This window comes from Meles meles, chromosome 10 (genome assembly GCF_922984935.1).
Source record: "Meles meles chromosome 10, mMelMel3.1 paternal haplotype, whole genome shotgun sequence".
NCBI lineage: Eukaryota > Metazoa > Chordata > Mammalia > Carnivora > Mustelidae > Meles > Meles meles.
In genome coordinates this window covers 1,552,082-1,812,826 of record NC_060075.1, presented here as the reverse complement: position 1 = coordinate 1,812,826, position 260,745 = coordinate 1,552,082, and the positions used below count along the sequence as shown (strand labels likewise).

The 260,745-nt window shown below is 54.8% G+C and overlaps 2 protein-coding genes across 5 annotated transcripts; both read left to right on the top strand.

The window, feature by feature from the left end:
- The first annotated feature begins 41,056 nt into the window (after positions 1 to 41,056).
- UBE3C (ubiquitin protein ligase E3C) lies at positions 41,057 to 148,183 on the top strand. 2 transcript variants are annotated; one of them, XM_046021120.1, is made up of 23 exons: positions 41,057 to 41,491; positions 64,781 to 64,834; positions 67,969 to 68,043; positions 68,527 to 68,673; positions 69,180 to 69,244; positions 69,349 to 69,506; positions 73,437 to 73,590; positions 73,998 to 74,218; positions 75,025 to 75,179; positions 78,333 to 78,520; positions 83,440 to 83,526; positions 88,043 to 88,200; positions 88,356 to 88,588; positions 97,122 to 97,226; positions 99,198 to 99,285; positions 100,330 to 100,427; positions 101,419 to 101,551; positions 107,051 to 107,298; positions 127,308 to 127,520; positions 133,401 to 133,589; positions 133,687 to 133,753; positions 138,871 to 139,001; positions 146,683 to 148,183. In XM_046021120.1, exons 1-23 carry the CDS (start codon positions 41,426 to 41,428, stop codon positions 146,851 to 146,853), a joined length of 3,204 nt encoding a protein of 1,067 aa, XP_045877076.1. In that variant the 5' UTR covers positions 41,057 to 41,425; the 3' UTR covers positions 146,854 to 148,183. The 2 variants fall into 2 exon arrangements, with proteins under 2 accessions (XP_045877076.1, XP_045877075.1); XM_046021119.1 differs by having other exon boundaries at positions 41,058 to 41,491; positions 69,129 to 69,244.
- Positions 148,184 to 195,768: 47,585 nt separating this feature from the next.
- Positions 195,769 to 254,855, top strand: DNAJB6 (DnaJ heat shock protein family (Hsp40) member B6). 3 transcript variants are annotated; one of them, XR_006820591.1, is made up of 10 exons: positions 195,769 to 195,883; positions 217,964 to 218,054; positions 219,655 to 219,764; positions 222,959 to 223,015; positions 223,569 to 223,676; positions 233,010 to 233,138; positions 234,677 to 234,818; positions 235,316 to 235,386; positions 247,326 to 251,016; positions 253,543 to 254,855. XR_006820591.1 is itself a non-coding variant. In XM_046021582.1 (10 exons), exons 2-10 carry the CDS (start codon positions 217,990 to 217,992, stop codon positions 253,623 to 253,625), a joined length of 984 nt encoding a protein of 327 aa, XP_045877538.1. In that variant the 5' UTR covers positions 195,770 to 195,883; positions 217,964 to 217,989; the 3' UTR covers positions 253,626 to 254,855. The 3 variants fall into 3 exon arrangements, 1 of the variants encoding a protein (XP_045877538.1); XR_006820590.1 differs by having other exon boundaries at positions 233,007 to 233,138; XM_046021582.1 differs by having other exon boundaries at positions 195,770 to 195,883; positions 233,007 to 233,138; positions 247,326 to 247,541.
- The last annotated feature ends 5,890 nt before the right edge of the window (positions 254,856 to 260,745 follow it).

Below are 260,745 nucleotides of genomic sequence, written 5' to 3'. Positions count from 1 at the left end.
GCAGCGTCTCTGACCACGGTTAGGAGCGCAGCTGGGCGAGCCACGGAAAGCAGCAGGACTTCTGTGCCCAAGTGACAGATGGTGACACGCGAACCACCAGAAGGTCACATGGGCATCACGTCCTGTAACCAGCCCCCGGCCTTGGGGTGGGGCCCGCAGACAGCGGAAGACCAGGTGCCCGTGGGGTCGCTTCCGTGTCCACAGCGCAGGGTCCTTTAGGGGACTGGCCCGCGCGGCGAGAGCGTGACGGTGACAGAGGACATGTGACGTTGGTGTGCGGGCGGCCGAGGCTGCCGTGGGGAAGGCGTGTCAGCACTGGCAGAGAGGTGGCGGGTGAACGCCGCGGTGGCGACGGTGTCGGGGCCGCGGGGGGCTTGTCGAACTGGAAGCCGCCGCGGGAATCCCAAGGCATTAGTCCCGCACGTCGCTGGTGCCAAACGCTCGTAAGTAACGGGTCGTTTCAGTGCATATGGGACCACCGGTACTTACTGCGTCCCCGTCGGGCTTGCCTGCTGAGGAGTGAATCAATAAGGGCTTCGTTACTTCATTTCTTCTCCCCGACGGCGTGTCTGAGGCACCAGCCCGACACCGTGTTATTGATGGGACGGTCCGGGGGGAGGCCAGGGAGGAGCACGTCGGAGCTCTCCCGATTCACAAACAACAGTGCTCAGGCCGGGAGCTTCCCGCTTGTGGCTGCGGTTCTCACCACTCAGGGCCTCCAGGCCCTGCCGGGAGCTGGTGACAGGTGGCTCATTGTCATCCTCGCAGAACCCTGGGCTGGAGCACCTGCCAGCCCCTGGGAGATGGGCCGTGCGGGGACTTGGGGCGCTTTTCCAAATATCCGTGAGAGTCGAAATGGGGTTAAATGGTTGGACTGAAGGAAATGATCCAAGGGCAGGCAGGCCAGACTCCTGACCCTGCCCCTGCCCCGCCCCTGCCCTGTCCCCACACCCCCAACCTCAACCCCACCCCCTCGGGGCCTCAGGGGCCTGAGCCCCGCAGCCTCCCTTGTCGGCGGCTTCTGGAGGGGATTCAGACAAAGAGGTGCAGGCAGAAGGGGGGCGGGTCCCTCCCTTGCTCAGCGGGAGGTCTGCGGGGGCTCAGGGCTCCCCTGTCTGTGGCGTCCCGTAATCTGTCGCCTTTTTTCTGCCGCTTCCGCCCCTGGGATCTCTGTGTGGCTCTAGGGGTTGCCCGCTTGGTTCCCCGGCTCCTCCGCCTCGAGACCTCCTTGGTTTGAATCCTCTCTCGCGATGCTGTGCTGTTGGAACCCGCTCCCGACTCCCGGCCCGTCCTGGGTCGCTTTGACTCCGTGGCGCGGCCTGTGGACTGCGTCTGTCCGTGCATAATGAAAAACACGTGGGCTTAAAAAGGTTAACGATTATACGGAAACATACTTCCGAAACCTTTAAACCGTGCCCACGAGCGTAAGAGATGCACCTTTTGCTAGTGTGCCCCACGCAGGTCCCACGGAGGCTCCGCGCTCCCGGCCGGGAGGAGTGAGGCGCGTCCCGGGCTCCTGAGATGCTCCAGAAACGGGCTGCGCGTGAGATGTCTGCAGTCACGTGGTAGCGGAGGGTCTGTGCTTTGATACCCTGAAGCTAATGTAACACTGTATGTTACTTGTCCTTCCATTCTTTTTTTTTTTTAATTTTATTTATTTGACAGACAGAGATCACAAGTAGATAGAGAGGCAGGCAGAGAGAGAGAGAGGGAAGCAGGCCCCTGCTGAGCAGAGAGCCTGATGGGGGACTCGATCCCAGGACCCCGAGATCATGACCTGAGCCGAAGGCAGCGGCTTAACCCACTGAGCCACCCAGGCGCCCACTTGTCCTTCCATTCTTAAACAAGAGCATCTATGCTTTGGGGCACGGGGGGGCTCAGTCGGTCAAGCCTCTGACTCTTGATCTCAGTTCAAGTCTCAGTCTCAGGGTCTTGAGTTCAAGCCCCACACGGGGCTCCATGCCGGCCGTGGAGCCTCCTTAAATAAAGGATCCGTGCTTTGTACTGGTGAGAGTGGAAGCTAATTTAACTGCAGTTTCTCGCCACGTGCACACGCGGGGTCCTGTCTGAGGCTGGGTATTCTCAGCGGGCTCCCCTGCCTGGTGCCGTGGAACCCCGCCCCCTCCGCCACTGTCTTCAGGATCCGAAAGCCTCTCGTGAACTTGCAAAGCCCTTCAGGCACAGCCTCTTCGGGGGGTGTGGGTAAGTGCAGGTTGGACTCTCGAAGCAGAACTCCACTTTTAATATTTTAGGGAAATTATAGAATAATATATTTCCGCGCAGGAGACAGTTTCCTGGCCCCAAACAAACCATTAGTCAGTTGTGGCGCAAAGCAGACTCTTTTCCTAATGGAGTCCTGTGCGTGTGTCTTTGGCCCTGGCAGAGTTCTGAACTGGGTCAGAGACAGACTTTTTCTCAGGGTTGTTCTGGTGCTCAGGCCTTGGGGGGGGACGCGGGGCATGGAGGGCCAGGCCTTGACCCCTGAGCTTCGTGGAGAGACCACCCACGCTCTTGTGCTGGGACCGTGCGACAGAAATGCTGCTCCACAAGTAAGCTTGGGCAGACTGCTGGTGAGACCCGCCCCCAATCAGGGACACCAGTCGTTTGACGAAACCGCCTTTCCTCCCCTTTTGAATGAAATCGGTCCGGTAAAAATGGAGCGACGTGAGCTGTGTGCGCGGACTGCGTGGCGACCGTATTTTTCACGGACGCGCCGCCTAGTGTCGTCCTCACGGGCGCAGCCCCGGGAGCGCATTCCCTCCCCAGTCTGAGGGCTCCCGGTTCTGGAGGCTGCGGTCTGCGATCCAGTCCCTGTGGGGCAGGGCTGCTTCCTCCCGGGGCGGGGAGGGAGGCTGGGCTCTGGGCTTCTCTCCAGCTACCGCAGACTTGCTGCCATCACTGGGGCTCCTGGCCGTGCGAGGATGTCACCCCACCTCCGCTCCCTTCCACAGAGTTCCAGGGGCCTCTGCCCCCAGGTGCACGGCTCCGCTTCTCGTGAGAACGCAGCCCACGGGAACAGCGCCCACCGAACAAGCCCATCCCACCTGGTCACACCTGCCAAGGCCCGATTTTTTTTTTTTAATTTTATCGATTTATTTGACAGAGAGAGAGCACAAGTAAGCAGAACCTAAGGCAGAGGGAGAGAGAGAAGCAGGCTCTCCTGCTCCCAGGGAGCCCGATACGCGGCTTGATCCCAGGACCCTGGAATCATGACCTGAGCCGAAGGCAGCTGCTTAACCAACTGAACCACCCCAGTGCCCCCCAAGGCCCGATTTTTAAAGAAAGTCACATTCTAAGGCCCAGGGCTTAGGGCTCCAACGTGTGACTCTGGGGGACATAATTCAACTCATAACATGTAGTATCTTTTCATAAGTTAGAAGCTGCTCAACACAGCAAGGGGGTCTCCAGCTTTCTTTTATCTCAGATCCATGGTAGAATTCAGTAAATACCAGCGGAGCCAAACCCACACAGACCCCACGGCCTGCCTCAAAGCCGTGCCCAGGAAGACCAGCCAAGGCCCGGAACAGCAGGGGCCGGCAGAAAAGACTCACCCGAAAGAGATTCTTTCCGTCTGTGGGCTCAGATCCGGGTGTTTTTCTCCGGCTTAGAAATTCCTCCGACCATGGCGTGGGCTGTGAGCTAGAGGCCAGCGGTGGCTAACGTGAAGGCGTGCGGGGCAGGGCCATGACCCTCCATGCTTGGCCGAGTGACACCTGTCAGCTGCTGTCCGGACCGGTTGCTTTGTTCCCGGCATAGGTTCTGGTCCCACACGGAGCATGGCAACACGGGACCGGGAATGTCCTTCCCTGCAGGGCAAACCTGGGGGCAGCCCTTTGTGCGGGGCAGAGGGGAAGCTGCTCCGAGCGCGGGCTGTGCATTCGGCTCATTACCCATCACCTCAGCTCCCGCGCCAAGTCCCGTGGGGGCTGCTGGGTGATGATGAGGCAGAAGGAACTCACAGACCCTGGAGAACACAGCCTGGTGCCAATGGGCGTGTCACGGAGCCCCTGCGCCTCGTCTCCCCATCTGCTCAAGAAGAGCCTGAATCCTAGTGAATCCACTAGGCCCTTCTGGTCTTCAGGGCCCTTCCATGACCTTCCGCGTGCCCACAGCACCACAGGGACCTGACCCACGGCAGCTGCCCTCAGCGTGTCAGCCCAGCCCGGGCCTCCTGATGGGTTTGTCCTAACAAGAGGTGCTCTGGTTGCAGGCACTGGACGGCCCTCCCTCTAGCTCGGGGAGTGGGAGTTCCCAGGCCATCTCACGGGCGCCCCGGGCAGAAGCCAACAGAGCCAGGCCGCAGGTCTCCCAGAACCGGACTGTCCAAGACAAGGCTTCTCCCTGCTTCGTGGGGACACGTGGCCTGCATGTGAACACACACACACTTACACGTGTGTGGACACTCATGAACACACACACAGACACACACTCCTCTGGCTTGACCTTCCGTCTAAGAACCCGCCGTCCACGGCTGACTCCTAGTCTCTTAATTCAAATTCTCCAGGGAGAGCGGAGAAACGGATGGGCTCAGGCTGGTGTGGGTTGGTTTCCCCGGGGTGAGGTGCTCATCCTCACTCTAGTCAGGTGGAAAATTGAGCGGAAAATCACAAAAGCACGGCCAAGTCGGGGCTGGGACGAATCCTCTAGGAAGGAGCGTGGGAGGGCGCCCGAGCCAGGTACTGAGGCTCGCGTCTCGAGAAATGGCTGTTGACCAGCCCAACAAAGGAGTCCCTGGTGACGACACAGGTCCCTGCAGTCGGAGCCAGCGGCCCCGTCCTGAGCGCATCCCCCGGGGGGGGCCACAGGAAACCCAGCCCAGCTTCCTCCCAACCCCTGCGCCCAGGCTGGCCCAATAATGTCCCCACGCGTGTGAGCCTTGAGTTGGCGGACCAGTGGTGAAGGGGCCGGTCAGCATACCCAGCCGGTGCCCTGTGGGGGCCACAGGCAGACCCCGCCGGCCTGTTCCTGCCCCTGACCTCGGCTGGAACCCTGCGACCGTCCCTCGGCTTCTTACTGTTCTCTGAGCCTCTTCTCATGCCTTTGGTCCATCCCATGAACTATCGACGTATTTCCAATAAACTCCTTTTTTTTGCTCAAATCAGCCAAAACTCTTGTTTCTTGTAGCCGAGAACCCTAATTCCCATTCAGTAGGTGACCGTTGCGTATGCGGGAATTCATGGCGGCCACGGATTGCAGGACGACACTGGCCACGGTTCCAGCTCATTCCTCCCGACTATCCTGGTACCTCTCTGGGGACGCCAGCTGGGTGTCCTGGGAACCCTGAGATCCGCTTCCCATTCTATTAGAGAATGACCACGCTCCCCTCGGGCATTGTCTTCAGTGCCCCTACACTGAGCTCTTGCCCTCTCCCCACCTGCTGGCGCAGTCAATGAGGAGGCTACGTAACTTAAATCTGTACCGAGTGGGTACCTCATGCCAAGAAGAAACCAGGAGCCCTTGACCCAAGCTGCCACTGAAAACAGGGCGGGGAGGTAGATCCCCATAAGGATATCTTTGTACCTGTTCACAAGGACGTTCACAGGAATTCTTGGGCCGGAGGATATGTTCATTTCAAACAGTGAGAGGGGACACCAAACTGTCCCCCGAGGAGATCCTATCAGTTTCCCCGACAGAGCCGAGCGTGACCAGCCGTGTTTCTCGCCCCCAGACTCTGTCTTTGCCCGTCAACTAAGGGAGAAAGTTCCTTCCAGACTGGATCTGCGATGTTTTCAGTATCGGTAAGGAAGGGGGGTGAAGACACTTGTGCGTCTACAGATTCTACAACTTCTGCGCCTCCGCCAGCAAAATCAGGGGCGGTGATGAGCAGCACCTGCTGGGGGAGGGGTGAGAGTCCATCGGATGTGGGCGAGACAGGGACGCCAACACCGGACGTCTGGCGGGGACTAGGGGTGCACGAAGCAATCAGGAAAAAAGCAAGAAGTGGAGCACCTGGGTGGCTCTGTTGGTTGAGCGTCTGACTCTTGGTTTCAGCTCAGGTCATGATCTTGGGGTCGTGAGATCAAGCCCCGCGGCGGGCTCCGTGCTCAGCTGGGAGTCTGCTTGTCTCTCTCTCTCTGTGCTCCCCACCCCCCGCCAACCCTCTCCTCCAGATAAATAGATAAAACCTTAAAAAAAAAAAAAGACCTGATTTTACTCCGAAAGAAAAAAGAAAAAAAGGAAGAAAAGAAAGAAGATTTGGGTGTTGTCAAATATCCTCTGTCCCACTGTGACGAGCGAGGCCAGGAAGAGCGGGTCCAGTCGCACGGACTTCCAGGCAACTGAGAACCAGCGGACCCTTTCCAAAGAGTCCCCAGTGGTTGGAAGGAAGGCGCTTCTGCCCCACCAGGGACTGCCCCCAGAATCTGAGCCCCCTGCTTCCCTCAAGGGTTCTCACCTGGGCACAGGTGGGAAATCTCTCCCAGGCATCATCACCAGCCCTGCCTCTCGCCTGCCTTCCAGGCAGTGCCCTCAGAATGCTCCCTCCTTTGCAGAGCCCCCAAGCTCTTCCCACTTCTTTCTGGAGCCTTCTCCCTCTGTGGGAGCTCTGGCCTACCCAGCCGAAGCTTCTGTCGGGGTCCCTGGTGATTCCCCGCGAAACAAAGGATCCCGCCCTCCTCCACGGCTTCGGCTTCCCACCCTAACGTCCAGTTCACAGGCAGGTGCTTGGTTTGGGCTGGAATTATGGACAGTGTGTCAAAGCTATTCATAACGTAATTAAGTTAAATGTATTAAAAACCAAACCACAAAGGTTGCTTGTGAATGGAAGGGACATCCTTGTGCATGAACAAATCCAGATTGGTCCTCTCCAGTGGTGGTACAGGCGGGGGTCGGTTCCTGTCTCCTATCACCACGTCTCTGCAGACCTGTTGGGGAAAGCACAGGAAGGAGTCCCGACTGGTCAGGAAAGCCTGCGGAGGGCTGTCCCCTGTGCTGCCGGTCTGTCCCCGGCTCACAGAGGAGCGCTACTTCTGCCCAGGATTGAGTCATTTCCCTGTCACCAGGGGCTGCCCGGGGTTTTGGAAGGATTATCCTAGCGGTGCCCCCCCAATATAAGGCGTTTCCCATTTCCATCGATGGTGTTTGTGGGTCACCTGAAGCCTTTGATCCAAGGGTGTTTACCTGCCCGGGGACACCAATAACTCTCCTGAACAATGGCACAGCTCCAGGGACTTATCTGAGACCCAGAGCTAGTTCCAGAACAATCAACTCTAAGTTGTTTAAGAAGGCTGTGTACATTAAAACAGCCATAAATCCCGGTAATGAATCCAGCAGCATGGGGAGAAATTCACTACACATCTGATACGTGGGGCTATTACCTCAGCCCTCGGTGCACAAGCTCCTGAGGGTGGTCAGCGCGGGACGGAAATGCAGTATTAGCTCACCGCCCCGTAAACGGAAAACACCGCGCGTTTCACGGGGCGGGAGGTACGAACCCAACCACTTGCCTGACACCTAAGTGCTTTATTATTGTAAGATTCCTTGGGGCCAACAGTTCAGCAAGGAGAATTTATAAACATATCGCAACCCTTGGAAGGATTTCAGCATAATTTGCTTGGGCTCCTTCAGCGAGATGGAAAGCGTCTGTGGTCTCTGCGGAGCAGTAAAAGGAGAGACGTGGCTGTTTGTATGAGCCGATGACTTCACGGCATCTGAAATTCTTCATGCTTTCCAAACGAGCAGGGTCTGCCTTCAAGACGAGGAGCCGCGGCCGGGCCCAAGAACGTCTGGAGAGGGCACAGGGCGCTCTGAGCACGGGCGTGGGCCTGCCAGCAAGGCAAGGTCAGCTGTCTTTCCGAAACCTGTTCTTTTGGAAGGGAAAGCGCTGATGCACTGGATCCTCATTTGATGTCCATTTGCAAATGAACAGGAATGATTTCTTCCACTTACCCTTGGTGATTAACCGTTGGCAATCAACACAGCACAAACAAATGAGCCTGCCCCAGTTTTCAACCTCCTAAGTTAGACACTTGAGAAATGGCCCATCTTGGGTTTCTGGGTCAGGAATGAACCAGCACGGGTAACTGAGGAATTAACCTTGGCTTTGGAGGCTGCCCTGGCTCTTACAGGGCGTCTTTCCGAATATCGGTCCTTTTGGGGTGCTTTCAAGTGGGTGACAGCTAGGGAAAGTGACCTCCTACGGAACATGGCTGGCTGGATGGCTGGCTTGCTGATCTGGCGGCAAAGGAATGGGGGATATGACCATCTGCTTCAGGATCAGGACGCCTCTCAGAAGGGGTCCTTGCAAAGAGTCCGGTCTCTCCGGCGCTGGGGGTATTCTGCTTCCCTGACCCAGAAGCTGTCAGGACAGGTTCCCTCGGGGGTGGACCCAGGGCGGCCCCTCCTCCCGGATGCACCCTCTGAGCTGCCCTCGCTTCTGTCCGATGCAGAACTTCCTTAGGCTGCAGCAGAGAGGTCAGGGATGTGTGTCTGGGAAGGAGAAAAGGACGTCCTCCTCCAGGCCCAGATGCCCCACAGTGAAGCAGGTTTGACCTTGGGATGCCCACGGGCAATCTGCAGTCTGGGACAAGCGTCTCATCACCAGGCCATCCGGGGCACCGGAGATGCATGGGGAGGACATGTCGTCGGCGGGAGAGGCGTAGAGGGAGGGAAGTCACCTGCTGATCTTGGGTGAAGAGTCAAAGCTCTAGCTGTCCTAAAAGGACAGTTTCATCACCGACTTCCCCTCCCTGGCTTTGCTCCTTCCCCTTCGACTGCTTCTGCTCAGACTTGGTCCAAAGCTGTCCCCCAGCTCACCCTCCGTCCGTGGGTCCCGTCCGTCACCGCGGTTCCCGGAGCCTCCATTTGAGTAGCTCCTGCCTCGATTTCTCTCCAGCCATACCCTGTCATCTCCCGCGTGCCCACCCCAACTTCCGTGCTCGCTTGCTGGGTCTCCTGCATTTATCAGATGCTGCGTTTTCTCGAGGGTCCAGGCCCATGCTCCGCTCTCATTTTAACTGTCTTCCTGTACAGTTCCATGTCACGGCTCTAACTCTCCACTCAGTATCTCTACCCTCCAGCTCTATGGGCTCCAGACGGAAACATGCAGCTGTCTGTTCACGGTCTCCATTTGGGTGGCTTCCAGGCCACTGCCACCCACCGTCTCCACGACCGGACTCCTCTCCTCCTTACCCTTAAAACCATGCCCCTTCTAGTTCCCTCTCGGTCACGGCGCCAGCCCTCACTAGGGGGTAAGCCAGGCACACCGGAGCACTGCCGGGCTCCCCTACCTCACCAGGATGCCTGGAGGCTTCCCCCCAAATCACTCCTGAGTCCCCCTCTCTCCATCCCGCCGCCTCGTCCAAGCCTCCATCGATGCCCACGTGGGCTGTCACAAAATCTTGCTGCTCTCCGCACATTCACCTTGGCTTTCTCTAATCCTCTCTCCACATCGGAGCCAAAAGGACATTTGAGACATTTGAACAAAGTTCTTCAATAGCTCCCGCTGCACAGAGAGCCACATCTGAAACCCACGCCGCGGCCGGAGAGGTCGTGCGTGATGTGGCCCCTGCTACTTCTGCCTCGTGTAGCCACCTTCTTCCTCGAGTTCTTCCCGGAACCAGAGTCAAGGAGTTCCCACACCACGGAGTGCTGTTCCTTCTTGTAGATCTTCCTACAGTTCACTAGGCTGACCTGAACGCAGGGGTGGCAAGGACAGACAGCATACCCTGGGGACAAGAACGACACAGTGGGAATTCTCCGGAACTGCTAACGGCCAGGTAGCTGGAGCGCGCTGGGAAACTGACTGTCACCCAGAGCAGACCGCACCCACAGCAAGGGCCCTCGCGCTGCTTGCCCTGTGCGCCCACGAGACACAAGCAGGCATGGTCACATGGGCACAACAACCCAAACCAGGAATCTCAAACCCACCAACAGTGGGATGGACACTTAGGGGCGGAGGAGTCCTTCAGAGTGGCCCCAGCCGGCGAGGATGACCGCAGCGCTCTGCAGACCACAGCGCCCCAACGTACTTCCGTTCAACTTTCTGCCAGAACCAGGGATGCACGACGCATCCACTGAGCCCTTTCCGGTTAACCATTCCCATCCTCTAATTGTGGCAAGGCACTGGACTTTGTCCGTTGTACTTTCCTCTTTCCTGGTTTATCTCTTCCCTTTTTCTGGAACTCCTGTTTGTCTGATGTTTGATTTCTGGGTTTGATCCTCTCATTTCCCTGTTTCCTTCTCCTAATCAATCTCTTTGTCTCTCTACACACTTTTCCTGACAGATTCCTTCACCTTTCTCCTCCAAACTCTGGATTGTTTTACTGAGCATCCTGTACTTCTAGTATTGGGGACCACTTGGTTACTTGTGAGCTGCTCCTGGATTACGCTAACATTCCGGGGGAGCGCGGGCGGCTCAGTCAGTTAGGCCTCGACTCTTCATTTTGGCTCAGGTCATGGTCTCAGCATCGTGGGATCGAGCTCTGCGCCCAGCTCAGTGCTCAGCGTGGAGTCTGCTTGAGATTCTCTCTCTCTCTGCCCCTCCTGCTTGCGCGCTCCCTATTTATTTGAGAGGCAAAGTGAGAGGGAGAAAAGACTCCCCACCGCACAGGGAGCCCAATGCAGGACTCAGTCCCAGGACTCTGGGATCGTGAGCTGACCTGAAGGCAGACGCATAACCGACTGAGCTACCCAGACGCCCTGAATAAATCTTTTTTTTTTTTTTAAATAAACATTCTCTTCTATTGTTTCATGAATCCAGGATTGTCCCTTATTTCTCTGGAGATATTCATGACAGTAATTTGGTTTTCAGTGTCTTCCTGCTCCTTATTATGTGTTTACTTTTGTAACTTCTATTTTTCCTCAGTTTTACCTTTGTCTTTCTATTGGGAGCTTTCCTCAGCTGCCTTGTGATATTGGGCTACAGGTTCTCATCTGGGAAGGAGGCAGTCAGAAGCTGTTCCGAGCTCTGTGTATGTGGCAGATTGAAGATGGCCACAGATTCTCTCTTCTCCTCCCATTGAGTTATATCCTGAAACTGCCAACACCAGCTCATAAGTAGCCGTGTGGCTTCAGCCCCAGCTTCTTGAATTCTTGCGCGTGGAGGCTGGCCGCCATGCTGCGAGGAAGCCCAAGCAGCCATGTGGAGAGCCCAAGGTAGGAAGAACTGAGGCGAGCAGGCTGGACGGAGCTAACTGACAGCCGTGTGAAAGCCATTCTGGAAGTCACTCCATTGTGTGAAGGGGAGTGTCTCAGTGGAGTTCTGCCTAAATTGGAGATTTGCAAGGAAAAGCAATGATGGCTCTTTTAAGCCACTGTGTTCCAGGGTGGTGTGCCACATGGTGTACAGAACCGCTGGTGTCCCTCAGGAGGCATTCCACCTGGTGTCATTCCCTTTAGGGAGTCAGGTGGCAAACGGCCTTCGTCAGGGAGCTCCTGGATGGCAATGCACATAGAAGAGATGCTGTCCACCTCTGCCTTGCAGCTGCGTGCATTAACCACCTCTGTCCTCCGTCTCCATAGCTCTTTTCATCCAGGAAAATGGAAACTCTACTCTCCGACTTTGTTTTGTTAACCAGCTCCAGTTGGTTTCTGTTACTTGCGACCAAGAGTTCTACTAGGGCATGTGGAACAGGACAAGATGTGGGTGGGTCTTGGAGAGTTTGGCAGCGTCTATGTGAGCTGCTGTAGGTGGAAGGGCAGCTCAGACAGGGTCACTGTGGGCTCTGAGCTGGGCCGTGCTAGAACCTCACTTCTCTTACGATGGGAAGATTCTCTGTCTTCTGAGCAGCAGGCGAATAGTATAAAACTATGCGTTGAGAAGTCTGACTTGACAGAGGAGAGTAGCATGGATTGAGGAGGAATACTAAAGCAATGAGATGAGTTCATGAATCCAACAAGTGTTTGTCAGGCTCCTTGTACACCAGGCCCTGTTCATGGCCCTGGAAACGCAGCGAGGGACAGAAGAGTCAGAGTCTCTGCCAGCATGAAATGTATATTCTACTTGGGAAAGATACATACCACGAGAGTCAATGCAGCACAAGATAATTTCAGACAGCAAAAATCGTTATTAAAGGAACAGAATGAGGGGCACCTGGCTGTTTCAGTTGGTGGGCTGTGTGACTCTTGATCTTGGGGTCATGAATTCAAGCCCCATGTCGAGGGTAGAGTTTACTTAGAAAAAAAAAAAAAAAAAAAAGGAACCAAATGAGATGACAAGATAAATGGTGCCTGGGGAGGGCGGGGGTCCACTTTAGATGGGCAACCAGCCAAGATCTGCCTTAGGGTGGGGAGATGGAAGTGATCGTTAGGACAGAGTTTAACGGGAGGACTCAGATTGGCCCAGCTGCATTCCACAAACTGTCAGGGACACACACTTGTACCTCTCGTGAATACTCCAGGCGTCTGGGGCCTAACGGAGTCAGGGGACCGAATGGAGGCCAGAGGCTGGGGCCACACAGGAGGCTGGGGCATAAGAAAGTTACACCAGGGGGCGCCTGGGTGGCTCAGCGGGTTAAAGCCTCTGCCTTCGGCTCAGGTCATGATCCCAGGGTCCTGGGATCGAGCCCCACATCGGGCTCTCTGCTCAGCGGGGAGCCTGCTTCCCCCTCTCTCTCTCTCTGCCTGCCTCTCTGCCTACTTGTAATCTCTATCTGTCAAATAAATAAATCTTAAAAAAAAAAAAAAAAGAAAGAAAGTTACACCAGGGTCATTAAAGACATTGGAGTGTCCGAGGAGAGTTAGTTTTGGGGGAAAGCTGATTCTTTCCATTTGGGGTTTGGTAGGTTTGGAGGAATAAACGGGACCCCTGAGTGGAAACGTCCAATGGACCCAGAGGACAAGCCTGAACGTGTCATCTCTGGAAGCGTCCTCAGCTGCCCTCTTCCCCCGCAGGGCCTCGTCCATGTGGCCGCCCAGTGCTGACCAGCCAGCCTCCGTCCTCGTGTCCCCGTGCGGCGTGAGGCCTGCGGAGATGCGCACACACATCTGCTGACTGGGATGAGCCTGGATCTGAGGTGTGCGAACAACAGTGGAGCGTTTAAGTTGCTGAAATTAGAAGTCGGCGGGATTTTTATACGTTCTTAAACGGCAGGAAAAGGAGGCCGATGGGTGGCCAGACGCCAGCGTGGCAAGAATGTCTTGGCACGGCGGCCATGCCAGTACCTGGGGCGTCTGCTGTCCACGGAAAGGAGCTAGAGCACAGTCGAGATGAAGGGCAGCTGGGGGCCTTAGGGCACATCGGCGGGGCTTTGCGGGCCTCAGAGCAGTGCCGAGCAGGTGGCATCCATGTTGGGGGCCGTGTTCCGGCCTCCGGTTATACCCCAGCCCCCTCCCGCCCTCCCCAGGGGTTAGCAGTGACCCTTACGCGCGGTGCCAGGCAAAGTCTCTGCTGAGTGAGGCACAGGCAGGAGGGACCGGAGGTTGGTCACCGCTTGAGGGTCCACAGCGGGTTAGCGGCGGAGGCAACCGGTGGAGAGCACCCCCCCCCCACGCCGCAGCCTTTTAAAAATCGCATCTTTGTTCTTCAAAACGCGAGGCAGCCGGTTCGGAGCAGCTCTGGGGCGGCTCTGCGGCGGCTCGGGACTTGCCGCGCTAGGCTGTCCCCAGCGAACCCCCTTCGCCGCTCCTCCGGACCCCGCAGAGGAGATGTACTGGAGTCCAGTGCACCTTGGTTCAACCTCGCCCGCGGGTTCCAGGTGGTCGTTCCTTTAAGACATTTACCTAAAAGCCCTTTCCACGCAGCAGGCCCGCAGGCGCGCTGCCAGCGGCTAAGGACCCGCGACGACGTGGTCAAACGAGCCGCCCTCCGCCGCCCGCAGCCTCTCCGCGACCGCCTCCTTCGCCGCTGTCCGGGCCGCGCGGGGGCTTCGCGGGCTTCGCGGGCAGCGCCCGGGGCACCGCACATCCGTGTCCCCCACCCCGGCCCGGGGAGCGCGCGGCAGGAGCCCTCGGAGCGACGGACTTCACGGCCGGGCGTCCAGTCCCCGCGGACACGCGCCTGCCGGGGAGGGGAAGCGCCGCAGCGGCCTGGAGGGCCCCGGAGCGGAGCGCGGCGCGGGGGCTCACCGGCTGCGGCGGGCGGGGCCGGGGGTTCGCGGCGGGGCAGCAGAGCCGGGGAGACACAGGCGCCTCCGACCCGCCCGCCCGAGCCTCCGCCGCTCTGGGAAACCCGCGGAGGCGTCCACGGCCCCGGGGCTCCTCCCGCAGAGCAGACCGGTCGGGAGCACAGGAGCCGCGCGCGGCTAAACCCCCGCTCTGCGGGCCGCGGGGGGGCCACGTGACACAGTTCTGACCAATGAGGTGCGAGTAGAAGGATGCGGGCACCTGCTGGGAAAGTCTATGTGACCATGTGACAATGCTGACCAGTGAGACGCAAGGAGAAGTACGGGTGTCTGGGACAGTTCGGGTGGCCACGTGATACAGTTCTGACCAATGAGATTCCAACAGAAGCATGGCGGGGACTCCTGGGAACGTCTGTGTGACCATGTGACGGTGCTGACCAATGAGACGCAAGGAGGAGTGTGGGTGTGGCTTCTGGGAACGCGGGGCCGCGCGGCCCGCGAGGCGCCCTTCCTCCCTCGGTCCCCGGTGCTGGCCGCCGCTTGTCTTCTGCCGGCGGAAGCACGGACGTGCGCGGACAGGCGGCCCCGCAGCCCCGCGAGTCCGGCCGCCGCGTGAGGAGCGGCCGCATCCGGCAGGCGCGGGTCTCCGGCCTCGGGCCCTGCGCTCCGCGGCGCCGCCCGGCTGCACGGGGACCCTCTGCGGCCGGCGCCCCACGCCCCTCCCGAGCCCCAGCGGCCGGCCCCGGAGGCTCGGCGGAGGCCCGAGGCCCAGCAGGGCCCGTCCGCGAACCCCCGTCTCTGCCCGCGCGGCCTGCGAGCGAGCCCTGTTTGCCCGACCTGACTCGTGTCCTCGGCGGAGGGACAGCGAGCGCGAGCGGGCGGAGGGGCCGAGGGAGAAGCAGAGCCCGCGGGGCAGGGAGCCCGATGCGGGGCTGGAGCCCAGGACCCGGGTCATGACCTGAGCCGGAGGCAGGCGCCGGACCGCGGAGCCTGCCAGGCGCCCGGGAGCTCGCTTTTCGGCGCTAATCGGAGGGACGGAGACGCCTCCGGAGGCCGCAGTGCCGTGGGCAGAAGGGGCTCTGCCGGCCCCTGGCCCCCGCCTCCTTGCGGCCTCGGACGGTGCGGTCGGGCGGGAGAAGCCCGGGGTTCCCCGCGGCGCACACCTCCGTGGTCTCTTGTACTTTAACTTTGCAGCTGTTTCCATCGAGAACCTAACTGTTCCCTGCAGTCAGTTAGGGGCCCCTTTGCCTACTTCTGCTTCGATTCTCGGTCGCTAAATGTCGTTCCTGCTGTGGCTCCAGTGACACAGCGCTGGGGCGGGCCTGGCCCTTCCCACCCCTTTCCTTCTGTTCCTGGGCATGTCCCCAGACGGAAGCTGCTCTCCTCTGGGGGTCCCAGCCTCCGTCCCATCGCTTTTCCCATCAGCGTGTGGACCTCTCATCGCTCCGATAAAGAGCAGACGCGGCACAGACAGGGTCGATTGTGTCCATGAGTCACAGCCCCTGGGGGGGAGGTTTCCCAGCACACATCAAGGTCAGGAGCCCAAGAGGTCAGAGTCTTTGACAAGCTTAGGAACAGAGTGACCAGGACAGGAGGGGAGCCTGGTAGCCAAAGAAGGAAGCAAAGATCTTTTCCAAACTTGGAGTGCTTCCATCCTCCCTCCTTTCTCACACCACCTTCCTCGGACGTGCTCTGCTGCTCTGCCGAGCCTAGAGGTGTCTGTTGGCTCCTTGAGTTCATAGGGAACCTCTGGGCCCTGACCCCTTGCTGTGACTTAGCTGAGGGGCCCAGCCGGCCACAAGGCCTGTTGCACGCACCCCGCCCCTCAGAGGGACAGTATGATCTCTAACTGACCTTGGATCGGGCCCTGACTCCAGGGGACACCACGAGTTACTCAGGGAGGAGCGCTCAACGGACACTGTGAGCCCCTAAGAAAATCCCTTGTTTGTACCGGTCGTGGAGGGCTGAACGCTGTGGAGAGCTTCCCTCGGGGCTCACAGCAACGAGCTGTCCTGAATTCATGCGCACCCGTTCCGAGAATCGACTTTGTCTGAAGAGTGAAACAGGTCAGCACAAGTCACCAATAAAAAGAGGTCCTCATTTCCACCTGCTTCGGCTCAGCCGGTCCGCGGCACAGCTCTCTGGTGAGACGATGACATGTTTACTGTATTAGAGTTTCGTGAGTGGTTCATCTCATCCCTCCACCTCCGTTCCTGTTCATTTCGATGTTGCAGGAAGCGTCATAACCTTTCATTTTAGACATTTTATATTATTCACTGTGGAAATCAAAGAGTTTTGCCAGGTTGGAACTGAAACGTCAATTAATTGTCAATTCGCCACGTTGAGTAATTGATTAATTGGCACAATGTTAATCTCTAAATCAGTGGTAATAAATTACCTGGTTTTTAATCTTGACCTTCAGAGCGCTAAAACTCTTCAAATTGCCACTGTTCTGCGGGAAAATGACTGATGGAGCTACGTTCCTCCCATAATTTTTGTTGCTCCTAAAATTTCTACCTAATTGAGAGTCACAGGAGTGCCTGGAAGCCAGCTGAGGTGAGCACCGCCCTCCTCGCGCGGACGTCAAGGTGGAAGGGATGAAAAGTGGGTCAGGGCGCGGGCGTCAAGGTGGAAGGGATGAAAAGTGGGTCAGGGCGCAGGGGGCACCGAGGTCCACAGCTCGGGATGGGTTTGTTGTGGTCTGGTTTTTGTCTTTCTCTTTGTTTCCTTTTAAAACCAATCACTTGACTATCACTTAGAATTAATTTAATAGGTGACCTATTTACCCCAAAATTTATAGCTAAGCTCCTGGGGCAATGTCCTTTTCTCTTTCACAGACGAGGCCAACCCTGGAGCATATGGTAACTGTGTTCTCTGCTGCTTTCCTATCTGGCCTCCTGGTGTTTCAGTTCCACAAACCCGTTTTCTCCTTGACCGAAGGAATCAATCAATGCATTTGGCCTGACCTCAGATGGCTCGTAAAGGTTAACATTTTTGTAACATGGAAAGCTTGAATTTTCTTTCTAAGCCAGGACTCAGATTTTTGTCCAAAGCTGGACGGCCTCGGGGTGAGACCATGAGGTGGGTCGACCCACTTTGGGGCTGCTCCGCTCCGCCGTCCGCCTCCGTCCTCCCTCTCTCCATACCCTTCTCTGTTTGCTCCCGAGGCCAACAGACCCCTCAAGTGTGGACTTGCCCCCTCTCAGGGCTGCTCGAGAATCACCAAATCCTCCAGAAGGAGCCCCAGAGCGGCTCTCTGGGTGCCTGGGAGCCCCACGGGTGGGCCTGGGCCCTCTCCGTGCTCCCGACCGGCAGCCTCCCACGGTGTGCTTTGGGCATCTGTCCATGGGCTGACTTGGGACGGGGACGCGGGCTCCTCCGAGGGACCATCGGCACCGTCAGACCGAGGGGCAGTCGCATTGTTGTGTGAATCCTGCCTGGTGTCTACACAGCTGGCTCTCCCTGCCTTGGGCTGGCTGCTGTTCTCCTGTCTTTGGGAAGTCGCCTTAGCCTCCTGGTGGCTTTCCCATCAGTAAAATGAGGCTAATGTTGTTTACTTCACAGGACAGTTTGGAAAATGGGGTAGTATGTGCAGAAAGGGTTAGGAACTCTAGCTTTGTATATATGAATAAGGTGATGGTCTTATGTGTTGGGTGTTTCTGGGAGTTCTGGTGAGATTCGTGGCTTTTCTGGGAACCCCCAACCATAGGGCCCTCAGACCTGGGAGCCTCCTAATGCTGGTCTCTCAGGTCCATCAGGCCCCCTGGTGTGGACTGGACTTGGCCAGGCCCCACACGGAAGGAGATTAACCGCCAGGCTGGGCCAGCATGGCCCAAGGGCAGCCTTCCTGGACCCCGGGGAGGAGCAAAGTGCATCCATCATGAGGAGGCCGGGCAGGCGAAACAAAGGGGATGGGCCTGGGTTAAAGCCTTGGGGTGGGCGCTGTGGCCAACGGCAGCGTGTGTGCCCCGTGCCAACGCATTTTGCCAAAAAAACCTCTTTGGCATAATCATCACCCGTGTCAGGATTTCGGGAGATGCTCGCCCACGTGAAGTTAGGAGGAAGCAATGAAGACACAGAGGAGAGCGGTCACCTGGCAGAGTCGGGAGACCTGGTCTGACCTCAGCCAACAATTCAGTGTTGTGGAAAAAACCCCCAAGGTGGGGGGCGGTTTCTCACGTAAAGGAGATTAGCAGAGCAACGCTCCATGTCACGGATGGACCCTGCGTGGACGAAGACTCTAAACAAAAAATACAGTTTTAAATGACATTTAGGGGACGCCTGGGGAGACCTGAATGTGGACAGTGTACACGTCATCTAGGGAATGGTCTGCTGTCTTGGGAGTGACGCCAACATTGTGGTTCCCACGGTTCTGCGGGAGATGCTGCTGACGCGTCCCGATGTGAGAGGCGTGCTGTTTGCAGTGTACTTGCAAATGGCTCAGCGAAGAAATGTGGGGGCACCCCCACGTGAACAATACGCCCACATCTACGTGTACGCGCACACACGTGCACAGACACCCCCCCCCGCACGTGCACACCTGCACAGAAGGAGGGGAAGTCCACGTGACAGAATGTTAACATCGGGTGAACCTAGGGAGAGAGTATGTTTTGTACTGTGTGTTTAGTTTTCTATAGATCCAAACTTTTTAAAAATAAAATGGAACCTGTTTGATTGGAGAACAGAAGACAGTAGCCGCAGAGAAGGAAAGTATTCTGGATTTTCATAATTTGTATCAGAGACCTAGAGCTTAGTACAAATGTCTCTAGGGCCAAGGTTGAGAACTGTTAATGACCCTGCAACCCCATTTCCAAGTATTGTGTATTTTTTAAAAGGTTTAATTTATTTATTTGAGAGAGAGGGAGTTGCAGAAGGAGAAGCAGGCTCCCCAGCTGAGTAGGGAGCCCGATGTGGGGCTCGATGTGGGGCTCAGGACCCTGAGATCATGACCTGAGCTGGAGGCAGATGCTTAACTGACTGAGCTACCCAGGAGCCCCAAGTATTGTGTACTTTAAGTAAGAACTTAGAGAGACGACTCCCTTAATTCCAGGGCTGTCCCTCCAATCCAGGGTCGTAGGCATCCTGGAGGATGTGTTGATGGGGACATGGAGAAGAGAGGGCAGTGAGAGATCACGGGGATCCTGCTGGCCCCTTAGCTCTGTCGGTGTGGCCAGCCATGAGGATTCAGACTAAAACTTTCTCCCCTGGGCCACAGTATTTTCTGCCTAAATGATACAAATCATCCCTTTAACTCCTTTCCCTTTTTTTCTACATAGACAGTCGGAGGGAAAATCTGTTTCTTGGAAAGTATTTTCCCCTTGTTCGGGGTATGTATACATACTAATGCCAGGAAATTGTGTTGACTAAATTTGCCCTTTTAAGCAGGTGGCTCTACAGTTTCTAAGATAATGAGTATGTACAAAGCTTCGCCAAGACTTTGTCCTGACTCGGCTCCCTCCTCCACCCCAATCAACTTCTGCTGATGGTGGAGGGCGCCCAGGTCTTGAAGGGCCGCTGTCGGTGTTGGGTGACCTGTGTCACACGTCCTCCTTCCACACAACAGTGTAGAGGGTGTAGGGAGCGTGTTGTGGGGGGCGGAAATTGGCCCCATGAAAAAGGGGGCCCCACTTAGCTTGTGAAAGGCAACATCTGCCTACGACAGCCTCATCCTCCTGGGGAGCCCCCAGCCTGGAGCTCATGTCTCCCCACCAGAGCCACCGGGCTGGTTTAGGGGGAGAACTGGGAGACATCAGTACAGAGCCACGACTTGCAAGCTTGGTCTCCCAGGACGGGGCACACGGATGGGGTGATGGGCTCTTACCGTCAGGGCACCCTGACAGTATTTACACCCTCGCTTGCCAGACTCGCCCTGGGAGCGGAGGGCAGATGGCTTGCCCGACTTCGGTGGGTGGAAGTGACCCCACACATGGCTTTGTGCTTTCCCTGCCCCCTCGGCTGCTTAGCACCCAGACCCATTACCCAAGAGGGAGGGGGACACGTCAGCTGGAAAGGCTGCGTTCTTTTTTGGCACAGACAGGGCTCTAAGGTCCTGGCGCTGTGGTTGGATCATGCCCTCGGAGCCCCCTTCTGCATTGACACCATTGTCCTTGGGTTTGGTTGGGGGTTTCCATAGGGCCCGTGAAAAGGACCACAGGAGAAGACAAATCACCCGTTTGTTTGAAAGGGAAAGGGCTACAAATCAATCCCGGGTGATCCAGGGGGAGAGGGAGCAAAGGTCAGGTAGCAATGGGGGAAAGATGGGGGAGGCAGGGCACAGGACAGGACAGGAAGCGCTCCAAACTGAATCCCACTCACACCTAGAAATATAAAGCTGTCAATTTTCATTAAGGATGAAGCAAATGAAATCTAGAGGGTGCCAAATAATTAATGACTTTTAATAACCCTAATAAATTTGGATTTCATCAAAACCGTGTTGCCTACCACCGACGATGACTACAAGAACGGGGAGCTCTGAAGGGGGGCCAACACCTGCATAAAGCAGATGCCGCAGACATCTTTCCCAGGTACATCAATTATAATTAAAGAGTAATGAGAATGCCAGAATGGACTTCTTTAGCACTTTGATATAGAGGCCCTTGCATTTAAAATTAAATCCATTAATTGTAACTACTGTACTTTTGTGATCCCACAGCTAGTGCACAAACCAGCTCGCGGCCTTGGCAACCACGCGGTCTTTGTTCATTAAGGGCCTTGATTTATTTCACATCGGGAGGGTGCGAGAGGGTGCCCAAAATCGCACTGATAAAGGGTCACTAGATCATTTTGTTCCAGACAGTTTAGAAACCGATCATGAAATATGTCTCTAGAACCTGGACCAGAAACGATTGGAGGAAGACGCACGGGCGGGTGTTCCATGGCTCCCGAGCTCACGCGGGAAGAAGCATGGCTTCCTCTTGCCTGCATGGCGACAATTTATTTTAAAATAAGAGATTTTTAATGGTGCTTGGCATTTTTTTCTATCTTCCCGGTGGCAGCCATTTCGATGCGTCTGTTTTGACTCTGGCCCAGAGGAGGCTGCGGGGACGTCCAAGGAATCGGCTTCCAACTCACCGAGGTGGGTTGGTCGGGGGGTGGAGGGTGCGGGCAGGGGGACAGATGGCGCCCAGGGGGGCCGGGTCTGCACCCAGGCGTCCTTCCCCGGGACCAGGGGCAGGGCCCTCACCGGGCGGGGAGCCAGGGGTCACACCTGCGCTCGGGGACATGCGGGCATTTGCCGCAGAGGCTGCAGGCTGGGCGGCCCAGGGGCGGGGTGGGGAGGGCAGAGGGGAAGACGCGGGAAGAGCCTAGCAGAGCCCTGGGCTCCCGGCTGGGGTGCTGTGACATGCTGTCAGGAACGTTCTGGAAAAGAGAGAAGCTCGTTGGAAGCCAAAGTGCACGGAGCCGAGTTTGGACACGTGTGGGACAGCGGTGGGCAGAGGCAGCGTGTGGGGATCCCTGACCCTGCTGTGCCGGTGGGGGCTCCTACTGTAGAGACGGAGGGAGAGGAGGGACGCCTCCATCCCGCAGCGGGTGGATGACAAGACCCTGGGAGCCATGTCGCCCCTTGGGCCCCCGCTGCCCCTTCTTGGCCGCCCCCTCGTTCCCAGCGCCCCCAGGGTCGTCCTCCCAGGTCTGTCCCGTCAGGCCGGCCAGGCGCCCACCACCTGTAGCCTCAACGCGTCGTGTGTCCATGAAGGACACAGGAAGCCTCTTCAGGACGGGCGTCCCTCCGTCGAGCACACAGCAGGTGCTCAAAACATGCTCTCCTCACCGAACGCAGCCGACATCCCTCCGGTTTTGTCGGCCAGACCTTGCTGGGAGACCAGCTACCCCGGGTGGTGGAGGGAAGCATTTCCCGCCTCTTGGCCAGGTCACTAGCTTCGGCCCTGAAAATCCTGAATTCTCTCCCTGGATCCCCTCAAAAACCTTTCTCCTCCTTCAATACGGAGGTCTCCACGTATTTTAAATAAAAAATTCCCTTCTAGTGGACAGAGGAGTGCCCCCCAGAGAGGGCCACGGCTGAGTCCTGAACCTGTGAAAGCCCCACCTGACGGGGCCAAGCGGACCTGAGCGGGTGTGGTCGTGTTGAGGATGTTGACTGGGGAGACGCCCTGAATTGTCTGGGTGGCCGCCAGCATAGGGTCCTTCCAAGAGGGAAGCAGGAGGTCAGGGTCAGAGGAGGAGACGAGGACAAGCAGAAGTGGCCTGCTGGCCAGGAGGCCACAGGCGGGGGAACGTGGCAGCCTCTGGAGGCCAGGGAGGCAGGAGCGGGAAGGTTTTCCCCTAACCCTCCAGAAGGAGCCCGCCCTGCTGATGGCTTCTTTGAGCCCAGGGGGGAGCATGGGCTTCGGAACCGCAGCCAGACCTTTCTGTGTGGTTTTAAGCAGCTGGATTTCTGGTCATCTGTGACAGCTGCCCAGGGAAACTGACCCAGCACTTGCGTTTCCATCTCCTGCAACTGGAAACTCAAGTTTCCTTGCTCCGTAAGAGCAAAGCTTAACAGATTCCGGAAGCTTTGGGCAGCATCCCCGGGAAGGGTGACCTCGCTACTCAGCTGGGCCCATGCACCTGCAGACACCCCTCCTGTCTGAGGGGTGAGGACTCGGAAGGCGACCCCCCAACCTGTCGCCTCCTGCCTGGGTCTCTTCCCCTACCTGGTCACACTCCAGAGCTCCCGGAAAGCCCCTAACCTGCACTGGTGTATTCAGTTGTTACCCTAAAACTCTGAAATGACAAAAGGCCAGTCTGAGGTTGCCTAATAGGTAATAACCTGATCACTTAAAATAATTGATACATTTCGGCAACATGGATGGGACATGCTTTGCTTTTGGATTTTGACATTCTGTACTTTCAGATCATGTCACGTGCTGTTCCTGCAAGCTTTTAAATCAAAAAGAGTTAAAAATTACCTAACTATTGAGCTTTTTTTCAGCTTTTTGCTCTAAGACTCTTAATTCCTCGGGAAGGTTGGTCCTGGGATGTCACAAACTCGGGCGGAGAGCCGTGTCGGGTAGAACGGATGGATGGCTGGTGCCCAGGGCGACCGTCAGCACGCACCCGAGCGACTGGCCCAAGCCCCGGCTCGCTGCGGACAGAACAGCGCCTGTCCCGGACCGGGCTGCGCTGCGCTCCACCAAGAGAACCTGAAGAAATCTCAAATACGTGCCCCTTCATCACAGAATACTGTGCAAATTGTTGTAAGGCGGGTCTGAGCACGTCCTGGCAGTGCGCGAATAGGAGCGGAGATGAAAGTTGCTTTCGCAGTGAGAAGAAATGCCCCAGGGAGCCGGGACGTGTTGACATTCAAGGATGGCAATTTCTAGAGAAAAAACTAGGTTTTTATTTGCGAGGTTGTTATTTTGGTGTATGAATCGCTGGTCTGGAAACAGAGAATCCCGATAGGGGCCTTCTGTCCAGCCCCGAGAAAAAAACTAGTAACTGGAGATTAGGTTTGTCTCGATTTCATTTCATCTCACAGGCTGAGTATATTTTATAGGATTTTGTGAAAGGCGTGATTTATTTTTTGAAGCTCTTGGAAAAGCTCATGGCTTTTTTTTTTTTAATGATTATTTATTTATTTATTTATTTGACAGATCACAAGTAGGCAGAGAGGGGAGGAGGGAAGCAGGCTTCCGCTGAGCAGAGAGCCCGATGCGGGGCTTTATCCCAGGACCCTGAGATCATGACCTGAGCTGAAGGCAGAGGCTTAACCCACTGAGCCACCCAGGCAGCGCCCCCCGCCTTTTTTTTTTTTTTAAGATTTTTTATTTAAAGCTCATGGCTTTTAAAAATAATTTCTGAAAATGGATTTCTTTTTAGGGTCACTGACTTTACCTGCGGCTCAAGAAGACTCAGGCCTTTCCAACGACAGAGCATTAGAAGTTCTGGAACGCTCTTCCTTCAAACCTCATTTCTTTTGAAATCTCAGAAGGAGATCCTCGCCCCGTGAGGGCCCGTTCTGCTCCGCAGCGTCTCTGTGCTCCTGTCCCAGCACTTCTCCGGCGTCTCGTCCGCGTCGGCGAGCCAGCGCATTGGCTGCTTGAATCTCAGGGAGCCCACAAACGTTTCACGAGGTGGAAAGTGCCAGTCCGTGTGTCCCAGGGCTGTCGCAGGGGTTTTGATCTACGTCTCCGTTGAGGAAAAGAGCCCATCCTCAAGTCAATTACAGATTCACCAGCTCTTGTAATTACCACGTGTGTCTGGAGAGGTAGAAGCTTTAATTTTTTTTTTTTACGGTTTTATTTATTTATTTGAGAGACACAGAGAGAGAGGGAGGGAGAGGGAGAAGCAGGTTCCCCTTTGAGCAGGAAGCCCAATGTGGGGCTCGATCCCAGGACCCTGAGATCATGACCTGAGGGGAAGGCAGACACTTAACCCGCCGAGCCATCAGACGCCCTGGTGTGAGTTTTAAGTTAAGAGCCACCCGCTGTGAAGCTTTCAGGATAGTGGGCTGGAGGCATCGTGGGGCACAGCAGGCCTGGGCTTCGCGCCCACCCCGAAGAGCTGCGCACCTCCCCAGCCCCGCAGCCAGCTAACCCGCGCCGGGCTGTCCCTCCGTTAAGCTCCACCCACAAGTGAGGTCATGTGGTATCTGTCCCAAGTGGCAGGGTTTCCTCCTTGTGAAGGATGAATGACCTCCTTTTGGGAGTATCAGCCCATCCGTCCTCCCCATTCCTCCCGGAAGGACACTGGCTCGTCGCCCACCGCGGCTGCTCAGACTGATGTCGAGTGAACGTGAGGAGCAGGTCGCTCTTGGAAATTCTGATTTCAGATCCTCTGGACACGGTCTCTACCCAGACGTGGAATGACTGCAGCATGGGGCGGTTCTAGGTTTAATTCTCGAGGAAGCGGCGCTGGTCTCCACGGTTGTGCCCACTTCCACGCTCGCCACCCGCGCTCCAGGCCCCTTCCCCACCCGCTGGCCTGCATCCCCGTCTCTTGTCATTTGGGGACCGCCGTCTTACCAGGGGGAGGCAATGTCCTTCGCAGCTTCGGTTTGCTTCTCCCTGCGGACGAGTGACCCTGAGCGCCCGAGTGCCCACGCCGGCGCATCTCCTTCCATCAGCGTCCGTTCGGGTCCCAGGTCTGCTCTGTGACCGGGTCGTCGGTATCTTACTCCCGAGTGGCGTGTGCTCCGGATGTATTTGGGATACTGACCCTTATCAGATATTCGATTTGCAAATATTTTCTCGGTCCCGTAGGCGGCCCCTTCATTCCGTTGCTGATGCCGGTTGCTGTGTGAATGTCCGCCTGCTTGGCTGTTTCTCCTGCGTTTGTGGCTCGGCCCCTGCCCCGCACCAGGCACTCACTGATCAGGATTTCCAAGGACCTCTTGAAAGCGGCTGGCCTGAGGCTTCCTTGTGTCCCCCTTCTCACACAGGTGTGGCTCACTGGTGTGACTGATAGGTGTGAGCCACAGAGTGTCTAATGGGTGTGACTAACAGGTGTGAGTGACAGGGTGGCTGACAGGTGTGGCTGGTAGGTCTGATGGGCAGGTGTGACCGACAGGTATGGCTGACAGGTGTGAGTGACGGGGCGGCTGATGGGTGTGATTGTACACAAAGAGCACTGGGAACATTGGGAGACATTTTATAGGGCTACTGGAGGTGAACAACTGGAAATTTCAAAGAAAAAGAAGTACATTACAAATCAGTTATGGGGTGCCTGGGTGACTCGTTGGTTAAGCATCCGACTCCTGGTTTCGGCTCAGGTCACGATCTCAGGGTCAAGGGATCGAGCCCTGCCTGGGGCTCTGAGCTCTGGGCAGACTCTGCTTAAGATTCTCTCTCCTTCTCCCTCTGCCCCTCACCCTACTCACATACACTCTCTCTCTCTCTAATAAAATAAATAAATAAATAAAATCTTTCAAAAAATCACAGAGTTATTTTTTTTTTTAAAGATTTTATTTATTTATTTGACAGACAGAGATCACAAGCAGGCAGAGAGGCAGACAGAGAGAGAGGAGGAAGCAGGCTCCCCACCAAGCAGAGAGCCTGATGCGGGGCTCGAACCCAGGAGCCTGGGATCATGACCTGAGCTGAAGGCAGAGGCTTTAACCCACTGAGCCACCCAGGCGCCCCGAGTTATTGTTTTTTAAAGTCAGCTCTACATCCAACGTGGGGCTTGAACTCATGACTCTGAGATCAAGAGTCAAATGTTCTACCTACTAAGCCAGCCGGCTGCCCCGGAAATTAGACAGATATTAACCTCCGGGAAAAGAGCGCATGAGAAAGGAAGGGCCAACAGAGTACAGGTTTATTGCGCCGTCCAGTACGATAGCCATGAGACACATGTGACTATTTAAATTTTAATTAATTAGATCAAATACCGTTCAGTTCCGCGGCAGCACTGGCCACGAAAGCTCATAGCCACATACATCTAGTGCCTTCTGAATTAGACGGTTCAGACAAGGAACATTTCCATGATCGCAGGAAGTTCTTTCCGACAGCGCCGGCCTAGAACATGGGTCAGCAGAGGGAAGTATTTACAGTCATAGTGACGGAAGCTCTGAGTGCGTGCACTGCAAAATGAGACCTACTGGGGGCGGGGCGCCTGGGGGGCTCCGTCGGGTCAGCGTCTGCCTTCAGCTCAGGTCATGATCCCAGGGTCCTGGGATGGAGCCCCGTGTCAGCTTCCCAGCTCCGTGGGGAGTCTGTTCTTCCCTCCCCCTTAGCTCCTCCCCCCACTCATGCGCACGCCTGTGCGCTCTCTCTCTCTCTCTCTCTCAAATAAATAAATAAAATATTTTTTAAAAATTGTGATAAATCTGTCCTGGGGAGATGGGGGAGGGCAAGGGGCTACAGTGCTTGTCTCTATCACCACGTCTTCTAGAGAAACCAACTGTCGGACACTGGCAGATGGGAGGCTGGCTGTTGATGCGTATTATACAGAAGCAAGGAGGGAAATAACCAGAAGAAGCAGCTAAGAGAATTGGAAGTTGCCACCCCTGAGAACTGACAGTAGGGTAAGTAGAGACCGCATGAAAACTTTTTATGCATACACAAAGCTGTGCATGTTTAATGCATGTAACTTGATGAGTCTGGAGATACTCACACACCCATGAAACCTTGACCACAATCTATCCCATACAACTATCCGTCATGTCAGAAGCTTTCTCTCACCCCTTATAATAATTATCATCCTTTCATTTTTTTGGTGATAAGGACACTTAAAAGATCCACTCTGTTAGCGAATTTTTTTTCCCATTTTATTTATTTTTTTCAGCATAACAGTATTCATTGGTTAGCGAATTTTTGAGGGTGGAATAGAGAACGGTTCGCTGTAGGCATTGCTCTGGAAGACCTCCACGTCATGGGACTGGAGCTGTGCCTCAGTTACTCCCCAAGTCCCCGTCCTCCAGACCTTGGCAACCACCATTCCACCTCTCCTTCTATGAGATGTTTCGTCTCTTTGGTTGGTTTTGTTCGGTGTAAACAGACTTTACTGAAGTCAGAGCTTACGTAAAGGGACCGAAGACATTGTCGACAGAAGCACAAGGTGTAACATTTCACAGCTTCTCAAAGAAATGTCAACAGTGACAACAAACACGTCCGCTACAGTCGATAATCGCATTTTAGAAGCATTTTCAACCATGTTTAAAGGAACGGTTGTAACATCGTTCTGTCCTTCTGCGGGTTTGGCTAGTTTGGATTCCTCCTAGAAGGGGCATCGGGCGGTGTTCGTCCTTCTGTGCTTGCCTTATTTCTCTGAGGATCATGTCCTTCCGGTTCGTTCATGTTGTCAAAAATGGTAGGATTTCCTTCTTTTTTTTAAAGGTTAAATAGAGGGGAGCTTAGGGGGCTCAGTTGGTAAAGAGCCTGACTTCGGTTCCGCTCACAAGCTCAGGGTCCTGGAATCGAGTCCCGCTTCAGGCTCCCTGCTCGGCGGGGGGCCGCTTCTCTCTCTCATCCTCCTCCCCACTGTGCGCTCTCTCTCTGTCTCTCTCAAGTAAATAAATAACATCGTTTAAAAAAGAAGGCAAGCTAGCTAGCTGTCACAGATCGCAGGAGTCGTGCCAGAAGGGCGCGGGATCAGGCAGTCTGAGTGTCTAAAGAATAGTGATTACAATGGCTTAAGCACATCAACTCTGTTTTCACTGACACTTTGAAAACCTTTGCTGTTACCCAGGTGGTCGAACTCGAGGTGAAGGGCACCGCCCTCCACGAGACTGCTTTGGGTTCAGACACCAGTTGGAAGTTTGGGGTCCCTGGGGCTACCCTCCCTTCTGAGCAGCTACAAATTCTGGACCTCCCTCAGGTTCGGTAGTTTAGACTAAATTAGAAAGTCTAGAAAGACTCATGGAACTCCGGAAACAGCTGTACTTACGACTACACTTTTATGATTAAAGGATACAAATCAGAACCAGCTAAAGGACAAGAGACAGGGCGAGGTCGGGGCCCGTCCCAAAGGCTGTTTCCTTGTCCTTAGGGATGCGTGACCCTCCCCGCACCCAGGTGGGACCACACTCAGAGACCAGCCGTCTCTTTAATCTGCAGCTCCCCCAGCCCTGAGGAACTGGTACGTCTTCCCTGGGGCCTGCCCCTCCCCCAGACCGTGTTAGTACCAACCATCAGGTGTGGTCCACATGAACTTGCCATCGCATGGAACCTCGAGGGTTTAGAGCACTCCTCAAGGGACAGGGTCCTCAAGGGTGTCACAGGGACCAAGGCCCGCTGAGTTCTTTAGGACACAGATGGTCCTTTGGCGAATGCTCAGGAGACAATGCAGTATTGTCAAAGCCGGGGGGTAAAGGTAAAGAGCCGACCAAGCATTTATCCCTCTTCTTCCTTTTTTATTGTATCAGGTTATGAAATACCAATGGGAGGAAATTTTTCTTCTTTTTTATTTATTTTTTTTAAAGATTTTATTTTTATTTATTTGACAGAGATCACAAGCAGGCAGAGAATCAGGCAGAGAGAGAAAGGAGGAAGCAGGCTCCCTGCTGAGCAGAGAGCCTGATGGGGGGCTCGATCCCAGGACCCTGAGATCATGACCTGAGCCGAAGGCACACGCTTAACCCTCTGAGCCACCCAAGTCCCCCGGGAGGAAATTTTTCTTAATAGGAGTTTGTCATTAATGAGGAAAGAGGGAATGGATTGGGATCCGGGAGCTGGCGTCTCTCTGTCTGGTACATCTCATGGAGCCGGGGACCGGGCATGGACGGTGGGTGATGGCTAATGAGACAACAGGGCAACCAGTGCGACACGGAACCCGCCCCCAGCGCGGGACCCCCACCCCCCGGAAGCAGTCCTCCAACAATGGCACCAGAAGCTGCCTAGGCCCCCAGATCTCACTGGCTTCCTCCCCACCACAGGGGTACGTCTTGTCTAACAGGCACCAAGGACTTGGTGTCTTCGGGGATGAGTTGTTGAAAAAGAAAGAGAGGCAGAATCTAGAGAGTAAAATAAATTTTGGAGACATAGCAACGAATTGTGATCTATGAACAGCATTTGAATCCTGACTCGAAAAAAGTAAAAAATGATGAGACACTCAGGGACTCCAAGCACTACCCGACATCTCCTGCATTAAGTAATTATTTTTCATTTCTTTGGGTTTAGAAAAAGAGCAGTCCTTGTATTTCAACCATACATCCTGAAATATATATGGAAGAAACGACGCGGTTTGGGGGATTATCCTCGAAATGATCGGGGCTGGGAAGAGGACCCGTTTCCACCGAGGAAGTCCGACCAGTTATCAGCTGGAAACTGTTGAAACTGACTGATCGCTCGTGAGGGTTTAGGATCTTTGGCTCTCTACTTTTGCGTGTGTTCAGAATTTTCTCTGGTAAAAAGCTTTAAAAATTTCCATGGTGTTCCCCGGGCAGATGAAGAAATCCATTGCTACTCATTTCCAGATCAGCTGCTAAGGCCAGGGCTGCAGGGGACCCGAGCACCGGACTGGGGTCCCGCCTGAAGGGAAGGGGTCCCCGGGCCACGGCAGGAGGTCCTGTAAAGAGGACAAGGACTCCAGAGGGCGACAGGTGACGCTTGGCCTAGTTCTGGATGTGCTCCACGAAATGGTCTCCCAGTCCTGAAGCGTAAGGGAAAGTCTCTCTTTGAAACATGATTGAGATAATTTTAGGATAATAAACAAGATGTCGTGATACTAATGTAAAGAATGAGAATTGGAAATTACAGCCACTGGGGTAATTTTCTTGACTTCTCTGAGTTCAAATTTTTTAATCTGTAAAATGAGAGGGTTGGACAGGGTCCATGGCTATCAATCTTTTTGCACGTTAATATTGATCTATTTAATATCTGTGTGTCAGTCTTTGCACCTCAAAACTACATTAAATATTTTAAAGTAATCACATTTCCTCAGGAAAAATATAATCATAAAGCTCCTTACGAAATTTAATCAGGAAGGCTACAGGTGGGTCACGAAGGCTCGCTTTCCGGCGCGACGTGGCGCGCGTGGACGTACCTTCACGGCTCGGCCCTCGTTTGTTCTTATACCCTGTTTTTGTGCAGGAACGACTGTAAAACCCAGATTCCAGGATACGATCGGGCTGTTATTGGAGATTTTTAAATTTAACTTTGTATCGCACACCAATTCTATAGATTTCTCAATGACGAAGTCCTAGGGCGTTTGCTCTTAAATAGATGGTGAATCCAGGCACCATTTCCAATTTCAGGAGGGAAACGGCCAAGCTTGTGAAGCCAGTTTCTCCCTCCCCTGAGCCGGCAGTCTTGCATGGTTCTCTGAGAAGCTGTCACGGGGGCAAAGCAATGGAATCAGCCTTCGTCCTCGCGTGCTGGATTTCAGGTTCCCTCCCTGTGGCTGTGATTTTGGCATCGCAAAGAGGAGATGTCGCCTTGGAAGTTCCGTTTTATTCCGCTCCTGGGTATGCGCCCAACGGAACCGAAAGTAGAGACTCAAACACACTGGGCACCAGTGGTCATCTCCGCATTATTCACAGGGGTCAGAAGGTAGAACAGTCGCAACAGCCACAACTGGACAAGCTCCAGCGTCCGCCAGGGGAAGATGGGTACACCCCGGCGGACATGTCCGTGCACTTGGAGATGACCAGCCTTGGAAAGAAGGACGCTCTGGCAGTGCTGCGGCGTGGGTGAAGCTTGGCGGCGTGGGCAGAGTGAGGTAGAACGGTCACAAGGGACAAACGCGGCACCGTCCCACTCCCGTGAGGTCCCAAGAGCCATAAGACAGTGAGTGGGGGTGCAGCTGGGGTGGGAGTCAGGGCTTCCCAGGGATGTAGTTTCCGTTTAGGAGGGTGGGACGTTCTGGCAATGCAGAGCGGCGACGGTTGCGCAACCGTGCAGATGGACTTAATGAAGCAGAACTGTGCCTTGAAAACGGTTCAAGTCGGGGAGTCTGGCGGGCTCCATCAGAAGCACGGGCAGCTCTGGATCTCCCGGTGGTGAGTTCAAGCCCCACGTTGGGTGTACAGGTCCCTTAAACAGATAAATAATTTTTTTAAACATTCATTTCTTTATTTGTTTGACAGACAGAGAGATCACAAGCAGGCAGAGAGGCAGGCAGAGAGAGAGGAGGAAGCAGGCTCCGTGCTGAGCAGAGTGCCCGATGCGGGGCTCGATCCCAGGACCCTGGGATTATGACTCGAGCTGAAGGGCAGAGGCTTTAACCCACTGAGCCACCCAGGCGCCCCAGATAAATATTTTAAATAAAAAAATCATTCAAGCAGTAAGTTTTATGTTGTGGGTAGTTTTACCACTATTAAAAGATTCACGAGTACACAAACAGGTGTTTGTGTTTGACGGGAGGGGGTGAGGCAGAGTCCTGTAGGAGAGACTGGAAAGATTTCCGGGGCCTTTTCCAGAAAGCCACGTTTGCATCAACCTGTTTGTAAGACAGAGATACAAAGTTTCCCTCAAATTTTGCAGATGTTGTGCCGTGACATTCAATAGTCTGTTACTAAGGATTTTCTTGCTTTTGCCTTAGATTAGGGCAGCAGGGAGTACGTCGGATAGAGTCCCTCCTTTTGAAGGTGACTCTGGTCAGTCTGTTGCCCCTTTGGGGTGTGTTTGCTCCGGTGGGTAAGGTCCTGAGATTGAGAATCTTCGGGGGTGCGGCACTAAGGGGGGGGGGCTCTGGGCACCTGAAAGAGGGGACCGCTGAGGAGAGGGAGCGAGAACCCACTGTCCCGGGCTCGGTGGCGGGCAGCACCCTGTGCGGACAGGCTCAAAACCCGGCTGGAGGAGCCGATGGAGGAGGATGACAGAAGCGCGGGGCGACCTGCTGGCAGCCCCACAGGGTCCGAGGGAGCGGGTGGGAGGACACGGCAGAGGACCCACGGCGGGTCCATTTCTGGGCAAGGTCCCCAGAACCGGGAGATGCCAGGTTGGAACGCTTCCCGGACATTTTCACCCCCAAGGTTCTGTGGTTCTCCAGCTTCCGTGAGGCCAGGAGCAGAGAAGCCGGGGGAGGGCTTGTTCACACCACCCTGAGCTCCCTCCCCACGCGTGGGATGCCGAAGAGGACACAGGTTACACAGTCATTAAGGCACAGTCTTCAATTCTAGACCTAGACAGGGTTTTTGTGTGTGTGTTTTTAAGATTTTATTAATTTATTTGACACAGAGAGAGAGAGATCCAAGTAGGTAGAGAGGGGGAAGCAGGCTCCCTGCCGAGCAGAGAGCCTGACGTGCGGCTCGATGCCAGGACCTTGAGATCACGACCGGAGCTGAAGGCAGGGCCTTACCCCCCTCAGCCACCCAGGTAGCCCCAGACCTAGACAGGGTTTTAAGGGGAAAAACTGTCAAAACATGGCCATAGTTCAGTTCATGAGCAAGGAGGACACCAAGGGGATAGAATTCAGGTGACCGGCCCAAGCCCCGCGGCTGCAGGTGATTCTGGAAGGCCCTGTCCACTACGGGCTGCTCTCTGATGCCTCTTGTCAAAATAGTCCTTTCCCATTGAATCTCGTTAAAGACTCGCCACAGCTCCATGTGACACCTGCTCCTCAACGGGATCCTAAAGCAGGAAGAAAGGCCAGCTTACTCTGGAACGTTCCAGCAGGGAACTCAGGTACGTGCCCTGAGCACCAGCGTGCAAAGGCGAGCGGTCGGGGCGTCTGGGGCTTAGGGTTCTGCTGCCCAGGACGGGGACTCTCCCGATCCTTTCAGACTTTTCACATGATTTTGAAAAGTTAAAATGAATCCAACCCATTCGGACACTGTCTGTGCGGGTGCAGAGATCTCGGGGCGGCTTTATGGGTGGGACAGCCTCGCTCCTTCCTTGGCCTGCAGGGACCGGCTGGGAGGGATGGAGTGCAACAGTCATTTAGAGGCTGTTACGGAAATGACTGTCATACCCGAACAGGCATGGGTCCTTGAGCGTCCAGCCTGGCTGCGGGCCGAAGCCGGGCACAGCGCAGGCCTCCTGCTCGGCCCCTGGTGAGGAGGGTCCCGTGGGCACCACAGCCCCTTCCCAGTCCCTGGCTTGTCAAACCCAGTGGCAGACACACACAGTACTCCAGCCCACCAACACCTCCATCTGGAAACGTCTAGAACTGACTAGAACTTGGCTTTGGAATTTTCTCGGCAGAACCTGTGCATCAGGGTCTGAGTACAGAAACGGCAGTGCTGGGATCCAGCCTGACTGCTTCTCCTGGTGTCAGACCCACAGTCCTGGCCAATGAAGCCTGCACATATCCAGACCTGTATCAGAGCTGTATTGCTGCCTAACGAATTACCCCAACAGCTAATGACTTAAAACAACAAACACCTCGTGTCTCAGTTTCCGTGGGTCAGAAATTTGGGAATGGCTCTGCCCAGGGAGTTTGCTTTCGCCTCTTGGGAGCTTGCAGACAAGATGGTCCTAGGGCTACGTCCTCCTCCGAAGGCTCAGCTGGGGCGGGAGGGGCCGCTTCCGAGGCGCCAGCCTCTCCCGGGTGCTGGCTGGAGGCCTCCCTTGCCTGCATCCACCATACCTTTTCTCTTCTGTGTCCTGCTGCTTTGACATCTGGGGCCTCCCTGACCCTAGGGGCCCTGGCCACCCAGGGTTCGCCCCTCCTTAGAGAGGGTCAACACTGTCTACCTGGGAGAGCATCTTACAAACACAGAGCAGGCCCTGTGGGGTCTGTGGCCCTGTCTTCTGCTCTAGCCCTCACACTCTGGGCCACCGCCCGTGGGCCCTAACCACGACAGAAAAAGGTCTGGACAGTTGCGGGCAGCAGCTCCTCTGCCCCAGAGCCCACCTAAGTCGCTCAAACCAACCAATCCTAAGCCTACTGACCTACCTCACCCACTCCTTCTGGCAGAAACCAAAGTAAAAGCTACTGTCCATCTCACCACCACCTGCCCCACACCTCTTGACTTGCCTTAACGCTTCCCACGGAGCCTCCGTGGTGCGGCCTGCCCCTTCTCTTGGGATCTAGCACACAGCCTTTCACCGGGCAGTTTTCTCCCCGTCTGCTGGCCTCACCACGCCTGACTGAGAAAGCCTACAGGCAGACACCCAGCTTGGTTCTCCCCAGCCCTTGCAAACGCTCCCTGCGTGCTGCAGACTCTGTGGAGGTCATAACCGGAGGGTCGCCGCTGAGGTCATAACCGGAGGGTCACCGCTTAGGTCTTGTTCGAATGACAACTGACTGCTGTGTAGCGGGCCTGGAGAGCTCTAGGGCAAGGCCTGGATTTTTCTGGATTTTCCTTTAGGCCCATGGCTGCTTAGAGCTTTGGCTCTTAAATGAACACCTTGTATCAGAAGAGATTTACTACTCTGACTGTATCTGTATCTCAATTTAATGAAAATGTTAAGGATACTTTGATGGTCTTGCGCCAGTGTAATTTTAAATAAAACGTCTTCATTCTTTGGCAGCGTACGCTGCCCTGATGTTTAACTATTGGAAAGTACTTAAGTGAAGTGCTCTTTACAATATTGTCTTTACAACATCGGCTTGTTTTACAGCATTTCCCCCAGAGGAAACAAAAAATGTTTATGGAAATATTTGAGGCAAACTTCGCCTATGTCACTAGACATCAAACCCTGGCTGACTGTAGATTATAAAGCAATGTATTTTGGGGGAAAAACACGGGGCTTTGGAATGACACGGTAACTCTGGACTTGAACCCCAGCCGCAGGCAAACCAGGTCTCAGACCTGTCATTAGAGAATCCAAGCCACGGTTTCTGCATTTGTGAGACCTGGGTAATGGTATTTACCTCGTAAGACTGTGGTGAGAAGCAGATACGTAAAAGAATCCAAACGGCATATGCTGTAATTCCCGCCAGAAAACGAATGCCCGGAACATAGTAGCTTTCATTTCCCCCTCTGTGCTGATGTGCTGTAGTGATTAGTTATCTGTGGGCGACTTTGAACAGAAGCGTTTCTCGTTTGGAAGGTGACGGCTTTGGCCGGGCTAGGGAGGAAGGGCTCTGCTGGCTGCCTCAGCGGCTCCCCGCGGCCAAGGCCAAGTGGAGCCCTTGCCGTCTGGCCTCCTGCTTGTTGACACTCTAAATGTCTAACGTTTTTAGGTGATGAAAATGCACGAAAGGAGGGTCAGTGGGACGTTCACAGTGTTTTACCAATGCTGGGTCTTTTGCTTTCGTTCATCGTTAAACTCGAAGCACACTTGGCCAAGTGCCCTGGGAAAGCCGGTGTTCAGGACTGACAAGGGCCCGCAGAGAGGAAGTTTGTTCAGTCTGCCCCTGTCAGCAGGACCTCCGTCTCAGGAGCCGCCTGCACCAAGGCCTGCGCCTCAGCCCGGGCTGGGGGGCTTTTGCCCACTTGGCAGGTGAAGTTGAGGAAGTTACTGACTCATCCAAAGTCACGTAGCCAGGAGGGCGTGGCGAGGCCCCAAGTGGGAGTGGCGAGGCCCCTATGTGGGCGGGGTTTGGACCCAAGGCTTCTTCTGAACAGTGCTTTGCCTGGAGAAAACATGTTACCCTAGGACCCAGCAATCGCACTACTAGATATTTACCCCAAAGATACACATGCAGTGATATGAGGGGGCACCTGCACCCCAGTATTTATAGCATTAATGTGCACAACAGCCAAACTATGGAGAGAGCCCAGATGTCCATCAGCAGCTGAATGGATAAAGAAGATGTGGTCCATATATACCATGGAATACTATGCAGCCATCAAAAAAAGAAATCTTGCCATCTGCAGCAACAAGGTTGGAAGGAGAGGGTATTATGCTGAGTGAAATAAGTCAATCAGAGAAAGACAATTATTATATGATTTCACTCATATGTGGAACTTAAAAAACAAAACAAAGGATAAGAGGGGAAGAGAGGAAAAAATGAAACAAGGAAAAAATCAAGGAGGAATACAAACCACAAGAGACTCTTAATCATAGGAAAACAGGGCTGCTGGAGGGGAGGGGGCTGGGGATATGGGGTGAGTGGGGGATGGGCATTGAGGAGGGCATGTGACGGAGGGAGCACTGGGTGTTATGTGCAACTGATGAGTCACTAACCTCTGCCTCTGAAACTAATAATACACTATGTGTTAATTCAGTGAATTTAAATTAAAAAAATAAAAGTAAGCCCTCCATAGCAAAAAAAAAAAAAGCTAAATGATTTTCCTTTGAAAGTGGAAAGCATGCACAGATATTGCACACATCGTTTAACCTGTCAGTGATAACAGGAAGAAGGTTTTGTTGAAGAATAACACAGCCGTCTATACAAGGCGCCTTGAAAGGATAATGTCTTAGGCCATTCTGTACTGGACGCAGTTCTGTTTTTAGCAAAAATAAATAAATAATTCATAGCCTGTAATCTTAAAGAGCTTTCTGATAAAAAGAAAAAAAGGCAAATGCTGATCAGTGTGAAGCCTAGTTATGAGATCGGGAGCTTTCCTTCATGCCCCTCTGGACACAGTGATGGGACTTCTCATCCTGCATCCCGGCCTCCTGTACACTGACTTCGTGGTCCCTGCATTGAAAGTCAGAGTCACATCCAATGACCAGGACCACGAGCCAGGCTGCTGGGGGAGCAACGTGATGCCCAAAGCACGTGGCCCTGGTCCGCAGGCCTCGGAGCCCAGGGCTGACCCCAGGACCCTGCAGCACGTGGCACCCCCGAGGGCGGATGCCGCTGAAGGTGTGCGAGGGAGCAGCTCCCACAGCTCTGTGACCCCTCAGGTGAGGCAGCAGAGCTAAAGGATGTTCATCTGGGGCCACACAAAGTTTTGACCTTATTGGGTGACTGCAGCTGGTGGGGGGTCTGCCCACATGCAGGTGCCCTGTGGGCTCCAACTGTCCCGGTCGCGCAGCAGGTGAGAACGTCAGGGAAGGTGTGGACTGTGGGTCTCAGCCAAGGCGCAACCTGGAGGGCTGGGGTGGGGGGCGGGGGCCAGCTGCCAGAGCCGGGTCTCCACCCCAGCACAGGCACAGAACATGCCTGCAGGGGAGAGACTGTGCTTGCAGGCTTGCAGGGAAGGGACCTGGGGATCCCACGGCGACCCGCATGCCACCCGCAGCTCCGAATCAGCTGGTCCAATGGGGTAAGAGTGAGCTTCCCTAATCAGCGGGCCACAGGCCTACACTTCTGCTGCAAAGCACAGGGCGGGGGGCCGCTGGGGTGTGAACTCACCACGGTTCCCAAGCCGCTGTGACAGAGCTCACCCTCGGTGGGCATCGGTGCCACGGACACGGCGCGGTGGGAAGAGAGAAGGCGTTTCAGAAATGCCGGCTAGGAGAGAAAGGTGACTCAAGTCAGGCCTGCTGCCAGGGCCTGCCCCACCGAGATTTGTAATGTGTGCAAGACGCCAAGCTGTGGTGTCTCGAGGACCGGTTTCTGAAGCGGGAGAGCCTGCTTGGGTGAGACCCCAGATTCCCCTGCACGGGGCAGACACAGCGCCTGGTCAATCCCTCAGCAAGAACCAAGAACACTTGGCGTGATTTCCAGGCGCACGGCCCAGAGAAGCCCCGAGCTCGTGAACCTAGACTCTCATCTACCTGGGTCTGGAATGCCCTTGACCCCGCTGTGGTCTCGGCATGCTCCCTGGGCTTCCGTTCACCTCAACAGGCTTTCTGCTTCCACCTTCGATCTCTTCCCTGAGCCACGGGCCATTTAGAACGTGTTGTTCAAGCTCCCCCTTTGTGATCTCCCTAAATTTTCCATCAAGGACCGGCCAAAGACTTCTAGTTTCATTCCGCTGCAGGCAGAGAACATACTTGGAATGATTTCCATCGAGGACTGTTGATGGTGAGCATGAGCCCACTCTGGAGAATGTCCCACACGCTCTGCTGTTGGTGGCGGGCCCTCCCGGTCAGTTGTGGCCCTTGGACTTCCATCCTGCAAAATAATTTAATTTTGTTCTTTACGTCCCCTGGAATACAATGGAAGAGCCGTGTGTATCCCAGTTTGAGGCATCTTATTGCTGCCATTTCATTAATGTTATGGACTGTCCCCACCCCCCAAATTCATATGTTGATATCTCCGCCCCCAGTGTGACCCGGTCAAGAGGAGGGGTCTTCCAGATGTGATTACATCAGGAGAGCAGAGCCTTCATGACTAGGATTAGTGCCCTAATCCCCGGGGGTGGGGGATGGCTGAGCCTTCTGCTGTGTGAGGACAGAGACGATGCCATCGGTGAACCAGGGAGCCGTTACCACCAGACGTCACACTTGCTGGCCTTGATCTCGGACTTCCAGCCCCCAGACTCATGAGGAACCTATCTGTCACTTGTGAGTTACATAGTCTAGGGTGTTCTGTTACAGCAGCCCAAACTCAGATCAGGAAGTGTTTCTAAAAGAAATTTACCCTTAAAATTATGGTACACACAGAAAGTATGTGTAATATATCTACATTTAAAAGAATAAGCCAGGGGTTCTTGGGTGGCTCAGTTGGTGAAGTGTCTGCCTTCGGCTCAGATCGTGGTCCCAGGGTCCTGGGATCGAGCCCCACATTGGGCTCTCTGCTCAGCGGGGAGTCGGCTTTCCCTCTCCCTCTCTCATTCCCCCTGCTTGCGCTCTCTGTCAAATAAATAAAATCTTCAAAAAAAAAAAAAATTCTGTTTTGAGATATAGATCCACGGGAAGTTGTGAAAATGGTGCAGAGATGTCCTACATGCCCTTCATGTAATTCCCTTCATGTTGTATCTTACGTGATTCTGGTACAACATCCAAACCAAGATGCGGACATGACAGGGGGCGTGTTCATGGTTTTGTCTCATTTTATCACATGCAACCACCACTGACCAAGCCCCAGAACTGTTCCACCACCACAAAGGCCTCCCTCCTGTGGCTCCCATCTGGTCCCACCTGCCCTGCCTTCCCCGCCTTAGTCTCTCACAACGACTCTGTCTCTGGGCTTTTGCCATTTTGCCACAGAAATGGCATTATCCAGTCTGTATGCGACCTGTTGGGAGTGACCTTTGCAGTCGGTGGCATCCTGAGGGTACCCGGGGCACTGCCGAATCCCATCTGTGGGGAGGATACACCACAGTGGGGTTGACCACTGACCTTCACAGGACATTTTGGTTGTTTCCAGATTTAGTCGATAGAAAAAAACTGACATGAACAGTCACGTGTTAATGTTATGTGCACAAACATTTTTATTTCCCTGGGGTAATGTCCAGGAATGCAAGTTCTGGGCCATCTTGTAAGTGTTCGGTCTCATTTTTTTTTTTAGAAAAAGGAATGACCAAACTCCTTTCCAGAACGGCTGAACATCCCCCACAGGGAAGGCGGAGTCTCTCCACCTCCTGGCCAGCATTTGGAGCTGTCACTGTGTTGCATTTTAGCGGTTCTAATGGCTTTCTATGGGATCTTAACCTACCTTTTCCCACCGCCTTTTAGAAATCATCGATTTCATGTGCAAGTGTTTGCGGGCCCACTGGACACCCCAGCAGGCCCGTGGGCGAGCGGCGGTCTGGAGGAGGAGCAGGACAGGACACGGAAGGAATCACATCCCACCGGCGTTCGGCCTGGGGTCAGCAGCGCCCGGGCTGGGGAATCTTTTATCCCCGACTTATCCTTGACATCTGCTGCGGGTTTTTGTAGGGCGATAACGAAAACACTGTCTTCAAAAACAAATGTCCCCGTTCCCAAGAGGTACTGCATATTCGGGCGAGACGCTGTCCAGGGTTCGCTTCGCCGTCACGGGCGCGTGCGTAAGGGCCGGGGCAGGGATGACACGAGCGGGCGTCTCCGAAGTCGGCCGCGTACCGGAGCCGACATCTCCCTCGGAAGTTCACCGTCTCCGGAAACCCTCAGAAGCGCCGGCTTTCGTTCCCCCCGCACGGGGCAGGGCGCCGCGCCGTAGCCCCCAGCGGGCCGGAGAGCGCGGCGGCAAGGCGCGACGTGCGGAGGACAGAGCCCTCTCCGCCGCCGGGACGCGGGCCACAGCCCAGGGGCCGGGGGCGGGACCGACGCGGGCCGGAGACGAGCGCGGGAGCTCGGGCGGACTCGCTCGCGGACGCAGGGGCCGGTGCCGCCCGCACGGCCAGGCCGCGCCCGCGTGACGGCCCGAGACGCACGACGCCCGTTTCCAGACGCCGGACGCGCGGGCGGGAGACCGACGATCCGCGCGGATCATGTCCGCGGGGCGCAGTCCCGGCCCGGGGGTCTCCGGCGCACGTGCAGCGGCCGGGGGCGCAGGGCCGGGCCGGGGGCACGGCCGCGGTCAGGGCAGGGTCCGCGCGCTCGCCTGCGGGGTCTGGGCTCCGGCCGCGAGTGCGGGACACAGTCCGAGTGCGGGGGCCGCGCGCTCTGGATCCCACGACGTCCGCGCGGGTCGCGCGTTGGGGGCCCAGGCCCCGACACGGCGGCCTCTGCCTACACCGACCGCGGCCAGCCCGCGCCTGGACCTGCGCACGCGCGCATCCAGCTCCCGCGCGCAGGTGCCGACGCTCCCGCCCCGCCCCGCCCCGCCGCAGAGCCGGGTCACCGCGGGGCCTTCCCACGCTCCGGCGCGTCGGCGACGGGCGCGTGCACGCTGGAGGGCTCCAGGGAGAGCCGTGGCGTCGGCGACGGGCGCGCGCACGCTGGAGGGCTCGGGGAAAGCCGCGGCGTCGATGGCGGGTGCGCGCACGCCGGCCGGGCTCCGGAGAGCGCCGCGGCGTCGATGGCGGGCGCGCGCAGGCTGGCAGCCCGCGGGATGCAGGGCCGGGGCGTCGGCGTCGGGCGCGCGCGCGCAGGCGGGACCGCGCACGCCAGCCCCGGCCGGCGGCCATCTTTCCTCCCGGCGGCAGCTCCCGGTGCAAGTGCGGGGTCCGCGGCCCTGCCGGCGCCCTCGGCCTTGGCCGGAGCAGTGGGGAGGCGTGGGTGAGGGGGGAGGTGAGGAGGAGCCGCCCCCGCTGTGTGCTGCCTCCCCCCGCACCCACTCAGGGCGGGCTGGGGCTCGGGGTCGCCCCCCCCCCGGCGCGGCCCGTCCCGCCCGCGGAGACCCCTCCCCCGGGCCGACCCCTCCCCGCGGAGACCCCTCCCCCGGGAGCCCGGCCCGCCCGCCCCGCTGCTGTCAGGGTCGGGGGCTCCTCCCAGATGGGATAAACGGTAAAGATGTTCAGCTTCGAAGGGGATTTCAAGACGAGGCCCAAGGTGTCCCTCGGAGGCGCCAGCAGGAAGGTGAGGGCGGCCTTGCGCGGGCCTGCGGGGGGCGGCCGGGCGGGGGCTGCCCTGCGGGCGGGGCTGCGGGCGGAGGGGCCTGCGGGCGGGGCCGCTGCCCTTCCTGCGGCCGCTCCCCGGGCCGGGTCTGCGCGGCGGGCGGTGTCCGCGGCCCCGCAGCGGGGCAGGACGCGCGGGGGAACCTGGCGCCGCCAGGCCACGCTCCCGGCTCTCCGGACACCGCGGGGTCCCCGGGCTCGCCGCTCCGTCCCTCGCGCCGCCGCGTGCTCGGGGGCCCCTGTCCCTGCCGCGGCGCCCCGTGCGCTCTCCCGACGCCGGCCTGGCTCGCGGCTGCTTCTCCGTCCGCCTGGGATTCGGGGCCGAAAGTAAGACGCGCCCGGCGGGTTCGGTAACGTGCGGCGGGCCTGCTCCGCGGCGCTTCGGGTCTCTCGGGCGCGGGGCGCTCCTCTTCGCTCGCTGACCCGCGCGGCTCGGGAGCTGCACGACCCGGTGGGCGTGGAGTCCGCGGCGGATGCGGTCCCCGGAGCGGCGTCCTGTTGGCGTTGTGCTGGGGGCTGCGGTGCGCTCCTCGGCCCCGGCGGCGACCCCGGCACGGAGCGGGCAGACCCCCCGGTCGTCGTCGGGCCTTGGGGTGCGCGCGAGCGGTTGGCTGCAGGTGGGGCCGCGCGGACCCTGCAGGTGCCCTCGGCCCTCCCCGCGGGTGCAGCGGGCAGGTGAGGGGAGCACACGAGTGCTGCCCATGCGCACGGCGGGCTGCTGGCCCGTCACCACCGCGGAGTCCGTGCGGCTTCTCGCGGCTTCGCCCCGACACCCGAGCGCCCCGCATGCGCTGCTCGCGTGCTGTCGCCTCGACGGGCAACACCGCTCCGCGCCGAGCCGCTCGTACAGTGATCAGAACCGCGGGGAGGTGGCGCGTCTTGCCGTTCAGCCGTGCACAACGGTTTTTCTTTTCTTTTTTTGGTTGAAGTTTAGACTGAACAGCTGTATGTGTCTTGGGTCATGTCCCTAGAAGAGCTTGAGGAGGTGCCCTTGGTGCACATGACATTGGGGGGGGGCTGGGAAAAAGGGGTCTTGCTTGGAGTCTAGCTGCGGCCCAATCCCACCAAGAACTCGGGACCATGGCTGGCATCACAAAATCGTCCCTTCTTGAGCTAAGGAGGCTAGAATTTTGTAACCCTGACCCCCCACACCGTATCAGTTGGTCTATGGCTGCAGGCCACCCCTGGGGTGACAGTGGGACTGTGACATTGCTGGCCCTTGGCCGAGGGCAGTTATCCTGGGAAGGTAGCACTCAGGAGCCAACAGTACTTCACACACACTGGCTGGGGTGGGTGCTCTGGCCTGGAGTCCACTGCGGGCTCAGCTGGGAGGATTTCTACGACCCCCCCCCCCCCCCCCCCCCCCCCCCCGCCAATCAGGTAACCCCCCAGGCATTCCATAGGCTCCCTCCTGCTCCCTTCTGTTCAGCCTTCCTTCTCCGCGAGGGAACTGCTGTGTCATCTGTTACTGTACCTTAGTTCTGCCGGTTGAACTTCGTGTGATGGAGTCACATAAGTTTGTTGGGGGTCCGCATTCTGTCCGAGAGGTGGAGTCCATTCTCCTCGTTTTGTCGCATTGTGTGATGTTTTTATGGTGTCTTCTTGAGGGCACACACCGCGCCTGTGCTGGGTCACACACACGCGCGGCTCTAGTGTGCACCCACAGTGTCTGAGGGTATCAGTGGCCTCACTTCCTTTCAACATTTATTGTCGGTCCTTAATTCGGCAGTTCTGGTGGGGATGTAGTTTCATGGTAGTTACAGTTTTAATTCTGTTTCCTGGCAGAATTGTTGAGCATCTACAAATGCATATTTCCTTAATTCTCTTAAGCTACAATGTAATTCTTTCCCCTCATTTAAAAGGTAAAAGGTTATAATGGTTTTCTTTCATGTATTAAATTATTTGTAATATTCCCTTCTTTCTTGAGCTTGGTGGAACACGGAATAGTGCCACCTTTTGAATACATCTTTTCTTTTTCCAAATTAAATGACTGTTTTTCGTGTTTATTTGTAAAGGCTCAGTGTAGCATCTGAAACATAATAAGGAAAATTCCATGCTCTCATTATGGTCTCGTTGGAGAGTTAAGAATTCAACAGTTAGAAGTCAAATAACAGTAGAGAGTAGTTACTATGTTCTGGATTTCTGCTGGGGCTGGTCCAGGAAAGGGTAGAGTTGGTTGGGGCTTAGTCTTGAAGGATGCAGAGTTAGGGTTGGTGGGAAACAAGAAGGGCATTCTAGGTAGTGGAAGGGTGTGCATGGAGTCAAGTACATACTGGGTTCCGCTGATTCTAAGTCGCGCAGTTTCCTTCTTTTAGTATTTCTGTTACCAGGGTACATCTTGGCGGCATGGCATAGTTCCTGGACAGTATTTTTATTTCCTTTCTTGTAGTGCAGAGAAGAATATCTTAGGTGCCATTTGGTTACAAGTATAGAAATCCACTGAAAATTGCTTAGTGGGGGAAAGTGTGTGGGAAGAATTTGATGGTGTGTCAAAGAATGTGCAGACAGAAACACACCCAGATACCAAGTCATCAGCACCAAGGTGGTTACTCTTGGTTTTTCTTCTTGGGCTACACTGCCTCCATTCTTGGCTTTCTCCCTTGTCCTTACACATGACCTCGGCAGTGTATGATTTCCTAATTGAGGTGTCCAGCCGAGACTGTCGGATCGCAATTCCCTTTCTCAGGAGAGGAAATCCGATTGGTCTGAGTCAGCTTCCCACCTGATGAGCTGAGTCTGGGATGGGGGTTGGAACCTTTGGTACAAATAGAGCCGTCTTGTTGTGTCAGTGGTAGGGAGTGGATTCTCCAAGAGGGGCGAGTGGTTGTCGAATGGAATGTCTAGGTTTCTGTGGACATAGGCAGAGATGTGTAGCAGGCTGTTGATTGTACGTGTGTGAAATGAGGGACATCTGAGCTAGGTGTGCGGATGTGGTGGCTGCTGTCAGATACGTGACTCAGGATAGAAGTCGGAGGGGAAGGCCTGGAGTTTGGGATGGGGTGTGGCTTGTGGGGCTGGGGTGGGGAGGGCAGGAGACCATAGTGCCAGGTGCTGCAGGGGTGCAGTGGGGAAACACTAACAAGTATGAAGCCCGCGTGACTTTATGGGGATGATAGTCCAGGGTCATAGGACTTGTCAGTCAGATTGCAGTACATCAGGGCGTGAATGGGAAGCCAGAAAGTGGCTAGATCTTTTTTGAAAAGGACTTGAAGAAGGTTACATTCAGGGGCCAAGGAAGGTTTTGTTTTTGGGGGGAGGGATGGGAGAAAGTTGAGCAAGTTACAGACCGGGGAAGGAGCAGCTAGAGGAGGGAGGAGTTGAGGAGCTCTCAGAGTGTTGGGGGAGGCCAATGGGAAGAATTAGGTATGAGCAGGAAAGAGAAATTTTTTGAGATTTACAGGGAAGAAATGCATGTGGTTATGGAAAAGTTAGGATTTTTTAGGATTTTATTTCTTCATTTGGCAGAGAGAGAGCGAGCGAGCGTGCACGAGTGCATGGACACAAGCAGGGGAGCAGCAGTCAGAGGGAGAAGCAGACACCCTGCTGAGCAAGGAGCCTGATGGGGACCTTCATCCCAGGACCCTGGGATCATGACCTCAGCTGAAGGCAGATGCTTAGCTAACTGAGCCACCCAGGCGTCCCTGGAAAAGCTCATAGATAGGAGAAAAAAATTAAAATTTCTTTCCCAACTTTGCGTAGACAGTTGAGGAAGAGTGGCAGTAGAAATAATATTTCTTTAATTTTTGTCCATTGCTTTAAAAAAAAAATAGGACTTTATTTTTTAGAGCTTTGTAGAAGAAAGTCAGGCCGATGGTACGGAGTTCCCTTCGCACCCTCTCCTCCACCTCACATTTCCCCAGTTATGAGTGTTTTGCGTTCGTGTGGGTCATTTGTCATAATTGATAAACCAGTATTGATACGTTAATGTTCACTCTTTATGGTTGCATTTTCTGTGGGTTTTGGCAAATGTATAATGACATATTATCCACCCTCAGAGAGTCATACAGAATAGCTAATTGCCCTAAAAATCCACCCTCCTTTACTTCCTCATCCTCCCCCACACTCCCTGCATCCTGTGGTAGGAGTGTTTGGTTGTGTAAGAAGATTAGAACTAGGGCGCCTGGTGGCTTGGTTGGTTCAGTGTCCACTTCTTGGTTTCTGCTCAGGTCGAGATCTCAGGGTCCCGTGGGGGAGCCCTCGCTCACTGCGGAGTCTGCTTCTCTCCCGACCTCTCTCTGCCCCCTGCCCGTGTATGTGCCCTCTCTCTCCCAAATAAACAAATCTTTAAAAACAAAACAAAACAAAACTGCAGAACTGCCTTCCAGAGTGGCTGTCTTGTTTTCCCTGCCACCAGCAACGACTGAGAGTTCCTGTTGCTCCACATCCCCTCCAGCATTTGGTGTCGTCAGTGCTCTGGATTTTGGTCACTGGAACAGGTGTGTCGGAGTAGCTTGTTTTAATTTGCATTTCCTTGATCACACGTGACGTAGAGTGTCTTTTCATATTCTTATTTGCCATCTGTATGTATTACCTTTTGCCCATTTTTTAACTGGGTTGTTTGTTTTTTTTTTACTTTGTAATTTTTTTAAATTAATTTTTTTAAAGTGACCTCCCTGCCCAGTGTGGAGCCCAATGCAGGGCTTGAACTCACAGCCCTGAGATCAAGACCTGAGCGCAGATCGAGTTGGATACTTAACCGATTGAGCCATGAGGCACCTTTCCTTGTTTCTCTTTTTAAGTTGGCACTTGGCATATGTGTTGTCCCGCTACTCTGTGTCTGCCGCAGTGGGAAATAAAACTTGGGGCTCTGTCGTTAAGTAAAGTAAACATTTTTCTGAGATCGGATGTAGAAATGTGCATTTATTGTCAGGACTGGTATTACATCACTGTTTCATTTAGCAGTACCACTTCCGTTCTCTTGAACATAACTGTTGGTAGCCTACATATATGGGGCCAAAAAACTGTCGTTTCTCGTAGCAGTAAGGTCAGGAATTCTTGATCTGATTCTTCGGGAGATCAGGCCGAAGAGAAGGACTGAGACTTTTGTCTAGTTTGTACTTGTAATCAGGGCGTGGGGTGAGGCAAGCGAGGCAGCTAGGGCAGAGAATTTTTGGAAGGCCCTCACTCAGGTTGGACGACCGCAGGGCTCCAGGCGGCCTCACTCTCGGGGTGGCCCTGCCGCAGCACCGCCAGCAGCTCCGTACGTCTAGTCCCCCAGGTACCTAGCTTGCCTCACCAGTCTCTGCCTGGCTGGGCACACTTCAGCTGCTTTTAAAGCCTAGGGACCTCCTTGCCCAGTGAGTCTCTTAGCTAAGGGAGCACATAGGAGGTGTCACAGGAACTCGTGGGAGCCGCAGAAGAATTTCTTGCAGAAGCAAGAGGGAGTTCTCTCCGGGGACTTTCCTTTTATTCTTGTAACTTAGCGGATGCAGACAGAGTTTGGAAGTTGGACATCTTATTCTTTGGCAATGACCTTTATTTTATGCCACCGTAAGAGTAGCAGCTTCCACCGGTCCTGCTCTCCAGCCTCGGCCTCTTCACGTTTTCCTTTACTTACACTGTCAACAGGAAGGCAGGAGCGGGAACTTACTCTGTTGGCTTGTGTCCGTATAGCCCCTTGTGTTCCGTGGTCAGCAGGTTAAAGACAGAGAGGCCTTATCGGGTAGATCGGCACAATCTACTTGGCGGGGGGTGGGGAGTACGGTTTAGCTTCAGAAATCTCGACAAGGCACATCCCCTCTAATCCAGTAATTCTACTTTTAGAAATTCATCCTAAGGAACTAATTTGACAGGTGCATAGGAAAGATGTTTGGGAAAAAATGATGATTATGGTGTTATTCACCATATTAAAAACTTAAAACAACGTAAATGTCTAACAATAGGAAATTTGTTAAGCAAATGGTCACGTAACAATGTAATAGAACACTATACAACCATGAACGTGGTCGCAATGTTTGCTTATTAATATCTGTACTTTAATGTCATATTTATTAAAATGATTCATTATTTATGGAAATAGCAGATTACAAAACAGTGCTGCAGTGAGCATTTAAATGACAGTAATCTAAACAGTCGTGACATTGGGGTGTCTGGCTGGCTCATTCAGGAGAGCATGTGACTTTGTGTTTGTTTAATGATTTCTGTTCTTCTGAGAGAGCATGAGTGGGGTAAAGGCAGGCTCCCCACTGAGCAAGGAGCCCGATGTGGGGCTCGATCCCAGGACCCCAGGATCATGACCTGAGTTGAAGGCAGAAGCTTTACCGACTGAGCCCCCCAGGCGCCCAGTTATGCGACTCTGATCTCAGGGTTGTAAGTTCGAACACCACGTTGGGTGTAGAGATTACTAAAAATCTTTAAAAACAAAACAAGACAGTCATGAGAGCTACTTTACCACTTTCTGAGTCTCCGGGAAACGAAGGACATGTTCCCTATTCCAGTGTGAATTCTCTATTCCAGTGTGAGAGGTACTGCCTTCTCGTCATCTCGGCCTGGTGGGGCAGGTGTCTGAGAGCAGCCGGGCCGTGCTGGCGGCTCAGGATCTCGCAGAGGCTCAGGAACCTAAAGCTCGGACTGAGCTGTGGGACCCACAGCGGGCTCGCTTGTCTGCATACCTGGAAGTTAGTGCTGGGCGTGGGGGGGAGGTCAGCTTCCCGCCACCTGCACTCTACTGAGGGCTGCTAGTGTCCTCATGACGCGGCTTGTGAGGTGAGAGGGCGCAGAGAAAGCAGCGTGCGTGTACAAGGCAGTCCTGAAGGTCACGTACACGTTCGTCCTGTTCTCTTTGTCCATCTAGTCCACACTCAAGGTGAGAAGGGTCAAGCTGCACGTCTTAAAAGGAAGCAGCATCAAAGAATTTATGGGAATATTCTTTTTTTAAAAATGTATTTTATTTATTGTGAGAGAGAGAGTGCATGCGTGTGCACAGCAGGGGGAGGCGCAGAGGGGGAGGGAGAATCCCAGGCAGACTCCCCATTGCGTGCAGGGGCTGGCACAGGACTGGATCTCACGACCCTGTGGTCATGACCCCAGCTGAAATCAAGAGTCGGGGCCTCCACCGACTGAGCCCCCCATGTGCTCCCAATTTGTGAAAATATTCTAAAACCACCACAGTTTTAGCTAAGTTGTAAATGCTAATCCTACATGACTTATGTATGTTATTTTTCTGTCTTAACCTATTAAGATTTCAATATTACGGCTTTCCTTTTCTCCTACTACATTGAGTCAGTAGTTACTAGCTGTGTAACTATTATGGGAATAATGAAACGGTTGCAAAGCAAAAAGTGTCGACCAAATAATTCTTCAGTAGACATTTTGGTGAAACTTAGTTGACTTGGAGGCAACTTCGTAGCTCTGTGCCTTGGAAACTTACACAGACATCATTTCTTTGCAGCAATTTGAATTTACTTAGGTCATTTACCTCTTCAGTCTGGCCGACTTTGGGGAGAAGAGGGGATATATAGTACTCCCAGGGGGAGTAGATAATTTGGGGATGAGTGTCTTTGGGTTGTCGCCGTGACAGCTGTAGGGCAGGAGGCAGACGTGTGGATGTGGAGGAGAGGTCAGTGAAGTAGGACACTATCACGGTACATGTTTGGTCAGGGGAAGCATTTGGACAGTCCTCTACCGGAATGGGAGGAGGCGGCTTGTTTTCCTTTTCTCCTAGTACTGTCTGTGTCCTGTTTCCAGAACCCCAGGCAAGTGGTATAAGGTTAGTGCCATAGGCTTGTGTGTGCCGGGCTGGCTTTCTTGCTACCGTTTATACATGAGTATCGTTGCCGTCAGAGAGATGGACCCGCGTGGAGAGAGGAGTCCAGCCGCGGGGGAGTGGTAATCCCTGCACACTGGGGAGAGGCCATCGGGGGCTAGATTGTCAAGGGTTCTGGGGTCACACTCAACACATCCAGGTACCTTGGGGAGCCAGTGAAGGACTCTGCGCAGTGAAGTGAGGTTTTGGGAGACGGGAGTGTGGGGCAGCTCAGGTGGTTGGAAGCCAGGCGAGAGGCAGCTAAAGTTTTGCAGCACAGAAGTGAGGACCCAGAGCAAAGCGGTGGGCTCTGGGTGGAGGGGAGTTCAAGGCCATTGAGGAGGCAGAATTGAGCTCTGCCATCAGAGGGTCACCTTGGGTGTTTGTCTGGGATTACCAGAGTGGGTGGTGACTCCAGGAACCAAGACGATGTTCTCTTCCGGGGCCTGTGCAACCTGAGGTGTTTGGGGACGTTCAGCACGTGCTGGTCGGGACCTCTGGGTAGAGCCTGGGGTCCATCCGTTCGTGATTGAAGCCGTGAGACGCACCGGGATCCTCGGGCAGGTGTCCCTCTGAGAAGGCTTGTAGACGCGGAACAGAACTCTGAGGGATGCCGGCATTTGCACGAAGAGCAGAAAAGGGGCGTGCAGTCGGAAAGCCCGCACGGATGTCCCGGGGTGGGTGGCCACGCTCCCCGTCAGACAGCACTCATCCCCGAGGGAATGAGCAGAGGCGAGTGTGCGAGAGTTGGGCTCATGGGAGGACCCCATGCCTTTGTATGGGGCTTGATTCTGAGGCGCTTTTTTTTTTCTTTTTTGCTCTAACCATTCCTCTCTGTCTTGTATCTGATTCTGTGTTATCCCAAAGCTGAGTCAATCATTCAGTTTGTTTTCTAAAATTAAAATTTTGGGGGCGCCTGGGTGTCTCGGTGGATTAAAGCCTCTGCCTTCGGCTCAGGTCATGATCTCAGGGTCCTGGGATCCAGCCCTGCGTCAGACTCTCTGCTCTGCGGGGAGCCTGTTTCCTCTTCTCTCTGCCTGCCTCTCTGCCTGCTTGTGATCTCTGTCTGCGGAATAAATAAATTAAATCTTTTTAAAAGATTAAAATTTTGTTCAGTTTTTAAAAATTACTATACATGCTCATTGCATAAACTTTGTATGAAGTATATGTTTATGCTTTGTTTTGGGGTTTTAGGGTTTCTTTATTGTGAGTAACATCTTTAGAGCCAACAATTTATAATTATTTTTTAGGATAAATTGAAGAAGTTGAATTGCTTGTTCAAAGTTTACACTTTGTAAAGGTTTTAGATGGGCTTTGTTCTCTAGAAGAAATTGTACTGATCTCTCTTCCGGGGCGGGGCGGTAAGGCTGCCTGCACACCCTCACCTTGCTGTCAGTCCTTACCTTGCTGTCAGACCCTAAGGACGTGTTTGTCTCCGGGGAGTCCCTTTTCTCCCTCTCCTGGTCACAGTGACATCGGGCCATCCTCTGTCTTTGTCCTCCCGCGGGATGTTTGTCTTGTTGTGCCCTCTCATTTCTCCGTGGCTCCTGGAGGCATGTGCACTTCCTGCCACATCTTTCTGAGGGAGAGATCAGAGCCCAGCGAGTCCAGAACTTGAGTGAAAACTACAGGGCTCGGAGCCCTGGTCTGTCCTCTGCGTTGCTCGACAGTGTCGTGTGGCCTCCGCCTCCTGCTCTGCTCACGCCCTCCATCAGCAGCTGCAGGGGAAGTTGCGGAACGCGGCCTGCAGTCACTGAGAAGGGGGCCCTGAGAAAATCCTACTTCTTTTTGAACTAATTTTCCTCACAATGAAGCTTTAATGCTCTAATGTTTTGAAGGAACTTGAGTAAACTCTAGTGCATTGGCAAGCAGCACAATTCATCTCACATCTTTACTACAAAATGGGAAATTGTAGAAAGTGCAGTGGCAACCGGAAGAAATGTTTGTCTCCATAACCAACTGCGATGGAGTTGCTCATCTTCTCTGGGCTTCTCTGTTTCGCATCTCGTAATATGAAAGTCGTAATTCTTGATAATGAGAAAGTCAAACTGAATTATTACTCATCTTCCTTGCTTTAATAACGTTTCCATTTCCAGTCTCCAGGCTGGGGCCTTTGAAACAATATTCACTTTTTTTAATTGAAAAAAATTGTGAAAAGTGAAATCCATCTGAGGGGCTTATTATGACACCATCCTCTCACTGAGATCCGGATTTCCCCACGAGGATAGCGCTGTTCAAAACCCGTCTAAACACAAACAAACACGCCCCCCTCACTTCTGCAGTAAAAGTGAGCGACACACCGTTCTTCTCCTCGGCATTGTGTCTTAGTGATGACTCTTTTGGTCTTTGTAGTTCTGTTTCCACAGGTGCACAACATTCCCCTACGTGGTTTGTGTCGTGGAACCTCTTTCCTGTTTATGTGTGTGTCTGTCTGTGTGTCTGCATGTGTATGTGTGGGTTCTTTCCAGGGTTTTGCTATTAAAATGGTGCCGTATTTACCATCCAGCTCTTATGTAAGAAAGGAAGGTCTTTCAGAATTTATGTAATGGGATTAAGCTATTGCATTTTGCGTTGGATACTTTATTTTAAAGTGAGTTCTTTTCTAATTATAATGTTTATTGTAGAACATTTAAAATATACTGAAATGAAGAAAAACTACCTCTTTGGAACCCCACCCTCCATTTAAAAATAAAACACTGCTAATACATGGGTAAATTTTTTTCTAGTCTTTTTCTATACGTGTTTCGAATTAGGAGTCGTATTGCGCATTCGGGTTCGTGGATATGATAGTCATCGGTTACTGCGGTAACTGCACCTTTAAATACTTGTTGCATGAAGTGCTCTTATATCTTCATGGAGGTTCTTAGGAAAAACCCACATCATAGATGGTGTATTATTCACAAATAATACTTTTGGTAACAGTTAACATTTTTTTTTAAAGATTTTATTTATTTATTTGACAGAGAGAGAGATCATAAGTAGGCAGAGAGGCAGGCAGAGAGAGAGGAAGAAGCAGGCTCCCTGCGGAGCAGAGAGCCCGATGCGGGGCTCAATCCCAGGACCCTGAGATCATGACCTGAGCCGAAGGCAGCGGCTTAATCCACTGAGCCACCCAGGCGCCCAACAGTTAACATTTTAATTAACTCAAAAGAAAGTGTCTTACCTGATTATTCTTTGAATTGTGTCAAACTGCTCTTGTTTTGTCAGTGCCGGAGTGGGAAAATACTGACTCAGCACAGGTGTGAGGCTGATTATTCTGTTTACACTGTTAAGTGGAGTAAATTGCTTAAAGGGAGATAACCCAAATAGCAAAAGAAGGAAGCTTTGTTTTCAGAAGTCAAGATAGGAATAAGCATGCTAATGTTCTTTTTTTTTATAATCTTTTTTTTTTTTAAGATTTTATTCATTTATTTAACAGAGATCACAAGTAGGCAGAGAGAGAGAGAGAGGAAGGGAAGCAGGCTCCCTGCTGAGCAGAGAACCTGAGGCAGGGCTTGATCCGAGGACTCTGGGATCACGACCCTAGCCAAAGGCGGAGGCTTTAACCCACTGAGCCACCCAGGCGCCCCTAATGTTCTTTTTATAAATGGTTAGCCCATTTGAGCATTTGGAGTATGGAAGTCATATCATATAAATGCACTCTGACGTCAGTGAGCATAATTTTTTTTTATTCTGATAGTTAATGAAATCTAATTTAAACTATATATGACTTACATTTTTAAAAACTTCATTTTGTTACGACAAAATGTATCTGCATTTAGGAAGAGCATTTTTTCCCATTTAAAAATATCTTTGTTAATGGTATTTTTTAAGTTTGGCCATATTTAATTTCCAGAGAAGATAAGATAATGTGCCTCAAGCTCAAAGGCCAAATAGAGAAGCTTGGTGTCATTTGCTCCTGTTTACATATCGATGAGAAGATGCAGCTTCCCGGCTGTGGAGGTGAGATTAGCCCTGAAAGTAACGTGTACGTCTGCGGAGAACAGGCTCAGTCGTTCTAAAAGCATGTGATGAGTGTGTTCATGGAACTGGCACATAACTGCCCTCAGAATCCCTAACATATCTAGGCCTGTGGACTTTAGAACGGAAATGTTTTCAGTTGTACGTGTAATAAACTAGAACCAAAAACTTAAGAATCAAAATCCGAATGTTCTTTGGCGGGTGCTTCATTGTTTCCTCCCAGCACCTCATTTTGAGCTTATCCTTGGTCACGTTTAGCTCCTTTAAAAACCTTCTCCCATAGCTTCGTTTGCTTGTTATTCCACAAGAGCGAAGCGTTCTGTGGGCAGGGGCAATAATTGGGGCAGTCGAAAGTAACGATGCAAAATAATCGCTTCTACCCCCCTTTCACCCCAGCTCTCCCTCTCTGTCCCTGATCCAGACAGCCACACTGTGTCCCAGGTTCTTCCCTGTCCTCTTGGCTAGTCTGTGCCCGTGGAGTCCTCAGGTGCCTGCCCTTCTGTTGCACGAGCACCCAGGGGAGCCTATTAGACCGCGGCACTTACCCCAGAGAACGCATCTGGAGAAGGTTGCGTGGTTTGGTGCATGTGGAGGGACCGCATTCTTTGAAAACGCTGGTGGTCGTCGGCATGATGAACGTTTTGTAACTTAGCAATCGTGTATTTTAATGGCCATTTGCTGTCGTGTTTTGCAGTACAAATCCTTGCATATGTGCCTTTAATATGTATAGGTTAAATTTCTAGAAGTACTAGGTCAAAGGCTATGCACATTTTGAATTGTAATAGATTCTAGATTGCTAAGGCAGCTTTCTCAGCAAACGGGAGTAGCTGCTGTCCTCTGTAACCCGCAGCATGCTGAGTTTGTTTGCCAAACAGGAGTTACAAAGCCCATTTCATTGTGTTTCTATTGCATGTTTTCCCCAAATGAGTAAAAATGAAGTTCTTATGTTTAAAAGATTGTTATTTCCCTCTGCACTGGGTATAGCTTCTGCTAATTTTTCTCTTTGTAGATCTCTTTATTTTGGAGAGCTTTTACAAACAGTTGGTGTTGCAGTGTTACAAATATTCATTCCCATTTTGTCATTTTATTAGCCTGTATTATATTGTTCTGTGTAGAAAATTCTAACTTTGATGTACTCAAATTTATTTTTTTTTTAAGATTTTATTTATTTATTTGACAGAGATCACAAGTAGGCAGAGAGGCAGACAGAGAAGCGGGGGAAGCAGGCTCCCCACTGAGCAGAGAGCCTGATGTGGGGCTCGATCCCAGGACCCTGAGACCGTGACCTGAGCCAGAGGCAGAGGCTTTAACCCACTGAGCCCCAAAGGTGTCCCTCAAATTTATTTTTAAATAACTGATGGCAAATAATAACAAGACTTAATGTGTGGTATTTCTTTCTTCGGGAAAGTCGTAGTCCGCGTGGGAGTGTTTAATTCTTACTGTCCTCACATATTTTTATGGTGCTTTGTACACGCGCGCATGCACACAAATCTTATGTCAGTCGGGGATCTCTTGATGTGAAGACTAGAGCTACATTGTCGTTTATTTAGGTCACGCAGTTTTTCCTCTCATATTTATTGAAGAGTACACTTCCTGTTTACATTTGAAATGCCTCCTTTATCACACGCTGAATCTGTTTCCTAGAGACCGTCTGACATTGACTAGTCTCCTTCAGCCCGTTAGTATGGACCACTGTTTGTCCCAAATGAAGAAGCATTTTAGAAACTTTGAAGGAGCATATGAAGGAGCATTTTAGAAACTTAGCAGTGTTTGTTTCAATGTCCAATAGAAACAGATAACTGGGAAGTCAAACCTGTGATTTCTCCGAAATGTTAGCTCATGACGAGGTTGGAGTTCGGAAGCTTCGTGGTAAACCCGGCTTGCCAGTGACACATCAGCGTTCGGTGGCTGCACTTTGGGAATGCATGCGTCCGTGATAGAGGCTCTGTATGCGGTCGGTGGTGCTTGCATGCATTTGTGTATAGTGGCTCTCCTTGGGCACTGTTGTAGGTTTGTTTCTTTTTCTGGCAGCATAATGAAATTTCACTTTTGGTAGTTGATGATTACGGACGACTAGTGTGAGCTACATGTACATGTACACGTACATGTACGTGTGACCTACACGTGGGTATGGGTATAGCAAATTTGGATCATGCCTATGCCTTATTTTTCCCACCTGACTGCTGTGTCTGACGTGCATGTGTTAGGTTTTACAACAACAGAAAACGTGTCATTTTTAAAGCCTGAAGGTAAAGATTATCTTAGAAATTAAGACACTGGGCGCCTGGGTGGCTCAGTGGGTTGGGCCGCTGCCTTCGGCTCAGGTCATGATCTCAGGGTCCTGGGATCGAGTCCCGCATCCGGCTCTCTGCTCGGCAGGGAGCCTGCTTCCCTCTCTCTCTGCCTGCCTCTCTGCCTATGTGTGATCTCTCTCTCTCGCTGTCAAATAAATAAACAAAATCTTTAAAAAAAAAAAAAAAAAAAAGAAATTAAGACACTAAGGGTAGGGGCGCCTGGGTGGCTCAGTGGGTTAAGCCTCTGCCTTCAGCTCAGGTCATGATCTCAGGGTCCTGGGATCGAGCCCCGTATCGGGCTCTCTGCTTGGCGGGGAGCCTGCTTCCTCCCCTCTCTGGCTGCTGCTCTGCCTACTTGTAATCTCTCTCTCTCTCTCTCTCTCTCTCAATCTGTAAAAAAGAAAAAAAAAAAGACACTAAGGGTAATTATGATTTTCATCATGTCTTCATTAATAATAAGGGCCACATTAATAACCCACTGGAACTAGCTTTTTAGTCTTATAAATTTACAGCCTGCATAAGAAACACAAACAAATATGATAAAGATTTTTGAGGGACGCCCGGGTCACTCATTCAGTTAAGTGTCTGCCTTTGGCTCAGATGCTGGGATCGAGCCCCATGTTGGGCTCCCTGTTCAGTGGGAGCCTGCTTCCTCTCCCACTTCCCCTGCTTGTGCTCATGCAGGCTCTCTGTCAAATAAATAAATACAATCTTAAATAAAGATTTTTGAACCATGGTTTTTCAGGAACTGCCTGAGAGACACGCTATGACCCATTATGAGCCAGACCTCAGCACGGAACCGCCGTGCTCAGGCGTCATTGTGAAACCGTAAGGCACCACCCCCAACCTGTTCAACTTTCTGGAACAAACAGGAACAATTTCTAAATAGCTCAAAAGTCAGTGCAGAATGTGATGGTGAGTTAAAATGAAAAGTCGAGAACACTTCGTCTGGGAGACTGTGCTTAATTGCAAAGGCTGGAGCTGCTAATTGGCAAAATACACAAAAAGTTATAAGTCGGCGTGGTGATCAGTGACAAAGAACATGGTTGATGAGATTCCTTTGTTCAGTGAGTTAGCTGCGCGTTGGCTCGCGAGCGAGTCGGGCGGGTCGCTGGCCTGCCAGGGAGGACCCGGCGGGTGCCGCCGCCACTCACCCAGACGCGCACTGACGCTCTGAAACCAGCACAGCCTTCGCCGTTCGCCGGCCGCGAGCTGAATGAACACGTCCACGAAGACTTTCTTGTCTAACTCCCAGACGAGAGGAAACCTTTGAAATTCTGTTGATGACTTCGTGACACACTAACGCAGACTGAAGGTGTGATGTTGTGAGAAGAGCGGAGTTGGTGCGGAACGCCACGGAGGTTGAGTAGGAGGTTTGATCCGGCGTGTTCCAGCCCTGGAAACGGGACCCTTTCCTACCAGACGGCAGCCTGGTTCGGCGCCGGTGCTGAAGAGCGGACCCCTGTCGCCAGCAGAATGGCGGCCCGTCGGCCTGTGCCGCGTGACCTACTCCTCTGCTTCGGGACCATCTGAGCAGTGACTCTAAGCACCCACTTCCTCCCGAACTGAGAGCCGAAAGGTTTCACGTCACTGTTGTCACGTCAAGAGGAGTGTCAGGTCTTTGCGGAGTAAACCTTTTTTTTACTGGAAGCCATGGGAGGTACACTTTGACTGTGGCGGAAAGAATCGGGAAGAACTTGAAAGAGTCTTCTGTGGGGTGCCTGGGTGGCTCAGGCTTTGGCTCAGGTCATGATCCCGGGGTCCTGGGATCGAGTCCCGCATCGGGCTCTCTGCTCAGTGGGGAGCCTGCTTCCCCCTCTCTCTCTGCCTGCCTCTCTGCCTGCTTGTGATCTTCGTTTGTCAAATAAATAAAATCTTTAAAAAAAAAAAGAAAAAAGAAAAAGTCTTCTGAATGCAATATGTACAAAGTTCAAGAGTGATGGCCTCCAGGAGCCCGGCGAGTGGATAGATGCGAGCCAGACCCCCTTTTTAAAGAATCATCAGGAGAATAATACTAAATAAAAGCACACGCTCAGAAGATTGGGCCCTGGAGGCTTTCTCGAAACTAAAGTTTGTTGAACCAAAGTCATACTTGGTGTTCTGGTTAGGAATTCATTTCTAGAATCCAGTTCTGTCAAATAGCCTTTACCTGATGAATAATAAACATGTTAGTATTCTCTGTGTTGTCCAATGTCAAGATTAAAAAATAAAATTATAGACTTACCCTCCTCTTAAACTTTACGTAGCACCTGTCTCCTCTATTGTGATGATAAACTTTTTTTTTTTTTTTTTTGCTGTGAGCGGCTTAGCTTCCCATTGGGCTTTTCTAAAATAAAATTGTTAGGTTTTTCTTGTAATTCAGTGTTTATTTTTTAATTTAATTTAAAATGTAACAGTGCAGTTTTGTTTTCATTGTGTTTCTTTTCAGGAGTACCTTGTACTTATGAGGATAACGCTGTAGGGGTGGGTAATGTCCTTGTGCCTGATTGCCGGTCCCCTGCCTGGTGTGTGCAGGGCTCCCCACTGCAGTCACTGTCTTTCCCTGAGTAGTTGGTAGAGCTCTTGAGGTGGCACGTGGAGGTCGGGTGAGTCCTGTTTGTTTTCGAACTCTGGCCACTGGTCGTAGCGCGTGTCTGCACCGTTGACCGCTGCGAGATGTTCGGTGATTGCTCTCCTCTGTGTGCATTTACTAACTGAATTCTGGGAGAAGAGATTTTTCTCCTCTCTCGTGTATACATTTGGTCATTTATGTAAGTATGGAGACACAGCTACACATTTTACCATATCCACTAAAGTCTGCTTCTGTCGTTGTGGCATAATCTCACTCCGGTCGTAGGAGAATATCGGAAAAACCCAAATGAAGGAGCAGAGTCCAGGATATAGAGGACAAAGGCGGAGGAACTGTTACAGATTGGTGCGGATTAGGAACAAATAGTCATGAAATGCAGCGTGGGATCCTGGATGGGATCCTAGAACAGGCAGAGATCGTTAGTATAAAAGTTGGCACATTTCTAGTACAGTCTGTAGTGAGTTTGTAACGTCATGCCCTTGTTGACTTCTTGCTCTTGCTAGTTGCCTTCTGGTTGTGGAGGGCGCAGTGGGGTCAGAGAGGGGATGAGGAAGCTCACTGTATCTTCTCCAACTTTGTCTAAAATTAATTCAAAGTAAAAAGTTTTAAGACTCAGTTTAAAGAGTGACAATAAGCGAGAACAGCCCAGGTGGTATGGCTGTGGTGGACCTTGTGAAGGTGGCAGGGGCGTGGCTGGGAAGGGGAGGGAGGACTCCACGCCTGGGAGTCGCCCTTGCTTGCTCCTCCCTCTCTCCCCGCGCATGGAGATAGTGGTCCTCCCTGGTTCCCACCTTGACCTTCGGTCCTCTGTGCCCTGTTACTGCAGGATGCGTGGAGGGTGGGGTTGCTCCCCGCCTTCCCACTTCTGCCGGTCACACCCCCACTGGTGTATTCTGCTGGCTCAGGCAGGATTTTGCTAGGAGGATCTTTCTCCGACTTCCTTCCAGGGGTGGGTTTGGCGTGTCAGGAAGAGCAGCCTGGCGGCTGGGGAACTGGCTTGTCCATCTCGCGGTCATTCTTCCCGGGAGGAATTGGGAATTGGGCTCAGCGACCTGTGGAAGGGTCTCGATGGGATTTGTGCCAGTACTCGGGACATTTCTGAATTATTTGTCGACTTCCTCAGGGAGCTTCGAACATCGGCGGTACTGACGCGCTTTCGGAGTTGTGTGGCGGGTATTCTGATTCTCTGGCGCTGGCTGGTGGGAAGATGCTGCTCTTTCTGCCGCCTCAGTACCTAAGTGATTTCCCGTTCGTGTCTCCTGTCCTGACTTAAAAGTCTGACTCTTCAGATTTCCTGCCTATGCCTTTATCCTTCTAACTTCACAGTCCGGCCAGAGGCACAGTGCTGAGCGTCAGGATCAGACAGACAGACATAGGCCGCAATTCTGGAGGAATTTACCACTTACTGAAGGGGAAACCCCAGTTCCGGTTACTTGCACGCGTTCCTCGCGGCGGGTGCGCCGAGGTACCGCGTGTTTTCCTCTTCCCGCAGACGCTGGGTTGTCTGCGCGGTGGCGCCCGCGTCCAGCCTCGTCAGCACCGAAGTGCCCACCCTGCCGCGTGTTTCCTGTCGGCGCTGGCGTGGTTGGGGCTTGGCTTTGGGCAGAGCCGGGAGGGGGCGGCCGTGCGCCCCGCGGGGCTGTTGCTGCACTCGCCGGCGTGCGGGACAGAGTCGTTTCGTTGCCGCGGCCGGCGGAGCCCGTGTTCCCAGCGAGCGGGCGCGGCCGCTGTGCCCTTGCTCGCTCCGAGCGCCCCCTCGCCGCCGCCGCCGTGGGGCCGAGCACGCGTGTGGCGCGTTTTGTGTGGGCGGCGCTGCTGGGGGCCGAGCCGCGGAAGACCCGGCCCCTGGAGCGGGGCCCTGCCCGTCGGGAGCGCGTCCGGCGGCTGGTCCGGCGTCCGTCCGTCCGTCCGTCCGTCCCAAAGGCGGCCTCCGGGAGGCGGCGCGCAGGGAGGGGCGTCGCGGGAGGAGCTGAGGCTGAAGGCGCGGCTGGCACCCCCCACGACGGCGAACTCCCTGGCCCCGCGGACGCTCAGTGGCCCCGACTTGGGAGGTGATTCCCGGCTCCCTGCCGCCCCCTGCGGCCAGACACCGGCCTGGGCCCCTCCCACCTGACCCCCGCGCGTCCTCCCCCGTTGTGCTGCGCCGGACGCGTCCTTCCGAGTCGCCTTCCACACGCCTTTCTCCTGGGCCTCCTCCTGGCCGCTGACGCCGAACCGGCGCCGCCTCCGTGCGCGGCAGAGGCGCGTCTGCGTCCACGCGGGCGGCGGGGCGGCGTCTGCTGCGAGGTGTGTCCCCAGAGAAGCGGCCGCTGCTTTCCGCCGCCAGACCGCGAGCTCCGTGCGAGCAAACGCCTCACCTGCTGTCAGACCCCGAGGGCGGGCCGCTGGGGGCTCAGCCGTTAGCGCCCGCCTTGGCTGGTCGGGATCAGAGTCCGTGGAGCTCAGTGGGGAGCGGTGCCTGTGTTCGCGCTCTCGCTGCGTCTGTCGGGTGAACAAATCGCATCTCGCTAAGCAAAGTCTCTGCTGCCGCGGTTCGTGCCGTGTCGTGTGGTTCGCCTGTTGGCTCCATCCGTGCCCTCCTGGGCCTCATCTGATGTGCCCGTGCAGTGGATCGTTCCAGACGGGAACACACAGGAGGCTCCGGTTCTGCGCGGGGATTCGGCCGCATGTTTAGGGGCTGCCCACGGACCCTCCCCATCGCGTGGGGACTATGTTCTGTCACGCTTGCCCTCGCTGCTGCGCTGGCTTCACCGCAGCCTTCGTGTCCTGCCCTTTTCGATTGCTTAGTTTGCCTTTCTGGCTCTCCGCACGCCGCGCCTCAGGCTTTCTTGTCAAATGTTGCGGATCAAAATGTTTTTCTGTGCCCCCCTCTCCCCTCCTTTCCGGTAATCGTCCAAATTACTTGTGTATAATGAAGGCAAAGAATTTTTTAAATTTCTCGAAATGTGAAATAACGTTCTTCGTCAAAGTAGACGGCATACTGCTTGCTGGGCCCAGCTCGAGGCCATCTGAGTTCGGATCCTGGATCTGCCACCACGTTCAAACCTCCCTTTCCGCGTCTGCAAACGGGAAAAATAATCGTGCTTAACCTCATAGGTTCATTTCGAGGAATACGAGAATTACTCAAAGCCAAGGGCGTAGAATACTGCTTAGCGTGGGGACAGAAGCCTTCAGTCCCTGTTAGTGTTCTGCGTGTGGCACACACGGCCTCCTCTGCTGTCCTTCCTGTGCAAGGGCACAGCGGACGGGTGTCGACGGCTCAGTGTGGCCGGTACTGGTGCTGCTGCTCCCGGAGCCGCCTTTGCAGTGTGCCTGATTTCACGTGGGAGATGGCTTGGCCTCTCCCTGTAGACCTGTCTTCTGTCTGCAGAAGATTAAAGGGGCATGAGTACTCTTTGAAAGCCCTTATTACCATTTTCAAAAAATACAGTTTTATTGTTGAAATTACGTATCGGGTTTGGGTGTGCGTGTCCGTTATTTTGGATGAGCTTGCTGTACTTGATTTTTTTTTAATGAACTTGTCTTTGAAGTAGGAAGGTGAGAGCGCTTGAGCACGGGTCGGTGAAGTGACCTTCGCCTTTGTATGATGTCCTGTGTCCGGGGATTCTGACCTGCAGGTGATCAGAGGTTAATAGTCACCCCCACACCCAGCAGTGCCCCTCGCGCTGTCGTGGCTTCTCCCATACCGTGAGCTTCCACCGTAAGATAGACTTTCTGAGAAATTCCAGTGTTCGATTACAGTCCAGTTGTGCTCTTTGATAGCGAGCACCTGTTTTGATTTTTAAAATACTGCGGCGTAGGTGCTGTGCTGCAGGTGCCCAGCAGTGCTGCTCAGCTCTTAGGGTTCCTCCTCCTCCTAGACCGCCACAGACCGCAGTGTCCGACTTCAGGGAGGCGTTCGGTCGTCCCAGAAGTGTGTCGATACCTGCGCGTGCCAGATGGGGAAGCAGGTGAAAGCAGCCGTGTGGTCAGGGAGAAGTGAGGTTCTTGAGCCTTTGTGGCCTGTAGACCAGCGAGGACTAGGAGCTTATCCATGTGGGGAGGTCAGCAGAGTGGCTTTTGCCAGCATGGGCCATGTTTTTAAGGTAAAATGTTGGTTTGTTGAATTTCAGACTTTTTCCTTTAAATTCACTTAGCCAGCGTATCGAACATCATTGGTTTCAGATGTAGAGGTCAGTGTTCATCGGTTGTGTTTCACGCCAGCGCTCATCACAGCACGTGCCCTCCTTCATGCCCAGCACCCAGTTACCCCTCCCCTCACTTGAATTTCAGGCGTAACTGTGTTTTTTCATAATCGTAACAGTGCACACTATTTCAAGGAATCTTAGCCTTTTAGCTATAACCAAATAATGAACATGGGGTGCCTGGGTGGCTCAGTGGTTTAAGCCGCTGCCTTCGGCTCAGGTCATGATCTCAGGGTCCTGGGATCGAGTCCCACGTCTGGCTCTCTGCTCTGAAGGGAGCCTGCTTCCCTTCCTCTCTCTCTCTGCCTGCCTCTCTGCCTACTTGTGATCTCTCTCTGTCAAATAAATAAATAAAATCTTTTTAAAAAAAAATAATGAACATGTATTAAATCTGGACAAATGGAGAGAAAAGGGAAAAATCATAGACACAAACATACCAGTTCTGTTCATAAATAAGGATACTGGCTAGAAATTTTTATCTAGAAGCTTTTTCTAATTCTGACCATCATAAAACTTTGCACTTTTTACTTTAAATTTTCCATTTGCTCTCCTCCTTTTAATTAATTAAAATTTAAAACAAAATATTTTCCTGAATTTGGTCATGAGTAGATAAAGTCTTTTTATTTGAAATTCAAAAAGTGGAATTTTCTATGGTGGAAAATATCTGGAGGATTTCCTTTCTCTTCTCTTTTCCCTTTTTTCTTGTCTCTTTTCTTTCTTTTTTAAAGGAAGCTTTGTGCCCAACATGGGGCTCACACTCACGACCCCAAGATCAAGAGTCACATGCTGCATTGACTGGGTGTCCCGGATTTAATTTACCTCTTTGGCTTTAAATTTTGTCAGTGAGAAACTTTTCATTCTATACACTGTTGATTCACATATCAGTATATAACTTTGAATTGGCTTAATTACTTGCCTTCTGACACCATTTTGATACTGTGTTTGGCTTTTTTTTTTTTTAAGATTTTGTTTATTTATTTGGCAGGCAGAGAGAGGGAGGGGGAAGCAGGCTCCCCGCTGAGCAGGGAACCCGATGCGGGGCTCCATCCAGGACCCTGGGATCATGACCTGAGCCCAAGGCAGAGGCCTTAACCCACTGAGCCACTCAGGCACTCCTATGCTGTGTTTGTTTTTGTTACGAAATCTGTTTATCATTTTTTTAAAAAAGATTTTATTTATTTATTTGACAGATCACAAGTAGGCAGAGAGGCAGGCAGAGAGAGAGAGGAGGAAACAGGCTCCCTGTCGAGCAGAGAGCCTGATGTAGGACTCGATCCCAGGACCCTGAGATCATGACCTGAGCTGAAGGCAGAGGCTTAACCCACTGAGCCCCAGGCGCCCCATTTATTCATTTTTATAATGATTCATATATAATGTCTTGGAATTTTAATTTTATTTTGGATTACAGTTATAAAAATAAAATGCCTAGGGGAACATGGGGGGCTCAGTTGTTAAGTGTCTGCCTTCAGCTCAGGTCATGATCCCAGGGTCCTGGGGTCGAGCCCCTGCATCAAGCTCCCTGCTCAGCAAGAAGCCTGCTTCTCCCTCTCCCACTTCCCCTGCTTGTGCTCCTCTCTCACTGTGTCTCTCTGTGTCGAATAAATAAAATCTTAAAAAAAAAAAAATAAAATAAAATGCCCATCCACTATAGACTGGAACAATTCTGGGGGAAGGAGGGTTATCTTTAAGTATTTTTATTTTATTTGAAATGTTTAAGTTTCCTATTACTACTTCGGTTCCTTCTATGTACAAAGTAATTTTGTTCAAAATTTAGTTTTATGATGGAAACAATTTTTTTAATAACTAGGTTTAGCTTTTATTTTATTTTTTAAAAGATTTTATTTATTTATATGACAGAGAACACAAGCAGGCAGAGTAGTGGGCAGAGGGAGAGGGAGAAGCAGCCTCCCTGCCAAGCAAGGAGCCTGTATGCAGGACTCTGGGATCATGACCTGAGTCGAAGGCAGTCACTTAACCCACTGAGCCATCCGGGCTCCCTGAAAAGAGAATTTTTCAAAATTCAGTAACAATACTGAATTTTTTCATCAGATATTTTATTGAGATAATTGTAGGCTCATGTGCAGCTGTTAGAAATAATACAGAAAGATCCTGTGTTCACAGTGCCTGATTCCCCCACCCCGGGGGGGGGGGGGGTCCTGTTTTATAAAACTGTACTATGATAATCACAACCAGGGTATTGGCATGGATGTAATACACTGATATTATTCAGATATTCCCGGTTTTACTGGAACTCTCTTGTGTATGTAAAGAAATCAGATTTTGTTTTTAGAAGACTACTGAAATACTAACTTTAATTAGGCCTGTGATCTAGCAGGGGGAGGGCCATTTAACCTCTTGTGCCTCAGGCTTCTCATTATGTCAGAATGTTTGTATGATCTTTAGGATCCTTTTTCGGTGAAGACATTCTGTAATTTTTGTTTGAGAGTATATTAGAATTTGAAATTAAAGCCTTCTTTATCTTTTCTCTTTTTGTGTGTAGGAGGAAAAGGCTTCTCTTTTACATCGTACTCAGGAAGAAAGAAGAAAGAGAGAGGTAAAAACAGTTTTGTAATAGTCTCTTTAAATAAGCATTTTTCCATAGCATTTAAATAAGTCTGTCATAATGTGTATAGGTAGATGTATGTTGTATGTGACATAACATGCATATTTTTGTGTATATTTCGGAAGCATTTCTGGATTGTTTGAATTTATGATAAGTAATTTATTCTGGAACCGGTGTGGAAAAGACAGACTAAGTGGGCAGTTTCCAGAATAGAGGGGAAAGCAGGCTTTTATCAAGTTCTCTTCCTTGCTTATGATAATGGTTTCCAGAAGATCTAGAAAGACTTAGTATATCATGTTCATGTTTTGCCAAGTAAAAGAAGAAAACTCACTATTAAGGCAAATATCTTAATTATTTGAGTAGAAGATAAACAAATGGAGCTAGTGACATTTGTTGGTTTTTGTTTGTTTAATACATGCTTTATTTTACATTTCATCTCTGGTGACAGTGTCTTAACATTGCTTGTTTTGTTAATTAATTGGCAATTATGGTATATTTTATGGCCTACTTTTCCAGATTTCTGTTTTGTTTTCTGATCATTCATTTGTTCCTTTAGCAAATATTGAGAGCTTGATACATTCCAGGTGCTGTTCTGCTTGTTGGCTGTATGGATAGCGAATAAGATGGATAATGTTCTTGCTGGGTTCTGGAGCACGAATGCAAGTGCTGTGAGGGCAGTGGAGCAGAGTGATGGTGACTGGGAAGGGTGTTCAGGGAAGGAGACTCTGAGCTGGTTAGAGTTGAGCTGATAACTGAAGGATGAAAAAGAAGCTGGAGGAAGAGCATTCTTGGTGAAGGGAACAGCAAATACAAAGAGTTAGGTGGGTGACCAGATTATTCTTTGCTGTGGGGGCTTACCCTGTACACTGAAGGGTGTTCAGAGCTCCTGTTGTTCTCTCCAGTTGAAATAACCAAAATTACCTCCAGATGTTCCCCTGGGTGGTGTAAATGCTGTCAGTTGAAAGTGACTGCTCAACAAGAAGTGTTGGCTGATGTCTTTCATCTTTCCTGGGAAATTCTCAGCTGTCATCTCTTGAGTATTGTTTCTGTTCCATTCTTCCTCTCCTCTTCTTCTTGGACTCAAATTATGTACATATTTGACCTTTGTGTTGTGTCATATCTCTCCTATGCTCTTCTGTGTATTTATCCTTTTGATTATTTCTCCTTCAGTTTGGATATTTTCTTCTGACCTAACTTCTAATTTACAGATTATCTCTTTACCAGTGTCTAATTGTTACATATATCCTTTGATTTCTGAACTTCAGATTTTATTTCAGTTCTAGAATTGTCTTTGTTTTATTTCCAGGTTCTCTTGTCTTTTAATTCCATGAACATAATTATAGATTATTAAAGGTAATGTTTGAACTCCAGTTTTGGATCACCTCTGGGTTTGTTTCTGTTGTTTGTCCTTTTGATTTTTAGTTCTTGTCTTTTGCCTGGTTATTTTGGTTGAATACCGTGAGTTTATATGGCAAAACAAAAAGCAAAAGAGCTCTCTTTTTGGAGACTGTTACATTTTCTTTTGGCAGGCAACAGGAAGAAGGACAAATCACCTTTAATTAATACAGGGTTTAGCTGGTTTGCAGCCCTTCCTCAGTCCTTGTCGGGGTCAGTCTGTTTCCAGTACATTTACAATGGAGCCTTTAGGTCCCTGTTCCAACCAGAAGGCTGGGATGCTACCAAGACTACCTCCTCAGTGAACAACTGAATGAATAAAAATAAATGTTTTGAAAACTCATGGGCCCATATAGGTTTTTAATGAAGTGCTCTTAGAATCATTGTAATGAAAATGTTCCCAAACTAGGTTTAGGCTCAGGGGTTCCTTTGCTGTGAGCACTTGAAGCTCAGAGAGTACACTTGCATGACCCGATTGGTGTTCTGCCATCCTGGGATTGTGTGTGTGCACGTGTGCATTTCAAGCCTGGCAGGTGACGTTCCTGGAAGACAGGAAATGGTGTCGTGGGGTAGGATGAGTGCAGGCCTTCGTGTCATTTGGCTTTGAGTTCTGACTCTCGTACGTCTTCCAGCGTCACTTTATCTTTGTGGAGATTTCCGCTTCTGCGTTGTAAAACCGGGAGGAGTCGTCATCGAGGATGATTGTGCGGTGTCTCTCTTCAGGCCCGCGCACAGTAGGCTTTCAAACAGCAGGAGCTGCTTTGGTTACAACGATGTGAAGAATAAATATTTCTGCGAGGTCACTGAAAATTTTTTAAGAGAGTCTTAACCAAAACTGAAGTTTTCTGCTTTGAGATAAGAAAAGTGGCTTTTAAAATTGATGTTTGGGTTGTCTGTATTCTTTTTCTATTTCAAACTTAGCTGTCATTGTAAGGCTTAGTGTGCTGGTGGGATTGTGAAATGGTGTAGCCACTTGGAAAACAGTCTGGCTGTTCCTCCAATGTTACTCCGCTCCTGCGCATACACGCAAGAGAAATGAAAACCTGTGTCCGGACAAAACGTTTACATGAATGTCCACAACAGCATTGTTCATAATAGCCCAGAGTGGAAACAGCCCAAATGTCTGTCAGGTGGTAAATGGATAAACGAAATGCGAGCCATCCTTATGGTGAAATATTAATTGGCCGTGAAAAGTCGTGCAGTATTGATAAGTGATACAACATGTATGAACCTTGAAAATACGGTGCCAGGTGAAAAAAGTCAGACACAGAAGGCCACGTGTTATAGGATTCCATTATGTCCAGAATAGGCATTCCCATACGGACAGAAATTTGATTGGTGGTTGCCAGGGATCGGGGAGCCAGGGCAGAGGTTGAGGACTGAGTGCTAATCGGTACAGGGGTTTGGAGTGTGTGCTGAAAGTATTCTAGAATCAGATTGTGAAATTTGATTGGTGGTTGCCGGGGATCGGGGAGCCAGGGCAGAGGTTGAGGACTGAGTGCTAATCGGTACAGGGGTTTGGAGTGTGTGCTGAAAGTATTCTAGAATCAGATTGTGGTGACACTTGAATTTTGAATATTTTAAAAATCGGTGAATGGTACGCTTGAAAGAGTGAATTTTGTGGTCTGTAAATTCTATAGCTGTTTGGTTTTTTTTTTTTTTCCCAAGTCTTTGCTAGCTAAATACCGTTTCACTAAGACCCATTATTCCTTCCTCTCTCCGTTATGCAGGAAGAAAGGCGAAGACTGAAGAACGCAGTAATCATACAGTCATTTATACGAGGCTACAGAGACCGGAGGCAGCAAGTAAGTTTGCTTTTAAGCTGAGGAAGAATTAGGCACGCCAGAGCTCATTTTAGATATGGCCTTGAGCCTTGGAAGTGGACTCCACTTTGTGGGTATTTTAGTACATGTGTGTAATGAAAGTCAACGTGGATAATAGTGTTTTCCCTAGTAATTAATTTTAGTAGTTTCTGTTGACGTAAAGATTTATAGATTGAGGAGTTCTGAGGTGATTTTTGAGTAACAATATAGAAACGGGGTGCGGCTAAAGATGGAAGTGTTGAAGGGTCCTCATTCCAGTCCCAGTTTCCTGGGTTTCATGTCACCTTTTTGCAAGAACTGCACGGCAGTGCACCCAGACTGGGACCCCGCCCCGCCCCTCTCTGCCCCCCTCTCCGCCCCCCTCTCCGCCCTGCAGCCCCCGGGACACACTTGGGCCACTAACCCTAAGCCTAACTGCTGCGGCTGTGCACCTTCCCACAAGCCCGTGCTTTGCCTTGCCCCCAGCACGCCCTCCGGAGAAGCGCCTTCGATCGCTGCGCCAGCGCCTCACAGCCGGGCGGCACTTTCTCCGTCGCCAGCGGGCCCAACCTTACCCTCCTGGTGAGGCAGCTGCTGTTTTTCTACAAGCAGAGCGAAGACTCACAGCGCTTGGTGAGTGCGAGCTCCACGCCACACAGCCTCGTTCATGGGGTTCCCAGCATTTTGTTTCTGGTGGAGTCGGACGGCCTCCAGTGTGTGTTTGCCAAGCCGGATCCCTAGAGATATCCTCGTGCACCTTGTGATCAATTATTGTATTTCTCACATATTTTTACTACGAATTGCTGATTTTTGCAAATGAGCTGTTTTATTTCAGATTTAGATGAGTTTTAAGTGTGCTTTGTTTTAGTAATACATTTAGTGACTTAGCTTTATACTGATGTGCTGTGTTAACGCAGAAAATCTAGGTCATGTGGTCAACACTACAAAATAAATCCTGATCGAGAAGATTCACGTTTTATCACGTCTCGATTCAGTGTCTGCTCACCACTTACGGAAGTTTGGAGTGTTACTGTGCTGTAACGATGAGCTTCGTGCGGACCGAGGTGACTGTGTGTGTTGTGTTTCAGATATGGATGTATCAGAACTTAATCAAACACAGCTCTCTGTTTGTCCGGCAGTTGGACGGGTCCGAGAGACTCACGTGTCTGTTTCAGATAAAGAGGCTGATGAGCCTCGGCTGCAGGTAAACCTCGTCAAGGCACGCGGTGGGGGAGAGTCGCCTGTGGGGCTTTAGGACGACCTCTGCCATCCGGTGCGTGACCACCTCCGTTCCGTTCCGTTTTGCAGGTTACTGCAAAGCTGCAGCGATGACAGTTTGAACGTCGCACTTCCGATGAGGATGCTTGAGGTGTTTTCCTCTGAGAAGACGTACTTGCCTGTTTTGCAAGACGCTAGCTACGTGGCGTCCATCATTGAACAGATCTTGCACTACATGATTCAGAATGGTAGGTGGCGGCAGGGCTGGGCCAGGGCGGCGGGGTGCTCCGTAGAGCTCGCGCGCCTGCTCCAAGCACCAGGAGTGGCGGCGACAGGGCCCACTGCCGAGGGGAGCGCTGACACTCGTCCTCCGCCCTAAGCCCCTGGACGCGGTCCGCTCTCTAACACCTCCTGTGACTGAAAGTGAAGCACATGGATGCTCGCGTCCAGAAACCTGTGGGGCCTCGCTCACGTGCGCCTGCGGCAGCCGATCCCCCTGCAGCGGCGCCAGTAGCCGCGTCCCCAGCTGGCAGGGGCAGTGGTGCCACAGGACCGAGGGACAGGTCGGTGGCTTTGCTGGTCTCAGGAGGAGATCCCGGTCTTCACCTCAGTCCGGCAGAGGAGACGAAGACGCCGGGTCTGAGATCTCTTTCTGACTGGGTCATCACTCTGTGACGCGTTGACGCTCTCCCAGTCATGGCTGCGTTGTGTTAAGGCATAATAACCGAGATCCGAAATTCCTCCGAGGATGCGTTGGTGACTGAAACAGAGAGGGCTTCTGACACTTTTGTGATGAATTAAGCAGTGTGAGACAAAAACTTAAAAATCTGACTCTCAGTAGTCTCACAGCTAGGAAGACAAGCACTTTAGGGCTTGGACTTGAGAAGGACTAGCATGAAAAAATAGGTACGTTATTGATCAGAAGACGTGCTGTAGGTGGTTCTGGAAGGCAAGAGTTACTGGTAAAACCACAAATCAATGTCCTTTTGTTCCCCAGAGCTGATGGACTAATCTAGGCTAAACCTAGCTAATTCAGTCCTCAGTACTGAAACTAAAAATCAGATTCACATACATCTCAACCTTAGCTTTTGGCTTCGGTTTCAAAAAAAGATCAAGTGGTGCCTCGGTGTCTCAGTTGTTAAGCATCTGCCTTTGGCTCAGGTCATGATGCCAGGGTCCTGGGTTCAAGTCCTGCATCGGGCTCCCTCCTCAGCGGGGAGTCTGCTGCTCTGCCCTTCTGGCTGACGTGTGTGTGTGCGCGCACGCGCGCTCTCTCTCTCTCTCAAATACATAAAATCTTAAAAAGAAACCTCCTTAGTTTGTTGAAAAATTAGGGAGTCAACTGAAAGTAAGTTGAAATTTGTGAGCTTTGATCTTTAAAAAAAGTAGCGGTGACTAAACCATCCCTTGTATTGGCTGATGCCTGATTGTGTGCGTCGATTAAGGCCGAGCAATCCGTGAGAGTTTTTACTTTTCTTGTTTTCTAAAAGTTTAAAGAATATAACTAAGAAATGCATTATTTTGCAGCGTGTCTAGAAGTAGAAAGTGTGTCACAGTCTTGCGGTGAAACTGCCGCTTCTGGCACCTTCCGTGGGGACATGTGATGCCGTTGGGTGATTCCACGGCTCCGCGCAGTGTTCAGGGCCCCTCGTGGCAAGTGTGGCCACCATCTGTCGCGTGCTCTGTTACTGCTGCTGATGCTCCCTGTGCTGTGCTTTCCGTCCCCGGGACTTAGTGACGTCACTGGGAGTTTGTCCCTCTGAATTCCGCTCACCGGTTTCTCCCGGCAGTAGGAGTCTGTAACATTTGGCACTGTTTCGTAATCACAGTGTGTGTTATCGTCGCATGTGCGCGCCTTAACGAGTGCGGCTGGACTTCAGACTCTAGTATGCTGTCCAGTGATCTGTCTAGTGCATAGATTGGTGTTGACATGTTAATGGTATAATAGTTTTTTAACTTTTCTTGATGTGGCATTTTTTAAAATTCTTGATGTCCTCCCTATGCTGTCCTTTTTTTGTTTGTTTTGTTTTTTTGTTTTAATCTCCATGACTTACTTATTTTGTGGCTGGAAGTTTGTGCCTCTTGATCCCGTTCGTCTGTCTCGCCCACTTCCGTCTTCTCAGGCTCATGGCGAAAGAGCTTGCAAGCTTCCCTGCTGGGTTTCGCTGGTGATGAGAAGGCATGAGGTCGGGGTTGGAGTTACAGAGCAGGCGTGAGGACAGAGCACTGAGGAGTCAGTGTTTAGTGGTCATGACTCAAGGGGACATCGTGGTGTCTGTCTGCTCAGCTGGGGGCCCCCAGTTGTGGGGCAGCGATCAGGGGGATTGGGGTAGAAGCCGGCTTTGTGGTGGTGGAAGGGTTCACCTGAAGCAGAACAAAGGGGACGGAAATGTATTGTGTCCACTGCAGGGAGCCGAGGCTGGGCTGTCTGCCTCGAGGCCGTTCGTGGGGGCTGTGTGTGAGGAAGGTGAGGACGTCTGGGACATACGGAATTTTCACCCTTTTTGGTAACCATGCCTCGTTGTAAGCAGCCCATTGGTCGATTAGGGCCTATAGGTATTTCGAGGTCGGTCGCCTGATGGGCCCGACCTTGCTCAAGCCTGTTGCCTAAAAGTGGCCTCCGCATGAATTTGTGTAGGACTGTTTTCACAAAGTGAAGCAGGTGAATGGTGCATTTAATGTGCGCTGCCAAGTGTGTCTGGACAGTAGTGAGATATTTACAGACTACACTGAGATTCTTGCTCCTTTGTGAAAAGGGGGCGGATGTATTTAAAGGACTGTAGGATTTGGGTCAGCAGTGAGGCCGGCGTTGATGCTTACTGTACACCTTGCAAGCCCATTAGACGCTTAGTGAGGTCAGAAAGGGTGTTGCTTCAGCTTGAATTCCCTGGTGCCCATACTGTGGTCTCCAAAGCCATCAATTCCTCTAAAAGGAGCTGAAGAACTCGCCGGAGCGGGGCTGGCAAGTGGCAGGTCCTGGCTCCTGGTCCGCGGATGAGGACAGGCGCGTCTGGCGGTGCTCTCTGCGAGTGGGAGGGCTCAGGGCCGGCCAAGCCCACCCCGTTGCCCAAAGATAGGATGGCGTGAGAGTCTGTGAGGGTTACTGCTATGGCAGATGCTTCCGTGTGCCCGCGTCCAGGAGCTCAACGTGCTCGTGAAAACCACAGAGCCGGTTAAATGCTTCCACCACGATACCTGGCTCTTACTGGGATCCTGATTCAAGCAAGCCAGTTAAATGAAATTTATAGCAAGCAGGAGTTGGAGACTTAAACACTGACTAGATGCAAGGAATTATTATTAATTTATTTTAGCTGTCATAATGGCATTTTTAAGAAAAATAAAGTCCTTTGATGACACACTGAAATAATTTTATTTTAGATTTGCTTCCCAGTGAATGGAGGAGTGGGTGATGGGCAGATGGAGCTTATATACCTTTTCAGGCTGCTTATGTATTTAACTTTTTCTTTTTTTTTTTTTTTTTAAAGATTTTATTTATTTATTTGACAGAGAGAGATCACAAGTAGATAGAGAGGCAGGCAGAGAGAGAGAGAGAGAGGGAAGCAGACTCCCTGGTGAGCAGAGAGCCCGATGTGGGACTCGATCCCAGGACCCCGAGATCATGACCTGAGCCGAAGGCAGCGGCTTAACCCACTGAGCCACCCAGGTGCCCCTTAACTTTTTCTTAATAAAAATGTTGAAGGAAGGGGCACCTGGGTGGCTCAGTGCCTTAAAGCCTCTGCCTTCGGCTCAGGTCATGATCTCAGGGTCCTGGGATCGAGCCCCACATCGGGCTCTCTGCTCAGTGGGGAGCCTGCTTCCACCCTTCTCTGCCTGCCTCTCTGCCTACTTGTGATCTCTGTCAAATAAATAAAATCTTAAAAAAAAAAAAAGTTGAAGGGACTCCCGGCTGGCTCGGTGGGTAGAGTGTACAACTCGATCTCAGCGTCATGAGTGCAAGTTCCACACCGAGTGTAGAGATTACTTTAAAAAATTAATAAACTTTTAAAAAAGGGGCCATTGTCTGTTTAATTAGTAACATTTAATGAAAAAGCAAAGTTGAAGAAGAATTAAATTTGGACCCATGCAGATTTGTAAAAAGCATTTTAAAATTGACCCATTTTTTTTCTCATTATGATTAAGGTACCAAATTTTAAGTGTGTGTTTTTCCTTTCTTTTAGGGTATTATAGATCTCTCTATTTGTTAATTAACAACAAGCTTCCATCAAGTATTGAATATTCTGATTTATCTCGAGTTCCTATAGCAAACATTTTGCTAGAGAATGTTCTGAAACCATTGCACTTTACTTACAACTCCTGTCCAGAAGGTGCAAGGTAAGAATGGGCTAATTGACTGATTTTGTAAGTTCTCAGGTTCTGTATCTAACGGTAACTTTTATGTGGATGCTATTTTACATACAGACTTCAAAGCCAGATTTTTACTTTATTAGCGTGACTCAGTTTAAAGAAAAAGTTTACTGTTTCTGTTTGGCCTGTACCCTAATATAACTTTATAATTCTGATGAGCTGGTTATTTTCCCATCTTCTAGTAGCTGTTGAAAGATACGAAAACATGGCAGAGTTTTCTCAATAGGAAAGGCACAAAATCAGTTAATTTCAAGGCAATTTAGTTGATATCGAATGCTTAGCTTCCATTGATTTTGAAAAGAATATTTTTTTCATGTTAATCCGTGATTTTATAAACAGTATGTATTGATCCAAGCTTCCACTTTTCTTTTCAGGCAGCAAGTCTTCAGCGCCTTCACTGAGGAGCTTCTGGCAGCACCTTTCACTGATCAGATTTTCCATTTCGTCATTCCAGCCTTAGCGGACGCGCACACTGCTTTCCCGTACGAGCCCTTCCTGAATGCACTGTTGTTACTGGAGAGCAGGTGCTCCAAGACAAGCAGTGGGGCACCGTGGCTCTTCTTCTTTGTCTTAACAGTTGGCGAGCATTACTTGGGTATGAGATACAAGATGTGTTTTCCCTGAACACACACGTGTGGTATTAGCAGATGGAAGTCCGGAGACGGGACTCCAGGGGCCGGTGTGCCTTGTCGGGTGGCCTCTGCAGGGGGAACATATTTGCTGAAGGTCTGTGTCCTAGCCAGTGTCCCTGGGGAAAGTTTCTAGGCACGTAGTCCCAATTCAGGGGTGCCTGGCTGGCTCCTGTCAGTGGAGCATGTGATTCTTTTTTTTTTTTTTTAAAGATTTTACTTATTTATTTGACAGAGATCACAAGTCGCAGAGAGGCAGGCAGAGAGAAAGGAGACAGTAGGCTCCCCCGTGGAGCAGAGAGTCCCATGTGGGGCTCGATCCCAGGACCCTGGGATCATGACCTGAGCCGAAGGCAGAGGCTTTAACCCACTGAGCCACCCAGGCGCCCGGGGCATGTGATTCTTGATCTTGGGTTCGAGATCGTGAGTTCGAGCCCCACCTTGGGTAGACTTTACTTTAAAAATTTCGAAAAAAGCGGTCCTGATTCAGATACATGTTAAAGGCCCCACAGAGTAAGAAATTTTTAAAGTTGAACAGGACTGAGTGCACGGTTGTCATCCCCATTTATGGCAAACCTCCAGGGCGTGCGTCTGCTAGAATCACAGCATCTTTCTCGGTGTGTTGATACATACATCTGTGCATGAATTACTGTAATTTTGGTAAGAAGCTGTGGTCAGGAAGGTCTCTCTGAATATAAGAAAAGTGATACGCGAGTTTTCCAGTTTGTTTGATCACTTCTAATCAGATACTACGACTGGCTGTCTTACAAAGGGACCCTCTCGGAGGAAGGACTGCTGGTGTATTTGAGGGTGCTCCAGACCTTCCTGTCGCGGCTCCCAGTTTCACCTGCCAGTGCGAGCTGTCCGGACTCGGCCAGTGACTCGGAAGATGAGGTTGAAGAGGCAGACAAGCAGCCAAGCGCCCCGGTAAGCTCCTGAGGGCCTGGGGCCGGCGAACGGATGACACCGCACCCCACTCCTCCTGATCTGGTGTCGCTTTTCGCTTCGCGTCTGTCCTTCGTCTCAGCTACATGAGTAGCACAATAGCGCGTTCCTGCTGTAAAGCCTGCGGACCGCAGATGAGGTTGCTCCGTGGCCGCTCTGCTCTTCCCACACCTGCCCCTCCTGGCCGCTGGGGGTCGGGACTCTCTTCCACACCTTCTCCCGCCAAGTGTGTGTGCGTTACGTGGTTATGTGAGTTTTCATGCACAGCAGGCCACGCTGTATATTAACTTAACTGCTGCTTAGGAAGTTTTCCTAGAAGTGAAATTGTCCAGTTAAAAGGCTAATAACAAGTTCCTAGTTCTCAAGAAGGGCATTTACTGTGTAACAAGCATGTTCTATTTTTAAGAATTTTTTTAGAGCACTTTATGGCGATACACTTTACCATGAAATTCGCCCTTTGAAAGTGCTGTCCAGCTGAGTGATCTCTCAGCGTGCTTGCCTCCCTGCGGCCGCCGCTGTGCGGGTAGAGCGTTGTCTGCGCGGAAACCCCCCGGCCAGCAGCTGCACACACCCTCCCCTTCTCCCAGCCTCAAAGGGAGAAAAAGCTAAGTTCTTCCTTACCCTATCTTGCGGACACCAAGCAATGTCTCCTGTTACTTTTCAGCTGTTTTGTAGATGACAGGTGTTATGATGTATTTGAAAACGATTTTGAGTTTATTGTCATGCATAATCTCTGTACCCGTTGTCCCATTTCTCACCTAGCATGGTTTGCTATTTTCAAGGGATAAAAGCTTTGCATTATACACACATAATTTCCGTGATATTATCTGCTGCTTTTTCTCTTAATTACACAATTGAAATATCTTGAGGTTTGGATATCATGGGTTTAAAAAATTTTTTGTTAGGAAATTTCCCATTGATGAATACGAAGTCCAGTCCCAGGAAGACTACAGTCTAGAGGGCTCAGGTTTTCCAGGGGAAGTACATCTTCAGGATCTTGCAGAGTGAAAGGATGTGTTAGTACTACGCCCTCCAATGCAAATAGCTTTATTAGCAGAGATGGAAAGTAACGGTAAGGAAAAACAGATGAGGCCTTGCCCCTTACAACTAGAGGGAGGGCTAATTACAAAAGGGCAAAACTGAGTGTTTTTTGGTGGAAGCTGGAAGTCTTGCATCTTTCAGAATTCAGAACTGCACCCAAAATGTGACTTTTGTATTGTTAAAAAAAAAAAAAGTGGGATTCTGTAGGTGGAATGTAGATAAAAGTTTTTTGTCTTTAGAAAATACTGAATAACTTTCTAGAGAAGCTGTGACATTAAAATGGTTATGCACAGTATGGTGGTATCCACGTGGAGATGAGGCTTTGGACGGCACCTGCTGGGGAGATGTTAGGGAGCCCCTCCTCTCCCTGTGGACACGGATAGGAGCAGAATAGGAGACACAGGGAACAGAGGGAACACTCAGGCTTGCTTGCTTGTGGTTACACTTCTCTAACATACGGAAAGGTCGCCTTGTCCCTGTTTATCTTATTTTTTCTTTCCCTTCCCCTATGTTCACCTGTTCTGTTTCTTAAATTCCACATATGAGTGAAGTCACATGACATAAGAGACTCTTAACTCTAGGAAACGAAACTGAGGGTTGCTGGGGGGGGGGGGGCGGGGGGCTGGGGTGACTGGGGGAGGGGCTTGAAGGAGGGTGTGGGATGGAATGAGCGCTGGTGTTCTGTGTGACTGAGGAGTCACAGACCTGTACCCCTGAAACAACACCCTGTATGTTAGCTAAATTCAATTTAAATTTAAAAATTTTTTAAAGCCCGTAAGACTATAGATGAATATGGCATAAAACTTCTATTTCGAAGTTTCTAAATGTAAGACTTTGATGTGTGAGCCATCTCATGGGCTGGGCATCCCACAAAGCCGTTAAAATTTTTTTTTTTGACAAACTGCAAAAAAAAAAAAGTGCAGCTTAATTTTGTTACTTATAGTTGTGAGAAATTTTACTCCACTTTATTTTTCTCCCTTAATATACAAGGGTTTCAAGGTCTGTGTTACTACAGGTATGTGACTTGATACCTTTGCTTCTCTTTTTCATTTTTTCCTCTTCATTATTCCCCTGCATTGTTTGTTACGTCTCCTTTCCTGTCCACCTTTGGGTTCAGAACCAGTGACCAAGCTGTAGGCCAGGTACTCAACAGATTTGACTCGAAATCTTTATTTTTTGGTCAGATCTTTTTGTCCATTGCTTATATATTGCCTTTTCTTTCCTGTGATAGTTATGTAGAATCTAGTTTGATTGAATGAGATTTTTCCAGAGTCAGATTTCACTGTTTTTAAACACTTAGGTCTCTGTATAATTTAATGTATGACACTCCAAAAGTAGTACCCGTGCATGTTACTTACGGATTCAGGTTTGGCAGGTAGAATTTATTCCTTTCGTCTAAAGCAGTGTTTTATTTGGTAGGTGATTGTCGGTGACATAAGTCCTGTCCGCGCAGGTTTCCAGACAGGGCCGCCAGCAGCACCCGGTGTTGTGCGCGTATTTTCATACTCACGCACACTTGAGGATGTGCACACACACGTGAGAAAAGCGTGTGTCTTTGGTGAAGTCCCCCTATGGATAAATACACAGCAGCTTAGTTCAGGTTTTACTCAGCGAAACACATCCTTAGAGAAAGTAAGATATAAAATGTATCTTATTTGATTTTTAAAAAAATACTTAATATTCTGACTATTTTTGCTTAAACTGGGGTCTCCCGGATAGCTCACGATGGAAATTCTGCTCGATGGTAACATACTCCCACACGCGTGCTCAGTACAGTGGTATCTAAAATATGAAATTAATCGTCCCTGAAATGTCAGTACTGAAATGTTGTCCCATCAGGAGGCAAAAACTGAGTATGTGCAGTTCCTGTGTTGTTACCCTGGGTGAGATTGGAGCCTAATACAGACGACGACTGTGGGTGGAACTCTAGAAAGTTTCATGGTACTTCAGTGGATGTACCTGTTGTGACGTGGGCCACTTTTAGATCAGGCCTGTTTTGTGTTCTCGGGGGACTGGAGTCAGATCCCGAGCAGCGTGGCGGGTCCTTGGCGCCCAACCGTGGTGAACTCAGAGCAGCTTGCCCGCTGTGTTTAGGAGGACGGCCGGCTGTCGGTGCCCTACATCACCGAGGAGTGTCTCAAGAAGCTGGACACGAAGCAGCAGACCAGCACCCTGTTGGCCCTAGTGTGGAGGGACTCCGCCAGCGAGGAGGCCTTCACTCTGATGGCGTCCATCGGCCACACGCTCATGGTGCAGCACCGGATGGCAGTGCCCAGAGTCAGGCAAGTGGCTTGGGGCCGCGTGAGCCGCGGCGTGTGCCCCCGCAGCGGCCTGGGCTGCTGCTTCCCCACGGGGCGCGACGGAGGAGGTTCCCGCGGTACAGCCGTGCGTGGAGAACGGCCGCTGGTCTTTCTTTTCTAAACCAGCGGGTCCTGTTCAGCTCCGCTTCCCTGGCCTGTCATGTAGTAAATGAAACGAGCGCATTTTCCTAGCGGGCCGGAGAGCGGGCTGCGGTTGAGGCCTGGCCCCTCTCCGAGCGCCGGACCCAGCCTGCCTTCCGGAGCCCGCGTGTCCCCGGTTTGCGGCGCGCCCGGTGTCGGGCCGCCCCGGGCAGCTGTGCGGCGGGCCTGTGCAGAGACGGGCCCCGGTCAGGATGTGGCCGGGGTGCTGACGTAAGTAAGTGGGACTGCAGCGTTGACCGGTTTTTCTCTCATTGGAGTGAGTGCTAGCTCCGTGGTGTCCGGAGAATGGGGCAAATACCTCACAGCGCATGCTGCAGGGGTCGTGGGGTTCGAGGGGGAGCACAGGGAGGGCTGGTCCGCAGATGACCTGCTGGAGGCCTCGGTCTCCCCACACTGGGGCCGGCGCTGTGTCCGACCGTTGAGGTCATCCGAAGAGTTCTCTTCTGTTTCTATGACGTGCCTTCCTGTGGCGTGGAAAGAGCTGGTGTCTTGGTTCGGAAAGCAGCCTACCTGGATGGGCCACACGCCAAGGGCACACCACCGGCCGAGCCCGCCTCAGACACCGCACACAGCCCACCGGCCCGCGCTGTCCCAGCACCCTGGTGTCTGCAGCCGCTGGAGGCAGTGGGGCGGCAGGGGACGTGCTCCCTCCGCGGGGAACTGGCTCTCTGGGGGCCGATTGCAGCAGGACAGGATGTCAGATCTCGGGAGCAGAGCAGCTCGTCCAGGCCCTGGGCTTTGATGGCAGCGCAAAGTCTGCCGGTACAGGCAGTAACCACTGCAGTTAAATGCGTCACTGCCTGGTCTGGGTCACTGGTGCGCTGTTTCCGAAGCAGGTTTAGTGGGTAAAGGAGCTTTATATGGAGCCTTGGTTTTACAACTGCTGCACCTGTTTCCTCTAAGAAACTACTCCAGGAATTTCATTTATGGCTTAAATACGTCAGCTTTTAAGTACCTGAATGTTTCCCATAGCTCATGAAAGCAAGTGGACTTACTTAACTATGCTCGATTTTCACTGCTTTCAAGTTTTTTGGTGTTTTTTTTAAGGTATTTAAAAGATGATTAATAAATTGCAGGGCCGATGATGCCCTGTCAGCGCCTCTGAGCCCATGCAAGTCCCTCTTTCGTGGTTGGGATTTGCAGTTTTCATTTCTTCTTTCTCTTCTGCTTCTGCGGCTGCTGCTGCTGCGGCATCTTCAGATTGATGCATTGGCTTTAGTGGTGGGAGGGGCAGAGGGAGAGAATCTTACACGGGCTTTACCCCCAGTGCAGGGCCCCACTTGACTGGGGGCTCAGTCGCAGGACCCTCGGACCATGACCTGAGCCAAAATCTAGAGTCAGACGCTTGACGCACCGAGCCCCCCAGGCGCCCCGCAGTTTGAATTCCTGTCTAACACTCATTGGCAGGATGTATAAGGGAACAGGGAGACCCTTTTTACACTGGCGTGGGAAGATGTCCAAGGTTTAATTGAAAAAAGGAAACTACAGTACGAAGTGGCTAATAAGCTCCTGTTGTGTCAGAGTGGTGAGAAAAGTGGGAATGTATGTTTGTATTTGCATAAAATACATTGGACACATACATAGGAAAGTCATAGAGCTGATTATTTACATGTCTGTGCTGGGGGAGTCGAGAGTGGAGGAGAATGTGGACTTCTCACTGTACTTTTTTTAAACGATTTTTATTTATTTATTAGAGAGAGAGAGTGCGCGCGCGCACATGAGTGAAGGTAGGGACAGAGGGAGAAGTTGACTCCCCGCGGAGCAGAGAGCTTGATGTGGGGCTCGGTCCTAGGACCCCAGGATCATGACCTGAGCTGAAGCAGACGCTCAACTGACTGAGCCACCCAGCTGCCCTTCAGTGTGTTCTTTGATAGGTTTTGAGTTTCAGATTATGGGAATTAAATTTCAAAAAAGTAATAAATTAATTGCCAGCTCCTTTTATGGGAGAAAATTCATAAATCTTGCCATTGGATGTGGGACTCTGAATAAAAATTCAGATATAAAATTTATTTTTTCCTTAAGAAAATATATTCACTATCTTTACTGTGAATACTGTGGTTGTATTGTGAGAGGGAAAACAAGAAGGCAGTGTCCCAGTGTCCAGAGAACTAAACCCAGAGAGACGGGCACTTACGTGGACGCGTGAGGGCGGCCCGTGTGCAGTGCTGAGCGTAGACTACCGCTCACTTGGACTCTGAGCGGCAGGTGGTGGGTTAGTGTGCCATCGGACGGCTTTGTGCTGCTGGGAAGTGCTCCACGCAGAGCTGAGGACTGTGCCCTTCTGTGTGCCCTCCCTTTGGCCACGCTTCACCCTGCCCTGCCTGAGGGATGAGGGAGTGTGGCACCCCACAGAGCCCCCCACCCCCGCAAGCCCGGCCCTCCGTGGCCTTCTGGCCTCTTCTCAAACCTCCCTCCCCTGCTACCTTTGCAGACGCTGTTCTCACGACTTTCCCTCTGCTGTTGGGCTTCTCTTCTGTTTCTTCAAGGCTCTTCTTTGTGTTTCATCGTTTCCTCAACTTCTCTGACTTCCGTTCCCTTTAGTTTCTTCGTTTTTTTCCTACTCGGTCAGTTTTCTGGGTGATAGACATGGCTCCGGCCACTTTCTGGAGCTCCAGCCCCTGTTAGCAGTTTAACGGGCTGTACCGAGACCCCTACGCACTCCGTGAGATGGAGTCTGGCACATTCCCCCAAAACCTGGGTTACAATGGGGAGCCACTAGCAAAACGTGGCTTCTTCACCTGAAATGACTTACGGTGAAAGCGGGAACCCAGTTCCTTGGTCACGTAGCTCTGTACCTTTCAAGTGTGTGGTGGCCACGTGTGGCTGGCCAGTGCCGCCCTGTTAGCTAGCACAGCGCAGACCACTCCCAGCACCACGGAAAGTCTGCTGGACGCACTGGCTGTGGGGCGCGGGCTTGGAGTCGCTCCTTCCGTGGTGATGGTGCAGTCAGTCGCCGTGACTCGTGCGTGTACGTTCTCGCGCTCTGCTTTGCCGGGCTGAATGGTCAGAAACGTGACCTGGCTGCTGTTCCCCTCACATACCTGCGAGTGCGTCCCCTTAGCTCTCAGGAGGACTCACATTCCGCAGGCACTGCCAGGCTCTGTCCCCCACCGATCAAGTGTTCGGTCACCTCTGCCCCAGCCACGCTCGCGCTGGCTCTCTGCCTCCCCTGTGTTCCAGGCTGGGCCCCTTTGCCTCTGCTAGACTCTGTCCAAAATGCTGCTTTCCTCCTTGAATTCTCTTTCTTGGCTCAGTTGTCTATGAGACTCACACTGAGGTTATCCGGTCAGAGGCCTCCCTGAGTTACACACTGAGATGTCGCCTGTAATTGCAACTTTCCATGACATTTCCGTTTTATGGCAGGCACTTCCTGCGAGTGCTGTGTTGGGTGGGGCTCACAGCCCAGCAGCCGCTCGGACTTGTTCCTGGTCCTCGGCTCCTCTGTCGCCTGCGCTTCTGGAACCTGTGAAATGGCATTTTAAAAAGTAGCGTTTCAGGCATCACAGAGGTTGCTGTTAATAAGCTTCCTGTGGTTTTCTTGAAAATACGTCCACTCGCAGTGCCTCACAGATCAGTTCTATTGCAACACGTGCTGCGTTTCTCTACCAAAATCCAGTAGACTGAGCCGGCTTCATTGGTTTATGTTATGAATCGTGGTTTAGACAGTTGTTTGTCTGGAAGCGCACGGCTGTTGTCCTGTGTTCTGAGCGCGGCCGAGTGCGTGCGCTGACGGACTTTCTTCAGCCCTGGCTCACGGTTCATGTCCGTGACAGCCCGAGGTAGCCTGAGTATGCCCGCGACTTCAGTGGGGGGGGAAACAGATCTGTGTCTTGTTTTATATTGCAATTATACTGCTCCTGTTTTGTTTTGTTTTTATAGTTTTTGTAGTTTCTTTTGAAAGTATTGAAGGTGGATACCTACAGAGAGAAATTTACTTTTTGTCTATGATTTCATGCTTGCTTTTTTCATCAGTGATATTTTCAGTCCAATCAATACATTTAATTTGCTTTTGATTCATGTTAGAGTTTTCTATACTAGAGACTAAATAAGATCTGTGAGCTTTTAAACATTTCAGTACATCACGATTTTATTATTAAATCTATTTTGAAGTCATATATAAGATTCTAAACTAATTGATAATCATTATTGTTAGACACATCAAATTAGTAAGTGGTCTTGATTCGGTCAGACTTAGCAGTAAGTGAGTTCTACAACTTCTGAGAATTTTCTAGACGTTTGTGAGTGACAGCCGGTTCACAGGAGGCACAAGTGAGCTTGGGAAAAGCGCACGTGTAGCCTGTGCTGGCCTTCTCATGCTACTTTTTAACCCTAGCACTCGGGACTGGCGCGGAGAGCCTCCACGTGATGAATGCTGCTTTCCCTGTTTCCGTGACATTGCAGTACAAGGGAGAGTTCAATTCTCAAGTCTGTTCATTTCTATTTTTATTTTTTTTTTAAGATTTTATTTATTTGAGAGAGAGCATGAGAGGGGAGAGGTCAGAGGGAGAAGCAGGAACTCCGGAACTGCGCGTACGGCCTGCTGCCTGCTCGTGCTCGCGGTGCGGGAACGTTTTCCGTGTACCCCAGCGGGCAGCCTAGTGCCGGAAGTATGCCAGAAGCCTCTGGGCTTAATACAGACATTTTCTGAATCTTCGGCTTATAGCTTGCTTGAATTTGGAAGAAATATGTTGCATGAATATCTGCTTATTCTCACTTCTTTTTCCCCGTTCCCTTTCCAGGCTTCTCTACAGTTTAGCCTTTAATGCCAGGTTTCTGAGACACCTGTGGTTTCTCATCTCTTCCATGACAACACGGATGATCACAGGGTATGTGCCGCGTGGACTTCCAGACTGAGCTCATGTGCGTGGAAAGTGGCAACCTAAGTGAAAATATTCTAAGATGGTGTTTTAAAGTACTACTTACTGTATGTAAGAAAAATTCTAGATGATCTCAGTTTCATAAAAAGAAATTAATGCCCAGTTTTACACGTTTACCTATATACATTAAAAGTATGACTTTATCTGACAGTAAATTTGTTTTTAATGCTGTACTCTTTTTTAAACCATGTGACTTCAAATGTTTTGTTAGTGAAAACGCAGAGTTGAAGCAAATTTAACCCATTACAGACATTGAAACATATTAAATATTGTAGAAGTTGGTTTTTGAAACTTTTTATTTATGTAATTTGACTTTTTTTTAAAAAGATTTTATTTATTTGACAGATATCACAAGTAGGCAGAGAGGCAGGCGGGGGGAGGGGGGAGCCGGCTCCCCGCCGAGCAGTGAGCCCGATGCAGGGCTTGATCCCAGGACCCTGAGATCATGACCTGAGCTGAAAGCAGAGGCTTAACCCACTGAGCAACCCCAGGCTCCCCTGTAATTTGACGTTTCTTATATGAATCATTATGTAACTTGAAGTCTGGAATCTTTAATATACATATTTTAATTGGATATGTACTAAATAGAATTTAATATTCAGACATCCTTTGTGGTGAGCTGACCTAGCCTAGTGCCTCACTGACTCTGTCCTCTGTCAGGAGTCCAAGGGAACTCCTCTCTGCTATAACAGGAGAAGATGAGTGTGACGCTCAGGTCACCAGAGACCAAACTTGCAAAGTGCAGCTGGCTGTGCCAAAAACGGCGGTGGCCTGCTGCCTGTCCAATGAAGGAAGACATCTGTCTGTTTTAGGGCAAGAGTTGGGAAGGGAGTGTCCTTCAGTCTTTTTCTCTGTCTCCCCCCTCCCCTGCCCTCTCTACACTCCATCCCTTCCTCCCAGTCTTTCCTGACAGACAGTGGAAGGACTTCTGGGGTATGAGGGTGGGGTGTCCCAACGGTGGGCACACGCCGACAGATGGGGACGTCAGAGAGGATGTCTGCGCTGGGTGCTTTGTCTCAGGTTCAGTCCTGTGCAGTGGGAGCCGGGATTCAGGTCATCGACCTGCACAAACTCATAATAAAAGGGAACGTCGGTTTATGAATAGCATCACTTTGAGAGGCGTGCCTGGTTTTCGTTTCATGTCCTTGCCTCCGGAGTGAGTGAGGACACCGCGGCAGCTGCGGGCACTTGCGAAGGGGAAGCAAAGAGGGAGAGGCAACAGGGATTGGAAAGAGACCTGCAATGCCTTCATGTCCAGAAACGTTCTTTTACACCCTTTCATTCTCAAATTGAAATGTGAAGGGTTCGTGTATGTTTTGTTAGTTTTTCTGGTCGTTTTCAGCCACTTATGACCATGCCAGTCTTGGCCTATGACAGGTTTGTTTCGTGGAAAAGATCAGGCATCATTGAGACAGGAGGTTATCGGTGGCCTCGGAGTGTTTCCACTTAGCAGTGGAGCCCGCCGCAGCGCTGCCTGACTGCCTGTTTGTTGATGGTGTTCGTCTCTTGGCGAGGAAATGGAGTCACGGTGTGTGAAAGAAAAATGAGGTATTATTAGTTACAGTAAACTGTCAGAATTACTTTATAAGTTTGTAAAGTTACACAAAATTTTTAAAACTCATCATGTCTTAAAAATCAATTTGAGAGGGGCACCTGGGTGGCTCAGTGGGTTAAGCCTCTGCCTTGGGCTCAGGTCATGATCCCAGGGTCCTGGGATCGAGTCCCACATCGGGCTCTCTGCTCAGCAGGGAGCCTGCTTCCTCCTCTCTCTCTGCCTGCCTCTCTGCCTACTTGTGATCTCTCTCTGTCAAGTAAATAAAAAATCTTAAAAAAAAAAAAATTTGAGAATTTGGGTTTCAGCTTACTTCTTTAATTAAAAGTTCCTCAAGAAACTTACGATGGGATATATATTAGGATCGTATTACTACCATGTGAGTTTTTTCTGGAGTTTACTCTTGGAATATGATTTAAAAATTGAAATGCCTGATTTTTTTGAAATTGGCATTGAATTAATTTGGAAATTGTTTCCTAACAAGAGTTCCACTGGGATGTGTAAGTTCCAGCGAGCATAGCGGTCCTCACAGGAGCGGGAGAAAATGGGGGTTTCCTTGCTAACCCTGCGACGTGCTGGTGGCCTGGGCTGGAAGCCCGGGGTCCTGACCTCCCAGGCTCCGCGGCAACTGAGGCGCAGCTGAGGGGCAGGAGCGCATGGACTCCTGGTTCGTCTTTGCCGTTGGACCTCCTGCCACCAAAGCTCCTCGGGGCCTGCTTGTCTTTGGCTCTGTGCAGACTGTTCTGTGAATTGCCCATTTCTTGTCCCACCGACACGGCAGTAAGTAGTGGTTATGGTGGTCTCAGTAGACTTAGACTTCGTTCTCGGCAGGAGAGCATGCGGCAGCGACCTGTGTAGAAGAGACTCCCGTGGGAAGGGCCGCGGTTGTGGCGTGGGAGCCTTCGGGCGGGGACACTGTGTTTGGAGGCGGGGGGTTACCTGTGGTCTCAGGGCTGCTCCCTTGCCGGCCAACTCTCCAGGCTCTCAATCCGTGGCTTTTCCATTACGATAAATTATGGACTTTTTATTTGCTCATAAGTCTTTGAGATTGACCTGTGTTCGGAGCAGTATTTGAGTCAGTGTTTGTGGCAGAAAGTGTGGCCCGCAGGGAATCAAGAAACATAAGCTTCCGTCGTGTCCCTGCTGGAGGAGACCACAGGCGCGCATCCGGCCCTCCTTGCCAATCGCGCGTTCCGTCATTTAAATGAAAACGATTCCTTCCTTTTGTTTACCTCATGGGATAAGCTCATGTTGAGTAATTGCCCTCGTGGTAGGCACCTGAGTGCGAGCGCTGCACACACTGACACGTATGGGCCCAGCTGCTGGGGTGACCGCTGGGGGCTGGCGTGTCACTGTTCTGTAACTTGACCTGCGCCGTGTCCCCCCCGAATAGTATTCACTTGTCACAGTCTTCTGTTGTCTATGTGGGTCTGTGAGGGAACCGAGAGGTACCAACCATTTCTACTAGTATCAGTGAAACATGACATTAAACTGGTTTTCCTCTGTCCGTCGGCACAGTTTATGGTGTGAGGGCCCAGCTCTAGGCCTGGTGGGGAGTAACTCAGGAGGCACAGAAGGGCTCCTGGCCGCTCCGGTCTGGTCGGTCCAAAGGGAGCTTCCACGCCTCTTTTATCCCAACATAAAGACCCTTTTTCTGTCAGCCTGGCTTTGGCCATGAGGTAGGACGGTTGTACCTTGTCCCTTTTTATGTGTCTTCCCTGCATTTTTATTTTGGACAGACTGCTTCCGTCAGCAAGTGCCCAGGGCCGGGCTGCACGTTCAGGGTCAGGGCGCACAGGAGGTCGGTCAGACGACGGTTCTTCTCTGTGGCAGCAGAGTTCAGGCTGCCCATCGGGGCCCCTATCCTCACGGACCTGTTGGTGGCAGTGCTCTCCCCTGAAGTGGGCCCCGTGGAGCCCTAAAGCTCCTGGTGGCTCAGGCCAGCGCACTGAAGCCCCACGAGAGTGAAAGGACATTGGCCTTCGCGTCTGCCTTGCTCTCTCACGTAACTCTTGGCATGGTGGGCAACCACTTGGTAATTTGTGGATCCTTACTCCTGATCGTGTTGCATCTAATACAGATCGTGGTTTTTTCGAAATAGATACTCGCGGTGTGAAGATCAAACCGCGATCTTGCCCACGTTTGCTAGCTCAGGACTGATAGGACCTGCTGCAGGGTCATAGATTGGGAAGAGCCGGTGAACCTCTGTCACTGCGCATTCAACAAGACAAGGGACCACATTTCCCCAAGGGGGCGGGGGAAGGGGGAACAGGTTCTGGGTGGAGAAGTAAATTTAATAGCTCAGGGCTCTCGACGCGCGACGGACGACAGGGCTCTCTGAAGATGGCCTTCCTTTCGAGCTGCCCTAGGCTGTGCCAGGACTCCTGGGAAAAGCAGGAGCGGTAACGAGCTGGTAGAGAAGCGTGGCTAACAGGAGCAAAGCCCAGTACGCCAGAGGGGGATCTCTGTTCCTGAAGCATTTATCAGGGGTCGACACTCAGCAGTTTTTAACGGTCCGAAACGTTAGTCGTGGGGTAGGTGTTTCGTGAGAGCAGCACGATACTTTGTTGAATACGTGAAGTAGGGAGGGGGAGGGGGAGTTCGAACACAAGAAGTTGTGGCGTTACTTACCGTAACCCTCCGTCTGGGGACCACTGGCACTCTGAGTAACTGCTTTTGTCCGGTGATCACAGTAGCAGGGCAGGAGGCGAGAGTGGTAGCTTGCGGTCCTACTGTCTAGGACAGTAGTTTATGAACTGACATTGTTAGGACTTTACCTTCCCTTTAAGTAGTTCAGTTGCTAACAGAAACGTTATTTTCCCTGCTGATTTTTGTCTGGTGTCATGTCTTAATTCATTTCCAAATTAGAACTAACCTTAAAATCTTTTGTTTCGTTTCTGCTGCCGTCTCAAGGTCGATGGTGCCGCTGCTGCAGGTGATTTCCAGGGGCTCACCCATGTCTTTGGAAGACTCCAGTCGGATCATCCCTCTCTTCTACCTATTCAGCTCTCTCTTCAGCCACTCACTAATTTCCATACACGACAATGAATTCTTTGGAGATCCCATAGAAGGTGAGAGTTTAGAGGAATCCATTTTTTGCTGGCTTCATGGCCTGTCCGTTTCCGTAGATGATAGAAAAGTTTTAAGTCTCTTAACTCTTTCACTGTGTTAAGAAATGAGGGGGAAAAAAGCCAAGTATGACAGAACATTGGATTATGTTTTCCAGTTGTAGGTCAAAGACAATCATCAATGATGCCTTTTACTCTGGAGGAGCTGATCATGTTGTCTCGCTGCCTTCGAGATGCCTGCCTAGGGATCATCAAGTTGGCTTATCCAGAAACAAAGCCAGAAGTTCGAGAAGAATATATTACCGCATTTCAGAGTATTGGAGTTACGACCAGTTCTGAGATGCAGCAGTGCATACAGACGGAGCAGAAGCGATGGGTTCAGTTGTTTAAGGTACGCCGTACGTGCGGTTTGCGCGTGTGCGTGCGCTTCCTGAGGGCACGTAACGTACGCATGTGTTCTGACTTGACTCTTTGCATAAGAAGTACAGGTTTGTTTTCGGCATAATTTTTAATTTGCAAAACTTTTTTAAATGAAAAGTCATTTTCATTTTACTTTTGCCTTCTTTGAAACCCTTGTTTTTACATTATTAGGTGCATCTTTTTTAAGTTACTCTAAGTATGAGTAACGAATTATAAATAAAATTTTTTTTAAAGATTTTATTTTTTAAAATTTTTTTGACAGAGACACAGCGAGAGAGGGAACACAAGCAGGGGGAGCGGGAGAGGGAGAAGCAGGCCTCCCGCGGAGTAGGGAGCCCAACGCGGAGCTCAATCCCAGGACCCTGGGACCGTGACCTGAGCCGAAGTCAGACGCTTAACGACTGAGCCACCCAGGCGCCCCATAAATAAAATTTTTAAATATTTTCATTTTTCACTAAACGATCTCTTACAGATTGTATCTCTTTAATCTTTTCAGAAATTGATTAACAAAGGTGGGGGATAAGGTCATTAATGTAATGCAAGTTGCATATAAATTAATTAAGAATATCTTCATTTTTAACCATGCAGAAAGAGGAGTTATGAGTGACTGTGGCTGGAACGCTGGCGGGAAGTCACCACCGCTGAGAATGTAACGGTGGGGTAGAAAAAAGAAAAGAAAAAGGGTGCTTGACTTGCCATGAAATTGCTGCAGCAAACACATCTAGTCAGCTAAAATCGCTCATTAAAGGAGTGAGAGCAGAAGAAGTGCATTTTCCAAATTGAATGCTGGATTTACAGTCCGTTTAGTGCCCGCGACCCCTAGCACGCTAATGTGCAGTTGGAGTCATCAGCTGTCCGTCCAGGTCTTTTGTCACTGCTTTTGTCAAGCCGTCTATTTAACGGAAAGAAGTTAATTGAATGAAAATGATCCACTAAGCTTGTATTAATATTGCTAATGGAACTTTCTTCTTGGCCATGTTTGGAGAAAGATGTCAAGCTAGACTTTAGGAAAGGCCCATTAATGCTTGCACTTAACCTGATGGGCTAATTAAGGACTGCTTATTCATCCGACGAGTGCACAATAGTCTCCGTCCAGCCCGTTCTGCCTGATTTTACAACACATTTCACTTATGAGCATGAGCATTAGTAGCAGTGAGAGTAACTGATAATGTTTTGATTGCACTGAACACAGTCCTAATGCATCATTGAATTTATAATTTGTGTGGATTAATGTAATATATGTTTGCACAATTTATTTTAATTACCTATCCCTGAGTTCCCAAGAAAACTTTAAAGGGCACGTGTTGAACCCTTAATATATCCGTTCTTAAAGGTTGACAACTTTGCGACTTTTCTAAGTTAAAAATAAGCTACCTAACCTATTTCAAACTTACAATAATTCTTAGGTACACTCGGCTGGATATGTGTATTATGGTAGCATATGTGTTTTTCTTCAAGTATTTCATTAAACTCTGGGATCTTTGTTAAGGCTTTCCATTGTGTAGGGTATCAGGTTTTTGTGCACAGTGTCAGATAATCTCGTTGTTTTATAGCACCTATTGGGAGTTTCACAATTTTCATATGACAGGCTTCTCTTTAGGACTGAGAAATCTCAGTATTTAATAATGCTACAGAAGAGGGCTTCTGGGGGGCTCCGTGGGTTAAGCCTCTGCCTTCGGTTCTGGGTCACAATCTCAGGGTCCTGGGATCGAGCCCCTCATCCGGCTTTCTGCTCAGCAGGGAGCCTGCTTCCCCCTCTCTCTCTGCCTGCCCCTCTGCCTGCTTGTGATCTCTGTCTGTCAAATAAATAAATAAAATAAAATAAAAATAATACTATAGAAGATATTTTCCCTGGGCCCTGCTTTATTTTGCTTAAGCATTAAACGAAAATTTCATAGTGAATTTTTTCTTATGCCTCAAATGACTTATTACCACTTGATTAAGGATTAAAGGTTTTAGGAATTAAGGAGAAGTTCTACTTTTTTGGTAAGGGATTGTTTTAGGTTTGAAATTGAGTTGTTACAAAGACCTTCTGAATTTAGGACAGAATTGTTTGAAGACAATTTTTTGAACAGAATTTCTGTTCTTTGAGGGGTAAAAAACAAAGTTACACTACCTGCTGGTAAGCTGAGCCCTAAAAATAACGAAAAATCAAGGCATACTCTTTGCGTTGCAGAGAAGGGCTCAGCTGCTACTGGTTTTTCTTTTAAAGAAAAAATTATCTTTAATGGGAGATAAAAAGAATCCCCTCCGTGGCTCCTGCATCCCAGATACTATCGTAAGAGCATTCCGTACACTGAGTCAGTGAACACGGTCACTCCACGCACGGCTGGGGCAGTTAGGGCCTCCCTTGAACTCCGCTGCTCTGCACCCATTCCGAAAAGTACTAGAGTAGAATGTTGGATTTTTTGGTGTGTTCTTGTGCCACATTTGAGTTGAAAAACTCAAGGTAGAATCAACCAGGGAAGGTAACAGCATTTTGCCAGTGATTTCCTGCCCTCCGCTGATTTTGACAGAATTGCAAATGATGAGACCTGACTCCTTCGACCACCAACCGTTCTCATTTTTCAGTCTTCTGATGGTCCTTTCAGACTTAATTTCTGAGAGAGGCTCTGTTGGCTGGTCACAGAACATAGAATTTTAAGTGGATAGAGTCATCTTTCTTTGTCGCTATGAGAATTGAGGTCAGCTGCTGGGCCCTGCAGTGACACGGCTAAAACAGTTTACGCGTTTATCCCATTTATAAACTCCTCTTGACGTGCGTTTTATAGCTGCGGTTCCTTTAGCCCTGTGAGGAGGTAGGAAGTCCTGTTTGCCATGCCTCTGTGTGCAGCTCTGTGCCGGCGGGTCACCGGTGAGGAGGAAGGTGTGTCGGGCAGCAGGAGCGAGGTGCCTCACGCCTTTCTCATCCGCACACATCTGTACGGAGGGAGAGAGGTCTGTGTTGTGCGCAGTGTTCGCTTTCTCAGTGGCTGATTTCATGTTTCAGTTCCAGAAAGAATCTTTTTTTTAAGAGAATTAAAACAACAGCCACGCCATAACATAACGCTCGCATGCCACTGTTAGTTTTCCCTGTTTGCTGAAACCATGCACCTGTGTTCTCATGGCGCCCTTTCCCTCCTTTGGGGGTTTTTGTTTTGTTTCTGACTACCAAATAGAATGGGTACTTTAAGAAATAATTTTGTAGTGTTTTAAACATCCTGGAGAATCCTGTTCTGTTTACAAATACAGCAGTGTTCAGGAGTAGTAACAGAGGGCTTTAGAGAACTTGGTTTGCCTTCGACCTGGGTGGTCCATATGGGACGCGTCATGGCCTCTGTGGAAGGGACGCCGCTCTCACCAGTTCCTCGAACACGCAGGCTTTACCCCAAGAACGCGGACTCCGCCCCCCTCTGGGGAATCGTGAGTGGTGGTTGGCTACGTGGTGAAAAGCCAAATGTTCAGCTAATCACATTGAGATAAACGAGATCAGTACCATGAGAGCACATAGGACGGAGAAACGATGCTGAGGTTACTCTAAACTTTTACTCTAGGAGAATGGCCATTCTGGTCTGCGAGACGGTGCTCCTGGAACTGGTCTTCACTGGTGTTTCTCGTACTTTGTTTCTACATAGTCTCCGTTAGGAACTCAGATTTGTAGAAAATTCTTACAGGATGTACGTTTACTGCATGTGCTTTTGCAACACTCGAGTACCCGCAGATCGTGTGCCGTCTGTATCCTGTACTTTGTATTGAACTTCTGGAAGAGCTACCCAAAGGGCACCTGCGTGGCTCGGGTCATGATCTCAGGGTCCTGGGATCGAGCCCCACATCGGGCTTCCTGCTCAGTGGGGAGCCTGCTTCCCCCTCTCTGCCTGCCTCTCTGCCTACTTGTAATCTCTCTCTCTCTGTCCAGTAAGTAAATCTTAAAAAAAAAAAATTACCCAAGATGTTTGATTTTACTTATCAGATTTTACATAGAAGATTTCAGATAAAAAGAGATTGTTCTTTTGTATTAAATGTAATTTAGTCTTGCAGTTGCCTTTTGCAATTGGACGGTGTGTACTTTGGTTACAGTAATTTAATTGAATGTCAAGACTCTCCACTCAGAAATGTCAGACTTCACCCTCCGCGACCTTCAGCTCGTGTACGCGCAGTGGCCACCAGGGTTTCGCGTGAGCAGCGCAGTGGGTGCGCCCCGAAACCTGCAGGGGTCCTGTGAGACAGTGCCTCTTAATTTGCCGTCTTGCCCTGGGACAGCTGTCGAGGGTGGCTTTTAGGAGCGTCTCTGTGTTTCTAAGCAGTCACCGACTTGACCTTGTTAACATTGGGTTCAGGGAACCTGTTCACGCGTATCACCTATTCTTTTTTTTTTTTTTTCAAGATTTTATTGATTTATTTGACAGAGATCCCAAGCAGGCAGAGAGAGAGGAGGAAGCAGGCTCCCTGCTGAGCAGGGAGCCCGATGCGGGGCTCGATCCCAGGACCCTGAGATCATGACCTGAGCTGAAGGCAGAGGCTTTAACCCACGGAGCCCCCCAGGTGTCCCCCTGTATCACCTATTCTTAATTCAAGTGTAGACAGTAGCGTGTGTAGCAACTGTGTGTGTTTCTGAACGTTTACTTAAGTAATTTTTTGAGTTACTGAGCACGTGTATAATCTTTAAGGTTTCGACCTGGCGTGGAAGAACACGATGTGGGGGACAAGAGTTAAACACCGAACAGATGTAACGTGTCCTGCTTCCCGCCGTGGGGTCTGCCGAAACTGCTGAGCCGGCACCGGGTTAGCCCAGCCTTTGCTTATTGACGATTTTATCTCGCCTCACGTCTGAACCCGCTGGTTCTCGAGTCCGACTGCTCACGTAGCGGGGACTCTGGGGAGCAGTTACAGACGGTTGACAGGCTTCCCCCCAGGTAAACTGAGCTGGCTCTTGGGGCCTCTGCTCGGGCCTTCACCGTCGGGAGAGCTCAGTGTGCGGCGCTGAAGAACCACAGGCCTCGGCGCCACGGGTCACTTTGGGCCGATATGTATAACCTTGGGCCTCAGTTTGTGAAGTTGGGCTTACCCATGACTTAGGCCCTGTTTAAATCTAAAATTTCTTCAGTTTTGGGACAGTCTTCTCTCCTAGGCATATCTGTGCCAGAAAACTGAATAAAATCGACTGGAGACAGATGCCTCAGATTGCAGCACTGGCTGTCTGTCGTCCCAATTCAGGATCGTGGCCCCGGTCTTCCTGACCTTCTGCGATCTTCAGTCCGTTTCCCTAATTTTAGTGCTTACCTCCATACACTTTCCCCCTCAGTACTAAGTGTTTGGGTGGCAGTTGAGTGTCTGATCCTGAAAGTGGGTGCGGAGAAAGGGGACATGGTCGGAGGAGTTTTGGCATCACAAATAGACTCAAATTTTCATGGTTTCTTAAAATCTGTATTTTTCTTATGACTTAGAAGGTAATTGGTTTATTTTTAGTTTTTAAAGATTTTATTTATTTGACAGAGAGAGAGAGAGAGAGAAAGAGCGCGAGTGTACAAGCACGGGGAGCAGCAGGCAGAGAGAGGGAGAAGCAGCCTCCCTCTGAACCGGGAGCCCGACACGGGGCTCGATCCCAGGACACTGGGATCATGACCTGAGTGAGCCGAAGGCAGTCACTTAATAACTGATCCTCCCAGGTGCCCAGAAGAGAACTAGTCTAAATGGAGGAGGAAAGTGTTTCTAGTTGGATTTAAGACATGGCATTTGACATTTCTAAAAAAGTTTTTTGGGAATTGGTCCAGGCTTAGTATTGTCAGATTTAGCAAGTAAAAATGTGTCATCCACTTAAGTTTTAATTTCATATAAATAACAAAGGCTTTTTTTGATAAAAATATGTCCTATGTGGTATTTTGGATCTATTTACATTTTTTGAAAAAGCGGTATTTGGAGTATGTTTATACTAAAAAATTATTTTGTATTTATTGAAAGTTAAAATTTAGTGAAGTATCCTTTATTTTCTCTGGTGATCCTGTCCAGGACTCATTTTCAAGGTTGGTCTGCTGTCAGGTGTAACTCGAGACTTGGCTCGTCACAGTGACTCTGTGCCGACGGCGTCCTCGACACACTTTCTAAGCCCCATCACTTTGTGTCTTGTACTTTTCCTCCCTGTCTCTCTCTCTCTTTTTCTTAAAGAGCATCACTGATACCAGGGCATTAGTAAGTAATACGTGATACTTCCTTTTTTTATGCTTAGAATGTGAGAGTAAGAAAGGGGGTGCCCTATATTGAAACTTTTTAGTGTTTAATTTCACAGTAATTTAAAAGAAGAAAGTAAGTTACAGCATTCATTCCTTCATCAGTAGTTTGATATTTGTGACCTGTGCAGAGTAAATGACCTCGGAACCAGAGGTTGAGAGATGACTACCAGGAGGCAGATGAAAGGTTTTGTTCTGGAGTTAGGCAGCCCTGGCTCTGCTCCTTGGCAAGCCTTGGAGCAAGTCTCTCACCTTCAGCAAAGCTGAGTGTCCTCTGCTGTGTGGTGGGGAAGGTCATCCACGAGGGAGTCAACATCCGGGGACAGTGTGCGCAAAGCTGTAAGTGAACAGGGACCATTAAGTCAATGCGCTTGTATATTGGTCAGAAACATGTCTTTTGCTAACAGTTGTGTGTTATGTGTAAATTTCAGCCCAGTATCTGTTCAGTCTGAACATCTCTAAAATGCAAATATAGGTGGTTACGAAAATGGAAAGATGGCTGAGATGTTCTTCCCACAAGATGGTGATGCTCCGTCTCTGCTGTTGGAAGAGCATGTGTTTACACAGTGGGCTCCGTGGGCTCCGACCTGGCCCCGTCCCAGGCAGGACCGCCCGTGCAGCGGAGCTCACTGGCACCTGCTCTGTTCTTTAGGGGCGCGAAACCGAGGGACTTGGGAGATTGAAGTGCATTAGGTCAGTGAGCACACTCTGTCATGACCATGGAGTTGACCAGAGCCCCACGCTCGGCTGTTACTTTGCAGTTGGAGGCAGTCGTTGTAAGCCCGGAAGCCCTGGCGAGCACAGCAGTCTGGAGTCGCGGGTGACCACCTGCGGTTCACTAACCTGAGCTCGTTTCTGCCGATTCAGAAAGGATATTACTGTAGTATCGGGACAGGCTTCCAGGTGCCACAGGGTAGATGTCACCGCTAATTTGGTGAGAAACAGCCCTCCGTCCAGAAGCCGTACCCAGACCTTGAGACGTTCGTACTGACGTCGTTCGTCTGCATTGAGCGTTACTGTTTCCTCTGTCCCCGGGCCTCGTCCAAGTGGGGGGTCCACAATCTAGTGGTCTGAGGTGTCAGCCAAGGGCTCTTTCTCACCCATTGTGTTGAACATGGAATTTTTAGTGTCCCTGAATACCAGGGTTCACGTGTCGTAAAAGAAGCATCTGTATTTCTACCGTATAGGGATGCTGAATTGTGGAATTTTAACGGGAAATATCTATTAACGATTGAAATTATGCTGTCTTGTTTGTCTTGGGGGTATATTTGGAAATTTATTGTGTTATCCTTGCTTAGTCCTTACCCAAATTGTATTTTATCCTGATTCCACGCCCGGGTTGTATTTCGCTTGGCTAGAGGTGGTGTGCATAGAGGCCTGGCCGACTTCTTCAGAAAATACCCTCACGGTCTTCCTTCAGCCACATAGTAGTTGTGTGATCAAGTCCTGTTTGCAAGGTTTATCTTGCTTTATTACAACGTACATTTGTGTTTAATATGAAATATCAGGTCTTTTTTATTGTTTAAGTTGTTTTTTAAAGATTTTATTTATTTTGAGAGACCGAGCAGGTGCCTGCATGGGGGGAGGGGCAAGGGGAGAGAGCGAATTTCCAGCAGACCCCACCCTGAGCGCAGAGCCCACTGCGGGCTCGATCCCAGGACCCTGAGACTGTGACGGGAGCTGGAATCCAGAGTTGGAGACCCCGTCACCGGGTCTTTTTTAAAGAGGCACTGCCGTCAGTTCTCCACCATTTCCAAATTGACGATTTGTTTTTGAGGCCAAGTCCGTGCTGGAAGGCCTCCTGGCTCTCCAGGAAGGTAGCTGGGACACTCCATGACAGGGTAGACCGGGTCTGTGTGCGAGTACGGCCCAACCCCAGAGACTTAGGTGAGGGAGGTCCTGGAGTTGTTCTTCATGTTTTGACAGATGTCAGAGATCCTTCCAGGACACTTCTTCCCCTCAGTGCTCTCGATAGTGTCTTTTCAGGAAAATATGAAATGCTCTTGCTGTAGGGCAGACTTCCACGAAATCGCTGTATACTTGGAGAGTTCTTGCCTTATAGCTCAAACAAGCTAATACATGTCCAAATTTGTGTTTGAAAACTCCATTACGGCCTCCTTTGTAGTCTGCCTTTAACATACTCCTGATAATTTTCCTCCCTTCCTTGGCACATCACTCCCTGCTTTGTACCCAAAATTCATTCCTGCGGTCACAGGATGGGGTGCGTCTCTGCGGCCTGACTGTCCTGCAGGGTCGGCCTGAACTTGTTCATGGGACTTTGCCCATCTGCTTCCTCTGCAGGTGATCACCAATCTCGTGAAAATGCTGAAGTCCAGAGACACGAGGAGAAATTTCTGCCCTCCAAATCACTGGCTGTCGGAACAAGAAGATATTAAAGCAGATAAGGTTTACTGAAAGATCCTTCTAGTATTTTTCTGAAAAAGTTTTTGTCTTTCTGGGGACAAGGATAAATTCTTTTAAATTGTTTCGTTTATTACTTACTGTGTAACTAAATAGTAACAGTAAGCTTTTTAATTTTTAATTCTTGGGTTGTAGAATATATAGCAGTGTCTTTGACTTAAAGATGTGTCCTGAGTTCATTGTTAAACCTGATTTTCTCCTTTAACCACAAATTATGTTGGAGCCTAGTGGTTCTTCGTTGGGATTGCAAGAGGTTTTGCTTTTATTGGTGTTATAATTGTCAGTGTGTATTTAATAGCCCTTAAAGGAGAAGGGGCATGTCCTTGACTTTCTAAAGGAACAGAAACAAATTTGAATATTACTTAGATCTAGACCTAAAGTAGATTCAATAGTATAAATATTTTTAGAACTTTAACAAAGGTCATGAACTATTTGAATTTTCATTCTTACTTGTCAGAAAAAGGCATGATTGTATTCATTTCAGGGTCTTGGGGATGAGGGCAGAGAGTAGAGAGTCTAGAAGAAACAAGACCGTGAGGACATTTAAGGAAAGGAAGCAGCGATTTGCACTAGTTTCATACTGGGTGTGCACGAGTCCTGAGTGACGTGGCTTCCAGCTGTGCCCGGTGGTCAGGCCGAGAAACCTCGCCCGATCCTGTGGCGGTGGGTGTCCCGCAGCGAGACCCCGGGGTGGGGAGGCTCTGTGCAGCACTCAGCACCCGGAGGAAGCAGCCGGGGCCTTCTGTCCCTGGGCAGCGTGGGAGACGGGAGGCTCCAGCCCTCCACCCGGGGTGCGGCCAGCTGAAGCACAAGCAGGCTTGAATTCCCCAGTTCCCGAATCCCCAGAAATGAAGAACTTGATTGGCCCTGCTGTGGGATGCGGAGGAGCCGCGTCACTGCTTGAGACTGGTTTGGCAGAATGAAGCGATCCTGCCTGAGCCTGCCTGGCCTTTATGGCCTTCATGTACCTCAGGCCAAGCGAGTGGTGGTGATGGGGGAGGCTTCTTGGTGTAGAAGTAGTTAATAGGGCGTGAACCAGGGACCCATGGTCTGCAGGCTGTGGTGAGTACACAGCGGGGCAGTGCCCCTGGAGTGCAGCCCCCCAGGGACCTGCCCAGACCGGGCTGGAGGCCCATGGATGGGGGTCCTGGGCCCGAATGTCCATCACTTGCTGCTGCTTGACCCCAGAACGGCTCAGCTGTGGAAAACATGCCCGAGGAACCAGACTGTGTCTGCTGGTGTAATTGATTCCTGTTCTGGTACAAGTTCTCCATCGCATCGCTGACCTGCAGCGGCCAGACAGCGGCCAGACACGGACCTGCAACGGCCAGACATGCTGCCCGTGCAGTGTTCTGGCTGAAAGTCAGACCTGGATGGGATGAAACCTCTAGATGGAATTGCACGTTTGTAGGGAAATGCAGGGCCTAGAAACCCATGTTAACACCGAGGGGACACAGCTGGCGAAACCCCCGTGGTGGGGAACATTGCTGGACAGCTGACCGGGGCCACAGCCAGGGTGAAGGAGCAGACAGAGCCCCAGAGCTTACCAGAATGTCTGCGAACCCGGCCCTACTGGGGTACCGATGCAGACAAACTGACTTTTTAGAATCATGAGACACTGAATATTTGGTAATAAGAAACTGTTAATTCTTTAAGTGTAAAGTGTTTTCACTTGTAAGGTGGTCATCATGACAGGTTACTAGATGCAGATATTGCGTGAACGCTACACACCAACGACAGCGAGGAGAGACTTCCTAGGGGTGTGTTAGGGAAAACACTTACGGTGTGAGAGTGTAAACGGGCAGCCGACCAAGGAGGGCGTGACGGAAAGGACCTGAGGTCGAAGCTCAGGACCTGGCGGGCGTGAGACGCACGACGTCCGTGTGGCTCCCTTGTGGCTGGCGAGGGCTCGTGCCAGGCGCAGAGATGTACTAAGCCAGGTTGCTGGCCCCACAGGTCACCCAGCTCTATGTCCCGGCTTCCCGACACGTGTGGAGGTTCCGGCGGATGGGGAGAATCGGCCCCCTGCAGTCGAGCCTGGATGGTGAGTTCTCTGTGGCCTGGCAGGTTTCTCCTTCAACCCAGGGTCATGGCCTCTCGTTTACATACTGGGAAATCCTCTCTTTTTGGTGCACTGTTCTGAGATTTCTTTTGAACTGTTTTTAGTGGGGGGAAGGGCAGAGGGGGAGAGAGAGACTCGTAAGCAGGCTCCACGCGGAGCACAGACCCCGACACGGGGCTCCCTCCCACAATCCTGTGTCATAACCTGAACCGAAATCAAGAGTCGGAGACGCCCCTGGTGTTCTATGATTTTGGATAATTGTCTCCGTGATCAACCATCTGGAAAAGACTGAATGCTCCGGAAATTATCTCATGTGCCTTTGGAGGTGACACCTTTGTCCAACCAGAGCGTCTGGCAACCACTGACTTGCTTTTGTCCTGATAGCTTTGCCTTTTCCAGCTTTTTAAATGGGACCATGTGGTGTGTAGCCTTGTGAGTCTGGAAAGGAAACGTCCAGGCGTCCCTCTGAGGCAGGCCAGCTTGACTCCAGACCACTGCAATAAAGTGAATGAGTCAGACAAAGTTTTTGGTTTTCTAGAGCACGTAAAAGTCAAGTATGCAGGGGCACCTCGGTGGCTCAGTCCGTGAAGCCTCTGACTCTTGATCTCAGCTTGGGTCTTGATCTCAGGTTGTGGGTTCAGGCCCCGCATGGGGCTCTGTGCTGGGTGTGGAGCCTACTTTAAAAAAAAAATGTGAAGTGTGTAATAGCATTGCGTCTGAAAAAAACACCGCACATACCTTCATTCGGAATACTTCCAGCCAGGAGATGGCGGCTGCCATCTGAGTGGTCAGTGACCGGTGATCACTGATGACAGATCCCATAACAAGTAGAAGTATGAAAAAGTGTGAAATACTGCGAGAGTTACCTGAGTGGGACACAGAGACACGAAGTGAGCGAGTGCTCTCGGCACGCGCCGGACACGGGGTCACCGCGGGCCTTCGTCTGTACAACTCCGTGTCGGCAGAGTGCGGCGAAGTGAGGTCACGTGTGTGCAGAGCTTGACAGAGGTGTCCCGTGTGTTGCAGTGGGTTTGGAGTCCCTGCCTCTGTCCGTGTCTGAGGAGCGACAGCTGGCCATCCTGACTGAGCTGCCCTTCGTGGTTCCGTTCGAGGAGCGAGTCAAGGTGCGAGCCACGGTTCCTCCGTCGTTTCAGTGCGAGCCAACACCAGCGAGGAAAGCTCGACGTGGCTTAGTGGCTCGCTGGTGGCGTCATCTCTATTTTTCTCACGAGATTGCAGTTGCTGATGGTGACGTATAAGAGTGTGGTCCGACCAAATGCCTCTGTATAGACTTGACAGATTTCTTTCCCTTAGCTGTAACTAGTTTAGAGGCCTGTCACACTGTTGTCTTCTTATAATGGGGGGAGAAGGTCCTTTTGTCTAGTAAATTTTGCATTGTTTTTGCAAATGCACATTTTTTGGAAAGATACGCTGTGTACTGTCTGCTGGGTCGTTTTTCACCAGCACAGCCTCACGGAAGAGGGGAGCAGGAGTCTGGCGGTTTCTGACCAGTGTGCAAAGCTTTGCTTACGTGCACCTGTTTGGAGATTTTACATGTTTTGTTTGTTGTATTCATCAACTTCGCAAATTTCTAAAAACTACTAGGGTACTCTTAAGTATCGGCTTCGGGAGGGTGATTTTATTCCTGCCGGCTCGGTTTGTAGGATGAGCCAGAGGAGTTTCTTTGAAGGCTGCTGGTGCTGCTTCACGGAGACGCCCACCCGACACCACGTGGCTCCTGCGCTCCCTCTGCTGGCGGCTAGGGACGCGGCCGGGCCCATAGGCGTCCACAGCTTCAGGGAGCTAGTCTCTCCTCTCCCCCCTGGGTTTTTCTGAAGGGTTTGCAGAAGAGAATAGTGAACATATACTACAGCAGGGGAGTCTTAAATTTTGTTATAAAAGGGAGGAAAAGAGCAGTGTTACAAATACGGAAATACTGCACATTTACTGAGAAGGCGTAAAGTCCGTATTTGATATCTTGGCTTTTAAAATTTGTTTCAGAATTTATGGAGATAGAAAAGTTAAGATTTATTTAACAGATTTTCCTCTTGTTGCTTATGTTTATAACAAAAAGTCTGTCGCTTACATAACATGACAGCTTCCCCTGTTTCTCAGATCTTTCAAAGGTTGATTTATGCAGATAAGCAAGAAGTTCAAGGAGATGGTCCATTTCTGGATGGAATTAATGTCACAATAAGAAGAAATTATATTTATGAAGATGCTTATGACAAACTTTCTCCAGAAAATGGTACATGTAATTCTGTCTATGTATCTGTATGTGGCGGGGGAGGCGAGGGATCGTTTTAGAAAAAGGTCATCATTGGGGCGCCTGGTGGCTCAGTCATTAAGCGTCTGCCTTGAGCTCAGGTCATGACCCCAGGGTCCTGGGATCGAGCCCACATTGGGCTCTCTGCTCCGCGGGGAGCCTGCTGCTCCTCTGGCTTGTTCTTTCTCTCTCTCTCTCTCTCTCTCTCTCTGTCAAATAAATGAGTAAAATCTTTTTTAGAAGAAAGAAAAGAGAAAGGTAATCATTGAAACATTAGTGTCCGTCATCTTGTTCTGTAATGACTTTTTCACAGTGAAATGTGCTATGTCAGATTCGGTAGGTGTATGTTATCAAATAACACTGACAATGATCACAACAGGAGCCTTTCAAATACTGATTTTTTTTTTTAAGCAAGAAATTTCACCCATGAATGTCCGTGTCTAAAATTCAGTTGACAGCTTACGTCGAGAGCTGTTGATGGGCAGCCATCGACGTTCCGTACTCCACAGGGTGGCCTGCTTCTGTGCTGTAATCTCGGAGCCACACTTAACGGAGCAGAAGAAACTGCACCGCAGTGCAGACCCCTCTGCGACGGGCGCGTCGTCGGTGGCAGGAGGCCGTCACGCGGAGACGGTGACGCGGGTCGCGTTTAGAGCTCAGCGACACGTTCGACCTCGCATGAATATTGGACACCCAGTGTGAAACTTGTCGCGTTATCGTTTATGTATGGATGCTTTTAGCTTCAGAATATGGTGTCCTTGACACTGGGTGGCTTCAGGGCTCCGTCAGTGCAGGGAAGGAACAGGGGCAGCGTGGCGGGGTCTGGGGTGCAGCTGTAGGAGATGAAGGGACCGTGTCAGAAGTGAAGGAGCAGTTGCCTGTTCCAGGGGAGCAAAACCTCATGCCCTTTTTTTCTTCAAGAGCGAATTGTGTTACGCTGCGGGAATAACGCTGTCCCCGTCTGTTCCGGGGTTCGTGTGCAGGATTTGATGCTCATGTGCTGTGGGTTTGTCGTGTAACCCGTGCTGCAGCCCCGAAGCTGGACCCCACCAGCCCAGTCCTGACCCCGGGCTGCGCGGCCCCCACTGCACCAGCGCGCTCTTGCCCAGCACAGTACGTTTCTGAGTTTTCTGTGTGAGCGAGAGGGAAATCTGGCGCTCCGACCTCAAGCCCAGCATACTTTTGAAAACAGACGGGGCCTCCGTCTGTGGGGATCCGGTTCCCACAGATCGGCTGTTGTCGCTGTTGCGTTGTCTCCCGCTGGCCAGGCTCTGCATGCTGCGGGACCTCTCAGCTAGCTGCTGCTCCGTAGATGCCGGCTTTGCGGTGGAACCTGGGGAAGACTCCGTCGACAGACAAGATGGTAAACGTGTCATCGGCTCGGGAGTGTTGAGAGTGGAACTGAGGCGTGGTTGATGCCAGAGGGGTTCATAAAGCGTCCGAGTGGGGAGGCAGCCCTGCAGGCGAGTGCTGGCTGCGCTGTTCCTGCACGCCGAGCCTGGGCACGCTTGGAGCAGGCCAGCCCCGCCGCACGTTGGAGCTGGGGTGAGCTCCCCGGCCAAGAGGAGCAGATGTGTGTTTCAGCAATTTTAAATTAACTTTAACCCCGTTTCACGTAGATGATGTTTAAAGACATTACTCTCCAATTATATATAATAAGCCCAAATTTCCCAATGAATCCTGAAGCGTAAAGTGATTCAGAATTTGGTCACCCCCTAATTTCCCAGGTGTGCGCTGATAGCTGCACGGACTTTAAGGCGTTTGGAGAAGTCTCCTAATTGTACGTTATGATGCTTTACATCTCAGGCCATGTTCTCTACGTCAGGCCTTACGAACGTGACTTATTTAAATTATGGGTTAAAATTGGTATTCTGCTAGGGATAGTAGGAAAGTTAGATGTCGTCTCAGAATCACTTCTGGGAAACAGCTGAGGTGCCGTGCTGCCCGGTCGTTTGCACAGAAGCAGTCACTACGACGGCCCCGCCTCCCGTCTTGCCCTCACACCATGTCCAGCCTTTGTGGGCTCTGACCGTCTCGTGTGCGTGTCTTCTCGACACGGTTTTCTTCCACTCTCTCTCTTGAGATTTTATTTTTGTAGTCTCCACACCCAGTGTGGGGCCTGAGCTCAATCCCCCAAGACTGAGCCAGCCGGCTGCCCCTCAGGCCTGTTTTCTGCAGTGTGGGTGTCGGCCCCGAGCACGATGGACCGGCTGCGGGAGCTCAGAGACACCGAGCCATTTCTTTTAGCAGGGAGCTAGCAGGTGCCGGTGCGCAGGTCCCAGCCCCGGGCTGCCGTGCGCGCCCATCGCCCCCAGTGCCACCCCGGAGAATGGTCACGGCGGCCTCAGGACTGCTGTAGCTCTTGGTATCATCGCCCATGAGCTTGGACAAGACTCTGCCAGAGCTGGCCCTGAGCCGTCCTGTAGTCGCTTCCTGACAGCCTCGCCTGTCTGCGCTTTTGCGTGGGAGCTGGTTTCACTTTGTTACATCATTTTCCTGAAGAAGAAACTGTGATAGGGTCAAATCAAATAACATTTTACTTGGGAGTTTTTTTCCTCCCACTGAAACCTTCATGTATAAGTAGATACTGAATTGTGTTTGGAAACAAGTAGTGGCAAGATGTCTCAGGAGAGGTTTGCTTCTGAAAATATCACTGCAGTTACGTGAGACTGTTCTCAGAAGTGAGCTCCGGGGAACACAGAATCTCAGTTCCAGCCAAATCAGAGGGGGACTTCCGTGATCGGCCGCTGCGTCTGCAAGGACGACACACTCCCACCCCCCTTCCTGGTGCCACAGGTGGGATGAGTGTGGGAGAGCCTGGGCCGTAGCTGAGTGTCCCACTTACATCACTTGTACACTTACAGTGTTAGTCTGCTGCTGCCTGCTGGCAGTTCGAGAAATATTACATGACGACAAAGGCTTCTGGTCCCTCCGTGAAACTGGGTATCAAGAAGAGCGTGCACGGGGAGAAGTCCCCGACTGCATTTTTGTGTCACGCCTCCAGTCCACTTCGGCTTCTTTCAGCACCTTACCTGGACCATGAGATCGAACGCGTGTTGTCATCCCCTAATCAGAATTCGTGCGGATGACGTGCTCCGGGAGTCTGGCCGGTAAAAAGCATGTTCTTCACGTAGCCATAGTTAAATTTTAAACACAGAAGAGAATATGGTATAGCATAAAAGCCTGTGCTTTGTAGGCAGTAAACCTGTCCTTAAATTATAGCCCTTTACAGCGCTGGCTGTGTCTTTACATACATCACTCGACCTTCCTTGTACTTGGTTTTCTCACTGCAGAATGAGGATAATTCTTTTTTTTCCCCTCAAGTTATTGTTGAAATTCTCGTTTGTTAGCGAACAGTGCAGTGCTGGCGTCTGCAGTGGGCTTCGGGGATTGACCACTTCTGTGCGACACACCGTGCTCATCCCACGGAAGCCCTCCCCGTGCCCGCACCCTTTTAGCCCATCCGGAATGGGGATAATTCTTAACCCAGAAGGTTGTTGAAGGACTTGAAGTAATGTACACTTCTAGCATCAGTTCTAGCTCGGGGTGAATAGTGGGTGGTCGATATTCCTTACAAAGGACAAAAGCCAGCCATCAGCAGATGGCTTCGGTCGGCCTGCCTTCCATACTCCCGAGTGAGGCGCAGGCTTTAGCACCGAACTCGCCTGGCACGGCTTCTGCCGGCTCCTTGGAGCACGAAGTCTGTGCTGCCAGGCATGGTGGTGGAGATCGTCCATCCAGTAAATTGTCATGGCCCTGTTTGAGCCACGTTCTAGAATGGTCACAGGGGGGTTCCGGGACTTCAAGAGTACTAACACTCGCCCACCGCCGTGTTCGGGCCGACCTGGGCCCAGCCACTCTGCACCCCTGCCCCTCAGGCCTGCGGCCCCCGCCTCTGCGCCTCCCCGCCTACTGAGATGCAGAGCGCCCACAGGACGGGAGGCAGGGGGACAGGGATGAGGACGCGCAGGTTACTTTCTGAAACTTGCAGCTTGACTAAGCCTGTCCAGTGCAGACCACCTGGTTTGGACTCCGGCAGGATGCCTTCCCTTCCGTTGGCTTGTGTTTGGGGTCTGCGTCCTGAGGCTCTTGTGGCACACTGTAGGCGAGTCCAGCAGTCCTGTCCTCTGGAGGACCTGGCCGGACGTTCTCTTAGACACCAGTCATGATAAAGCAACTTCACAGATTTGTTTTGTTTTTATCTTTCTGGCACACTGTAACCGAACAGACTTCCACGCTTCTCAGCCCGATGACACTGTTACGTGCAAATGTGGGCTCTGGGCTCTGACTCCTGCTTCGCCCGCCTTTCAGAGACTCTGCACTGTTATCCTTTATTCGTTTGTCTTTCGCCTTTCTTGGTTATAATTTCTGTTCCCCTAGTATTTTTCTTTTTATTAACATAGAATGTATTATTTGTTTCAGGGGTACAGGTCTGTGGTTCATCAGCCTTACACAACAGCCAGCACCCCCACAACACACACCCTCCCCGGGGTCCATCACCAGCCCCCCACCCTCCCACCCCTCCACTCCAGCAACCCGCAGTTTGTTTCCTGAGACTAAGAGTCTCCTCTGGTTTGTCTCCCTCCCTGGTTCTGTCTTGTTTCATTTTTCCCTCCCTTCCTATGATCCTCTGTCTTGTTTCTCAAATTCCTCTTATCAGTTTTTCTCTGATTGACTTACTTTGCTTAGTATGATACCCTCCAGTTCCATCCACGTCGTCGCAAATGGCAAGCTTTTGGGGGGAGGTTGATGGCTGCATAGTATTCTATTGTGTATATATACCACGTCGTCTTTGTGTGTTCATCTGTCGATGGGCATCTCGGCTCTTTCTGCAGTTTGGCTGTAGTGGTCGTTGCTGCTGTGAGCAGTGGGGTGCACGTGCCCCTTTGGCTCGCTGCATCTGTGTGTCTGTCCCCTCGTACTCTTATGTGCTTAATCCCTCCGCCCTTTCCTCATACTGTAGACGATTTTAGAACGTGTCATAGCCTTTAGACTGTGAGGGATGACTTAATTCCGTTCTGGGCACTCTGTTTCTCCTCATCTCCATGCATAATACACGAACGTCTTCTCTCTTTCTCCCATTGTCGGCTTTGGGGGAAATACAGGTCCAGCTAGCACATAATCTGTGTGTGTTTGTATTTTAAGATCTTATTTATTTATTTGACAGACAGAGATCACAAGTAAGCAGAGAGAGAGGAGGAAGCAGGCTCCCTGCCGAGCAGAGAACCTGATGCAGGGCTCAATCCCAGGACCCTGAGATCATGACTTGAGCCGAAGGCAGAGGCTTAACCCACTTGATCCCCCAGGCGGCCCATCATCTGTTTTTAAACTTTGGTTGTTTTTTTTTTTTTTGGAGTTCTGCTCTAAGTTATCTTTAATATTCTTGCTCGTTTTCCAAAACTCCCTGTAATACCAGTTTATTTTATTGCCTTCTTTTAAAATCCTTTCTACCCCACCCCCATTGTCTGCTCGTTTTTACAGAGCCTGATTTGAAAAAGCGGATCCGTGTGCACTTACTCAACGCCCATGGCCTGGACGAAGCCGGCATTGACGGTGGCGGTATTTTCAGAGAGTTTCTGAATGAACTGCTCAAGTCAGGCTTTAACCCCAACCAGGGCTTCTTCAAGACCACTAATGAAGGGCTCCTGTACCCCAGCCCGGCCGCTCGGATGCTCGTGGGAGACTCCTTTGCGAGACACTACTACTTCCTGGGCCGGATGCTTGGAAAGGTAAGAGAGCTTTGTGTGCAAACAGACCTCGGACCACAGGATGCGGAAGCTTTTCCTTTCTGTGTGGTTGCTGTCTGCTTCGTTGAAGGTGTTTGCTCAGGATTGCCGACGTTATTCTGGTGAACCCTGTGCCATGTTCTTTTACATAATAACTCACGTTTCTTCATTACACCTTGCATGCATAGGAGTCACACGCATAAATTGCTTGTATGGCATAGAAAACCTGGGGAACGTATAACATAAAATCCCGTCTGTCCAAGTCTCTGGATAGCTGTCTCTTGCCATCAGTGTGCCCCCTGGAAGGACTGTGAGTCTCCCCATCGCTCTTGTGGATAGCGTTCAAGTGGTCTCTTAAGGCTCTGTGAGCTTGCGGAGTGCTGCGCGCGAGGTAGACGCGCACCGGTGCTGCGTGTGGGCCAAGCCTTGTGTGTGCTGTTTGCAGACTCCGGGAAAATGGCCATTAAGGGTGACATGACAGAAGTGCCCTGATAACCAGAATGCTACACCCCTGCCGACCCACACACACGGTTCACCCTCTCCTGTAAATGAGGGGAAACGATTTGTGAACAGTGTAGCCTCGTGGAAGTGAGCTGTTTCCGGGTGAGACAGTGATAAACCGGGGCAGCCCCAGCCTGTTGCAGGCCTTCGGAGGGACATACAGCCACCACAGATGGGGCAGCTTAGGGGGCACAGACGTCTGCTTCTCACAGTTCTGGAGGCTGGAAGGCCACGGTCAGGATGCCCTGTGTCATGTTTGCTGGGGGCCCTTGTCCTGGTTCATCTCCAGGACAGCCTTCTCTCCGGGTAGCTTTGATGAGGACACCAGTCACGTTCCTGAGGGCTCCACCCTCTGACCTAATCCCCTCCCAAAGGTCCCACCTCCTGATGCCGCCCTGGGGTTAGGACTGTAGCGTGTGAACGTTGTGGGACACAAACACCCCTCCCTGGCTCGGCCGTGGGTGGAAGTCAGGACTGGCTGACTGCCTTCCTGTGCGCCAAGTGCAGTCCAGAAGGGAATTTCGTTGTTTTATTTTCTTTCTCATTGATCGCTGACATTTTTAAATGGGGTGGTGTTTATATGCAACGTCTATTTCCGGGATACTTTGTTTCATCTTGTTGCCGTCTTTTACTTCCAACAAATGCCAGGTCAGCCAGTTGCCAACCCTAGCAGCATGCGGCTGCAAATATAATCCGTGCCTGAGGCTTGGGTCTGGACTGCTCTCCGTGAGGTGGGAAATCATCTGGGCTACGTCCCTGGGCAATTTCTCTGAACGAATGACTCATGGCACTCCCCGAAACTCTGGCGCAGAGAAGATGTGATGTGTTTGGGGCCGCGTACGAGGACCCAGGGTTCAGGCGCTTGCTCACGAGCAGCCACTCTGGTGGCAGTGGTACAGGTTTACCCCCAACGTACGGTCTGACCCAGAAGCCGCTGCAATACCCCGAGAGCCGAGGCGAAGGCTGGGGAGAGCAGTGCTTGGGGCCCAGGGGCCCGCTGCTGGCCCACCCCACTGGAAGGACGCAGCCCCTTTCTGTCCTCCCCACCAGCCGTGCTGGCTCCTTACGGGGCTTCGGCCGGCCGCCAGCTCGAGTTTAGAAGACGTCTTCCTTGTTTATTTGCATTATGGGGGTCTGTCTCACAGCATAGAATAAAGATGGAACCTATCTGGTCTGTAAAGGGTCACAACATATAAGAAGATCGTTATTAAATAAAATGTACGTCACCCAAGAATCGTTGGTGTGTTGTAGATAACGTAAATGTTTTCCGTGGTATTAGCGGGAACTTCATTAGGATATTTGGATAGTCTGGGAATGCATTTTGGTTCCCCTCTTGAAGAGAAGGACAGTGCCGGACACTCAGTATTCACTGTCTGCAGTGGGACAGATCGGATTGGAACACTAGAGTCGGCGTCAGTGCGGCTTGCGCAGGTGAAAGGTAGGACTAGAGGTGACGCGGTGGGACGGAGGGCAGCCAGTTACAGCGTCTGGCCAACTCCACCCGCCTCGTCTTTGTAGTTAAAAAAAGGTTATTATTAGTCCAGCAGGCATCATTTACAGCACGCGCTTGCTCTCCCTGCTGAGCAAAGGGCAGCTGAACAAAGCCCAAAGAAAGCATGTGCTCTTGGGCCATTTCCAGGACAGTTTGCTGACCCTGCTGTAGGACCATGCCAGCAGACAAATGACAAAGAGCCATGGTGAAAAGTTTGGTCTCCATCTGGGGGGTCATTGGAAAATCATTGCTTTGAGCAAATGGCTGAGACTTACTACATTTGTAAGGGGACAGCATGGGGCAGACGGGTTTTAGAGGGTGAGACCCAGATGAAGAGTCTGGGACTGTGCCTGGGTCCTCAGTAGTGCTGGCCTTGCTCACAGCAACGTGACGCTTCGAGGTCAGGGAGGGCTGAAAAGTGACCACGGGATCGGTCCGAAGGGCTTTATGTCCCTGGTGCTTTTTCGTAGAACTGCTTTATTGAGATACGATTCACATACCTGCAGTTGGCCTGCTGGAAGCGTGGGGTTCAGGGGCGCCTGGCTGGCTTGGTTCGTGGAGCATGCAGCCCTTGATCTTGGGGCTGTGAGTTCGAGCCCACCGTGGGCGTAGCGATCGCTTGAGTGGAGGGATGGATGGATGAATGAATGAATGGTTTTCAGGTGTGCGATTCAGGAGTCTCCGTGTGCTCAGAGTTGTGCAGCCATCACTGCCATCAGATTCGGAGCATTCCTCTCCTGTGTCTGCTAACAGTCGTCCTTTCCCCTCCCCAGACCGTAGGCAAACGATAACTACCCTTAGTCTCCGCTGTGTCCCATTCTGGACGTTACGTGAAATGGCACCGCACGTACGTGGCCCGTAGGGACTGGCTTCCTTCACCTGGCGTCGTGTTTCCGAGGATCGTCAGAGGCAGAGCCCGTGTGAATGCTTTACTCCTGGTAGTACCAAGTCGCGGTCCCTGCTGTGACAGCCACGTCCGTTGCCCTCTCATCAGCTCATGGGTGGGGTTGTCCTTGGCGATGTTTGTGGCGGCGTGGTTTGATGAAATGAGCTTGCTGTGCGGTGAAGAAGAGGGAAGGTAGAAAAATAGTGAAGGTGTTGGTGGCCTTTTCAGAAGGCTCCACTTTGGAGGGAAGGAGAGCGAGCACCCCTACAGTGAGAGCACGTTCCACGAACGAACGGGTGGGTTGGTTTTCAAAGCTGGGGAGGCTTGGTGCAGGTGAGCAGGTGAGAGGAGCGGCCTAGCGGCCAGCTGGACACTGCGTGGGTCCGCGCTCCGGGAGAGCTGCCCGCGGGGCGCGGTGGATACCAGCCGGCTCGGCTCTGGCTCAGGTTTACCCATTTACCGCGCAGTTCTCTGTTTTGATGGGAGCAGCCGCCTGGGGCTTGAGCAGCTTAGGAGCCTGGAGGGAGGGGTTAGCTTCTGTGGCCCGGAGCAGGGAAGGCAGGCTGGGGGATGGTGTGCGTGTGAACCAGGCGAGGAGGGAGGGTCGGAAGGTGAGCTCTTGCTCCGGAGTCCGGCTGTGGGGGGGATGGGAGCCCGGCTGAGGACTCGGCCCTAGGCGCTTTGGCACCCGGCGGGGACCGGGGACCTCGGGGAGTGGCCGAGTGTAGAGGAAGGTCAGATGGGGTGTTGGAAGGGAAGAGTGTATCAAGGACAAGAGGTGAACAGTGACCGCCTACTAGGAGGTCAGGAGGGCGGGGACCGTCGTCAGGGACACCGTGGCACCCCTGCAGTGACATCACGCCAGGGGTGAGTGGAGCACGTGCTGAGCGCCAACTCAGTACGCAGGGATTGTGGTTAAGGAGTCTCTTGTCCTTCAGTAAAGAAGGAATCAATGTTGCTACATCGTTTCCTATGAGAATTAATCAGAACTGTCCTCGTTTTCGGCTGTCGAGTAAATTCCCCAGATGTGTAGCTCCGTTCCCTGACCCTGGGAAACAGACCTGCCGCTGTGCACCCTGGAGTCGGCCCGGTGAGAAGTGACTTAAAAACCAGTGCCTGCAAAGCAGATGGTGCTTCTGTGACTTTTTAAAACAAATAAATGAATATACTGATAGATACATCACAGCTTTTTTGAAATAATTCATATTCCATAAAATTCAGCCCTTTTAAGTGTCGTGTCCGCCGGCAGACGGTTCATCATTGGGTTTCAGCACTTGAGCCGGTAGAGAGCCGCCCCGAGGATTCTGATAGGTTCAGGGAGGTGGGCCGCCGTCGCCGCCGTGTCCTTGGACAGCGGTGGCCTCGTTGTGAGCGGGCGTGCTCCCGTGCACAGGCAGCCTCGCTCCAGGCCGCCCGCCAGCCCCGGGCTCCCACTCCCATGCTGTCTCTGCGTCTGTCCGCTCTGGACGTGTCGGAGACGCGGACTCCTGCGACACAGGGCCTCTGGTGACTGGCTTCTTTGACGTCACAGAATGTTTCCAAGGTTCCCGATGCCGCGGCCTGTGTCAGGACGTCCTCCTTGGAGCCGGCTGGTGCTGCTGAGCCCTGTGGGTGGAAGACGTGTGGTTTACGTGTCCCTCCGGCAGGGGACATCCGGGTGTTCCCGCCTTTCGGCTGTTAGGAACGATGCTGCTGTGAGCATTTGTGTGCCGGCCCTCCCTGACTTAGGATGGGGTGACATCCCGATGAAAACCCATCGTAAACTGAGGGTATCAGATGTTGAGAATGCATTTCCCACACCTCCCCTGGCCAACGTCACGGCGGAGCGCGGCCCCCCTGAAGCGCACCCAGAGCGCTCCCGTGAGCCCGCAGGTGCGCAGTCGGGACACACGAAGCCTGTTTGACCGTACGGTGTCGAGCCGCTCTTGCACTGCACGGGACACTGTCCTGAAAGTGGCGGACGGGAGAGCGGTGGGGGCGCACGCGGGGGGCACCCTGCCAGCTGTTGACCCTCGCGATCGCACGGCTGCTGGGAGCTGCGGCCGCCGGCCGGCATCACGGGGGAGGGGCAGACCGCGTAAGGCCAGCCCAGCAAGAGGTCCACATCCTGAACTCAGAGTGTCGCTTTCGCACTACTGTAAGGTCGAAAAGTCCCGAGAGAAACCATCACGAGCCGGGACCATCTGTAGAGTGTGTGCACAGATGTGTGCGTTTCTCTCAGCCAAGAGAAATCCGTGCCGAGGACTGGAGTGCTGACTCAGTGGTTCTGCTGTGCCCGCAGCCCTCTCCGGGCACCAGCGTGGGTGGGGGCTCCGGTTCCTCCCCCCCATGGCAACACTTAACATTGTTAATCTCTCTATTTTACTTACTCGATTTGTTTATTTTTGTGTTTTCATCAGAACCATCCTCGTGGGTGTGAAATCGTATCTCATTGTGCATGTGAACTCCCGGGGGACTCGCGGTGTCGGGCGTCTTTCTGTGAAGAAAGGTCCCCTCGAGTCCGTCGTCCGTGCCTTCCAGCTGTTTGTCTTCTGTTAAGTCCTTTCTGTGTCCCCGTTTCAAGTCCCTTCTCATCTTCATGATGATTTGCAAGTATTTTCTCCCGATCTGTGGGGCGTCTCTCACTTTCTTGACAGCGGCCTTTGAGCTCGAGAGTGTTTAATTTTAAGGGTGTCTTAATGCATTTATTTCTCTTCTGTTGCCTGAGCTTCTGCAGGCTTATCTAAGAAACCCCGGTCACACGATTTAACCCAGGGTCCTAAAATTACACCTGTGTGTGTCGTTCTGAGTCTGGTACTTTTATTTCTTATATTTAGGTCTTTAATCCATTTTGACTTAATTTTTTTATGGTGTGATTTAGGATTTTATTTTTCAGTTTTCAGGGGCCAGATAAGCTCCTCTCTTTCCAGTTACATATCATTTTGCATTAATTTTTGGAGGTGGTGTGAGATAGGAGTCCCACTTGGTCCTGTGCGTGTGGCCGTCCAGTTGTCTCAGCACCATTGGTTGGGGAAGACCAACCCAGTTCCCTTGTCAGGAGTCAGTTGTCGATGGACGTAAGGGTTTACTCTGAACTTTCGGTTCTGTTTCAGTGATCTGTCCGGCCGTGTGCCGGCGTGGCACCGTGGTGACTACCGCACCTGTGTCGTCCGCACTCTGCGTGTTCACTGACGACAGATGGTAATGGAGCTGGGGCGGGCGGGGCTGGAAGGGCCCCAGGAGGTCCTCAGTAGAAAAATTTACCCTTTCTTTTTATCTCTGAGGTTGGCGGTTAGCAGCCCAGTCACTGTTCTTCTGTTCTGATTCCAAATGTTGCTACTTTAATAACAGGTTCTCAGTGTTGTCAAGTTTAGAAACGGGCTCTAACTTAACCTCACCATTACGTACATGTTTCTTTAGTCTCTCCTTATCATCGGAGACAAATTTCAGACATTGGCCTGCTGTTAAATTCTTTAGCCTAACTGTCAAACAGAGCATTTTCTACTTTAATTCATTTGAAGATACAACCTGCCTCTCCCACCTGAAGCCGTGTGCCAGCCTTGGTGTCCCGCTCTCCGTGAGGTACCATCTCTCCCTGGCAGTGGTCCCCGGGACCCAGCTTCGGCTCCCCTGGCTGTAATGTTTTATAACCCATTTCATGAAAATCTTTGAAATGATGTACTAGTGCTTTCTAGTAAGGTGAGCCCGAGAATCTCCGAAATTAATAGTAATGAAATTAAATTTTAAAATAATAATGATGAGCCTCTATTTTGCTAGACTAACCTGAGATACTCCCTAAATCTTGTAAGTATTTATTATTTATTTATTTATTTAATCTCTACCTCCTCCCCGCAACATGGGGCTTGAACTCATGACCCTGAGATGAACAGTGGCAACCACACTGACTGAGCTGGCTGGGTGCCCCCGAAGTACCCCTGGACTTAGTGGTCCTCACAGTGCGGTTACGGACAACAGGGGAGGTGATTTTATTTGCATGAGTTAAATCTTATTAAAATTCGCTATTATTTTTCTTTTCCTGAATGTACAAATTGTCCAATCTTGATTAATACAGAGACAAGGTAATTAGATGGTCCTGGTTTGCTGAAGTTTTTTGCCCGTTAGTTCTGTAAGTCTGGCGAGGATAAACTCATTTTTCCCTGTTTATGGACACGCTGTTCCCAGGTGCAGACACTGTGAGGAAGCAGTGTTCTCGCGGGACCTGGAGGTCCAGAGCCGACAGCAGGGCACCCTTACCGCTGTCCTCCACAGTGTGTACCAGGTTCCAGGGAGAATTAGGGATCTACACCTTCCTCCCAGAAATGAGTTAGTGTAAATCATATCTCAGTAAAGCTCTTTAAAATAGTGAAGGTTAGGGGCACCTGGGTGGCTCAGTGGGTTAAGTCTGTGCCTTTCGGCTCGGGTCGTGATCTCAGGGTCCTGGGATTGAGCCCCGCATCGGGCTCTCTGCTCAGGAGGGAGTCTGCTTCCTCCTCTCTCTCTCTGCCTGTCTCTCTGCCTACTTGTGATCTCTCTTTGTCAGTCAAATAAATAAATAGAATCTTTTAAAGAGAAATAAAAAATTAAAATAAAATAGTAAGGTTAGACAGAACCAGTAACAAAACTCTAGTTCTATGAGGATGGTAGACAATTTAGTTGCACGTATTTAAGATTTTACTTAGCTAGTTTTCTGGAAATTCCTAAGGGAATACTAGTTCCTAAAACATCTGATTATTATCTGATTACAAATGGTTAAACTTTGTACCAGCATGTTAAAAATTGTCCCGATCTAAGTGAGCGTAACAGTCTAGCCCTAATAGTGTGGTGTCTGCACGTTAAATCCTAGGGGAAGAAAATTGTGTATTGATTGATTATGATATTTATTGGGTCATAATGTATTTAAACTTTCTTTAATGCATATGTTAGTGATTGTTTACTGTGATAAAGTGCAAAGAGGTCTGGAAGAGCAATCCTACATGGAAAGAATTACCTCATGTCACTGGTCACTTCTCAATTAGAAGTTCCATTAGCAGATGATTCCTGCTTCTGGTGTGGGTCGTGATTGCGTTTTATCGCCTGTAAATCAGGCTTCAGACAGGGAATAAATAAACAGCTCAAGGATGTGGTAATGTCATCTTGAACTTTTTTTTACAGATAGAAGCACCTAGGTCCATTTAAGCCAATTAAGTTCAGGAATTTATTGAAGGAGCTCTTTTATCATATTTGAATTCTATTTGAAAATGGCTTTTCCCCCCCTTGCTTCAGAATATTGATTTAATTGGAGCAGGATGCCTATAAATCAGATTATTTGATAATGTCTTGGTCATGTATTTCCAATTTTTAATTAGCAGACCCTGAAACTTCCGTGTGGTTTATAATTTTGTGTTTCAGTAGCATACAGTGCGCAGGTCAAGTGCAGAGAGTGTAACAGTTACCAGTTTATCCCGGCGTTTTTGAGACCTGGGAAAATTTATTCTTGAATATCATTGGAGTCCTTTTGTAAAATGCTCATTGAATTTGCTGAGCCTTTAAAAGTGTAGATTGAAGTGAGTACTGGTGATTTAAGTTCCGTTGGTCTTAAGTGGCAAAGCTTCTCTTTTATAATATCTTGTTTTGAACTCTCAGACTCATTACGGGTCAGTGTAATTGAGCTTCTTCCTCTGATTGTCATCGGACTAAGTGCTCTTGTCTCTAAAGTTAATATATCTTTCCCCTAGATTTTTTAAACATAATATTCAGCAAATAGTTGATCATTCTGTGCTTAGCCCAAGCCTTCCAATCAATGTTAAGACTTTTTTTACTTTGATGTCAGCAAATTTCACAAGCAAGCTTTCTCTGGATCTCCCAGTTACCCACAGTGGATGGTTCATTACGAGTTTGTTTGCATTGACCTTCAACGTTTTTTGGAAGCAGAAAAATCAAAGACCATCATAACTTAAAAGTGGTCCCTTTGTTGGACTTCTGCCCCTTCTGAGAACCGGGCCGGCCCTCACGGCTGCGGATACCCACGGTTTCCAGTCTGCCCCTTCAACAACGGAGGGCTCCCCTCTCCGCAGACTCTTCCTCCTGTCTGTCAGGGCCATGGCGTTCTGTCTGCGTTCATTTGATTTCTTCAAAACTGAATGGGAAATAAAAACAAATAAGTTAGATTGTATGGTAAAAATCACACATACAGAATTCAGTCGATTTCACAACCTTTAAGTATGGCTGTAGCTTTAGCCCCTCTGAGATACTTACCAAAATTCTTCATGCCCCTGAGTAAAGTACAGAGCATGCTCACTGTCAAGCTGTCCCTTCTCTTAAATTTGACGCTAATTAAGCACAGATTAGTATCATTATACTGAGACCATTTTCCTTTCTCTAAGCCATGCTGAGTTGTCACCGTGAAAATTAGAAACACAGGGCTGCCTGGGGGGCTCAGTTGTTGGGCATCTGCCTTCGGCTTGGGTCATGGTCTCAGGGTCCTGGGATCCAGCCCTGCATGGGGCTCTCTGCTCAGTGGGAAGCCTGCTTCTCCCTCTCTCTCTGCCTGCCTCTCTGCCTGCTTGTGATCTCTGTCTAATAAATAAAATCTTTAAAAAAAAAAAAAAAAAGAAAGAAAGAAAATTAGAAACACAGGCTTGCTGGTCCTGCTTTAAAGTCTGCTGCTCATCTCTGGTCTTCATTTGTGCAGTAAGAACAGTAAATATCCAAAAATAATGTAAAGCCCACGTCAGTCCTTCTGAGCATTTAAGTACTGATTTGGGGAGGGGGTGCCGGGGCCGCAGCCAGTTCAGCGTCCGACTCCTGACTTCAGCTCAGGCCGTGGTCTCAGGGTGCGGAGACCGAGCCTGCCGCGGGCCCCGTGCTCATCAGGGAGCCTGCTCGTCCCTCTCCCGCTGCCCTGCTTAGGTGTGCGCCTACAACACGCATGTACGCTTTTTCTCTAAGATAAATAAGATCTTTTCAAAAATACTAATTTAGAATTAGTAAATTTAATTTTATGAAAAGCAGACCAAGTAAAGACGGACAGTGCTGCGTTTACTCCTGCGGTGGCGATCAGGTCTTCCTGGGAAGCGGCAGGCGGTCTTGGAGCGGAAGCTCTCGAGTGAGAGCAGGCCGGGGGGTCCCGGTTGCAGCCCGGAGCAGTGACGGGTGGTGAGTTCGGTTCAGCGGGTCCCCTTGCCTCAGCCGTGACGAGGAGCTTCGACAGCAGCAGGAAGTCACACGGAGAGACCAGTGTGAGGTGCCCCTGGCCCCCAGGTTGACTGGTCATGAGCATCTTCGTCCTGGGCCGTGGTGGTGGAGAGAAGACCCAAGGGGGGTTGCTAAAAATCCAGATTTGGGGGTGTGGGGAGAGGGGCAGCGGGGCTACATGCAACCAGAGGATGGAGGGGTCGTCGGCCACGTGGGGGGCTTGGGAAGGGGTGAGGAGGTGCCTGTTTCTCCTGAGGCCCTGAGAGGCCAGCGGAGTGTGCCGTTGAGGGTGGGGGCCGCGAGGTGGGGGATGCGGTCCGAGCTGAGCCAGAGCTCAGGTGGGGCTTGGGGTGGTGAGACCCGTTGCTGCCGCCCAGGGCAGGGGAGTAGAGGGAGGCGAATCGCAGAGCCGAGTCCTCAGCCGGGCCGGGGGACAGTTCAGGGGCTGCGGGAGCAACCGGGTGAGTGCGGTGTTTCCGAGGCCACACCCCGGCGCGTTTCCAGGGCGAGATGACAGGTGGTGTCAGACACAGGCCCAAGAGGGGAGCCTGGCTGTGCTCAGGGCGCTTGCGTGGAGCTTCGGTGCACAGGGCCATGTCTCCCCGAAGTGCGATGTCACGGGCCAAGCCCCACGCTCTGGAGCCGCCCCCAGCAGAGAGACGCGTGTGTCGCCGGCCGTGGGAGAGGCTCCCGCCCCACTGCACACTGTGGCCCACACGGCCCAGACGCCCCCAGATGTGTGGCCGCGGGTGAACGGGGGGCGGGGGTTCTGACCGTGGGGTGCCCGAGCCCCCGCAGTTCTGGGCCGGCTGGGAGGACGGCGCAGACGAGCGGAGTGGGCCGGCGCCGGCCAAGCCGCTGTCCGTTGCTGGGCGCCAGGTGCTTCCTCGGGGGGCGAATGGTGAGCTGCTCTGTTGGGCCTGAGTGCCCGATGGCGCTGTCCTGCAGCAGACTCCGTGCGGCCGCGGCGGGGAGGCCGGCGCTGGGCAGGCGGCTCGGAGCGGTGTCTCTGTGGAGAGAATCTCGCGGCAGCTTCAGCGGGGCCGGCACGGGGCTTAGCCGCGCCAAGCACGGAGCCCGCCGGGTGTTGGCGCCGCGGCTGTGCAGGCGCCCTGGCGGGGTTTGGGCCCTTTATGCCGAAGCGGGGCCGGAGCGCGGGGCACGCGCGGGGAGCGGGGAGCCTGCGGATGGTCCTTCTGAGCGCGTCCGCTCCCTTGAGGCCCTTGGTCGGGGGAAGGTGGGGATGGACGGTGAGATGAGGAGGTGGCTGGGGTCTCAGGGGTGGCTCCCAGAGCGCAATCCTGAATGGGGCTCGTCGGTCAAGCCTTTTCGTGGACTCTGCCCCTGGCCTGCTGGGCCCAGCAGCCCGAGTTTGATCCCTGCGGAGTCTGAGGACTGCAGGGGAGAGGGGGCAGCCCCTTGAGGCGGGGCATCATCGCGGGGGTCACTGACGCAGGTGTGGTGGTAGGTTGTACCCGGGGTGGGTGGCATTTGCCGGGTGAGCTGGGTGCAGGGGAGTCGAGGGCACAAGATGCGATCGTGGCCGTGAACCTTTAAATCTGGGCTTGGAGAGGAGGTTGGTCATGAGGATCTGAGGGCAGGGAAACAAGAAGGTGGCAAGACGAGGCGAGGTGGTGTGGTTAGCGGCGGGGGCCGTGTACACGGGGCAGGAAGGAGTCCGGGTGTGGCGTGTTTGAAACCAGATGGGGGAGGGACACTCCGGACAGGCCTCAAGACTGGGTGCCTGGGTGGGACAGAGGACGGCAGGGAGCAGAGAAACAAGGCACAGGAGAGTGGATGGGAGGCGGCTTCCGGATCAAGGTCAGGGTCAGAGTGTGCAGGAGACGGCCCTGAGTCAGGATCGAGGGCAGGGAGCTGGCAGCCGTGGGAGGAATGCAGGAGGTCCAGCTGCAGGAGAGTCAAAGCCAGGGACGAGGGTGGCAGGCGTGTGAGTCCACTTTTCTCCCTTGGCCTCTCCCCTGTGCACGTGCGCTCTCTCTCAAGTAAGTAAACAGATTTTTATTTATTTATTAAGGTTTTGTTTATTTGACAGAGTGTAGGCTGGGGAGCAGCGGCAGAGGCAGAGGGAGAAGCAGGCTCAGTCCCAGGACCCTGGGATCACGACGGGAGCCGAAGGCAGATCCCTAACCTACTAAGCCACCCAGGCGCCCAACACATCTTAAAAAAAAAAAAAAAGAAGCCTAGCACAGCCCACCCTGCAGACAGTGCCAAACATTGCAGTATTGTCGGGGATAGTCCTTTCTCTTAGAAACGAAACCAGAAACACAAGAAGAAAGAAATAGCTTGGACTTCATCAGAAACTTTTTGCTGCAAAGAACTCCGTCGAGAAACTGAAAGGAGAAAGTATCCGCTTTCCCACCTGGTAAGAGACTTGGACCAGGATGGAGAAGGGACTCCGTGATACAGAGAATCTAATTTTAGAACGGGCAGAGGACCTGAATGGGTAATTCTCCAAAGAAGGTAAACGAGTAGCAGGAAACACATGAAAACGTGCTCGCCGTCGTTAGCCGTCAGAAAAACGCAGCAAACACGCGAACACGCGCTCGCCGTCGTTAGTCCTCAGGAAAATGCAGTAAACACGTGAAAACGTGCCGCCGTCATTAGTCGTCAGGAAAACGCACACCTAAGCCGCAGCGCAAGACCACCTCACGCCCACGAGGACGGAAAGAGGCATCCGGTGCTGGCCGGGCCATGGGGAAGCAGCACGCACGCGTCGGTGCGGCCCCTCGGGACACGGACGGGTCGGTCCAGGTCACACAGACCTGCCTTCTGGGCCAACCAGCCCGTGTTCAGGCAAAAAGTGCTCACGGTGGCTTTCCCTGTAACAGCCCACGCGGAGAAATGGGCCAAATGTCCGTCATCCGACGAAGGAGAACAGACTCGGTGCATCCATACCACTGGCGACGATGTGGCCGCGGGAAGGAGGGGTCCTGACAGCCGCGGGGACATCGGAGCAGAACGGGCTAGACGGCCACTGGGGATCCGTCCCCTGAGTTGTCCAGAGGGAGATCTGTGGCGTGAGGAGGTCGAGAATGACCGTCGCAGGCTGGGAGGGGGCGAGAGAGGAGGCCGCGAGGGACGAAGGGGTTCTTTTGCGGGCGATGAACACGGGCAGCAGTGGTTGTGCTGATGGTTGTTTAAGAGTGAGAGCCGGCTTGTCCCTTAAATGAGTGGGTGTCGGGTGTGAGTCCTGTCCCCGCAGAGCCGTTGCCAAAACAGTGTGAGGCCGGGATTGTGCTCGAGCCGGCACGTGTCAGAGGAGTTGGCGGAAAGGGGAACTGGCCGTGGGCTGCGCTGCTGGGGCTGGTTCCGGCCGCAGGAGCCGCAGCCGGGCTGAGTGTCACCAGCCTGTAGGAGAAGTTCGCAGCCTCCGGCCACCGCGAAGTGACTTACCCTGGAGGGACGTCCGTATCCTCGAATTTCAAGGGAGGGAGGGTGGCAGATTTCAGTCCATGTTTTACTATCCTGTGTGGTTAGAAAAATCCTCAAACGTGAGAAATGTTTCTTTTTCGCTAGTGAAGATGGTTCTGCCGTGTGGGGTCCTTTAACAGAGCCTCCGTGGTCTCCTCAACCCTGATAAATCTCGGAGGCAGGGACGTAACGACTGTCCTACGTCTCCCAGGTGGTCACCTCTGTGGTGGGTCCCTTTGGCGAACGTTTGGTTCCTGGTCTTCCAGAAATGCCTCCGGGCAGAGTGGGCGGGGCTGGGAGAGCACGGAGAGACGCTCCTGGCAGGGAAGCCTCGACCTCGGCTCAGCCAGCTCACCCCGCGGGGCGGCTCCGTCTCTGGGCGTCCAGGGAGGAAAACGGGATCTGAGAAGTGGACCCTCATGCCCCACCCACCAGGATCCCCTGCGGGTTTCTGAAACGGCGATTTCGTAAACTAAAGCTGCCAAAGCATCGAGTGCAGACCAGCAGTTGGCCTGAGCAAGAGAAGACCTGTCCTCGGGGAAGGCTTTTCTTCCGGCCTGAGTGGCTGGTGTGGCCCGAGGAGCCCTCGCTCAGCGCCCTGTGCTGCTGGTGTGTCGGGAGGCGCGGGAGGACTGGGCTCAGAGAAGGGCTGTCGGGACATGGGCAGGGCCCAGGCGCTCTGCTCGAGGCCACTTGGGAGCCTCTGCAGGGAAAAGGAAGGCTGTGCCAGCACCCTGCCTTGAGCCTCAGGGTTTCAGTGGTGCCTGTTCTCTGAACACCAGAGCCACTGGACCCTGCTCTGACATTTGCTGAATCGTGAATGGACAGAGTCACACTTTTGGGGTTTTTTTGTTGTGGGTTGGTTTTTGTTTGTTTCTGGGGTTTGTTTGTTTTTTTTTTAAGATTTTATTTATTTATTTGACAAAGATCACAAGTGGGCAGAGAGGCAGGCAGAGAGAGAGGGGGAAGCAGGGTCCCTGTGGAGCAGAGAGCCCGATGTGGGGCTCGATCCCAGGATCATGACCTGAGCTAAAGGTAGAGGCTTTAACGCACTGAGCCACCAGGCGCCCCATGTTTTGTTTCTGTTTTTTAAGGTTTCATTTATTTATCTATATGTCTGTTAGGGAGAGAGAGGGCAAGACAAGCCCGGGGAGGGGCTCCTGGGTGGCTCAGTAGGTTAAGCCTGTGCCTTCTGCTCAAGTCATGATCTCAAGGTCCTGGGATCGAGCCCCGAGTTGGGTTCTCTGCTCGGTGGGGAGCCTGCTTCCCCCTCTCTCTTTGCCTGCTGCTCTGACTACTTGTGATCTCTCTCTCTTTGTCAAATAAATAAATAAAACCTTAAAAAAAAAAAAGGCAAGCCCCGGGGAGCAGCAGGTGGAGAGAGAAGCAGCCTCCCCACTCAGCAGGGAGCCCAACACGGGGCTCCATCGCGGACCCCAGGATCCTGACCTGAGCCGAAGGCAGATGAATGCTTCAAAGACCCACCCAGGCGTCCCAGACTCCCTATTTCTAGAAGTGTGGAGTGGAGTGTGGAGCTAGAGGGGCTGCCTCGCCATCTTGGGTGGTGACAGCGTGCAGGAGAGACATGGGGATAACGGGACATGGCCCCATAGCACAGATCTGAACACTGGGCAGCGCCGCCACTGTGCTGACGAGAGCTGTGAGCAGTGTGGGAAGACCTCTGGGATAGGATTGTGAAGACCCAGGGGTTTGAAATGAACCGTGACACGTACATAGTTCTGCATAACCTGAAGTGTTTCAGAAGAGAAGAAATGGGTTTCTGCAGACAAATTCACGGTTGTGGAATCCAAAGGTGGAAAGTAGTCTCTGGCCCACAGTTGTCACTTAATCGATGTCTCTTGAATGACTGGGATGCCGCATGTTGTATGTAGACTCGGGCATTAAGGATGAGGGGTGTTTTTTGCCCTGTGGGAATTTCTGGTCCTGAGAACCACGGCAGTCCCATGCGCAGACCGTGTTTCCTGCTCGGTTGTTCATGCGGAAGAACAGCTGTTGCGTAGTGCATCATCACCAGTCCACATCCCTCTGTACGTTTCTTTTTTTATTTTTTAAACTCCAAGGTTAGCATGGTCTGAAATAATTAAAATTATCATCTTTTTGCTCAATTAGGGTGGCTTTAACAAGACAACTCTGATATAGTTTTTAGATTAAGTTATAAATGTTCGCTTTAGAACTACCTGAAGATTGATAGAGATGCATTTGAAAAGCATTATTTTTTTATTGATTCTTAATGTAGTAAATTACTGAAGTTCTTTGGCAGCGAACAGAAGTGGCCTCCCGCACGGCTCGCACTCCCTCTCCCAGCAGTGCACGGCTTGCATTAACCGCATTGCGACTGCACTCACTTATATTAAAAGCCTTCTACTGTAATTAATCCTTTTTATTTCAAATCATTTTGGCACAATTTCTAGCTATAAACACTCATAAAAGACAGACAGTTGAAAAATACGTTACAGGTTTTTTCCATATACCTATTGCGATTCTTTCCGTGACCAGTCGTGATTGATGAGCTTCTGGAGCAGCTGTGGTTCAGCCTGCTGAGAACCACGGCCGGTGAAAAATGCTAAGTGGATTATTTTGCATAAAAAATAGGCAGTTTTGAAATTGTGTAATTAACCTGTGTTTAGAAAATACCTTGATTTATGCTTACATTTGTATCTAAGTTGCATACATTATGGAAATTTAATTTATAATCCATTTAGCTGATGCAGTCATAGTTCTTAGTGCTATCATTCATTAGTGCTTGTATATTAAATGCTCTAAAGGTCTAAACCTGCCGTGTGTAAAGAACTGCACCTAGGCATTTACATTTTATGAGTCACCGTGGGATTTCTGCTTAAAATTCAGGTAGCTCGGATCTATTTAACGAATTTCCCTGGTTTATTGTTACTGATGCGGAAGTGGCAGACAATGACCTTTCATATCGAACGTCCCGTGATTTACACTCCCAGTTTACTTTAAAGTCCTCTGTCCAGATGAGGCTTTTCTCCAACACCTGGAATCAATCATGGCGGCTGAGACAGAACCTTCTCCTTGGCTTTGAGGCCATTGCTCATTTGGAAGTAATGGGGTTCCTAAGTGCTGCAAGGTATAGCGTTAGCCGTTCTTAACTCCGCGCAAACTGCGATTTCTCAAAACAACTCCTTCTTGGCGTTACCAGTGGACAAGTTAAGTGCCGGCCGCCGCTGTGTTGCTCATTCTCTCGCAAGTCCTGTTCCTCCGCATTTTCAGGACTACTTGGGTGCTTGGGTGCTCATAAGTCTTCAGATCAGAAATAGAAGACCAGAGAGGTTAACAGCTCGGTTTTCCTTGCAGACAACATCGGAGTCCGATGGGCAGGGAGCACCATGAAGTATGTAGTTAACAGAGCGAACCCAGCGTCCTAGGTGTGTCCACCTCGGGGAGAAGGGCTCATCCGCAGTGGGCGCCAGCAGCGTTCCGGGGCGAGAACCCAGTGCAGGACCATGTTTAAGGCTCTTTTCTGGTTCCTTCCAGTCCTGGGAGTGGGAGCGACTTGAAAGTGTGGGTCTCACTCAAGGTGAACCTGAGCATTCCCGGGGGCATAGGAGGGACCGGGAAGCCCCCGCGCAAGGGTCCTTTTCTTGGTGTGTTAAGGCTCCAGGGTGTGCAGACTGATGCCCCCACCGCCTGTTGTGCGTGCGGAAAGGGTGCACAGAGACATGACCCAGCTGAGTCCCCGTCGCCAGGGCAGGGCTCCTGGGCCCAACTCAAAGGGTGGCACGGGGGCTGGTGGCTCAGAGGGCTGGAGCCCCTGCCCCCGGGAGCTGCCAGTCTGCCGTGAGTTCGCTGGCACAGCTGCGTCACCAGAGCCTTGTGGCTCACCTCTTACGTGTGCGGACGGGGTCGGGCGAACCGCCGAGTGACCGCCCCAGGGATGACAGTTTGGTTTTGTGGCAGCGTTCTGGGGGCGGTGCTCCCGGCGCAGCCCGGTGACCCTTGGATCTCTCAGCGGTGACTTAGAGCAGATCTCTGCATACGTCTGCGGCGCGGCTCCCTGAGTATCCTGCAGCGCGGCTCCCCGCCATCCTGCAGGTGAGCACGTGTGCCTCGGGCTCTGCCTCCAGCACCCAGCGACCGCATGAGGGTGGCGAGTCCGTCTCCCTGTCGTTCTCACGTCTCTGCAGACCACGCTTACTCCCCAGAAAGGGCCTTGGGTGTGGAAATCCAGACTGCCCTCGACTTCTGTAGAAGAGCGACTCTTGCCTTCTGCTTAGGAGACCTTCCAGAGAGACTGGATGGAGAGGAGACAGCTGGTGTGTGCTGAGCGGGGCGCCTGGCCTGGAGCTGGCCTCAGCACCTAGTAGCTTGGGTACGTTAAAACATATTTGACGAGACTCATCGGGGCTTCTGAGTCCATCCTATGTAGAAGAAAATGATAAGAATGTTTCTGAAAACTTTACAACCCACTTCTGATCCCTTGTTGCATTTTACAGCTTCAGGCCGTAGGCATATTTAGCAAGAAGAACCTGCCATCGTGTTGGAAAATCCTGCATCCCGTGGACAGAGAATCTGGAGATGAATATAATAATAGTCACTGAATTTATCTAGCACCACCGGTCATCCGGGAAATGCAGATTAAAACCATAGTGAGATACCCCCTTGTACAAACCAGGATAACTGAACGTTATTTTTTTTTTATTAAAGACCTTATTTATTTATCTGACAGAGAGAGATCACAAGTTGGCAGAGAAGCAGGCAGAGAGAGAGGAGGAAGCAGGCTTCCCGCTGAGCAGAGAGCCCGATGCAGGGCTCAATCCCAGGACCCTGAGATCATGACCTGAGCCGAAGGCAGAGGCGTAACCCACTGAGCCCCCCAGGTGCCCCATAACTGAACTTTAAAAAGACTAACAACACTGATCATCAACAAGGGTCTGGACCAGCTGGCAGCCTCCTGGATTGCTGGTCATGGCGGAATTTGGTTGTGCTTGGAAAACAGCGTGTCCTTTCCCGATGCAGCTGAACACACCTCATGCCTGGCACTCCCTGTGGGTTAGCAGGTCTTCAGTCGGTCCTGGGAGAAGCAGAGCTCAGACCCACAGAAAGCCTCACACTGATGGTCCGGCAGCTTTCTTTGCCCTAGCCCCAGCTGGGACGCAACCCCCACGTCCAGCAGGGGGCCCAGGGCTGGAGATGCTGCGTGGCCTCGTATGAAAGAATGAACAGCCTTATGTAGTGAGGAGGCAGACAAGGGCTGTCTGATGCCCTTGGAGGGGGTCCTGGGGGTGGGGGTGGCCCCAGAAGGGGGTTGACGTGAGGGACAGGAGGGAGCTCTCGTGGGGAGTTGGGGGAGAGGAGGTGCTCTGTATCTTCACCCAAGTGGCCGCTGCACGGGCACCACCAGGTAACTCGCCAGGCTGTACTCTTAGAGGTTGTACATTTTATTTTACTCTGTGGAAATCATGCTTCAACATACACAAGTAAAAAGACAGTTGTGCACGTGGCCCTTCAACAGAACAGTGGGCAGTAACTCTGAGTGGGGGGTCCTCCGTCAGGGCGTCTGCGTCTGATGCCAGCTCCGCTGCGTGCTCACCCACCATGGCCGCGCCAGTGCCTGTGAGCCCCAGGGCCTGTCCCTTCGTCTTCGGGCGGGGCGAGACAGCCTGCCGCCATGGGCAGCGTCCAGCCGGCCCCGGTCGTGTGGTCAGGGTGCTGAGAATGATTGTCCTCCTGGGGGCTGAAAAGGTCGGAAGAATAGTATTTGTTGACATTGCGAGTTACACGCCGTCCGGCCCTGGCACAGCTGCCCTCTCTCGCACGCGCTATGTTCCTTCTCTGCTACAAAGGCTGAGTGGAGGAGTGGCCACCGAGCCGGTCCAGCCCGTGGTCGTGGGTTGAGTTGTGACCCCCAGAAAGATGGGGTCCCATCCTAATCCCCCGTACCTGTGAGCCTGATGTAATTTGCCAGGGAACCTTTGAGTGAGTCACACCGGGTCAAGAGGGGCTCCCCAAAGCCAGTGACTGGTCTCTGTAAGAGAAGGGGGGAGATGCAGACACGCACCCAGGGAAGACAGCCTCTCGAAGAGGCCGAGTTTGGAGTGACTCAGCCAAAAGCCAGGGGCCACGGGGTACAGGCAGCAGCATCAGAGAAGACAAGGAGGCCCGCCGAGGGGATGGGCCTGCTGCCACCCGGAGTTAGACTTCCACCCCCGGAGCTCCGAGGCGCTGAGCTGTCGTTCCGAGCGCCCCGCAAGGGGCTTCGCTGAGCAGCCCTCAGAGACCCTGATGCCTGCAAAGCGTCTGCAGGAACATGTGCCCCTCCGTGGCCGCACGGGTGAGGTGGCTCTGGAGTGTCCACGGCGTGCACACTCTGCGAGGCACCCCGAAGTGCGCTCAGCGTCCGCATGAGAACGTGCGATGCCCTGCACACACGCACCGGGCGGCCGGCCTGGCCTCGCGTGCGGAGGGTGCCCGCCGGGTTCCGCGGAGTCTCGGGGTGGGTGGCTTCATCGCGGCGGTCTGACAGGGGCTCCTCCGGTGCTAACCACTGCTCCGTGCTCTCGTTTGAAGGCGCTCTATGAAAACATGCTCGTGGAACTGCCCTTCGCCGGCTTCTTCCTGTCCAAACTGCTCGGCACCAGCGCGGATGTAGACATCCACCACCTGGCCTCGCTCGACCCTGAAGTGTACAAGAATCTGCTCTTCCTCAAGAGCTACGAAGGCGACGTGGAGGAGCTGGGGCTGAACTTCACGGTGGTGAACAACGACCTGGGCGAGGCGCAGGTGAGGGCTGTTCCGGACGCCGCTGCCCATCCCGCGACGGGGCCTGACGGGCGGTTTCCTGCCGCGCGGCAGTGGTGCAGTGCCTTCCAGGCCCGGAGGCTTCGACGCGGGCGTGGGGGGCGGGCCACGGCTTGGTCCTCTGTGACACCTGCCCTCTGGGATCCTCTTCCCGGGGCTGCTGCTCGTCTGGCTCTTGGCCCCGGGGACTGGGGGTAGCCCCTTCGCAACAGGAGCCCCAAGGTCCCTGTGCACGTCTGTTCTGGCCCATTGTCGGTGGGCCTCAGGTGCTTTGACGCCGACCGCTGGCCTGCATGGTCAGTCTGGTTGGTCTTGCTGTCTTTATCTTTTTTTTTTTTTTTTTAAGATTTTTATCTACCTATTTGACAGAGAGAGACACAGCAAGAGAAGGACCATGAGCTGGGGGAGTGGGAGAGGCTTCCCACCGAGCAGGGAGCCCGATGTGGAGCTCAATCCCAGAACCCTGAGATCATGCCCCGAGCCGAAGGCAGACACTTAACTGTTGCAGCCACCCAGGCTCCCCATGTCTTTATCCTTCTTAAAAAAACAAAAAAGCAAAACCCCCTACATGTTAGAAAATTGATTTTTTTAGATTACCGCACTCTTGGGGCACGATTTGCATACCACAAAGTCACACTTTCGAGGACGGCGCAGGTTGGCGCGTTCCGGGTGCACCGCCCTCCTCAGCTCTGCAGTCAGGATGGTTTCTTCTGCCATTGAAACCGGGTGCACGTTAGCAGGCCCCTCCCCCCCGCATCGGTGAGCACGACCTGAGTCCTGTGCGCACGCTCAGCCACCCCGGGAGCGCCACAGGACTGGATCCCTGTGGCCGTGGCCCTTGGTGGCAGCTTCGTTCCCTTGCCGTAGGAGCCCGCGCTCTGTCCTATGGGGACGCCGGTCTCAGTTGACGGACATTTGGGTTATTTCCACTCTTTAGCTCTTTGGAAGAGAATGCGAGGGATGTCCTTGCACCACACACTCCACTGGGAAGGACTGCTGGCACCCGGGGTTTCCTTGCAGTGTGGTGAGATCGGGGCCAGGGGGAGGCACAGATGGGCCAGACTGGCCACCACGTGGGACTTGCTGAAATGGGCGGTCAGTGGCGGGGCATTCGGCCTACTTCTTGTCTACATTAGCATAAGTTCAGATGGTTCCATCATTTGCAAAACCTTTTTTAACATGTGCGACACGCCAGGTTGTTGGAGGACCTCTGAAGTCATACTTGTTAATGTCTTGTTTTACCAGATTTTAAAGTGGCCAATGTACTTCTCTGATTTTTGGTTTTTAGACAAATAGGTCTGTTCTGTAGGGAGAAATAGCTTTTCTGGCGTTCTTATGTCGATGAGTAATCTCTGAATCTAGTAGTTCTGTTTTAACTACAGAATGCTTGTTACCATTAATCTTTGTAAATTTCTGGTACTGGTTTTTAATTCAGGCTTTCAAAGGTCATCAGCTTTGCAACCTTAAAAGTGACTTCATATGAAAACTGTACTCAAGTGGGTTTAAGCCTCTGCCTTCGGCTCAGGTCGTGATCTCAGGGTCCTGGGGAGATCCCTGCTCATCAGGGCACCTGCTTCCTCCTCTCTCTCTCTCTCTCTGCCTACTTGTGATCTCTGTCTGTCAAATAAATAAAATCTTCCAAAAAAAAAAAAAAGAAAGAAGAAGTGGCTAAGCTTAGGGCCATACAAGAGAAGGCGGGCAGACGCCAGTGAGTCGGGTTCTCCTGCCATCGTGGAGAACACTTAGCGGCCGTGGGCTTTAGAAAGGGCAAGGACATACTCAGAAGGAGAACCAGTGTTTGATTCCATAGCTGGTTTGCAGGATTTCAGTTCCTCAGGGTACAGCGGTCTCAACGCATGCGTTTCAGAGCCGGCAGGAAACGCGTAACAAGGAACACTTGAGGGCCGCCCGCCTGGATTGGTCGGTGGAATGTGTGACTCTTGATCTGGGGTTGTGGGCTCGAGCCCCATGTTGGATGTAGAGATTACTTTAAAAAAATAAAGTCGTTTAAAAAGAAAAGAAAAAAGAAAACCCCTGAGCCTCCCTTCCCAGGAAGCTGAGATTCGATCCTGGGACTGCAGAACCGACGCTTGGCCCTACAGCAGGGATGTCTTTGGGAGCTGAGATGAGAAGAACACTCAGATTTACACGTCCTCGTTCTGAACTCTGGTGTTCTGCCTGCCTTCGTGGTACTTGAGTTTTAGTCTGTTTCTTGGCCTTTAAACAGCTACTTATTTAGTGGGGCGCCAGGGAGGCTCAGTCAGTGAAGCGTCCGACTGATTTCGGCTCAGGTCATGATCTGGGGGTCATGAGATCGAGCCCCACATCAGGGGCTCTGTGCTCGGCAGGGAGTCTGCTTGGGACTCTCTCCCTCCTCCCTCTACCCTCCACCCCCGCCACTGTGCATGAGCTCACACTGTCTCTCAAATAAGTAAAATCTTCAAAAACAACAACAAAAAACCACCTATTTAAGAAATAGGTGTGGATTAAATCCTAAGTGGAAATAAGGGAAATGACACCACCTTGGCCTCCTGCTTCCCTGTCTTACTCGGACACCACGGGGCGTTCTGGAGAACTGACCTTGGCGCCTGGAGAGGAGGTGAGAACGGGGAGGACAGAGCCCCATCCTGGTTATGGCTCACTTAGCTGCGTTTGTTCCCACCCCTTCTGAGAGAGCTGAAGTTTCTCTCTGCACTATCAGACTTGGGTGTCGCGGCGTGAGGACACTGTGAACACGTCGGGAGCGAGGCCCCCGGCCCCTGCCTTGCGCCGCCTGCTGGCGTGACTCACCAATGAAGTAAAAGCACCAGGCGGTTTTCTAGCGACCTGCGCACGGCCTCTGCTGGCGGGAGTGTTTCCCAGTTTCCTTCTGAGATCGACGGTGACGGTGAGACGTTGCCCATGTAAGCGTCGGTCAGAGCAGCTCGGGTAACGCTGGAACCGGTTAGAAGCAGAAGTCCGCAGTGACGCTGTTTCGGTTGTTCGCAGAAGCTCCCACTGAGTGAAGAGTTGTGATGGCCGCGCACAGGGATAATTGCACTGAAGGGTCCAGCAGGGAAACTGAGAAAGTCCCTGGAAAGCAGCTGATCTATGGAGGACACCTTCCGGATTTCTGCAGCGACAGATACAGAAACAGTCCTCTGTACGGGTTTAAGTGTATGAAATAGTGACTTCGAGAGTTCGGACATGCAGATACTCCGTTATGTTGGTAGGGCATGTTAATTTTCCTTTCGGAAATACTGGGGTTTCTCCCCAACTTGTTTTCTTCGGTGAAATCAGTACGGCTGTGAGCCTGCCTAAAAACGAACGTGAAATTTTAGACCACGAGTTTGTACATGCATCTCTGCTAAGGAAAGGGCTCAGGGTTTAAGGTGGTCCCTGAGTGTTGCTGTGCATAGAGCATGAACTTCAGGCACGAGACCTCGTTCAGGCCCTGGTTCTGCTGCCGTGTCATGTGACCCTGGGCTGGTCACAGCAGCGCTTCCGCCCTTCCAGAGGGCGTGGACGGGGCCCCAAGGATGAAGCAGGCGCGCTTGGGTGGGGAGCCCGTGTGCCCCCCAGCACTGTCCGGCCGCACTCAGGAGGAGCGGGGGCGCAGCGCAGGGGAGCCACCCTGGTTCATACTGAGAGATGCAAATACGCCCTCACCCCGGGACCCCAGGACCCCAGGACTGATCCAGCGTGGTGTGAGACTCGGGTCGCTGTTCCAGCATCGCTGAGATGGGAGTGGAGATGACCACACGCTGACCCCATGCGGTCCCTGGAAACAGCCTTGCCATCTGATAAGACGGTCTGGGGCTTTAGGGGTTCTTTGCCTGACGGTTTCCCGGGCCCTTTGTCTTTGAATCACTCACTCCCTGCTCATTTGGAACCCGCTGTTGGTGCACTTGGAGTAAGGGCTGGGAGTTGTGCCGAAACGCAGCACCGCAGGCTCGCGGGGCCCAGGTAGTACACGGACGGCGAGCACGGGATGCATCACGGCCTCTCCCCGGAGTGGGGAAGTGAGAGGAGGTGTGGATTCAGAGCCTTTCTTGGGCCTCTGGTTCCAGCCCGGAACACAAGCACTAGCGAGCAGTGGGAGCACTGGGGGAAGAAGCCCACGTGGCGAAGCCTTGTCGTGTCCGTAGCGCAAGGTAGCCGGGCGGCCATGGGCGTAGAGGATTTCAGGAAAGCTCCTCCGCGACGGGACAATGGCTTCCATGGGAAGTGGTGCAGAAACTGGCCAAGATGCCCGGGGCAGGCTGTTGCCCAAAACTGGAGGTGCTGTCCTCGTTCAGGCTGAACCGTGAGGAGGACGTGCTCGCGGCTTCCGTGACCTGCAGTCTGGGCAGCGCTCTGTGTTCACCCCGAGCTTTGCCACCCACCGGTCGCCTGGAACGTCGTCTTCACGTGCTGTCTCTGTTCTTAGCACAGGCGGCCTCATCCAGGTGCGTCTGAGAAGAGTCCGCAAACGTGAAGATAGTGCATTCTTGTGAGTTAGGCTGACGCACCTGTGATGGCCTGTGGTGTGTTGTCCGTCACCTTTGGTTCACGTGAGCTTACAAACCGCAGACCTAGGGTAGACCAAGCAGAAATACCACCGTTGTATTAATGATGAAAGCCATTCCCGGGGCGGGGGGCCGGGGTGGGTTGCAGGTGTCCCCGTCACAGTGAGCGGGGACAGCCAGCGTCCGGCTCTAGCTCCTGCCGCGGGCTTCCTGCTGACACCCGGGCACTGCCAGCCCTGCTCTCCAGCTCTGTGCCCCGATGCGCTGCGTGAGCGTGGTCCAGTGATAACGGAAGGCTGTCTCTGGGGGCGGGCCATCTGAATGGCAGTCGTCATCTCTGGCGGACTGCTGTCCTCTGAGTCCTGTCTGCGGTACCTGGGGGCCCCTGACCTCCACCCCAGTCAGTGGAGCCTGAGACACTTCACCATGGGCTGTCGGTTTGAGTTCCACGTGGGTGTAGAGATCGGTTAAACATAAAATCTTTAAAAATAATAAAAATAATGAGGGGCCCCAGGGTGGCTCAGTCGTTAAGTGTCTGCCTTTGGCTCAGGTCATGATCCCATGGTCCTGGGATCGAGCCTCGCATCAGGCTCCTTGCTTGGTGGGGAGTCTGCTTCCCCCTCCACCTGCCTGTATCTCTCTCTCTCTCTCTCTCTCTCTCTCTAAATAAATAAATAAGAATCTTTAAAAAAAAAAATGAAAGAATGAAGTACTTCATAGTGATAACAATATGGCAGAGACACAAAGAGAAGAAAGTTCTGTTTGTACAGATATGAGTTATCATTCTACTACAACCTTCATTCCTTCGGCTGTATTTTCTCCAGAATGAATCCCTTTTGACATGAGTTCATTTTTCAGTTCATCTCTTTGCCCTTTGTGATTCATAATTTATTTTAACTTTTTTTTTAAAGATTTTACTTATTTATTTGACAGAGACATAGCGAGAGAGGGAACACAAGCAGGGGGAGTGGGAGAGGGAGAAGCAGGCTTCCCGCGGAGCAAAGAGCCTGACGTGGGGCTCGATCTCACAACCCTGAGATCATGACTTGAGCCAAAATCAGGAGTCGGACAGCCAACTGACTGAGCCGCCCAGGCGCCCCAGATTGCTAATGTTTACGACAGAGTGCCGTGGTCACCTTGTCGCGTCGGTGGCTGACACTCCTAAAGACAGAATAAGACGCCCGGCTGTGGAGGGTCCCATCAGCGGGGCATCCTTGCGCCGACCCAGGCTGGCCTGTCAGCAGCCGCACGGCCTTTCACTCAGCTGCCCGTGTGCAAAGCTGTGTTAGTGGGTTTCTCTGAAGTAAGTGTTTCTTGCTTTTGTTTTGCTCTAGTCCTACTTAGAATTTCCAGACCCTTGTTTTACTCTTTCCAGGTGGTCGAGCTGAAACTTGGTGGCAAAGACATCCCTGTGACAAGTGCCAACAGGATCGCGTACATCCACCTCGTGGCCGACTACAGGCTGAACAGGCAGATCCGCCAGCACTGCCTGGCCTTCAGACAGGGCCTGGCCAACGTGGTGAGCCTCGAGTGGCTGCGAATGTTCGACCAGCAGGAGATCCAGGTAGGCCGGCCATGCGCCCGGGGCCCCGCTGCCACGAGACGCGGAGGAGCCGCCTCGCAGGCTGCCTCGCGTTTCACGAATCGAACCTGTTTTTCAGGTATTGATTTCCGGTGCGCAAGTGCCCATAAGTCTGGACGACCTCAGATCGTTTACAAACTATTCGGGTAAGTTACCACCGCTGCTTGCTGTTTCCTGAAAGCGATACAGGTGCGTTTCCAAATGGACTTGCCGCTCGGGGATTCAGTCACACGGTCTGCAGCCCAGCACGAGGGCCCCGCGAAACCCCCAGCTGGCTCGCTCTGCCTCCGCCTGCCCCCCACAAATAGATGCTCTGTGGTCCTGTACATCTTTACACGCAATTACAGAAGCTCTTCTTGCTGTCCCCATTTTTACACATGATTCTGCGCCTTGTGGTTTTCTCCTCCCACCACGTTTTCTTAAGTCTCCACTAACGCATTGGGTCGCTTCTAGTCTTCTGCTTTTAAAACAGTGCTTGCCAACCCCCCGCCCAAAAACCAGAACAAAACAAAAAACACTAACAATTAAAAAGAATAAACAAAAATATTGGACCTCCTTTTTATTAAGTTAAACTTAAAGTTTCTGCTCTTTAAGAAAATAAAACACCAGGGGCGCCTGGGTGGCTCAGTGGATTAAGCCACTGCCTTTGGCTCAGGTCATGATCTCAGAGTCCTGGGATCGAGCCCCGCATCGGGCTCTCTGCTCAGCGGGAAACCTGCTTCCTCCTCTCTCTGCCTGCCTCTCTGCCTACTTGTGATCTATCAAATAAGTAAAATCTTTTTAAAAAATTAAAAATCAGAAAAAAATTTAAAGTCACTTCATTTTCATAAAATAGTAATAGTAATTTATAATTAACAAAATTACAAGTGACTTCTCTTCATTGTTCTTCTCTTTCTAAATATTATGAAATGAGTATTTCTCCCAGAACAGTATTTAAACCTAAAAACATACCCTGTGTAGGAGTTCAGCTACAGCAGAGTGAGGGAGGATTTCTCTCCTCAAAGGTCACTCTTAGCCTGATACCAAACGCAGACAAAAATAATACAAGAAACTAATAAATTAATATCCCTCAGGAACAAAGATCAAAAGTCCTCAGAATATTAGCAGCCTGAATCCAGCAGCTAAGTAGCACTTACCCCACGAACGCACGGCTAATCCTACATCTGAAAACGAGCTCACGTAACGTGCAGTGCTGACCGTGTGGGGCACAGGACCTGCACAGGCATCTCAGTCGAGGCAGAAGAGAAGGGGAAACGCGAGTGCAGCTCCGGTGCATCTGAGCATCTCCTACCCATTTGGGGTGAAAACCCTCAGGAAACCAGAACAGGAGGGAACTTTCTCGCCCTGAGAGCAGACACGCACAGCACGTGAGAGCTGCCGGCACCCTGGGGAAGGTTAAGTGCTGCCTGCCTATGTCAGAGGCACGTGACCGTGGTTTCTAGCTAGTGGAGTAAGGCAGGAGGCAGGAAAGGAAAGAGAAAAACGTCCAGGTTGGAAAAGAAAAGTGAAAGAAGTGAAACCATGGGCGCCTGGGTGGCTCAGTTGGCCAGGTACCTCCGACTCCTGGTTCCGGCTCAGGTCATGATCTCAGGGCGTGGGCTCCACGCCGGGTGTAGAGCCTACTTAAGATTCTGTCTCCCTCCTCTCCCTCTGCCCTCCACCCCCAGAAGGAAGGAAAACCAGTTTTCTTCATAAGTAGCTTGACAGAAAAACAAAATAAGAACTAAAAAACAAAACCATTTCAGCACAAATCAGTACCACAAACCAACATTGGTCTCACACACAATCTGAGAACAGAATTAATTAAGCAGTTTCATCCAGGGTAACGGCAAAAAGAACACAGTGCAGACGCGGCAAAGCGAGTGTATGCACGGGACCGCGGAGAGGAGGAGGGGACAGCCCGGCGCCACAGGTCGGACACTCCGTATTGCCCGATGTTCATCGACAGCTTCCATGCAGCCCTACCAAAATCCCAGCAGGCCTGTCGCTGGAAACACACGGGCTGATTTTTAAGTTCATTTCGAAACGGAAAGGACCCAACAAAGCCGAGACAGTTTTGCAGAAGGGCAAGTTATGGGAGTTACACTGGATTTAAAACTCACTTTGGCCGCAGTGGTCAGGACATTGTGGAATTGGCACCAGGACTGACACACTGATCAGTGCAGCGTAATCGGGTTCAGAAGCCAATCCTCATATTTACGTCCGTTGACCCTTCACTTGACGGTACAGCAGTCCTGGGACAGCATTCACATGGAAAACCGTGAGCTTCAGTTTCCTCACGCCACATGCAGAAATGAGCTCAATGGGATGGGAGCCCTGTAGGTAACAGCCAAAACTATAAAACCTCTAAAAGAACATAAAGGAGAAAATCTGCATGGCCTTTGGATTGGACGGAGTTTTTGGTTGTACACCAAAAGCATGAGCCAGAAAAAAGAAATCGAAAAAAAGTTGGACTTCCTCAAAATTAAAGCTTTGTGCTTCAAAAGATATTATTAAGAAAATGAAAAGGCGGGGCGCGGGGCGCCTGGATGGCTCAGTGGGTTAGGCCGCTGCCTTCGGCTCGGGTCATGATCTCGGGTCCTAGGATCGAGTCCTGCATCGGGCTCTCTGCTCAGCAGGGGCCTGCTTCCCTCTCTCTCTCTCTGCCTGCCTCTCTGTCTACTTGTGATCTCTCTCTGTCAAATAAATAAATAAAATATTAAAAAAAAAAAAAAAAATGAAAAGGCAAGCCATAGATTGGAAGAAAGCATGTTCAGATGATACATATAATATATATAAAGAACGTTTACAACTTAATAGGACAAGCAGTTGAATTTAAAACATGGCCAAAAAAAGTTTCACCTAAGCACATACGTATAAATGGCCAGTAGGTGAATCAGCACAGGAGCAGCTGTTCGGCACAAAGTCAGATCGTGATGAGAGAATACTGTGTACCCGCGGGAAAGACTGTAATCAGAAAGGTAGACGAGTACCAGGTGTTAGTGAGTACATGGAGCAAGTGGAACCCTCTTGACTGCACGTAAAATGGTGGAGGCTCTTTGCAAAAGTGGACCATGAGTTAAAAAGTGGCTGTGCTCCTACCTCACACTGCATACAACGTGAACTCCAAGTGGGTCAGCAACCTTAATGTAGGACCTCAAAGCACAAAGCTCTTAGGAGAAAAGGGGTAAGTCTTTATGATCTTGGATTTGACTTTGGATTCCTAGATACGATGCAAAAGCATAAGCAAAAAAGGGAAAAAGAAATGGGACTTCACCAAAATTACAAACTTTGTACATCAAAAGACATTATCAAGAAAATAGAAAGACCAACCCATAAAAGGGGAGAATATTTGGAAATCATACATATGTGTTCAGAATATATAAAGAACTCTTAAAACTCAACAGGAAGACAAGCCAAGTCATAAATGGGAGAAGGACATGAATAGACATTTCTCCGAAGAAGATACCCAAATGTGACCAATCATTAGGGAGATGCAGGTGAGAAACAGGTCACCCGTCCATGAAGACGACTCACACAGGCACCATGTAGAGAGTAACAAGTGTGGTCAAGGATGTGGAGAAACTGAAACCCTTGCTGGTTGCTGGCCTGTAAAGTAGCCACTATGGAAAATGGTCCGGTGGCTCCCCAGGAAGCTAAACACAGACTTAGCATTGGGCCCAGCAATTCTGCTCTCGCGTGTGTACCCAAGGGCATTGGAAGCAGGGACTGAACGTACTCATGCGCGGGTGTTCACACAGCATCATTCACAGCGGCCCAGAGGGAGACCTCCCGAACGGCGTCCTGCAGATGAACGGAGAAGCAGGTGTGGTCTGTGCGCAGCAGGGGTGTCAGTGAGTCTTCGGCGGGAACGACGTTCTGATACGTCTCAAAACGTCATGCCAAGTGAAATAAGCCAGGCACAAAACAGGACGTCTGTGGTATGACTCAACTTACATGAAATACCTCCCATTCTTCGACTCTCACTCTCTCTCAAATAAAGTCTTTTAAAAAAGAAAGTTTAAATGGTGAAATGTGTGATTTGAGGAAAGAACCCCATGCAGACTTCTCAGTCCTGTTTTCCCACAGGGTCACTCTGGCGGGGTCTGGAGCTGGTGCCGGTGAAGGCGCCCCATCGCGGGCCTGTTCCCCCACGTGCACCAGCCTCCCTGAGAGCGCACGTGCGGAGCCCACCGGCCTCGGTGGTCTGTGGGCAACGTGGGATTCGTTTGAGAAAGTGGGGGTGTTCCTAGGGGGTCGCGGCCATGGTTGCCAATGTCTGAGTCCGCTGACACTGACATAAATACACAAATGTGTGTGCGTCTATCTGTACATAAACGTGCACGTATCTCCCCTCTCTGTCGTTCATTTTTACTGCTGTACGTTTGAACTCGAATGTTAATGTAGAGGCAGAGAATACCTAAGGTCACTCTGTCCCCACTCTCAAGTCATCAGTTTACAGAAAGGGAATCCGTCCAGCCTTTCCTTTGCCAAGAAGCTGTCTTGGGCTGTTTGCACCACCCCGTCCACACTGGAAGCTCAGACCTTTAATGATCTTCGCTGTTCCAGTAAATAGGCTTTAACATATTATCATATTCATTTTGGTGCCAATTAATGCACTTAAGATATTTTATCGATATTGTTTCTGTAGCGTATTAACATGGGGACAATATGTAGCAATTATTTCAGTTTTAGGAAGCACTTAACCAGGTGAAGAGCTGCAAGCAGCAGCCACCGCACCCGGGAGCAGGTGTCGTGCGCGCGGGGCTCGCTGCTGGCCGCGGGCGGCGGTGAAGTGCGGCGAGACACTTAGATCACGCGGGCAGAGTAACCGGGCGTGTTAGAAACAAATTTTCGGATCCGTGGCTCTCGTGTAAGCCCCTGCTTGTTGAGGGTCTGCCCCTCAGAGACTGGTGGTTAATGCTCGGACCCTGTGCGGCATCGCTTGTGCCCGGGCTCACCGTCGCTCTGGCCTTCGGTTTGGGTCCTCTGAGCTTCGCTGTCCCTCCCGTGCTCGTGTGTCGTCTCCCTGGAGCAGGAGGGGCAGAGCGGCCAGGCCACGCGGCTGGCCCGGTCACGCAGCGGTGGGGGAGTTCGAGCCCCACGTGGAGCGCGGAGCCTGCTTAGAAGCAAGCTGTCTTGGGAGCGGGGTGTTGCCTCCGGCCCCGGCAGGTGGGGTGATGCCGCGCTGTGCCGCGCCCACAGGTGGCCGCTCTGCGTTTCTGGGGAGCCCCACGTCGCGGCGTCCGTGTTCGCGCTGACGCATCTGCTCTCATCCCCACAGGAGGCTACTCCGCTGACCACCCAGTCATCAGAGTCTTCTGGAGGGTCGTGGAAGGCTTCACGGATGAGGAGAAGCGCAAGCTGCTCAAGTTCGTCACGAGCTGCTCCCGCCCACCTCTCCTGGGCTTCAAGGTACGTGGTCCCGCGGTGTGCGGTGTGTGGCCCAGGGCGTGCAGCCCGGGCAGGCCAGGTCTTTCTGTCCCTGGTGGCTCTAAGTGTCAGCCGGATCCTGACGTGCGGGTCACCACGCGTATTCCTGGCGCGGGTCCCGGGTTAGCTGAAGGCAGCTGTGGTCGCGACAGCCTGGGACTGGGCTGGGGACCCAGGGCTGAGCTCGCGGGATGCAAAGGACCATCTCCTCGGTGTTGCTCCTCGCTGCGGAGAGCACAAGCTAAAACGGGGAGCTATAGGGTGTTTGGGGAGAGGAGGGGGGAGCGGAAGAGCTGGGGACCTCTGCACCCCACTGCATGGAGAAGACCCCCAGGTAACTCTTGACACTTCCAGAACTTAACTGCGAACAGCTCTTGACGGGGGCAGCTGGTGAGCCCGTGCCCCACACGCCTTATCCCCAGAGGAAGGCAGCCAGACGACAGGGAACGGGCCCTTGTAGCGGGAAGGTGCCTTTCTAGTACAGATGTACGCTTATCGAAACATCTGTATGCACGTGGACTCGTGGAGTTCAGACCATTGTTGCTCAAGGGGTCAGGGGTGTGTTTTTCCCTGGTTGTTCCCTGTCACTTATCTTGTGTTACTTACCAGTTCCGATAATTGATGATTACCTCATTAGTTCAACTTAATATCTTAAGCAATTAAACTTAGGGGACAGTTAGTGGTTCCTTCATTGTCAATTAAAATGAAGCAACATTAATAGTTAAAATACACAGTGGTGTGTATATGCATGATAGGGAAGAGTATCAGTTTAGATAAGCGTGGAGCACCGCTGTGCCCGTTTAACTTACAGAATGTACTTTCTGGGAGCCTTCGATCAGTGAGTTATATGGTAGGAGTTATTCTTTAAATTTTTACTTTGAGGGGCGCCTAGGGAGCTCAGTGGGTGTAAACCTCTGCCTTCGGCTCAGGTCATGGTCTCAGGATCCTGGGATCAATCCCTGCATCGGGCTCTCTGCTCGGCAGGGAGCCTGCTTCCTCCTCTCTCTCTGCCTGCCTCTCTGCCTACTTGTGATCTCTGTCAAATAAATAAATAAAATCTTTAAAAACAAAATTGACCTCAGTAGGGGCACCCAGCTGGCTCAGTCAGTAGAACATGTGACTCTTGATCTCAGGGTTGTGAGTTCGAGCCTCATATTGCATATAAAGATTACTTAAAAAAAAATTTAGGGGCGTCTGGGTGGCTCAGTGGGTTAAAGCCTCTGCCTTCGGCTCAGGTCATGATCCCAGGGTCCTGGGATCGAGCCCCACATCGGGCTCTCTGCTCAGCAGGGAGCCTGCTTCCTCCTCTCTTTGCCTGCCTCTCTGCCGACTTGTGATCTCTGTCTGTCAAATGAATGAATACAATCTTAAAAAAAGAAGAAGTTGACTGTCAGTAGCTCTGTGCGGCACGCAGTGGGACCGCCCGAGCCGGAGCCGTGGAGGGGAGAAGCGGGAGGGGGCATGCGTGCGGGCAGGACTTGTGCGACTGATGCTGCTGTAGTTGGGAAGTGGTGAGTCATTTTCAGCGACACCAGAACTAAAAATCACTGCTCTGTCTTGCCAAGTACTAGAGGACGGAAGTAAGCCCAGCAAGGCAGACGGAAGCCACTTTCAGTCAGACACAGAAGACACTGCGAATGCTCGGACGCGGGACGTTAGTGAGAGAGCGGAACCATCACAAGGGACGCAGAATAAGCTCATCTGCTAAGGGGAGAACTTCCAGACTCGTTTGAAAACCCTGCTGCGGACAAGCCGCCCACTGCAGCAGGGGCTCAGAAAGTGAGCCATGTTTCAGCCTCGCTGTGGAACCGGCCCTGGGTGGGCCAGCGGTGCGGCGTCGAGCACTGGCCCCCGTGACCTCACAGGAAAACGGCCTCTGTGAATCCGAGGCAACAGCCTGGAGGAAACACAGCTTTGCTCTTTGATTCCTCACGGGCGTGTCGTGAAGTCTGGGGATGTTGCCCTGTTGGGGCCTGGAGCGCGGGAAGAGCAAGCGGGTGGTGCGCCAACCCATGGGACCAAGGAAAGGGCCTTCTGGGGGCCAGATTTTATCATCTGGTCATATAAACAGTCATATGATACGTGCTAAGATTGTGGTAACGATCAGGTGGTTTTATCAGCAGCCTTTTATTATGAGAGACTGGGCTTCCAGAATCTTCCGGTTTCAGAGTGGCAGCAAAGCTAGACGTCAGGGAAGTAAGGACCTGGTTCCGGGGGAGGAGATTTGGAGGCCGATCCCCGCCAACCGAGAGGAGGACCCGGAGATTTCTGCCGGCTCCTGACTGATTTCCTCGAGGGCCGTAAGAGTTAGGGGTGTTGCTGGAAGGGGAAGGTTCCAGAGATTTGGGAACTGGAGGAGAATGTGTTAAACGGCCTGAGAGAGTGTTGCAAGTTTAAAGGAAAGGAGAAGTGAGGGGCTTTACGTTAGGTTTTAAAGTCCCACATAGGCAGCTGGGGGGCTCAGTCATTAAGTGTCTGCCTTCGACTCAGGTCATGGTCCCAGGGTCCTGGGATCGAGTCCCGCATGGGGCTCCCTGCTCTGCAGGAAGCCTGCTTCTCCCTCTCCCTGCCACTCCCCCTGCTTGCGCGCGCTCTCTCTGAGAAAGAAAGAAAACTTGAAAAAAAGAAATATCCCGCATGGAGTCATACCAAGAGCGCTCACAGTCGCGACTGAGCTGTCATCGGACCATGAAAAATACTTTGCAGAATATGAGACAGTCCTCCTAGCTTAGATTTTTTTCCAAGGATCTAAAATATGTTAAATGTAAAATTTAATTTTGAGTTTTCAGATATCTTTGCATTTGTCCTAAGTTAGACTCCAGAGTGGAAGAAATCACCTTAATATTTGTCCTTTCCATTTGGCTAGGCAGGCCCGGCAAGAGTGTCCTTCAGTCCAAGTGCTGTAAGGAACAAAGGCAGACCTGCATAATTTAAAGTTACAAACTCAGTGCTGCATTACTGGAGAAGAATAGCGTCTGCTAAAGCTAATTAAAGTTTAATATGTTCAGTGAATGTGATTGTTACAGACAAAAAAATCATTAAAGCGCTGTAGAAAATTGTTAAGTTGCCATCGGGCCACGTAACAAATTGATGATTTTTCTCACTGTGAATTAATGCAAATTCCCGTTGTGCTCTATTTAATTATGCACGACGCAGTGCCCTTGACTCAGATTTCAATGAAGAACTTCATTTTTTTTACTTTTAAGACTCCAAGTAGGAAATTCAATTAGCATTATGAAAGAAACGCTGAAATGGGGCATTTAATTCAAAATGTGTCTCAGGCTCCCCCCATTTAGCCAGTCACTCACCTTCCTTGTGCCTGCCCGACTCTGCCTTCAGAGGTCCTTTTGTATTTCAAAACTGTGATGTTTTCATCTTAGCTTATTCAAGCATTTGAGAAAAGTAACCGCGCTCCATGTAGTCAGAATGTGAAATAATAAATGTAATTAATGTGCTTTCTGTTTCTCTTTTGGTTCCTGTTCTGACACTTGTATGAGACACGTAAAATGGCGTATCAGCTATATTTTTTAGAAGACAGCGGTTTTAACACATATCATATGCCACACATACTGTTTACACGAAGCTTTCAGGTTAGCAGTGAGAAACGTACCTGGGCTGATGAGCAACGTGGAAGTCTGCGGTCAGCGTCGCGCGGCCCGCGCTGTTCCCGGCCGTGCCCGCGTTGTGAGCTCCGTGCGGACGAGGCAAAACCTGCCGGGAAGCCGTCCGGGCCGGCTGGGCAACGGGGTGCAGGTGCTCCCAGGGCCCCATCTGAGCAGGGACATCACTCCAATCTTGTTCTCTCATTTCCATGATGGTGGTTCGTAGGGAATTATTTTCTATGCTCTTTGATCATAATTCTTGAATATAATTTAAGCAAAATATGGCTCAGTTCGATAGGCTTTTTTTCACTCAACATTACATCAGGATCATTTTTCTTCATATTAAAACATCTTTGAAGTTTTTTTTTAAGATTTTATTTATTTGACAAAGAGATCACAAGTAGGCAGAGAGACAGGAAGCAGATACTTGAAATATTTTTAATAAATTTCGTAATGTCCCATCCTGCCAATTTATCACAATTAGTTGATTACAGCTCTACCTTCCTTACAAGGCTAGGAACCTCCTTGTGCGTGAGTCATGATCTGTGTCTCGGATTGTCTGCGTAGGATGCCGTCCTGGGAGGGAGGTCAGGGCTGTGGGTGCAGGCTTCCTGCGCCCGTGCCAGGCTGGCCTCGCGGGGAGTCGGGAGGGAGGGGATTGCGCGAGAAGGTCCCGCCGCCGTTGGAGTGGGCTTTCGCTCTGGTGTTGGAAGCACAGGTGTCTTGTCACAGCTCAGAGGAGGAAGCCTGTGACAGGTGTGCAGGGCACTGACCCCGAGGAGAAACCGTCTATTCCAGGTACCAGCCAGGCACCTGTTTTGCTTTCCTGGGCCCCGTTTCCTGGTGCAGTGAGGGGTGCAGGCTCTGGCTGCGTGTCTGAAACCCCTCAGCACTGGAGCTAAAACCACACTTGCCCGAGCATTGGCAGAGTCAGGCTTTCGGGACGAAGGCCACCACCACGTCATCGGGCTCCTGTTGTAGGTGAACACGCAGACCGCCCCGAGGCCGGGCGCAGCTTGTGCGCGCGGGAGCGGGAGCTCCACACGTGGGCTGCCTGGTCAAGTTCCCCGCGGCACACGCGCCTGCAAGGGGGTGATAGGACGTAGCCCGTCCCCTCACCCCTTTTAATTTCTAAAATGAAGAAGTAAGTAACGTGACCGTCCGTGGGCCAGCGGGGCCGTGTCCCATCCGATAGGACACCACACAGCCGTGGAAAAGCAGGAGGGAAGAGCGTGGGGACAGAGGAGCGGGTGGATAGTGACCGAGGTCCACGACAGTGTCCGGAGTGCGGAGACATCCTCCGACGTAGAGTGGGGCGGGAGGAGCTGTTCTCTCGGTGCTCAGATCTCCGTGGGCCTGTGCGGAAGACCCCAGCATGGCGCTCGGGGGTGGCGGCCAGGCTGGGGAGACTTTGTCCGCCAGTGCCCCCGGGACAAGTGAGCCTCCTGTCTGCCACCCCCTTGTCCCTGGTCCCTGAGTTCACGGAGAGGCTGGCTCGCTCCTCTGTCCGTCCTGTGAACCTGGTCACTAGAGGGTCCGCAGCCTCCAGACCTGAATTTCTCTCCTGGCAGTAACGTCGCGTGGGTGGCATTGTCCACGTTCCACCATCACGGCGGCAGGGGGCCAGGGGTGGGGTGGGCCCGCGGGCTGCAGACGCCCCTCGCCACCGCCCCAGATCCTTCCGTCCTGCGCCGGTCAAGCAGCCGTTTGCCAACTGCAGCGTCTCCTCATGTCCCAGCCGGCATCACCTGTGAAGAAAAGTTTATCTTTTCTCACCAGTTCATGGGTCACGCCGAGGGTTCCGTGCAGAGATGATCGAATAAACCGTGATCCTTGTTCACTTGCCGGTTCCCAGGACGGGGGCTGAACCAGCGCCGGAGGCAGCCGTCTGCTCGGCTCCTGTGCCGGCACCGTGAACCCGTGGCTTCAACACGCCACGTGCCTCGGTCTCTGCAGGCGTCCCTTTCCTCGGAGCAAGCGCCTGCGGTCAGGGGCTGCGTTCGGGCTGAACCGGGGACCGTGGGGCCGCTTTCGGGCGGGCACGTGGCCACGCTCGTCAGGCAGGTCTCCCGGCTCCATGGGGAGCCCCGGGTCCTCCCCGTGAGAAGTACGTCTGCAGAAGTCGAAACCCACGCATCGAGCTGTTTGTTGTCGCGTGTGGTCGTTGTTTCCCGGCTTGAACGCCACAGACAGCGCTTGCAGACGGGGGTTTTTCCCCCAAGAGAAGATCACATCACAAGTTCAGACTGACATTTCCAGTTCAAATTTGACTTCCAAGGTTTTTATTTTTTATTTTACATTTGGATTTTGTTTTACCGTTAATAGTTGTGGTTTTCATTTGCTCCTTTGCTTCATTTCCTAGTGAGTTCTCGGGTCCCACAGTCCAGGGCGTTCTGCGTAGACGGGTACCAGTTCTACGGAACACTGCGTGGCTCCAGAACAACACCGCGGGGGTGGGCGGGGGGCGGGGGGCGCCTGGTGGGCTCCCTGCTCATGCTCGAGCCCTCGCTCTCAAATAAATCAATAAAATATTTTTTATAACTTTATTTTTTAAAAGATTTTATTGATTATTTGACAGAGAGAGACCACAAGTAGGCGGGAGTGGGGGGGAAGCAGGTGAGCAGAGAGCCCGATGCGGGGCTCGATCCCAGGACCCTGAGATCATGACCTGAGCCGAAGGCAGCGGCTTAATCCACTGAGCCACCCAGGCGCCCCAATAAAATCTTTTTTTAAAAGATTTTTATTTATTTGATAGTGAAAGAGAGCACAGAGGGTGAGTGAGGGGAAGCAGACTCTCCACTGAGCAGGGAGCCCGACGTGGGGCTCGACCCCCGGACTCTGGGATCATGACCTGAGCTGAAGGCAGACGCTGAACAACTGAGCCCCCCAGGCGCCCCCACTTTCTGGTTTTCTGATAGTAGCTGTCCCAGCAGACGTGAGGCTGTAAACAGTACGGACCTCTGTGCTGGAGGTGGACGTCTCAGCCTCTGGCTTATCTTCTCAGTTCTGCGTAACGGAGTTGTTGTTTTTTAATAGATGTTGTTTATTTATTTAACAGAGATGGACACAGTGAAAGAGGGAACACAAGCAGGGGAGTGGGAGAGGGAGAAGCAGGCTCCCAGCCAAGCAAGGAGCCCAATGCGGGGCTTGATCTCATAACCCTGGGATCATGACCTGCGCTGAAAGCAGACGCTTAACTGACTGAGCCACCCAGGTGCCCATAAATAAAATCTATTAAAAAAAAAAAAAGTAAAAGAAAACCACTCAGAACAATACCTCGCTGTGTGATTAAGCCACCAATGTGTAGTTTTTTTTGTTTCATTTTGCTTTCAGTACTTTAAGATCACTGTTTTCCTCCCCATTTGAATGAATTTGTTTTTTTGGTTTGGTTTTTGTTTTGTTTTGTTTTTCTGTTGGGACATCCGTGTGGCTCTGAGTTTGGAGAAGACGCGCCCTGCCACTGTCCCTCCCTGCTCCTTCCCCGGGGCCTTCTGTCTGTCCTGACACAGGCCAATAGCCACCTGCGTTCAAGTCTTCACCCTCATACCTTCTTGAATTTCAAACAGATTTTTAAAAGACTAAAACAACCGTGGAGGTCCGCTCAGTGGAGAGGTTCTGTTTCTCATGAGTGGACGTCCTTCTCGCCCTTTCTCACGCACGAAGCGTGGTGCCCAGTATCTGCCATCCCCAGAGCTCAGTCTGGAGCGCCGTCAAAAACCAGATGTCTTTTGGGAGAATGTGACCACAGCATTAACCTGTTTGGAGCAGGCGGGTTTTGTGTGCTTTTAAAAAGTCCATCCAGGGGCACCTGGGTGGCTCAGTGGGTTGGGCCGCTGCTTTCGGCTCAGGTCATGATCTCAGGGTCCTGGGATCGAGCCCCGCGTCGGGCTCTCTGCTCCACAGGGAGCCTGCTTCCTCCTCTCTCTCTGCCTGCCTCTCTGCCTACTTGTAATCTCTCTCTCTGTCAAATAGATAAAATCTTAAAAAAAAAAAAAAAAAAAAAAAGTCCATCCAGGGGCCACCCATTAAGGCCGCGTCCCGCACGCCTGCTGTCTTTTCAGGAGCTGTACCCCGCGTTCTGCATTCACAACGGAGGCTCTGACCTGGAGCGGCTGCCCACGGCCAGCACCTGCATGAACCTGCTCAAGCTGCCCGAGTTCTACGACGAGTCGCTCCTGCGCAGTAAGCTGCTCTACGCCATCGAGTGCGCTGCTGGCTTCGAGCTGAGCTGAGCAGACGCGGGCGCAACCCCCCGAGGAGTGACCAGGGCCCGCACCACGGGCAGCACCCCCGGCCGCGAGGGCACTGGGGCCGGACTCCTGCAGCTCTCCTGCCCTCCCCCGTCCCTCCCTCCCCCTCCTCGTTTCCAGATGGTCCGTGAAGTCATGGTCACTCACTTAGATGGACACTGCTTTTCCGACACCGTAGACTCAGAAGTGTTACGTGCCATGTGGCTGCTGCAGTGACTGCCGGGAGGAGCACGGCTTTAAGACTAGTGACAACTCAGTGAAATTAACCAAAGAAGAAGCTTTGGCTTTGCTAGTGGACTTGAGCCCCTCCCGAGCTGGGGGGCGGGGGGGGCGGCAGCGCGGGTGCTCATCTGCAGAGACGCCCGCTCTGAGAGCTGGAGGCGCATCCTCTCGGGGCTCCTGCTGCTCGTGTGGCGGAATTGTTTACAGTCCTGATTGTTCAAACTAGAGGCATTTTCTCTCCTGCTGCCTTTTCCCAAAGTGGTTAGGTTTGGAAATACACAGCGATGATAATATTTTATTTGTGCTTTTTAAGCCATTCCCCTGAACGGGACTAGCATGCTTGTTTCGGTTTACCGCTGACCGCGATGTGCCGGTCCGGCTGTTCCCGTGTGGGGGTTTGTGCGGGCGGACGTCGTCCTCCCAGGTCCAGCTCCACGGCGCGACTGCGGGCTCCCGGGAGAGGGGAGGGGCTCGCCTGTCCCGCAGCGCGTGTGGCCCTCGATCGGCGGCAGCTTGGGGAGAGCAGACACTGGCATCGATCTGAGTCACTTGAACCAAAGTGGCTGCGGCTTTGCACTGGGCACGGCCTGCTGTGGCGGGACCTCGGGGCCGCCCGCCCTTCGCACCCCGGGGCCGCGCCCGCCCCCTCCCCGGTCCGTGGCAGCGTGCCAGGCTTCTTCACCCTCTGCTTCTCGACGGTGCTGCTCCGGAGGAAGACTGGACGGCCCCAGTTGCGTGTCCAGGGGGAGGGGTGGTGGTGACTCTCTCTTCAAAAGGCACTTTATCAGGACCTACCTTGTTGCTGGGTGATTTCGGTCTCCGAGAGTGGGGAGCGCGTCTGAGCACCCGCTGGGAAAGCCAGACTGACGCTCGCTGACGCCGCGGGCCGGGGGGCTCTAGCTCTGACCTCCCTCCGTCTCACCTAGCGTTTCCTGTCACTGGGGCTGTGGGCTGTCCTATGGAATTGACCAGAATTAGCAATATGCTTTTAAATGCGGGGAAACTGAATGACACTTTTAAGACAATGACCATATCAAAACAAAATGTATAATTTCATAATTTGAATAATAAATTAAGTATTTAAATGCTATTTGTAGTCTTGATATATAGAAATAAAATAATTAGGGTTTGTCCTTGGTTTTATCTTTATTTTAGGTTGGTTTACGTTGGATGTTCTGTACCTTCTCTGCGTATTGGTTTGTGCGTTTCGCTATCAGTATTTTGGAGGCAGACTGTGTGGGACTGAAGGGAGCGGCAGTTACACGTACGTGGTTTTCTCAGCTCTCCTGAGCCTGTTTATTTATTTGTATGTTTCAGTGGTTAAATATTTGCATTAAATGTGTTTTCCCCAAGACTGTTGGAGTCACCCGAAATCATTGTGGTTCACTACTGGAACGACTGTTTCTCCGGTTGTGTCTGTGGCGTCAGGTGACGAGGCGGAAGGGCAGCCTGTGGTTCTGCTGAGACCCGCCAGGCCGGACAGGAAGCCGCCGCCCCGGCAGACCTGGGAGTGCCCGCCCGGTACGTGCCGGGCTGCCCTTCCCGGGGCTGCTGCTGCTGGCCAGAGCCTCCGCCCGGGAGGGACGCCGCCTTCCCACGGCTCTCTGTGCGGTGAGCAAGACGCTGTTGAGAAAACCCAGACGTGCAGGAAGACTCACTCTCCTTCTGTGCTTTGTTTGCCTCGCCGTGTTGTGACGTACTCTGTCTGCTGGTGGGGGTCTCGTGGGCAAACCGGAACGCTGAGTAACAGGGGGGTTAGTCCTGGTGCTTCTCACCCCCGCCTGCAGGTAGATCTGGCTGGCGTCCTCCGTGCCGGTGACAGTCCCACCGGCGACTCGCGTGAGCACCTCTGCGCGGCCCGGCCGAGCCCCACGGAGCCCGCGGCCGCCACCGCACAGGCACACGGTCGGCAGCGATGGGGCACCGAGCCAGGGCCTCGCAGACCCGCGGACGCTCATGGGATTTGGAGCACAGGAGGGGCTCTGGAAGCTTCCCCAGCGGGAGTGGGGAGCTTGACAGGATTTCGTGCTGAAGCTCCTGATACTGTAAGGAGAGAGAAGCAGCCAAAAGCACACAGTGACGCAAATAAAACAGAAAGAACCTAAAAAAGCCGACCAAAGCTGCTCCTTCGCTGATCTCTTGCGGCCGAGACAGAAACTGAGAAACTGAAAGCAGTCTGCGCTTTGAAATTCGTCTGTTCTGGCCCAGGAGGCATTCCACGTGAGTAGCGAATGGTCTGAACGAACAGCCACGCGGTACCGCGTGCAGGACACGGCTTCCCCGACGCCTCCGTCCGCAGGCGAAGGTGTGGGCGGGCGAGCTCTCTCTCGTCCTGGCGCCGTGCCGGCCCCCGCGGTCGGCAGCCTCGAGTCCTGCCGGAGGCTTTGGAGAGCTGAGGGGACCACGTGGGCTGCCGGAGGGAGACTCCTCTGGGCTCCGGGGCTGTGGGCCACGCAAGCTCCCTGCTTCCAGAAGATTCTGCGGGGAGTTCTTAGAGCCTGAGTACTTGGTGCCTCCGCTGGTGTGTGAAATGGGATAGTTATGTACTCGGGCTTCCCAGCCGCGTTACGCAGGGACGTGCAGTAGATCTGCCTTCAGTCGGGCTCGTGGGGTTCGACGCCACGCCGGCCAGCAGCAGATGCAGCGACGGCGTCCGACCCAGGCCTTAGGAGGCAGCGCGCTGTCCTGTCCAACCCATCGTGGTGTCCTCCGCAGAGGCGGGCAGAGGACAGTCACCCGTCTGTCTTCCCTCCCCTCCGCTCCTGCTGCGGGGGCGGCTCCCCATTTGCACTCTGAGCGCCTCTCGGAACGGAGCGTCCCTCGCCTGTGTTTGGGACGACTCAGCCCGCTGCGAGAGGCAGGGTGTGGCTCTTCCGCGTGGGCACCTAGTGAGCCGAAGGTCCATTCACCTCACCCCGGAGCACCCACCACCAGCCTCCCCGCGGGGCTCTGGGGTCAGCGTGGGGAGCAGACGCACCTGCAGGGCTCAGGCCCACGTGTGTTCTCCCTCCAGAGTCAAAGCAGAGGGCAGCCTTCTGGTGACCTTGCGCTTGCCGTGGAGGTGAGACCGTGTGTGGGGTCGAGTGGGGACATGGGGTCTGAGCACCTCTTGGGGCTCCGGCAGGCCGACCGCTAGAGCTGCGGGCAAGAGCACACATTCTGTTCTGGGTGAGCCTGCGGCCTGCTGAGCTCTCCAGAAGCTTCTGCTTGGACACCGTGCTCTCTGGAGCGGTTGGGGCGAGGCGGTACGTGGCTGCCGGACAGACTAGACGAGAGCGGAGAGCCAGCCGGAGGGTCCCGCTGCAGATTGCCCCGTGTTCGTTACGAATGTTCATCTCACGTCTGATTAGCTTCCTGCGGCTGCCGTCACGTGACCCCGGACGGGTGGCAGGAACAGCAGCCTCTGTCCTCTGTGCGGGAGCCCCGGAGGCGTCCCAACCTGGCTCCTGCTGGGGAGGATCCTCTTCTCTGCCTCTTCCCCTCCTGGTGGCTGCTGGCGCGCCTGTGCTATGGTCGTGTCTCCTGCCCACGTCAGACCTCTGCCTGCGCTTGTCAGGTGTCCAGCGAGGATCCCGGAGTGACCTCATCTCAAGATGCGTGATGCCACCTGCAAAGTCCTCTTTCCCACGTAAGGCTGCCTTCCTAGGCTCTGGGGTGAGGACACGGACCTCTGCTGGGGGCTCACCGTTCAGCCCAGCGCCTCTGTATTCCCTCCAAGGAGCAGAGCAGCGCGCTAGACGAGACCTGTAGCTGGGACGTCGGGGCCCGCGGAGCGCCGAGCAGGTCCGTCCTTCACCGTTAGGGAAATGCAGGCTCACCCCAGATCAGGGTCCCCAGCTTGAACAGGATGGTCCGGGGGCCGCTTACCAGTCTGCATTTTGTCAGGTGTCCCAGACAGTCCTTCCTGGGTAGCTGTCAGGAAACAATGACGTCACTTCGGAGAGTCTTGAGTTGATAAGTGCTTCAGGGCAGGGCTGTAGAGTGTCCCCACGCCCCCGAGCCATGCGGGATCCGATTCCTACATTCTGAGCAGTACTGGGCCCTCTGCTGCAGGGCAGAGCTGGTTCCCTCTGGTGCAAGTGCCCCACGCAGGGTTCCTGGGAGACGGGCACCCCACGCAGGGTTCCTGGGAGACGGGCTGGGCAGGGTCCCCTTGCAGCTCTCAGCCCCCACACACACACTCGAGCAGGTGTATCTGGGGGTCCCAGTCCAGACGCAGACAACAGTTCACACACTGCGTCTGTGTACACAGGACTCCCCTGCGCCTTCACTCCCCCGCGACCCAGACTCCGTGAGCCCGAGACACTTGCCGAACCCCACCTGGGCCCCAGGTCACCTGCTGCCTTGTGCCTCCTGCCAGCGCTGCTCCTGCCACGGCCAGACTGACCACTCCTCACCACGTTCTGTCGCCTCCCATCCTGAGTCCTAGTCTTGGGTTTGCCTGGCTCTGCAGGTGCCTCTCCAAGGTCCCTGCTCCTGTCCTCGGTCACGTCCAGTCTGTTTTTAACTCAGTAGCCGAAAGAAACCATAGATCCTAAGCCAGTCCTCCTCCATCAGAGTCAGAGGCGAAGCCCTTAGTGACGGTACCTGGATCTCTCCCTCTTGCTCACTGGGCTCCACTGGCTGCTTTGGCTTCCGCCCCTGGCCTCAGGGCCTTTGCACTCGCTCCCTGTACACGAAAGCTCTCACCACAGACACTCAGCTGCCCCCTCACTTTCTTCAGGCACTTCTTTGCTCCGTGTCGTCTTTCCTTACCACTTACTAAAACTGCCGCCGCTCCCTGTGCCCGTCGTGGCCCGTCCTCGGCGGCACTGGTTCCGTCTGATGTGTGATGGCCTCCCGCCGGCCTCCTCCGTCCCTCCCCACTAGCATGTACGTGTCACGGGGGTAGGAGTCTGTGTGAACGGCATTGTTCCGACGCCCGAGTAATGCCCAGCACACAGCCGGCCGCTCTGTAATCCTCGTGGAGTGAAGTCGCTTTGTGACGCCAGAGAGGCTTTGCCAGCCGAAGCAGGTTTCAAGGGAACGTGCCTCCATGAACGTGCAGATGTGACCCTCGGGCCCCAATGGGAGACCCTTGGCCAACAGCAGTGAGAGGACGGTTCTCTTTATCGGCCGCCCTGCCCTCCGGCCCAGGACAGGCCCTTCTGGGGTGCTGTGCCTTTCGTGGGGCCTCTGCGGCCCAGTGCCCAGCGGGGGGCTTTTGTGCCCTCCCCAGCGGCGCTGACGCTGTTGCCGGGTGTTGGCCAGGCCTTGGTGGGTCCGCAGGCCGCACGCGCGCCCTCTGGTGGTGGGATTAATGCTGTGCCCCTCGGACCCCTCAGAGTCTGTCCGGTTTCTCTCCGTGACCGCACCCGCCCGGCCACCGTCAGGAGCTAGTGACCTGTCGAGAAGCTTGAACCTCGTCGCAGAACCAGTGGGGCTGTCCTGCCGAGTCTTCTTCACGCGCTGGCCCTAGAACGGTAGGACAGAAAGCAAGGCTTTTACGGACCGTCACAGTTCAGGGGCCCGGTGTGTGGGTGTTGAGAGATGGAGAAAACCTAAATGTCCACCACTGATGGGTGAGAAAATCAGCTGTTTTTGACATGACCCCAAAAGCTCATCGGTGCATCGTTGTTTCCTTTCGAGTAGACTTTTAGGGCAGTTTTAGGCCAATTGTGCCCAGCGCATAGGTAGCGCCTGGAACGGTGTTAACGGAAGCCGGTCCGGCCGCGACTGACTCCACATGGGCTCTCGCCCCGACTCCCCCGCCTCCGTGTCTCTGCCCTCGCCTGGGCGGCCGTGGGTCCATGGAGGCCCTCTTCCTGCCAAGCTACCCGTCTGCCTCGCCTCCGCCTGTCCTGCAGGAGACTGAGCGGCTCCCGCGCACGGCCATGTCCCACCACGCTCAGGACCCGCACCTGCGGCGGGGCCTGGGGAGGCGACTGCGCAGGAGGACGGAGTCATCCCAGCAGGCAGAGGGGCCCGCCGCCAGCACCGGGGCGCTGAACCGACCGCTGCCAGGGCCACACTCTCGCCACGCTGACCCTCCCTGTCCCCGCACGGGAAGGGCCACTGCCCCGCAGGCCGTGCCTGCTCGGTCTCTAATGGAGCTGAGATCATCCCCGGCCCGGTCTGCCCCTCGCCTGCGCACCCGCGCACGGCCTTCACGCGTGGCTCGTTAACTTCTTATCCTCGTCCCGTGTTTGTCCGGTCGTGCTGTCTTGTGCTCCGCTGTGTGTGACGTGTGAGAAGCCGAGTGATCTCTTAGGAAATGTCATTGAGGTTTTTTTTTTTTTAAGATTTTATTCATTTATCTGACAGACAGAGATCACAAGTAGGCAGAGAGGCAGACGGAGGGTGGGGCGGCGGTGGTGGAAGCAGGCTCCCTGCTGAGCCGAGAGCCCGATGCGGGGCTCGATCCCAGGACCCTGAGATCATGACCTGAGCTGAAGGCAGCCGCTTAACGACTGAGCCCCCCAGGCACCCCTGTCGTTGAGCTTAGAGTCGTGAACCTGCTGTGATGTTGCTGTTGGGCTGAATAAAGCTGGTTGTGGAGACACGACTCCCCGCGTGCTTACGGCGGGCCCCACGACGGGCTGAACCCCCCCAGAGGAGGACGCCAGAGCCGCCCCGCGCCCCACCTGGTGAGCACCCCGCGACGGGACGCCAGTGGTTAGAGGCTCACCCGACACCCAGTCCACAGCACTCTGGCACCCACGGGCTCATCAGTGTCCGCCGCCTCCCCTGCCTGCAGGAAGCCTCTTGCTGGCACCCTGACCTCTGACCTCTGGCCACCAACCGGACTGCCCCGCCCTCACTCCGGTGCCTGGGACAGCCTGGCTCTGGCGGGTCGTGGGGCCCTCTGTCCTCCAGTTGAGTCCCCTGGCCCCGTGGCTGGCTCCCCTGGAGGGCCAGCTCTAACCCGCCTCTGTCGGCAGGCGGCCGGTGGCCAGCAGTCACCATGTCCCGTGCACACACCGGTGTCTCCCACGTGGGTCTTCGGTTCGGACCTCCCTTTGTGCCCTACCTTCCCTCGTGCATACTTGGTGCCCCACTTGGCTATTTCAGGGCTCTTCAAAGTCCGTCTTCCACAACCCCAATGCAAGCGCCCCACCACACTCTCCATACCCTCCCTGGGGGCCCCCCGATGCCCAGACCACGCCACCGGGCCCCTGCCCCACGGTGAGCATAGCCGGAACCCCACGTGCTGGTTGACGGGCGTTGGTGTCTGTGACTGCTCATCGCACAGCCGTACCCAGCACTTAGCACGACCCCGGCACGTGGTCGATGCAAATATTTCTAAGAAGGAAGGAAAGCAGATGGGGTAGGATGGGAACAAGAAAAAAAAAAACTGTGGAATAAACAGGATGAGAAATTCATCTTCTACGTTTTTATGGATCAAAGACCTAAGCATCCTGTTTCATAACAAGAGGTCACCCCGGAGACGAGGCCCCGGGCCGTTGGGGTCACTAATCTGTTACTTCCTGGAACACACTGACTGTCTCCTAACGTGTGAGCATCTCGGATTCCACCTTCAAGCTGGGCCTTCCTGGGTTCCTCCCTTCCTCCCCTTGAAGTCATGGCCACACCCCCTCCCACCTGGCCAGGGTCCCCGAGACTGCCCCCAGGCTCCGGGGGTCACAGGATGGACTCTCACAGCTCCCGGAGCCAGGCTCGCTACACCGGGAGGGCGCGGGTTAGACCAGCGGTGGGGAAGGCACGTGGGCCAGACATGGGCAGAGAAGCACCAGCCTCCAGGTGCCCCTGGGCTGGACCCCTGTGGCGGGGAAGCTCACCGGAGCCCGGGCGTCCAGGCGCTTACAGGCTCGGTTGCGAAGGCACATGGCATCCCCCTCCCTGAGCTCACGGCTCATTCCGTGGCCCCAAGCCCCAGGCGCAAGAGACGGGCACCGCTGTACCCAACTGTGTTAGCACACGTCATCCAGCCCGACCCGAGGTCCAGGCACAGGACATTCCGACGGCTGACAGATTCCTCCAGTCCCCAAGACCTTTGGAACACGTGGGCTGGGACCCGACGGGCCTCCCGTGGGCACCGGTACCGTCCATGTGGCCCGAAAGCTCTTTAGCTGTGTGGGCGGGGCCCAGAGCCTCAGCCAGGGCAGTTTGGCCCTGGGCCGTGGTCCCTACAGCATCTGCCCGTGTCCGTGCTGGTGCGGGCACTGCCGCCCCGACCCCGTCCAGGAGGCCCCCGTGACCTCCTGCAGCACCCGACGCCTGAGAAGGAGACGCTCCGCAGCCTGGGCCTGTGGCCGCTGTGCTCCCCGCCATCCGGGGGGCCCTTCCCACAGCCGGAACCCGCAGGGCCGCCGCAACTACAGCAGCTCGGTGGGGCTCCGTGTGCGCTGGGGGTGTGGAAGGGCTGAGCTGGCCGGAGGGCACCTGAGTTTCAACGGGCGGGGGTAGGAGGCACAGACCAGGCCCCCCGGGGAAGAACAGGGTCAGCTGGGCAGGAACAGCGACTCCACAGGAATTCGGGGAGATGGCTTCTGTGTCCCTTGGAGCCGATCCTGAACGTCGGGGCCAGGAGCTTGCTCGCGACACGAGAGGCAATCGTGAGCCATGCAGGCGTGTGAGGCCGGACTGTCCCCATCTACGAGGGACCCGCCGTTCGTTAACTCTGCAGCAGAGCGGGGACTTCGGCTCACGCCCATCCAACCGCTGGGGTACGCGTGGGGGGTGACCCCTGTGGGGACATGGGCATTGTCCAAAGACCCGTGTTGGGAGCCAGGAGAGAATGACATGCTCGATGTCCTCGGTCTGGTGCTGCTCAGGGAGGACCTGGGTCAGGGTCAGGCGACATTGTGGCCACAGAGTCGGGTCACGTCCACGGTTTACCCCTGAGCCCACAGCACAGGGTCATGCCCGTGACCGATGAGGCCGACACCCACAGCCACCTGTGAGAGGGAAGGGGCCGGCCCTGCCAGGCGGTGGAGCAGGGCCGGGTGAAGGGCGCACCCCAGGTGCTGGGACCCGGCCTGCCAGCACCCACTGAGGACCAGAGGGGAGACGGCAGGTGACTTCACGCTCAGAAGGGGCAGAAGCCATCCCTGAGTCCAAGGACGCGTCTGTGTGAAGCCTGTGCTCCTGGGGCCCCGCAAGGGGACTCCGTTCTCGGCCCCACAGGGACGTCTGGCCATTCCTGGCGGGTGGCGGTTCTGTGCAGGAGCCGGGCTGGGAGGGCCCCACGCCCGGGGCTCAGGTCCAGAGGGACGCGGGCGTGGGGCGAAGGAGACCGCGAAGGTGCGTCTGTGGTCCTGAAGGCGGATCTAGCTGGCCCCGGACACGCAGCAGCGTTGTTCACGCGGGAGCTGGTGGGGAAGGGGCTGCCGCCGTCCTATTCGGGGCCTCGCGACCCTCCCTGCCAGAGACCCCGGCCTGGGCGGTTGTGCGTCGTTCCGGACGTGGCCGGCAGGGGGCGCTGGGGCCACACGCGAACACGCAGACGCGGCCGTGACCCACGCGTGCACACACACTGTGCGTATGCACACGGCGCACACACGCGCACCACAACTGCACCCGGTCCTGGCGGGACCCAGCTCGGGCGCAGAGGGAGGGGAGGAGCCTCCCCCAGGAGGTAGCGCGGGCCGTCCGGTCGGAACTCCCGGGGCCAGGCTTTCCCGGGCCAGCGACGCCCTGGACCCGGCAGGGCCGACCCCTGTGCAGCAGATTTCGCTTCCTTCGAAATGAGTCTGCAGAGAGATGGCTGGTGTCCCCCTCTCCCCCATCCGGACTGTGGCCTCGCTGCCCGCCACCCGCCCTCCTGCCCTTGGGCCCAGGTGTCCCAGGGGGCCCCGCAGCGGCCGGGGTGCCAACGCCCGTCCTGGTGTGTCCGGCACAGGCCCTGCGAGAGTGCGGGGCAGGTGGGACAGGAGATCCTTGGCCCTCCCTCCCGCCCCGGGCCCCTGGGCCGGGCGATTCCTCTTCTGGTCCCGCCAGAAACTCAGACCTGTGACCCCGGCTGAGCGCAGCCCAGGCGACAGGCTCACTCACGGCAGGACCCGCTCCAGTGAGGTGCCAAGTAGGCCACGCGGCAACGGGCCCAGGCACCCCCCCCATCCCCTCGCCCTTGTCCCTATGCTCCTTCCCAGGCCTCCCTGGGGTCCTGGGCTGGTGGGGGCAAGGCGAGGCCCTCCGTCCGCCACACCTTTGGCCCCACCTGGAGGCAGCTGTGCCCTCTCAGAGGAGGGGGACACGCCTCATGAACAGGGACCCGCATTCAGAAGAGAAATACCGCAGTTCGTCGTCAGGCCTTTGGTGACATGGCCCCGTGAAACAGACCCCTAGAAGGAAGGCTGTTCCCCTGGCGGGCTCAGGAGGTCGGTCCCCGCAGGGACCCCCAGCCCTTCCCCAGCAGAGCGGGGGACACCACGGGTTGGGAGAGTGGCAGCCAACCGGGCCTCATGTGACAGGAGCCCTCCCGCTGGGGACCCCCAGAACCAGGAGGGGTCACAGACCGTCCCCCTCTGTCAGCCCCGAGGAGGGCCATCTTTGCCCGGCTCTGCAGGAGACACAAAGTGAGAAACCGTCACGGGCGGGGTCTCTGTCTCCGGTTTTCTCTCCTCGCGGTCATTCATGGGGACTGCGGTCACGGTGGTCAGAGCCGCCGCCCCCATCTCCACGGGGCCGCCTGCACCTGCTTCCTCTGGGAAGGACGCCGTGACAGCATCGGGCCTGCCGGACGGTCCAGGATGACATCCGCATCCCAACATCCTGACCCCATCGCCTCTGCAGACCGTCGCTGCAGGAAGTGACCCGGCTCCGAGGCTGTGGGGGCTGCTGTTCGGCCCACCACACCCCAGAGTAATCCCTACAGTGTCTCGATGGTGGTTTTGATTTTTTACTATTTTTTCAGGCTCTCACACGCTCTGGGCCTCAGTTTCCCTGATTATAAAAGGACCACGTGCACCAACTCGCGGGGCCAGGGCCCTTCCCGAGGCAGCAGGATGAGGGGCTGGCAGTGCAGGCTCAGGTGCCCCCCCAGCAGGACCCCCACCTCCCAGCCCCCCGAGCCCCCTCACTGGTTCGGCGGCTGTTTTTGTGAAATCAGAGCCGTGATGCATTCGGTATAAAGGGACAAAGGCCGCACGTGCCCCAATCCCAGCGCCGTCCGAGGGCCCGTCGCGAGCGCCCGAGGCCGTGCCGACCCCCGCTTAGAAGGTCTTCAGGGCCGGCGCGCCGGGGGCCACGTGTGCCAGGCTCCTCGGCTGCAACGCGGTGGTTGCTTCTCTGGGCTCCCACCCGACCGGCGTCCTGGTGCGACTTGGAAGCCTCGCTCTAAGCCGTCTGTCCTCCAGGTGAGGCGTCCAGCCCCGGGGACAGCGAACACCTCAGCTCGTGATGTCCGCTCAGACTGTCAGGGACGCAGCAGAAGCTGGGTCGCGTGTCCAGGAGGGCGGTGGCTGCGGGAACCCCCGAGCACTGTGTCCCCCAGGGGTGGGACCCTCGGCTCTAGGACCTTTCAGCGTCAAAGGCCACGGCCGCGAGGACGCAGAGCCTCGTGCCCTGGGTGTCCCCTGTGACCCGCGCCTGCGCCCCGGAGGGCGGCTGCCGATGCTCCCCCCAGGAGCCACCAGACCGGCGCGTGCGAACGCGGGCGGGCGGGGAGCAGAGAGAGGGCGGGCTGGTCCCGGCCAGGGTCAGGGCACGTTCCGGAGCGAAGGGCGAGCTGACATCCGAAACCTGGGGCCCGCGTGCCCGAGAGCCGGAAGGGCAAGGAAGGGGCTGCCCCTGCACGGGGCCGGGACTCGGCCCTGAGAGCACCGGGGGCCTCCAGAGGATTCTGAGGGCGGGCGGGGGTGGGGCCCGGGTGTGCCCTTCCAGCCTGGGTCGGCTCGGCCGCCACGGGGCTGGGGAGGGTGAGCCCGGAGACCCGTGGACAGCGGTGGGCACTGCCCGGGGGCGCAGCTCAGCCCCGTGCGGGCCGTGTGCATGCGGGGCTCTGGGCCGGGTGTGGGACCCGTGGGGGCTTGGCTCTGGGCCCCGTGGGGGGTGGCGGGTCGGCGACTCTCCGCCACACCGCGAACGGGCAGCACGCGCCAGCTGACGGGGAAGCAGGCCCAGGTCACCCTGGAACTGGGTAGTGACCACACTCGGCAGAGCCACCAAGGTCAGCACAGGGGACGGATCCACTCCAGCCCGCGGGCAGCCGGCCTAGTCGCCCCCGTGATGCCGGCCAGGACGGCCACCAGGTGGTGCCTCCCCGCGTGGGTCAGGAAACGGAATCTTAACAGCTTGCTGGGCCTGGGGTGGGGGCTGGAGGCAGGCGTCCCAGGCTCACCCCTGGCCAAGGACAGTGTGGCCCAGCTGGTTCTGGGGGGGTCTACGCCACTCTCCTTCGGGCACAGCCCCAACGGGCCTTCCAGAACCCACAGGTCCCACAGAGCCTCCCCTGCGCCAGGCGCTGGGCCCACGGTGCCGTGACCTGCTGCACGCGGCCGCCTCTCCCACCGCCTGGAGGGTCCCACGGGGTCCAACCATGGCCCTGGGCACTGCCGGGGGCCCTTCTGGGTGCCGCAGCCGGGGAGGGCAAGTGCTCCTGGTGTCCGAGGGATGGAAACTGGGGGCGCTGCAGGCTGGCCACGAGGCTGGGACCCCCACCACAGAAGGGCCAGCCCCCAGTGCCCTGGGCAAGAGGCCACATGAATGGACGGAGGGGGTCTCACAACAGCCCAGCTCCCCGCCTCCCTGCCAGACCCCCGGCCCTGCCGGAGCTTGTTAACCCGCCGGCCGGCAGGCTTCAGGGGTTGGCACCCGGCAGCGCGGGGACCGCGGGGTTGTGACGTGCGATGTGCCCTCTGGGGAACGGAAGATAAACCGTCGGGCACAGTAAGTCATTTGCTGTCCGTGCCCACTGTTGTGGGACGCGGAGAGGGGGGCCGGCGGTAGGGAGGGCCCCTCGCGGTGCAGGCTGCGTGGGGAAGCGCCGCCCCACTTTCCGAAAGTCTCTGTTCGGTGGTCAGGGCCTGGGGACCAGCCCCAGGGAGCTCTCGTCTCCCCCCACCCTGAGGAGCGGGACGCCCAGTTAGGTGGACCTTCAGGCCGACGGTAAACTGTGGCCATGACCCCCGGCACGCCCAGGCTGTCCACCCGAGCGTCCATGCACCGGCAGCCAAAGCAGGGGACGCAGCGGAGACAGGGCCTCTGTCCGTAGCAGATAAACAGGGCGGGCAGGGCCAGCAGGCAGGACAGCCGACCGCTCCTGGCCCCGCAGGATCGCGTGGCGGCCTCCAGCTCGTCCCGGGGTTGTGCGGAGGCCGGGAGACTGGCCCCGTGAGCAGCACCCAGTCCCTTCCGGCCCGGCCGGGCAGTGGGCGGCTGATGTCACGTGGGTTTTGCGAAGACAGCCCGAGCCTGGGGGTCCGAGGTGGAAGGCAGGCACAGGGTCAGCTCAGTCTGCCCCAGGTGGCCCGGGGCCGCTCGACTGGCGGGGCCACGGGGGGTGAGCCTGGAGCCTTCGCAGGCTCGAGATAAGAAGGTGAGCAGAGGGCGCCTGGGTGGCTCAGTGGGTTAAGCCGCTGCCTACGGCTCAGGTCATGATCTCAGGGTCCTGGGATCGAGTCCCGCATCGGGCTCTCTGCTCGGCAGGATGCCTGCTTCCTTCTCTCTCTCTGCCTGCCTCTCTGTCTACTTGTGATCTCTCTCTGTCAAATAAATAAATAAAATCTTAAAAAAAAAAAAAAAAAAAAAGAAGGTGAGCAGAGCCGTGGAAGGACAGGGGCGCTTGGAGGGGGGACAGGCCCCAAGTCACCCCCAAACTATCCTGGGGGGCTCCCGCTGGGCAGGGTAGTGTCTCTTCCCCTGCGTCCACAGTCCGAAGAGGGAGGGTCTCCGCGCGGCCAGGCCCCAGCACAGACTCCGCCGTCCGTGGGGTCCTGCACAGCCCCCACCTGGGCTGGGCCCCCTTCAACAGGCGTAAGCGGGGGGTGGGGCTCGTGCCCCCAGAGCCAGGTCAGTGTGCGAACCCTCCCGCCCCGCTGTGCGCCTGGCTCGGCCCCGTGGTCGGAGCACACCATTGCGGCCCTTCCGGCCTCCCCTGGCCACCCCCGCCCAGGCGGAACCATCCGCACGAGCACCTGCACTCTGTCCTTCCTGTCCCTTCTGAGGGACACGCCGGCACTCCCACCGATCCGTGGCCCCCTGGGTGACCTTGCCGGGGCCTCGGCCAGGCAGACAGCTCTGCAGGACCAGTGTGCACAGGAGAAGGGACGCCACCGCTGGCTGTTCCTGCCACAGTGCCCCGGGGGACAGAGCTGGCCCCGAGGTGGGGGGGCGGGGGCTGAGGGCGAGGTGCGAGGAGGCGCCCAGACTCGGCGCTACAGCCCCACAGCTGTCGGGTTTGCTCCTGACCAGTGCCCGGGCTGCCGCTGGGGGCGGCGGAGGCAGTGGAAGGGTCCCGGGCTCCATGAGGACGGCCCGCGACGTTGCGGACACGGGACAAGTGCGGGGACCCCAAGTGGACACCCGAACTTGTTCAGTTCAGGGTGCTTCCGGGACTTCAGACCGTGGGGGCGGCCTGGGGTTCGGGGAGGCAGTTCATTGTCTCGTTGACATCTCTTGGGCCCGTGGCTGCCCATCCCTCCTCCCTCTGGCTTCAGGGCCGGTCGGTGCCATCCACCCTGTGTCCCTGGTGAGACGGGCACTCGCTCTGACCTTCTCCGTCCTTGGGTCTGTGCCTCACGAATGCACCTGCGTCCTCCCAGCCAGGACGCGAAGGAAGAGCCCGGCACGTGCGCGGCGCCCCACCCGTGAAGCCGTGGGGCTCGTGCAGGCGGGAGGCAGAGCGGGACGAGCAGAAGCCCAGCGGAGGTCAGAGGCAGGCAGGAGTGGGTGCAGGGACGTTCTTGTCTCAGGAAGCCCGGGGTGGGGCCTGCCCGATGTGGGCCCTCGGCTGAGGGCACCCTGGTTCTCTCTTGGGCCCTGGGGTGCGGCCAAGGTGCCTCTAGCCCTCGCCTCGTGACTGCTGTCTTCCCGACATCGCAGGAAGAGAGTTACTTAGAAACAAAAATCTCTTTATTACAAAACGGAGCACAGGTCGGGCGTGGGGCTGGGGCGCTGGACGACCTGCCCCAAAGCAGGCCTGGCCTGCCCTCAGCTGCTCCTGGAGGCCCGGCTCCGGCTCCGAGGCCGCCAGCGAAACCTCTCCTCTGGGGCGCCTGGGGGGCTCCGCCTTGAGCCTCTGCTTCAGCTCGGGTCACGATGCCAGGGTCCTGGTTTGGAGACCCGCATCGGGCTCTCTGCTCCGCGGGGAGCCTGCTTCTCCCCCTCCCACTCCCCCTGCTGGGTTCCCTCTCTCGCTGTGTCTCTCTGCCAAATAAATAAATAACATCTCAAAAAAAGGAAAGAAATGAGACCTCTCCTCCCCTGGCGGTCTTGCAGCTCACCACGCTGTGTTTGATGTCGTTCAAGCCACTTCTTTTTTTCCTTTAAGATTTTTTTTCTTTTTAAGATTTTATTTATTCATCAGAGACAGAGAGAGAGAGAGAGAGACACAGGCAGTGGGAGAAGCAGGCTTCCGGCAGAGCAGAGAGCCCGACGCGGGGCTCGATCCCAGGACCCTGAGATCATGACCTGAGCCGAGGGCAGAGACCCACGGAGCCACCAGGCGCCCTAAGATTTTATTTCTAAGTCATCTCTAATCCGACGTGGGGCTCGAACTCCCAACCCAAGACCGAGAGCCGTGCGCCGTACTGGTGGGGCCGGCCGGCGCCCCTCTAGACGCTTTTCTCCGGCGGCCCCATCTCCCCAGGCACCTCCTTAGCGCAGGAATGGGATCCTGGGACCCGCAGGCCCCCAGGCGATCGGGCAGAGGTTACTGGAGGCTGCGGGCAGAGGTCTCCCAGGGCGGCCCTTTCATCGGGGGGCACAGCCCAAGGGCCCAGAGGGGACTCCGGTGGCTGCAAGGCTGGCTTGCCGTCGCCGTGTGTCAGGGAGAGCCACCAGGCCTGGATCCGGCCCAACGGAGAGCCCCGTCCAAGTACCCCCAACCGTTCTCCACCCACCCGGGGGTGCGGGGGGGCCGTGCCAAGCCGCTTCACCCCTAGCCCCAGAGCCAAGCCCAGGGCGCCCACGCTCCCTGCAGGCCCCGGGCGCGGGAAGGCAGGGAGGCGAGGGCAGCGGGGGCTTCCCTGGGCTCAGCTCCGTGGGGCCGGCGCCCTGACACGTGGAAGGGGCTGGACGCCGGCCCCCTGTGTGTGTCGCACACAGTCGTGACTGGGAGCTGGGCGGTCGCCGTGGCCACAAACACCGCGCGTCCACGGGGACCTCGGGCAGCTGGGTGAGAGTCCCCCTCGGCCGGCCACCTCCGAGGGGCCGCGCGGAGATGAAGTCGGGGCCTTCACAGATAGGCCGGGCCTTCGGGGGCTCCCAGCCCCTCTGCTGAGCCTCTGGGGAGCTGGCCTTGCCGGTGCGCGACACCGTGGGGCAGGGGCCGCTTGTGGGGGGTCAGCGGGGGAGCCCCGGGGAAGTGGCCTGGCAAGGGAAGGGCCCACACCCATTTACTGTGGTTCCCGCTCAGATCCCCTGAGCGGCCCAGCACGGAGTGAAGCCCGTGCTCTGCGGGAGGGCGGGCTTGACCGCCGAGGACACAAAGGCCGGACGGAAAAGCCCCCCTGAAGGTTACCTTCCAGAACGTCTGTGCCTGGGTTGCCGTCAGAGGCCCCTGTCTGGGGTGCAGCCCTCACTCTGGGGGGCTACGCTAGTGGGAAGGGACTGGCCCTCCGGGCTGGGCTGCAGCCTGCGGGGCGGGGGTTTAGGGAGGGGCGACGGGAGAGGCAGCTTGGGGCCAGGAGACTCAAGCTGGTCAGCGCTGATCCGGGGCAGTTCACACAGGTCCCCATGCCTCAGTTTCCTGTCTGTAAATCTGTAAAAGGGCAGCGAGAGGATCCGGCGGGCCTGTGCGAGGACTCACCGAGGGGACCCTGAGCACGGGCACAGCTGCGGCCGCTCCCAAGCCGTGGCCCCATTACGGGGACGGACCTGAGGTCCCCTGGCTCCCCGACCCCGCGGGGCTGGTGCTCAGTGGCCTGCACGGTGGTCCTGAAGCTGTGTCCCCCCCGGGCCCTGGTAGACCGCCGCCCCCTCGGCTGGCCACCTGCCCCCCCATTATACCTGCTGCCACCACCGTCTCCCACGTGTCCCCCCACGTGTCCTCCTGCAGGGCAGGGCCACGTCCACCCATGCCACGTGCCAGCTCTCACCCACGCCAGGCTGGGGTCCAGAGCAGCGAAGCCGGCGGAGGGGGCAGGAGCACCAGGCCGGGAGGACTCCGGTGGGCCCGCGAGCCCCTGACATGGCCTTCAGGATCCGGGAAGGAGAAGCCAGAATTCAGCCGCTGCTCAGGTTCCTGAAATCCCACGAGTCTGCCCTTTCCCATCCTGCCGTATTTTCACGTCTTTAACTAACACTGATGGCCCGTGAGGATGAGAGTGAATCGTTTTTCTGTGACCCGGTCACACAGGCGCGTGCGAGGCTGTTCTGTATGAAAGCTATCACCCTGAACGCAAGGTTCCTGTGGTCTCAGGCGGCCCGGGCGGCCCGCGATGGAGTTCTGCATCTTTCTTAAGATCCCGTCGCCTTGTCTCAGACTCGTGATTCGCGATCTTGGAAACCCACAAAGTTCCGTTTCATGACGGTGCTGCGTTTGGCTGGACTTCGGGGGCCAGCCCGGCTGGCAGCATCCAGACCACGGGCTGCTCCGTCCACACCCGCACAGACCCACCGCGGGCCCGGGAGTGCATTGTGGGGGGTGGGGGCGGGAGGGGGCCTCCAGGGTCTGAGTGGTGCCACGGGGCGGGGGGGGGGGGTAGGCGGTGGGAGCGGCCGGCACAGGCGTCACTCACAGGACGGCCGACGCCCTCACACATTTCCGTGATGACAGCTGCTCCCAGGGCGGCTGCCCCGTGTCGCCGTCTATCCCATGCCACCTGCCCCAGTCCCCAAAAACGTCCACACCCTGTACAGTCCTGCTCCCCCTTTCCACTTGACAACGGGCACTTCCCAGCCCGCCGTGCCCTTGTGTGGCTAAGTTCTAACTCTTGCAAGAGAACTGCATCCTTTTTCCTGCCCTACCAGTTTCTCCAGGGATTTTTCTTGGGGTTCAGAGCAACATCTCTATTTCCCGAAAACCGCTGGGAGGGACCTGCAGGCTTCACCCTGGCCGACCAGGCCCAGACACTCCGCACTGCAGGCCTCGAGAATGGCCACGTCTGTGTAGACACCGCCCAGACAGACACCAGACCAGCAGTCGCCCGGGTCCCTCCTTCCCAGGACCTTAAATGTCCTGTCCTTGGGACTGATGGAATGACCTTTCTGGGCTTTTTGTTGCCACCTTAGCTCTTAGTTTGGGGACAGGGCTTTGGCTTCGGTTTTGAATCACTAGCAGGGACCGCTGCTCCGTCCGCGAGCTCGGAGAGCCTCGGGCTGGTGTAGACGTCACACACACACCATGGGGTGTCTGCAAGCACTTTAATCACCGGGGCGTCCGGTCCAGGCGGCTGGGGGACCGCTGGCCACGCCAGGAACGTCAGCGGAGCACCTGGGGTCCGGGAGGTCCGGGCCGTCCCCAGCAGGAGCAGCGATGGAAGTGCCACTCGGAGGGGGACTCGGGCGTGCTGGGTCTGGCCAAGGCGGCAGGCGTGGGCAGGGCTGGCCGGGACAGGAGAGCTGTGCTCGGGAGACCCGGCTTCCCTCAGACGGTGGGTGTTGCTCTCGCCGAGGCGCACTCAGACGTTCTGCTCCGAGAACTGCTTTAGGAACCGCCGGCCTCTGTGCAGGCCAGGCCCACCGCAGGCAGCCTGTCCTCTGCTCTCCACCCACGGGGCCCGAGCCTCGTCCCTCTGGAGCCCTCGGGGCCCACATGGTCTCCCTGGGTTCTGTTGCGGGCCGGCGGTGTGGGTCCACCAGCCATGGCAAAGCGGGAAGGATCCCACGATCCTTGCCTGCTCTGTGCCCTGGAGTCTGTATCTTGTTCTAGAACTTTCCGCAGGCCAACCCCCATGCCCATGCTCCTGCTTGCACAGCCGTCTCAGGAGAAGAATGCTGTTGTCCCTCCCCGCACGTATCTGCACCCCGGGAACACAGAAGGACAAGGCTTCACCACAGTGACAGCCCGGGGCGGGCTCCGGTAGTGGCCTGGGTTCCTGATGCCAGCAGAGGACGGGCTCGGAGACGGCATCCCCCTTCCTCCCAGCAGCGGGGGGGGGGCACAGCGCACAGGGGTGTCTGCTGCCTCAGCCCCGCCTCCCCCGAGGACACCCCCTGCTCAGCCAGCCACAGCCCTGCAGGAGGACTCCGCGGCTGAGGGCCCAGCGCCGTCACGGCTGGCCCTCGCTGCAGTGAGTGAGCCTCGCTCGCAGGACCTGCTGCTCCCAGAGCCCGGCGGGATCGCTGCTGACAGGAGGCCCCGGGGGGACCGTGGACTCCTGCTGGGCAAACGGCTGAAGGGGACATCCCGGAGCAAGGCCCGGGGGTCGTTGGTGCTGGTCTGAGTCAGGACAGACCCCTCCCCTGGCTGGCACGGACCCCAAGAGAAGCAGAGGGTGCTGTCCCCGGTCACGGGACGGAAAGGGGTGGACGTAGGTCGCGAGGCTGGTGGAGGACAGGCCCCTGGAAGAGCGGTCCCCAGGCAGGCGAAGCACCGGGCAGAGCAGAGGCCTGTCCCCCACCTCCTCCCTGCCCCACCCAAGGCCTCATCATGTCCAGGTGTTTTCTCGGGGAAATCTGGGACCTTCGTGCCAGGTCCCACCCAGACCTGCCCTGGGAAGTACCGGGCTCCTCCCTGCTCCCCGGGCAAGACTCCTCCCTGAATGAGTCCCTCTGTCCCGGCCAGAGAGCGAAGCCGGCTTATTCATGCTAACCGGTGAATGACTAACAGCCCGGCAGGGCGCAGGGAGGCCAGCCGGGTTGAGGGTTTTCTTCAGGGGCACCGGGCTGAGATTGCTCAGGAGAGGGTACTGGGTGGGGACGGCTTCCCCTCTGTCCTGGCCGGGGGGGATGGAGTCGCAGAGGTGCTGCGAGGAGGGCCTGGGACACTTCCTGTGTGGGGGTGGGGAGGCCGGAGGCGGGAGTGAGTGAGTCAGGGCAGGAGGGCAAACAGGTCTGCCAGGCCAGGCTGCGAGAAGGCGCGGGCGGGGTGGATGTGGCGCGCAGCAGAGTCGCCCTTGAAGCCCGGGGCCTCCCAGGAAGGGCTTCCGTCCCCCTGCGGGCCCCGTGCCTGACCCGGCGCCGGCTGCATCTGCCGTGCTCGCCAAGGCTCCAGAGGCCCTGAGTGGTCGGGCACGTATGCTCTGGGAAGGGCCCCGCCGGGCTGGGCTCAGCTGGTTCCGGGGAGAGCCTGCAGCCTGGACGCTGGGAATGGGGGAGGGGTCAGTCATTGGGGGGCGGGTCCGGCGTGGCAGTTGGGGGGTGACCCTGTGCCTGGGGGGGCTCGGGCAAACGTGCAGGTGGCAGCTTAGAGCCTCTCCCTTGGATCACGTGGGGGAGGGGCCGTGCTCTGACCTCGAGGAGCCTGGGGCTTCCGGGGGGACCAGGGTGCAGGGGGAGCCGTGTCTCTGCCTACGAGTCCCCGCCCCAGCAGCAGAGCGATGGACAAAGTCACTGGTTGTCCTACAATTACTCTGAGCCATGTGCCTGCGAGCCCAGGACGGGGCGTCGGGAAGGAAGGGCTGTGGCGCCCCCCCCCCCCCGCCCCGTGCCGAGGGCGGGGTGGGGGGGCTGAAGGGGCGTGTCCTCCAGGCCCAGCGGAGAGAAGGACGAAGGACGAGGATGAGTGAGAGCAGGTGCACAGGACAAGGACGGACTCTGACGCTCACTCCAGGGCGGACACTTGAACCTGGAGGTCTCGTTGCTGAGTGACGACAGCCCGTCCCAAGGGGACAAATGTGTGATCTCCTCCCACGAGGTCCTTGGAGTGGTCAGACTCACAGAGAGTCGAGGGGACAGGACTAGTGTTTATGGGGACAGAGTTTCCGTTTGGAACAGGGAAATGTTCTGTGGACAGTGGCACGATAGTGTGAGTGTCCTCGTCACCCCCGAAATGTGCACTTAAAAATGTCACAGAGGGGGACGTCTGGGTGGCTCAGTGGGTTGGAGCCTCTCCCTTCAGCTCAGGTCATGATCTCAGCGTCCTGGGATCTGGGATCGAGTCCCACATCGGGTTCCTTGCTCAGCAGGGAGCCTAGTTCTCCCTCTGCCTCTGCCTGCCTCTCTGTCCGCCTGTGCTCCCTCGCTCTCTCTCTCTAACGAATAAAGAAATGTAAAAAAATGTCACAGGGGTAAATTTCACATGTTTCACTACAATGAAAACGGACAGAAAAAGAAAAAAATTCCAGAGTAAAGCGACAAGTGTCGGTGGGAGAAAGGCCCGTGTCCCAGATCGGGGTCTCCGGAGAGCTCCCGGGAAGTCGGCACTGGCTCCTCTGTCCGCTCGCCACCACTCCTGGCCTCTTGTCCCGCACACGTGCCCGGGCGTCTGGTCCCGGAGGACCAGCGAGCCTCGCCGTGCAGCAGGAGGCCCTCCCACGGGGACAGGAGAGCTGGCCAGCCCTGCCCGGAGGACTTCCAGGAGGCGGTGTGGCCCTCCCCGACCACACACTTGGCACGCCCCCCGTGTGGCAGGAAAAATCACAGGCCGTTTCCACTCTTACGTCATGTGGGAGACGTTTCCGAACAGACAGCGACAGCCTTCGGGGTGCAGGGCCCTCCTCATGTTTGGGTGTTGGCGTGGGCCGGGGCGACGGTCAGGACTCCCAGCGTTGTCTGCGCAAGGGCGGAGTCACAGCTCGGGTCTGTGCTGTGACCGTGCGGACCCCGCTGGGACGAGCGGTACCAGGGTTCACTTAGCGTGTGCGTGTTTGTACATGTAGGCATGTGAGCCCGCGTGTTTGAGCGTCGTGATGCGTGTAACGTGCGTGTACGTGTGCGGGCGCTGCCTTGTGTCTGTTCACGTGTGCGTGAGCCAGCTGTGCGTGCTGCGACATGTGCGTGTCTCTGTGCGCTTGCGTGTGAGCACACGTGTGCGCGTGTGTGTACGTGCGCGAGTGTGCGTGTGTGCGTGTTGTCCGGGGGCTGCTTGTGTTCGTATGTGTGAGTGTGCACTGAGGTGTGTGCGTGTGTGTCGCTGTGTGTGTGCGCGAGTGCACGCTTGTACACACATGTAACGTGTCGCTATTGGTACATGCGTGGGTGTGGCCGTGTGCGGGTAACCAGTCCCCAGACCCGCTGGCCTGGAGGACAGCAGCCCACGGGAGTCACACTGGGGGCAGGCCAGAGGCTCGGGGCCTGGAAGCCGTCCCCCTGAGCATTTGGGCCCAGTGCCCTGACTTCCCGCTGTCCCTGCAGAGCGGACGGACCGCAGCCCCCAGGCGCCGGGTCAGAACTGAGCCCGCGGCAGGGCCAGGCCGGCTGTGTGGGTGGAGGAGACGGAGCCCTGACCTCAGAACCGGGCGGCGGGCCTGCCTGCTCAGCCCCCGAGCGGGGAGACGGCTGTGGCCGTCCACGGTCCGTTCCAGACCAAGTCCCAGGAACCCCTGGGCTTGTGTGGGACTCTGGCCAGGGTGCCGGTGCCAGGAAGGTGTCCGTCCCCGGGGAGCCCCTTGCTTTCCAGCTGCGGGGCGGGATGGAACGAGACCTGGCCCAGGACTCGGCCTGCGGCCCGCCTGCCACTGTGCTGGCCTCGGGGGCACCCAGGCCACTGTGGGTGCCCGCCCCCCGCAGCTGGAGCCTGTGGTTCTGAGTCAGCCCTGGGTTGAGCCGTGGTGGGCGCACGCTCCCCGGGGCTGTGAGGGAGGGTGCACCTCTGCAGCAGGCGGGGCGCTGGAGGGGTGCCTGCCCGGGCAGGAGTGGTCCTGAGGGTGTGAGTCCCGCTCCAGGAAGCACCTGGGGGCCTTCTGTTAGGGCTCACGTCTGTAGATCTCCCGGTGCAGACGCGGAGAAGGCGCAGAGACGAGTCTCAGGCGGCCGCGGGAGGGTCCTTCCAGCCGCAGCCTGGGCGAGACTTTCCCGATTGTAGCTGGGCTGCCTGCTCCCCCGCGTGTCCGCTCGCCGCGTGCCCTTCGGCTGCGGTTGGCGGGGTGTCCGGGCTGCCACTGTGCCAAGCCCCCCGCAGACAGCACGCCCGGACAGACGGATGCCGAGCACACAGTTCCACGGGCCGTGCTCACTGGCGGTGTGGAAGGTGCCCAGCACACGGGGCTGGTGTGTGCCGGGTGTGGCCCAGCCGCGGAGCTGATGGGGAGGCGGGACGCGGGCAGGGCCAAGTGTGCGCAGGGCTAGAAGATGGACCTGCGGACAGCACGTGCGTCCCCGGGGCCCGGGGTGGGGGGACGTCCTGGTGGGCGAGCAGGGACACCGGCCGTCCTTGGGAATCCCTGCGCCAACCGGCATCCGGGGCATCCGGAGCAGATCCTGAGCTGGGGGACCCCCGCCTCTCTGAGCCAGCCGCCTCGGCGCCGCCAGGGTGACACCTGGGAGTGGGCGCCGACGTCCGCCCCACGGAGCCCTCGGATGACAGCAGCGCCCGCTCACGCGGCGGAAGAGGCGGCAGGAGCCAGAGCCGCGAGCAGCTGATGGCCTGCGGGCAAGAAGGACGCGCACCCTTGCTCTCCTGGTCTTCGAAGGCTCCCTCCGCTGCCCGTGCTGTCCCTCGCTCCCAGGCGTCCCCCGCACCCCGCACAGCCTGCACGGAGCCCCCAATGGCAGCAGCTGCCCAATAGCCGAGCGGGCAGGAGTCGTCCTCTCCCTGCAGAGGGGGCCCTGGTAAAGCGGCCGGAGACGGCTGGACCCCGGGTTGTGACCCACTCTGCGCCGCCCCACACTGTCCCTCGGGCCCTCGCCTGGTGCCTCCTTCCTGGCCCGGAGCATCTGTGGTTCGCTCGTGTCACCCACTGAGGCTGTGGCTGACTCCTGGGGAGCCACGGCTATCCAGGCTGAGGGCAGGGTGTCCCCGTCTTCTGTTGGCCAGCTCGGAGCTCCACACAAATGCCAGGCGCTGTGGAAGCCGGGTCGCGATGCCCTGTTCTAGCCCGAGTCCCCGCAGGCTGTGACCGGCGAGTCCCTGCCTGGGGAAGGGGCGCCTCTCCCTGCCAGGGCATCCCGTTAGGCAAGAGGCTCACCGATGGCGTTATCTGTGGGTCGCCCTGATCTCTTGCTGTGACCCTCGGCGGGGAAAGGGGGGCTACCAGCCAGGAGTCCCCCGTTGCGAGTGGTGTGGGTCCTCGGTCGCAATTGTGCTCTCCAGGCCTGTCCCCGAACGCCCATCTCGGGCAGCCGGGCCGGGACGTAATTACCTGCAAGTCGGGGCGCGGCGAGGGGCCCCCCATGCTCTGACCGCGAGGGGCCGCGGCGAACCAGGGCTGACAAGCGGGGAGACTGCACAGGAGCCCCGAGGCCTCGGGTCCTGTCCAGCCCCAGCCTGAGGGTCCGAGTTAGCCTGCGGGCAGACGGTGCAGGCAGTAACAGCGACGTGACTGTCCCTTAGGTTCTGCTGAACGTGCGAGAGCGACCGCGGATGAAGACAGCCGCGGGGACGGTTGCGAGCGACTGGGGAACGGGCTGGGGCCTGGTGGCCCGTGGGGAGCTAAGGAGGCCGGAGGGCGACAGGCGACCGTGAGGAATCTGACCAGGAAGGAGTTCAGACCCCGGCTCCTTTCGCGACCACACAGCTGTGACAATGACAGGGTGGAGCCCGGGGGTCGTGGAAGGTCAGTAGGTTCCACAGGGAACGGAGAGGCTGTTACCTGTGTTTGCTGATAGGGCGCGTCTCAGCTTGCTGGGGCCACCCAGACAAAGCCCCCTGCGGGGCAGTGACAGGGGACGCATGTCCTCACGTTCCCGAGCTCCAGGGCCCCCGCTCACAGTCTCCCTGCAGAGGCTGGTGGGGAGACCCGGTCCAAGCCTGTGTCTGGCCTGTGGACGCCGTCTCTAGCCTGGGGCCTTCCAGGGCCTCCCTCAGCCCGTGTCTCCCTGTCCAGATGCCCCCATTTACAAGGAAGCCAGGCGTGTGGGATGAGACTCCCTATCACCTGACCCCTCTGTGGTCCCTGCCCAGACCCCCAAGGCCAAGACCACAACAGGGGACACAGTTTGGTCCCTACCACAGGGTCTCAGTGGAAAAGCTGGAGCTTTTGTCCTCGAAGAAAAGTGGGGTGACCTTCAAGTCCCGGAAAGCGGAAGTGGAAGAAAGGGAGCTTCCCAGCCTGACCTGGCCTCCTCTGGGGAAGAGGCGGTGTCCGTCCAGGCGGGACCCCATCAGTGGTCCCTCCACGCCCAGAGAAGAAAGCCGCTTGCTTCTGGAAACCAAACAGACTCCGCGGCAACCGTCCACAAACCCTCACACTCGTGTTTGTCGGGCCTGAGCTTACTTGGCGACGGCGGTCGCCAGACGCACGCGGGGCTGCTCTGACCGCAGGACGGCGTCCGGACCAGACGGCGGCCCCGCGACTGCTGCAGTATGACACGTTGTTGGGCTCAGGACTTCCCTGGGCCTTACGCACCTTGTCCTAGTGCGTTCTAGAACGGATTCATGGTCCTTGAGCCATTCTGTACAAGGATGACAGTTTTTCTGTCTTGATTTGGTTTTTTCTTTATTTTAAAGAGGGAGTTGGGGAGGGGAGAGGGAGAGAAAGAGAGGATCTTTTTTTTCAAAAAATATTTTATTTATGTGAGAGAGAGAGGGAGATCACAAAATAGAGCACAAGATGGGGGGCAAGGAGAGGGGGAAGCAGGCTCTTCGATGAGCAGGGGACCAGACAGACTCGATCCCAGGACCCCGAGATCATGACCTGAGCCATAGCTAGAAGCTTAACCAATGGAGTCACCCAGGCGCTCCAGGGTATTTATTTGACAGAGATCACAAGTAGGCAGAGAGGCAGGCAGAGAGAGAGGAGGAAGCAGGCTCCCTGCTGAACAGAGAGTCTGATGTGGGACTCGATCCCAGGACCCTGAGATCATGACCTGAGCCCAAGGCAGAGGCTTAACCCACTGAGCCACCCAGGAGCCCCTTGGGAGATAGAATTTTAAGCCAACTACCCTCTGAGCTCTGAGCCTGACATGGGGCTTGATCCCACGACCCTGAGATCATGACCTGATCCAAAACCAAGAGCTAAACGCCCAACCGGCTGAGACACCCCGGGGCCCCAAGGATACACTTTTTCGAAAGAGCCTCAGAAGTGCACAGAATTCTGGGGCACCTGAGTGGCTCAGTGGGTTAAGCCTCTGCCTTCGGCTCAGGTCATGATCTCAGGGTCCTGGGATCGAGCCCCGCATCGGGCTCTCTGCTCAGCGGGGAGCCTGCTTCCCTCTCACTCTCTGCCTGCCTCTCTGCCTACTTGTGATCTCTGTCTGTCGAATAAATAAATATATAAATAAAATCTTAAAAAAAAAAGAACTGCACAGAATTCTGACATTTTCTTGGTAATGTTTTATAAAAATGCAAACCCCTTCGATTATGAAGCTTCTAGAAAATATTTGTCGGTCATATGGGATTTGGAGTGGCCAAGAATCTGGGAGGAAGAGGGTTTGGTCAGTGGGAAAATGATGCCGGTAAGGAGTGGTGTCTCCATCCTCCTCTTGGTCCCTGAGAATTTGCTGGAAGAGTCCCTGGTCACTACCGGGCTGGGGTGGGGTGAGGGCCTGGCAGGGGGCGAGAGGCAAGGCTGCCTTCACGCACAGAGTAGTGGGAACCGCCGGCTGAGCACAGCCCTTCTTTTATTTGGTCGTGAGTTCCGGACGCCAGACAGAAGGAAGAGGAGTCCAGCCGCCCCGGGCCCCATCTCCCTGCGCGCAGGCCCTGCGGGGAAGCAAGAGCCCTCAGTTCCCGGCTCTGCCCCTTCTCGTCCTTGAGGCTTCTGCCTGCCCTCTTCCATATCCACTGGGGAGGGGGCTGAAGACTGGGGGGCTGCTGCCTGCCGGGCTGGTGGCCCCTTGGTGGTCCTGACGCCAGAGGGCGGCTAGGTGGAGGCTTCAGAAGACCAGGGCAAGAACTCAACCCCCAGGATCCCATGCCTCTGGGCCCAGACGGACGGGCATGCAAACTGCAGCAAGACAAACGCCACTTCAGAGAGCTCCGCGCATGCGTCTCCAGGGGTCTGCAGAATCCGGGAGCGCCTGGACCTCCCAGTATGACCATCAGTTCAGCGTTCTAAAGAGGCTGAGAATATGGACGCTGGGAGGGAACCCCCTTACGGCCGTGGCTGGTCTGGGTCTCATTACCAGCTCCCTCTGAAGATGTCGCCAGTCACTGCCCTGAGCCACTCTCCATCAGGAACCGCGTGGTTCGTTGACTAAGTTGCCGGATGTAAGTTCCGCTAGGGAAGGGATCGTGATTTTAGAGGCCAGCACCCTCCTCCGTCTTCTCGGGATATGGTTTCAGACTGGCGTTCGTGACTCTCAGAATCTGACCCTGGCCCATGAGTTCAAGTTGATCTTGCAGGAGAGGAAGGAAACTTTACCCTCGACCCTCTTAGTTCAGTCCTGGGGGCGGGGGCTGCAAATTAAACCGACAAAAGAGATTCACAGGAAGGAAGAAAACTATTTTATTTCCGTGTGCGACAAACACACACGCCCAGGGGACAGCGGGGAGTAACGGCGTGATGCTGAGAACGTGAGGCTTGTACACCACGTCACTAGGTGAAGCGCAGCTGCCTCTTCGGAGAGAGAAATGGTTTTCAGGAGGAGCGACACGAGACAGAGGTTGTGATCATGTTTGTCTGGTGGGTACGAGTCAACTTTTCCATCTCCCTTCAGGGCCATAAAGCTCTGCTGGAAACGGATTTGGGATAACTTTCATCCTCCACTCCGAGAAGATCTGCCCGGACGAGGAGCTTCTTGTGACCTTATTTCTGAGAGGTCGCCGCTTGGAGTCAGGTAAGGAAAGCTCCAAGAAGGCCCTTTTCTCTACGTCTGTTGAATCTCAAATGTCTTCAGCTTCATCTCTGTTTCTACGAAAGCATCTTCTTTCAGTGCTGCACATCTGATCCCTTCAACCTCCATCTCGGTAACAAGCAAACCCTGGGCCTGCCCTGCCTCCTGACTCACTTCCTGAGATGCTGTCTCGGACCCCAGTCACCCCCCCTCCCTCTCCAGGACGCTGAGAGCTCTGGTTCTCAAAGCGAGGTTCCCGGGACCAGCCTCCTCTGGGAAACTGGCCGGAAGTGAACTCTCCACCAGGACCCGGTCTCGGAAACTCTGGAGGTTGGGGAGCTGGAAAGTCCTGTTTTTAGGACTCCCCAAGTGATTCTAATCCCCGGTGCCGTTTGAGAACCACCGACAAAGTGGGACGGGTGTCTGGCACTTGGCAGCGAAGAAAACCCGCTCCAGGTTCAGAAAGAGTCCTGCTTCACCTGCCAGACTGCAGGGAGCGGGAAGCAGTGGGAGGGAGCAGGCTGCCCGAGCACTGTCTGGTGGGAGTGCCAAGCGCGGCCTGTGCGCGACCACGGCGCGACAACGTGTTAGGAGGAACATGTGCCTGTTTTCCCAACAAGTCTATTTTAGAAGTGCGCCCTCAGGAGACAGTAAGTCATAATGTTTAAGAGGATGTAATCATAAATAGATACAACGGGAATATGTGTCAAGATTTTCCTTCACTCGCTAATTAAGCTGCTGCGGCTGGTTCGGAAGCGTCCAGCGCGGCGCACGCGGGAAGAAGGAATTCTGGAATGACTTTGCTGGTGGGTTTAGCCGCAGGACGACAGGCAGCAGAGTCCCACTGGGCACGACGAACCTGCATTTCTGTGGGCCGTCCACTGCCTCGCCCGCTTTCCACAGCTCCAGAGTCCCCGAGGGGCTCCAAGACCGCGCGAGGCCTGCCTGCTGCTGCCGCTGCTTTGCGGGGCCTACGGTCCCCTGCGCGCCGCACAGGACCTTCCGCGGTCCCCGCTGGGAGCTGTGGCGTCACCGACCGCGAACGCCGGGTGTGCGGCGCTGCGGGCTCTGCTGTCAAGCCTCTGCCTTCGGCTCGGGTCGTGATCTCAGGGTCCTGGGATGGAGCCCCGCATCGGGCTCTCTGCTCAGTGGGGAGTCGACCTGTCTCTCTCTCTCTGCTGCTCCCCCTGCTCCTGCTCTCTGTCTCTGTCAAATAAATATATAAATCTTTTTTTTCCTCAAGATTTTATTAATGTAGGGGCGCCTGAGTGTCTCAGTGGGTTAAAGCCTCTGCCTTCGGCTCAGGTCATGATCCCGGGGTCTTGGGATCGAGGCCCGCATCGGGCTCTCTGCTCAGCAGGGAGCCTGCTTCCTCCTCTCTCTCTCTGCCTGCCTCTCTGCCTGCTTGTGATCTCTGTCTGTCAAATAGATGAATAAAATCTCTTTTAAAAAAAGATTTTATTTCTGTATTTACCTGACATGGCGCGAGCGGGAGCAGTCAGACAGCCGGCAGCGGGGACAGGCCCCGGGGCAGAAAGAGCTGCGGCCGGGCTCTGAGGGGACCGATTACACTGGGGAGCTGGTGAGGTAAGGACACGGGGAGGTTTTCAAGATCTTTCCCCTGCTGGAGACGACCTCCAAGATGCCGGAGGCCTGGCTGTCGTCATGCTGAGGTGGTTTCCGCCTCTAGCACCGCCTCAGCCTTAAGAGAGTTTCCTCCCGGACGTCGGGTTATGGATGAGCACGCGGTTCTTCAGGCGCCGGGCTGGCTGTGCTGGGGCGGCTGCCTTCGGCTCGGGTCCTGATCCCGGTGTCCTGGGATCGAGCCCCCGCATCGGGCTCCCTGCTCAGCGGGAAGCCTGCTTCTCCCTCTCCAACTCCCCCTGCTTGTGTTCCTGCTCTCACACTCTCTCTGTCAATTAAATAAATAAGATCTTAAAAAAAAAAAAACACTACTGGTTTTTTTTGTTTCTGTTTTTGTTTTTTGACAGAGATCTCAAGTAGGCAGAGAGGCAGGCAGAGAGAGAGAGAGGAGGAAGCAGGCTTCCTGCTGAGCAGAGAGCCTGATGCGGGGCTCGATCCCAGGACCCTGAGATCATGACCTGAGCTGAAGGCAGAGGCTTTAACCCACTGAGCCACCCCGGCGCCCCAAGAATACTGTTCTTGGAAATCACGGAGACATTTATGAACCGAAGACGACGCCTGTCGTGATCTCTGGGTTTACCGTTTGCTTTTCCCTCCCTTAGGTTCCGGGCAGCCAGGGGGCTCTGAGGAATGTCACACGGATCCCACCTGGGGCAGGGGAGGGGTGCGGGGCATCCGCTCCTGTTTGTCCTCAGCCTGCCTTCTGCCCCGTCATCGGGTCACAACAGCGCCATGTCCGGGGCTCAGGTCGGCCTCAGGGCCAAGGCGGCCGCGGCTCCAGCCCTGGTTGCTACTTGTGACTGTGAGACCCCCTTGGGCGGGAACTATCAGGGATTGGAGAAAATCACGGATTATTACTTACACGGGCTGCAAAGGACACAGCCCACCCGGGCCCACAGCTGTCTCGCGGGTAGAGGGGAGACAGCGCGGGCTTGGGGTTCTGCTCGTTCGGACTGGTTGGTGAGAATATTGGGGTTCGGGAGTGAGTGGTCAAGAAAGAGTTCTTGAACTGTCTTCTGTGCAAGCAGGGTGGGGTAAAGGTAGGAGAGGGAGCCTCCCAGGTGCTGTGGAAGCAAGGTTTCGAGGACCTTAGGAAAGGGTCACTTACTGTCCAGTAAAACCACAGTCGGGAGCCCCTTCAGGGGTGGGCTGGCGGCCACGTGCTTGAGGATGGTCGCTAACGTGTATCTTGGGGGCTAGAGAGAAAGTTTCCAAAGAGATTTTACGTGTTGAAGTAGACTTACAGGGCCCTAGGGCTTGGGCTGAGATCGTCTCCTGCCTTTGGGAAAGTGTCGAAATCCGGGCCCCTGGGTTTCTCCGCAGGTCACTCCACCGGTCCCGTGGACTTGCCCATGGGCCGCCTGCAGGAAGGAAATCCAAGTTTTCCCTTTTGCTTCTGACGTACTTTTGGAATGTTGGTGAGGTCCGGAGCCGGAGGCCAAGAAAGAGTTCTCGAGACGTCTTTGGTGCAAAAAGGTCGTTTTAGGAAAGTCTGGGGAGGGGCCCGGGGGGGGTTGCAGAAAGAACTGTGCAGGGCATGTGGGGAGGGGCCGGTTATATTCTCCGGTTTGAGGGCGGCGAGGACGCAGGGAGGTGTCCCCAAAGGACCTTCTTCTGCTAAAGACCCTCAGGGTGCTGCGGGCGAGGCCTCGTCCGGTTCAGGTGGTCTCTCCCAGCCCCCGAGCGCTCCCTGAGGGATCCTGACACCCGCGGGGCCCCAACTGTTGGTCAATGGGCTGCAGGTCATATGGACATTTGATTCAATCTGCATTTCCTTCTGCCTTTGTCCCTGGGCAGCCGGGAGGGCCTGAGGAATGTCACACACATCCCCCCTGCAGGGGCTGAGAGGGGGGTGTGTGGCGAGCGGGGGGGGGGGGGGGGGGGGGGAGGGTGTCGGCCGCGTCGTGTGCTCGGCGGCCGTGGGTTCGCTGGTCCCCTTTGTTTCCCAGCTCGTGGGTGAGGTTAAAACAAGACCCTGGGGATTCAAAGCGAGGGGAGAGAAGAGCCCAATGGCCCAAAGGGTTAGTTACCTAAACCGTCCCAGATCTCCAGAACAACGGGGTCGGGGTCGGGGGGGGGGGGCAACCTGGCTCTTTCTCTAGTTGTGGGGCCAGAAAACATGCAGACGCCTCAGGAACCAGAGCTCGACTCAGGCACCCGCCGCACCAAAAGAAGAGCCAGGCGCGCCTGGCGGGCTCTGGCGGCGGAGCCCGTGACCCTCGGACCCAGGGTGGTGAGGTCACCTTGGGCAAGGGGCTGACTTAAAAAGAAAGGAAGAAAAGCAAAGCCCCCAGGCGGGGCTTCCCCGCAGCGGCCACCTCAGCTCCTTGGCCATCTCCTCCGGCCCTCAGCATCCTTGTGAGCTCGGGTCGTGGTCCCGGGGTCCTGGAATCCAGCCCAGCATCGGGCTCCCTGCTCGGCGGTGATGAGGGAGCAGGACTGGCTGAGGACAAAGCAAAAGCTGGCCCCTTGCACCCCTCTCCACCCGCACCCCTCGGTAATGTGTGTGACTTTCCTCAGGCACCCCTGACCGCCATAAACAAGAAACAAACAGTTCCCCTTGGTTTACAAATGTCCTAGAGATCTACAGACAAGTTACCTTGTGCTATCGATAATTTCCAAAGGCCAATAACCCAGTTCCTCGGGCCCTAAGGCCGCCCTCCCCTCCATACACAAAACTGCAGGAGGCTGAGGTAGAAGGAAATGGAAATATAGTTCAATCTCTTCTGAACCTGAATCTCTCTAACAAAGACGCTTGATAGCAGGATTGCGACATGCCACCAGGAATCTCCCACTATCTTGACGTTAATGGTTGCCAAAAGACCACAGTGATCAAGCCGGAACACCTCCGGGATACTCCCGGCACTTTGGTCCTCTTTAGCATATGAAAGCTCCGTTGAAACCTCCCTTCCCCTCACCTTCCCCCAACCGCAGGGTCCGGAACCTGCCATCCCTCACAACCCGGGGCAGCAGCTCTTCCTGCCCACGGGTCCTGTCCCCGTGCTCTAATAAACCCCCATTTTGCACAAAGATGTCTCAAGTATTCTTTCTTGGTCATCGGCTCCGGACCTCAGCCCACCGAACCTCACCTAGGTTCTGGAACTTCATCACTGTCAGCGGAGAGGACGAGTCGGAAGGCAAAGTGCCAGGATAAGAAACCACCTGCAGGGACCTGGTCACTTTATCTGCCATCTATGCTCCTAAGGGCCCACTGACCTTTCCCAGCACCCTTTGTTTTCCTGGACGTGGGCCTCACTTCCCCTACGAAGACAGCAGATTGGGCCCAGAGTCTAACCATCTCCTGGGATCGCATTTTTCTATAAACTCCCTGTAGGTATTTACATGGATAAAAGGCTACTATTTCTCTTGCTAATTTTGTATTCGGTTTCACAGGCCCCCCAACAGGAACTAAGAGGGTAGCGGAAAAGCTTTTCTTCCCCAGCATGAATGTTTGTTTTACAAGCTTTGAGAAAAAGCAGGAGGAGCCCCATCACCATGTTCGTGGTGGCGTCCTTTGGTGTAACTAGTGACCATAAGATGACGGCCGATCAGTCTACTTTCCTCTTTCTCCTCTTTGTATATTAGTGTATTAGTTGAATTTTAATGATTCACTCTTGTAAGTGAAGGGACACTTGAGATCCTGGAGATGGGACTGTGGCCAGAGGCTTCCGGAGGCGTCTGAGTGGGGGGAGGGTGTGGTGGGGCTTACGCGGGACAGACGTCTGTGTCAGGGCAGTTCAGGACGAACCAGGGATCCCTTCGTTTGTCTCATGACTTGTTCTAGAACGTGCAGTATTTGAAGTTCGGCTTCTTAAATAAACAGACTGAGGGGCGCCTGGGGGGCTCAGTGGTTAAGCCTCTGCCTTCGGCTCAGGTCATGGTCGCAGGGTCCTTGCAGTGGGGAGTCCGCTTCTCCCTCACCCTCTGCCTGCCGCTCTGCTCACTTGTGATCTCTCTCTCTCTCTGTCAGATAAATAAATAAAATCTTTTTAAAAATACTTAAATATTAGTCAGTATATGAGGTTGAACCCAATGAAATTACCAATATTTGATGGGTTTTGATGTTTAAAATGCCAAATATATTGACCAATTCTTACCAATGTTTAACAGTTTTCACCTAATAAAATCACAATTTCGCCCAGTTTACTTTATTTTTTTAAAAGATTTTACTTATCTGTTAGAGAGAGACAGGGAGAGAGGGAACACAAGCAGAGAACGTGGGAGAGGGAGAAGCAGGTTCCCACTGAGCAGGGAGCCGGATGCAGGGCTCGATCCTGGGAACCTGGGATCATGATCTGAGCAGAAGGCAGAGGCTTAACGACTGAGCCCCCCAGTCGTCCCAATTTTGTCCAGTTTAAACGTCCCTCCTGCATGAGCGTCTCTCTCTGTATCAGACGGTGGGGCTGTGCTCTTGGCCGTTCACGTCCTGGAGGAGGTCCAGCCAGGGTCCGAGTCTCTGCAGGCTGTCAGGACGGGAAGTCCCTGTGGACGGACAACAAATTTCAGAGCAAAAACCAAGTTTGTTTTGTTTTGTTTTTTGGTTTTTTGGGGCTTTTTTTTTTTAAGATTTTATTTATTATTTGACAGAGAAAGACACAGCGAGAGAGGGAACACAGCAGGGGGAGTGGGAGAGGGGGAAGCAGGCTTCTGCTGAGCAGGGAGCCCAATGCGGGGCTTGAACCCAGGACTCTGGGATCATGACCTGAGCTGAGGGCAGAGGCTTAACGACTGAGCCCCCCCAGGCATCCCAAAGGTGTTTTATTTGTCTGTTTCTAAGTGACATCCAGGCCCAACGTGGGGCTCGAACTCAGCCGAGAGATCCAGGGTGGCACTCTCCACGGACTGAGCCGGCCGGGCTCTCTGTACTTTCAACCGTGGGCTTCCACGGGGTTTAGCTCCACGGTGGGTGAAGGACTAAGCTGCGGCGCGGGAGCCCAGTCGCGGTCGTTGAGAGCTGGTGTGGGGGTTGACGCGGGGTCGGAGACAGTCGGGCTCCGACAGCAGGACCTGCAGGGTCTCCACTCGCTGGGCCACATGGGAAGAGCCTGATGGAAGGCGGGTTTGTGGCCTTGGGGCCCTTGCAGGGTGGGGGGTGAGGACAGACTGTGGTGCTGTGGTCCTGCCCTCTCTGGGCCACGTGCCTGTCCTGGGCACCCGGCGAGGGGTCCTTTGAGGTCGTCTTGGCACCCCCTCCCCACTCTGGGCTCCCTCCAGCCTGGGCGCTGCGGCCGCTCCAGGTCCTCTCTGCCTTCCTGCCCTTGTCTGCCTTGGTGCTGCCTTTTAAAGACAGTCCTGACCCTCGTCCTCTTGGCCTGAGCGTGGCGTCGTGGCCACCGGGCTGCAGGCTTCATTATCCCTGGAACCTAGAACTGGAGGGTTTCATTCTATGACCCAAAGGGACAGTGGTCGCTGGGGGACTCGGGCAGTCCCAAACCAATCCACTGTGGAAACAATTTTGTCCCCATCCCCGGGGGCTGAGGTCTCCATCCCAGTGCTCTGGGCTTCCTAGTGGCCCGAGAGACCCCTGGTCACCACGCAGGAGCGGCCCACCTGCGGGTGGGGTTCACGGGGGAGGGCGGTGGGGGTTCTGCCCGCTGTCGCTGTCTGGGGAGGCCAGCCCCAGCTTCCCACAAAGGTCGCAGCCGACTGCCTTCACGGCCTCGCCTGCAGCCATCCCGCTGAACTAGCTGAATTATTTACATGTCATCCGACTGGCGTTTGCTCCTCTAACTTCGCTGTCCTCACCCTGGAGCCCTGCGAACACCACGGACGTCGGCCTGGTGGGCCCAGAGCGCTGCGGGGAGATGAGGACGGGGCAACTGTTGGCGGAGGCGGCCAGAGCCTCGGGCAAACGTGGCAGAAGAGAAGCAAGGCAAGGGACATGGGGTGTGTCCAGCGGTTGCCGTGGGTGGCTGGGCCCAGTGAGCGCCCCCGCGTGGCACCGCGTCCGTCCCCTGCCCGGTCGGGCTACTTCACGCGGTCGCGCTTGACCCGGGCAGAGCGGCCGCGGCTCAGCCCTCGGCAAAGCGACAATGAGAATATTAGGATTTCAGGTCCCACAAGGGAGCAGCTCAATTGCCATGACTTCCCGGCTGGGAAACCATCTTTACTCGGAAGGAAAACACCAGACGAAGAAAAACGAGTTTTCTCTGCGAGCGTGGCTGTCCTGAATCGCAGTTCCTGACCGTTCAACGCTGTCAGCTTTCCCGACATCGCCAAGTCGGTGAACCGTCCGTGACCTTCGCAGACGAAGCCTGTTCCGAACGGCCCCGGGAGTGCAACGACGTTGTCGGTGACGGGGCAGACGGACGTGGGTCTTCCTTAGCCCCTTGTCACTTCCAGAAAAAACAGGGCCCATGCCCGTGGCTCACGCTGGTGACCTTTGGTGGGTGACCGCGGAATGTTCGAAGCGTGCAGGCCGGGAAGCCAACATCGCGTGGCCCGTGCCCACGTGGGGGTTCTCTCCGGCAGGCTCGGGGCCGCGTGGTCGAAGCCCAGCCAGAGAAGCCCCATCTCTACACAGCTTTAAACCACGGAGAGTGACTCGTCTACCTGCTCCTTCCCCGGCCCCACGGGGTCTGCGAATCTGAAAAAATCCTCCAAGAGGGAGAGGAACTCCGCAGAGGGGAGCAGCAGGGCCACTTGCCGGGACACACTTTTCTGCATCCAAGAGCAGGAGAGCGGAGAACGGAGACGCCATCTGGCCTTGGAGGACGCTGCTGGGTCCTGCATGCCCCCCGGGGGCTCCGCTGAGGGCCAGCGTGGATGGGGACCCTGCCGGCCCGGCCCTGGCCCTGCCCATCACCGTGTTGCACAAGCCCATCCCCTTGGGGGCCCTCTTGGCCCCATGCTGGCCGTCGGTGTCTCTCAGACTGTAAGGAGCTCCCCACCCCTCTGGTGCTCTCTTACCAAACACGCTCTCTCCAGGCTGTCCAGGACGGGGTTCATCCACGCCTCTACCCGCCGAGTCTACAGACGTGCGTGCACCGTGTGTCAGGCTGTGGCGGCGCCGGGGCTCCCAGGGGCCTGAGTGGACGTGGGGTGTCTCCAGCCGGAGGAGCAGCGAGCCCTGAGCAAGGTTTGGGCGGGCGACGCGGAAGGAGGGTAACATTCCGTCAGTGTCCCATGAGGAAAGGCTCCGTCGGATGAGGAGAAGCCCGGGAGGGTTTTTCTACAAGGGGACGGAGCGGCTGCTCTGGGAGCAGGCACGGGGCCCACCTCGGTGGCCCTAGCCGAAGGGACGGCGCGGAGGGAACGCCCGCTGCCCTCCACCACGCGCCCCTCTCCCTGCAGGACCCAGGGGTTCCCGTCCGCCTCCTTTCGTCTCTCCTCGAAACTCTGGAAACGTCTCCCTCAGAATTAGGAAAGCCATGTCGGTTGCGGAAGATCCAGGAAACACCAACCCGGCAGAGGAGAAAGTAAAAGTCGGGGCGCCCCGCCCACAGCAGCAGGGGTGGTTAATAGTGTTGCAAACCCTTGACCCCCTCCCCCAACCCCTCCGTTTGAAGATGCAGATTGCGGGTGCAAACTTGGGCCCCTTTTCACCAACAGTCCCGCTCGTGTGGACTTGAAATGCCTGCTGTCACCTTTCTGTCCCTTTTCTTTCCTTTTCTCTGAAGGTCATGTCCACGCCCAGCGCGGGGCTTGAACCCATGACCCGGTCGTTCCAACAGGCCCCTCCCAGATGACGGGTCAGGTGCACTGGTACCTTTGCAATCCGGAGTGTCTGCTGGTCGCCACCTTCCCGCCAAGGGGTCCCACCGGGCCCTCGGCAGCGGAAGTACTGGATGGCGCCCAGTAGGCCCACCGCACGTCTACAGGCTGGTCTTGCTAAACAATATCACCGAAACCTCATGGCAAGGACGTCCTCAGACGGATCCCTGAGTGCGGGACATCCTAGGAGCTCAAAACAATCCACACGCCAAGACGGCACATTTGGGGATGGCCCATGCTGCGCCCCGTCTGCGCGGCAGCTGCTGATAGGGAACAGGGGTCTGTTTTCTCACGGTGATGGTGGCGAGGGGGCCTTCCCTTCCTCTTAGGGGCCACGCGCGGAAGAATTCAGGGTCGAGCGTCGCAGTAGCAACAACCTACTGTCAGACGGTCCCACCAACAATAAACGGGAAACGAGGGGGGCAATGGGAAAACAGGGGGACGGGAAGGACTTCTGTGGGTTCATTTGACTCGTTTTTCAAATTTCCTGCAAGTCTGAACAGTGAAGCAAGGAGTCAGGGTGGCGGGAGGTTCCGTGCTGAAGGTTCGGTCTGCGAGGGCCCGGCCACTGCCTCGGCTTGGTTGTTTGAGCCTGGGCTGAACCGGGAGCCCTGGCTGCCTGGTCTGAGGCTCTGCCCACCGGGTCAGTGCCCGCCCAGGGCCGTGCGCGGGGAACCTGTCCCGGGGCTCCAGGCCTCCCGCCAACCCTGGAGAGCCATCTACCAGCTTCCCGTGGACTTCGGAACAGTCGGGGAAGGAAGGGGACCGCAACGGTTCAATGAAAACCAGAGGATGGTCGCTCTGGAGGAGCTCGCGGGGGAGGTCAAGTGTCGAGGCTTCCGAGAGGAACAAAGGCTCCGGGTCACATTCGTTCCAGAATCAGACGCGCTGTTACTCGCTGTCCTTCTCAGGGTCAAAGGCCGCGGAGACCTGGAGACGCACTTTGGTCCCGCTGCCCCCCCCCCCCCCAGTGTTCCTTGTAAGGGGCCACAGCCCTTGGGGAGCGGAAGCAGGGCCACAGCGGCTCTCCCGTGGACGGAGAGTGATCGGCCGGGAGTGCTCCCCTCCGGGGACGGCTCCTCCGGCTCCTGATGCTGACAATCCAGGAAGCGCCTCCGGATCCGCAGCGTCTCCCAAGCTGAGCGTCCGTGCTTGGATCTGGATCTGCCCGGTCGATGGCCCTGTGGGGCTGGCGATCCGGTGGACTCTGCCCGGATGGGGCGGCCGGAGCGCAGAGCTGGCTCTTCAGTGTCCGACCAGGGGCCTGGCGGGCGGTCAGCTCCTCTACCAGAATCGAGGCGTGCGTGCATTAGTTGGTTACGGTTTCCTTCAGGAGGTGTCTCCAAAGCAGGACCACAGAGACCACGGCGTGGAGCGGGATCAGGATTGCGTCCTCCTTGGTAGTGGGTGCTGAGCGGGGTGCTCTGTGTCACTAACCCCCAGAATGAGTTTTCCCACCAACCCCAGAGACGGCTTTCTGAAAGCGCAGACCTGAGCTGCCGCCTCTCAGGTTCGCAGAGCCGAGCGCACGTCCCCCTGCCAGAGAAGACGCCCTCTCTGCCCGCCCCTGCCCTGCCTGGTTCCGGGGCTCACGGGTCCCGCCCGGCGCGGCGTGCACGGGAAAGAGGAAGTGTGGGTTATGGAAGGAGATGCAGGAGGAGCAGGTCTGCGGCTGCGCCTGGGCCGTGGGACCGCCTACGTGGCCCCTGTGCGGCTTCTCCTCCAGTTCAGTCCTCATCGCTTGAGTCGGCTCTCAAGTACCCTGACAAATGTCGGTTCAGTCCTTGAATGCTTCCACTGACGGGGGTCTCATTACTCCATAGGCAGTCTTCCTCATATTTTGGGATTGGCTTGCTTCCTCTCCAAGTCCTGCCTGCCTCAGCACCCCCGCTGACCTGCTGGGGCCAGATGGGGTCTGGCTGGCGGTTCACGGTGCCCGCGGCGGACTGGACACTGAAATCTATGGAGGGACAAAGCCTTGGGCCATGGGCAAGCCTGAAAGATCACACATCAGATTTTTTCTCTCAAAATTTTTTTTCCAGATTTTATTTATTTATTTGACAGAGAGACACAGAACGAGAGAAGGAACAGGAGCAGGGGGAGTGGGAGAGGGAGAAGCAGAAGAGGCGTCCTACTGAGCAGAGAGCCCGATGCGGGGCTCGGTCCCAGGACTCTGGGATCATGACCTGAGCCTAAGGCAGATGCTTAACGACGAGTTTCCCAGGTGTCCCCTCTCCGTTTTTTTTTTTTTTTTTTGTGGTAAAATACACATAACATAAAATTTACCGTTTTCAACCATTTCTAGGTCCACAGCTCAGCAGCATTCAAGTCATTCCCTTGTGTGCGACCATCCCATCCCCGTGTCTAGGACTCTCTCCATCTGGTGAGACAGAAGGTCCGTCCCCACGAAGCACTGACCCGATTGCCACCCCAGTCCCCCAGCATCCACCCTCTATTCTTTCTCTCCCTCTGGATCCGATGGCTCCAGGGACCTCACAGACGGGAAACCACAGCGCTTGCCCTCCTGCGAGCTGCCGGTTCCGGGAGCAGGAGGCCGGCAAGGCTCCTCCGAGCGGTAGCCTCCTGCGGGATTCTCTTCATTTTGAGGCCGAGTCCTAGTCCGTGGCACGCGGGGACCGCATTCGCTGGTCTGCTCGTCTGCCCACGGACGCTTGGGTTGCCTCCGCCTTGGCTCCGGTGAATACTGCTGCGGGAACGCGGGCATGCCCACAGCTCCTCGGGCGCCTGCTTTCCCTTCTCTGGGTCTATACCCACAAGTGGAATTGCTGGGTCATCTGGTAATTCTATTTTTAATTTTTTGAGGCGTGAGAACACTTTTCCACAGCGGCTGCTCTCATTCTCCTTCCCACCCACAGAGCACTGGGGTCCAATTTCCCCAGTTGTGCCAACACTCCCTTTCTGGCTTTGTTTTTGCTTTTTTGTTTTTGTTTAGTTTTTAAGATTTTATTTATTTGGCAGAGAGAGAGAAAGCACGTGAGCAGGCTCCCTGCTGAGCAGAGAGCCCAATGCGGGGCTCGATCCCAGGACCCTGAGATCATGACCTGAGCCGAAGCAGATGCCTAACGACTGAGCCCCCCAGGTGCGCCTATAACAGTTTTTTGAACAAAATTTTGTAATTTTAATGAAGTCCAAAATACCAGTTTTATCTTTTCTGACAAATGCTTTTAGTGTCCTGCCCAATCTCTGCCGGCGGAAGTCTCGGATTTTCCCTTGTATCCTCTTCTAGAAGTTTTATGGTTTTAAATGCTCATTTGGGTCTCCGAGGCACTCAGGGCTCAGGAGCCCCAGGGTCGTCCGTGGCCGTATTCGAGGCCACCTGCTGAGCGTGTCCCTGTGGTCACACACTGTACGCAGGTCAGCCGCTTGGCAAGGTGAGCCAAAAAGTCATTTTATGGATATTTCTGCCACTTAAATTCCTCGAACGCAGCACTGTGATGGCTGTGGCGCTCGTCAGCCACACGGAGACCAGAGAAGAGCCGTCAGAATTCCCAAGAACCCGCAGGGAAGGTCGGCCCTGTGCTCTTTGTTTCTCCGGGGTCGTGCCTCCTTCCTTTCTCTACCCGTTTTATGGAAACGCCAAATAGGTGAGACTGGTTCGTGACGCCATCGCTATGACCCATATTTCGTATTACTCTGTGTCTCGTGACCAGCAGGAGTCCGAGTGGAGCAGAAGCCCCAGGGGGGCCCCGTGCGGTCAGGAGCTCCGACAGTCCCGGGTGCAGGGCCGCCAAGTCTGACCGCGGAGCAGCTCACTGGGTTTGCCAGAGCTCGTCCTCTGTGCGCTTCACCTTCGGCTTTTCTGTTCATTTGATGGGAAGGGTGTGACAGCCTCAGTGACATGTCGTGAGCAAGTCAGAAACTTCATAGCGCCCATCAGCCGAAGCCTGGCCGACCCCTTTCCAAGGTCAGACAGACGCGGCTCACTTTCTTACCTGAATCAGGAAATGCCCACGAGCGTTGCAGGGGGGTCACAGGGGTTTAGACGGCACCCCTTTCCCTGGATCTGTTGATTCTACATGTGGATACGTCCTCGGGGCATGGGGTTCAAGCAGTAAGCATCGGGGGCCCCGTTCCCCGCTTCCCCACATCTACTCTGCCTCCCAGGCCCGAGGCTCCCACCATTTTCTGCTCCTGTGTACCCTCCCACGCCCCGCGACTCTTTTGAAAAATACTAAAGCTATGGAATAGTGGACATTTCATATTTTTCACTTGGGTGCATCGATTATTAACACTTTGCCCCATTTTCTCTCTTTACGTATTCGTACATGTGCCTCCTGGCCGAGGCTTTCAGTGAGGGGGCACGCGTGTGCATTTGTAGGACGTGCGTGGTCTGTGCCCTTTAAAGTGGACACTTGACAAAAGTCCCAGCACCTCCCCTCCAACACGTGGCACCCAAAGTCAAGGACGCTGCTCTCCATTTCTCCAGAACTGTGGCCGGCACATCGCCGGTCCTGTCTAAGGACGCGGAGAAATGCACAGTAAAGGTACAGTTTCCCCTTTTTAATCCTTCCAGGAAAAGGACACGCGGAGAACTGCAACAGGATCTAAATACAACCCCCTGCGGCCCCGCCCCCGCCCCACAGACCTTCTGAGCTCGCCGGGGTCACCTGCACATTCTGTTCTGAGCTCGGCACTGTGTGCTGGAGCTCCCGCGGTCACATACAGATCTGTCGCGTTCATGTTTTATTTTTAAAATGGTTTTGGAAAAGTTTCAGTAGCTGATATATTCACTAGTTGAACCCTCTAGAGAACCGCTCAGGGACAAGCCTCATTTTCATCCTGGGCCCTGTCCTCCCGGTGCCCCCCACCCCCATCCCCTGCGCTTGGGGTTGGACCTCAGAGCCCCGAAGCCAGAGCAGTTGTGTTTCTTTTCGCACAGAAGGCAGCAGGGCACGCGCCGGCCACACTTGGCCGTTCGGCAGTCGGCAATAGGTCTTGGTGTTACAATAACGTGATTTCCGGGAACGTGTGTGTGGGGGAGGGTCTCAGGAACACTAGAGTGTGCGGCCGGCTCTGTTTCAGGCGTCTGAGCGAAGAGTAAGCTGCTATTTCTTTCTTTTTTTTTTTTTTTTTAAAGATTTTTATTTATTCATTAGTCAGAGAGAGAGAGAGAGCACAGGCAGACAGAGTGGCAGGCAGAGGCAGAGGGAGAAGCAGGCTCCCTGCCGAGCAAGGAGCCCGATGCGGGACTCGATCCCAGGACGCTAGGATCATCACCTGAGCCGAAGGCAGCCGCTCAACCAACTGAGCCACCCAGGCGTCCCTAAGCTGCTATTTCTTTCTTTTTTAAAATGATTTTATTTTATTTGAGAGAGAGACAGAGAGAGGAAGAGAGAGAGAGGACAAGCAGGGGGAACAGCAGGCAGAGAGAAGAGGACTCCCTGCTGAGCGGGGAGCCCAAAGCGGGGCTCGATCCCAGGACCCCGAGATCACAACCTGAGCCGAAGGCAGAGGCTTCACCGCCTGAGTACCCCAGGTGCCTTCAAGCAGCTGTTTCCGACACAAAACTGTGGACAATGTGTTTTGAAGGCAGGAAATCTAAAACGTTAACCACTTGTAAATATCGGCTTCTTTGCGAGTGATGAAGTCTTGGGTGGCCTTTGAGTTTTGTTTTGTTGATTTTTTTTAAAGATTGTATTTATTTGACGGAGACAGAGAGACAGCGAATGAGAGAGCACAAGCAGGGGGCCTGAGAGAGGGAGAAGCAGGCTTCCCGCAGAGCAGGGAGACCCATGCGGGGCTCGATCCCAGGACCCCGGGCCAAAGGTAGACACTTCACCACTGAGCCTCCCCGGGCCCGGCTCTGAGATTTTTGACTGACATGTGTCTCCTTGAAGCTTCGAGGGGGTGTTTTTGTTAAATATATACGTGAAAGAGCCCATTCTCATAGAATACCTCATGTTTTCATGATTCCTTTTATCTGGGGATCTCCAAGAACTATCCCAACATCCCTGGAAAGGTATGGTAGCGGTCCCTAGGTGTGCCTTACAGACAGGGACACCGAGGCCCGTGGCGTGGTTAAAGTCACTGCATCACCGACGCTGACGTTTCACCGGGCACTCAGGGGATGCTGGGCAAAAGGCTGAATTCAGGTGTCACACCAGTGTGGCCAGTACTTAAAAGCAGCTGGTTTTCTGGCCTCTGGGTTAGTCCTCTGCTCTTTCTCCGCTCCCCTAAAAAACCCAGCTGTCCTAGAGAAGGCAGCGCAGGGGCTTCAAGATTGAATGTGCTGCTCGCAAGCTATTTGTGTTGCCTTTCAGAAGCTCAGGGAACTCTCCAGTCCTCAGCTCTCACACCCCTGCACCGTGTCTTGCGACCCCCCCAACCCCCCCTAACCTCGTGTTCCCTCCGATCACCCGGGTCTGCCTCCCATTGCCACGCCGGCTCCTTCGCTGAGTCCCATCTGTCTCTGCCTTTTCTTCTTCCCGTGTTTTGAAGGAACAGATGTAAATCCCTCCTTCTCAAGGTGAGTTCCCTTCCTTCATGCTTTGTCCCGAATCTCCTGACCTCCTCCGAGAAGGAACTCCTTTCCCGATTGCTTTTCTCTCCTGTTCTGTTGTTCCCGGGGCTTTGACGGAAAGGTGCTGGAGGGCCTTTGGCGCAATGGCCAGACAGAAACAGCAAACACAACCGAGAAACCCCAAGGCGTCCCTTGACCTTCATTCTCCAGCTACTGGCTTTCTCCTCAGTCCATTCCAGGACGAATGCGGCCGCCCCCGCCTAGGTCCCCGCAAAGCAGGCCTCTGCCAACCTGGGCGAGGACAGATTCTGCGGGTTCCCCGGTCCTTGGCTGCCCGCTGTCATCGTGACATCGTGAGCTTCTGCACCGAGACCCTTCTCAGAGAAGCCTGTCGCCGGGAGCTGGATCGCAGGGTCGCACAAGTACCTAGTTCCTGGCACACCAGGTTAGCCAGGCGCCGTTGACAAAGTCCAAAGGTCCAGAGACGCGTGGCCGCGAAAGAGGAAAGGAGTTAGTTCAGTGAGGCCAGCGCTGGAAGATAGCAGGCTAGGGTCTCAAGGACACCGCGAAATGCTGGACCGACTTCTGGGTTTATTTTTTATTTTATTTTATTTTTTAAAGATTTTATTTATTTATTTAACAGACAGAGATCACAAGTAGGCAGAGAGGCAGGCAGAGAGAGAGGAGGAAGGAGACTCCCTGCTGAGCAGAAAGCCTGATGCGGGACTCCATCCCAGGACCCTAGGATCATGACCTGAGCCGAAGGCAGAGCCCTTAACCCACTGAGCCCCCCAGGCGCCTCTGACTTCTGGGTTTATATAAGGAAAACGTGGGGCGAAGGAGGGTGGGTCCATTCAGGCTGGCGCTGAAGGTCAAACGGGTCACTGTCGTGGAGTCAGTCGTGCAGGGGCGGGTGGTCCTTACCCTCCAGGGCAGGGTTTCCGCTCCCACCGAGGGGTGCTTTGTCTTGGGGTCTTCTGCCTGCGCCAAGGGACCAGCTGAAAAGAAGAACCCACTGGAAAGCTGGAGGTCAAAATGGAGGCAGCTGAGTCCACTTTGTCCCACACACACACACACACAGGAATAGAATTTTATAAAGATGGTTTCACATTTTGTATGTTGGATGTGTGTGCTGTCAAGAAATAGAGCAGCCCTGGGGCGCCTCGGTGGCTGAGTCAGTTAAGCATCTGTCTTGGGCTCAGGTCATGATTCCAGGGCCCTGGGATTGAGCCCTACATGGGGCTCCCTGCTCAGCGGGGAGCCTGCTTCTCACTCTCCCTCTGCCTCTGTTCATGTACTCTCTCAATCACGATCACTCTTTCTTTCAAACAAATAAATAATCTTAAAAAAGAAAAAAGAATGTCATTATTATCTTTACCGCTGGCCTGGTATTTCCTGGTAAGGAGGAGCTGGTGGTCTGCAAATCTTGTATGTACCTTTTTTCTCCTTGTTTCCTGTGTTTATTGCCTTTGGGAAATTTCTACAAATGTTCTTGAATCGAACATAAATTTCACAGTGTGATAAAAATTGCCACACTGTCATTCCGAACCTTCAGCAGGTGCTCCTGGACTCTGGGATGCGCTTGGCAGGGTGCGGGTGCGGGGGGTGCTGATGTCTGCCCACTCCTTCCTGTCATGGGCACGTGTCTCTGGGAAGTTTGTACCTTTCCTCAGTTTCTCAAAGAGGCCGTGACACAGAGGAGCCATCATTTACTGTTACTTTCTGCCAGGCTGAGATGAGAGCGTGGGACCAACCCTTCCCACAAGCCTATTATCTCCATTTTACAGACGCGGCAACCAAGTCACAGAAGCTCCCACTTTCCCACCCATCCTGGAAACCCCCCGTGTGTCTATGCCTGGCCTCCCTTTCCCACCAGATAAGGAGTAAAGTCCTTGCTGTCCACACAAGTAATTATTTCCCATCCTCGGGGCTGGAAGTCTCTGTACCCAGCAAGCTGACAGGCACACAGTCCCTGAAGGGCGCCTTCCTGCTCGGCTGGCTCTCTGCCTCCTCATTCACCCTAATGGGCTTCACTCACCCCAGTTTAAATCCTTGCTTTTCTGTTTTGAGTTGATTGTACTCTGGAGTTTCTGGAGCATCACCATCTGGGCTAAAATTAATTTTGGGATAAATCCTCAATCTTATTTTTTTTTTAAATATTTGACAGAGATCACAAGTAGGCAGAGAGGCAGGCAGAGAGAGAGGAGAAAGCAGGCTCCACACGGAGCAGAGAGCCTGATGTGGGACTCGATGTAGGTAGGGCTCAATCCCAGGACCCTGGAATCATGACCTGAGCCAAAGGCAGAGGCTTTAACCCACTGAGCCTCCCAGGCGCCCCCTCAATCTTATTTTGAAAGATCCTTCCTGTTGTTTACTTAAAAAAGAGTTCTTTTTTTTTTTTAAAGATTTTTATTTATTTATTTGACAGACAGAGATGACAAGCAGGCAGAGAGACAGGCAGAGAGAGGAGGAAGCAGGCTCCCCGCTGAGCAGAGAGCCCATATGGGGCTCGATCCCAGGACCCTGGGATCATGACCTGAGCCGAAGGCAGAGGCTTTAACCCACTGAGCCACCCAGGCGCCTCGTTTTTTCAAGTGTCACTTAAATATTGCCATGTCATTTAACGTCACATAATGCTTATCCCAGTGCACCCAGCACACCATCCCAGTGGGTGGGGGTGGGGGTGTGGGGGATGGGGAGAGCCTTGTTTTGTCCTACTTGATTCTTCTTTCTTGTTTTTCTACTTGGTTTTCCAATAATACAGTCCGCTGCACTGACAGGTGTTTTAATTTTAATTATTATTTTTTTTTTTTGGAGGGAGGTTGAACAAGTTATTTGTGGGTACCCTGCCACTTACTATTTAAAATTCATGTTTCTGTCCTGTCTGCATTTCAAGATCAGCTCACACTTGCTGCGGGGACTGACTTCGGTGTGAAATGTCACATGATAGGACTGTCAGCACTGGAAGGGACCTGAAATCCCATCAGCTGGCTGGCATACACCGTTACAAATGCAGTGGCAAACTGTGGATGTACCTGAACGAAATTCCAGTCTCTGCTGAGATTGTCTTGGGTTTTATCATGAGGTATCCATACGAAAAGCAAATACTGTCTTATTCCTTTCTTTTGACCTTTTATATGATCTATTAAAAGAAAGAATAGGGAACTGACTCAGATAAAGACATGTTTTTTGTTTTCTTTTGCTAACAGGTCACTCACTAAAAACTATGTTGTAAGTGATCCAATGGACGTTTAAGAAACACAAGGAAAGAATATACACAATATAAAACTACTTCTTGTTTTTTAAATTTATTTCTTTTCAGCGTAACAGTACTCATTGTTTTTGCAGCACACCCAGTGCTCCATGCAATACGTGCCCCCCCTATTACCCACCACCTGGTTCCCCAACCTCCCACCCAAACTACCTTTTGTTTTTAAGTAGTGCCAGGAAGCATGAATTCCTCTTCCAGTTCCTTCTACCTGGATGAAGGTTCAAATTAACATGAGGTAGATCAGCAGGAAAAAAATCAAATTTAATAGCTTACACATAGGGCATCCACAGAGGCACGGAAATTCCAGAGACAGACAAAATGAGATATGTAGATGTCATCCTGAATTAAGAAAAAGGCAAGGGTCCGGGGCTTTGAAGGGAAGGAATGTAATTCACAGGGCAGTGAGAAAAAGAGCGACTGTTCGCTAATTAGATGTTTGTCCTGCCATAGCATGGGTCACTCACGTAAAATTTATCTCTGGTAGTAACCAGCGTTCTTGGGAAGACTCCCAATTTAGAGTCTTCCATGTAATTAAGGGAGGGGCAAAAAATTCTGTTGAGCCCACAGGGTCTCCTTTGCCATCGCTCAAAATAATCTTCATGCCCGCGTGGCCCACCTTGGGGCAGTCTGTCCCCCAGAGTAGGACAAACTAGAGGCAGGGCTACTTAAGCCTTCCCAGGGCCTAGAGTGAAGCTTATTAATCAGATGTTATAAATAAAAAGCGTTGAAAGTATCTTCCACTAAAGGCTCTCAAGGGCTTAGATCAGTTGGGGGGTGGGGGAAGTTGTCCCTTCTCCACTCCCAGGTTCTTTGCTCCTCTACTAATTAAACTGACCGAAGACCAATAAGAGGAGGAGAGCGAACAGAAGTCCAACAATGTGCGTACGTCGTGCGTACCTGGGGGACGTCCTGGAAAACCGAGGAGCCCCCAGAAATGGTCTAAGACCCCGCCCTCAACACGGTCCTGGAGCGGACGCCAGAGGATGCTAGGGTGGGGGGTCGGATCCAGAAGGGGAGAGGGGTGCGGGAGGAGGACAGCAGGCAGGGCTGGGGGTGGGGTGGCAGTGGGGGAGGGGAGAAGGGGGGGTGGGGGTCGGCTCCAGGAGGGGAGAGGGGGGTGGGGGGTCGGCTCCGGGAGGGGTGCGGGAGCGGACAGCAGGCAGGGCTGGGGGTGGGGTGGCAGTGGGGGAGGGGAGCAAGGCTGGGGTGGGGGTCGGCTCCGGGAGGGGTGCGGGAGAGGACAGCAGGCAGGGGGTCTGCGCTCCCCGGAGACGCGGTCAGCCTCTCTCTCTGCCGCTGGCGGGGACACGCTCGCAACCGACGACCCTCTGCACGGACGCGCCGCGGACAAAGGCGCCGCGGCGGCTCAGGGCGACGCTGGGCCTGCAGGTCCTCAAACGTGACCGCCCACGCTAGTCCACGTCACAGAGGCCAGTCCCGGGCGGCCGCGGCGGGTCGGACACCAGGGGAGGCCGTCGGGCGCGGGCCCGGCCCCCTCCGCCCGCCGCCGCCGCGCGGATCCGTGGACGCCGAGCAACACTCGCGGGAGCTCCACCCCCACCCCCACGCCTAGTCTGGCCTCCGCGAACCTTCGGGAAGGCGGGCGGGGCGGGGCGCATGCGCGGCGTCAGGGCCGGGCGGAAGTGCTCGTCGCCGCGCCGCCGCCGCGTGACGCACTTCCTGTTTGTTGTCGGAGAAAGGAGAGAAAGGAAAGCGCGAGGAGCCGCCGCCGCCACCGCCGCCAGCGCCGCCGTGCCGGAGCCGAGGGGACCCGGGCCGCCGCCCCGCCGCGCCTCCTGCTCGCCGCCGGCTCCCTGTCCTCGGTGAGGGTCGCCCGCGGGCGGGGGTCGGGCGACGGGCCGGTGTGGGGCCGGGGAGGGAGGTTGGGCCGGGGGTCGGGACCTGCGGCCTGCTGTGGGGTCGGGGTTTCGGGGCTCGGCGTCTGGCTGGGGGGTCTGTCGGGGGCCGGGGCCGGGGTCCCGGGGTGGGCGTCGGGCGAGGGGCGCGGGCGTTGCGGCCGCGGGCGGACGTTGGGGGTCGGGGGTGGACGGCGGGTCCGGGGTTGGCGGGTCGGGCGCGGGCGTCGGGCCGGGCGCCTGGAGGCCGGGGGCGGGCCGGGGTCCCGGGTCCCGGGTCCCGGGAGGCGGGGGCGGCCTTCGCCCTTCGCCCTTGGCCGGCCCCGCTCTGGCGGTTGGGCCGGGGCCAGTGCGGGGCGCGGGCCGGGGCTCGGCGGCGGCGGGGCCCGTGCGGCACGAGGGGCTGTTTGTGCCCTCGAGTCCCGCGTGGACGGGCCCGGAGCCCGGAGCCGGTGAGTTCGCGGCGAGAGGAGCGGCCGCGCGGGAGGCGGCGGCGGGGGAGCGGCCCGGAGACGCGCAGCCCCGTGCCCGGAACTTCGGGGTTCTCGGAAGTTCGCTGTGGGGCGGAGAGCGCCGCTGTGCGCTGGGCTCGCACCAGCTGCTGCCCAAGTAAGGGCAGGGTCGGCGCGGCAGAGTCCGCCGCAGGCCGCGCGCGGTCCCCGAAGGTCTCCGAGCGCGTCGTGGCTGTCGCCTGCTCGCGCGAGCGCGGGGGCATGGCCGCGCGGCAAGGTCACCCCGCGAGGGGCCGGCGCTGCGTTCCGCCGCGCCCTGCCTCAGCCCCGGCCGGCGTCCTGGAAGACGGGGCTCGAGTTGGGGAGGACTCGGGTCCGGCGACGAGCAGGGACCGACGAGAGGCGGGAAAAGCCGTGGCCTCGAGCTTCTTGCCGGCCGGTTTTCGGGATCATCGTCGTTTCTAGGAATTACGCGGCTCCGGTGTTTGCTGGCTGTGCGGTTCCTGCCCCGCTCTCCGGCTCCGCCCCGGCCTTACGGGCTCTCTGGGAATCGCAGTCGGGACTTCCCCGCTCCGGGTACCGGGCCGTGGGTAACCCAGCGGGAGGGCTCTTCCGGCGCCTTCTCCAGGCAGCGGCGGAACGTTCTAGATCCTGCACGTGGGATTCCGAGCGCATTGGCTTGGGGGCGGCTTGGGAAGTTGAGTTTGGAGATCGGCCTGAGCGGACTCGACCTGTTGCTGTCGGAGATGGTCAGCGTGGGAGTTGAGGAGCCTTTTAGGAGGCTGAGATGAGGTCGGCTTCCTTTAGAAGAAATCGTCAGTGTTTCAAGTCTGGTTCTCCTGGTCTGACGTTGGTGGTTTGCGGGGTGTTCCTCGCTGCAGGACAGACGTCTCTGAGGGCCGCGTGGGGAGTTCCGCCGAGGACCGTGCTGCAGACCGGGTCGCGGGCAGGGAGGGACGCCGCTTGCAGCTCCCTGGCGGGCGACAGCTTTTCTGTGTGAGCGAGCCCACTGTCCTCGTGGGTGTAGGAGTTAAGAGCGGAGCCAGTTTCCCTTGCATTGACGCTGTTTTGGGACAGTCGTGTAGACAGTTGTTGAGGTACAGTGCAGTGCGCACCATCAGGCGTTTTGACCAGCGAACTCAGCACCACTTCGCGGTGGGATGGTGTCTGCATGTTTCTTGGTGGGAAAGAGGGCACCTTACGACTCGGTGAGTTCCTTTGTTAACGATCTTTCTTACTTGAGAGCCTGCGCGCCGGAGAGGAAGGGCACACAGGTGGACGGAGGAGCAGAAGCCGACTCCCTGCTCAGACCTGGAACTCCGTCCCGGCACCCCACGTTCGTGACCTGCGCGCAGGGCAGATGCTTCACGGGCTGAGCCCCCGTGCCCTCACCCTCAGTGAGTCATTGTAAGTTGAGCTTTTCAGGGTTGCTGTGTGCTGCTGACTGTCACCGTGGTGAGGTTCCCTGTTACCTTCTGCGTGGGCCCGCCCGGGCAGGTCAGCTGCAGTGCCAACGGGTAAGGCTGATTCCAGGCCTTTCCTGAGGTCTGTTGGTAAGGATCAAGTGAATGGAATCGGCCTCTGTTTGTAAGTTCATGTTCCAACAATATGTGAAAACCTTTTTTTGTTCAAATCCTGGAAATGAATCTGACTTAGGGTAGGGGTGGTCAGTGTTGGCAATCTGGGTTGCTTTTATTTTGCCCAGGACACCACCTAGTGGTGAAATGGGCGTAATTGCAGGTTTATTGGGGAGTTAGGATGGGGACAGCGGCGAGAATTAACAAATGCTGTCCTCTCTTTGATAAATAGGATTTGTGAGAACTTGAAATTCGGGAGGAGGGGAGCCTGCTTCCCCCTCTCTCTCTGCCTGCCTCTCTGCCTGCTTGTGATCTCTGTCACATAAATACATAAAATCTTTAAAAAAATAAATTCAGGAGGTCGATGAGAAGAGCAGCAAGGCTGCAGATAAGTATAGCGATAGGAATGATAACACGGGAGTGGAAGGACAAGTGACTGTCATCTCTGCCCTCAGCTTCGCCAAGATGATGCGTCACCTGTTGACCAACCGAGTCAGCCAGGTGCCCTGGAAGGACTATCTAAAACCTAATTAAAGGAAATGAGTTAATGGGTAACTCAGCTTGGAGAACTTTGATGCTTTTATTATATATCAATTACAGTTTTTTTCCCCAAATTTTGTACTTTAATGGCAGCATGTAAGATCACTCTTCACCCTTTTTGTTCTAATATCCTACCTAAGAAAGAAGTAAGTTTAAAAAATACCTATTATTCTTTGTCTATTTAAATTCTTCATTTTTAAGGTGGGGAAAATTAATTTCTGGTAAAAAGTTATAAAGGTAGGGGGCTCCTGGTGGGCTCTGTTTGTGGTGCGTGCGACTCTTGGTTTCCGATTGTAAGTTGAAGCTCTGTGTTGGATGTAGAGATGATTTAAAATCTTGAAAAAAAATTATAAAAGCAGTTAAGTTCCTCAGGGTTGCATTATATGTCAAAGTGGGGAGGAGTGTATTTTGTTTACACCTCTAATACCTTATTTCAAAAGCTATTCCTTAATTGGGCATAGCTTGGTTTTCTCTGAAAACTTTGATCCTTTCTTAACATTTGTGGGGAGTTTTGACCATCCTAAGTAAGAAACAGTAGCTGCTGCGAGTGGCTCTGGGCAGTAGAAGTGCATGGGTTGTGAGTTGGTGGGGTTTCTTTTTTTGCGTGTATTTGTTTATAAAAATACTCTAGTTATTTAGGATTCTTAAGTTCAGTCACAAGGATCAGTTGTATTTGGAAGGGGGATTTCTGCAGGTGGTATGTGATTTGTACCCTTTAAAATTCTCGTTCTCCTTTTCACCAACACAGGATTCCAGGACCTTCCTGTGTGTTCTTCTGGGGTAGGCCTGGAATCATCACTTCTGTGCTCCCTGTGTGCCTAAGGTGTCGCCCCAGACCGCCCCAGACTGTGTGCTGAGAAAACCTTGTTTGGATCCTTCCTGGTTTGTCTTTGTCCTGATGACCCTTCTGTGGTTAATAATGGAATCCAGACTTTCGGAAAGTTGGGGGCAGAAATACCCACTTTGAATTCACAAACCGGGACTGGGTACTTGCCGCATTTTCTATTTTATTTTAATGGAAGGAAATTAGTCGTGCCTGTAAGTGTCTAATAGTCGATAATTACTGGTTTTGGCAATCATTGGTCTCAGATCTTGAGTTCAGTGGAAGTAGCTTCCTTGTTTGTTTCAGGAATCCTTGAGGCATATTGTGTAACAAATATGTAAGTAGATGGTTTGTGGGAAGGAGTGACAGTTCTCTTCCGTGTGTCTGTCCCCAGCCCCCCCCCCCCATTATGAGAATTCTCAGGTAATGAAATGATACATAGGTAACTTCTCCAGATTTTAGTTTCTTCTTTCTCTCTTCCTCCTTCCCTCCCTTTTTAAAGATTTAAAGAAAACACAAGCAGGGGAAGCAGCAGAGGGTGAGGGAGAGGCAGAGTCCTGGCTGAGCAGGGAGCCCGTTGTAGGGCTCGATCCCAGGACCCTGAAGGCAGATGCTTAACTGACTGAGCCACCCAGATGCCCCCAGATGTACTGATTTCTTGTTAAATGTCCTGGGTGTTTTCATTTCCATTAAGCAAACGGCACTCTACTAAATTAGCTTGATGCCACGGAAGAATTAAACATTTAAAAAATGGTTTCTTGGGGTGCCTGGGTGGCTCATTGGTAGAGCATGTGAATTATTGTTATTTTTTGGACTGTGTGACTCTTGATCTTAGGTTGGTATAAGTTCATACTCCATGTTGGGTGTAGAGATTAGTTAAAAACAAAATCTTAAAAATAAAGTTTTCTTTGCAGTTATCCCTTTTCCGAGTTAAAGAAGTAAGGAGTGTATTGATTTGCTGGGTTTTTAAGCTAAAGATGGGGAATGTGTTCCATGGATATATGACCTTTCGCTGGAATTCTGTTAAGGTAATATATGATGAGTGGCAGTCTGGGTGGAGGAGAAGGAAAGGCATTGTGCAAGGAGGGTTTTCTCCTCCCATTCCCAGCGTTCAGTCTTCACAGGTTGGAAAGAACAAAGGAGGTTTTTGTGTTTTTTTTTCTTTTGCAAGCAGAGCGAGGTTTGTTAGATGATAGGTAGAGAGGTATTTGAGAAAGGTCTTGTGGGAAGAGGGTCATTTCTGTCCAGTAACGTCTTACTGGGTGGGTGGCCAGCCTTTGGGCTGTAGGTTACACCTCAGAGCGTGGAGGTGTCTGTCCTATACCGCACTCGAGGACCTTGACTCCGGGATGGTCTGTAGACGTCTAGGATGATGTCCTTGCGGCCGTCCCGCTGGGCCCGTGTATATTCCTAGGCTTCCTCGCCTTCAGAAACAGTAAAAGCAAGGCTGCGGAGCTGAAGGGGGCCAGCTCAGCTGCGCAGAGAACTTGGCTTTTTAGAGTTAACTCATCCTGCAGCGCCTCACGTAGCTCATCAAGTAACACGGATGTATTTATAGTCGAAGCTGATAGTAGGGAAGTTCCAAGGCTGAGCGCATACACAAGCCAAGCAGTGCCTCCCGAATCCCATAAGGTCCTCTAGGTGAAGGGACTGTTAGGAGAGGGCCTGGTCCCGTGTGTTCTGTGAGACCAGCCTTCTCACTGTCTCATCTTTGCCTTACCTGGTCGGGATCATTTCTGTCAACAGCCTGTTTCTGGGGCAGGGTTTGGGGGAGGTGGTATTTGGTGGAGGGGGTAGTAAATTTGTACTAGTTTAGTGATGCCGGTATTTTGTTACATTTAACTTACATCTTTATTTTTGGGGCAGGAGCGTTTGTTCTCTTTGTGGCTGGGGCTTTTCTTTTTCTGCAGACTGCTGCTGGCAGTTGGTGAGGGGTATTTGATTCAAGGGTCTGTGTTAGAGATTATCCATGTATTTAGAGAAAAATGAGGTGGTTAGGTTGCTCAGAGGAGGTTTTAAAGTGAATAAGGTGAGTTTTTGAAGGTAACCAAGAGGTTTGGGAGCCCCTCGAGTACCTTTCTGGTACTTTTTCAGTGTTACACAGGAATAGAAATTAGTAAAGGTAGTTTGGATGGTAAGTCTATGCACTTTTTTCTCTTGATTGCAAAGGGGAAGTCTCATACTTAGAAAAAAGGACGGGAGTTACTTTACCCAGAATTCTACCAACAAAAATTCTCCATTAATAAAATTTATAAATGTAAACCATAATGGCTTAATTCGCCTGTAGAGTAATTGTAGGAGATGGTAGCTGACTTTGCTTTGGGAATCCGAGCTTGGTGTTTTGGTATCCAGGTCATGGTACACGGCTTAAAGTAGCAAGCTGCAGTAGGGAACTGATGCTTGAGTTACCAGCCTTCACTCTGAGGGAGCGTCTTCGGTTTTGTGTTCGTGCCCGAGCTTGTTTTTCGTAATTGTAACGTCTACTTGGAGAAATCAAGAACCTTTAAAAAAAATTTTTTTTTATTTTTAAAGATTTTACATATTTATTTGACAGAGAGAGATCACAAGTAGGCAGAGAGGCAGGCAGAGAGAGAGAGGGAAGCAGCCTCCCCGCTGAGCAGAGCCCAATGTGGAGCTGGATCCCAGGACCCTGAGATCATGAACTGAGTTGAAGGCAGAGGCTTTAACTCCCTGAGCCCCCCAAGCATCCCGAGAAATTGAGAATCTTAATGGACAGGGTTAAACCCTTAATCCAAACGCTCCCGGGGAAGGAGGCGGCATTCGCGCTAGGTGGGCGGCAGGTGTGTTATAAGGACTAATTCCTTCACTCCAGCAGCCACCTCCTTGGATGAGCCAAAGCTTTAGACCACAGGATTCATCTCTGCGTTGACAGGACTGTTGAAATGCAACCTGAGTGAAGTAGGAGTTCATCTTCGTAGGGAGAAGCTAGCCCGTGGTGGTTTGGGCACAGTGTAGTGGGTGCAGGCCGCTCCTTGAGAAGATGAGATGAGGGTACAGGACACCGGCCTATGCTGGGTATACAGGAGTGTTTTCATATTTTGCTAGTTGGGTTAGAATTCATTCTGATAAGTAGACTGGCAGCCTGGGGTTTGTATCTAGAAGAGTGTGTGTCGTTCACCTGACGTGTTCGTTCACAGCAGAGTCACAGGTTGACCCCGTATTAGGTGAGGTGGCAACCTCAGAGTCCGCGGTTAGAGAAGCTCTACTCCTTCCCCGCGTGCACTGGGTGACTCTCCGCGGCGCACTGTCTTTGTGGGTTTTTCTTTGCACCGGCTCCGCGCTCTGGAGGCCCTGTGCTGCTGGTTCGCGGCCTGCCCTGTGCTTCCCTGGACCCCCGTGGTCTGAGTTGCGCTCGGTCTTCCGTGGGTAGGAGCACTCTGGGTCTTCCGTGGGTAGGAGCACTCTGGGTCTTCCGTGGGTAGGAGCACTCTGGGTCTTCGTGGGTAGGAGCACTCTGGGTCTTCCGTGGGTAGGAGCACTCTGGGTCTTCCGTGGGTAGGAGCACTCTGGGTCTTCCGTGGGTAGGAGCACTCTGGGTCTTCCGTGGGTAGGAGCACTCTGGGTCTTCCGTGGGTAGGAGCACTCTGGGTCTTCCGTGGGTAGGAGCACTCTGGGTCTTCGTGGGTAGGAGCACTCTGGATCCACCAGCCGCTCGTGCGCAGCCCTAGCAGTGGGTGGTGCTGAGCCGACGGACAGTTAAAGCTCGGTTTCTAGTGTCCTTTATATGATTTGGTTAAAAAAAAAAAATGTCATGAAGGCCAGCACTTAGGTGGGAGACGGACGAGGGATGTAGACCCAGTAGTTTGTGGAAGTGCGTCAGGTCGCTCTTGCCCGTGGAAGGAGGCTTCTCTTGGTGGGTGCAGAATAGGGCAGGCTTCCCGGAACCGGCTGGGACGTTCAGACAGGCTAGCGCTGCTTCCCAGGGCTGGGAGAACACAGGCTGCTGAGCCCGGTTAGGATCTACGTAGGTGCAGCCTCAGTGGAAGGCAGATAGGCAGCATCTGACACATTTTTCTGTCGCAGAAGGTCCTGCACGCACCTTGTGAGATTGTACGTGACACTGTGGTGGCGGGGGCGGCCCTTGCGAGGAGGGCCTGGGTCTGATTTGGACTCCTGGGGCACGACCATTGTGGTGTGCCCCGCTGCAGCCTGGACACGCACCAGCTCGGGACCTCAGGTTTCAGTCCTGCCCTTTTGGTGTCTGCGCTAGTGCTCGCCACAGGGCGGGCTCCCGTGTGGGCTGTGTCTGGGTGGTCCCTTGTCGCAGTGCCTGCCGCCCCAGGGGCCAGCTGCCTCCCGCGGACTCTGCTCTGTGGCCTCCGTTTCGCGTGGGTTTGTTCTCGTGTTCCCTGTGTTTTCTGATTTTGGTGATTGAATCCTGAATTCTTTATTTTTACTTTTTTGAGATAAAATTGGCATATAACGCTGGATGTCTGCGGTGTGCATGTTGGTTTTATGCATTTGTTGCAGTGCGACGCCTGTGCAGCTGACCCTTTAATCAGGTCACGCCGTTGTCGTCTTCCTGCATTTTCATGCTTCCCGTGTATTTTCTTTTTTTTAAAGATTTTATTTTTATTTATTTGTCAGAGAGCGCGCGCGGGAGCAGGCAGAGTGGCAGGCAGAGGGAGAAGCAGGCTCCCCACCGAGGAAGGAGCCCGATGGGACTCGATCCCAGGACACCGGGACCACGACCCGAGCCAAACGCAGCCGCTTAACTGACTAAGCCACACAGACGTCCCTGCTTTAGGTAGTTTTAATTGAACTTTTTTTTTTTTTTTTGTCAGAGAGACAGATGGCAGAGTGCAGAGTGGCAGGCAGAGGCAGAGAGAGAAGCAGGCTCCCCACCGAGCAAGGAGCCCGATGCGGGACTCGATCCCAGGACCCTAGGATCACGACCCGAGCCGAAGGCAGCGGCTCAACTTTTTATGTGATTCCATTTTCTTTCCTTTTTCCCTTTTTTACCGGTTGCCCACCAGTCCACAGTGCGCACTTAAAACCCAGTGAGCAGCTGGGTGACCATGCTGCTGGGAGTGCAGGTGCCCGCGGACAGCTCCTCCTCCTCCTCCTCCCGCCCAGTGGAGTCCTGTTCTTCTCCCCATACCTCTGCTCAGGTCTGCGCAGAAGGACATTGTTGCTGGTAATTTGAACCGCTGTCTTCTGGATGAATTAAGAATAAGGGAGAGTTTATTTTCTATCCACTTAACCTTTCTCTGATGCTCCTTACGTTGATGTTGGTTTTTGTCCCGCCCTTCTCTTTGTCTTTGAAGGACTTTTAGTATTTCTTGCAAGGCCGATCTACTGGCAACAAATTCCCTCAATTTTTATTGGTCAGAGAAAGTCTTTAATTCACTTTTGAAGGACGATTTTGAAGGCTGCAGGTTTGGAAGTTGGTTGGTACCCTCCCCTTCCCTGTAAAAATACTTCATTCCTTTCTTTCTTGCATAGTTGCAATTCTTACTGTTTCTTTAAAGGTAAGGTGTTTTTCCCCCCTGGCTTCTTTGAAGATTTTTTTTTTAAGATTTTATTTATTTGACAGACAGATCACAAGCAGGCAGAGGGGCAGGCAGAGAAGTTGGGGAGGGGGAAGCAGGCTTCCCGCTGAGCACAGAGCCTGATGTGGGGCTCCATCCCCGGACCCTGAGACCATGACCTGAGCCCAAGGCAGAGGCTTAACCCACGGAGCCACCCAGGCGCCCCGAAGATTTTTTTGTCTTTGATTTTCTGAAGTCGGAGCGTGATAATGCTGAGGCGTAGGTTTTTTGGTGTTTATTCCACATGGTGTTCTCTGATTCTCTTGATGTGTGGTTTTGTGCCTGACATGAATTTGGGGGAGATTCTCAGTCATTTATTGCTTCAGAGCTGACTGATGCTTCTGAGCGCTCTTTTCACTCCTTCCTCCTGCCCCCGTCCCTGCCTCTTGTCCTGCAGCTTGTTGGCATGCCACTGCAGTCTGCTTTTCCCCTTGTTGTACTGTTGGGAGTTTCCATGGTTCTTTGGGATTCCTCAGCCATGCCCAGTTTATGAATAAGCTCATCAAAGGCATTCCTCATTTCTGCTGGGGCTTCTGATCCCAGGCATTTCTTTTTGACTCCTAGAATTTTCACCTCCGCTTGCATTACTCATCTGTTCTAGCATGGTGTCTACGTTTTGCAGTTAAGCTCTTGGCGTATTAATTCTGCTTTTACCAAGTTCTTGGTTTGATGGTTCCAGCATTTGTGCCGTTTCTGCCTTGTCCCGATGCTCGCTGAGGCTTGTCAGACTCTGTCTTGCCTTCTAGTGTGCCTTGTAATGGTTTTTTTCCCAAGGTGGACGTGATGGACCAACCAAAAGCAGCTGTTCCCCCAGGCCTTCAGTGATGTGGAGGCCAGGTTGCGGGAGGGGAATGTTTCCACCTTGTGGTCCGCCTCACCGGTGTGTTCCAGTTCTCCGCCCTCAGGTGGGATGGTTAGGGCTGGAGGGGACTGGAGTTGGTTTTTCCCTGCCCCAGGAAGATTGGGCTCTGGTAGACAGTTTCCCCTGAGGGCAGACCTTGAGAAGAACCGAATGCTTCGGTATTTTTCTTATTTATTTAAAGATTTATTTGTTTATTTGAGAGAGAGTGAGAGTGCCTGCACGGGCGTGCACACACATGGGACGCCTGGGTGGCTCAGTGGGTTAAGTGTCAGCCTTCAGCTCAGACCATGATCCCAGGGTCCTGCAATCTAGTCCCCTGGTAGGTTTCACACTCTGCGGGGAGTCTGCTTCTCCCTCTGCCTGCCGCTCCCCCTGCTTGCGCATATTCTGTCAGGTAAGTAAAAGCTTAAGAGAGCACAGAGGGCGAGAGATGGTACTCACTTGTGTTTAGGGGCGATGACCTTTGTGACATGCATCTGAAAGTCCTGACAGTGTGGGTTGCAGAGTTTATTGGAGGAGGTGTAGTTCTTTTGGTTAATGGGGACTCGGTTAGTGGGTTTATCAGAGAGGTAGAATTTATTTTTTCCCCTTGGTCAAGCATATTTTGTTAGAAATTTCATGCTCCCTAAGAAGCATTTGTTTGTGTCTTTTTTTTTTTTTAAGTGTTTATTTAAGTAGTCTCTCTGCCCAACAAGGGGCTCGAACTCAGAACCCCGAGGTCAACTGTCACACGCTCTTTTGACTGAGCCAGGCAGATGCCCCAAAAGCATTTGTTCTTAATTGAAAGAAGAGAAAGTGTTGGTTTTCTGTTGCTTCCTTAAAATAGAGTAGTGGGGGGGGCGCCTGGGTGGCTCAGTGGGTTAAGCCGCTGCCTTCGGCTCAGGTCATGATCCCAGGGTCCTGGGATCGAGCCCCGCATCGGGCTCTCTGCTCCGCAGGGATCCTGCTTCCTCCTCTCTCTCTGCCTGCCTCTCTGCCTGCTTGTGCTCTCTCTCTGTCAGATAAATAAATAAATCTTAAAAAAAGAGTAGCAGGTCCTGTCAGGGGGAAGTGAGAGGCTGTAGAATACCCACTAGAAAAGATCATGCAGCGAGAGAGCTCTTTTCCCACTCCTCACCTGAATTTCCTTTAACCTTGAACTGATTGCTGTTGGGGTGTTTTAGACTCTCCCCATGCCTTGCAAGCTCTGTTCTCTGCTTTCCAGAGTGGAGGTCAGGAGCCCTTTGTGGCTGTGGGGCCCCTGAAATGTGGCTGTGGGGCCAAGGGACTCAGCTTTTCCATTCTCCCTCACTGTAATGACTTTAGGGTTAATGGCCACCTGTTGGGACCCGTTCACGCAGTGAGGCAGTGTGGGGTCACGCGTGTGCCAGGTGCGGTTTCCACCTGCCTGAGGCCTGTGGGCACCGGTGCATTTAGTTTATGAGGTTTATGTGGTCGGCTCTCTGACATAACGCCTGCTTCCTTTTTGGCACCCGGATGCAGGGACAGCAGCCCTGGTCTCCTGGCAGTGTCTGCGCAGAGTGGGAGGTGCCCTGGGGACAGCAGAGAAGAGAAGGCATATGGGGGGATGTCTCAGCTCCCCTGAGTGCTTCGATTTTTCTGGTATTGGCTGCCCCCTGTAACGGCAGTTGCCCCTGGGAGACCGGATGGGGAATGTAGGACTCTGGCTTCTGTGTGGCCCCCTGGGAAGTCCTAGGTGATCACAGCCCCTTGCAGATTGCCTCGCAGGTGTCGCGAGCAGCGAGGATGGGTGGCTGATGCTAGGAGGTAAGTAAAGGCCATGTTAAGTGTTTTGTGGCCACACATGGTGTGTTTTTCTTGAGAATAAATGGATGTATTTGATGCTTTAGGAAAATGGGATTAAAGATTCTAATTTATCTGTGGCTGAGGAAAGAGTCTATATAAAATGGGCATTTTATCTGCACATCTGGTTGAGCGGCAGTTAAAGTTGTTCTGGAATTGGGTAGTGGTTTTTGTTTTTTCGATTTTACTTATTTATTTGACAGACTAATAGAGCACAAGTAGGCAGAGAGGCAGGGAGAGGGCGAGGGAGAAACAGGCTTTCCGCTGCGCAGGGCGCCTGAGGCGGGGCTCGATCCCAGAACCCCGAGACCACGACCTGAGCCGAGGGCAAACGCTTCATGACAGCCACCGAGGCGCCCGGTCCTCCGGAAAACAGGATTAAAATAAACGTTCGGTTTCGTCGTGATTCAGGCTTTGTTATTAGCCTGGTCGGGAGAAGTGGGGTCCCTGTGTCGTTCGGGGCCTGCCGAGTTCACACCCGGTCCAGCCACGGCCGGGAGGGCTCCGAGGCCAGTCGGAGCGCGGGGCTGTCCCTGGAGCCGGCCGGCAGGGACCTTCCCGGTCCGCAGCTCCGCCGGTCTCGTGTCTAACCAGAGCCCAAAGCGGGCGCCTGCGGGGCGCGGTCGGTGAAGCGTCTGCCTCCGCCGAGGTCGTGTCCCAGAGTCCTGGGCTGGAGCCCCGCCTCGGGCTCCCTGCGCGGCGGGTCAGCGTCTGCCCCCGCCCGCGCCCCCGCCGTGTGGGTCAGGTCCGTGCACAAAGTCTCTACAGCACGTCGGCCTGTCGCACAAGCGGTTTTTCTCCAGCGCGGCCCTGGTCCATCACTGCCCGCGGTGGGAACGTCCTGGGTGGGCCTTGGAGCGTGTGTCCCGGAGCCTCCCAGACACGTGCCCTTCCGAGTCCTGCCGTAGTCGTGGGCTCTTCCTCCCTCTCTTTCAAGATTTTATGTACTCGGCAGCGAGCGGGCACGAGCAGGGGGAGCCGCGGGGGAGCCCGATGCGGGGCTGGACCCCGGGACGCTGGGACCGCGAGCCGAGCCGAGCCGAGCCGAAGCGGGCGCGTGGCTGACGGAGCCCCCAGGCGCCCCGCTCGTGGCTTCTCGCAGCCTGCGTGCGCGGCCGTGCGGTCTGTGCGCGTGCCCGGTCTGTGCGCGTGCCTGGTCGCGCGGTCTGTGCGCGCCTCCCTCCGGCAGTGCTAATGTGTACATGCTGGTGCCGGTGCGGGTGCGCGGGGGCTTCCCGCCCTGCAGGCCGTGCTCCCGCGCCTGCCTCGGCCGTGTCCCCCACGCTCTTGGGATACTTGTTCGCGGCCCGTGACTGTCGGCTGCGCCCGGAGCGCGTTCCCGAGGCCGGCGTGCGGCGGGCCTGGAGGCGCGTCTGCGCGTGAATTAGCTCGGGGCGCGGGCGGCGCGGAGCTCGGCGTCCGTTGATGACCGGAGGCGGGAGCGTGTCCCAGAGACGGTCCGGAGAGCGATGGGCTGGGCCGCGTCCCGGGTCCTGAGGAGGCGCGGCCGCGGGGCTGCTCCAGGCGGGGACCCCGCGGTGCTCCTGGGACGAACCGCGTGGAGACCAGTCAGTGGCCGCCCCTGGAGCCGGGTGGCGCGGACGGAGCGGTGCTCACTGCAGCGGGGCCCTCGGCGCGGCGGAGCGGAGCCGGGTTACCTGGAAGGGACTCGCGGCCTCGGCCCGGTCCGTGCGCGGAGCAGCGCCAGGTTCTTCTCGGGGCGACCGTCTGCTTCCGGCCTCGGCTCTGCGGGTCGTGGCGGCCGGAGCTGCGCTGCGTGTCAGACGCTCGCGGCCACCCCGGCGGCTCCCGCCTGCTCCCGCCCGACCGCCCTTTGCCTTCGCCTTCGCGGCTTTTTCCTTTTTGAACTTCAGGCTGATCCGCTTCCGCCGAGGCCCTGGTCCCCTGTACAGTGTGGCCTCTGCGGCCCGCCCGCGCTCAGCTTCCCGCAGCCGTCCGTGGCCCCCGCAGGCCGGGCTCAGCCGCGCTGCGGACTGCGAACGGCCCTGCGCCCCGCCCCATGCGCCCGTCCGCAGCCGGGTGGCGCTCAGCTGCCTTCTCTTCGGGGTCACCCTGGGCCGTTCTGCTTCTGCTCTGCCGGTTTCAGGCTGGGCATGTCCCGGGCCCATCTCGTCCGTTCCCTGCCCGGCGCTGGCCTTCGTCTCATGCCACGGGATCCCCAGCGGAGCTGACCGTGTCCTTTGTTGCCCGTGGGTCGGCGGTGCTCCGGGTCGCGTCTGCGCATGGGTAGCTGCTCCCGGCTGTGAGGGAGGAGGGTGTGATGCGGCGGGAGGGGTGAGGCACACCTGTGGGTCACCGTGCGTTGGGGGTGGGTAGCAGTGTCCGGAGGGCAGAAGTTTCCAGGGAGAAGCCTGGAAGTAGAAGCGGAACTTGCTAGAGAAAGACGAGTGCGGTAGGGAGCGGCAGTGAAATTTGGTCCTGTTCTCTTCCGGGCAGCTGTCACGCGGCCGGGCAGCTGCGGCAAGCGCTCATCTGTCTGGTCACCTCTGAAGTGCCCAAGAGAGACCTAGGACTGGGGCTTAAGTTTGGGAGTCGTTGCGAAACAGGTGGTACGGTTTGCGTGACGGGAGAGGGTGAGCTCACACGAGCGTGGCATGAGAAGGGGGTTCTGGACCCTGGCCTCCCGACCCTGCGTTCACGGGTCTCGTGGGGAGAGCAGGAGCGGGACGGGAAAGGCCCTGTGTGCTGGGGGCTTTGGGGAGTCACACTGCGCAGGGTTTTCCTCTTGACCTTTGTGAGCTTGGGGCGGGGGCACTGGTGCGGGGGGGGCGGGGGGGCTAGACAGGGCTGGTGCAGGAGCGAGAAAGGCCGAGGCTGGTGGGAAAGGAAAGCCGCGCCTCCTGCTCCCGTGTGCTGGCGCGGTGGGAGGGAATCTGCAGATGACTGGGCTCTCGGTTCGGTTGCGTTTTCTTCAAGCGGCGGCCTTCTGGGAAGACGGACCAGTAGCCATCGTTCAAGCGTTGTTTGCTCCCCAGGCTCTGCTAATTGATGGTGCTTGTCCTCACCCCACGCCCGCGGGGCTGTTGCAGATGCTCAGGTAACTAGACGTTTACCACCTGGCACGTCAAAGCCACGTTTGCACCCCCTTGTGCACGACTGCCTTTGAGGGTCTTGCCACACCACAGTCCTCGTTTGCACAAAGGCAGGCACAGCCTTACAAATAAAGAGAAAGCACTAGGACTGGAATACCAGCTTGGGAAGTGGTACCAAGGACGTCTTACTGGCCTGTGACACACAGGATGCTCTCTGAGCACCTTGCTCTGGGGATGGTTCGGCCCCTTCGAAGTGAGAGCCTCGTCCTGAGAGTTCCCCTTTGTTCCGCGCTGGTGATCATGGACCGATGTGTCCAGTCACTGCTGGGCGCCCCCGAGACGCCCCACAGATGCGTGCAGCAGCGGCTGGCACTCAGGAGGGGCCATTATCTGGCGTAGTTAATTATCAGCCCTTTGAAGTAGCTACCAGGATGCGGCTTTTCTGCTCTTTCTGGCTGCCTTCCTGTGTTGTGGGTAGTGTGAGGTTTTTGTTTTCCTGTTGATAAAGCTTGCTAGGCTTCTTTGTCATGAGAATCGATGACCTCTTCTGTGTCTGGTAATTTTGAGACTGAACTTGGATGCTGTCACTGGCTGACCAGCGAGGAAGCCTTTTAAGATTGGGTGCTCACTTCTGTATTGTTAACTGATTGCATTTCAAGCAAATACTTTAGTATTTTATGTTGAACAGAATTGCACAAACTGTATTGTGAACAAGCATTTTCTCGTGAGTACGTCCTTTCCATACTGTGGGAGCTCATGGCAGGCTGCCCCAGGATGGGCCCCTTTTGCATAAAGATTATATCAGGTTGGAAACAACCAAAACCCAGCACATGGGGGAAGGGCCCTCAGCTGCCTCGGTTTACGCCGGGAAGGAGAGCTCTGTCCCCACAGCAGCCTCGTGTTTCCAGACCTCTCCTCTGACTTCCTTGCTGCTGGTCTTCCTCTGCTTCTTGTCCTCAGACCTTCCTCTCTCCTGAGCTCCTTGAAGCTTCCTGCTGCCTTTCTGTCGTCAGGATTTCCTGTTCATGCCTATTACAGTGTGTTTTCTCCTGTTGATGTGGACGTGGCTCTGAGTCCCGCCGGAAGGACCACGGGGCAGGGGGATGTCTTCCTCCCCATAGCCTTCCCTTTCTTACCTGTCACAGCTAATTGCATTTTGGTGTTAAGTTGCAGGAATTCCAAGAAAATTGTCACCATATAGCTTACTCTTCGTAATTTGTAATTTAAAAAAATTCTGGGGGGCGCCTGCGGGGCTCAGTTGGTTAAACGACTGCCTTTGGCTCAGGTCATGATCCTGGAGTCCCAGGATTGAGTTCTGCATGAGGCGCTCTGCTCAGCGGGGAGTCTGCTTTACCTTCTCATGTGCTCTCTCTCAAATATAAAAAATTCTGGGAATCTCTTTGAGAAGAGTACATATTTTGATTTTTTTTTGTTCATTTGTTTAAGATTTTATTTGTTTATTTAACAGAGAAATAGCACAAGTAGGCAGAGCAGCAGGGAGAGGGAGAAGCAGGCTCTCTGCTGAGCAGGGAGCCTGATGGGGGGCTCCATCCTGGGACCCTGGGATCATGACCTGAGCTGAAGGCAGATGTCCAATCGACTGAGCTGCCCAGAAGCCCTTATTTCGATGTTCTTAAATGGCAGGTCTTTTTTTTAATTTTTAAAAGATTTTATTTATTTGACAGACACACAGCGTAAGAAGGGACACAAGCAGGCGGAGTGGGAAAGGGAGAAGCAGGCTTTCGGGGGAGCAGGGAGCCTGATGCAGGGCTTGATCCCAGGGTCCTGGGATCATGACCTGAGCCAAGGTAGATGCTTAACGACTGAGCCACCCAGGCGCCCCTTAAATGGCAAGTCTTATTCAAGTCTGTTCTGAGTTCTTAACTTTCCAGTGCCTAGAACTTACATTGCTGTATTTGAGGGTATACTTTCCTTTTTAAATTTCTCCATCAGGTGATCAAATGGATGCATTTCACCTAAATATAACCTGATTTCCTTCAGGAGATCTTCGATCCAAGGGCTTTCTGAAAACGAGGTTTGTTTCCAGTCATTCAGTTCTGGTTTTGTGATAGTGTCTTCTGTTTTTATTCCGTTGTTTTTGTAAGCATTCCAGAGCTTAGACGTTTGTAAGTTCTGCTTGGCCAAATTGGCGTGTTTGGTAAGAACATGAGTTTTCTCTCCCCCTTTTCCTGTTCTTTTCCTTTCCTCCCCCTTCTCCTTTTTAAGGATTTTGTTTTGAAGTTCCAGTGTGGGACTCAGAACTCACAACCCTGACAACCAGAGTCACATGCTCTGCTGACCGAGCTAGCCAGATGCCCCAGGAACTTGGATTTTCTGATCGTTAGCTGCAGGGCCCTATTTTGTCAGTGACAAGAGGCTCATTTAAATGACGTGACTGTGGATGTTTCTTTTATTTTTTTAATGTAAAAAAAGGATTTTATTTATTTGACATTCTGTGAGAAAGGGAACACAAGCAGGGGGGACGGGGAAATGGAGAAGTGGGCTCCCCGCTGAGCAGGGAGCCTGATGGGGGACTCAAGGTGGGACTTCAATGTGGGACTTGATCCCAGGACCCTGGGATCATGACCTGAGCCGAAGGCAGATGCTTTCACTGACTGAGCCCCCCAGGTGCCTCTTTATTTGTAAATCTTAATAATTTATGTTTTGTGTGACCTGAAGTGTGTCTTGAGAAGCATTTTTCTGTGCGCGGGTCTGCAGCATCCACCGCTACGGCTGTCTCTCCTCCCGCGCCGGAACTCGGTACCCGGGTCCCACTGGTTCCTGGCCCGCAGCTTCTGGCATCCTGAAGGTGGTGTTTGGCTTGTGATGCTTTTCTCAGTTGGAGGTTTTGAGGCCGTGTTGTTGCCCTTTTCTTCTCTGTAGGAAGGCCTGGTTCCTGATCGTGGTTCTGTTCGGTGGGTCTTGCTTGAGAGTTACGTTGCTGTGGAAACTTCCCTGGTGTTTGCGTTGAGCCCCTTTCATGTCCCTTGAGCCCCTTTCATGTCCGTGGATTTTTTTTTTTTTTAAAGATTTTATTTATTTATTTGACAAAGAGAGATCACAAGTAGGCAGAGAGACAGGCAGAGTGAGAGAGAGGGAAGCAGGCTCCCTGCTGAACAGAGAGCCCGATGCGGGGCTCGATCCCAGGACCCTGAGATCATGACCTGAGCCGAAGGCAGTGGCTTAATCCACCGAGCCACCCAGGTGCCCCACCGTGGATGTTTTTCTATTGCTTGGAAACAGTGGCGCTTTTAAAAGAATTGAGTGGAATTACGGTGCACAGTGTGTTCCTTAAACCCGTACAGCGTTAGGTTCGGTTGTATGTCAAACTGGAAAAACAAAATTGATTTCTAGCATGTCTTTAGTTTTCATTTAGTTACAGTTCTCGTGTTTACTGAGGTGTTTGAACTAAACGCGCTCTTGTCCGTGGAACCCCGAGGATTGCGCCTGTCGTGTCTTCATTTGTGTTGAGACGGGATTGACTGGAGGCGTTTCTGTATTGCACTGTCCTCACCGGCTGCCTCGGCCTTCCCTTTGCCACATCATCGTTCCTGTGGTGAGAACATACTGCAGGTCGGGTTCTCTAGCGGCTCTGAAGCCTTAACCACCGTGCTGACTGCGCGACCCGCCAGAACAGAAGCGTCATGGCACGGCCGAGCCTCTGGGGCCGCTCATCCCCAGTTCTCCCAGCACCCGGCCCGTTGCTGCGAGCTCGGGTCTTACATGTTGCACGTACGACCCACCTTCTCTGGTGTGTGTCCCTCTCTGTGTGCCTTCCATACCCCCGCAGGTGGCCTGTCGGCGTCCCCTCCGTGCCGGTGGGACAGCTCGCGACTCCGCGCGCCCCATACATAACCACAGGACCCTGGGGAACCAAATACTAGTTGGCTTTTAGAAGGAAGGAAACCGTGGTGTTGGTGACCGCGTGGATGAACCTGGAGGAGTGACGCCAGGAAATAAGGCAGACACAAATCCTGCGTGACCTCGTGTGTGGGATCCAAGGGAGTTGAACTCCGCAGACAGGGCGCGTGGAAGGCTGGTCGCGGGGCTGGGGGAAGGAAGCGGGACCGGCGTCTGTCGGAGGTACAGACGTCCAGCTCTGAGTGAGGTCTGCGGACCTGTGGTCCAGCGCGCTGACCGCCGGTTACACTTGTGCCCGATATGTGGAATTTGCTGAGAGCGAGCGTGTCTCGCTTTCGAAAGAAACGGTACATGTCTCCGGTGATGGAGCTTCCCCTCGCGGTAGTCGGTTTACAGTGTGGACGTGATCACAGCCTCCTGTTGTACACCCTCAGTGCCGTTGTCGTGCTCCGGTCCAGCCGGGGACAGGAGGAGCTGACCGGGCCGTAGTTCTGTCCGTTCTGGAGCTGAGTCGCCTGGCTCTGGGCCCCCATCTCCTCGCTGGTCCCGGCCTCTCCTCGGATTGGCGTTGGGCCTCCCTACCCCCTGCGGCGCCTGCATGTTCCCGGACGGCTTCCTGGGTCTCAGTTGTGCAGCACCAGTTCTCTCCAGCTCCGCTGTATCTGTGTTAAATGGCCAGGCTGATGACTGAACCGTGTCCGGACGGGTGGTTCCCACCGCCAGTGTGCTTTCTGTTGGCTGTTGTGATTATTCTACGAATGCTGACTTAACCGATTTTCTATGAGGATGATTAGACAAATATTTCAACACATTTATTTGAAAGGGAGAGAGAGTTGATAGAGAGCATGAGAGGGGAGAGGGTCAGAGGGAGAAGCAGACTCCCCGTGGAGCTGGGAGCCCGATGCGGGACTCGATCTTGGGACCCCGGGATCATGACCTGAGCACGTTGCTGCTTAACCAACTGAGCCACCCAGGAGCCCTTAATTAACTAATTTTTTGGGAAGAGTTTGAGAGTGAGAGCACAAGCAAGGGAGCACGATGGGGGGAGGGGCAGAGGGAGAAGGAGACCCCCCACTGAGTGGGGAGCCCCAGGGGACCCGATGCCAGCCTCCGGATCATGACCTGAGCAGGAGGCAGACACGGACTGAGCCACCCAGGTGCCCCTGAATGCCTTTTTTATTTTTATTTTTATTTATTTATTTCTTTTAAAGATTTTGTTTATTTATTTGACAGAGAGAAATCACAAGAGAGGCAGGCAGAGAGAGAGAGAGGAAGGGAAGCAGGCTCTCCGCTAAGCAGAGAGCCTGATGTGGGACTCGATCCCAGGATCCTGAGATCATGACCTGAGCTGAAGGCAGCGGCTTATCCCACTGAGCCACCCAGGCGCCTTGAATGCCTTTTTTAAATGTAAAGTGTGTTCCCTTTCAAGGTTTTTGTTTCCGATTCTTGGTGGTGGTCTTACTCCTGTAGAGTGGGGGCTGTGTTCCCCGCAGAAACCGTGTGACCTGGCTTGGAGGGCCACTCTGGGGCTCAGGGGCACCTGGATTTGCCTCCCGGCCCCGGCTGGCTTTGGTCGCTCGAGTGGGGAGCACCGCAGGACGACGAAGGAGAGGAGACTCAGGTGCAGCGGGGGGCCTTGTCCTTCTCCTCGCAGCGGGCTGGGGAGAATTTCTCTCCTCCCCTTCCTGTAATTACAGCCCTTGGGGAGCCACAGTGGTGGGTGGCATGTGGGTCTTCAGTGTGGCCAAAAGCAACTCCAGTCCTGAGGACATAGGACCCCTCGCCTGGCACAGCAGGGCCACCTCTGGGTCCCCTCCCTGCTGGCTCCTGGCACCTGAGCCTCTCGACAGCTCAGCTTCTTTAGACGCGTGGGTCGCACTCGATGTTTCTAGGTATCTCAGGGTGGTGGCGGTCTGTCGTAGATCATCCCCTGTGGTTTTGGATTATTTCTTGTGTTGAGCTCATGGATTAGTAGCAAGTGGGTTTCTTTCCTTTTTTTTTTAAAAGATTTTACTTACTTATTTGAGAGTGAGAAATGAGAGAGCACGTGAGAGGGGAGGGTCAGGAGGAGGAGCAGGGAGCCCGATGTGGGACTCGATCCTGGGTCTCTAGGACCATGACCTGAGCAGAAGCCAGATAGATGCTCACCTGACTGTGCCCCCCCAGGTGCCCCGCAAGTAGATTTCATGTGCTTCTTCTGACCCTTTATTACTACTTTTTAGATTATTTGAGAGAGCGTGGGTGTGGGGAGAGGGGCAGAGGGAGGAGGCCAAGTGGATTCCCGGCTGAGCAGAAAGCCAGTGTGAGGCTCAGTCCTATGACCCTGAGATCCTGACCTGAGCCGAGACCGAAGCCTGCTACCCAACTGACCAAGCTGCCGAGGCGTCCCCTTCTAACCTTTTAAATATGGGATTTCTCTATAAATGTTCAGCTGGTATGTGTAGATGCTGAGTCATGACGTCATACTGGATTTTGTCCCCTGTGGGTTGGTCCCTAAACGTTGGCAACAGCTGTGTGTGCGTCTTGTTTGGAGCAGTGGGAAATTGCTAATCGTGGCGTTATTAATCTTCGACCTCACTCAGCCTTGGCACGGTGGCCTCGGGAAGACTGTCTCTTGGGTCTGATAGTTGAGTTTCTGGGGACTTGGCAGAAAGCCCAGCTTCAGGTGTGGGTTGATCAGGCTGCCGCAGGCCCGGCTCTCCTGCTGCAGTCCGCGCGCACCGTCGCAGGCTAGGCCTGCTCTTGAGGAGTCTTGGTCAGTGGTTGGATGAGGGGAATGCGTTGGAGTTCCCTCACAGAGGGAAGTGTATCCCTGGTGTGTGGGACCCAAGGCCCTCCCTGTTAGAGGGGGCCAAAGCCAGCGGAGTCTCAACGTCCTGCCCTTGAAGCGACACGGACAGGGCTGGGGCAGGTGGCCGGCGCGAGTTTCCTGTGGAAGGCGTGGGCTCTCGGGCGCTCTGCAGTTAGTGTCGGCAGCAGGGCCGTGATTGTCTCGGGGCTGGATGCGAGTTCACGCCAGAGGGTGAAGGTACTCCCATAGCTGCGCAGTCAGACCTTTCCTGCTGCTTCCCCAGAGACCTGGGGGCGGGGCGTGTCACTGCCTCACTGCTCTTTGTGCGGTTCCCACATCGCAGGGACGGTGTGTTCATCCTGGTGGTGGTGCAGTCTTGCCCAGTGCCTGGCCCAGGAACGCACTGAGAGGAGGAGGTGACCAGAGCTCCTGAGCACTGCCCGTGTCGGAAAACCAGATCGGCATGCCGGCCTGTCAGCTGGGGGGCAGGTGTCCGCCCTGGTCCCCCACTGGCCTTACTTAGCTCAGGCCGCTCTTCAGAGCTCGTCGTCCCGCATGCAGCGGAGTCTTAGGGCACAAGTCTTGGAATCTGTTCCCAGACAAGGGCGCAGCCTGACCGGCTGGGGGTTTGTGCTCTGGAGAGGTGACACCCCCCCCCCCCCAGCTGTGTTCCTTTTCCACAGAGAACCAGACCTTGGCCGTCCTGTCACTGACCATGGATTTCTCATTGCAGGACTCACTCCAGTAGCCTGTTAAAACATGGTGGATTACTATGAGGTTCTAGGCGTGCAGAGACATGCCTCAGCCGAGGATATTAAAAAGGCGTAAGTAACTGTATTTATTTAATAATAAGTCTTTGCTGTCCTGCTGGTCCTTGGATATTGTCACTTTTTATCTGTTGAAATAGGTCATGTAACAGAACACTTTTTTTTTTTTTTGAAGATCTTACTTATTTATTCATGAGAGACAGAGAGTGGGGAGCAGGGAGTCTGACACGGGGCTCAATCCCCAAGACGCTGGGATCATGACCTGAGCCAAAGGCAGACGCTTAATGACTGAGCCACTCAGGTGCCCGATTTCATTTATTTTTTAAGGTTTTGTTTATTTGACAACGAGCATGAGTCCAAGTAGGGAGAGGGAGAAGCAGACTCCCTGCTGAACAGGGAGCCTGACATGGGACTCGATTCCAGGACCATCCCAGCCGAGGGCAGACGCTTAACAGAATGAGTCACCCAGGTGCCCTAGCTTTTTATTTTTAACGAGCAAAACTATATGATGGTGCATGTTCTCGGTCCATTTTGTGGACTCTAGGCTTTGTGCACACGCAGCGATCAGAAAAACCCGAGTCGGAGGAGTAGCTGTGTGGTGCCCGCCCTCCGCATTTCTTCTGAGAAACCTACAGTCTGATCTGTGTCTGAGTCACGGCCGTGTGCTTCTCCCTCTCTGAGTGATGTGGCCTGCCCGGCATGGTGCTCAGTTCTGGTGTGAGTCTGGCTGCGGTGGGCAGGCCCGTGGAGGGAGGGCGGTGCTTTACGATCCGTGTAGCGTGCCTTGAGTCTGGAAGAAAGGAGCGGTCTTTCACTAACCCTGGACAGACAGCACGCACCTGCCTTCTCCTGCGGAACCTTGTTTCACAGCAGCACGCTAGTGCAGACGGACACGCTTTCTCCTCGGGCTCGTCCGTGGTCTCTCTGTTCTTACTGTGAAGATCGGCGATGCTTTAGGGCCTCTGGTCTGCTTACTGCTTCTTGAGGTCCATAGTGGTAGAACAATAAAGGCTTTTGGTGTTGTAGAGAGTCCAGCGTTAACCAGATTTTAAGAAGGTCAACCAGAGGTTTTTGATGGAAATGCTGCAGTTAAACCGAGCCACAGCCGCTTTCTGTCCGCTTGTCAGATGTTGGGAAGACTGCCTGGTTCCACGGTCTAATCTTGACTTTGAGGGGCGTGCCCCTTCCCTGTTGGTCCAGTCCCCGCCCCAAGGTGGTGTTGATGTTGAGCTTAGTAGAAGAGAGCAGTGTGTGTGTGTGTGGTTAAAAAGCCTGTCACCAGGGCTGTTCCTGGAGTCTCCGGTGAGGCCTGGAAGCGAAGCGGAGCTCTCTGTAGATGGTGCCCACACACTGATGAGCGCGGTGGCAGGTGGGCCGCCTCCGTGCTCCTGGCCTCTCTCTGCTGTGCACCCTGTGCGCATTGGACCTCACGTGTGTCCACGGGCCTAGGTTTCGAGCAGTCACTCTATGCCTACGAGGTGGATGGGAGAGTGGGTGGGAGAGCCGGGTTCTTTGGTGGTGGCGAGGGAGGCGGCGCTGTGGACATCGGTATGCAGCTCACGAATTTGAGCTCCGCAGCCGTTTCCCATCCCCGGGAGATTCCACAGCCGTTGCGTTTCTGCACGCGGATGACTGCTGTCCTTCGACTCTCTTCAAGGTACCGGAAACTGGCACTGAAGTGGCACCCAGATAAAAACCCGGAGAATAAAGAAGAGGCAGAGAGAAAATTCAAACAAGTAGCTGAGGCCTATGAGGTGTTATCCGACGGTGAGTTAACCTGCCCAGAGCTCGGACTCTCCCCAGGGCCGGTCAGTGTGGCTGGCTGAGGTTTCGGGCCCTGAGAAAAGACATTCCTTCCTTTCCTTGTGAAGCTTTGAGTCCTGTTCCTGGCAGATACTTGATACCATTACCCGTGAGTGCCGTGAGCACCCTGGCTTCTCGCAGTTTCTTTTGGGATGGCTATTTTAAACAGGACTGGCAGCCGGGTCTGAGGACTGATGGGACAGATCAGGGCATAGGAATCCATCTGGGTCACTGTGGTGGCGGCCACGATCTGACGGTGGTGCCGTGCTCTCTCCACCTCACTAAACTCACTCGGCCAGCGTGTTGATGGTTTTCACCGTGTGAAAGGACCTCCTCCATTTCTGGGAATGTCCGGCTGAGCTGTAGACCTCCAAATTTTGAGGTGTCTGTTCCCTGCCCCAGCTCCAGAGTGTAGGTGTTGGAAGACACAGGCTTTTGAGAGTCCCATCTGTTAGCCTGGTCTCCTGAGTCAGGTGGAAGGTGAGCTTGATGCAGTCCGCAGGTTCGTGGGGGGGAGAGTGTGGGAGGGTCCTGGGCTGGGGAGAGCAGCGTGGGGCTCTGTTAGAAGACTGGAAATCTGCTGACACCGCCTGGCCAGGAGCAGCACAGAACGACCTGGTGTGAGTCAGCTCCCAGCCACCCGGGGTGGGGGCGTACTCACTGGCTGCAGGGCCTGGGTCCCCGCCCCAAGTGTGTCCTTGTGCGCTCAGGGTCACTAGAGAAGGGCATTTTTACTGTGCTTGAGAGAAAGATAGTGAATACACAGGGAGAGGAGAGGGAGAATCAGACACCCTGCTGAGCAGGGAACCGGACATGGAGCTTGATCCCAGAACCTTGGGATCCAGACTGAGCCGACAGCAGACGCTTAAGTGACTGAGCCCCCAGGCGTCCCGTGAAAGGCATTTTTGATTTTGGAGAGAACTCCATGTAACCAGCTCCTTCTCACCGCCAGCAGTACGTGGGCACCCCCGTTCTGTCTGCTGGTCCGTCTCTTTGACTTTCAAGTAAGTCCCAGATGTTGTATTTCAGTAGTAACTGTTAGTGAAAAACACAAACATGGATAATTGCAGTCTTTTAAAAATGTAGCATTAAGGTCTTAAAATGAGAAACTTAGGCTTTTTTTTTTTTTTTTCCTCCAAAATTTTACTTGAGAGAGAGCTCAAGAGCAGGGCTGGGATGAGGGAGAAGCAGGCTCCCCGCCGAGCAGGGCGCCTGAGGTGGGGCTCGGGGCCTGGACCCCGAGACTACAGCCTGAGCTGCAGCCTGAGGCTTCTAACCGCGGAGCCCCCCGGCGTCCTCGCCAGCGGTTTTCTGGACCGGACTGACAGGCGGCACCACGGACCTCAGTGTCGTCATCTTGCTGTTCTGTCCTGTTTGTGCTGAACCAGCACTTGCGGAACTCGAGAGAAATCGAGGACTGACCCCAAACTTTTTTTAATCTTAGATGATTTAAAAAAACTAAGAATTGAATTCAAACTTGCTCTTTGTCAGGAAGAGAATCTTTACATTCTCATAAAGATTACACCGTTGCTCTTTTCTCCCCCTTTTCTGAGGGAGAGTGTTTCTCATGTTGTCTTATGCAGCCTGTGGCCGGAAGTTACCTTCCCCGGGGTGGTTCCCGTTCTTACTAGAGCTCTGGCTACCGTAAGCTGGCTTTCGGTGGTTTTCCCTGTAACCCCTGTTATTTTACCTCACAATTTGGCAGAACCTGATATTTTGGGGTAAACACATGGCATTAAAAGAAGGCGCCTGGGGCGCCTGGGTGGCTCAGTGGGTTAAAGCCTCTGCCTTCGGCTCAGGTCATGATCTCAGGGTCGTGGGATTGAGCCCCGCATCGGGCTCTCTGCTCAGCGGGGAGCCTGCTCCCCCCCCTCCCCCGCCTGCCTCTCTGCCTACTTGTGATCTCTCTCTCTGTGTCAAATAAATAAAACATTAAAAAAAGGCGCCCGTCCGTCCGGGGCCGCAGTGCTGTTGTTCGTGCTAGAAAGTAAATAGCACAGCAGACCCTCACCAAGGCCTGCTTGGGCTGTTGCTCTTTCAAGGGGATTAAGCCTGTGGGGTTAGAGTTGCCTCCTTGTCTGGCTTTTCTTTTTATTTTTCTTTTAAAGATTTTATTTATTTATTTGAGAGAGAGAGTGCGCGCGCATGATAGGGGAGGTCAGAGGGAGAAGCAGACTCCCCATGGAGCTGGGAGCCCGATGCGAGACTCGATCCCAGGACCCCAGGATCCTGACCTGAGCTGAAGACAGTCGCCCAACTAACTGAGCCACCCAGGCACCCTTGTCTGGCTTTTAGTATATCAATTTCTTGCCCCATCGAGGCCCCATTCTGTTTCCACGCCCCAGATCTTATCCCCCGAATTAGACCTGGTAGTAAGAAGGCACACGTCTAGAATTGGAGTAGTTCTAGAACGTGGAGTGATTTTTTTAAAGATTTTATTTATTTATTTGTTTGACAGCGAGAGAGAGAGAGATCACAGGTAGGCAGAGAGGCAGGCAGAGAGAGAGAGGGAAGCAGGCTCCCTGCCGAGCAGAGAGCCCGATGTGGGACTTGATCTCAGGACCCCGAGATCATGACCTGAGCTGAAGGCAGCGGCTTAACCCACTGAGCCACCCAGGCGCCCCGTGGAGTGTGATTTTAATATATGTGTGAGTTGCATGCTCTGTGCACAGGAGGCCGAAAGAAATACTTTAGTATGTATAATCACATTTTAAATTTTTTTATAACTTTTTTTTAAGATTTTACTTATTTATTTGTCAGAGAGAGCGAGCGTGAATGCGCTCACATGTACAAGCAGGCGGAGTGGCAGGCAGAGCCAGAAAGAGAGAATCAGGCTCCCTGCTGAGCAAGGAGCCCGATGTGGAGCTCGATCCCAGGACCCCAGGATCATGACTTGAGCTGAAGGCAGCAGCTTAATGACTGAGCACCCCCAGGCGTCCCTATAATCACATTTTAAACTCTCTACTACTAAAAAAATTTTTTTGTTTTTAAGGAGATGTACTTGGATTTTCCCTCTTCCCCTTTTTGAAGTAAGAGGCCTGACTCTTTAACCGAAACCTTGAAAGCTGCATTGGTTCTTTGGTTTACAATCTGGAAATACTTTGGTGAATTGCGGGGAAGAGAACTTGGTCTTTACTGACTCTCCTTTTTAATTATAGCCAAAAAACGCGACATCTACGACAGATATGGCAAAGAAGGGTTAAATGGAGGTGGAGGTACGTAAATGTTGATTTTTCTCTTGGTTTTGCAAGTGAGCAAAGCACTTTGTAGATGGGGAGTCTGTTAGGGCCCTGCTCTGCCACACCAGGTTTGTGTTCCCAGATCCGTACGTGATCCTGGGTCAGAATACCCACAGGGCTTAGAGAACGGATGGTATGCACACGCCTGATGGCCTGTGGCGGTGGCCCCACGCGGGTGTGTGTGTTTGATGAGACGTCCTCGTGACGGCGGGCGTTGAAAGTGAGTGCCGCAGCCTGAGCACAGACTGGGGTGACGAGCACCAGTGAATGTTTTCGTGCTTGTACCTGACGCTTCACGATAGAAGAGAAACTGCCTCCTCGGTGTGGATGGCAGTTACAGAGACGGTGAGAGGCTGGTTGGCCACGCGGTGACCTTCCAGAGCACAAAGCCCACGCTCACGTGTCCCCATCAGCCACAGGCCACGAGGTACCCACGGTGTATGAGCCCTATTGGTAGGATGTTCTGTGGACAAGGAAGTAGCCACAAAACCAAGACTTCACAGACTAAAAGCTCTGTCGCACCCCGCAGGGATTCCGTTCGACACTCAATTTGAGTTCGGCTTCACGTTCCGTAACCCAGAGGACGTCTTCCGGGAGTTTTTTGGTGGAAGGGACCCGTTTTCGTTTGACTTCTTCGGTGAGTTCATTGTTCGTGGGCATGTCCGTGATTCCTTTTCTGTTCCATCACCGTCGCGCCCTGGGGTTCAGCTTTGTTTACGCAGCGTAGGGGTTCTAAAACCCGTTTGTCTTCCCCGCTGGCAGAGATTTCTGAGTGAATGCCTTGTATGTGAAAATAATAAAGGCGTGAACGTATTCGTTTTCTGACGTGTCTGGCTCTAGTTAACCTCCCTTTTTTCTCTCCGTTAGACAGTGGTAAGGAAGCAGGTGCTGGGGGCTTGGAGGTTCTGCCTTCGCCCCGGGTTGTTCTGGGTCTACACTGGGCCTTGTAAGCAGACTTGATCAGAGGATATTGGCTCTGTAAACCTGGTCTGTTGCTCTAACTGTGGCGCACTGTGACTGTTGAGGTCACGGTCGGTGAAAAGAAAGGACGTCCCTGGAGCAAGGCAGCGCCGATCTCGTGGCTGAGAGTAGTCTTTGCTAAAGGAGGCCATGGCGTTCGGCTGCCGTGTCTTCGAGAACGGATTTTCCCGCCAACCTCACCTCTTAGCACTGATGCCTGATGCCAGATTTTCGTGTGTGTCTCTGACGCAGGTTTGGGGGGTGGGGCACGGGTTGCGCCGCCTGTTGAGCTCCCTGTCCGCCACTGCCAGAGCGGCCCTGGGGTGCCGGGAAACTCGGAGGCGGGAGCTCTCTAGGCCTGGCTGCAGCCATTTCTGTGTTGGCTCATGGGGGGGGGGGGGCACCCAGCCTGTGCTTCCGTCCTTTGTGGCCTGGAGCCTGGCTGGGGAGCCCGAGCACCACCTGCACCCCTCCCCGAGTGAAGCCAGAAGAGAGGTTCCGCTGCATACACAGAACGGGGGAGAAACCAGTGGACCCTTGCCCACCCTGGGCGTGAAGAAGAGGAATTCGCCACCGGGTCCGGTAGGTATGGGGGCCTATGAGATGCTGTGGCCCTGGAGTTGACTTCACATGGGGGTTCAGAGATATTTTCCTTTTCACTGTGGTGTGGCCTGACTTGGGGAGAATTGCTGATGGGGGGGGGGCGGGGTACTTGCGGAATAGCCGTGTAGTGGACAAGCGGAAATTAGCTTTCCCACCCCCAGGTGTCACAGGGAGGCTCAGGGGTGCAGAGGAGCTTGGCCTTTCGAGCTTTATCCTGCTGCCACAGAGCACGGACTGGGAAGGCCCCAGTTAAAATGGGAGATGGAGCCGTTCATCCTTCGTTAACTGGCTTTCACGTACCTAACAGATCTTAACGTAAGAAAACGAACTCATGGTCTGTTCCTGTGTTAAAACTTCTTCTGTGTCTCATTACAACCTTCTGCGAACAGCACGTGTGTCGTTTTGGGGGAGCAGTGCAGTGTTGGGGACTCTCCTGGCGGGCAGGTGCGGGTCCTCTGCCCCCAAGGGTTTGGTTACGAGCGCACCTGCGGTGGGGCAGCGAGCAGGCTCATCTCCGAGCCGGAGGCCCAGCTGGCCTTACTGCTTCATGGTTTGTTTTGGCAGAGTCCTTAGTGGTTGAATTATAGCCAGATTTTGTGTTCCTTGGGAAAACAGTCGGACAGGCCAAGCTTTCTCAGCGGGAGTGGTTTTCATTGAGCATTTCCTGTAGAGAGAAGGAGGTGTGGAGATTGTACTTGGGTGGGAATGAGGACGTGAATAGTGTTTGACCCACTACAAGCTGCTTGAGTCTCTGGACGTTACATGTTCTACGTTGTGAGGGGCTTGTGTGTCCAGAAATCTTAATGCCCACGTGTAGCTCCCGGACGTTGTGGACTTGAGGCACACTTGGGCAGAAATTTCTTCTTTGGGACCCGGAGTCCTGTTCAGTCGATAACTAGTCTTGCTGTCATTGTAGACTCCGGGCCCTTGGTTTTAGAGACTGAGCTGCTCAGGTTTTAAGACTAGGCGTTTCCTCTGTGTCCCCATGACGAGGTCACAGTGACACATCTTCAATCCGTTCTTGTAGGTGTTCTAGGTGACTTCCGTTTTCAGGCTCTAAGGATTTACACGCAGGAAAAGAAGCTGCTGCACGGCTACTACACGTACGAAGTAACGGTTCAGCCTGCTGGGGGTACGTGTAGTCGGGTCTTCACGCAGGGCTGGGGCTGGCTGCCCCGGCAGTGGTTTCGCGGTGGGTAACCAGCGTCTGCGCCGATTTTACTCAGCCCTGCTGTGATGTCCGTTTGTAGTGGTATGTAACTTTAGTCCTAATTTTTCGCCCTTTTTTCTCTCCCTCTACTGTTCTGCTCTCTGAGAAAAGTAGGTCAAAACGTGAGACGTTCTGAACTGTACTTTGTATCAGAATATAAAATTCTATGTCTGATTCCAAATGAAAAGGGACAAAACTTCGAAGAACTAACGAGCGAGCCGGTGGGAAGGACTGAGATGTGAGGGGCGCTGGGCAGACTGTACACAGTTCCGTGCCCCAGAACGCACCAGTGGGGCCTGGCTGATGGCGATACCCCGATGACCACAGCCGTCCCCGAGAGGCATAACCTGGATTCCCAAACCTGCACAGAGCCCTGGCCCGGAGGTTGAGGGTGTGCGTACTGCCTTTGCAGGCAGCTGATCTTGTTTGAATCCTTTCCCAGAAACCGGGCACACCAGAATGAACGCTGGTCCAAGCGTGCATTGGAAGGGATTGCGTTCATTTGAGTCAGGGTCATCTGTTTGCTTTTACCGGACCCAGTGACTCAGTTCAGAGATGGTCGGATAACACCAGCGTCTTACAGTCATTAGAGCCCCAGCAGGACTGTCGTTTGTAAGAGTTGTCTCGGTATCATGAGTATTTTTATTTACTTCTATTCTCACGTTAGTAAGAGCCAGACTTTTTAATACCTAAAGCCGTTTCCTGAGGCCCATTGGTTCAGCCCATTTTCCCTTCATACACAGTCTCAGTCGGAAGCCGTGTCCGCGCACCCGCCGTAGCCGCGGAGAAGGGACACGGCCTGTCGCGGGGGGGCCAGCGGGCTTTTGGAGGGAAGAGGCATTCCCCCGAGGAGGGTGGTAGCAGACTGTTCTGACCCAGACGTCAGTTTGACGTAGTGAGCCCGTCGTTTTGCTCTCCCAGGCTTCGAGGAGGTGGCAAGTGAGGACTCGGCCGAAGACGCCCCGAGTGAGGAGGACAGCGAGGTTTTGGAGGTGATCTCTAGCGAGGAGCTTGATGTCTGTAGCGAAGATGAGCCAAGCGAAGGCTGTAGCCGGGGCCAGGGCGAGCTGCTCAGTGAGGAGCTGGAGTTTGTGTCCAGCGAGGAGGAGGCGAGCGTGGGGGACGTGGAGGAGCTCAGCGAGGAGTGCTCGGAGCTGCTGAGCGAGGACAGTGGGCCGGAGCCGGAGGGGCTGCCCGCGGGCCTGTGAGCGGGGCCACCCGCGTTCGCAGGGGGCCGGCCCGCGGGCAGCGCGTGTGGAATAAAACATTTGTGCGTTCAAACCAGCGCCTGAGACCGTCCTTGCTCAGACAGCGGAGCGGTCCTGGAGGGAGCAGGCGAATGGGGAAGGGGTGGGGCCCTGGGCGCAGAGGCGGGGGGCTCCCACAGGCCCGCTTGCACCTTGAGCCAGAAGCCTGCGCTTCCGGGCCCACTGGGTGGCCTAGGGCAGCCCCAGTCTCACAGGCTTGGGGGCTGACAAGAGGAAATGATGCCTCTTGGTCTTTGGAGGCCAGGAGTGTGGAACCAGGTCCTGGGAGGGAGCAGCTCTTCCAGCCCCCTGAGATGGTCCGTGCGCGTCTGCACAGCCGGCCCCTCTGCGGGTGCGTCCCTGTCCAGATTTCCCCCGCTCGGGACATGGCACTCCTGCACTCAGACCACCCTGCTGAGCTCGCCTTAACCTCGTCGTTAGCGAAGACCCTGTTTCCTTCCCAAAAAGGTCACGCTCGAGGGCTTGGGGCTTTGGGATTGCACACCATTTTGGAGGGCCACAGTCCCTCCTGTAAAGGAGCTTTCCCCGGAGTCGTCGTGTACTCCAGCAGCAGCCCCTTCGGGCAGGGGAGAGCAGGGGAAGCCTTCACAGCGAGATGTGCTCGAAGAAGGTCGAGGAGGCAGAGGCGAGAGGCGCAGGTGCCTCCCCACTCCTTAGGGATGAAATGTCACACTCGTGTCCCTGCACACGTCATGGGAGAGAAGGCAGGGAGTAAGACTTGACAGTGCGCACGGATATGGAACGTGTGCGGCTGGTTTCCGGCGTCGTGCAGCTCGTGGAGCGGCCGCAGAGCCCGTGGTCCCGAGTGAGTGACGGCTGCTGCCTCTGTTGCTGCCCGTCTGGCTTCCCCGCTTGTTCCTCTTGGGAGGGGCTAGCTGTCCGGGTCACATTTTCTGAGGAACGTGGCCGCATGTCACTGTGCTTCCTTGGATGTGGAGCTGGCCTTTGGAAGTAGCTCATTTCGCTTGAAGTCGGTGCTGGCGAATGCGGGCGCCTCGGCTCTTCGAGCCCGAGCGAGGGAGTGATTCCGAGTCGAGCCTGTGGCGCCTCCAGTCCCCGCCGCACGCCCGCCGGGAGGGGAGAGGCCGGCCGCCGGACAGCATGGTTCTGAGAGCTCTCTTCTCGGCCGGGAGAGCAGCAGAGCTGACCCAGGGCGGATGTGCAGCCCCGAGGGCAGGGTCTGGCTGCCGGGCCCTCTGTGTGGTCTCACTTCCTGGGCGGCGGCGCCTGGACTGCCGTCGGTTCTGCGCTCTTCGTGTCGTTTGTGGCCTCGCTTGGGTCAGTTTCCAGAGTGTCTCGTAGGTTTGGTCCCTGTGTCTTCCACGCGGGATTTTGGTCTCGTAGGTTTGGTCCCTGTGTCTCCCACGCGGGATCTTGGTCTGTGTAGTTGAGGGAAACACTCCCTGGGTACGTGGAGGAGAGGTCCTGTGGCCGCAGCTGTGGGAGAGTGTAGGGAAGTCGAACGGGGGCCGCCGACCCTCTTCCTTCGAAATGCGCGTGCTGGGTTTGAGGTTCGGTTCTGATCTGTGCCCCCCCGTGCCCCCGTTTTCTGTGTGGCCCGGGAGGGAGTTCATACTGTGAGGCCTGTGGGGAGGAGCCGCTGGCACCGCACGTCGTCAGTCTCCTGCCCTGAGCCTGGGCTCTGTGCCTCCGGCCGCGCGCGGGCTGCAGGGCGGTGGGCTGGGAGCCGCGGCAGTCTGGGGGACGGATTTGGTCCCTGTGCTTGAGTTTGTGTGCGTCAAAGCAGGAAATCGATCTGTTTCTCCAGGCTCGTTCTGCGTTTGTCCGTCAGGTACCGAATCTCGGGAAACCTTAAGAACACGTATGGCTTCAAACATCTTCTCGAGACTTTTCCCGGAAGGCTGTTGGCACGTGTGCGCGCACGCATGCATTTGTGATGTGCGCTTTGTGCTAGATTATTCCACGTTCCGTTACGTGTCCTTTTTGTCCTAAGTGTGACCGTGTTACGTGGCTGTTGGTGAGGATCTTGCGGATACGACTGACCCCCTTCAGGGATTTTTGGTTTCCTGTTTCGGGGAGACTGGCAGGATCTCTGAGGTAGAGAAGGTGTGCTGGGTACACAGCCGGGGCTCCTGTGACCACGTTGGCTCACGGTCCAGACCTGGGCCTGTTTCGGGTCGCCTTGGTATCTGCCCGCGTAGAGATCCTTGTAAAATCAGTGATGGCGAGTACGGTCTTAGCTTCTGAAGTCTGTTACGTTTCTCCAGAGAGAAGCAGCAGGGTCTGTATTTACGTCTCCGTTTCTGACCGTCCGTCCCTCTCCGAGGAAGTTTCCCTGTGAGGAGTCGGCGCTCGCGGGTGGAGACGGCCGGTTCCGAGTGGGAGAGCTGCGCCCTGGGGTGGAGTCCCGAGGCGTCAAGCTGGAAGAGCCCGCGTCCGGCCGAAAACCCATCAGACTGGAGGATTCTTCCTGGGGGGAGGGCGGCCTTTCGTCCTCTTCAGCCCTTCAGTGGCCTGGACGAGGCCCACCCGTCCCGGCGCCCAGCGTGTGCCGTTGTGTCTGCTGACGCAGCCTGAGTCTCGCGCACAGACGCACCGGGAGCCCCGCCGGCCCGGCGTCCGAGCGCCCTGGCGCCCCTTCGATTCCCCGAGAACCGCGCACCACGGCCCCCCCGTCAGCTCCGCCCCGCACTCCTCTCCTTCAGTGACGACGTCGCCTCACGTTTCCCTAACGTGCCAACAGCTGTCCTGCGTGTGCCCGAAAACGCGCTCACCTTCCTCCCTCGAGGGGCGGGGAGGTCCTGAGACACGCGGAAGCCGCGGGGTGCGAGCGGGAGGCCAGCCGCCTGCCGGTGCGGCCCAGCGCGCGCTCGGGGCCGACGATGGTGAGTCGGGGGCGTCACGAACGCAGGTTCGACGCGCGGCTCCGCTTCCGTGGGCTTCTCTCGGACGGTGGCGCCGTGAAGGTGACGAGGTACCGAGAGAACGGGGAGTACGACACCTGCGACGTGCAGAGCACGTGAATGCCCGGGCCGGTGAGGCTTGTCAGCAGCGGCCTGCGCGCAGCTCAGCTTCTGGTGAACTCGGTTCTGCTGGGGGCGGTCAGGGCCCCTCGCCCCGCGTCGCTCAGGGTCCGTTCCCCCTGCTCCCCCTTGCCTTAGCCCTGAGAGACGCCTGTGGCGGCTGCGGTTTGTGCCCGCTGGGCTGCGACGAGCACCATACTTGGTAGCGGGGTTGGCCGTGTTGCGTTGTCCTGTTACAGCTTTATTTCCAAAACAAAAAAATGTTTATCCTTCTTAAAGATGACCCATACTCAAGACTTGGGCAATACAGATGGGGTGAAGGGGGGAGATGACCAGCATTTGTCTTGCTACCGAAGAAAAATCCGCTGTCAACGTTGATCCCCTGCTGTGGTTGTCAGCTGTCACCCGGGTGCCTCTTCTGCCTTTGTCTGAAGCCTGAACTTCAGGGCCATTTAAATATGTACGTTTAAAAAGCTGTTGACCACTTCCGCTTTTGGAGAGTCTGGTTATTTTCAGTTTTCAGTATATAATTAATGGTTTGAATTCTCTTAGTGCAGTGAAATATTTTCATCTTTGAGATGAGTGATTTCCCTGAAATAGAACTGCCGGGTTGAAGGATTTTTAAAAATTGATTGTATGTAGTTTGGGGCTGAAGATTTTGAAAGGTCACGGGACATACTCCCTTACTGCTTTTTGAAAGGGCACAGACTAGTAACAGCCAGGGATAAGCTGCTCGCAAAGGTTTGTCTGGTCTCACAGCGGCAGCTTTTAACAACATAAGCATGAAATTAGAAAAGAACGTGTTTCTTCATATCACCATGACTGTTGTAACGGACACTTTTCATTTTCAGGCTTAAAGTTTTAAAACTTTAATATTTGAAATTATGCAAAGTTTGATGAGTAAAACAACTACCTGAATTGTCGAAAAGCATTTAGGCTGTACGGTGCCCGCTGTGACTCTCACGTGGGTTCCTCGGGGGCCGATGAGCCACGTCTCCACCCTGGAGTTGCACAGAGGCCTTCGTCCTACTCCGGCACCTTCTCCTTCTGATCTTTGAGGAGGGCCCCAGTAACCAGTGCCTCCGAACGTGTCCTTCAGGGCCACCTTCCTGCTCGTGGCATTGGATAAAGCCAGACCAGCCGATTTTTGCTGAGAACAGCTCTGAGAGGCCAGACTGTGCCCGTGCTCTTCCCTTGGCCCTCTGTGCCTGTCTGCGAGTCAGGGCCGAGTTCACCGTGAAGGTCACGAATGTCTGTGTACTTCAGTTGCTCGGTGAACTCCATTTCTGCGTGGGGCCCGTGCTCGCTGCGTGGTCACTCTGGCCGGGTGGTCCAGAGAACAGATGCTGCTTCTGTAATTTCTGTGCAGGTGTGGAGCGTGTTTCTGGCTCTCTGGCGTGCGTTTTTTTCTTAGTGTTCTGTAGGATTCCTTGTTTGATTTCATGCAGAGCCCCTCAATTTCCCGGAAAAAATATATAACACTGATTAAGTCACAGAACCACAGTGTACTTTTAAAAAGTCTGTATAGTTCTTATGTTTTTAGTAGGTGCCCATTGATGGATAACCAAAAAAATATCAGGGCTAATCTTATTTTTTTTTTTTTTTTTTCAGGAGCATTTGGTGTGTCTCATAGGAATACTGTGCCTATCTGTATTAGTAATTTTCTGTTAAAGCAGAACACATCGTTAACGTCTGCCAATTAACATTTATTCAGATTTGACTTTGACTAATCCTTTATAAATTTTTTTCTGAGATGTCAAGTTTACAGGAAAGTAGATGGAATTCTTAAACCCTGTGGCCCAGAATCAGCAGCTACTAAATTTTGCCTCACCTGCTGTGTTCTCTCTGTCATGTAAATTAATATTAAAGTAATCCATTCTTGTTATTTCTTAATTACGTTGGGGAAGGTAGCCCCGGTCCCATGGAAAGCAGTTACCTGAGTGCGAAGCCCCTTTAGTCTTCGCAGCGGTGGCAGCAGGGACAGTGCCGACTCAGACTCACGGGCCACACTGAAACCGTTCCTGAGAGCGCCTGGGCAGCTGGGTCAGTGCAGTGACTGCCGTGGGCTTAGTCCTGACGCTGGGCTCCTTGCTCAGCGGCGAGTGTGCGGCTGCCCCTCCCTCTGCCCCTCTGCCCCTTGCCCCACTCAGGCACGCAGGCGCACTCACTCTCAAATAAGTAAAATCTTGGGGAAAAAAAACAAAAAACAAAAAAACTCCCCTAAGAAACTTAACTCTGGGTCACAAACAAGTTTTGGGGGGGTGGGGTGGGATGGGGGATGTGCTGACCGGGGGATGGGCATTAAGGAGGGCACGTGCCGGACTGAGAGCGGGGTTGCGTGCGGGTGCCGAATTATCTCTGGAACCCGGCAGTACGCAGGTGTATGTGCTCACTTGAGTTGAAGTAAAATCTTGATGCGAGGAAAAGAAGGAGAAAAACGCAGCTCCTTGTGTGAGTTTGGAGTGCACGTGAACGAGCCCGATTTTTATATCGGTTACATAGCGTGATTATATCAACAGTCTGGTTATTTTTTTCCTTAATACATTCGAGCTGGAGTTGAATTAAAGGAGCAAGTAAAGCTGCTGGGTATTAGGGGCGCCTGGGTGGCTCAGTGGGTTAGAGCCTCTGCCTTCGGCTCAGGTCATGATCTCAGGGTCCTGGGATCGAGCCTCACATCGGGCTCTCTGCTCAGCGGGGAGCCTGCTTCCTCCTCTCTCTCTGCCTGCCTCTCTGCCTAGTTGTGATTTCTCTCTGTCAAATAAATAAAAAATATTTAAAAAAAAAAAAAAGCTGCTGGGTATTAGATGAACTTTGGTGGTTCTGTAGATCGGCTTAGGTACAGCATCCTGACGAGTCTCTTCCTGGTGGAGTAGCGTGCTGCGAGGCGGGGACCCGTTCCCGGAAAAATCAGCTGAACTAAAACTACGTCCGTTTGTTTCTAGAAGACCCATTCGAGGACTTTTTTGGCAGTCGAAGAGCCCCCCGTGGAAGCAGGAACCGGAGCACAGGGTCGTTTTTCTCCGCCTTCAGTGGATTTCCGTCTTTCGGAGGAGGGTTTCCAGCTTTTGATTCAGGTATTAAACCCTTCGATTTGACGTCCGGTTTGTGGCAGACGTGCGCGCCGTTCGGTGTCAGAAGGAGCGTCTGTCTGTCTGGTTCGCATAGCCGTGTGCGTGTGCGGTCTTTTCCTGTGTACCAAGTCTGTACTGGGTAACCTGCGTTTTCCTCTCTCAGCTTCCCGAGAGTGTTTTACTTGAAAATCCACTTCTAATCTTACTACTAAAGGTCAACATTTCATGAAATTCCTGATTAAAAGAAGTCACTTGATTTGGGGTAAATAATTGTGAAAAATCCCACATGTAGACAGTCTCCCTGAAACCTTTTTTGTCTGACCTTCTTGGTTGCTGTAAGAACAATAGGTCGTCTTCTGGGAGGGTCCAGGCTGAGGAGACGAGAAGGGGGCTCTGACCCTGTGCAAGCGTTCCTGGCCACGCAGAGTGCGGCCTGAGGGGGTGACTGTGGGGCCTTGCCCTACAGCAGCCGGCAGCTCGGTGGGGTGCCTGTGACTCTTGAGTTTGAGCCCTGTGCTGCGTGTAGAGATCATCTAAAATAATAAAATCTTTAAAAAAAAGGGGGGGGCAGCTCATCAAGCAGAGTACTGCGCATGGGGCATGACGTGTTTTACCTGAGGAATTAGGATCTTCTTCCCACACGCTGCCAGCGCCGCACAGGCGAGGGGGGGGGGGTTCGATGGTGTGTGGACGCACCAGGACGCACAACCTTGCCTGGGGGACCACGCACTGCCGGTGAATTTGCTGAGACGCGAGGGAGAGTCGGAGAAAACCAGTTGAATACATCAACCAAATGGTGCTTCACTGAAGAAATGTGTGTTTCTGCTCCGTGTGGATGCAGACCTTCTAGCAGCCCTGCAGAGCGTCCTGTTGAGGGGGCTGGGGATTTGCCCTGGCCTGACAAGGACAAATCTTCAAGACGGACAAGGAGTGATAAGCTCCCGAAACACACCGGTCTGTTTCAGAGATCGGTTTGCTCTTGTGTGACTTGAGGAGATCCGGGGTTTCTGGCCTCTGGTGTGATCGCCGTGATTGAGAACGTTGTGCACAGGTGAATTACGTAGGTCCGTACTTTTCCAGTAAGTGTGTGCAGGTAAAATTGTTTGCGCGCTTTAAAAACTCAGAGGTTCACCCCTTCGCGGTCACACTACGAGGAGAAGGTAAGCAGGTTGGCTCTGGCGTCTGTGCTGGTGAAGCCGCTCTGCTCCTGAGGCCTCCCCGGGCCCTGGCCGCCTGCTCCATCGTGGTGCGTGGTGGTGGCCGGCCAGCTGTTGCCAGGGTGAGCCGCCAGAACGCACAGCAGAGTGCTGGCGTGGAGAGGGGAGAGGAGACTGCGTGCGAGAAGGGGCCGGGGGCTGTCGGGCTCCCTGGCCTCCAGAGGAGCACATGCCCGCCCCCCTCGTCCTCGTGGTTCTGGGGCCACTCTGTGCAGGCACCGCTGTCCTTGGTTTGATCCGTTCTTCCCTGGTTTTCCTGTTACTCATACTTGCCTTACAGGAGTGCCGGACAGACTGGTCTCTAATCTTCCCGTTTTCCTGCAGGATTTACTTCCTTCGCATCACCGGGTCACGGGGGCCTCACTTCCTTCTCTTCTGCGGCATTCGGTGGTAGTGCGATGGGCAACTTCAAGTCTATATCGACTTCTACTAAAATGGTCAACGGCAGAAAAATCACTACAAAGAGGTACGGTGCTTATAAGTGCTTCTAAAGTGACTAGGTGTGCTCTCCGGGGGCGCCACGTGTTCTCGGCGGGCGCTCAGAGCGTGCAGGTCCGGTTAAATCGGACACCAGGGGGTCCTCCAGCGTCTGAGTCAGAGCTTTCTCTTAGTGTTTCTCCAGTGGAGGTGGTCTTCGCATGGAGCCATGTTCAGAGCGTGTGACAGTGTAGTGACCGTGCAGCTGGAGAGCGTGGCCGGAGGGCGAAAGCCGTGGGCCGTCCGCACTCGCAGAGCGTGCGGGCAGCCGGGCCGCGGGCACCCAGGCCGTGCTGGGGACACGGCTCGGTTTGTCGGGAGGAAAGCATTTCAGGGAAGAACCGTCGCTAGTAGGTTGCTCTCCCGGGGCTCTTAGCCCTCAGCAAGAGCGGTTTCCTGCATGCCCGTGGGAATGACGCCGTTTTAAAATAAAACGTTCAGTGTATGGATTTTAAAAAAAGGTCTGCGATGCATTTTATCTTTCAGAATTGTGGAGAACGGTGAAGAGAGAGTAGAAGTTGAAGAGAACGGCCAGTTAAAGTCCTTAACGATAAATGGTAAGGAGCAGCTGCTGCGCTTGGATAACAAGTAACCAGGCTCGCGCGTGGCCGGAGCGCGAGCCGTAACGGGCACTGCCAAGGACCGGCATGAGCGCTTTTTTTGGGAAGATTTCAAACGAACTCCACTTTCAGTATAACATACCTAGTCTAAAGTATTTATACACAGCTCGCCAGAGCCCTGTTTGTCCTAGACCTTTGAGTTTCTTGTTGGGACCACATAATAGGACCATTGTTTGGGGGTTTCTGTTTTTGGTGTTTTTTTGTTTTGTTTTGTTTTGTTTTTGGTTCTGTTTTGTTTTCTTGTCTTTAAAATTGTAAATCTCTGTATGCACTTTGCTTTTTTATTAAACGTAATCCAAGGCGGCCGTGACTCTTTCGTACACTAACACCAGCACGGACCTGCTTTCCATTGTGTTTGAAACGTGAGCCGCTAGAGTCAGCCTGCTGTGAAGTGAACATTGCCAGGATGAATCGTCCACAAAAATAATTTCAGTTCTCAGTATTTAGTAGTGAGAGATAGTAATGCATTAATGGTGATACATTTCTCGTTTAATAATAAATTGAGGATGTTTTTCTAGTGCATGAATGCTGGCAACTTAGTAAGATTTGACAATTGTTTAAATATGTAATGTTAAGCTTAGGTTTAAAGTAAACTGGGTCTTTGTCATCTGCTTTAAAAAAAAAAAATAAATGCAAACGTGTTTGGTGCATTCTTTCCTGAGTGGGGCTTGTAGCCTTCTTGTGTCCGTGTATGATTTTTGTGCCTGGGCCTCCGGTGTCCCTTCTCTCCTGGGCAGTTCTGTTCCGCGGCGGATGCCGACGTGAGTGACCTGCGCTCGTCTTCCTCAGTGTTTTCGGAGGGGGGTGGGGATTTTCCTGTGCCTCCTATAGCGACGAGCAATTCATTCAAGCTTCTCCTGTGGTGACATTTTTACGGGAAAGGAAGAACTATGTGCACTTTTTCATTCTTGCCAAGTAGGTTTAGTTTCCTAGTGTACGTTTCATGCTGTCCCATCTGAAGACGTGACGGGCCTGGCAAGGTCATGGGGTGACAGAGATGTGAACGTGAGCAAAACTAAAGCTCTTTGTTCTTGGACGTGTCAGATCCGCCCCCGTCAGCGGTGACGACTGGAATTCCAGCCACAGGCATGTTAAACTGGGCGTGCTTGCGTTTGCACGACCCCCACTCAGCTTCGTTTTGGGTGAGCGTAGGGTCCTGCCAGAATACAGGAGAGGACCATGGGGTAGTTCCTTCATGACACACAAGTTTCTGTCTGTGCAGGCCCAATTGGAAGGCATGTGGAAATTGCCCAAGTACCCCAGAGTCTTTACAGAATCAAACCTGTTTTTGTTGAAAACAGTATTGTAGAAAATCCCATAGAAAATATAAAAAAAGCAGTGCAAAATGTAGTGTAAATTCTTACTTTTTTTTTTTTTTTTTTTAAAGATATTTGTTTGACAGAGACGAGTACAAGCAGAGGGGGAGCAGCAGGCAGAGGGAGAGGGGGAAGCAGGGAGCCCGGCGCAGGACTCGATCCCAGGACCCTGGGATCATGACCTGAGCTGCCGGCAGCTGCTTAATTGACTGAGGCACCCAGGCACCCCTTAGCATCAGTTTTTTTTTTTTTTTTTAAAGATTTTTATTTATTTATTTGACAGAGAAGGGACGAAGCAGGCTCCCTGCCGAGCAGAGAGCCTGATGCGAGGCTCGATCCCAGGACCCTGGGGTCATGACCTGAGCCCAAGGCAGCAGCTTTAACCCACTGAGTCCCCCACATGCCCCTCCGCTTTGATTTTAGATACATTTCCCAGTCTGGTCATATTGGGACCTTTCTGTTGTTGCTTGGTCAGCTGGGAGGATGCCGCGCTTCCTTGAGCTGTCGCGGGTTGCTTTAATTAGACATAGACCTTGGTTGTAAGTGTGATTAACAGTTGGGGTGGTGATAGGCCAGATGCTTTTCCTTTTGGCTAAAGTAGTTCCTACGTCTTGACATGGAGAGGGTCAAGGGAGGGAAAGTTAGAACAGTTCATAATCGTATCAGAAATGTTGGTCACAGGGACCCCGATGTGCGGAGGCCAGGACTAGCTGGGACTTCGTGGGCACCGAGAGGCCCGTGGGCTCGCCATGGGCCCTGGGGTGGCACAGCCTTCCTCGTCTTTGTGGTCGAGCAACCTCAGACTCCCCGGTGGATGGATCATTTACGGGGCAGCTCCCGGGACGATGGGTCTTCTCCGTCGTGTCTGAGCATTCAGAAAACGGAGGACTCTCTTCCCAGTGCAAGCGGCCAGGACTGGAGGCCCTTCGGGCGGCGCCGCTGCCGGCGCTGGCGCTTGAGGAAGCCCGGCATGCAGGGCTGTGCCGTCCCTCTCCGGCCGTCTCGTTCGTCCGGGCCAGCACCGTTGTGTCGCTCCTTCATGCCAAGTAATCGCGAGGTGCGGTGTGGCAGGGCTTGAGGCTACGTCTCGGTTGACAGCATCTCGCTGCTGCGCGGACCCCTGAGCAGTGAAGGGTCAGTCTCAGAGTCTAGGGAGCGGCGGTGTATCGTGCGCGGGATTGAGGCGGTGAGGGAGGAGCGTCTCGCCATCGTGCCCCTTTCCCCACCCCACTCTCCTCTCTCACTGACCGCTGGGGACGACATCCTGATGCTGAACGCGTTCCCCACATGGATAGGAAGACACCGGACATAGGCCTTTGTGCGCGAGTGGCAGGAGCCTCGCCGGAGGACCTGAGATGCCGCCGAGGTTGGGATGGCTCCTCTGTTCTGCTGCTTGGGGAAGACCACGTTATGGGGGTGACCCTGTGCCCCGCGCGGGCCCCCGCCCCAGAGCTGGTACGGCGAGGGCGGTGGATCGTAGCACGTTGGGTGGACGGCAGTCTTTCCCAGAGGCGGCCCGACGTGCGGGCGGGAAGGGTGGCCTGTGCAGGAGCGTGGCTCCCGGTGCCTTCGCTCTGCTCACACAGCACGCGGCGACACTGCGGTGGTGTGTAGGCCGACGCCTGTGGGAGGTTTGTTTCTCAGGCATTGCCCCCTTTTTGTTTGTTACGCAGTAGAGTTAATGACTGTTTCTGAGTATCGGTACGCCAGCCTTCCTGGTTGTAGGTAATTCTTAACGTACGTACCGAGTCACGTGGTTGTGTTTTTCCTGAACGGTTTTTTTTTTTTCATCTTAAAATTCTTTATTTAAATTCCATTAGTTAACATCCGTGTTACTGGTTTCCGGGGCAGAATTGAGTGACTCATCCGTCCTGTTTAGTACCCAATTGTCGTCCCCTCCCCGACCCTCCCTCACCACCCACTTACCCATCCTGCAACCCCTCTCCGCCCGCAACCCTCGGTGTGTTCCCGAGACTTAGTAAGATTCTCTTATGTTTGTCTGTTTTTGTCTTATTTTGCCTTCCCCTTCCCTGTGTTCATCAAACTATGGAATTTTCATGTTGTCCGGGCGGGGGCTGTGCTAAGCTCTGTGCGCTGCCCTTGCCCCAAACACTTCTCTCCGTGACTTCCCAACCTGTTGTTCGGAGGTGCGTTTCCCCTAAGAGGACGTTAAGGACCAGTGTTTTCCGGCACTGATGGTGTGTTCCGTCGTGTCGTGAACACCCATACCCTGTGCATGACACCCTCACACACGTGAGCAGGGGTCCTCGCAAAGTCGGGCCGGAAGAAGCGGGGTGTTCCGGAGCCGCCTTCTGCTGCCGCCTGGGCGCGCTCGCCCCTCCGGCACCGAGCTGGCGTGGGGGGTGTGCCGAGGGCCTCCTGAAGCCAGGCTGCTGGCCACTCCGCCTGCCCCCGATGTGAGGAACGTTGCTGCTGATCAGCCCGTAGCCCGAGCAGATAACCTCCTATCTGAGACGGGGGTGCCTGGTAGGATGCCAGGACGCGGACATGAGCGTGAATGCTGGGCTCCGTGTGTCCCGCCCGCCATCTCCCCTCGTCTTGCCCTGAGCCATGGCCCGTGGACTGTTGGAGGGTCGACACCGGCCCTCCTGTGTGGTCGTCTTCATAGCTTGCCCGGAAAGGCCGCTCGGTTTTGACCTCCGGTTTAATAGCTTACATTTTCCACAGACGAGTTTTCTCTCGTTTTCTTACACTTTCACACCTACGTGGAGGTCTTTTCGTCTCTTTAACTTACGTGGAGTGTTTGTGCCGACGACATCGTTCTCCCAGAGGTCTTTCCGTTTCCTCTTGACCGTTTCCAGTAGACGTGCCGCTGTGTTGGGACTCCAGCTCTTTCGCCCGGATCACCTTGTGTGGGTTGTAGTGGCTGCTGGAAAGGGCACCTTGTTCTCAAACCTGTCTTGGGTGCTCCTGAGGGCTTGGAAATGAAAGGCACAGTCAGCTCAGGTACCCACCCCTGTCTGATTTCCTTTATTAGTTTTCCTTTATCATCTCACCCGAGTGAGAAAGTAAGTTTTTATATTGCCTTCTTATCCAGTGGCTTCACTGTATTCTTGGTTTACTCTGTTTCTATTTTTTTCTTTTAGATGCGGCAGGGAGGACAGAAGAAGAGGGAGAGAATTTTTTAAAGATTTTTATTAGAGAGCGAGAGAGAGCAGGAGCATGGAGGAGGGGCAGGGGGAGACCAGACTCCCCAGTGAGCGGGGAGCCCAGTGTGGGGCTCGATCCAGGACCCTGAGATCACGACCAGAGCCGAAGGCAGAGGCTTAACCCACTGAGCCACCCCGGCGCCCCTTGGCTTACTCTTTTTTTAATAGTATCAATCTTTTATTTTTTTCAAAGATTTTGTTTGATTTGTCAGAGAGAACACATGCTCAAGCTGGGGCAAATGGAGAGGGAGACGCAGACTCAGTCCCTCGTGAGCAGGGAGCCCGATGCGGGGCTCCATCCTAGGACCCCGGGATCATGACCTGAGCTGAAGGCTGACGCTTAACGGACTGAGCCACCCAGGCGCCCCCCCCCCCCCCCCGGACGGATTTTCAAAGAAAGACTTCCTTGGCCCCCATCTTGCTAGAGCACTCTGTCGAGCAGCCGGTGCCTTCCCAGTGGCCACACCGGGGTCGGACGTGGGGTCGAAGCACTCTGCTTCCTGAGCAGCTGGTCTGGACTGGCGTGGCTGGGCGGAAGCACCTTTGTGTGCTGTGCGCTCCGGAAGGCTCTAACGTCCGTTGTGGTTCTGTGTCCCCGCGTTTTAACATGAAGATGTCCCCTGGTTTTGGTTTAAATTTCCTTTTAAAGAGAGGGTCAGGGCAGTGTTGCTGACGGGTCGTGTTCACTGCTGGCGTTGAGCGGACGCGGGGCTGGGCCTCGGGGCTGGGCCTCGTCGGGCTCCCCAGTGCGGCCGTGCGTACGGGAGGCACCTCCTGGCGCTGTGTGCCCTTTCCTCGGGCAGGGGTGCAGTCCCCATGTCACCCCTGGTGTGGCATGCTGAGTGAAACAGCTGTAGTAGTTCCTGGGCACACGTTTTCATCTAAAATGTTTGAAAGATTTAACAGATGTCAGGATTTCAGAGAGGGTAGAGTAACTGAGAAGAGACTGGAAAAATCAGATTTTATGAGTATGTGGATCTGTGGAAATAGAATGTTTGTTCTATGATGAGCCTTTTCAAGGTTTGTTTCACTCACTGCTAATCATATCATCTGTCCCACCTCCGTGAGGTCCTGCTTCAGAGCGGCGGTTACCGAGGACTGTGGGGCCAGCAAGTAGGCCCGGCAGCACACTCAGGGCCCAAGGGCTCCCTTTACAGTTTAGGGGACCCCCCCATGCCCACACTGGTCCTGTCCTCCCGTGGCCCTGCTGCAGCAGGAATAGGGCTGTATGGCCTCGAGACCTCCGCCAGGGTCGCTGCAGGGGCCTCGGGGGTTGGGGACCAGGGCGCTGGTGGCCGTTCTCCTTTCTGGACTATTTTCTTCCTGACATGGTCCTCTGTCTTCTACTACCATTGGGTTGGACGCTGGAGTTGGCGGTGTCCTGCGGTAAGGGCTTCAGACGTGACTGCTCATCCCAGGATGGGCCCAACTCCAGGGAGGGAGGCCAGTGATTCTGGATGGATCCAGGTAGACAAGCCGCAGACGAGAGTGTGAAGCCCTAGTTAGCTATCCTGTGTTCTCTCTCCGTTTCTGGCTCAGGATCGTCCTCCAGCCAGCCGGCTGCCACAGGCTACGGGGACAGGATAATCCCAGCGGAGGGCTCGGTGTGCCTGGCCCTGCTGGCTTCGCCGCTGCTGTGACACATTCTGCCAGGGCTGTGGGGTACGTGGGATCCAACCCTGTCCCACCCCCAACCCCCACCCTCAACCCCAGCCACTCCGCACGGTTCGTCCCAGAAGCTGAGTGTGTGGGTCTCCCTGGGAGGCCCTTGTGCTTTCAGGAAGCATCCGTGGCCGCCCCCCGCGTTTCTCAGGAGGCGGCCTGCTGTGCTGCCTCGAACGCCACATGGCCGACGCCGCACACGAGCTTTGAGGCCTTAACAGAGGCCTGTCGACGCACGCCGGCCTACTGGCCACGGGAGAGGCGCCGTAAGCCAGGCCCGGCTGAGGGGGAGGTGGTCGTGTGCGGCGGCCACGCTGAGGAGGTGTGGTGCGGTGCCTTCTGGCCTTGGCTTCTGCCGAAGGACTGGGGGGAGCCGGCAGCGCCGGGCTTCGGGGTGCGGCTTCCCTGCAGCCGGCTCCGCCGTGGCCCCTCCTGTGTCCCACGTGCCCTGCGGCCCAGGCGGGAAGCTCCGTGCTCTCACTGGCCGTCCCCCCTGATCTGGGTTCCGTGTTCGCTCCCAGCACTACAGCTTCTCCTTGCCAGGGCCTGGGCCCTCCTGGGACTTGGTTTCCCTTCAGGTAATCGGCCGTGGTGTGCTTTCACGGTGTCTGATTCCCGGAGAACTAGTCCGTGCTCCCCTCAGCGAGCAGGCACACCGGTCTGCCTGCCCGGTCCCGCTTGCGTGTCCCAGGGTCGCGTGTCCACTGTTTGCCGGCTGGGACTGAGTCCCTGTTGAGACCCACACTCGGAGCCCCGCAGTGTAGGAGGCAGCCGAGGCTCTGTGGTGCGTCTGTTTCCCTATTCCTGTCCCAGGCCTCTCCGTGGCCAGTCTGTCCTCGTCCCAGGCCTGTCCCGGTCCGTGCCGCTCCGGGTGCTGCTCTCGCGGCCCTCTTTGCCCCCGCTTGCCGTTGGTCCTCTGTGTCGTGCCCTGGCAGAGCCTGAGGTGCGCGGCACTGACCTCGAGGTGGTGCCGTGTCCCGTTAGCCTGTGCCCCACGCTGGTCTCCTGCACCCGGCACAGGCCAGGCCCTGAGGTTGGACGGAATCTTCCGATGGGCCGGGGCTGCGTTTCTGGGTGTTTGTGTCCGCTCACTCTGAGTGCTGACACTCGGGTCTCCCTGAGTGCGGCCCCTGCCTCGCCCGTGCCCTGCCACGGAGAAGCAGTCACCACCGAGGCCTCTTGGATTGTACTTACTTGGGGAAAAGCGATTCTGTTATTTCTGGAGGACTGTTCATTTGCATATCATCAGGCCAGGGAGTGCACGCGCTGGGTCTGGGCTCCGTTTGGGGAGAGAAGCGAGGCGCGTGACGGTGGCCGATGCCGGGCCAGCCCCGGAGCGTTCCTTTCGTAGCTTCCCACGGACTTCAGTGTCTCTGGCTCGGAGCCTGGCAGACCGCGTCTGGTTTAAATCTTGGAACTTGGTGCTGGGGCAGGACGAGTTCCGGCGTCTTTAGTTTTCCAAAGGAAATGGTGCTCGGACGCTCGTGAGCAGCAGGAAGCTTAGTTCATGCGCAGGAGAAGAGGCGGTGGAGGTCACCGCGAGACAGTAAACTCCGTGTGGGTCGCGGAGCTCGGTGCGGCTTACTGTTTTCCAGGGACCCGGTGTCTGCGTGTCCGGTACAGACCGGTCCACCGAACTTGTCGCGTGGTGCGCGCCACGGGAGGTTCGGGTCTGGTACATCACGAAGGACAGAGAACGTCTGGAGAAGCCCGTCGAAGCAAAGAAATGAAACGTGGCTTTCTGCAAGGGTGGCGTTGGGTCTGGGGTGACGTAGGGAGGATGTTTTAGTTCAGAAAGTCGTCAGTGCCACCGGGGCCCCCGTGCCTTTGCGAGGTGCCCGCGGGCGGGCTTGCCCAGGCGCGTGCTGCCCTCCGCTGTCCCCGAGCGCTCGGCAGAGAATCTGGCGTGTGGCCCGCGGCCCCGGGCTGGCAGGTGGAGCACTCCCGACCCTGCTCTGCTGTGTCCCTGGGCTTCGGTCGGCACCGAGACGCTCTGAAGGGGGGACGGGGGTGGGCGTGCTCTGGCTCAGGCATGCCTCTGCGTCAGCCGCGGCGCAGGGCACTCAGCCTGGGGGGCTTCCCGCCCCCTGCAAGGACCAGAGCCCCTGCCTGTGCTGCGCTCTGCGGCGGGAGGGAGGGCACTGCGCGGGGGCTCCAAACGGTCTGTCCGGCGTAACGCCGTCGTTCTTCAAACCAGCCCTTGTGTCCCCTTCCTCAGTCTCGAGGCGTATGTGCCACCGCTGGGGAGAGGATGGTGGCCTCCTGTTTCACAGACCTGTCAAGCCTGTGAGCTTAGTGCGCACGTAGTGGGCCCAGTGAGTGCTCGAATGAGTCCGTGGGGACTGAGCCCTTGCAGAACGTTTCCAGCAAGGATGTTGGGGTAAGACCATGATTTCATCTTTGCTTCTCATTTCCTTCATTTCCTTCTTCTAAGTCATTTTTTCTGGTATTTGAGACACTGTCCAGTTTTGTGGGAATTTTGTGGGGTCAGTGACATGATGGTCCTTGCTCCAGACCGAAAGACCTCAGGAGCTCTTGGTGGAGTGATGGGCCTGGGAGAGCATAAAGGTCACTGTGTCCCCTAAGGGTCACCTGTGGGGTCAGGAAAATGGTGACATGTGGGACAGTAGGTGCTAAGCTGCATGTCTGAGCACTGTTTGTGACAGGGTCGCTGTGGACGCGACAGCTTGGCTCTCAGCTCTGGCCGCCCACCCCGATCATGCCCTGATGGCCAGCGCAGGGCCCGTGCAGTGGAGCTCGAGGGAAGGAGGCTCGTGGGCGCGAGGCTGGAGCTGCAGCGGCACTAGGGTTTGCGGGGGAGCACGGGAGACAGACGCCGACCTCTGGCCGGAGCCGGTGGGTGGGCTTGGGCACGTGGGACAGGAGCCTCATGCCTGGGTCCCCCCGCGGGACCCCAGCTTCCTGTGCCCTCCTGCAGTCAGTGACGTCCTTGCCTCCTGCGCTCTGAGCGTGTCCAGATCCGAGAGACACGGGAGTTGTGGCTCCTTCCCCAGACTGTGTGGAGGGCATGGAGACCTTCGGCGTGCACGTGTTTCCTGTCTCTCCGTATTCAGAGCATCTCAGACTGTCGTCGAGCTGAACATCTTAGAGACTTGGGGATTCTAGCCACACAGCAAACCCAGAACGTGACGCGGCCCTGGAAGCCGGTGCATGTGCCTGTCCGGGCCTGGGGAGCGCAGTGTGTTCAGCACAGAAAGACCTGGGCGCGGGCAGGATGGCCCAGGCCTGGTGCTTCTTCCCCGGACGGTGCCTTGTGCGGCCCTGTGGCGCCTTTCCACGTCGTGTGGCGGAAGCGAGGCTGGTGGCCTGCGCCCTCATCAGCCTCCTGCTCCGTGGGGGTGGTCCTGGGCAGCCGTGGCAGCAGGTGCTGTGGAGGCGACAGGGAGAAGGGCACCTCTTCTCTGATAGGCGCTGGAGTGGCTGGCAGGGAGAGCCTCGGATCCAAGTGCCCCTAGGTGCGGTAAGTAAGCGGGGATGGGCGCGGCTGCCCCCATGTACCCCGGGCCCGGTGCCCCTGCCATGTCCGCGCCGGCTGCCCACGAAGCCAGGCACGTGGGGAGGTCCGGACCATATTCTGAAGTCGTGCTGACGTGTTCTTCAGGGTCCCACGGTTGGTCACAAGGTATGACACTGTGGGGCTGGGAGGGGCGGCCCGTTTTCCTTCCGGGGTCCCAGCCTCCTTCCCAGGTGTTGAGCAGGCTGAGCAGGGGCCTCGTAACGTTCAGGGTGCAGAGCTGGTCATGGTGTCCGGGCCACCCCATCGGCCAGCACTCTGGTGCCCTGGCCACAGGCCCCTCCCTGCGTGTGGCTGGCAGCGGGGCGTCCGCAGCCACCGAGGTTCTGGCTCCCCACCCTCTTCCACCCCCACTGCAAACGCAGGCTTTGAAGTCTCGTCCCCGTCCAGCAGGGACCCCGTCGCCCACTCCCAGGGCCCTTTGCCGGGTATCTGGGAGCCATACTTCTGTTGTTCTCGCCCCAAACAACATGACGCCACGTAGCAGGCCACAGACCCCCGAAGCGGTGGGCTCCCCCCGAGTGCTCCCTTAGCCTCGATCTTGGCTCTGTTCTAGGGCCCCCACTGAATGCCTTCCTGTTGCAGACACAGGGTGGTCCTTGGCTGAGGCACCCACCCCAGAGTGCCGTGACTGGCAGGTCCGGGCGTCCTGTCCTCTTAGTCCTCAGACTCAGTCATCAGCTCAGGTTTGAGTCTGGGAAACCTTCAGTGGGTCAGGGGTCCTCCCCGTGACGTCTGCCCGGGCCCCGCACGTGCCGCCGAGCAGTCCCTCCTTCCGCGAAGGTCCGCCTGCGTAAACGACCCCAGAGCGGGCACGTGGTCTAGGCCGGCAGGTGGGCGTGGGTGTGGATGCGGGAGCGAACCGGATGGGGGCTTGTAGCCAGACCTCGCTGCGGGGCCGGGGCGAGGGCCAGAACACGCGGAGCGCCCTTGTTAGGCGCAGTGTGACCAGAGCTGGGGGGATTTTCGGACCCTGGAAAACCCGTCGTGTCGGCTGTGCTACACAGGCTGCCCCAAGACTTCGGGTTTCTCTAGTAATTTCTCTTCCTGTGTGGGTTCGCCGCCTCCAGCGTGGCCATGACTCCAGTGGCCGGTGCTCCCGTGTGAGGGCAAAGGTCACACCAGGGCTTGGGGGCCGGAGCCGGAGGCTCCGAAGCTGATCCGGGAGAAGGGCTCTCGCGGGCTCCGGAGGAACGGAGGCGGGCGCGCGCTCTGCCCAGCGCTGAGCCCGGGCCCTGCTGTGAAGGAGTGGCCTGCCCGCACCCGTCAGGGGCAACGTGCAGACGGCCCGATGACTGCGTCTCGGGAAGTGGGACCAGTGCTGCTTCGACGGGCCGTGCGTGCAGAGACCTTGTGCCTGGAGGCCACACCAGGAAGACGGTGGCCTTCCCGTGGGGCTCTGGGTCTACGCGTGGGCTGTCTGGCCATCCGGTGGTGCTTGCTCCGCGGACGGTAGGTGTCCCCCCAGAGCAACTGCACGGCTCAGGGAGCGGCCTCCCCGCCTTGTTCCCGGGGATGGGGGCTGGTGACAGCGTCATCTGCAGACTCAAAGGGCGCCTTCCTCTAAGCTGCGCGCGTGGCCGTCGAGAGCCTTCAGAGAATGAAACCCAAGATTTTCCCTGGTGATTATAGCTTGTTTTCTGACTTGACTTCTTGTGTCTGTCCAACGTGTGAAACCGCTTTCTGTTTCTACGACAAGTAGACACACATCTTTCCAAGCAGTGGGGGCCGTCCCACCTCGGACGTGTCTCTGGGGTGACGATCTGTGCGGTCGCGGCCTCGGCTCTGTGCGGGCAGGGAAGCAGGCCGTGAGGGCCCACCTCCTGGCCAGCGGACCTCTCCTCCCCTTCGAGGACGGGTTCTAGAACCCAGGCTGCCCGGCGACGGGACCGGAGGCTGCTTCGGGAGCCTTTACCTAGCAGGGTGCTAACCACTGGCTCGATTTTGGCGAACTTGTCGCGGGCAGTCTGGCCCCCGATGGCTTTTAGTAGGCCGTGCGCTCTCCTTACAACATGTGAAGCTGCTGGTGTGCCCTGGGCCTGTCCGTTCCCCGCAGCCCCCCCAGAGGTGAAGGTCAGGCCCGGATAGCGTAGGTGGTGGACTCAGCGTCTTCCTTCTGCAGAAGCGTGGGGGCCCCAGGACAGGTGCAGACAGGAGCCGTGAGCTGACGCCTGCCCCGTCCTGTGCTTGCAGGTGTGGCCGATGAGAGCGCGCTCCTGGAGGAGTGCCGACGCAGAGGCCAGAGCGCGCTGCCCTCCCAGCCTGCCAGCACCAGCGGCCCGTCGCCGAGGTCTCACAGGCCGGCCTCCCTGCCCAAACCCGAGTCTCAGCACATGCGTGAAGAGGAGGACGAGCCAGGCAGACAGCGGGCCACCGGCAGCCCCTGGGACCCCTCTGTGCTCTCTGCAGGTGTGCAAAGGGAAACCGAGGTGGAGCTTCCCCGCGGGGACGCTGCCCTTCCCTCCCGAGACCAGAGACCGAAATCGTTCCTGTGCTGTTGTGTCCTGACCTGAGCCTGGTGGGGCTGGGCTGGGGCACAGCGGTGGGAGGAGGCCGCTTGCTCTCGGCTCCCCTCCTGTGAGATCCCCCAATTAAAACGGGGTTCCGTCTTCCACGATGCTGTGGAGTGTGTTGTCTTGGGCAGAGGATGACAGGTGCTGCTTTTACCTTAAATGTGCTTTTTTGTCACTTTGCGCTTAGTGCTTGAGCTCGAGCTGCTCACGGAACCTGCGGGCACCCCATGCCCTCAGGGCTGGGATGTCCTGCATTTGCTTCCTCGCCGTGTTCTCCCCCTGCGCTTGGTTGCAGAGACCACAGAGCACCCGGCCGGCCCTCCTGTCACCCCTGCCTCCCCGGGGGGAGCCGGAGTGTCTCGTCCCGCCCTGGATGCGCTGGGCATTCGCGACCTGTGTCCCCAGAGCCCGGCTCTGCCTCCCTCCGGCTTCTTGGCTTGTCATTTCTCGGAGAGCCCCAGCGGGGCTTTGAAGTGAGCTTCCTGTAGAAGGTCCCGGGTTATTTCGGAGAGGACGGCTGTGCTGTGGCTTTGACCTGTGTTCTGAAGTCCCGGGTCAGGGGTTTGAGTTCTTGGTCTGCGTGACGCATTTGTGCCCATCTTGGTTGTCACCACGGGGAGCAGCACGGTGACCGTCGCGTGCTCTGTGGTAGGGGAAGACGTGTCCTCGGTCCCCTGTGTTAGGGTGATGTGACAGTTCGCGCGAGGCTCACTGTGGGCCTCAGCAGAACACACTGTGGCAGCTGTCCCCTTGCTGCCCCAGAACTTTTTCGGACAGGTGGCCCCCCGCAGCCCCTCCTGGTCCTCCTCAGGGTTTTGTGGAGGACAGAAGGAAGATGCCACCCGCTTGACCACGGGTGTCCTGGGGCTTCGAACCGCAGTGGAGTGTACCCGGGGCTGGGCGCACGTGGCTCCCAGCTCCGCCCGGGGCGGTGCTCGCACAAACAGGTGGCCCGTTGGGAGACATTAGCCTTTTCCTGTGTAACTGAATGGCAGATGGAGGGAATCGGAAGGGCTGTGTGAATTCAGAAAGAGCTCCTTCTGCCTTGAATGGGCCTGTGGACGTTTTCCCGGGATCGATGGTCAGCTCCTGGTACCTGGTAGTCTTTGGGCAGGGGGCAGGCTTGTCGATTCTGTTGGCTTGAACGAATCACTGTTAGAACGGTGATTTAGGGAGTCCTGTCTGTCTGGTTGGAAGGGCACCATGAGCCTAGCCTCGTTCCCAAGAATAAGGTGTTCAGAGACGGGCCCCCTGGGGGTCTTCCTCGCCACACAGCCAGGCTCCCGCGGCAGGACGTGGGGTCACCCGCAGAGCCGGCCTGAGGGGCACTTCCTCAGTTCAGAACGAGGCCCGTGCTTCCCGGCAGAACTGCTTGTTTGCTCTAGAACCGAGACCGTCTGCCGAGTGCAGAAGGAATGAGCCTCCTGGAGGGTCCTGGGATCATAGGGTTTTTCTTCTCCCTGAAATCTCATGGTTTTGTCAGTTTGTACCCTCAGGCCCCCTCTAAGCACCGGTTTGACCCTGGCACAGGTCTTAGGCCAGAGAGGCCAGGGACGGCTTCCCATCGCGTCCAGTCCCTTCCCCTTGGCTGTGGAGAGACCTGGGGGCTTACCTTGTATTCCCAGAGTGTAACCCCTCCCTGGTGGGGTCGGACAGCCAGAGCACCTTCCCGGGGCGGGGTGGTTTCTGATGCTGTTGAATCACCATGAGTAATGGGGTCTTGGAAAGACTGTCGGGTTAAGTCACGAGAAATTACGGCCTCGAGCCCCATGCGGAGTGTACGGTGAGCTCATGCCAGACGCTTAGATTTACCTTCTAAGCTGCCCCAAAAGAAGGGTCCGCAGACTGAGAAAAAGTTGTGGCACAAAATTGCAGCCAGGCACAAAGCTGGTGCAGGCCGTGTGGCGTGGTCCGGCCGTCCCCTCCGCGGGTCTCCTTGCTGCCGGCAGAGGGCTTGGCTGCCCTGCGCAGACCTGCAGCTTGGGGTCCGACGTCGCAGATGCAGGTGCCAGCCAGCGGTAACGGGGGGCGGGGGGCCCTCCTGGGGGCAGATGCCCCGGAGCTCCGCACGAGCCCCGGGCGCAGGACACCTGGACGCCAGCCCCAGGCGGTACAACCTGTATGCTCTGGTGTGGCCTAGCGCATCTCGTGGCGGCTTTGTGCCACGTTCCCAAGGCTTGGGTGCTTTCTTCTCCAGGGTGAGCACACAGTCAGGAGCTTGTTCCCGGGGCACCTCCGTGCGGGAACAGCCCCCGGACAGAGGGGCCCCTGGGAGCCCACCGGTGGCTGTGCAGCGTGGGGGGACCAGGCAGCTCTGGGAGGGGATTCTGCTGGGCCGAAGGCACACTCTCGCCTGCCTGTGCTTGGGACACTTTGTTGCTTCTGGGAGGGGTTCCCACGTGGCGGCAGGCGGAGGGCTGCAGCGCAGGGAGCCACGATGTCTGTGCACGGCCGGCAGGGGTGGCGACCACGGTGCGGCGGGGTGGTGGCTGGTGGTGCGGTCTCGCCCGGCTGTCGTGGCCGTTCCTGCGCCGTGGCTCTGCACCCCAGCCCCTGTCCAGCCCACCAGCTTCCCTCCGGGGACAGAGGCTCGTCAGGGTTGCTGCGTGTCACCTGGACGCGGTCCGAGTCCCGTGTTGAGGAAGGAGTCATGCTTTTCATGTGTGGACCCCGCGTAGACTGCATGCGCCAGGGACACGGAATTGTTGAGAAGGAAAATTAAAGTTACTCAACGTGAAGAAAATTCACGAACAAAAGCCTAGAATTGACTCCTGAACTTTGTTTTGTTTTCCGGCGTGGGGGTTCGAAGGAAGCGCGTGAGCCGGGCTGCGGGGGGCCTGGGCCTTGCAGAGCTCGGGCCCGGGACTCAGCTGCCCGGCCTCCCTTCCCGGAGGCGCGTCGGCTGGGCTTTGAGGTCCGAGGCCGGCGTGTGCAGCGACGCTGGTGTGTCAAACACGCGGCGTCTCCGACGCGGCTCCCCGTGTGGGACCCTGGGCGCCGGCGGGCCATTCTGGGGACGGACCGGCTGCGCCGGGTGGCGGGAGGGCCCCCTTCTCTCGTACGCCTTGTCCCCAGACACAGGTGCTCGAAGGAACAGTCCCAGTGATTCTGCTTTCCCGCGGAGCAGGGCGGTGCCTGCCTCACCTGTCCGACCTTGGCGTCGACCTCTAAGTCCCAGGGCCCTGGAGTCCAGGCTCGGCGCCGCAGTCCTGTTGTTCTGCGGTTTCAGATCCTTAACATCCGAAGGGCGTCTCTGTCCCCGTGATCACGCTGCCGCTTCGTCCTGGGGACGGGGCTGGTGAAAGCTGCTTTGTGGCTGCCCTGCAGGGTTCAGAGCAGACGGTCTGGGGTTGGCTTGCATGCCGCTTGAGGTTTGTGCCACAGGTGTGGCTTGGAGTGGGGTCGGTGGGGGGTGGGGACCGGGGAGTGGGACCGGAGCCAGTCCCTGTGGAGCCTCTGCCTCGGGCACTCTCTGAGCCCCAGGCCCTCGGCTCCCAGCGCCCTTGCACCTGCTGCAGACAGAGGCACTGGACCGCGTGTTCTCGGTCAGCTCTGCGAACTTGCGTCCAGTGACTGGGGAGCCCCGGGCCCCTTGAGGCTCTCCTGGCCACCGTCTTTGAAGGAATGACCTGGGCGGGGTGGTCGCAGATGGTGCCTGAGCAGGGTCTTGTTCCGCGAGGCCTTAGGCCCGTCTGTAGCCTCGGGTGGGCCAGTGTCCCTCATGGGTCCCAGACGCACGGGATGGGCACCTCCCGGGTGGGACAGGTCTGTGGGGCCCCAGGCCCAGACTCTTGTCATCTGTGCTGAAATTCTTCAGTTGGTTCCATGTTATTCTTCTGATAATTGTCCTAAAATTGAAAATGCCTTGTGCGTGGCCGACAGGGGCTTGGAGCGAGGTGTCGCTGTCCCACGTGGGCCTGTGCTGTGGTAGCCCGTGCCGTCTGGGGCCGGGCTTGGAGCAGGGCAGCCCCGAGCCCAGCCCTGCCTGGCGTGTGCTCCGGGGCTTCAGGGTCCCTTCTGGGTCAGGTGTTAGGACTTCATGACCGGCGTAGGGGTTGGGGGCCCCAGCTGCTGGCCCCACAGCCCAACCATGTTCCTCTGGGGCCGCCTCCTTAGGCCTGGGCTGTGGAAGCGACAGCTCGGTAGGGCACGCCCAGGCGGCACGGGGAGCGCACACGGGGACGGACTCCCTCACCTCCCTCTGACGGGCATCCCGAGCTTCCGGCCTGTGGGGACAGCGTAGCGGGCGTTTTTTTTTCTTCTTGGGTTATCGTACATGTGGTCGAGTCTGCTGGGGGAGAGGAGGCTGTCCTCCCCTCTGCGAAGGGACGCCCACAGTGAGTCCGAAGCCAGGGTCCCCGCCCCCAGTTGGTCGAGCCTCCAGTCACTCGTGAGGCCTCCAAACCCCACTCCCTGTGTGTTCCTTCGGGGCCACTGGCTGTTGCCTGCACCACTCACGGCCGGCCTGCGAGGCCCCCAGGGGAACGATTCCGTTCAGAGGTTTCTCCACAGGAGACCCACCCGGGACTGGACGGGCCACCCTCGTGTCACCCTGTTGGACCTCCTTCGTGCACTCCTGTCCCCGCTCTGGCTCTCCTTCCCGGTGGCGCCTCACAGGTGGTCCTCGCTCCCTCGCCCCGATCGTGGCTGTTCGGTCTGCGCCCCGGACTCGCCTCTCGCGTGCCCTGCCGCGTGGCTTAGCCCTTCGTCTTCTCCCTCCTGCTGAAACCCCGAGGCAGCTTTCCTGCACGCTCGGCCCTGGGTGACGTAGCGACCGGCAGGTGTTAACAGCCCCAGGTGCGATGTGCGGGTGCCCGGGCTGCGGGGGGAGGTGGCGAAGGACAGGAGAGCGTAGGACCTCCCGCGTCCCTCGCGTGAGGACGGAGTGACTCTGAGGCACGTGTGATTTCCCTCAGTGCTGTCACGGGGCGAGCAGACCGCCCTCGCGGGCATCCCCCGGCCTCAGGAGGCAGGTGTTGAGGGCTCCTTGTGTGTCCCGTCCGGCGGACAGAGGACCCGCGTGCCAGGGGCTGTGGTTCTGCAGAAGGACGAGTGTTGTGTTCCTGTGGTGTCTGCCGACAGGCTGCGTCTAAGTCCCAGACGGGAGAGGGGGCCCCACGGTGTGGCCGTGTCCTTGAAAATCCCGAGAGTGCCTTTAGGTGGTCTTCTGGCAGGTTTCGGGGCCTGAGGGCGTTGAGGCCCAGGCCCACGGTGACCGTGCGGCCCATTGAGATCCTGTGTTGTTGTCCGAAGCCAGCACCGGCCGGCGGGCTCGCTTGTCTGCGCCGTTCCGCTGCCACGGCATCCGGACCCATCGGCTCGAGCAGTCCCGTCTGCAGAGCCGGTGCCGGGGCTCTCCGGGCGGTGAGGAGGCGGGCGCTGGCCTGTCGCTCCTTCGCCCTCCGCACACATGGAGCCCACTGCCCGAGGGAGATGGAATGTTCTAGTCCTCAGAGGAAGCAAGAGAATGGATGGCCCAGAGCCAGGGAAAGGATCCCAGCCCACAGCCAGGCTGCCCGTGTGGATGGGACTCCCGCCTGGCCGGGGCTACAGGGAGCCCCCGGGGTGGTGTCCGCCCTTCTAGGTTGGGGCGCAGGGTCTCACGCAGGTGTGGGGCGGGGTTGTCGGAGGGTAGTGGAGGGAGTGTGGGCCGCACGCCCGCCCCCTGCGTGGCTGGGACGCTCTCGGAATCGTGTCAGAGGCCTCGCTGTGGGGCGGAATGAGGCGGCCGGGGCTTCTGCTGAGGTCCAGGTGTGGCCTGCACAGAAGAAGGAGACTTGAGTTTCCTGCGTGGGTTTTTTTCCCCTGAACGCGGGGGAGTATCTGGCAACGTGTCGGCCTCTGGTGGGGAGGCAGCCGTTGTTCTGCACAGTGTTTCACGAGCCGTGTTTCCTTAGGATCCAAAGAAGGTGGCAAGAGGAAGAAGCAGAAGCAGAGAGAGGAATCCAAGAAGAAGAAGTCGACCAAAGGCCACCACTAGACGGACTCGCGGCCACGCTCGCTGCCTGAGCAGGCGCCCCAGCCGGCCCCGTGCGGCCCCGTGCGGCTCCGTCCCAAGACCTCACCTCCGCAGCACGGGGACACGGAGGAGCCGGCGGTGACGGCCGGGGCTGGCGGTGGCACGGGCGTGGAGCCTACCCAACGGCCTTGCTTCTCTCGGCACCAAATCCCACCCTGTCTTCCTGGAGTGGCTCGGGGCCCAGCTCCTTCTTTCCAGCCTCTCAGCCGCCAGCTGCCGGGCTCCTTAGAGCTCCCGAGTTGACAGGTGCAGGCAGGGAACGGAGCGTGTGTTCGCGGAGTGACCTCCTTCCTTCCTGGCCGCAGAGTTCTGGGAGCTAGCGCGAGGGAAGGGCAGGGTGGCCGAGCAGTCTGGTGCATCGGGTGACCGCCCCCGCGGCGCTCGTCCTTCACATGGGGGTGGTGGGGGCGGCTAGACCTTCCGGCAGCTCAGCAGCTGGCCTGGCCTGGCCCGTGGGAGCCCTGGGGTGACTCTCTTTAGATATAAAGTCATTCCTTAGGTTTACCGTAGTTTTAGTCTCTAGCCTGAACTTAACTTCAGAGACGGTTCAATTTTTGCTAAAGCCCATCTTTTTTTTTCTTGGACCCTTAATTCTTAGCAGATGCACAGGATCCTACAGAATTTTGTTGGGTAAATGTCCTCTCTGGCTCTCAGTTTGGGTGATGCTGGGGAAGAACGGACGAGGTGTTGAGACACACACACACACACACACACACACACACACACACTCACTCACGTGCAGGTACAGACAGGGAGGCGGAACGAAGTGTGTCCGCCTGTAAACGTTGATTCCTTTGCACACATTTTTCCTGGCGAGATTCTGTGCGGTTTCCTGAGTCTTTGCGTGATCAGCTGCTGCTCAACCCTCTGCTCCCGACCAGACCCTGCGCAGCCCTCACCTTCCCTGCACGCGCCCTGCGGTCGCCCGCTCCTCAGCACGAGGGCGTACTCACGTCGTGCTTGCGTGGGAGCAAGGGGAGCCGGGGACTCGCGTCTGTGGCCGCGTGATGGGTGCGAGGGCCGCCCGTGGGTGCAGCCTTTGAATTTAAGACGACTGTTACAGGCAGGTTGGCTTGGTTTGGCTTTGGTGGGAGGTGGTGTGGACTGGTGTTCACTGCTTATGCGGGAAACGTGCCCGTGGAGGTGTCCTGTGTTTTCAGAGCTACCTACAGAAATAAAACGTAAACGCACCGTGCTGCTGCTCCCGTGACGTCCTTCTGATGCCTGCACGTCGCCCCGTTACCAGCCGTTAACAGTGAAGACCGTTCTGGTCTCCCGGGTCTGCAGTCAGGAGCCATCCAGTGCTGGTTGGGGTGGGTGGTGGGTTCGGGACGACTGTAGGCTGAGAGCTGGCGCGAGGACTGCGCTCCCGCTGGGCTGACCTCGGGTGAGAACGAGGCTGGCTGGCAGGGAGGGGGACAGCAGAGGACTTGGGGGACAGTGCTGTTCTGCCCATCCGGGCCACAGGCACAGCGTGACGAGGGCTACGCTGTGAACCACACAATTCTGGGATAAAGAGGCCCAGAAAGGACCTAGAGCCTCTCGCAAGGGGACATGTGGCCTGTGGATGTCTGTACGATGCTCGCCCAGGGATTTGCTGCTGCCACCTGGAGACGATGTGAGGCAAGGTTCATAGCCTTGGCCCGTCGCCGTGCTTTGAGGCCAGTCACGTCGGGACATGACTTCTGTGGGACGGTGTCTTCCAGCCACACCTGGAGCTGACGCCCGTCCAGCGCGGGCCCCCCGGGCCTCACACGGCCCAGCCGGCGGGCAGCTCGCCGGGGTCCCGCGGCTCGTGCAGAAGAGCGCGTGAGCTCATACCCCTGCTTCAGGTCCTGGGGCCGGTCCCCAGCGGGCGGCTCTCGTAGGGCTCTGGTGCCTGGTGGTCTCTCGGAGGGGCTTCCCGGGCACTCGGCAGACGTCAGGGTGGCGGAGTGCAGGACGCCCCCGGCCTCTACCCGCGGTGTCTTCACGCTGAGGGGCCCGTTTGGGGACAGAGCTTGTGGGACTGGGTTGGGGGGGTGGTGCCGTGAGGAACTGCCCCTCACCGCCCAGGGCCATGCGCCACACCTGCTTGCCCTAGCATTCGGAGGGGAGGGGCTGCAGCGCTCACTCTGAACGGATGCTTCCACACGTGGGTCTGAGACTCGTGCGTTCCCGGGAAGTTTTATGGATGGCGCCCAGGGCTCCTGCGTGGCTGCCCCCGGTCCCCAGAGCAGTAGGGTGGTGGCGGAACCAGGAGCGTGACACGGTCCCATCCGGGAAGGGGGGGCATGATGGTAATGCTCACACACCCAGGGCTCCTGACGTGGCCTCTTCCGGCCGAGCGTGGCGGGGGCTCAGGTGCAGAACCTTCTGTCTGCTCGCTGTCCCGAGGGTCTCCCGCCCCCCCGCACGCACTGGCCCCTGCTGCCTGTGCCCAGTTCCCATCTTGCCGGGCGAGAGGGAGGCTGGGCTCAGACGGTCATGCAAGGAGCTGCCGATGCTTGGCGCCCTCATGGGCACCACGACGGGCCGTCTGGGCCCTGCGGCAAAGCCAGGCTCGCGGCCCCTTCCCAGGCCCCCGTGGTTTGGATGTGTTTCCTGCGTGTCCCTCCGGCTCCTACAGACCCTGCCCCCTGGGTCCCCCCTAGTGCCCTCTTCACTTTTGCCTGCACCTGAGCCGCCCGCTGGGCCCCACCTTCCCTGCCCGTCCTTCCACGTGTGTGCTCAACGCGGTTCTCTGCTGAACGTGGGGGCAGCCAGCCGCCGCCTCCCGGCGCTGGGCCTGCCGAAGACGCCCCGGGGGACGGCGTGTGGACTGACCTTGGCGTGGCTGGACGCTAAGGCAGCTGCCCTCCTCTCCTTGTCACGGGTCTGGCTTCGCCGCAGCCCAACTTGGCAGAGGGTCGTCTGCTTGACCGTGTCCCTGCCCACGGCCTCTCCGAGAGAGCCTCGCACCGTCGCTGTCCATCCACAGACGGCTCCAGCCTCGTGTCACCAGTCAGGGTGTCCTGTCCCAGCCGCGTTCTGTCCCAGACCCACCAGGGCCCATTCTTCTGGGGGCCCTGAGGCAGCAGCGGGTCCCCTCCTGGGACGCCTCCTGGACAGCGGCTGTGTCAGCAGGGACAGGCAGTTTCTCTGGACCCGGCCCCGCCGCCTGGCCCTCGCCTCACCTGCTGCGCCCTCACCGGGCCGTGGACAGGCTCGCCGCGGCCTGTCAGCCACTAGCCCAGCAGCCTTAATTCTTTGCCTTTGTCTCTGGGGTTTTTACAGGTTTCCCTTGATCAACAGCGTTCGCTCTTAGTGAACAAATGGAATTCAGTTTTTATGGCCTGAAAACTATTGTTTCTTTGACCGACTAGCCATTACATGGTGACACGGGGTGGCCCCGGATGACACGGGACAATGAATCTTCCCTGTTCCTGAGAGTGAGTGTGATGGATGGGGTGGCGGTCAGCCATCTGGTCTGGATGATGGGCCTGGGCTTACAGAGAGCCTGGGCTTTTTCCTGTCCAGCGGCCTGGTCTGGGGCATTTCTCCTCAGCCTGATGGAGCCCAGGTTGGGGGGGGGTGTCCCTCCAGTTCCTGCCCCGGGGTGCCATCTCCCCGTGTCACCGTTCTCGCCCCTGACTGCAGAACAGCAGGCCTGGGCCGCCCGGAGAGGGTGGAGCTTCTCCTCCCAGGCAGTTGTGGGCTGTGACGCCCCGTTTCTTAGGGAGGGGTACGGTTAGGGAACCCTGAGGCTGCCCGGCCTTATCCTGTCCCTTTACAAAGGAGAGCCCAGACTCCAGGAGGTCACGCGTATTTCTCAGAGTGCACAGACCCGGGCCGAGTGGGATCGGCTGTCCTGCTCTTCCCGAGTAGACCCCAGACACTGTAGGCTACGTCTCCGGCGTGCTCTCTGTCTGCTGTCCGGGGTGGGATGCTGGAAAGACGATTTTGCCGGGTCCGCTTTGTGTCTGCAAAGGGAACTTGGAACACGAAAGCCTGAGGAATGCGTCTTTCCTTCCCAGGGCTCCTCCGATACCCACTTTGCGCTCTCACTCCCCCTGAGGACAGCACAGTGGTCAGATTCTCTTTCCAGTCCCCTAACGAACTTCCGGATTGTAAGATCTCTCTCGTGTTCCGTCCGTTGGAGCCCCATCCCAGGACACTGAAACTCACACCTTTTTTTTTAAAGATTTTATTTATTTGTGTGACGGACACAGTGAGACAGGAACACATGCGGGGGCGGGAGGAGAAGCAGCGAGCCTGCCGTGGGCTCCATCCCAGGACCCTACTACGATCGTGACCTGCGCCGAAGGCAGACGCTTAACAGTCTGAGCCCTCCAGGCGCCCCTGAATCTCTCGCCTTACCTGTCCGGAGGGATGAGAGTGCTGGCCATGGTGAGAAATGTGTGCGTTTAATGGGCTATTCCAGGACTCAGTAATTCTGGGTGCTGGTCTGGGCCTGGGGTGCCGTATGACAGAGGCTCAGCAGAAGGCTCTGGTCTGGGCATGCCCCATCGCACAGGAGGGCGCGGTGTGCCCACAGTGACAACAGTGTGCCAGGAGAGGGAGGTCAGTGTGGTTTCAGGGACCAGATACGTTCACATTCTTTGGGAAGAGCTCAGGAGCTACACAGGGAGGGAAAAGGCAGCACAACTCCCACATTCTCGTTTCCCAGCGCAGCTGCAGGCCCAAAGAGTCGTAGGCCTGACTGCTGGATGACCAACAAAGGCTGGAAAACCAGGACACCCTTGTCTCTTCCTGGGCCAGCTGCCGCCACCGGCTCTTTCCCCCACTGCCACTGATCTCGGGGAGGGGGGCCACCAACAGTGCATCAGTCCACCCGTCTGTCCACCCGTCCCGTTGTCCGTCCGCCCATCCGTCCGTCCATCTATGCATCCACCCACCCACCCACGCATCCATCCACCCGTCCGTCCGTCCGTCCACCCACCTATCCATACGCCCACCCACGCACGCATCCATCCACCCATCCACCTGTCCGTCCGTCCATCCTTCCGTCCACCCACCTATGCATCATCCATCCACCCACGCATCCACTCATCCATCCATTTGTCCACCCCCCCATCCACCCATCCACTTGTCCATCCATCTATTCACTCATCCATCCGTCCATCCATCCATCCGTCCCTCCATCCGTCCATCTACCCACTTGTCCCTCCATCCGTCCCTCCATCCACCCACCTATCCACCCACCCATTATCAGTCCATCTGCCCAACCTCCCGTCCGTCCGTGCACACGTCTGTCATCCACCCGCCAATCCAACTGCCCATCCGCACACCCACCCATTGTCCATCTGTCTACTGCACGCCATGTCCAACACGTGTCAAGCACTGCGGAGGGGACGAGCTGAGGTCCACAGGCTGGATAAATCACCCCAGCCCTATCCTTGTTCTGCCCCTGCCATGGGCTCAGACAGTACAGCAGGAATTCAGAGGGGCATATGCTGGTGGGTAGGAGCTTAGCTGTTGGGCCTTGGAGGGCAAGAGGGCAGCCAGGCAGGTGTCCAGACAAGGAGAATTGGCTAGGCCAAGGCGTGGGATGCAGGCCGGAGGGAGGGAGGTAAGCCCAGAGACGGGGAGGATTCGGGGGGGGGAGCAGGAGACGGCGAGGCTGGCAGACGGACAGGCCGGATGGACGCAGCCCGCAGCAACAGCTAGACCTTGGACGCGGTGCCGAATGCAGAGCACACGGCATCGCCCGAGCCCAGTGTCGCCAGCCTGGCCTGGACACAGATGGTTCCAAGGAGAGTATGGGGGCTGCGACTCCCCTGCCAGGCCCACGGGCCTCGCTGAATGAGCAGTGGGGACTGGGCCAGTGATGGGCCTGGCCTGACGACTGCGTCCATGCTGAGCAGTGGTCACCTGTCACTCAGCACATGTTCTCTTACCTGATGGCTGGCTGTCTCCTGTCACCCTTGGCTCTGGGAGTCCTGAGTCCCTTCTTCCTGTCCCTCATCCCCCTAGACTGTGCCTTAGGAAACAGCCAATGAGGAGCCAGCCCAAGCCATCAGCCTGCGGAGTAGGGACAGCCCCGTTGATCCGCTCTTGCTGCTTTAGGCAAGCCCCGCACTGTCCACCTGGGGTCCCCGCTGAGCAGGGGCTGGAATCTTGACGGGGCTGAGGGCAGAGCGGTCTGAGGGACGGTTTGAGGGACGAGTTGATGGCTCCCTGGGCAGAGGACCTTGGGGAGCCCAGTACTGTCTCCTCCGCCCCCCCCCATCTGCCGCAGCTGACCGCTCGCCCGGCCCCTCCCCGAGGCCCCCATGTCATCTGCAGGAGTTGACGGGGGCCTCAGAAGTGTGCATCGGCATCCCCACCCGGGACCTGTGACCGTCACCTGGTGCGGAGACTGGGTCTTTGCAGGCAGGATCCAGCCAAGGATCTCGAGAGCCTCAGGATTAAGGGGGTCCCGGCACCACGGACGGGCGTCCTAAGAGGAAGGAGAGGGAAACTTGAGACACAGACACGGGTGGGAGGAGGCCACGCGGAGGCCGAGGCCGAGAGTGGGTGACCAGATGCCCGGGGCACGGGGAAAGGGGGTCTCTGCAGGGAACGTGGATCTCAGCCCTCTGGGCTCCGGACCTGCTTCGGGGATGGCAGGGGCGAGCTTCAGCGCTGGGAGTGCCCCGTGCTGGCCATCTGGGAGGGTCACCCCCGACGCTGACCCGTCGACCCCACTGGCCTGCGGAAGCTGCTCTCAGAAATTCGCCTTGGAATGTGGATTCCGTGGCTTCATATTTGAGCATCCCAACTTTCAGACCCTAAATCGGATGTTTTCTGAGATATTTCCATATTTTGACGTAGGTTAGTGGGAATTTTTCTGTACCCAACGTCCTCCCGTAGACGGCCTGTCTGTAAGGGTGTTTATAAGGCGCAATATCTCCCGTGGCCACACGAGGGCGCCTCCACAACGGAAACCAGGACCCGGCGGCCGAGCCTCCACCCCAAGCCGCACGCGTGTACGTGCTCGCACGCACGCTCGCACACACGCACACGCTCGCACACGCTCTCGCGTGCACGCCCACACGGCCCACATGCACACACGCTCACGCACGCACATGCGGGTGAACGCGCAGCAGAGTACATTATT

Bases quoted from the DNA above. Each gene is read 5' to 3' on its own strand.
- UBE3C (XM_046021119.1), top strand. From the start codon at position 41,426: ATGTTCAGCTTCGAAGGGGATTTCAAGACGAGGCCCAAGGTGTCCCTC. The intron at 68,044-68,526 runs GTAAGTTTGCTT...CCTTGCCCCCAG, and splicing joins ACAGAGACCGGAGGCAGCAA to CACGCCCTCCGGAGAAGCGC. The intron at 100,428-101,418 runs GTGCGAGCCACG...CCTGTTTCTCAG, and splicing joins CGTTCGAGGAGCGAGTCAAG to ATCTTTCAAAGGTTGATTTA.
- DNAJB6 (XM_046021582.1), top strand. From the start codon at position 217,990: ATGGTGGATTACTATGAGGTTCTAGGCGTGCAGAGACATGCCTCAGCC. The intron at 218,055-219,654 runs GTAAGTAACTGT...ACTCTCTTCAAG, and splicing joins GCCGAGGATATTAAAAAGGC to GTACCGGAAACTGGCACTGA. The intron at 235,387-247,325 runs GTAAGGAGCAGC...CTGTGCTTGCAG, and splicing joins AAAGTCCTTAACGATAAATG to GTGTGGCCGATGAGAGCGCG.